Raw genomic sequence first — 235,453 nt, forward strand, 5'->3', positions numbered from 1 at the left:
TTTGCTAATTATTTCTTGTTCTGTTTTATCTAAACCTCTGCACAGTCTCTCCTGCCATGTCTCAAATTCATGATTCTTTGGAAGTTTTTTTTATCGTATCTTTCATTTGGTTAATTTTATCTGTTATTGAATCTAATATTTGGGACCTTCTTTTGATTATCAGTTGTATTAAAGCAGTCGATTGAATAAATAGGAGGGTATCTCATTCTTTATTGAATTCATCACAGCATAGGTCCTGTGCAGGGGTTTTAGACATTAGACCCTTTGGGATTTTCCAATGTTCAATATATTGTCTCAATGATTGGATTTCCCAGTGTTGTCTGAGTTGTTTTTGTAATAGTAATTCTAATTCTCTAAATATTTCTGTCATTGATGTTTCTCCCTCTGCCATACCGTCAGTATCTGATGTATCAAACAAAAAGGTTTCAGCCTTCAATCTCTTGTTTTCCACATGATTCCAGATGTCCATAATTCACAAAAAGGAGCTCAAACCCCCATACCGTTTCAGCATGTGCAGCCTTTTTAGTGACTTTGTGAAGTATAGCAAAAGCTTCCCAAAAGACGTGACAGGAAGCAGTTACTACTTCCCTTCACAAGAGATGGTACTGGGAACACAGGGAGCTGTCATGGTTGTTTGGTAATAACTGCCGACAGCTCCATGTACAGTACAGTCTGAAGGAAAAAAGGGGAGGAAGTGAAGAAGCAAGGAATAAAAGGATAGCTTGACTACTGTTGGAAGAGCTTGTCCGGCACCCTCATCAGGAGTGCAGAGTGGTGCATCCTGTGTGGTTGCACAGGTTGCACACCCCTAAGGCCGACTCTCAATACAATTTTAGCATATAGAAAAAGTGAGATACAAACTCAAGATCCAAATTTAAAACGCAATCCGAAATTTGGATAATTATGGCCTATCCTCAGGATAGGTCATCAATATCTAATTGGAGTGGGTCCAACTCCTGGCACCACTGCCAATTGGCTGTTTGAAATGGCCGCGGTTCTCCAGTGAGCTCATCAGTCACATGGCCAAAGCACAGCTCTGTTTTATTCAAGTGACTGAGCTTTAATACCAAGCACAGCCACCATGCAATCTATGATGCTGTTCTTCGTAAGCTGTGAGGAGGCTGCAACTTCTCTAAACAACTGATTGGGGTGCGGTGCTGGCAGTCGAACCCTGCTGATCTGATATGTCCTGAGGACAGGCCATCAATATCAAAATCCGGTATAACCCCTTTAACCCCTTAAGGACGTACCGGTACGCCATGTTTGCCGAGTCTGTAAGCACTCAGGACGTACCAGTACGTCCTAACTTTAAAAGTACATTGCGGCGGGGGTTAATAGGAACAGGATGCCCGCTGAAATAATTCAGCGGGCATCCTGTCACAACGCCGGGGGGTGTCAAGTGACCCCCTGTATCGGCAATTGCCGCAAACCGCAGGTCAATTCACCTGCGGTTGCGGCGGGCGGTGCCGTCGGATCCCCATGGGGCTGTAGGGGGGACCCGATGGCATGGAAGGCAGAGTGATGTCTAAGGAAGGTATCGCGCTGCCTTCCGGTGACGAGCCTGTGAGATCCAGCCCCCTGGATCTCACAGGCCAGAAGCTGTATGAGTAATACACACAGTATTACTCATACAGCCAATGCATTCCAATACGGAAGTATTGGAATGAATTGTAAAGGATCAGACCCCCAAAAGTTCAAGTCCCAAAGTGGGACAAAAAAATAAAGTGAAAAAAGTAAAAGTTTCAAGTAAAAATAAACAAAAACGTAATTTCCCCCAAATAAAGTAAATAAAAATTGGTAAAAAATAGGGGGGAAAAAAGTATACATATTAGGTATAGCCGTGTTCATATCGACCGGCTCTATAAACATATCACATGACTTAACCCCTCAGATGAACACCGTAAAAAAATAAAAAATAAAAACTGTGCTAAATAAACCATTTTTTGTCACCTTACATCACAAAAGTACAACAGCAAGCAATCAAAAAGGCGTTTGCCCACCAAAATAGTACCAATCTAACCGTCACCTCATCCCGCAAAAAATGAGCCCCTACCTGAGACAATCGCCCAAAAAATAAAAAAACTATGGCTCAGAATATGGAGATACTAAAACATCATTTTTTTTGTTTTAAAAAAGCTGTTATTATGTAAAACTTACATAAATAAAAAAAAGTATACATATTAGGTATCGCCACGTCCATATCGACCGGCTCTATAAAAATATCACATGACCTAACCACTAAGATGAACACCGTAAGAAATTTAAAATAAAAACTGTGCTAAATAAACCATTTTTTGTCACCTTACATCACAAAAAGTGTAATAGCTAGCGGTCAAAAAGTCACACACACCCCAAAATAGTGCCAATAAAACCGTCATCTCATCCCGCAAAAATCATACCCCACCCAAGGTAATCGCCCAAAAACTGAAAAAAGTATGGCTCTCAGACTATGGAAACACTAAAACATGATTTTTTTTTGCTTCAAAAAAGAAATCATTGTGTAAAACTTACATAAATAAAAAAAAAGTTAACATTAGGTATTGCCGCATCCGTGACAACCTGGTCTATAAAAATATCACATGATCTAACCTGTCAGATGAATGTTGTAAATAACAAAAAATAAAAACTGTGCCAAAACAGCTATTCTTGTTATCTTGCCTCACAAAAAGTGTAATATAGAGCAACCAAAAATCATATGTACCCTAAACTAGTACCAACAATACTGCCACCCTATCCCGTAGTTTCTAAAATGGGGCCACTTTTTTGGAGTTTCTACACTAGTCCAGCAAAATCTGCCTTCCAAAAACCGTATGGCATTCCTTTCCTTCTGCACCCTGCCGTGTGCCCGTACAGTAGTTTACGGCCACATATGGGGCGTTTCTGTAAACTACAGAATCAGAATCATAAATATTGAATTTTGTTTGGCTGTTAACCCTTGCTTTGTTACTGGGAAAAATTGATTAAAATTTAAAATTTGCCCAAAAATAGAAATTCTGAAATTTCATCTCCATTTGCCAATAACTCTTGTGGAACAACTAAAGGGTTAACGAAGTTTGTAAAATCTGTTTTGAATACCTTGAGGGGTGTAGTTTCTTAGATGTGGTCACTTTTATGGAGTTTCTACTCTAGGGTGCATCAGGGGGGCTTCAAATGGGACATGGTGTCAGAAAAAACCAGTCCGGCAAAATCTGCCTTCCAAAAACCGTATGGCATTCCTTTCCTTCTGCGCCCTGCGGTGTGCCCGTACAGCAGTTTACGACCACATATGGGGTGTTTCTGTAAACTACAGAATCAGGGCCATAAATATTGAGTTTGGTTTGGCTGTTAACTCTTGCTTTGTAACTGGAAAAAAATTATTAAAATGGAAAATCTGCCAAAAAAGTGAAATTGTATCTCTATTTTCCATTAATTCTTGTGGAACACCTAAAGGGTTAACAAGGTTTGTAAAATCAGTTTTGAATACCTTGAGGGGTGTAGTTTATAGAATGGGGTAATTTTTGGGTGGTTTCTATTATGTAAGCCTCGCAAAGTGACTTCAGACCTGAACTGTTCCCTAAAAATTGGGTTTTTGAAAATTTATGAAAGATTTCAAGATTTGCTTCTAAACTTCTAAGCCTTGTAACATCCCCCCCAAAAAAATATCATTCCCAAAATGATCCAAACATGAAGTAGACATATGGGGAATGTAAAGTAATAACTATTTTTGGAAGTATTACTATGTATTATAGAGGTAGAGAAATTGAAACTTGGAAATTTGCAATTTCTTTCAAATTTTTGGTAAATTAGGTATTTTTTTATAAATTTAAATTTATTTTTTTTACTTCAGTTTACCAGTGTCATGAAGTACAATATGTGACGAAAAAACAATCTCAGAATGGCCTTGATAAGTCAAAGTGTTTTTAAAGTTATCACCACTTAAAGTGACACTGGTCAGATTTGCAAAAAATGGCCAAGTCCTTAAAGTGAAATAGGGCTGAGTCCCTAAGGGGTTAATATTGGCCTTCTATACAAGATGATGATAATAACACATATAAGTTTATCTGTGGTCAATATAAAACTAGTACATGATTTATTTATTCGAAGAATAGGGGGTATTCTATACAAGAGAAGGAATGGAATTTCAAACATCAGTAAAAGAAAGGGTTCTTTATAGTTGTGAATAGTGTTGAGTGAAATGAGCTTCGGATCCTAGATCCACCGTCACTTAATTCAAAACTTCGTTTGAATGCTCTACGGAGATTCGCATCGGTACAGCTTTCAAATGTATGGGCTCCGGCGAGGCAAATTTGTTGTTCCCGAATTCTCATGGTACTTAGGTGAATAACTTCGGGATTTGATTTTTAAACTTTAAAACCATTTTAAAACATGGGTCCGGAGTCAGCTTCAGTACCAGTCAGTACTGAAGCTGACTTTGGATCCATGTTTTGAAATGGTTTTTAAGTTTAGAAATCAAATCCCGAAGGTACAGTATTCGCAAAAGTCTCACGAGACTTTGGGAATAATTCACTTCACCTTGCTAGAGCCCATACATTTTAATAATGTACGGAGACCCGTCTTTGTACAGCATTAAAACACAGTTTTGAGTGAATTGACTTCGGATCTAGGATCTAAAGCTTGATTCGCTGATCACTAGTTGTGAATCTATGGAATGCCCAACTCCAAGTAGTAATGGTAGATACAAGGACAGCATTAAACAAAGGCTACAATCTTAATTTTATAGCATATCCTATGCAGCTTACACTAAAGTCTCATCTTCACAGGCAAATCACTGCTCTTATAGGTCATTCTTTGGTTGGCATAGTCACATCTGACCATACTCCTATGGGATCTCCCACACATTTACTGGATTAGGAAAGAATCAGTCAGTGCTGTGTGACCTGTGTGCTCCTCATGTCTAGAGAGAGTGTCCCATATGCTGTACATAGTAGAAGACATGCACTCTCTATAGGATTCCTCTGGATCTATCACATGTTTAGCATAAAATTATCAAGTTTGACCGTCTCCCCTCCATAAGCATAGAGGTTTGAGGAGGATTTTGTCTAATTCATTGTATATTGCTTATTCTATGGCATCCTTTTATTGACATTTTCTCCATGTGGAGGGGTGATTTGGATCCTGTAAGCATTCTTTACGTAAAACCTGCATGAGAGAATCAGTATAAAATTCTGAAGAACAGGAATTATTCTCTTGACGTCTGCATATCCACACCTAGCTAGAGAAGCCAGTAATTTTTTTGTGCCTGTCCGAAGGTTGATTTTTGCTAGATTCTACTATATGAGGGTGAGGGTAGGATGTCTGACAGGCTTTATATCCTTGGCTGCGGCCAAGTACAGTACCTTATTTCAAAAAAGGGCACTCACACCATCCCACTTAGAATTAAAGGGGTTATCTAATGAGGGATGTAAAAAAGTGAAAATCTGGTATCTTATAGCACATGACAGTCTTTTTCTAACAAACTTAGAACCAGCCGTGTACCTCACATGGATCCAGAGACCTGCCTATTTATTGCTGCAATTGCTCTGCTAGGTTTATTTCAAGCTGGCAGCTCAGGGAGGCGTGTGCTTTCTCAGGTGGAGTGTCCTTTCTGCTGCAGATGGTGGCAGTTGAAGGATGAAACTGAGCATGTACAGACATCCCAACCTGCAAAAACTCATTTCAGGGAGGTTTTCTTTTACAAACTTTTTATTACATTTTCCAAACATATGCAGTATCTGCACACTTTGCTCTATGGTGTGGAGGACGGGGCTCATTACCCTGCCCCAAATTATCATATTTATGTATATGATTAAAGGGATTCTGTCACCACCTATAAGCCCTGTGAGCTAAACATATGCTCATGTCCAGGGTAGCATTTTGATTTCTAAGGTGGCCTTATAAAAGCTATTTGTGGCTTTATTCTGCGGAAAAACAGGTTTTACTAACCTGTCAATCATTGAATTAAGGTGCCCAATCAGGGGAGGTCTGTGGATGCATGGTGCCCGGCCGCATGCATCGCCGTTCGTGCCCAGCACCGCCTTCTACTCCTCAGTGCCGCCTCTCCCTCCTCCCACTTTGAGAATCCCGCACGTGCGCACAGGCTCAGCCTGAAGCGCCATTGCGGACTGCTGGCATCGGCTTCTGCTTGCACTGTGCGCACGCGCCGAGAAGGGGACACTGCTACAGGTTGCCGGAAAGGTTTACTGCGAGTAAACTAGAGATGGGAAGTTCGGATCTTTCACATGAATCGGTTCATTTGAATCAGTTCATTCAAATGAACCGAATCATGAATCAAATCTTCGGTTCATTCGCTGAGCTGACAAGAAGCAAGTGAACCGAAGCTAAGGTTGCGCAATTCGCATGCGCGGATGCTTCGATTCACTTGCTGACTCGCTGAGTCGGCTCTTGGTCTGAGTCAGGAAGTTTATTCTTTAAAACCCTGTGTGTAATTATCTACCCCACTGTAGGAAAAAAACAAGCATCCAGGGGGGGTGAATTTAACACTGGGGTAAATAATATAATTAAAATTGAGGGTTAAATGTGTAAATGTATTAAAAAAAAAATACATCTCTCTCAATAGTTCTATAGCTACTGAATGAGACAGAAGAAGGGATGCCTTTAACATATATATATCTCCTTGAGAAGCCAATTTGACCCTAAAGGGTTAATTCAACCTGTAATCTAAACTCTGTTCTGTCACTTCTCTTATCTCTCTGCTCTGCTATCAGTAAACCTTTCCGGGATATATTGCTTCACATGCGGGTGTCAGGGAGCCGCTATAGCGGGAGACTCCCTGAACCTCCGGGAGACTTGAGATCCCTGCATGTACTGTAATTTTGAAAAAGGGCAAAAAAAAAAGGGCATTTTTCTTCTGGACATTTGGGGCCCACTATAGTATCAGAGCCTGGCCCTACCAGAGGATCTTCTGACTTCTGGTACTCTGATGGGTCAGTCCAACTACCAGTTTTTGATTGACCTCTATGATATGTTAAACTGCCATGATTAACTGCAACTTTCACATCTGGACACTAGTTATAACATGAGTTTTAAAATCCTTCAGAATGTTTCAGAAGGAAACCAAACAGCACATGCTATCTACCTGCAGTAAAGAATAGATTGATACTTACTCAACAGATCCTGCTTCTCTGTTTCGGCTCTCCCGGCAGGGATCTGTGTATCCAGTAGCCGCAGTGATGTCGTGTCAACTACATGTGACCATTGAAGCCAATCACTCTTTGGTACACTTCTGAGGCGAGCTTTCTTCTATGTAACAGCCTCCCCTCTGTGAAATCGGGGAAGCTGTTACACTGTATTAATAGGCCGAAGTTTGCTTGAGACTTCGATGACTATTAGTAGTATATCCGAATGCAGGCCTGAAGGTGGGAGCACTGCACTGGAATATACTGAAATATGTCCTCTGTAATGAATATAAATTCATCTCAGAAGACAAATCCAATGATTGCATGTTATGGTCACCTAGGGTGACTTATATAAAACAGAAAACCGGTAAGGTGCTATAAGATAATACACACAAATCATGCTAGTATAAGGGCATATCTCTGAGAAATTGGCGTGATAACTAAAATAAACCTTTAATAATAATCCTTGGATGGGTAATTGTACAAAAGTACTGGTGAAACAAAAAAAAAAGGAATTAAAGGGGTATTCCCATCACAATGATCACTGTTCTGTTAATGATGTGTCAGTGATCATTTTTGTAAATATATTGTATTGGCAAATTCCCACCCTTCTTGATAAAAAAGATGTCCCTCCTACCTCATTGTTGTCATATGGTATCCAATAGATATGGCCACCGCTCGCCTCCCGAATTTATGGGCCGCACTTTTTCACCCCTCCGGACGTTCATTGCAGTCCTGAATGCCCACGCTGCCGCGCATGCGCAAGGCTTATTTCTTCAGTGCTGCTCTCATACACAGCCGTGCATGCCCTGTATGCAGCGCGGCTCTGTATGAGATGCGGGACTAAAGAAATAAGCTTTCTGCATGCGCGGCAGCGTGAGCTCTTAGGGCTGCAATGAGCGGCCGACTGGGTGAAAAAAAAAATTATTCTGCGCAAGCGCGGCCCAGGGATTCGGGAGAGAAGAGGTGGCCATAGGAGACACATTAACGAGCACGCAAGGAGTGTGATGTCAGAAAGAGGCGTGGCTGGGCTTCACTTAAACTGCCTAAGCCCACCCAGCCTTAGAAGCCAGGAAGTGAACAGCAGAGCTGGCTGCAGGTGAGGACGAATTAGCAAGATGGGAAAACCCCTTTAATGATAAAATCAATGTCCTATAATGGTATAAAAAGATACAAAAAATGGGTGGACAGGACCAATTGCCTCGGGTTGGTGAACTTTCCCTATTTCACCCTCAATATCCCTCAGCCCAGGGACACCCCCAAAAGGTAGGGGGTCCCTGTCCTCGTTCCTATACCTGAAAGCCACCCTACAAATACCCTACATAGGATGAAGATTTAATTATGTCAGGAGGTAATTTTGCACCCATAGGGATATTGAGGGTGAAATAGGGAAAGTTCACCAACCCCAGGCAATTGGTCCTGTCCACCCATATTTGTATCTTTTTATACCTTTTAGGACATTGATTTTATCATTAATTCCCTTTTTTTTTGTTTCACCAGTACTTTTGTACAATTACCCATCCAAGGATTATTAATAAAGGTTGATTTTAGTTATCACGCCAATTTTTCAGAGATTTGACTTTCACCAAAATTTAAAAAAAACAATAATAGCCATCATTGTGTCCAAAAATGCCCGTAATAAGAAAATATTTATTTATTCACCTTCCCCCAAAAAAAGAATAAAAAGTGATCAAAAATTCATACACGCCCAAAATTATTTGTACTTACATCGCTCCCCAGCACCCGTGTCGCTTCTGATACCAGCATGGCTGCAGCTGCATCTCCCCGTCGAACAAATGAAAACATCCGACATCGGGGAGAAGGCAGCCAATAGCAGGCTGCGACAGGAACAAGCCTCCCTATCACCACCCACGATGTTAGGGAGGCTTGTTCCTGTCGCAGCCTGCTATTGGCTGCCCCCCGTCACCGGCATCAGAAGCGGCACGGGTGCCAGGGAGCAAGGTAAGTACTATCTAGGTGAGGGGCCCAGGCATATGGGGGGGGGGGGGGGGTGGCATTCTTGGATAAACCCATTAAGTTAAAGGGATTGTCCGGGCTATGGATATAGCCTGGACAGCTGTTTGAGATGGCACTAGAGCTTCTGTGAGCGACGCTGCCTTCTCCATGCTTACCAATCACAGCGCCATACATTGTATAGCGGCTGTGCTTAGTATCGCGCTCAGCCCCATTCACTTCTATGGGGGTGAGCTGCGCCTAGGCCACGTGACCAATGAATATGTTGTCATTGGCATAGGAAAAGCTGAGAGAAGGCCGCAGCACTACTGCGAGTGCCGCTACCTTCTCGAACAGCTGATCGGTGGGGGTCCGGTGTGTCGGACCCTCACCAATCAGATACTGATGACCTATCAAGAGGATAGGTCATTAGTATTTATGTCTACGCCTTTAACTCCTAAACAGGTAAAGATAGTTCAAAACTGACTCTTCTAGTGCTTTCTAAGTAAATTCTACCCAAGAATGATATATGACATGACCCCCTTACCACTGAAAAACCTAAGCTGAATTCAATATGGCAGATTTCAAAATGGTGGCCAAAAATGTTTCATCCACCAAATTATGCAGCCCACTCCATTAATACTTTCAGAAATGGAAAGTCAATTTTCTACATAGTTACATAGTTAATACGGTTGAAAAAAGTCAAACGTCCATCAAGTTCAACCAAGGGATAGGTGGGGACACGAATCCCAGAAGGAAGTGAGACTCCAATTTCTACACATCTTCATTAACATTTATGTTTTTTACTTTTAAGAATTTGTCTAAACCCTTTTTGAAACTGTCCACTGTTTCTGCTGTGACCACGTCCTGAGGAAGCCTATTCCACAGCTTCACAGTTCTTACAGTAAAGAAGCTTTGACGCTTTTGGAGACTGATCTTTTTCTTCTTCAATTGGAGGCAGTGCCCCCTTGTTTTTTGAGCACATTTTACATGGAACAGCTTTTCGCTGTATTTTTTGTATGGCCCATTTATATACTTGTACAGGTTAGACGTCTCTTCTCAAGACTAAATAAATTTAATTATTTTAATCTTTCTTCATAACTAACACCCTCCATGCCCCTTATCATTTTAGTCGCTCTCCTCTGTACTTTTTTCCAGCTGCAGTGCATCCTTTCTACGTACTGGTGCCCAGAACTGGACTGCGTATTCCAGATGAGGCCGCACCAGCGCTTTGTAAAGTGGTAGTATTACATCCCTGCCCCGCGAGTCCATGCCTCGTTTAATGCATGACAATATCCTGGTGGCCTTAGAAGCAGTTGATTGACATTGTATACTATAATTTAATCTACCATCCACAAGGACACCCAAATCCAAACATCTTTTCAACATGCAACATCTTTCAAGTGCAAATATTTAAGTGCACATACTGAATTATACCAGAATTGAACCAGAAGGGGACCAAATGTAATTACAGACATAGTTAATGCAAACAATGTTTCTATCTTTCATCTTACTCTTCCCACTTTTCCAAAACCTCCTGAAATACCCCCACATCCATTCACCCAGCAAGGAACTATTCATCACTCTCTCCATCTTACCTCATCACCTGACCGCTTGCACAAACCTGTTTGGCAATATGAAACACTTCCTTCCCAAACATACACACATACCTCCTTCCCTCTCTTATTCTCACCTACTAACACTTTCTCTGCTTCTCCTTATTGCTGGTGATATCTCTCCAAATTGAGGCCCTCCTCAGCAAATCTCCACTATCACCTCTACCTCCTACAAATTTCTGCAACCCCTTAAACCTTATAACCATTTCTCTGACCCCTGCTCCTTTGGTTCCTCTTGCAGGAGCATTATGGAATGCATGCTCTGTATTTAACAAACTGTCCTACATTTATGACCTCTTCATCTCTCAAAAACTTTCCTTTCTGTGTCTCACAGAAACATGGATGACACCCTCTCACACCTCCTCCCCTGCTACACTCTCTTATAGCGGTTTTCATTTCACTCACACCCCCCACCCAGGCTGCAAACATGGTGGAGGAGTTGGTCTTCTCCTATCAGACACCTGCTTCTTACAGCCCAACTCCACTGCCACCCTCTATTACGCTCATTTCATTTAAAGTACACTCTGTTCGCATCTACTCTCCCTCCAAGTAGCTGTCATTTACCGCCCCTAGGACCAGCCACCATCTTTCTTGACCACTTTAACACCTGGCTCCTACACTTTCTTTTATGCCGACATCCCCACTATCATCATGGGTGACTTCAACATCCCTATTGACACCTACCACTCAGCTGTCTCTAAACTCCTATCACTCTCTTCCTCCTTCGGCCTCTCACAGTGGTCTTCCGCTCCCACCCACAGAGATGGTCACACTCTGGATCTTATCTTTACCCGCCTCTGCTCCCTATCTAACCTTTCTAATTCACCTCTCCCTCTATCGACCACAACCTACTCACCTTCTCTTCACTCATCTCTTCTGCTGCTGCCCTGGTCCACACACTAACACCCCCCCGCAGGAACCTTAAACATCTCGACTTTCACTTGCTTTCTGATTCTCTTCTCCCACTCTGTCATTTGTTCCCTCCAAGACCCAGATACTGCCACCACCCTGTATAACACCACAATAAGTACAGCTCTGGACATTGTTGACCCCTCACACACAATAAAACCCGAAAAATCAACAGACAACCCTGGCATGCTAACCTGACAAAAAAACCTCAGAAAAGCTTCCAAAGCTGCAGAACGGCGATGGAAGAAATCCGATTCTAAGGATCACTTCACCGCATACAAGCAATCCCTCCTCATTTTCAAATCCTCACTCGCTAATGCAAAACAGGCCTACATCTCCTCTCTTATCTCTTCCCTGTACCACAGCCCTAAACAACTTTTTAACACTTAACTCCCTTCTCTGTCCCCCAGCGCCCCCACCCTCTCCTCTCATTTTAGCTGAGGACTTTGCCACATACTTCAAGCAAAAGATCGTGAACATTAGTGAAAGCTTCAGTGCACCATCCCCACAGACCCTCTACAAAACTGCTCAGTCCTCTTCTCCACCATTACAGGAGAAAAACTCTCCACTCTACTCTCCAGATCACATCTCACCACCTGTGCACTTGACCCAATCCCATACCTCACGACAGTGTTTATCCGAGCCCTAACTCATCTCTTCAACCTATCACTAACCTCTGGTGTCTTCCCCTCTGCTTTTAAACATGCTACCATTACACCCATCCTCAAAAAGCCTTCACTTGACCCATCTGCTTTGTCCAGTTATCGCCCCATATAATTTCTTCCATTTGCCTCAAAGCTACTTGAGCAACATGTCCATTCTGAACTGTCCTCTCACGTCTCCTACTGCTCCCTCTTTGACCGCCTACAATCTGGCTTCCGACCCCACCACTCAACTGAGACTGCCCTTACCAAAGTCACCAATGACCTACTGACAGCCAAAACCAGAAAACATTACTCTGTCCCCCTTCTCCTTGACCTGTCCTCTGCCTTTGACACTGTCAACCACTCCCTTCCGTTACAAACTCATCTCTTGGCATCACCGACCTGGCCCTCTCCTGGATCACATCATACCTCACAGAACTGACATTTAGCGTCTCCCAATCTCACACCACCTCCTCGTCTCATTCCCTCTCTGTAGGTGTCCCGCAAGGCTCTGTCTTAGGACCCCTGCTCTTCTCTATCTACACTTTTGGCCTGGGACAGCTCATAGAGTCCCATGGCTTTCAGTATCACTTTTATGCTGATGACACACAAATCTACCTCTCTGGCCCAAACATCACTATCCAGAATCCCACAATACCTATCTTCCATATCCTCCTTCTTCTCCTCTCGCTTTCTAAAACTTAACATGGATAAAACAGTATTCATCATTTTTTGCCTATCCTGCTCAACCCCCCCCAACAGACCTATCTATCACAATCAATGGCTTCACACTCTGCCCGGTAAACCAAGCCTGCTGACTTGGATTCTGCCCTCTCCTTCCGACCACACATCCAAGCCCTTTCCACCACCTGCCGCCTCCAACTTAAAAACATCTCCCGCATCCACTCTTTCCTCAACATTGAGTCTGCAACACTAATTGTACATGCCCTCATCATCTCCCGCCTAGACTAATGCAACATTCTCCTTTGTGGCCTTCCATCTAGCACTCTCGCCCCACTCCAATCTATCCTCAACTCTGCTGCACGACTGATCCACCTCTCACCCTATTACTCCTCTGCCAATCCCTTCACTTGCTCCCCATTGTCCAACGAATTCAGTTCAAAATACTAACAAATACATACAAGGCTGTCCACAACCTGTCCCCTCCCTACATCTCTGAGCTACTTTCCCGATACATCCCCACATGCAATCTCCAATCCTTACAAGACCTCCTTCTCTCCTCTTATCACCTCTTCCCACAATCGATTCCAAGATTTCTCCCGTGCATCCCCCATTCTATGGAACTCGCTACCCCAACATATCAGACTCTTACCTACAGTGGGATCCTTCAAAAGAAACCTAAAAACCCACCTCTTCAGACAAGCCTACAACCAGTGACCCTGCTGCCTCTATACCGCCATGACCAGCTTCACCCTTCTGTGTCGTTCTCCCATACCATGTAGATTGTAAGCCCTCACGGGCAGGGCCCTCTCTCCTTCTGTAGCAGTCTGTAACTCGTCTTGTTCATGCTTAGTGCAATTGTCTGTATTATGTATGTATACCCCTTTTCATATGTACAGCGCTATGGAATGAATGGGGCTTTAATAATTAATAATAATAATAATAATAATAATAAAAGGGACTTTTTTCTCACCCTATATGTATGCATTAGACAGTGTAGTACCTGTAGAGAACAAGCAATATTAAAAAAAATGCATTGTAGGCATATTGATGTCCCCTGGATTGACCAGAAGACAGACCTGTAGAATGAAACACTCAAAAGTGTGTATGTTAATGCAACTTTATTAAAAAGTGGAATCTTCTTAGAACTGCATCAGGGGTCAGTTTAACCATTATTCGGGTGTAGTGTTTAAGAAAGGATTAAAAATACAAACTTAAAAAGTAAGAAAAATACAGTACACAAACTCATAGCAGCAGCTGGCAGACCAATCACATCTGGTTTTGTCAGTGCTCAGACACATTGTTCACAGTTAATAACACGGCATTATATTCACACCACATGCAATTGTATGAACATTAGGACAGGTACACAAAACACACAGAGACAGACATTTCATCTAGTGTTGCCAATTTTGAACATGAAAAAATATTCGTAAAAATGTTCAATTAAAGCATAGGATTAAAACTAAGAAAATAAATGGAGATCACAGTTATTTTGCATACTAATGTAAATTCACAGTAGAATTGAAGAGGTTATTTTTTGTGTGTTACAATCGTATGCTTTGCATGCAGAACGGATTTCACAATATTAGACAATTTAACAGTTATCTTCATTTTATGGGGGAAAAAAAAAACGCTCCATCCTACATTAACATTGGCTACATAGTCAGCAAATGTACATCTTTGGAAAATATCTTCATTATATTTTTCTGGTTTTACTTTTATTCTGTTGTAGAAAATATGTTGCTACTTTAAACAGTAAAAAGCAGGGCATATGCATCTCTTGATTATGAATACTAAAGGTCCTTTTACATGGACTGATGATCTGGCAGATTATCAGGAATGAAGCAGACATTTCAGATAACTGCCTGATCATCAGCGGGGATGAGGGCTGCGATCACCTCCACAGTATTAGAACGAGTGACGGCAACTGCGATCGATCGTCCTTATACAGCTGCATTGTTTTTGGGCAACAGATCTCCGTTTAGACCGCACGATCTGTTGCCCAGAAACGAACGAACGTTTTGCTTGTTCATTGGGTGATTGACTACTGTCGGGAACGAGCGTTTGCATGAACATTCGTTCCCCATAATCTGCCTATTGGGACATGTAAACCCGCCATTACATGCAGCAATAACCTCTGCTCTATGAGGACAAGCGATCACTTGTTCCCATAGAAAATGACTACCTACACGGCAGATCATTGTTTAGACAGTACGATCTGCTGCATAGGAACAATGATTTTTGGTGCATTCATGTATGTGGAAACAGCTGAACAGCCATATTTAGCTGTTTTCATAACTTCCATTGAGGTAAAAGGAGACAGAAATATACTGCCATGTCTCCCTTTGGAATCAATAGCCGGCAGCTGCTTTACCAGGTGGGTTAGGTGACTGCAGTACTTCACATAGGAGAGTGCCCCAGAGTCTGAACCCTGGCACATAATGCAGTTTGGGTACAGTTTATATATGTCCACATTGGTACAGGATCCAGAGAGTAAGTTTAGAACTTTTCTTTTTGATTTTAGAATCCCCTCCTGTTTTTTTCCTGTTAAAAAGCTGCTTTAATGAACTGTACTAAAGCTGTACTGTGTGTGAGCATAACCTGAAGAAAAACAAGTCTGCATGAGAGATAGGCTGTAAACAAGCCAATCAGGCTCACAGTCTTGAAGAGTACAATGTTGTCATCCAAAATCAGATCCATCAACAACAGTTACTCTCTTTGGTGACTATCCAAGAAAACACTGATGTGGATTGTCATTTTAGGCTATGTGTGATCACAAAGCACAAAAAGAAAACCCTGCTTTATTGCAAAACAAGGTAAAAAAACTGAACAGTAAATAAAATGGCAAAAAATGTAAAGAAGATATATTACACAGCTACAGATATTCTATTTACTGACATATCTGATAAGCAAAGGTTATTGAGCTCATAAGTCCCACAAACTCCAAAAACAAAAGGGGGCACAATGCTTTGTAGAGAGTAAAAGCTGAGACTGGTGTTCTCCATAGCCTTACTGTAACCCTTGATGTGCATTACACAATCATAAATGTGGCGGAGCCTGACATATCAGAAAACTACAACTATCAATAAACTAAAATGACGTAAGATGCTACACGGTGTAGTCAGTCATTAACCTCATAATATCCCTAATGCAATCACACTACAAAAGGTTTGCTTTGGTTAACTTAGCAATGAATTGCAGTACAGGGAAAAAAACACAATGTAGAAGTAGTAGTTCTGCAACTAAAAGCAGGACACAGTATTCGGTACGGCAGTGCAAAAATTTTTGATAGTATTCTTCAATATGTCATTGCCTGGATTGCTGATATTTTTTTCTGCAGTGCATGTGCTATGTTCACGAAATCCATCTTATTACATATGTATCCCATTTATAAAAGTGCTACCAAGTGCAAAGCAGAGAAACGCAACTTCATTCTAGGGAGAATGGTTCCACACCAACATTTTAGCCTATTCCGCCTTTAACTTCTTTATACCAGTGTGTGACAGGATGTGCTGTACTGCTCTCTGACAATTGCCCTTTATTACATTTGCACTTTTACAATTCGAGTAATTTAGTATTGAAATGGTCTTGAGAAACTGCTATTTAATGCATCAGGTGAAACCACTGGGTCAGTGAAAGTGTTACATTAATACAATTAACAACCAGTTTGTTAAGGCATCGGATTATTAAGATGTATTAACTTGTCACATACTGAAAAACTTTCACTCCTTTCATTAACTGAAAGACCTGCATGTCTTCTCTGTGTCACAGGCACTTCTGATATTAATTGTAAAAGCTGTGAGAAAGCATTAAGGCTGCAAGGAGTGGAGGAGATTTCACAAAAAGTTTGTCTTTAGCTGGATGCTTGGGGAACCTTGTCCCCCTCCCCTGATAACACGAGGTTTAGGTTTGAGGCTTTCTTGATTGCCTCGAAGAGCAGCCTCTAGGCGAGAGCGTAGTGCTGTGGAAGAATTCATTAGATGACGAAACTGATCCGGATGGCTAGTGCCAAACTTCGTAAGATTTTGAAGGCCAAAGTCATGAAGAGCTCTGGAGCATGGGGATGCAGAACAGAGTGTATTTTCATCCAAAAGAAAAGAGATGAGTAGATGGAATACCATAGACACAATGAGGGGACCTGCAGAACACAAAGATAACATGACTTATTAACATCAAAACCAGAAACTAAAAACACCTTGCTAATATATATATATATATATATATATATATATATATCTCACAAAATTGAGTACACCCCTCCCATTTTTGTAAATATTTTATATCTTTTCATGTGACAACACTGAAGATATGAAACTTTGATACAATGTAAAGTAGTCAGTGTGCAGTTTGTATAACAGTGTAAATAGGCAGCGATTTAGCCTACGACCCCTTAGTGATTACCGTAAAAAGGCATATGGGTGGTCACTAAGGGTTTAAAGTCTAATATTATTAACTAAATAATAGTTAATAGTTAACACTCTGCAAGATCTGCATTTCAATCAACATACTAAGGCAGAGATCAACAACCTTTGGCACTCCAGCTGTTCTGAAACTACAACTCTCAGAATCCTTCACTTCAATGGGAGTTAGAAGAACAGCCAAGTAAGTGTACGTGCTGAGAGTTGTAGTTTCACAGCAGCTGGAGTGCTGAAGGTTGCTGATCCCTGCACTAAGGCATGCAGATTTACTTGCAGTTTTAGAAGGTAAACTGTGGTACAAATTAAGATGGAGCATGGTAAAGCAGGACTTATCCTAATGATATAAAATATCAATGATTAATAAAAGCTGTATCTATAAAACAAATCTGACACTTACGGTTCTCTTCCAGACTGGCAGTGATAAGAGCCTGCAGCAGTCGCACACCTTCCTGCAGGACTAAAAGCTCAGCCTGGCTTTGAGGTTTTCTGCTATCAGCAAGACTTAAATGATGTACGACACGAGGTGCCAAGTCACAAATATATGGGGCAACAACATTATGAGCAGGATGCTGGAAAATCGACAAGATCAGACGGTAGCATTTTAACTGCTCCTAAAAAAAAAGAATTTTTATTTGAAATTAAGATTAGAAATGAAACTTGACATTACACTTCTACTTTTTGACTGCGGCACTATTAAAACTATCTACTATTGCATTAGTACATTTTATTATACTTTTATCGGACTCCGGATTTCCTCTTTTTTGAAAAGCTGCAGTTGATCACATTCTCTTGCACAAAATAATTTATTTTGTCACCCTTGAAACAGACTTTAACTGCCGTTCGATTTTTATTTTTGTAATGTATAGGGGCAGTGATGCCGACCATTTTTGTAATATACTTTAATTACTGAAATCACACATTTCTACTAGAAAAATAGCTCTAAAGTGGCCCATTTTGAGCCTTAGCAAAACCCATCTGTCTTCTGTTTACATAACACAGTCAATGCTGAGCAGGTCTCCACTGTTATGTAAACAGAAGACGAATGGGTTTTGCTAAGGCTCAAAATGGGCCACTTTAGAGCTATATTTCTAGTAGAAATTTATGATTTCATTAATTAAAGTATATTACAAAAATGGTTATCTCTTATACCGTATTTTTCGCCCTATATGACGCACCGGCCCATAAGACCGGTTTTAGAGGGGGACGATAAGAAAAACATATTTTTCATTACACCTCAGGTCAGACCAGCAATCAGTCCCCCAATGTTAATCAGACCCCAATGTTAATAAGGCCCCAATAAGACCTCAGATCAGACCCACAATCAGACCTCAGCTCACACCCAAAAGTGAACGACCCCCCAATCAGACCTCAGATATGAGCCCCAATATAAATAAGACCCTATTCAGACTTCAGATCAGCCCCCAGTCTCAAATCACCCCCCCATGCCTCTTTTGACTAGCCTTAGTCTCATATCAGCCCCCACTGCCTCTTTATAAACCCCCATTGCCTCTTTATTAGCCCCCATTGCCTCTTTATAAACCCCCATTGCCTCTTTATCAGCCCCATATTGCTTCAAATGAAAAAATTAAAACAATCACTAACCTCTCCTGGGCGCCACCGCTCCTCACCATCGCGGTCCTCTTCATCCGGCTGTCGCCACAGAAGCTGTGCGCAGCCCTGCACAGCCGACAGCGGAGGACCAGGAAGCAGTGAGTACAGATCCTTCATCGGTTCATGGTCCTCCGGTACTAATGAGCGCTTCCATAATGGAATGCGCTCATTAGTATTCGCCCCATAAGACGCAGGGTCATTTCCCCCCCACTTTGGGGGGAAAATGCATCTTATGGGGTGAAAAATACGGAATATAAAAATGAGTTTCTGTCTGTCCTGACATCTGTCTGTTCTTTATGTGCGACCAAACGACTGAACCGATCATTACCAAATTGCACACAGGTACATAAGGTGTCTGGGAAGGTTTTAGACCGGGTCTCAGCTCTCTAGGACGTACCGTTCCAGAGATATTCCCCAAAAATTACCAGGATTAGCCAATACAAGCCTGCAAGTCTTACACTTATATCTCAACTGCCATACACATGGTCACATGTCCCTTATCAGCCAATAGAAGCTCGTAGGCCCTTAGTCTCCACATACACACAGTTTTACTCCAGGTTTCCATAATAACCCAGCCATTGTTCTTCACTGCTGTAGGTCAGCTTTAGGCTACGGCTACACGACATGTGTTGCACGACACATGGGGCACAACTACACTGCGATGTCGCACGACAATTTTTATAATGATAGTCTATGGTGTTGCACTGCGACATGCTGCGACTATAATGCGACAGTCACAGAAAAATCCATCTTTGATGGATATTTTGAGATTGTCGTGTCGCAGTGACAGCATGTCGCAGTGTGACACCATAGCCTATCATTATAAAAATTGTTGCACGACATTGGTGCGACTAAATGTTGCACGACATGTCGTCGTGTAGCCCTAGCCTTAAAAGGGTAGGGCGCTGTGGAGGTCACTGTTAAAGGGGCAGGGGCCACTATTGAAAGGGCAGCTGCTGTGGAGGTCACTGTTAAAGGGGCGTTCACTGTGGATGTTACTGTTAAGGGGGCAGGCCGCTGTGAAGATCACTGTTAAAGGGGCGGGCACTGCGGAGATCACTGTTAAGGGGACTGAGGTACTGTAGAGGTCACTGTTATAGGGGGATACTGTTGATACCTTTTAACGACACACACAAACATTAAATGAAATATATCCGTGTGAAGCCGAGTCCTTCTGCCAGTACATTATACAAAAAAAATAGACTGCCCGTTATACTTTAAAGTAATTAGCATTTCTGAGATTCATACCACTGCAGAAAGAACTTCTGCACATTCTAAGCAATTTAAAAAGGTGAAAACTGAAAGAAATGCCCATGTATCCGTGCTACAGCTTACATTAGGGTCCTTGCTGTCAGTGCAATAACGAAATCTCTGTAAACAGGCATTCTGCAATCCAGGCTCACACATCACCTCTGGATTAGCGGACAGAAGGAATATTGTTAAAGCAGTCAGCAGGGCTATTCTGTCCTTTTCTTCTTCTGGAAAAAATGACAGGCAAACGACAATTATAAGCACAGTCTTAGATGTGAGAATTTGGTTTGTAATTTTAAAAAGGCATACCTGAATCCCAGAACAGAAGCGTGGTGGATGCAGAACTGCGTAGAAGACTGTTCCATGAGGCTCTGGTTTTCTCTACTCGCGACATTGGAGATGACACAATAGCTTTTAAAGCTTGCAAAACAGAGGTTACTGCTAGGGACAGACGCCCATCAGGGTATTTTTCAGATGTGTACTGTAAAACACCCACCACTAGGTATAGCAGAGTAGGAAGGATTGACACGCTGCCTGTAGAAGGAGATTAGGATATATAGCGATTATGTAGGAGACTGATACCAGGATCTGAATCCAACAACCAACCTACCATATCTTTATCTTTTTCATTTGTCTAATTATCTATCTATCTATCTATCTATCTATCTATCTATCTATCTATCTATCTATCTATCTATCTATCTATCTATCTATCTATCTATCTAATTATCTGTCTGTCTGTCTATCTATCTGTCTGTCTGTCTATCTAATCTAATCTATCCCTTCAAATCTACCCATCTACTACTATCTAATCTATTTTCTGTATCTTGTCTATTTATCTATTCTATTTAACAAAGAAAATCCACGGCACTCCAAAATGTAAGATGAACAAGTGGATTTTATTCACCCATGTCTTTGCAAAGCTACGGGTGAATAAAGTTAATCTTACATTTTGGAGTGCCATGAATTTTCTTCATTTTATGGTTGGACCCAGGATCAAGGTTGTATACACTGGCACCCATTATTTTAGTTTGCTGGATTTGTGCTGCCGGTTTCCCTATACGTTTTTATTCTATCTAGATATGTATCTAATCTGAACATAAACTGGCCACACACATTAAAGAGCTGTTGGCAGCAGGCTTGTTCAGCCGACTCTCCCAATCCTCCCATACACATGCATGTGTAGTGAATGGGGAGAGGGAAGAAAGCTGTTGCTAGACTCCTCTGGCAGTGCTCATCTCTCCATTAACAAATTCCCTGAGACTTTCCTTCAGCTTGTAAAAACTCTGTAGAAATGTTTAAAGACAATCTGCAGCCTACAGGCATCATACATGGCGGTCTACAGTTTTCCAACCTGCTACAGGGGTACATACTACGATTATGTTGCCTTCCCCCTATAAACAATTTAGCCTGGGAAATTATCTAAAAATCTGTTCCGTCACATATGATCTTAAATACCTGTAAGCCTAAGTTACATTTTAACCACCTCAGCCCCCAGTGCTTAAACACCCTGAAAGACCAGGCCACTTTTTACACTTCTGACCTACACTACTTTCACCGTTTATTGCTCGGTCATGCAACTTACCACCCAAATAAATTTTACCTCCTTTTCTTCTCACTAATAGAGCTTTCATTTGGTGGTATTTCATTGCTGCTGACATTTTTACTTTTTTTGTTATTAATCGAAATTTAACGATTTTTTTTGCAAAAAAATGACATTTTTCACTTTCAGTTGTAAAATTTTGCAAAAAAAATGACATCCATATATAAATTTTGCTCTAAATTTATTGTTCTACATGTCTTTGATAAAAAAAAAATGTTTGGGTAAAAAAAAAATGGTTTGGGTAAAAGTTATAGCGTTTACAAACTATGGTACAAAAATGTGAATTTCCGCTTTTTGAAGCAGCTCTGACTTTCTGAGCACCTGTCATGTTTCCTGAGGTTCTACAATGCCCAGACAGTACAAACACCCCACAAATGACCCCATTTCGGAAAGTACACACCCTAAGGTATTCGCTGATGGGCATAGTGAGTTCATAGAACTTTTTATTTTTTTGTCACAAGTTAGCGGAAAATGATGATTTTTTTTTTTTTTTTTTCTTACAAAGTCTCATATTCCACTAACTTGTGACAAAAAATAAAAACTTCCATGAACTCACTATGCCCATCACGAAATACCTTGGGGTCTCTTCTTTCCAAAATGGGGTCACTTGTGGGGTAGTTATACTGCCCTGGCATTCTAGGGGCCCAAATGTGTGGTAAGGAGTTTGAAATCAAATTCTGTAAAAACTGACCAGTGAAATCCGAAAGGTGCTCTTTGGAATGTGGGCCCCTTTGCCCACCTAGGCTGCAAAAAAGTGTCACACATCTGGTATCTCCGTATTCAGTAGAAGTTGGGGAATGTGTTTTGGGGTGTCATTTTACATATACCCATGCTGGGTGAGATAAATATCTTGGTCAAATGCCAACTTTGTATAAAAAAATGGGAAAAGTTGTCTTTTGCCAAGATATTTCTCTCACCCAGCATGGGTATATGTAAAAAGACACCCCAAAACACATTCCCCAACTTCTCCTGAATACGGAGATACCAGATGTGTGACACTTTTTTGCAGCCTAGGTGGGCAAAGGGGCCCATATTCCAAAGAGCACCTTTCGGATTTCACTCGTCATTTTTTACAGAATTTGATTTCAAACTCCTTACCACACATTTGGGCCCCTAGAATGCCAGGGCAGTATAACTACCCCACAAGTGACCCCATTTTGGAAAGAAGAGACCCCAAGGTATTCGCTGATGGGCATAGTGAGTTCATGGAAGTTTTTATTTTTTGTCACAAGTTAGTGGAATATGAGACTTTGTATGAAAAAAAAAAATATATAAAAAAAATCATCATTTTCCACTAACTTGTGACAAAAAATAAAAAATTCTAGGAACTCGCCATGCCCCTCACGGAATACCTTGGGGTGTCTTCTTTCCAAAATGGGGTCACTTGTGGGGTAGTTATACTGCCCTGGCATTTTCCAGGGGCCCTAATGTGTGGTAAGTAGGTAAATGACCAGTGAAATCCAAAAGGTGCTCTTTGGAATATGGGCCCCTTTGCCCACCTAGGCTGCAAAAAAGTGCCACACATGTGGTATCTCCGTACTCAGGAGAAGTTGGGGAATGTGTTTTGGGGTGTCTTTTTACATATACCCATGCTGGGTGAGAGAAATATCTTGGCAAAAGACAACTTTTCCCATTTTTTTATACAAAGTTGGCATTTGACCAAGATATTTATCTCACCCAGCATGGGTATATGTAAAATGACACCCCAAAACACATTCCCCACCTTTTCCTGAGTACGGAGATACCAGATGTGTGACACTTTTTTGCAGCCTAGGTGGGCAAAGGGGCCCATATTCCAAAGAGCACCTTTCGGATTTCACTCGTCATTTTTTACAGAATTTGATTTCAAACTCCTTACCACACATTTGGGCCCCTAAAATACCAGGGCATTATACCTACCCCACAAGTGACCCCATTTTGGAAAGAATAGACCCCAAGGTATTCGCTGATGGGCATAGTGAGTTCATGGAAGTTTTTATTTTTTGTCACAAGTTAGTGGAATATGAGACTTTGTATGAAAAAAAAAAAAAAAAAAAAAATCATCATTTTCCACTAACTTGTGACAAAAAATAAAAAATTCTAGGAACTCGCCATGCCCCTCACGGAATACCTTGGGGTGTCTTCTTTCCAAAATGGGGTCACTTGTGGGGTAGTTATACTGCCCTGGCATTTTCCAGGGGCCCTAATGTGTGGTAAGTAGGTAAATGACCAGTGAAATCCGAAAGGTGCTCTTTGGAATATGGGCCCCTTTGCCCACCTAGGCTGCAAAAAAGTGTCACACATCTGGTATCTCCGTACTCGGGAGAAGTTGGGGAATGTGTTTTGGGGTGTCTTTTTACATATACCCATGCTGGGTGAGAGAAATATCTTGGCAAAAGACAACTTTTCCCATTTTTTTATACAAAGTTGGCATTTGACCAAGATATTTATCTCACCCAGCATGGGTATATGTAAAAAGACACCCCAAAACACATTCCCCAACTTCTCCTGAGTACGGCGATACCAGATGTGTGACACTTTTTTGCAGCCTAGATGCGCAAAGGGGCCCAAATTCCTTTTAGGAGGGCATTTTTAGACATTTGGATACCAGACTTCTTCTCACGCTTTGGGGCCCCTAGAATGCCAGGGCAGTATAAATACCCCACATGTGACCCCATTTTGGAAAGAAGACACCCCAAGGTATTCAATGAGGGGCATGGCGAGTTCATAGAAATTTTTTTTTTTTGGCACAAGTTAGCGGAAATTGATATTTTTTATTTTTTTCTCACAAAGTCTCCCGTTCCGCTAACTTGGGACAAAAATTTCAATCTTTCATGGACTCAATATGCCCCTCACGGAATACCTGGGGGTGTCTTCTTTCCGAAATGGGGTCACATGTGGGGTATTTATACTGCCCTGGCATTCTAGGGGCCCTAAAGCGTGAGAAGAAGTCTGGAATATAAATGTCTAAAAAATTTTACGCATTTGGATTCCGTGAGGGGTATGGTGAGTTCATGTGAGATTTAATTTTTTGTCACAAGTTAGTGGAATATGAGACTTTGTAAGAAAAAAAAAAAATAATTCCGCTAACTTGGGCCAAAAAAATGTCTGAATGGAGCCTTACAGGGGGGTGATCAATGACAGGGGGGTGATCAATGACAGGGGGGTTGATCAATGACAGGGGGGTGATCAATGACAGGGGGGTGATCAATGACAGGGGGGTGATCAATGACAGGGGGGGTGATCAATGACAGGGGGGGTGATCAATGACAGGGGTGGTGATCAATGACAGGGGTGGTGATCAATGACAGGGGGGTGATCAGGGAGTCTATATGGGGTGATAACCACAGTCATTTATCACGCCCGTGTAAGGCTTCATTCAGACGTCCGGATGCGTTTTGCGGATCCGATCCATCTATCAGTGGATCCGTAAAAATCATGCGGACGTCTGAATGGAGCTTTACAGGGGGGTGATCAATGACAGGGGGGTGATCAATGACAGGGGGGTGATCAGGGAGTCTATATGGGGTGATCACCACAGTCATTGATCATGCCCCTGTAAGGCTTCATTCAGACGTCCGGATGCGTTTTGCGGATCCGATCCATCTATCAGTGGATCCGTAAAAATCATGCGGACGTCTGAATGGAGCTTTACAGGGGGGTAATCAATGACAGGGGGGTGATCAGGGAGTCTATATGGGGTGATAACCACAGTCATTGATCATGCCCCTGTAAGGCTTCATTCAGACGTCCGGATGCGTTTTGCGGATCCGATCCATCTATCAGTGGATCCGTAAAAATCATGCGGACGTCTGAATGGAGCTTTACAGGGGGGTGATCAATGACAGGGGGGTAATCAATGACAGGGGGGTGATCAGGGAGTCTATATGGGGTGATCACCACAGTCATTGATCATGCCCCTGTAAGGCTTCATTCAGACGTCCGGATGCGTTTTGCGGATCCGATCCATCTATCAGTGGATCCGTAAAAATCATGCGGACGTCTGAATGGAGCTTTACAGGGGGGTAATCAATGACAGGGGGGTGATCAATGACAGGGGGGTGATCAGGGAGTCTATATGGGGTGATAACCACAGTCATTGATCATGCCCCTGTAAGGCTTCATTCAGACGTCCGGATGCGTTTTGCGGATCCGATCCATCTATCAGTGGATCCGTAAAAATCATGCGGACATCTGAATGGAGCTTTACAGGGGGGTGATCAGGGAGTCTATATGGGGTGATCACCACAGTCATTGATCATGCCCCTGTAAGGCTTCATTCAGACGTCCGGATGCGTTTTGCGGATCCGATCCATCTATCAGTGGATCCGTAAAAATCATGCGGACGTCTGAATGGAGCTTTACAGGGGGGTAATCAATGACAGGGGGGTGATCAATGACAGGGGGGTGATCAGGGAGTCTATATGGGGTGATAACCACAGTCATTGATCATGCCCCTGTAAGGCTTCATTCAGACGTCCGGATGCGTTTTGCGGATCCGATCCATCTATCAGTGGATCCGTAAAAATCATGCGGACATCTGAATGGAGCTTTACAGGGGGTTGATCAATGACAGGGGGGTAATCAATGACAGGGGGGTGATCAGGGAGTCTATATGGGGTGATCAGGGGTGATTAGGGGTGATCAGGGGCTAATAAGGGGTTAATAAGTGACGGGGGGGGGGGGTGTAGTGTAGTGTAGTGGTGCTTGGTGGGACTTTACTGAGCTACCTGTGTCCTCTGGTGGTCGATCCAAACAAATGGGACCACCAGAGGACCAGGTAGCAGGTATATTAGACGCTGTTATCAAAACAGCGTCTAATATACCTGTTAGGGGTTAAAAAAAACACATCTCCAGCCTGCCAGCGAACGATCGCCGCTGGCAGGCTGGAGATCAACTCTCTTACCTTCCGTTCCTGTGAGCGCGCGCGCCTGTGTGCGCGCGTTCACAGGAAATCTCGCGTCTCGCGAGAGGACGCGCCGGCGCGTCCAGGAGGAATGAATCAACCACCTCCAGGACGCGTCTGTGCGTACAGCGGTCCGGAGGTGGTTAAAGGTGTTATCTGGGAATTATTTTTATACTCATTGCAATGCAATGTAACCTGTTTTTAAAGGTGGTTTCATGATATTTATTTTCAGGATAGTTCATCAATATCAGATTGGTGAGGGCACAACTCTTGGCACCAATGCCAATCAGCTGTTTGAAGGGGCCGTGGTGCTCATGCCGTGTCCTCTTCAATGTTAACCTGTATGCCATCTACACTGTAGCGGCGGTGCAGTGTGATTACAGCTTCTTCTCCAGTCCAGTTGAATAGGAGTTGGGATGGGGCAGAAACACATTCAATAAGTGGTAGCTTATTACACCATGAGTAGGTGTAAAAAGGCTTTTGTTTATTTTATTCCTGGATAACCCCTTTAAGGAGGTTTTGTCACAAAGTACAGTCTGCGTTTTTGAAACCAGCCCCTGGATCTAAATACTTTTGTAATTGCAAGTAATAAAAAATGTACTATAGTCAGTGAGCTATCCAATAAAATGTATCTGTATAGCGCCACCTGCTGTTAGTTCTTATCCTTATTTTTTTTGTCTGTCTCACTGAGCAGGTCGCAAGCCCTAAGGTTACATCTTCAACTGCCACTGGCAATATGTTCTGCTAGAAGCTGTGGCAATTGCAGGAAGAACGCTGCAGCAGAAAGGACACATCCCCTGAGCTGCCAGGCTGAAGATAATCTAGCAGAGCAATTGGACAGTGAATATGGACATCTCTGGATGTAGAAGGTATTGTTATGTGATATATGATGTCTGATTTTAATTTTTGACATGAATCATGGAATAACCCCTTTCAGTAGTCAGCAAGTGCATCCAAGTTCGACATTTTTTTTTTACTCACCTTCTGGAGAACAGAGGCACGGCAGCTCTGCTAGAATGCTGAGAGAAGCAGAAATTAGTAAGTTTGAATCATGTGATAGAGGTTGCTTTGTTGCATGTCTTCCAGTAATACTTCCTGAGAGGCGAGGACTGAGCTGGGGTAATTGTCTGATGAGGATACAAAGGCATAACTCCAATGCAGCAAGTACTAGGGAACGACCAGCCACCAAGCCACCAGTATCATGTCCTTCCCCAAACTCTGGTAATGTTTCCTTCTCCTCAGCTCCATCGTCGACTAAATGAAAATGGAAACAAATCAAATCCACTGAAATCATCAACATCATCAATAAAGTTATGCTGACCCTTCTTGTGAAACATACAATATTTGTTCTATTCTATAGACACCTTCAGTTAATCATAATGCCTTTTCAATGTCATGCTCCAAAACAAATTTCCACAAACAAACTAGTTAAAATATAGTACAACGGGTCTTCAAAACACAACTGAACATGATTATGGGGGCGCCATCTTGCCTGAGCTGCTGTTAAGAGCATTTAGAGAGATGCTTCATGGCAGTCAACATGGACCATAGACACAGTAGTCTGGATAGAATGTATTGACTCCTATGGGAGAGTTTTCTAGGCATGTTCTGTGACCTGTGCAGAGGTCAGGAGGGAGTAGATAAGCGTTGACATCACCTACTGTGAATGGTGGATCCTGTGTTATCTATACAGTGTGTTCCAAATTATTATGCAAATTATATTTCTCGCCCAGTTTCCTTGGGGGACACAGAAGACCTTGGGTATAGCTCATCTCCCTAGGAGGCGTGACACTAAGTGAAAGCTGTTAAGCCCCTCCTCCACAGCTATACCCTCAGCCTGGAGAGAAAGGCAGCCAGTTTTTGCTTAGTGTCCAAGGAGGCAAGACACTCCCTGCTCTGCAGGGCTGGTTTCTCCTTGTTTAAATTTTAGATTTTTACTTTTTTCTTTTCTTTTTGTTCCAGATCATCAGGGATAACAGAGACGCACTAGACCTCTCTGTTCTCCCGGGGTTGAGCTGCGCCAGTGCCGGTCACCCGCACTGCTGCCTCCCCCACAGAAGACAAGGTGGATCAGGGCAGCCCAGCTCCCCTACATCCCGCCAGCGCAAGGGTCGCCCGCACGCCAAGTCCCTCTTCCAGCGTCCTGCCACTACGGTGCCAGTAGCTGAAGGGGCGACCCTGCTGGAATGGACCGAGGGTGAAGACGGCTGTGGTAAGAGATTGGCTTCTCCAGCCCTACGTCCCCCACCCCCCCACCCTGGTCTCCTGCGTGCCTGACCCCCATATTGGGCCTCTAGTCCCCTGCTGGATCTATGCTGGCCCCTGGGGTGCCGCAGAGCGGCAATCTCCTTCTGCCCCCCCCCCCCCTGCCTGGCTCCCACAGACATGCAGCCAGTGGCTGTCTCCACAGCCAGCTACAGAAGCGGCAACATAGTTTATTTCTTTATCAGCACAGGCACCCGGTCTCTGGGTCCCCCCCTACATCTCCTACCGGAGTGTTGCTCCAGGCTTGAGGCTCCTGACGGCTGTGGAGTAAGGCCTCGCCTCCGGCCGACATTGGTATTCCGGTGCGGCCGGGCGCCGCAAAAATCTTAGCCCAGGCTCCGCGGCCTGCTAGGCCGCCATTCCGGGTCCCTGACTTTTCCGGCCGGCGGGGTGGGCTCCCGCGGCCGGCAAGCCGCCATTCCGGGCAAGCCGCCATTCTGGGCCCCTGACTCTTCCGGCCGGCGGGGTGGGCTCCCGCGGCCGGCAAGCCGCCATTCCGGGCAAGCCGCCATTCTGGGCCCCTGACTCTTCCGGCCGGCGGGGTGGGCTCCCGCGGCCGGAAAGCCGCCATTCTGGGCCCCTGACTCCTCCGGCCGGCGGGGTGGGCTCCCGCGGCCGGAAAGCCGCCATTCTGGGCCCCTGACTCCTCCGGCCGGCGGGGTGGGCTCCCGCGGCCGGCTTTGGGCTTGACTTCTAGGCCCAGCAGGCCCCGGCCGACCGTCGGTGCCGGTCGGTGGGGCTCCGCAAATTTTGGCCCAGGCTTCGCGGCCTGCTGGGCCGCAATTCCGACCGGCCCGCGGGGTGGGCACCCGCGGCCGGTTTGATGCGCCACTCCGCCTCAGGTCCCGGCGGTACATACCGGGCGCCGCAAATTTAGTCCCCGGCTTCACGGCCTACTAGGCCGCAAAATTCCGGCCTCTGGTGGAGGGGGCGGGAACTTCTCCAGGCGCAAATTTTTCCCGCCGGGAGGTTCCTCCGCCCCCAGGGGATCGCAGCGCCGCCCTCCAGGCCGGATCCATGTTAACCCTTTGGGTACAGGCCGGATCCCTATGGGCCTGTATGGCTGGCCCCCCTTTTTTCCTTTTTCCTGACTATCTGTGCCCCTATATGGTGGCCCCCTTTAGCCTCAGAGAGGCTGTGTTTTTAATTAAAAAAAAAAGAAAAGAAAAAGAAATAATAATAAATACATATATATATATATATATATATATATATATATATAATAATAATAACAGATTTCTTTTGGACTGCGCAGGACGCTGCAGCCTCATCAGTAGTGCTGCATGTCTGCATGCCCTCTTTCCACAGGCGGCATAGTGTTGCGCTCCCAACCTGTGTCGCTGCTAGGGCATTTCCCCTTTTAGGCGGTTTTCCTGCCCTCTTCCAGGATACGGCGCTGGCCAAGTGCATGCGGCCCTTCCGTAGGCAGCATTCATCATCTCTCCAGTTATGGTGCCTGCCATGTGCATCCCCCCCCTCCTAGGCGGGATACTGCACTCTCCCTGGCTGCCGGCTGGCCATGTGCATGACCCCCTTTTAGGCGGAATACTGCACCTTCACCGGATACGGTGCTGGCCATGTGCACGACCCCCTTCCATAGGCGGAATGCTGCACTCTCTATGAATTTGCTGCCGGCCATGTGCACGACCCCCTTCTCTAGGCGGAACGCTGCACTCTCGCTGGATTCACTGCCGGCCATGTGCGTCACCCCCTTCCATGGGCGGAACGCAGCGCTCTCACTGGATTCGTTGTCGGCCATGCGCGTGACCCCCTTCCATGGGCGGAAGGCAGCGCTCTCACTGGATTTGTTGCCGATCATGTGCATGACCCCCCTTTTTAGGCGGAATACTGCACTCTCACCGGATACGGTACTGGCTATGTGCACGACCCCCTTCCATAGGCGGAACGCTGCACTCTCTCTGATGGGCTATGATGTACTTATGTACTATGTTACTATGCTGCACTCTCACTGGTTTCGCTGCCAGCCATAGGCATGACTCAGGCAGCATACATACATCCCTCTGTCTGTGGTTGTTTTCTCGCAGGTACGTTACTGGCCATGTGCATGTACCCCATACATGGCGGGGTGCTTGCACTCTCGCTGGATTCGCTGCCTGCCATGGGCATGCCTTCCTTCCTCAGGTGACATACACACATTCTCACTGACTGTGTTTGTCTCTCACCAGTACGTTGCTGGCCATGTGTATGACTCCCATACATGGTGGGTGCACGCACTCTCCCTGGATGAGATGCTGGCCATGTGCATTACCCCCCCTTTTTTTCTGGGCGGCATGCTACACTCTCACCGGATACCTTGCTGGCCATGAGCATGGCCCTCTAACATGGGTGGAACGCTTGCACTCCCATTGGATACGGTGCTGGCCTTGTGCGTGACCACCCCACATTCCATGGGCAGAATTTGGCACGCTCATGAGATTCACGGCTGTCCTTGTATGGCTGTGCTGGACTTGTACATGTCCCCCTTCATTGGCAGAGTAGTTGCACTCTCGCTAAGTCAGTGTTGGGTGTATTATTGCACATTCACTTAATGCTAGGATACCCCTGTGCATGTTCCCCTTTCACTAGGTGGACCTCCTGCGTTCCTGCTGGATTATATGGTATGTCCTGCTTCTCTGAAGTAGGTACGGCCTTAGGCATCACTCCCTTTTGGGACCGGCCTTTGCACTCTTGCCGACTGCAGTTTGCCAGATACAATTTTCCCCCTTTCAGGGCGGACTGCTTGCGTTCCATCGCATGCTATACTAGGCTTGTGCATAACTCCCTTGCAGGTTGCACTTTGCAATTACGTACATGCTGTGGCACTCTGTGGCGAGCCCCCTTTTTTGCTGAATTAACCTTTTTGCAGTGAGCGGACGTTCTTGTGCGTTGTTTGGGCCGTGTATGCCTTCTCCTCCTGTAGGTGGGTTGGCCTTCTCACTGCTTACGGGCTGCTCGTACGTATGCCTCATCTGCTTCCTGCGGCATACTTTTGTTTTCTTGGGATACGATGCTTGCCGCAAGCCTTGCACTCGTCTCTAAGGAGTTCATTCTGTCCACCTGACCCGGACGGGCTCTACTTGCTCTATGCTGCACGGAGCTGGGTGGTACTCATTCATTTAGTTGGCCCTTCATCCCAGGGAGTGTTCGTGGTTCCTAGATGCGTGCCCATTCGTCCTTCCGCGGTATTGCTTCCCTGCGCTAGTGGTCACATGGTCGAGAGTGCTGTTGTCTGGAGCGCCCCTCGAATTCTTCGTTGGCTCTGGCAGGACTGCGGTTCCCTTGCCTGCTCAAATTTCCTCCTCTTCGGATGTAGTGTGGTATGAGTCCTTCCTCTTGGCGCCTCTACGCTTCAGTCTGATCTGCTACCAAGTGCGGGCCGCTTTTCTCGGGAAGGTCACCCAAGTTCTCTTGGGTGCTCGATTACCCAGGTCGGAGGACCTCCACCTTGGGTTCTTCAGGGTATTCGCCTTCTGCGAGGCGGTGAACCGGGCATCTCACAGTGTAGCAGGGTTCTGCTTTTGAGCTGTCCTATGGCTTCCCTGTTGCCCACTCCTCCGTTCGGTTGGAGGGTGTTATGCCGGCCTCTGTCTCGACTACCTTATCTCGCTGGCTCTGTTTGGCTCCCGCTCGGTACAGATCACTCCGATGTGGCTTCTGTCCCGCCAGACTTCAGAGGCTGTTCCTTCACTGTCCTCCCCTCTGGGGAGAGCATGGTTGTTCATGTGGATGGTTCCGGTGTTCCTTTTGGCCTCGTAATGTCTCCCTTGTTCACACTGGCTGTATTGGCTGTGCCTATTTACCGAGTCTACCGCGTTCTGTCCTCCCGCTGAGTGCAGATTGCGTGGTCCATTCTAAGACAATGGTCCTGCTGTAGACTTACCTTCTCGGTAACTTGGGGGGACTACCTTTCGGTCCAGATTGTCCTTTGATCTCCACACCGGGACTGTAGAACATGGCTACATCAGCATGGACTTTAGCCTGTCTTGTCCTGGCATCTGGCGGATACTGGGCGGACCCTTTGGTTCCGTTCCGTCTGTCCTTCTGCTCCCCCACTCGGGTGGATACGGGACAACGTTGCTCGGGGGCCGACTGGACCAGTTTTGTGGACTTCTGCCCGTGTTACTGGTCTGCGCCTGATCACATTGGGTTTTCGCCCGCTTGCCAGGCGACTCCAGCGGGTTCGCTATTGTCCGCTCCTGGCTGTATTTTCGTCCAGGATCTGTCGTAAGACTTATGTTTTTTTTGTCTGGGGTTCTGTGGGAAGCTGTGCATTCCCCACTCTGACTTTTTCTCTCCCCATGGTTCTGTCTTTTTTCCAGTCCGGCCTAGACCTGGGACTGAGATTCCTTTACTTGAGGTGTCAAGTGTCAGCGCTGTTCTTCCTCTTCCAGCGTTCCCCGGCCCTCTGGGCCTGTCAAGACCTTCTTACTCGAAATGGCTCTTGGGTTCCTCTGTACTGTCCTTCGGTACCGCCCTGGGAACTACATACTGAGCTCTCGGCGCTCCAATCTTTTCCTTGGAGCCGTTACAGAAGTTCTCTCTACCCCGCCTGTCCTGTACGGTTGTGTTTCCGTATCAGTCGTGTCTCTGACGGGTGCCTGAATGGCCCCTTTTTTGTTCTGAGCCTTCTGTCTTTTCCCAGGACAGGGCTGTTTCTACATCCCGTTCCTTCCTTCTGAAGGTGGTATTGCCTTTCGCTTCAACACTTCACCGATTTGGACGTTGTTTGGGCCTTGCCGGTTTTACTTGGAGATCTCCGACTCTTGTCGACGTTCGGTCTCTTGGTTTTCCTGGAGGTCCGCGCTTAGAGTTGACGGACTCCAGGGTGGTTTTCCTCCGCTTTATCAGATTGGCTATTGCTGAGGTTACCGCACCGAGGGCAGGATTCTGCCTTTGCTGTCACCGTTCATTTCACCAGAGCGGTCGGTGCCTCCTGGGCAGGAGGCATTGGGCTTCAGCCATGCATTTGAGCAAGGCGGCCACAGGTCTTCCTTGCACGCTTTACAGAGTTCTACAGGGTGCATACTCTGGCTTCGGCGTATGCTGCTTTGGTCCGCCTGGGTCTGCAGGCGGCGGTTCCTTGATGCCTTCGGGTGCTTCGCCTTGGAGCTGTGGTCCCTCCCCTTTTGGACTGCTTTTGAACGTCCCAAGGTCTTCTGTGTCCCCCAAGGAAACTGGGCGAGAAAACGAGATTTTTGTATAACTTACCAGTAAAATCTCTTTCTCGCTCTTTCCTTGGGGGACACAGCACCCACCCATTCATTGTTTTTCTCTACACGGTTTCCGAGTTCTTGTTACCCGTTGGGTAGTTGGCTTGTTGGTTCCTTGTTGGACTTTGCCTTTTCTCACTGCTTGGACACGCAACTGGCAGTCTCTCTCTCCAGGCTGAGGGTATAGCTGTGGAGGAGGGGCTTAACAGCTTTCACTTAGTGTCACGCCTCCTATGGAGATGAGCTATACCCAAGGTCTTCTGTGTCCCCCAAGGAAAGAGCGAGAAAGAGATTTTACTGGTAAGTTATACAAAAATCTCGTTTTTTCTCTGATTTTTCTAAATGGTTGATGCAAATGACAGTCAGCATCATTTTCAAGTCATCAACTGTTTCAAAACATTTTATAGGCTGTAAAGAACTGAAAATGTTTGTTTTGTTGAATTTGTAGCATTAAGAGGTCACATTTACTGAAATCAAAGGCTATTTCAATCAAAAACATCTTAAGAGGTCAAGTTACATGTTATCATAGGACCCCTTCTTTGATATCACCTTCACAATTCTTGCATTCATTGAACTTGTGAGTTTTTGGAGAGTTTCTGCTTGAATTTCTTTGCAGGATGCCAGAATAGCCTCCCAGAGCTGCTGTTTTGATGTGTCCCCACCCTCATAGATCTTTTGCTTGAGGATACTCCAAAGGTTCTCAATAGGGTGGAGGTCAGGGGAAGATGGTAACTACACCATGAGTTTCTCTTATTGTATGACCATAGCGGCTAATGACTGAGGTATTCTTTGCAGCATGAGATGGCAGATTGTCATGCATGAAGATGAATTTGCTAAGGAAGGCATATCCTAGCCCTTAGAACATGGAGACACTAAAACATCATTTTTTTGGTTTCAAAAATGCTATTATTGTGTTAAAGTGAAATAAATAAGAAAAAGTATACATATTAGGTATTGCTGCGTCCGAAAAAAACAGCTCTATAAAAATATCACATGACCTAACCCCTCGGGTGAACACCGTAAAAAAATAAATAAATTAAAAAAACTGTGTCAAAACAAGCAATTTTTGTCACCTTACATCACAAAAAGTGCAACACCAAGTGATCAAAAAGGAGTTTGTCCCACAAAATGGTACCAATAAAACCATCACCTCATCCCACAAAAAATGAGCCCCTACATAAGAAAATCTCTCAAAAAATAAAAAAACTATAGCTCTCAGAACATGGACACATTAAAACATAATTTTTTTTGTTTCAAAAATGCTATTATTGTGTAAAACTTTAATAAATAAGAAAAAGTATACATATTAGGTATCGCCACGTCCGTAACAATCTGCTCTATAAAAATGTCACTTGACTGAACCCCTCAGGTGAACGCTGTAAAAATAAATAAATAAAAACTGTGCTAAAACAACCAATTTTTGGGTCACCTTGCCCCATAAAGTGTTATAATGAATGATCAAAAAATCATATGTACCCAAAAATAGTACCAATAAAACTGGCACCTTATCCCCTAGTTTCCAAAATGAGATTACTTTTTGGGAGTTTCTACTGTAAGGGTGCATCAGGGGGGCTTCAAATGGGACATGGCATCTAAAAACCATGTGGAGTTCCTTTTCTTCTGCGCCCTGCCATGTGCCCATACAGCAGTTTATGACCACATGTGGGGTGTTTCTGTAAACCGCAGAATCTGGGTAATAAATATTAAGTTTTGTTTGGCTGTTAACCATCGATGTGTTAAAGAAAAAATTGGATTAAAATGGAAAATCTGCCAAAAAAGTGAAATTAAAAAATTTGATATGCCCCCATTGTCTAAGATGGGAATACCCCTTTAAACCGCATAAGCCTGGTTCCTGGTTCTCCAATAGCTCATTTGCAAAAAAATTAAGGGAGCATTCACACGACCGTAAGTGTTTTGCGGTCTGCAAATTGCGGATCCGCAAAGCACGGATAGCGGCCGTGTGCCTTTCGCATTTTGCGGACCCCATATAGCCGGCGCTATATAGAGAATGCCTATTCTGCGGACAAGAATAGGACAAGCTCTATCTTTTTTGCGGGGCCACGGAACAACGGATGCGGACAGCACACGGTGTGCTGTCCGCATCTTTTGCGACCCCAATCAAATGAATGGGTCCGCACCCGTTCCGCAAATTTGCGGAACAGATGCGGATCCATTTATACGGTCGTGTGAATGCTCCCTAAAAGTGTTCATTTCTCCTGAACGCTGGCACTGACAATCAAAAGAAAGGTATCTATTTACTCAGCTTCAACAACCCTATCAGGCTATATGCCTGGTTGAATAGGGTTGATCCTGGAGACAGAGCCACTTTAATAGACACCAACAGAGAGGGGGCGTGATGAGGAGATGGTATATACTTCAACTGCTTCCATTACATTATACACAGCTTGCATCCATGGATACGACCACCCTGTAATCCATCAGTGCTGGTGGTGTTTACACACTAAAGGATAAAACACCACTCTCTCTGGTGGCTGGGACAATGGGAATGCATATAGGCTAGTGCTTTTTCCTATAGTGTGCAAGCATGACCACCACTGATGTAAGGTGGTCGTAAGCATGGAAACGAGCAGTGTATAATGCAATGGAAAAATGAATCCAGCCAACAAAGGAAGCAATACAGAAAATTATAATTCAATTGGAAAGTGCCTTGAATTAACTTTCTCTACATAATAAATGCTATTTGCTGAAGTGAGACAACCCCTTTAAGCTGCCAGCTTGATATAAATCTAGCAGAGCAATGATTGAGGAGATCTCTGGATCCATGTGAGGTACAGGGCTGGTTCTAGCTTTGTTAGAAAGAGATTGTCATGTACTATATGATGTCATTTAATTTTTTACATTAGTTATGGGATAACACCTTTAACATAAAAACTTGATTTAAACAATATGTCATTTTCTGATGACACCTTCCCTTTAACTTTAAAAGACCTACCTTCTGCACTCCTCCTTCTCTCTTGTACATGTTCTTGAGTTGCACTCAAGATTTGCTTTGCAACTTCTAAGGCCAGCAACTGTATTTCTGAGGACTCTCGCATTAACAGCAATCGGTGCAATACAGAAATCAACTCAATGGCAAGTTCCTAGGAAACACAAGGACAGACTTAATGATTCCTCAGGGAAGAAGAGACAGCTTGCAGTTCATGTACATAAAAATCCACATCTTGCATCAATCACCATTGACAAAAAAAAAGAGCTGAGCTATGAAGGATGTTGTAAAGCAAGGACTGGTTCAACATGGTTTTTCACTTCTATACAAGAATAAAAAAAACTAATGCCACTCTATAGTGCAGGAACCTCTTAAAGTGGTATTTTCCACACTTTTGTGTTGTAAGTGGAGTTTATTTGAACCTGATTTTTTTTGGTCTTTTTCTGTTGCAAAACGAGAGCTCCGGGTATTAACTGAAAGTCTATGGAAAATGCAGTACACACGTGTTTTTTGCAACTGCCAATTTTTTGTATCTGTGGCATTCCTTTAAAAGTTCTTTAACCACCTCCCGTCCGCCCATAGACTATAAACGTCCGGGAGGTGGTTCTCTATTTCTGAATGGACGTTCCAGAACGTCCGTTCAGAAACTGCAGCTGCACGCTATTCGTGCAGCTGCAGATCGGGTTGCCCGCTGTCAGTGACAGCAGGGCAACCCAGAGAGAAGGCAGGGACAGTGCCCAGGTGTCCCTGCCCTCTGGATCGCTGCATACACCGCGCTCACTGAGAGCGGTGTATGCAGAGCAGGAAGCGCTATGCGCTTCCTGTTCCGGCCCGGCGGTCATGTGATCGCCGGGACCGGAGAGTGCAGGAGCTGTGTGAGTTTTTTCAGAGACCTTGATCAGCCCTGCACTGAGGCTGTACAGCACAGTATTATGCTGTACAGCCTCTCTGGGGGGGGGGGGGGGGGGGGTGCATTTCTCCTGTAACTGGGGCTACTATGTCAGCACCAAGTCATCAAAAAGGCGTATGTCCCACAAAATGGTACCAATAAAACCGTCACCTCATCTCACAAAAAATGAGCCCCTACATAAGAAAATCTCTCAAAAAATAAAAAAACTATAGCTCTTAGAACATGGAGACACTAAAACATCATTTTTTTGGTTTCAAAAATGCTATTATTGTGTTAAAGTGAAATAAATAAAAAAAAGTATACATATTAGGTATTGCTGCGTCCGAAAAAACCAGCTCTATAAAAATATCACATGACCTAACCCCTCGGGTGAACACTGTAAAAAAATAAATAAATAAAAAAACAGTGTCAAAACAAGCAATTTTTGTCACCTTACATCACAAAAAGTGCAACACCAAGTGATCAAAAAGGAGTTTGTCCCACAAAATGGTACCAATAAAACCATCACCTCATCCCACAAAAAATGAGCCCCTACATAAGAAAATCTCTCAAAAAATAAAAAAACTATAGCTCTCAGAACATGGACACATTAAAACATAATTTTTTTTGTTTCAAAAATGCTATTATTGTGTAAAACTTTAATAAATAAGAAAAAGTATACATATTAGGTATCGCCACGTCCGTAACAATCTGCTCTATAAAAATGTCACTTGACTGAACCCCTCAGGTGAACGCTGTAAAAATAAATAAATAAAAACTGTGCTAAAACAACCAATTTTTGGGTCACCTTGCCCCATAAAGTGTTATAATGAATGATCAAAAAATCATATGTACCCAAAAATAGTACCAATAAAACTGGCACTTTATCCCCTAGTTTCCAAAATGAGATTACTTTTTGGGAGTTTCTACTGTAAGGGTGCATCAGGGGGGCTTCAAATGGGACATGGCATCTAAAAACCATGTGGAGATCCTTTTCTTCTGCGCCCTGCCGTGTGCTTATACAGCAGTTTATGACCACATGTGGGGTGTTTCTGTAAACCGCAGAATCTGGGTAATAAATATTAAGTTTTGTTTGGCTGTTAACCATCGATGTGTTAAAGAAAAAATTGGATTAAAATGGAAAATCTGCCAAAAAAGTGAAATTAAAAAATTTGATCTCCATTTTCCTTTAATTCTTGTGGAATGCCTAAAGGGTTAATAAAGTTTGTTAAATCGGTTTTAAGTAACTTGAGGGGTGTAGTTTCTACAATGGGGTCATTTATGGGGGTATCCACTATGTAGGCCCCACAAAGTGACTTCAGACCTGAACTGGTCCTTAAAAAGCTGAGAAATTGAAATTTAGAAAATTGCGAATTTTTCTACATTTTTGGTAAATTTGGGATTTTTTCATAAATAAAGGTGAAATATATTGACTCAAATTTATGACTATCATGAAGTACAATGTGTCACGAGAAAACAATCTCTGAATGACTTGGATAAGTAAAGGCGTTCCAAAGTTATTACCACATAAAGTGAGATATGTCAGTTTTGCAAAATTAGGCCTGGTCAGGAAGGGGGGCAAATGGCCCAGATGGCAAGTGGTTAAAAGCATGTTGACACTATGCCATTTTTTTCAGGAAATTTTTTCTACCTCCTCTATAAGGAATAAATGCCAGCGGTAAAAAAATAACAGCGCAAATTCATGTTTGTACGAGTTCTAATGTTCATTCTGAAGAAGATTGCATCATTTGTTGTTCAACTTTGGAAGTTTTGCTAAATTTCGGTACAACTCAGTAAAACACATGTAAGGTACAGAGATCTACTGCTTCTCCGATTACTGAATTCACACTTCATAGATATCACAGGAACAAAAGTGGGATACTGGGCACTGCTGATAGATTACAGAAATGCTAAAAGTTAATTATTTTAAGGTAGGTACCACAACCCTCTACAGGGCCATACTGGCACCTTCACCAGGCAGCTTACAGAATTGAAGTGTCTTGCAAAATTTTCAGCTTATTTGGTAATACACTGTAATGCCCAAAATATTACCTTTGTGATGGTGTAAAAACACCTGAATGTGCAAGAACATTTTCTTACAGGGGTATCCACAAAACACTTTACTATATACCTATATATTTTTTTAAATTAATACGATATATATGCACTATAAATATTGTTAGTTTTTATGTAATTTTTTTGTTCTGGTAGCAGCCCTTGCTGTTTCTCCTGTGGCCACAATTCTAGGAGCTTTAAGAGGTTGTTTCTCCTCAGACATTGGGGCATATCACTTGGACCTCTGGGACCTGCTCCTATCTCCAGAATGGGACCCCCAAAGTGAACGGAGGGCAGCTCTACATGCGCGGCCAACCTCCATTTCTATGGGAGTTCCGAAAATAGCTTGGCTATTTCCGGCAGTCACATAGAGGTGAATGGAGCAACGGCAGCAATTGCACGGTGCGCTCTCCATTCATTTCCTCTGAAAGTAGCCAAAGGCATTCGTCTGGCTATTTTTGGAACTCCCATAGAAATTAACAGAGAGCATGCTGCGAATGTGCGCTGCGCTCTCTTTCACTTCGCAGGTCCATTCTTTTTTTTTTATAGTATTTATTTATCAATTTAAATTTGCACAATACAATAGCATCCCAACTGGGATTCCAAAAAAGAAAAGAACACATGGCAACAAACTATGAACCAATACACTGGTGTCTCGGTGGGCCATCATAGTATGATCCAAGAAGATCACATGAGGAAGTCCCAGTGGGCAGTATTAAGCGACCACCAGACAACACTCACACCCACCGCCAACCCCTAGACCGTATTTCGAGCGTGAAGCCAAACACCCCAGATTTTCTCAAAGCGGTCCGGAGTTCCCCTAGTTGCATATGTTAGCTTATACGGTACATGTGTAGTTCTGTAATTATCAGTTGTATCCACTGAGCAAGGGTAGGGATTTTAGGTGGTTTCCAATTAAGGAGCATAACCTTCCTCCCAGAGAACATTAAAAGATAGAGCAATTGTCTGCCATACCTGGTGGGAATCAATTCGGAGGTCCATTCTAGAGACAGATGTGGGTCCCAGAGGTGGGACCTGCACCTATCTGACTTTGGTGGCATATCCTAGACACCAATGTTTGAGATGATAAAACCCCTTTAACAAGATAATTAAAACAATGGTATGTATTACGCAAAATATATATATATTTTTAATTTGTAGGATGACCCTATTAATAGAACTTTGGAGAATTATTTCCCTGTTTTTGTTTAGTAACTTCAAGGAACACCAAACACAGAAATTCCAAGATCCATCTACGTTCATCTCATCCTTTTTATCTCATAATAAAATTAAGGCCTTATGCACACGAACATATTTTTCATCTGTGTGCTAGCCGCATTTTTTTTGCACACTGTCCCATTCATCTCTATGGGGCTAGGTGTTTTTTTGTGGATCCATTTGATCATTTCCCACAAGAATAGCCCTTTCTGTTGTTGCGAGTGAGAAAAAAAAACTGAATGCACACAGGCGGTATCTGTATTTTGCAGATGCTCCAATGCTTCCCTTGCCCTGCACTGCATCACGCAGGTCAAGGGCTATTTGTTTACATTTTTACCCTTCTAGGCGGAGGCTTCTGCCTAGCAGTGATCCTGGTGACATTATATGCACTAATGGAAGGTCTTTAGCACTGCCCTAGGCTGTTTTACAGGCTACAGCAGCGCTAAAGACCACCCCCATTAGTGCCGGTGACGTCACCGGGATCACTTCTAGGCGTAAGCCTCCGCCTAGCAGAAGCCTGGTACGTCACCGGATATACAGCGCAAGGCAAGGGAGAGCATCAGAGCAAGAAAAGCTCCAATGCTCAACTCAGAGGGGCTGGAGGGGTGAAGAACAGGTTACGTCCAGGTTCAGCTCTTAATCCAGACAAGCCCTTTAACTGCTCAAAAGTCTGAGGATTTCTTCGAAGCTGCTGCAATAGTCCGTTTGGTGTCTAAGAAGAAGCTTATCAAGCATCACGGATTTGGAGGAATCGGGATTCATTTAGTAAGCACCGCTTCCAGGGGTCTTTCTTGAAATTGTACCCAGTTGCTGAGTAAATACGATTATAGACTCTAATCCTGCGGTTCTCAACCTAGGGGTTGCGACCCCTTTGGGGGTCGATCGGCCCTTTCCGGGGGGTCGCCGGTGCTTGTTTTGCGGCTGAGTAACTCAGAAGATCCGATGGTATATTCTAACCCCCAGGCGTTCCCATGGTGACAGGGACGCTTGCCTGGGGGTTAGAATATACAGGGCCACGCCGCTCACAGCAGTATATTTATAAACTAATCAGTAACTACTTTAACTTTAATCATTGCTTATTGCTGAGCTCTTTACTTGGATTATAATTTATTTGGATATGGGATATCTTACTTTGTCTTAGCTCCGGTAATAGCAGGCAGTGCTCCTCCCACTAGGCGGCGCAGGCGCGTGACGTCAGTAAGTGAGCGCCGCCCCCCGCACTGCCTGCTGTTACCGGAGCTAAGACAAAGTAAGATATCCCATATCCAAATAAATTAGAATCCAAGTAAAGAGCTCAGCAATGAGCAATGATTAAAGTTAAAGTAGTTACTGATTAGTTTATAAATATACTGCTGTGAGCGTCGGGGAGGGAGATCTGTGGATGGCACTGTAGGGGGATCTGTGGATGGCAGTGCCATCCACAGATCCGCCTACAGTGCCATCCACAGATCCCCCCTCCCCTAAACAGTGCCATCATGGCACTGTTTAGGGAAGGGGGGGATCTGTGGATGGCACTGTTTAGGGGAGGGGGGATCTGTGGATGGCACTGTTTAGGGGAGGGGGGATCTGTGGATGGCACTGTTTAGGGGAGGGTGATCTGTGGATGGCACTGTTTAGGGGAGGGGGGATCTGTGGATGGCACTGTTTAGGGGAGGGGGGATCTGTGGATGGCACTGTTTAGGGGAGGGGGGATCTGTGGATGGCACTGTTTAGGGGAGGGGGGATCTGTGGATGGCACTGTTTAGGGGAGGGGGGGATCTGTGGATGGCACTGTTTAGGGGAGGGGGGATCTGTGGATGGCACTGTTTAGGGGAGGGGGGATCTGTGGATGGCACTGTTTAGGGGAGGGGGGATCTGTGGATGGCACTGTTTAGGGGAGGGGGGATCTGTGGATGGCACTGTTTAGGGGAGGGGGGGATCTGTGGATGGCACTGTTTAGGGGAGGGGGGATCTGTGGATGGCACTGTTTAGGGGAGGGGGGATCTGTGGATGGCACTGTTTAGGGGAGGGGGGATCTGTGGATGGCACTGTTTAGGGGAGGGGGGATCTGTGGATGGCACTGTTTAGGGGAGGGGGGATCTGTGGATGGCACTGTTTAGGGGAGGGGGGATCTGTGGATGGCACTGTTTAGGGGAGGGGGGATCTGTGGATGGCACTGTTTAGGGGAGGGGGGATCTGTGGATGGCACTGTTTAGGGGAGGGGGGATCTGTGGATGGCACTGTTTAGGGGAGGGGGGATCTGTGGATGGCACTGTTTAGGGGAGGAGGGATCTGTGGATGGCACTGTTTAGGGGAGGAGGGATCTGTGGATGGCACTGTTTAGGGGAGGATCTGTGGATGGCACTGTTTAGGGGAGGGGGGATCTGTGGATGGCACTGTTTAGGGGAGGGGGGATCTGTGGATGGCACTGTTTAGGGGAGGGGGGATCTGTGGATGGCACTGTTTAGGGGAGGGGGGATCTGTGGATGGCACTGTTTAGGGGAGGAGGGATCTGTGGATGGCACTGTTTAGGGGAGGAGGGATCTGTGGATGTCTTTGTGATTAATTACTCTGCTTTAATTATGTTCAATTTGTAGCAATAAAAATACATCCTGCATATCAGATATTTACATTACAATTCATAACAGTAGCAAAATTAGTTATGACGTAGCAAGGAAAAAAATGTAATGGTTGGGGGTCACCACAACATGAGGAACTGTATTAAAGGGGTCACGGCTTTAGAAAGGTTGAGAACCACTGCTCTAATCCAAAACCGGAATACGGATAGATTTTATGAATAGTTAGTGGTAATAAATAAGTGCAATGAAAGATTTTCATTGAAGAGAGAGACTTGGCAACTGCCGTAGAGATAGTGGTGCAACAATGTTGCCACTGAGGACAGAAAGTGAGATACCAAGATCCTGTTCCTACTATAGGACTAATTTGGTTTTGGACCCTTGCTGACGAACATTAAAAGCAGAATACATTCCCTGGTTGGAACAATTATTTTTGCCAAATCACCTCAAAAAAGTATGATGAGGGACATCACCCCTGCGAGGTTAATACTGAGCGAAGAAAATGGAAGATCTTGTTTTCATTGGCGGAGGAATGTACATTTCTTGAAATGCTCGTATAGTGGCAATTTGAAAGAAATAGTCAAGCTACCTAATGTAGTTACATTTTGCTGAATCCAGCAAAAAATCTAACAAACTAACAAAAAAAAAAGAACTAATGTTAAAACTCATTATGGAGACAGGTTTTCTAAAAACAGGAACCACAGGTGATGGGTTACCCTGTAATTTAACTTGATTTTAGCACTTCACCAGAGAATAAGTGACTAATGACTAATAGGAAAGAATGACTACGTTTCTTGGGAGGCGTAGATTATTCCACATAAGCAGGGAGAATTCAGTGAAAGTTGGTCACCCTCGATGTGGATCCAAAGGGGAAGCCAATCTGGAGAATTTACTACTGCTGTTAATTGTTCAATTTGGGCTGCTTTGTGATACCTCAATAATTAGGATAGTGACAGACCGCCAACACTCTATGGTAGAACATCAATTTACTCTGAATCCGTGGACGATAATAATTCCACACTAATCTGGAAATCTGAGACTTAAAGTGACTGATATCCTTTTTTGGGAGGGAGAATGGGAAGAGATCGGAATAAAGATCTCTAAGTAAAGTGACCATTTTCAAAGCATTAGTCTTTTCTATCCAGGACAATTAAAGAGTTCTGCTGCAGCAAATCTTTGGCATCATGTGGGGTGACTGTGCGATGCCGTGCCAGACTCTTTGTATGTGTGTTATAAGGGTATTTTACAGTATTGATTGGTTCTGTCCCCTTTTATATTACCTTCTATACTCTGTGTAATTATAGTTAGATAACATACACAAATCCCCATACTATCCCTATCTCTTGTATGACCATGGGGTGTCGGCCATGTGCTATGACACCCCCCTATTTTGTATGTGTAGGCCAGTGATGATTATTTACGTTTTACTGCTCTGCTTGTGATTTGATTGTTTTACCTTATATTTAACTATTTCCCGACCACCCAGTGTAAATTTATGTTGGCAATCGAGCACTTAAAAATGGCGTCCGCTTGCAAACAGGCAACATAGCCGCTGCCACCCGGAACTAATGTCTGAAACCCCTTATGGATCATAGTTCCTCACCGGAAGATCACAGGGAGATGGTTCTGGCAGCAACGTATCCGGCTAGGTTCCGGCTATAAGTGGAGACCAAACATGGTGCTGTTATTAGGTTCCTACTGGAAAATCTCTGTATTTCCCCTTCCTGGCACCCAACTTCCAAAGATGACCAGGGACATGTCCGCCTTGGTCCCAGATATGTAACAGGTTTATTTCTGTGATGGACGGGCAATTCATAATCCCTCCCGGTTCCATGATGTTTGATGGATTCTTTTGTTCTGTTGACTAACTCATCCCCCACATCATAACTCCACATTCCTCACAGATTCTGGCATTAGTTCCCCTTGAAGCTAGATCTCACACAGTCATTCTTTACATGGGGTATCTGCTCAGACATCCCAGAAGAGAGCATAGAGTGTGGCAAACAAGCAAATGTATTAAACCAGGGACCCCTAGGTAAATAAACAGGCTTTTTGGCAATCCAATAGTAAAATTGACTGTCTAAAGAAAGTCCACTAAAATAAGAGTAGAGCCATTGCTCAATCTTGAGAAGAAGGATATAAAGATGGTACAATACACAGACCTGAGACCCTCCTTTGGCTAGAAACATGTCCTAAAACTGGCGCAGTCAGGCTAGGTCTCCACCCCAAGAAATTATCATTCAGGCGTGCTATGGGTGTTACATGTCAAGATTCTGCAGTCCCCAGTGCCAATATTAACTATTAACACTTTAGAACAATTTTCAAGTACATTTTTACATGCAGCACTTTCCTATGGAGTGGTTACAGAGCTGCAGCACGGCCAGCACAGAAATAGGCCGAGTTGTTAATCCAGTCACTGTCACAAGGTGAAGTGTTCACTCCACAGACTAATCCTTGTGAATTTATACAGGGAACACAGTACCTGGAAAGTAGGCAATGCAGCCTGCAATTGTTCAGCTAGGCCTACTAAAGAGTACGAGGTGTTGAAGTGACGATCCAAAGGTTGTATGAGAAGGGATATTTCAGACTGTATTCTCACTTACTGAAGCACTGGGAAGTATGTCCACTCCAGCTTAGAGCTTCTGGTCCCCCCCTTACTAATGTACATGTCTTCTGACTTGTTTGTTTTAGTAACTACTTGTATTTGCCATGCAATAACAATTCTGGGGCATCTACTCCAAGCTGCACTCCAAACCCACCTATGGGGAGATTGTATTTGGTGGGATTGGAGTGTTAAAAATATCATACTAACACCAGACATATACTTAAAGAGGACCTTTCACCGCTCCTGACATGCCTGTTTTAATAGCTTCATGCATTTCCCACGTAATAACAATTCTGGAGCCTCTATTCTTATGTCTATATGTTGTGCTGTTCTTATATTATTTCTACTAGAAGTTATGACTTCATTGCTAGCAGTCTGCAGTAAGGGTACAGAGGGGTGTTAACAAGTTGGGGGGTGTACCTGCACAGTATGAAAATGGCATTACTGATTGGATAGAGTGAGTTTGTGCAGTGACACACCCCCAACTGGTTACCACCCCTCTGTACCCTTACTGCAGACTGCTAGCAATTCATTCATAACTTCTAGTACAATAATAAAGGAATGGCACATCATAGAACCATAAGAATAGATGTTCCAGAATTGTTATTACATGGGGAATGCATGAAACTATAAAACAGACATGTCAGGAGTGGAGAAAGGTCCTCTTTAAACAAAGCCACACATATCATATTATCAGCAACCCTGACGTACGTTTCGCCTAAACGCTTCTTCCTTGGGACGTGCCACATGCCCCCAGGAAGAAGCTTTTGGGTGAAATGGACGTCGGGGTTGCTGGCTGGTCCCCGGATCTGTGGTGGGTCTCATTACTATTTTGGAATTTATTATTTGACTATCTTGTTGGCTAGATCATTTTCTGAACGCACTTTCCTATATGTTAGTGACATGCTGAAATTGATGTGCTGCTAATGAACAATATCTAGCATAGTTAATCTATATAGGCTTAATTGTATATTCTTTCAGGAATGTTGCACCCCAGATCTGAGGGACCATCTTAGATGTCTTGGATCCATGCACTATTGTGCTGTATTGTCATAGTATTTTTTACATACAAGTTTTATTCATTATGAAATGATAAAGATGACATTTATAATGTGTGTGGCTTTTTTAAAGTATATGTTTGGTGTGCGTATAGTTACTAAAACAGACATGTCAGGAGAGGAGTCAGGTCCTCGCTTTAATTCTGAAATCTTCATGGATGGCCTGATTTCAGTCGCCTCATGGTCCTGCAAGTGGATCTTCTTTTGCTGAGCTGTGATATTCAGACACAGGCAAAGAGCTTCCTCCTCTCTGTGTTTTCTAATGTGATGAAAAGGTTGGCTGTCCAGCAGAAGCAGCTTCACTTTCATGTCCACGAGAGGGGACCGAAATCAGGCTATCTATAAAAAATTTCTGAATTAAAGGGAGGACCTGACTCCTCTCCGGACATGCCTGTAAGCCTTCATATAGTGCTCTTGAAAAAAGAAAACTCTGCTGTGACTGGTTTCGATGGGCAGCACAGACCATTTTTTTTTATTTGCCCTGATGTGTTCACACATTACAATATACTTTGGGTTAAAACGTTTTAGCTCGGAATGGCTACACAGTGCAGGTGGTGGTAAGAGGAGCAAGATCAAGAATGTTCCATAAACCTCAATAGAAGCAGACTTGTCCTTGCAGCTGGATCACTGCTTACTCCTATTTGCCAAAGTGAAAAGCAAAATTATATCTATACAATAAAATGTGAGCACTTTTAAAAAATGTGTAACTTTTTGTTAGGATTACTATTTACCTGATCAGCCCCTACATGAGCTCTCGGCCAGATACTTTGAAATAATGCCTTCATAGCCCGCAGACAAGCAGCAATTCTCTCCATAGGAGCATCCACAGGGAGACAACACAGAAATTCTACACAAATTCCTTTAGAGAAAAATGGAACACAAAAGAAAGAGAAAATAAGTGGCAGACACCATAGTGACTGCAGTCATCGTGGCTGTCACAATTTCTAATCTATTCCCCTTATGGATTAACACACATCTAATTTGTCTTGGAGAAATTAGAGACACTGAAATCTGTGAGTGAATGCATTATGAGATCTCATAAACTTAAGAATCCCTAAAGTTGGGAGCAGTAAGCACCTAGATGACATTGTATCAGTATTAATGGACACGTTATAGCATGTGCCTGAAGAAGGGGATAGTTAACCCCACAATGCGTAGGGGTTTGCCACTGAAGTGCTTTGCGGATTGATGACTTGCAGGGTCCACAAGATTCTTTTTTCCTTTTGTGGTCTGTCTGTATGCAATCAGCAAACAAGCATCGTAAAAGTATTGTGGATGGACACAGTACCTGTGGAGGTACATTTGAAAGCATCTCCGATTCAATCACTTACTAAAGCCCTGAGTAAAGCTAAAACTTAACTAAAACAAAACTAAAGAAAATAAATAGCAGGTAAGCACTCTGTCAAGGTAATGAGATCATTTTAAAGGGGTTTTCCAGGCTTTTAATTTTGATGACCTATCCTCAGGATAGATCATCAATATCAGATCAGCGGGGGTCCGACATTTCCGCCTATCAGCTGTATGAAGAGAAGGCACATGCCGTGCACGTGTGCCGTCCCGTGTCTTTTCCTGCTCACTGTCAACATAGCAGCGGCGGGCAGGAAGAGACAGAAGACGGCACATGCCTTCTCTTCATACAGCTGATCGGTGGGGGTGCTGGGTGTGGGACCCCCGCTGATCTGGTACTGATGACCTATCCTGAGGGTAGGTCATCAATATTAAAAGACTGGAAAACCCCTTTCACATTCAAAAATTGACTTTAACAAACCCTCCATGCAGTCTAATGTTATAAACTGTATTTTCTAAAAATGGAGCAATATTTTAAGTAAGCATTGGGTTTCATCTTTTCATCCAGTCCCTCACACGATAGTATTTTTGGTCTGTGTCCGACATTTTTTGCAAATTGCATGGGGATCCATTCATTTCTATGGGGGCCGCAAAACAGGCAGAGAGAACACAGATTTCACATCCCAATTCTGCAGATCTGCAATTTGCAGACTGCAAAACTGGTAGTTGTGTGAATGCCCCCTTAGGTAGTAGTTATCTCCTCATTTATTTGTGTCTTATTAATATATTAACCACATACCAAGAATTAGGTGAAACTTCTCTGAGTTCAAATCTTCTGGAGACTTAATTGGCACCCTGTTGCTACGCTCTTGTCCCATAGTAGTCGGAGTGACAGGACGGGAAAGTCGGCTGCCAGCTTCATCTGAGTCTGCAAGTAGGAAGCCAGTGTTGCTGAGCCACAAAGAGGTAGCATGAAGAATGGGAGCCCAGGAAGCCAGATAGTGTGGTCTGGCTGCACCACTAGTTTCAGAAGTGTAGAACATTCCGCCTGAAAAAGTATTAATAGAAATACTGATAAAATAATGACCTATTCTTTAACCACTTCCAGACCAGGCCATTTACCCCCCTCGTGACCAGGCCTAATTTAGCGAATCTCACATGTCACTTTATGTGGTAATAACTTTGGAATGGTTTCACTTATCCAAGCCAGTCTGAGAATGTTTTTTCATGACACATTGTATGTCATGTTAATGGTAAATTTGAGTCAATATGTTTTACCTTTATTTATATAAAAAAAAACACAAACAAAAAAAACTAAATTACCAAAAATTTGGATTCTAAATTTGAATTTCTTTGCTTCTAAGGCTACTTTCACACTCGCGTTTTGGGCGGATCCGTCATGGATCTGCAAAAACAGATCCGTTACAGTAATACAACCGCCTGCATCCGTCATGAACGGATCCGTTTGTATTATCTGCAACATAGCCAAGACGGATCTGTCATGAACTCCATTGAAAGTCAATAGGAGACGGATCCGTTTTCTATTGTGCCAGATTGTGTCAGATAAAGTTGATCTGTCCCCATTGACTTACATTGGCTCGGCTTCGTCAGACGGACAGCAAAACACTGCAAGCAGCATTTTGGTGTCCGCCTCCAGAGCGGAATGGTGACTGATCGGAGGCAAACTGATGCATTCTGAGCGGATCCTTTTTCCATTCAGAATGCATTAGGGCAAAACTGATCCGTTTTGGACCGCTTGTGAGAGCCCTGAACGGATCTCACAAACGGAAAGCAAAAATGCCAGTGTGAAAGTAGTCTAATACAGATAGTGATACCTCATAAAATACCTATCAATTAACATTCACCGTATATCTACTTTATGTTGGCATCATTTTGGTAATGTTATATATTTTTTTTAGGATGTTAGAAGGCTTAGAGTTGAAGAAGCAATATCTGACATTTTCAAGAAAATTTCTAAAATCAACTTTAACCTGTTCCGGACATAGGGCGTACAGGTACGCCCTGATGTCCTGGTACTTAAGGATACAGGGAGTACCTGTACGTCCTGAGTAGTTCCGATCACCGCCACGCGGCCGGCGGTGATCGGAACTGGGTGCCTGCTCAAATCATTGGGCAGGCACCCTAGGACAATGCGCTAGGGGGTCCCCCCCCCCCGTGTCGGCGATCGCAGCAAACAGCAGGTCAATTCAGACCTGCGGTTTGCTGCGTTTCCGGGTTATTCGGGTCTCTGGGGACCCGATAACCCGGAACAGGATGGTGATCGGTGGTGTGATAATACACCACCAATCACCATCCTGCGATCCTGAGAGGTGATAGTGACATCACCTCTCAGGATCGCTCTCATTGGTCGGCTGGGGCGGGCAGGCCATTCAAATTACAGCAGCGCTCCTCTCCTCCTCCTTTTGTGTCCGGGAGCCGAGGAGAGACGAACGCTGCACGTCGGAGCTGCAGGGATCATCAGCCAGCACCCCCATCTGTGCACCACCTTCACCAAGGTATTTAGGGAAAGGTTAGGGACAGGTTAGGTTAGGGAGGGATATTCAGGGAAATATCGGGTGTCTGGGGTCCACAGCACAGCTGTGTGACCCTAGACCCCCCAGGGGTGCTGCAGCTTGCCCCCCCCTTCCCCAAACTTTTTTTGGGGCGCAAGCAGTTTTTTTTATTTCTGCGTACGCTGACTGTGGCCGGCACTCTTAGCTGATCAGCTTTGGACGGCTGATCAGCAAGTTTGAATTGTAATATTTTTTTCAAAATTTTATTTTTTTTTTTTGGTCTGTTAGGTTTAGGGTAAGTTCGTGAACACCCGTGCCCCACACATACGCACACCAAATAAAGTTTATCACGCACACACACACTCCCCCATGGCCCGCCGGATGTTCTCGGCCGAGGAGGCATACGCCCAGCTTGCCTCCGAGTCCGAGAGCCCCAGTGAGGACGAGGATGACCCCACTTTCCTTTTGTCATCCGCGTCCTCATCATCTAGCGATGATGATGAGCCCCCAAGGCAGCGGGCACCCTGTGGCCCACACTAGTACGAGCCGCTCTGGGGCTCGTACTAGTTTTCCGGCCCACCAGTTAAGTCCACCGGAGCACCCTGCCGGTGAACTTGTCTGGTGTACCCCAGAGCATTTTGAGCCCGCGATTTCTGATTTTGTAGGCCAACCAGTAATCCAGATTCCCACAGTGGGCCTCACTGAATACGACTACTTTAGTCTTTTTTTCAGTGACCACTTTGTGAACCTGATGGTGGAGCAAACAAACCTGTACGCCCAACAGTTCATTGCTCAACACCCGGGCTCCTTTTTGGCTAGGGCCGGTGGCTGGACTCCGGTCAGTGCAGCCGAGATGAGGATGTTTTGGGGCCTCGTGCTGCACATGGGCCTAGTCAAAAAACCTAGTGTCGGGCATTACTGGAGTGGGGACGTCCTCTACCAGACCCCACTTTACAGTGCGGCCATGACACGCTCCCGGTTTGAGGCCATCCGGAAATGCCTGCATTATGCAGATAATGCAGCATGTCCCCCCCAAGGTGATCCTGCCTATGACCGCCTGTACAAAATCAGGCCGGTCATCGATCACTTTGGGGCCAAATTTGTGCAGGCCTATGTACCTGGAAGGGAGGTCGCGGTTGATGAGTCTCTCATTGCTTTCAAGGGGAGACTCATTTTCCGCCAGTATGAGGTATGGCGTGAAGCTGTACAAACTTTGTGAGAGTACCTCAGGGTACACTTACAAGTTTCGTGTGTACGAAAGGCGTAAAAAAAGTCCCAACACAACTGCCACCTTATCCCGTAGTTTCCAAAAAAAGGGTCACTTTTATGGAGTTTCTACTCTAGGGGTGCATCAGGGGGGCTTCAAATGGGACATGGTGTAAATAAACCAGTCCAGCAAAATCTGCCTTCCAAAAACCACACACCGCACCTTTCCCTCTATGCCCTACTGTGTACCCGTACAGTAGTTTATGGCCACATATGGGGTGTTTCTGCAAACTAAAGAATCAGGGCAATAAATATTGCATTTTGTTTGGCTGTTAACCCTTGCTTTGGTACTGGAAAAAATGGATTAAAATTGAAAATTTGCCAAAAAATGTAAATTCTCAAATTTCATCTCCATTTGCCAATAAGTCTTGTGCAAAACCTAAAGGGTTAACGACGTTTGTAAAATCTGTTTTGAATACCTTGAGGGGTGTCGTTTCTTAGATGGGGTCACTTTTATGGAGTTTCTACTCTAGGGGTGCATCAGGGGGGCTTCAAATGGGACATGGTGCAAATAAACCAGTCCAGCAAAAACTAATTCCAAAAACCACACAGCACACCTTTCCCTCTAAGCCCTACTGTGTGCCCATACAGTAGTTTACGGCCACATATGGGGTGTTTCTGCAAACTACAGAATCAGGGCAATAGATATACCTTTTTGTTTGGCTTTTAAACCTTGCTTTGTAACTGGAAAAAATTGATTAAAATTGAAAATTTGCCCAAAAAATCTAAATTCTGAAATTTCCTCCCCTTTTGCCATTAACTCTTGTGGAACACTTAAAGGGTTAACGATGTTTGTAAATTCAGTTTTGAATACCTCGAGGGGTGTAGTTTCTAGAATGGGGTCATTTTTGGGTGGTTTCTATTATGTAAGCCTCACAAAGTGACTTGAGACCTGAACTGGTCCCTAAAAATTAGGTTTTTGAAATTTTCCGAAAAATTTTAAGATTTGCTTCTAAACTTCTAAGCCTTGTAACGTCCCCAAAAATTAAAATGGCATTCACAAAATGATCCAAACATGAAGTAGGCATATGGGGAATGTAAAGTAATAACAATTTTTGTAGGTATTACTATGTATTATAGAAGTAGAGAAATTTAAACTTGCTAATTTTTCCCAAATTTGGGTAAATTTGGTATTTTTTTAAAAATAAAAATGAATTTTTTTTACTTCATTTTACCAGTGTCATGAAGTACAATATGTGACGAAAAAACAATCTCAGAATGGCCTGGATAAGTAAAAGCATTTTAAAGGGTTTCTACCACCACATTTTGACCTAATTAGCTGTCTGACACTAGCGATCTGCTAGTGTCTGCTCTACCTAACCATGCTATTGTAATACCTTTCTCTGCAACGGTTACCCTAAAAAACAAACTTTTATTGCTATGCAAATAAGCCTCTAGGTGCTATGGGGGCGTCTTTTCAGCACCTAGAGGCTCCGTCTACTCACCATGTCTGCCGCCCAGCTCGTCCCTCCAGCCCGCCCATCTCCTCTAGATTGACAGCCTCCATCGCGGCCGAATTCTCGCGCCTGCGCCGTGTGCGTCTGTATTCGGCGCAGGCGCAGTGACTGTCGGACCGCTCCCTGCGCCGGCATCTCCACTGCGCCTGCGCCGATGACGTCAGAGTGCTCCCAGGAACAGACGACGCCCGGCTTCAAGCAGTGGAGGTGCGCAGGCGCAGTTGAGATGCGCAGGCTCAGTGGAGATGCGCAGGCGCAGTGGAGATGCGCAGGCGCAGTGGAGATGCGCAGGCGCAGTGGAGATGCACAGGCAGCGGTCTGACAGTCACTGCGCCTGCGCCGAATACAGACGCACACGGCGCAGGCGCGAGAATTTGGCCGCGATGGAGGCTGTCAATCTAGAGGAGATTGGCGGGCTGGAGGGACGAGCTGGGCGGCAGACATGGTGAGTAGACGGAGCCTCTAGGTGCTGAAAAGACGCCCCCATAGCACCTAGAGGCTCATTTGCATAGCAATAAAAGTTCATTTTTTAGGGTAACCGTTGCAGAGAAAGGTATTACAATAGCATGGTTAGGTACAGCAGACACTAGCAAATCGCTAGTGTCAGACAGCTAATTAGGTCAAAATGTGGTGGTAGAAACCCTTTAAAGTTATCACCACATAAAGTGACACTGGTCAGATTTGCAAAAAATGGCCTGCTCCTTAAGGTGAAAATGAGCCCGGTCCCTAAGGGGTTAAAGGGGTTGTCTCACTTCAGTAAGTTGCATTTATCATGTAAAGAAAGTTAATACAGGCACTTACTAATGTATTGTTATTATCCATATTGCTTCCTTTGCTGGCTGGATTCTTTTTTCCATCACATTATACGCCGCTTGTTTCCATGGTTACGACCACCCTGCAATCCATCAGGAGTGGTCGTGCTTGCACACTATAGGAAAAAGCATCGGCCTCTCTAGTGGCCGGGACCATGGGAATGCACATAGGCCAGTGCTTTTTCCTATAGTGTGCAAGCATGGCCACAACTGATGGATTGCAGGGTGGTCGTAACCATAGAAACGAGCAGTGAATAATATGATAGAAAAATGAATCCAGCCAGCAAAGGAAGTAATATGGATAATAACAATACATTAGTAAGTGGCTTGTATTAACTTTCTCTACATGATAAATCCGACTTATTGAGTGAGACAACCCCTTTAAGGACCAATTCAGTTCTAAAGTCACTTTGAGGAGCTTACATAATATAAACCACTCATAAATTACATTTTAGAAATTACACCCTTCAAACTATTCAAAACTGATTTTAGAAATGTTGTTAACCCTTTATGTATTCCACAGGAGGTGAAAATTTCAAAATTTAACTTTTCTTTTGCAGAGTACGCTCTTGGCAGGGAGCGCCATATGGTTTTTGGAGGGCAGATTTTGCTGGACTGGTCTTGGGGCGCCATGTTGCATTTGAAGAGACCCTGAGGTACCTCTACAGTGGAAACCCCCAAAAAGTGACCACATTTTGGAAACTACAACACCAAAGGAATTATTAAGGGGTGTAGTGAGAACTAACATTTGGCTGTAAAAATGAAAAAATTACATTTTTATTCCTACAAGAAAATGGTGCTTGAGGCTCAAACTTTCTTTTTCACAAGGGACAACAGGAGAATATTAACCCCACAATTTGCTACCCATTTTCTACTGAATACAGTAACACCCCATTTGTACTCGTAAACTGCTGTTTGTGGATACGCCAGGGCTCAGAAGGGATGGAGCAGCATCTGGCTTTTGTAACATGGAGTTTGCAAAAATGGTTTTAAGAGCCATAAGTTTTTTTTTTTTTCTGTTGACTGAGCAGTGTGAGGGCTTATTTTTTGCAGGACAAGCTGTAGTTTTTATTTGCACTATTTTGGGGTACATTTCGCTTTGTGATCTATTTATTTATTTTATGCACTTATATAGTTGACATATTCCGCAGCACTTTACAGACATTAGCATCACGCTGTCCCCAATGGCGCTCATAATCTAAGTTCCCTATCAGTATGTTCTTTGGAGTGTGGCAGGAAACCGGAGAACCCGGAGGAAACCCACACAACTCTGTGCAGATATTGTCCTTGGTCGGATTCAAACCTAGAACCCCAGCGCTAATCACTGAGCCACAGTGATCGCTTTTTATTTCATTTTTTTGGGGAGGTTAGCAAAAATGAAAATTCTGTATTTTTTTTTATGAAGTTCACCACGTGGTATATAGGATATGATAACTTTATTCTGCTGGTTGATACAATTATGACGATACCAAATTTATATATTTTTTTTTCATGTGTTACTACTTTTGCATAATAAAATCCTTTTTATTAAAAATCTGTTATGTTTCGCATCGCCATATACTAACATTCATAACATTTTTATTTTTCTGCCAACTTAGATATCAGGGGGTTTGCCTTTTGCCGGACAGACAGTACGTTTTATCACTATGACTTGATATTATGGTTTTTGGGGGGCCAGGGGACAAAAAAATGCTGTTTTGCCATAATTTTTATTAGTTTTCACTCGATGGGGTAGATCATGTGATATTTTTATAGAGCCGGTGGTTACCAAACATATCTATTTTTTATTTTAGACGTTTTACACATTAAGAACATTTTTGTAAAAAAAAATCATGTTTTTGTGTTGCCAGGCTCGTTTTTTGCAGGCTGCAGTGACATTTTCATTGGTACCATTTTGGGATACATATGACTTTTTGATCCCTTGATATTATGTTTTATGGGAGATGAGGAGAATAAAAAAAATAGATGTTTAGACATCATTTTTATTTATTTTCACAACATTCACCTGATGGGATAGTTCAGGTATGGCCAACCTGTGGCTCTCCACCTGTTGTAAAACCTCAACTCCCTCCATGCCCTGCTTTAGGCTGAAAGCTGTAGGCAGTGTGGGCATGCTGGGAGTTGTAGTTCTGCAACAGTTGGAGGGCCGCAGGTTGGCCATCCCTAGGATAGATCATGTGATATTTTATAGAGCAGGTTGTTATGAATGCCGCAATACCAAATATTTTAATTATTTATTTCTGTTTTTAACAATTTTAAAATGACTTGATTGGGGAAAAAGGTGCTTATTTTACATGTTAAACTCATTTTTTTTTATTTTTATAAAATACTCTTATTTTACACTTTGTGTCCCCCATAACTATTGATTTCTCCTGTAACTGGGGCTGACATAGTAGTCACGGTAACAGAGAATACACTCTTCAGAGAGCCTGTACAGCATTACGCAGCGCCGTACAGCCTCACTGTGGTGCTGATAGATGGATAGATTTCTAAAGAAGACCCGGCAGCTCCTGCAGTCTCCTGGCCGGGCTGGAACACGAAGCGGCACATCGCTCCCCGATCTATATACACAGCGCTCATTCAGTGCTGTGTATACAGCAATCTAGGAGGTTTACAGCAGGGGTGCAAAACCTTTTCGGGTTGGGGCCCTCATTACCAGACTGGACCAAAAATAAAATTTTAAGGGGTATTGCCAACTGAAATACTGTATTTATGGCGTTTTTTTTTAACATACAGTATATACAATAAATGTCTAGTTACACCTCCAGGACTCGCATCTAATAGGAGAATACAAGAAAAATATATGTGAGCAGCCACAAGACATAGACATACATGTCTGTTACCAGATGGTTGGGGGCCACACAGAATGGTATCAAGGGCCGCATGTGGCCCCCAGGCAACAGGTCGTGCACCCCTGGTTTACAGGTTTGGATAACACCATTTTAACATGTTCAAGTAAAAGTTAAGTTTTATTTTGAGATGCTGGATTGATAACACTTACATTCATCTTGAGATACCTGAGTCCAAGGGGTAATCTGAGCTGCCTTCTCATCACCAAGGACCTTTATGTTACCATCAATCCAAATGGGTGAGCTTTATTACTTGCTTTTTTGTTTTCTTTTTACTGATGGCTGTATTTGTGAGTTATCCAACACTCAGATTCTCCAACTGACGCATCATCCTATGTGTGGACAGGAAGTCCGTTTCTCTGTTTATTCCTGTGAGAGAGCCAATGCCAGTCTCACAGGAATGAATAGAGAAATTGAGGGGTTGTCCCATGAAAAATATTATGCAGTTTTTTTCAAACCAGCACCTGCATCTGAATACTTTTGTAATTGCATGTAATTAAACATTTAGTATAGCCACTGCGTTATTCCATAAAATGGATCTGTATAGCGCCATCTGCTGTTTGCTCTTTTTCTTATTTCTTTGCCCACCTTGCTGAGGTGGCCTCAAATGCTCAGTTCTGTCCTTTAACTTCCTCTTTAAGATGTGATAAGAAAAGAGCTGCTGCAGTAAGGACACGCCCCCTAGGAAACAACTCTCCCCTTGAACCGCCAGCTTGATATAAATCTAGCGGAGCAATGAATGGGCAGATCTCTGGATCCATGTGAGGTGCAGGGCTGGTTCTAGCTTTGTTAGAAAGAGATTGTCATTTACGATATGAGGTCACATTCATCATGTGATAAACCTCTTTAAATGATAAACAAAAAATAACTAAACTTTTGATGTCATGGCAACATATCAAAGGTTTTGATCAGTGGGGGTAAGAGTGCTGAGACCCCCCAATCGCTAGATGGGGGGGGAGAAGCGCTCACACAGAGCTCTATCTCCCCTCGCTGCTGAAGAAGGGCTCAATAGAAAGTCTATGGGGGAGATTTATCAAAACTGGTATAACAGAAAACTGGCTTATTTGCACACAGCAACCAATCAGATTTCACCTTTCACTTTCCAGCGCTCCTTTGGAAAATGAAAGGATCCCTCTGATTCGTGGAAACTAAGGATCCCTCTGTTAGGGGCAACTAAGCCAGTTTTCCTTAGTAGCATTTTTGAGAACGCTCCCATGAGCAGCCTGAGCTATTCTATGAGAAAAAATGAATATTGATGTATACCAATCAGACTGTGGCAAAAAGGACATTATTTTAGCCTCTGTTGGGTAAATGGTGGCCTCTAAATGCGTGGTGGCCTGCTCAATACAATGGTGGCCTACTAAATGCATTTTAAGTATTCACGGGGAGTCTTCCTAAGGCATACAGCAAATGGACACTACAAGTGTGAACGCTGACCTACACTGTCAACTAATTATTATTATTAATGTCCGCTTAATTTTATGGAAGGCAAGTAAAGTTTGTTTGGTACTGGTCAACATGTAAATGCGGTGACATTAATAAAATGCCCACTTTGGCATAAAAACAAGAGTGCAGGCTCCACTTACCAGGTGATGGAAGCTGATGGCTGCTCTCCGGAGGCAGAGTAAGTAGTGCATGATCTTGTAAAGCTGATAGCCACAACTTGCTCAGAGTGGTGATATCAGCTTGTACCAAGGAAAGGAGACCGTCTCCTGGATTAGAAGCACACCTTCCTTCTGTTCTTTCCACTGCTGCAATATAGACCTGTTGAAGACATTTTCAATCTTTAAAGAGGTCCTGTAACCTCTCCTAACCTGTGTGTTATAGCAACTACTTGCACCTCCTCTTGTAATAAAAATTCTTATTCCTGCTAGAAATTATGAATGAATTTGCAATGAAAATCCAGATGGGCGTTACCAGTTGGGGGTGTGTCCCTGCACAGTCTGACATTATCCAATCAATACTGCCAGTGTCAGACAATGCAAGGACACACCTGGACTTTCAATACAAACCGTTAGCAACTCATTCATAAACTTGTAGCAGGAATAATAAAGGAATGGCACAAAGGAATGCTCCAGAATTGTTATTACATGGGGAATGTGAGGAGTTACTAAAACAGACAAGTCAGGAGAGGTCACGGGTCCTCTTTAAGTTTGAAATCAAGACTGATAATTGACAAGAGCTGACTAAAGAGACTTTTACATGTGGCGATGATCAGACGAACAAGTGTTTGTAGGGAAAAAAAAAGGGGTTTTCGCCCATAACCCGGTTTAAACAGTTCATCAGCTGACAACTAAACAAACTGTTGGTGGATTGCATCTTTTATGTGGCTACAGAAATGATCATTTGTCAGCAACACATTACCCTTGTAAAAATGTGATATACCGATTCTGCATAATACAAAGTGTATGAGAGGAGTGGGGCACAATCAATTGCATTAGCAAACGCTCATTCACCCCATTACAATCATAGCACCATTTAAATGAAAGTAACAATCGCCAATATCTTCAATAAGCACTTCGTCTGCTATGGATTTTAAAGGCTATGTACACCTTTGGGGGCAATTTTTTTTATTATTGCATTGTACTCATCGAGCTAAAAAAATCATTTTTTCAATTGGTCTTTATAAAAAAAAATTAAGGCCTTTTCTCTTTGCAGCCTTGAGATTCTCTAATAGCAGGCTCTGAATGTTCACTGGCCACCAATGAATTTAATACTGGGGAGGGTGGGGGGGGGCCGCACTGGCCACCAATGAATTTAATACTGGGGGGGAGGGAGGGGGGGCCACACTGGCCACCAATGAATTTAATACTGGGGAGGGAGGGGATGCTGCACTGGCCACCAATGAATTTAAAACTGATGAGAAGGGAGGGGGGGCGCACTGGCCACCAATGAATTTAATACTGGGGAGGGAGGGGGGAGCCGCACTGGCCACTAATGAATTTAAAACTGAGGAGGGAGGGGGGTCTGGCCCCTGCTGCCTGGCAGCACCTGATCTCTTACAGGGGGCTATGATACGCACAATTAAGGGGGGGTTAATTGTGCGGATCACAGCCCCCTGTAAGAGATCGGGTGTTGCCAGGCAGCAGGGGGCAGTTATGTACACAGTTCTTAGTATATTCTAACTTGAAGCGTCCCCATCACTATGGGAACGCCTCTGTGTTAGAATATACTGTCGGATCTGAGTTTTCACGATCTAACTCAAATCCGATGGTATATTCTAACATATTCAAGTTAAAATATACCATCGGATTGGAGAAAACTCCGATCCGATGGTATATTAATTGGGACTCCTGACTTTACATTGAAAGTCAATGGGGGACGGATCCGTTTGCAATTGCACCATATTGTGTTAACGTCAAACGGATCCGTCCCCATTGACTTGCATTGTTTGGCTCCGCACGGCCAGGCGGACACCAAAACGCTAAAAGCTGCGTTTTGGTGTCCGCCTCCAGAGCGGAATGGAGGCGGAACGGAGCCAAACTGATGCATTCTGAACGGAACCCTAAACGCAAGTGTGAAAGTAGCCTAACCCTTTGTGACATAACTGCTCAATATTTTTAATAAAGACCAATTGAAAAAATTATTTTTAGCCCAAAATGAGTAAAATGCAAGTATAAAAAAAACTGCCCCCGAAAGTATACATAGCCTTTAAAATCTCTGGCTTGTTCATTATTCTTTCCCACTATTTCATCTGCTGCATGAGAATAGGGTACGACTTTGGTATTGGCTTAAAGAGGGATCTTACAGGTGTGAGACCTACTCTTCACCGTCATGGGAACTACTGACAGAACACAGGTTGGAAACAATAGATTACCAGTATGTGAGAAACTAAAAAATATGTTTTCAAATTTCAATTTGATACAATACAATTTTCAAACACTATGATCACTGGTGACAAAGTCATAATTGTAATTTCAAACGTTTTAACATACCTGTATAACTCTATAACTTTCATACAGAGACAAAGAGAAAAAAGGAAACTGAGTAATCTGCACGGGTGTACAGGAAAGGTTGAGGGAAATGGAACGAATAGGGCGCCAGGGGATAACCACAGGATGGTGTGGAAGGAGGAAAATGACAACTGCTGAAGGATAATGGAGAATAATAGGCAGCTCCCCAGACCCAAAAAAAGGGAAAAAGGAATTCAGTGCCCACTAGTGGACTGAGGTGGCTTACTCCACTGACTTTGTCTCTGTATAATCGTTGGTTGGCCGAGTATCTCAGAGATCCTGATAATACCCAGGGGGCGCCACATAGACTCCAGAGTTACCTATAAAATTATAGTGGATTACACTATTAATATCTTGGAGAAAGGTTGCACTTACTTTACCAGGGAGGAAGGCATAGGATAAAGCTCAAGACACCTATACCACAACCTCCCCCGCCGAGACCGCTTCAAAAGATGTAATGATGGCTTCCTGGTCCCCAAAAAGATGACACCGGGGCTCCAATGTATGCAGGAAGTCTTTTATTAGTTTAGCTCCCACTTTGAGCGCATCGGTTTCTAAACAGTAATGTCCATCCTCTTTTCATTATTTTTGCATTGTGTTCCATTATACAGAGACAAAGTCAGTGGAGTAAGCCAGAAATAATCATCAGTAATACGGCAATGCAGGTTTAAATCCACAGATTCTACCACATGCTCATCATGTATTTACTTTTACATGTATTATGGGAAACTGTATATCACTTACTTCTGCCCAGGCCTTCAGTACAGCCAGTGTCTCCATGGTCGTGGTGCTTTCACAATATACACTTGAGGTCTCTTTCATCACTTGCACTCTGCTTAGAGAAGAAAGCAGCAGCTGCTGAACTCTCTGCAAGTCTGATGCGTCCTTCACAACTCCACTAGCCAGCCACGCACTGCAAACCTGTATGGGGATTAACACACACACATGTTTTCTGTTATTTATATAGAACCCGAGCTGCACATGTTAAATAATAATAACTTTATTTATACAGCACCAACTAAGCATGACCAAATGGATTCTACCGGAATTCATCACAAATTTCCCAAGCAGTTCTGATTCTAACAAACCAGATTTTTTTTTTGTGATTCGTTTAGAAAGACAGACTAGTACGCTACTATAGGTTTCTTGGCGATATATATGCATTGTCTAGGGGGGTACTCTCATTATGGAGGGCGCCTAGTATCCATAGGTTTCTGGGAGAGATATTAAAATTAGCTTTCCTATCTGATGCCAACAGATGTAAGTAAGATGTGCTAATTTTCATATATTTTTCACAAATACCCAGAGAAACACTGCCTAGCTTACTATGGTCATCACATATATTAAAGGGGTTGTCCGGGTTCAGAGCTGAACCCGGACATATCCCCTTCTTCACCCAGGCAGCCCCTCTGAGTGGAGCATTTCTTGCTTTGATGCTCCCACTTGCCCTGCGCTGAATCGGGTAGGGCAAGGGGTGTTTCAGAACCTCTGGTGACGTAGCGGGTCTCACTATGGGAATGCTATGTGGAGGCCTCCGCTTAGCTGATGTCACCGGCACTAATGGGCAAGCTTCATCGCTGCCCTAGTCTGTGTAAAAATATGAACAAAACAGCCCTTGCCCTGTGCCATGCAGGGCAAGGGAGCGCATCGGAGTATGAAATACTTTAATGCACCACTCAGAGGGGCTTCCTGGGTGAAGAAGGAATCTGTCCAGGTTCAGATTTAACTGGTCTCCATAATAGAAATAGTACCCACCCAGAGGTCCCTCCAAAGCTTTTTAACTTTAAAAGCTGATTCTATCTGCTTTGCGCTGATAAACAGCTTTAGTCCTGAAAGAACTAGTTGCAGATGTGAGGCTGGCTATTTTCCTAGTTTTGCTACATAAGTATGTTTAAAAAAGCTGAGCAATGACTGGAAGGATATCCTGTAGTTGTGAAGCCCTCAGCTTTTTTCAATACTTTTTTATACAATACTCATCATACATATTTGTTGGTCTCCCTAATGATAATGAGCACCCTAAAGAGTACCCGCCCCCCAAGGCCAGTCAGTCAAGGTAATTTTCTCTCGAGACATTCTGGTTCTATTGTCCTTCTAGAAATAGATAGCTTGCATGTCTTATTGAGAGAAGTGTAATCCTGGTTCGAATATTCTAGTTCTCTTGTCTCACTTTCAGTTGAATATTACTTTGGGGTCTCTCTTTGGGTCATCTGAAATTAATCCCAAAATGGTAAAATAAATTTGCTCATTCTTAATTCTAACAAGCCTAAATATTTTGCAATTAATTTCAGTCAAATAAAGAGACGCACGTGAAAAACATGTGTAATTCAGCTTTCTTTCCAAAAGCCAATATCTGTAGTGCCTTTGAGTGCAAGGGGTGTGGTGGATAGTGTTTAATGATGGATCAGGTTCAGAAAAATTATACTGGGGGAGTGGAGAAGAGTTACATTAGGGGATGTTATAGACCACCTTAAAAAGGTTTTATGGAGCGTCTAAAACTGGATGCTGTGAATTAACCTAATTGCTGGGAGTAGCACATTCCAGCTCGAGAGAAGTCTTGAAGATGGGAATGAGAAATTTGGATTATGTCAGATGTTAGCTGTGAATCATTTGTAGAGCATGGGTAGGGTGGTAAACAGAAATGAGGGGGGAGATATATGTGGGTGCAAAACTGTGGAGAGCTGTAGGTGTGTGAATGAGCAGTTTCAATTGAATCTTATACTGTATGGGCAACCAGTGCAATGACTGGCACAGAGTGGAGGCTGCGGAGTAGCAGTCAGTCAAAAAGATGAGCCTGGCTGCTGCTTTCAGGATAGATTGGAGAGGGGAAACCAATTAATAATGAGTTACAGTAATCGTAATGAGAATGGATGAGGGCATGTTTCACTCCTATCAGTAAGTTCTGCAATGAAACCATCATCACTCTAGCTGTAGCTGGTGGTGCGCAAAGCCCATTTTAAGATCATTAATGGCTAATGTAAATGACCCATGTACAAAAGCGTTAAAAGGGTTTCTCTGGTCCCGTAACAACATTTTTTTATCTGTGCAGAGTAGGGCTGCAACGATTAATCAACGTTATCAATAATATTGATAACGGGATTCGTTCTCAATGAATCCCGTTATCGAATAATCGGCCGATTCGTTGCTATACGGGCGGGAGCGGGCGGTCAGGCTCTATGCCTGCGGGTCCTTGAACTTTAAATCACCGCATCTTTATTACCTTACAATGAAGCTCCAGTAACAGGCAGAGCGGGTGGCAGCGTAACGTCACTTACTCACGTGACGCGCATGCTCCGCCTGCTTCATTCATAAAGTAGGTGGAGCAGGCCTGTCACGTGAGTAAGTGACTTTACGCCGCCGCCCGCTTTGCCTGTTACTGGAGCTTTATTGTAAGGTAATAAAGATGCGGTGATTTAAAGTAAAAGTTACTGCCAGTTAAGGAATACTGTTGCGAGTGGCGGGGCCAGGGCTGTTATGGGGAGGGGGATCTGTGGATGGCACTGTTATGGAGGGGATCTGTGCACTGTTATGGGGAGGGGGATCTGTGGATGGCACTGTTATGGAGGGGATCTGTGTATGGCACTGTTATGGGGAGGGGGATCTGTGGATGGCACTGTTATGGAGGGGATCTGTGTATGGCACTGTTATGGGAGGGGGATCTGTGGATGACACTGCTATGGGGGAGATCTGTGGATGACACATATAGCATAAGATGCTATATAGTGTCATCCATAGATCCCCCCATAGCATGGTCATCCAAAGATCCCCCTCCCCATAACAGTGCCATCCACAGATCCCCCTCCCCATAACAGTGCCATCCACAGATTTCCCATAACAGTGCCATCCACAGATCCCCCTCCCATAACAGTGCCATCCACAGATTCCCCCATAACAGTGTCATCCACAGATCCCCCATAACAGTGTCATCCACAGATCCCCCCCCCATAACAGCGCCATCCACAGATCCCCCCATAACAGTGCCATCCACAGATCCCCCATAACAGTGCCATCCACAGATCCCCCATAACAGTGCCATCCACAGATCCCCCATAACAGTGCCATCCACAGATCCTCCATAACAGTGCCATTCACAATTTGTTTTAATATGGCCTTTGAACATAATCTTTCAAGTAAAATCATATAAACCCCTTTTTTTTGTCATTTTGGTGTTTTTTCCCGATTAATCGATGAAATTATCGACAACTAATCGATTATTCAAATAATCGTTAGCTGCAGCCCTAGTGCAGAGTACCCCAAATGCTGCATATTCTTGTCCCATATACCTGTTTTTCACGTCAACGCTTTCCTTACAATGGTCTTGTCATTACTGTGAACCAAAACAGATTCTCGCCAACTGGCTACCTACTGTTTGCAGTGGGGAAAAAAAGTTGTATATTCCAGGCGGCACCCACTGCAGATGATAGGGGCACAGCTTCTGTGCCCATGCAATTCAAAGGACAAAACTCCACACCCACTTGTGGGAATATACCACAAAAATGGGAGTACGGTTATGTCCAAATCAGGAAATGGTTAATACTTAAAACCATAATTTCCTCTGACCAGAAAACACTAACTTTACATTGAATATAGATGATTACTTACCTGGCAGGCCATAGCAGTCACATCAGGATGAGTATCTGAGTTGAACGCTGGTCTTACTGCAGCTACTACCTGTCAACAGAGAAATTCGTACTATATGGTAAATATTACACTGATAAAGTATTACATACATTTGTTGATTTATTTGGTAGTACATTATTTTATAAGCTCTAAGGGGAACTCACATTAGCTTGATACTGTTCTAGTATAAGATGACCAGGAAATTCAGGTTCAGACACTGAGGAAAAACATTGTATGACCAGAAGTAGTGCCTGAAGCCCAACCATACGGAGCTGTTCACTGTGATCTGTGGCAGCCATAAATGACATCCGAACCAGATCTTGCAAATGCAGAACCAGGAAATCTCCTAAGAAACAACAAGTGTAAAATGTGTGTTGGTCAACGTGCTTACTTAACCCTCATGGTCCAACAAATTTACTGGTTCTCTAGTAATAATGCCATTTTACCAATTACCATCATCCTGCTCTATTAAGCTAAGTATTAATACTTACCTGCTGCACGTAGCTCCATTCCTCTGTGCTGCCTCCGGTGTCTCCATCTTCCAGTCTTAGGCTACTTTCACACTAGCGTTCGGAGCGGATCCGTCTGATGTTTCATCAGACGGATCCGCTCCTATAATGCAGACGTTTGCATCCGTTCAGAACGGATCCGTCTGCATTATAACTTAGAAAAATTTCTAAGTCTGAAAGTAGCCTGAGCGGATCCGTCCAGACTTTACATTGAAAGTCAATGGGGGCGGATCCGTTTGAAGATTGAGCCATATGGTGTCATCTTCAAGCGGATCCGTCCTTCAAACGGAGCTCACGAGCGGACACCCGAACGCTGGTGTGAAAGTAGCCTTACACGGTTTACTTACGGTGCAGCCAATGACTGGCTTCAGTGGTGATGTGGCCACAAACAGCATGTTACCGCTGAAGCCAAAAATTGGCTGCAGCAGAGCATGTGACCATGCGCATGCAGCGCCGGAAGAGCAGATACAAATGAGGCAGTATGGAAGACTGGAGCGGCAGGGAGCAGGTAAGCACGAATCCTTAGTTTGGTGGGGCAGGCAGGCTGCTGGCACTTGGTAAAATAGCATTATTACCGGAGAACCCCTTTAATGGATAGGCAAAACCAATAAATGATTTTGTAATTGTGAATATTTTATGCCATAATGAGTTTTATCACTTGAAAGCATATCTTTTAACATAAAATCATCATTGTTGAATATCATTTTCCCTTTAAATATGATAATGAATGATGACAAACCTGGAATTCTTCAGTACATAATTGCTATTTACTAACGCTCCTTCAGACATTATGAAATGCATGTTCTTAACCCCTTAAGGACCGGTGATCGGAACCCGGTGCCTGCTCAAATCATTGAGCAGGCACCTCGGCTAAATGCGTGGTGGGGTCCCGTGACCCCCCCCCCCCCCCCGTGTCAGCGATCGCCGCAAACCGCAGGTCAATTCAGACCTGCGGTTTGCGGCTTTTACCTGGTGCGGCTGTGGCAGTGCCATCGGGTCCCCATGGGGCTGTGGGGGGGGACCCGATGGCATGGAAGGCAGCGCGATACCTTCCCGAGGCATCGCACTGCCTTCCGGTGAAGAGCCTGTGAAATCCAGCCCCCTGGATCTCACAGGCCGGAAGCTGTATGAGTAATACACACAGTATTACTCATACAGCCAATGCATTTCAATACAGAAGTATTGGAATGCATTGTAAAGGTTTAGACTCAAGTCCCAAAGTGGGACAAAAAATAAAGTGAAAAAAAGTTGAAAAAATTTAGTTTTCCCCCCAAAAAATGAAAAGTTTCAAGTAAAAATAAACAAAAACGTCATTTTCCCCAAATAAAGTAAAAAAAATTGGTAAAAAATAGTTTATATATTAGGTATCGCCGTGTCCGTATCGACCGGCTCTATAAACATATCACATGACCTAACCCCTCAGATGAACCCCGTAAAAAAAAAAAAAAAATTTGCTAAATAAACAATTTTTTTGTCACCTTACATCACAAAAAGTACAACAGCAAGCGATCAAAAAGGCGTTTGCCCACCAAAATAGTACCAATCTAACCGTCACCTCATCCCGCAAAAAATGAGCCCCTACCTGAGACAATCGCCCAAAAATAAAAAAACTATGGCTCAGAATATGGAGACACTAAAACATAATTTTTTTTTGTTTTAAAAAAGCCGTTATTGTGTAAAACTTACATAAATAAAAAAAAAAGTATATATATTTGGTATCGCCGCGTTCGTATCGACCGGCTGTATAAAAATATCACATGACCTAACCCCTCAGAAGAAGAATGTAAAAAAAATTAAAATAAAAACTGTGCTAAATAAACCATTTTTTGTCACCTTACATCACAAAAAGTGTAATAGCAAGCGATCAAAAAGTCATATGCACCCCAAAATAGTGCCAATCAAACCGTCATCTCATCCTGCAAGAAATGAGACCCTACTTAAGATAATCGCCCAAAAACTGAAAAAAACTATGGCTCTCAGAATATGGAGAAACTAAAGCATGATTTATTTTTTGTTTCAAAAATGATATTATTGTGTAAAACTTACATAAATAAAAAAAAAGTATACATATTAGGTATCGCCGCGTCCGTATAGACTGGCTCTATAAAAATATCACATGACCTAACCTCTCCGATGAACACCGTAAAAAATTTAAAATAATAACTGTGCTAAATAGACCATTTTTTGTCACCTTACATCACAAAAAGTGTAATAGCAAGCGATCAAAAAGTCACACGCACCCCAAAATAGTGCCAATAAAACCGTCATCTCATCACGCAAAAATCATACCCTACCCAAGGTAATCGCCCAAAAAACTGAAAAAATTATGTCTCTCAGACTATGGAAACACTAACATGATTTTTTTTGCTTCAAAAATGAAATCATTGTGTAAAACTTACATAAATAAAAAAAAAGTATACATATTAGGTATCGCCGCATCCGTGACAACTTGGTCTATAAAAATATCACATGATCTAACCTGTCAGATGAATGTTGTAAATAACAAAAAATAAAAACGGTGCCAAAACAGCTATTTCTTGTTATCTTGCCTCACAAAAAGTGTAATATAGAGCAACCAAAAATCATATGTACCCTAAACTAGTACCAACAATACGGTCACCCTATCCCGTAGTTTCTAATATGGGGCCACTTTTTTGGAGTTTCAACTCTAGGGGTGCATCAGGGGGGCTTCAAATGGGACATGGTGTCAAAAAAAAACAGTCCAGACTTTACCCTCAATGAACCACTGCTTAAAACCACTGTTGAGCTAAAAAGCAAAGACACAAAGCAACAGATAGAGAATTAGGCCAGATTCAGATGAGTGAGTTCAATGCAAGAAACTGTGTGTGTGGCAGTGTGATTTTCCACTCTGACATCTGCTCCTATGACAGGACGTGAACAGTATTATAATGATTTATACTGCTGTGTGTGCCTGCCAGACATTTATCTACTGAATTATACTGACAGCATTATGTCAAAACTATAAAGTAGATTCCAGGTCTCGCATGGAAACACATTATAAAACATAATAAGTAAAGTGGCCAGAAGAAGCGCGGCAGCGCGAAACGGCCGTCGCCAAATTAACGTCCCGTGGAATATAGTGGTCCGCCCCAGCCCCGCATTTTTATCTGTATTCTGAAGAAGAAATAAAGAGAATTTGTATTACAGCATCGGTGAGTGGCGACTTCTTGCTTACACTTATTTACAAGAGTTTATGAATTACTTTTTACTATGAATTGAGCACCTGTATTGCTGTTTATGAGACAGGATATAAGGGTCACCGTTGCGGGTACGAACATTCGGCAGTGCAGCTCTTATTCATTTTTTCAATCTTTTGGTTGATAAATAATGCCGTGCGATCCCGTCAGAGGAGAAGAGGTCAAAACGAGAAATCATGCTTACACACACCGCATGTTTCTCACATCTGAGTCTGGCCTAAGGGTCCATTCACACGTCCGTAGTGTGTCTTGCGGATCCGCAAAACACGGACACCGGCAATGTGTGTTCCGCATTTTGCGGACCGCACATCGCCGACACTAATAGAATATGCCTATTCTTGTCCGCAATTGCGGACAAGAATAGGACATGTTCTATTTTTTTTTCGGGAACGGAAATGCAGACCTGGAAGTACGGGTGGGTCCGCAATTCCGTTCCGCAAAATACTGAACAAAATGTGTGAATGGAGCCTAAGAGTCCCTACTATAACATGATCTGCAAGGTAATGAGATAATAACATTACAAAAAATTATAACAAAGCAATGGAAAAACTAGATTTTTGTACTGACCGTAAAATCTGTTTTTCTTCCATTCATTGGGGGGTACAGGCTTGACCATGGGTTTAGCTGTTGCCACAAGAAAGCGGACACTAAGCACAAAAGTGTAAGTTTCCCCCTCCAGCTATACCCTTCCTACAGGGACTAAGCTAAATCAGTTAGTGCAAAAGCAGTAGGAGAAGCAAGACAAAAACAGGAAAACCAAACTATGTACAAACCCAGAACAACATAGGCCATAAGAGGCCCGTAAAAGAGAGAACGGGTGGGAGCTGTGTCTTCCAATGAACGGAAGAGAAACAGATTTTACGGTAAGTACAAAAATCTAGTTTTCTCGTACGTATCATTGGGGGACACAAACTTGACCATGGGATGTTACAGAGCAGTCCCAAGGGTGGGCATAAGAAGAAATCCTCCTGCCAATCAGAGCACCGCTGTCTGCAAAACTCGATGCCCCAGAGAAGCGTCAGAAGACGCAAAGGTGTGTACTCTGTAAATTTTGGAAAAGACGACCTGGTAGCTGCCTTGCATACCTGAAGGACTGAAGCCCCATGATGCACTGCCGAAAAAGGCCCCTACTGCCCGAGCAGAATGAGCAGAAACCAGAAAGGGTGGGCCCTGGTCATTGATGCTGTTCACTTCCACAATGGCCAAACAAATCCATCGGGAAATTGAAGTTTTGGATGCAGCCAGCCATTTGTCTCGGCCCCTCTGGAATGACGACTATGAGAGAATCCGTTCGTCGAAAAGATGACGTCTGGGACAGATGGATGCGAACAGCTCGTACCAAATCCACAATGTGGAGCGACTGTTCATGAGGATGAGACAGGGCAGGACAAAAAGAAGGTAGAATGATCTCTTCATTAAGACACAACCTTCGAAAGGAAGGACTGAACAGGGCGAAGGACTACTTTGTCCTGATGGAGGATCAGGAAGGGCGACCAACAGGAAAGAGCCGCTAGTTCCGACACCCTACAGATGGAAGTGATTGCCACAAAAAGGCCACCTTGTGGGACAGGAAGCGAAGGGACACCTGCTGCAAACGCTCAAATGGTGAAGACTGGAGAGCGTTGAGCACTAAATTAAGATCCCAAGGATTTAACGGAGGACGGTAAGGGTGTGCAGCATGTGCAACTCCCTGCAGAAAGGTCCTAACCGCAGAGAGCGAAGCCAAACTCTGCTGAAAAAGAATAGAAAGCCGAAACTTGCCCTTTCAGGGACCTAAGAGCCAGCCCAAATCCATGCCCGACTGCAGGAAAGAGTCGCGGCAACGAGAAATTAATTGGAGACTGGTGATGCTCGCACCAACAAAAGTAGGACTTTCAGGTCCGGTCGTAAATTCAGGAGGACGACGGCTTCCTGGCACGAACCATGGCCTAGACAACCGCATCCGAGAAACCCCGAGCCCTTAGTACGGCAGCTTCAACAGCCATGCCGTTAAATGTAGATACCTTAAATTCGGGTGGAAGATCGGTCCCCGAAGGGGAAGACGCCAAGGTTTGTCGACGAGGAAGGCGATTAGGGATGCGTGCCACACTTGGCTCAGCCAATAGGGGGCCACGAGAATGACAGGCAGACCTTCGGACGGGATTTTCTGGAGAAGATGCAGAATGAGGGGAAGAGGGGGGAACACGTAAGGAAACGTGAACTGACTCAACGGGATCACAAGGACACCGTACGCAGGGGCCATGGGATCCTTGGACCACACAACGAAGTTCTCCACCTTGTGGTTGAAGTGGGAGGCCATGAGATCCAAGTCCGGCTGACCCCAACGCTCGCAGAGGGCTAGAAAAACTTGCGGGTGAAGAGCCCATTTGCCGGGATCGAGGCGCTCCCAGCTGAGGAAGTCGGCGATTCAGTTGTCGACGCCGGGGATGTGAACTGCCGACAGCGCTGAAACATGGCTCTCCGCCCAGCTTAGAATCAGTGCTGTTTCCGCCATGGCTGCCGGGCGCTGCCCTGGTGATTGAGGTATGCCACAGCTGTGGAGTTTTCGGACTGAACTCGAACCAGACGACCTCGGAGATGGTCGGTCCAATGAAGCAGAGAGAGACGAATCGCTCTCAATTCCAGAAGGTTGATTGGGAGGGAGCGCTCCTCGCGTGAGGAGAGATTTTCTATAACTTCCCCCCAGCCTTGGAGGCTTGCATGCGTTGTCAGCACCGTCCAGCGGAGGGGAAGGAAAGAGCGCCCCGATGTCAGCATCGGGGAAACCAACCACCACCTGAGGGTGCAACGTGTAGGGGCAGGGAGACGTCTGAGCCGATCCAGGGAGGCTGGTGAACGGTCCTGATTGGTTAGAATGGCTCGCTGAAGAGTCCTAGTATGGAACTGAGCATAGGGCATGAAACCCAGAACCTGCATCCAATGACGAATGGGAAGAGGACGGGGCCGCAACAAGGGGAGAATCTGAAGACGGAGAGTGGATAGCTTCTCTGGGGGCAAGAGTACCTTGGCCGGACAGGGGTCGAGTAACATGCCCAGAAAGGTTACCCGCTGAGATGGATAAAGACAGGACTTTGGTCGATTCAGCATCCATCCGAAGCATTCCAGGGTGTCCAGGACTATGCATAGGCTTTCCGCTGTTGGCCAGATTGACGGACCCTTTGTCAGGATATCGTCCAAGTATGGAATCGCCACTATACGCCTGGCATGGAGCAAGGCCATGAACGCCGCCAGAATCTTCATAAAGACTCTGGGAGCTGTGGCCAGGCCGAACGGGAGGGTCACAAACTGGTAGTGAAAAGGACCCACTGCGAACTAAAGAAATTTCTGGTGAGTGACACAAATGGGGACGTGGAGATAAGCATCTTTGATGTCTATCGAAGACAGGTACTCCCCCGGTTCCATGGACGCAATGACCGATCTCAGGGACTGCATCCGGAAGCGGCAGAGTTGAAGGAAGCCGTTGAGTGCTTTGAGGTCCAGAATGGGACGGAACATACCCTCCCTTCTTGGAGACCACAAAGAGATTGGAGTAGAACCCGTGAAAACGGTCTTGCACAGGAACCGGGACGATCACTCCTTGCCGCAGAAGTGTGTGGATGGCCTGAAAAAAGGAATTTGCTGCAGAGGGAGAGGTTGGGGAGATTAGCAAAAAAAAAAAACGGGACGGAGGAGGGGACCTGAATTCCAGTTTGTAACCCTCTGAGATGACCTCTCTCACCCAGGCATCCAAAACGTGAGCCAGCCAGTTATGATGAAAACGGATGGCCACCCACTCGACCGGAGGGTGCTGAAGACCGCAAGTCATGCAAAGGAGGTCTTGGGGTTATAGGACTTAGAGCCCTGTTGATGGGGACGCCAGGAAGGACGGGGTTTGAAGGAAAGCTTCCGTTTCTGATCTGGGGTGGATTTGTCGGTTGGCCGCTTGGGGCTGGAAAAACTCTGAAAGGGACGAAAAAGAGGCCTACGCTTTTTTGACTTGTTAAAAAGCATCATTTTGTGGCAAATGAGTGCTCTTACCACCTTGTAGCATCAGAAATGATCTCGTCCAGGTGTTTGCCAAAAAGTCTGCTGCCAGTAAAGGGGAGGGCCGTCAAGGCCCGCTTTGAAGCATTGTCTGCCGCCCAGCAGGAGAGCCATAGGGTACGGCGAATAGCCACTAAAAGAGCTGATGAGCGGGCCATTAGTCTGGCCGTGTCCAGAGAGGCTTCACAAATATACGAACTAGCATGGGAGAGCTGCAGGGCAATATCGGAAAGTTCCTCAGAGGGATCCCCCGAGGAGAGACCCTGACGTAGCTTGTTTGCCCACTCACCCATAGCTTTGCTTACCCATGTAGAGGCAAAAACCGGTCCCAGTGCAGTGCCCACTGCTTCAAAGGATGATTTTGCGAAGGATTCCAATGTTTTATCCCTGATATCAGAGAAGGAAGCCCCATCTGCTACAGGCAAAGTTGTATCTTTTGCCAAGCGGGATACTGGCGGGTCAACTATAGGATAGGACGACGCCAGATCCTCCAGAAATGGATAAAGGACGTCTAAGCGTTTTGGTAAAGTAAAATGTCTATCAGGGAAAACTCGACTCCTTGTAAAGAGAGGAATCAAAATGCAGGTGTTTGGGGAAACATTTTGGCGAGCGACAGGACTGCCTAAAGGAAAAACTCGAAGTGGCCGAAGAGGGAGCGGGGTCCTCCACCTTTAAGGTATTTATAACCGCTGTAATGAGATTGTCCACCATGGAGGACAGTTTGGAAGACTGGTCCTCAGGAGAGACAATGTCCACATCTGACAACATTTCCTCAGAACATGCCTCTTCCAATGAGGACAAGTCGGAGTGAGACTCTCTGGGAGGTGGCGGAGAGGCCTGGCCCGTTTAGCGGGACGGCAGCGATGGGAATGAGCCCCAGGATCCCCAGAGTCGGACTGGTCAGAGGATGGCCTTGCGGACAAACGCCCCAGTAATTCCACAATGGCTTTGTTGGTATGGGAGACGTCCTTGTCTTCTGGAGAATGGGAACGAGCAGAGGGCTTGGGGACCCCCTGGTCTCCCGTCTCCTGGGTGGGGATGCAGGCAGCTAGGACTGCCTGTAATCCAGCTGGAAGAAAGAAAAAAAGGAAAAAATAAAAAAATCTGCAGTAAGAGCATCTGTGCATCCCTGGCGAAATGTCCTCTAGTCAAGCCATTTCGGATTAAAAAGGACAGAGCCCGTCCATCAGCTCGGTCTTCCTCCCTCTCACTCTCCTGGACCCTCTCTAGCCACCTCACCACATTAGTCCACCGGATCTTCTTGGGATGGCTCCCACCACCAATTTCCTGGCGCAACCTCCTCTGGACCTGAAACTACTACCCGGGTTATTACCCTCACTGGCCTCTAAACCTATCTCACCCCTTTCTGTGGTCTCCCAGCCTCCACAGATCTATTTGATGAAGACACCATGCCACCAACAATGGCGGATTTACGCACACTTATCCGCTCACTGCCATCTAAGGCAGACCTGCCTAATTTTGCCACCAGCATACTGCAAGAATGCAAGCGGGAATTCTCACAGGTCCGCTCTGAACTGACAGTACTCGACTCCAGAACTGACACTGTCGTCCATGATCAAACATATTCTAACATCCCTGTTAGCGAATCTATGATACGTAAAACACTAAACAAGAATGGATTTCATGGGAGGATACCACAGAGGAAGCCACTGCTGTCCAAAAAAAACATTGCTGCACGTTTACAGTTTGCACAAGAGCACCTGGATGTTCCACAGCAGTACTGGCAAAATATTCTGTGGACAGATGAAACCAAAGTTGAGTTGTTTGGAAGAAACACACAACACTATGTGTGGAGAAAAAGAGGCACAGCACACAAACATCAATACCTCATCCGAACTGTGAAGTATGCTGGTGGGGGCATCATGGTTTGGGGCTACTTTGCTGCGTCAGGGCATTGACGGATTGCTATCATCGAAGGCAACATGAATTCCCAAGTTTATCAAGACATTTTGCATGAGAACTTAAGGCCATCTGTCCACCAGCTAAAGCTCAACAGAAGATGTTGCAACAGGACAACGACCCAAAGCATAAAAGTACATCAACAACAGAATGGCTTAAACAGAAGAAAATACGCCTTCTGGAGTGGCCCAGTCAGAGTCCTGACTTCAACCCGATTGAGATGCTGTGGCATGACCTCAAGAAAGCGATTCACACCAGACATCCCAAGAATATTGCTGAACTGAAACAGTTCTGTAAAGAGGAATGGTGAAGAATTACTCCTGACCATTGTGCACGTCTGATCTGCAACTACAGGAAACGTTTGGTTGAAGTTTTTGCTGCCAAAGGAGGTTCCACCAGTTATTATACACAGTCAGGTCCATAAATATTGGGACATCAACACAATTCTAACATTTTTGGCTCTATACACCACCACAATGGATTTGAAATTAAACAAACAATACGTGTTTTAACTGCGGACTGTCCGCTTTAATTTGATGATATTTACATCCAAATCAGGTAAACGGTGTAGGAATTACAACAGTTTGCATACGTGCCTCCCACTTGTTAAGGGACCAAAAGTAATGGGACTGAATAATAATCATAAATTAAAACTTCCACTTTTTAATACTTGGTTGCAAATCCTTTGCAGTCAATTACAGCCTGAAGTCGGGAACGCATAGACATCACCAGACGCTGGGTTTCATCCCTGGTGATGCTCTGCCAGGCTTCTACTGCAACTGTCTTCAGTTCCAGCTTGTTCTTGGGCCATTTTCCCTTCAGTTTTGTCTTCAGCAAGTAAAATGCATGCTCAATCGGATTCAGGTCAGGTGATTGAATTGGCCATTGCATAACATTCCACTTCTTTCCCTTAAAAAACTCTTTGGTTGCTTTTGCAGTATGCTTTGGGTTATCGTCCATCTGCACTGTGAAACGCTGTCCAATGAGTTCTGAAGCATTTGGCTGAATATGAGCAGATAATATTGCCCAAAACACTTCAGACAACACTTTTGTCAGCAGTCACATCATCAATAAATACAAGAGAACCAGTTCCATTGGCAGCCATACATGCCCACGCCATGATACTACCACCAACATGCTTCACTGATGAGGTGGTATGCTTAGGATCATGAGCAGTTCCTTTCCTTCTCCATACTCTTCTCTTCCCATCACTCTGGTACAAGTTGATCTTGGTCTCATCTGTCCATAGGATGTTGTTCCAGAACTGTGAAGGCTTTTTTAGATGTTGTTTGGCAAACTCTAATCTGGCCTTCCTGTTTTTGAGGCTCACCAATGGTTTACATCTTGTGGTGAACCCTCTGTATTCACTCTGGTGAAGTCTTCTCTTGATTGTTGACTTTGACACACATACACCTACCTCCCTGGAGAGTGTTCTTGATCTGGCCAACTGTTGTGAAGGGTGTTTTCTTCACTAGGGAAAGAATTCTTCGGTCATCCTCCACAGTTGTTTTCCGTGGTCTTCCTGGTCTTTTGGTGTTGCTGAGCTCACCAGTGTGTTCCTTCATTTTAAGAATGTTCCAAACAGTTGTTTTGGCCACGCCTAATGTTTTTGCTATCTCTCTGATGGGTTTGTTTTGTTTTTTTCAGCCTAATGATGGCTTGCTTCACTGATAGTGACAGCTCTTTGGATCTCATCTTGAGAGTTGACAGGAACAGATTCCAAATGCAAATAGCACACTTGAAATGAACTCTGGACCTTTTATCTGCTCATTGTAATTGGGATAATGAGAGAATAACACACACCTGGCCATGGAACAGCTGAGAAGCCAATTGTCCCATTACTTTTGGTTCCTTAACAAGTGGGAGGCACATATGCAAACTTCTGTAATTCCTACACCGTTCACCTGATTTGGATGTAAATACCCTCAAATTAAAGCTGACAGTATGCAGTTAAAGCACATCTTGTTCGTTTAATTTCAAATCCATTGTGGTGGTGGATACAGCCAAAAATGTTAGAATTGTATTGTTGTCCCAATATTTATGGACCTGACTGTACTTTTTTCACCTGCACTGTGAATGTTTACATGGTGTGTTCAATAAAAACATGGTAACATTTAATTCTTTGTGTGTTATTAGTTTAAGCAGACTGTGATTGTATATTGTTGTGACTTAGATGAAGATCAGATCACATTTTATGACCAATTTGTGCAGAAATCCATATAATTCCAAAGGGTTCACATACTTTTTCTTGCAACTGTATATACTTTAAATCAGCACCTGGATGATATTGAAAACCGCAACCTCTGTAACAACATACGGATTAGAGGTCTCCCAGAATCAATCAAGACACCTGACCTACTGCATACAATCGTGGGAATATCCAATAAAATCTTGGGCCGCCCGCCGAACTCTTACATAGAAATCGATAGAGATCATAGAGCCAAAAAGGCCCCCCAACCAAGATGGCTCCAAACCAAGGGATGTCATCTGCAGAATCCACTTTTATATCATCAAAGAGCAAATTCTGAATAAGGCTCGGCAGTCTTCCCCTCTGTCTCATGGAGGGTCTCTAATCAGGTTGTTGCAGAACCTTTCATGTCATACTTTGTCACAGCGAGCTGCCTTGCGTCCTCTACTGGATCTCCTCAGGAACCAGGAAATTCCCTATCAATGGGGATATCCTTTTTTCCTGTTTGCAGGACCCAAAATGACATGTTGCCGTTTTTCGTAAGTCTGCGGATTTAACAACTGGACCTGCCGTCAGTCGACCTGGGTCCCTGGCCGTCTATCCTCATACCTGCTCCAACCCAACCTGATCCTCCTCGATCCTCCCAGATTGCCAGCTCCGGGATGCCCGGAATAACCGTGTCACCTCCTCGTGGAAGAAAACAACGACGATCTGCTGGCCGCCAGAGTGAAACTTTATCCAACTCCGCCACCTAAAGAGCAGACTGCTGTTCATGTTCGGGACCACTAACTTACAGCCATAGGGGCATTATGTCTTGCTGCAGCTCTTCCTTGCCCCCATAAATTGGCAATAATACTAACATCTTTCTTCTTTAACAGGGAATGCAGTTGGCTCACTTTCTCCTGGTTGCTACTTCCCCCCAATAGTTTGAGGAACTCCCTGGGGACCGATTTATCTCTAGTGATTGCCTCGTTAGATCTTTTTGATCTTACTAGATACCGTAGTTAATTCGCCTTTTTTTTTTATTACTCCCTTTTCCTTCTTTTTGTCTCTTCTACCTGTTTTCATCCTCCCCTGTGTTCTCCCCTCTGCCGCAGGTATGACATCGCTCAAGATAGCATCTTTCAACGCGAGATACTCCTGAAAAACGATCCCAGGTACTCTACCACTTCCATCGACAAAAGGTACAAATTGTCTGTCTCCAAGAAACACACTTCAAAGAAGGCAGGCCCCCCGACATCGGCACTACACAACCTGGCACTATGCAAACAATCCGGTGAATAAAACTAAGAGTCGCCATAGCGATTCATAAATCTTTACCTCACCAAGTGCTAGGCTGTATTGCTAATTCCAGGGCCAGATACTTGATCCTCTCACTACTGCTTGGCGGACGAGAATTTACTCTCCTCAACGCCTACGCTCCTAACCAAAATCAGGTTTTCTTTATCTTGGACCTAGTTGATAAAGCCCTACCCCTAATCCGTGGAACAGTCATACTCTGTGGTGACCTTAACCTCACCCTCGACCCTACGCTCGATAACTCCACTGAACGTGCATCCCTTTCCTACTCGGCCATTAAAAAAATTAAAAAAGCACTGCTTCAACTACAATTATATGACCCATGCTTTTGCAATACTCCGCGGATAAAGACTATGCTTTTTACTCGACCCCACATTACTTATATAGTAGAATTGACTATATTCTTATCCAACAACCTGCACTCTCATGGCTAGTCTCCACACAAATAGGCAACATCCTGTGGTCAGACCATGCCCCCGTATTTTGCACCTTAAGCCTCCTTTTCCTGTCCAAACGAGAGCTAACCTGGCGTCTAAATGAAACTCTCCTTCTAGACACAGTGTGCGCCGTGGACCTCAACTCCATGGAAACCAATTTCCTTTCCGATCACGATGCAGACCACACCCCTCTCCCAACCCAATGAGAGGCTCTGAAATGCGCGGGATTCTCATTAAACATGGCTCCCGTCTCAAGAAGGAGAGAGCAATTACCTTTAAAAATGCACTACAGAAGGTTGCCTCTTTGGAGCTCGCCCACAAGCGAGCACTCTCCCTATCGACCCTCCGTGATCTCCAGAACGCACGTCTGGATGCCCGACGCCTTTTAGAGACGTCTTATAAGCGAATGATTCACACCTGCCGTAGTAAATTTTACTAATACGGCAACAAGTGTGGTCGCTGGCTGGCGAGGGCTCTCAGGGGGAAAATAGCTGCCTCTCACATCGCTGCGGTAAAAAACCCTACAGATCGTATGGTGCACACCACAGGAGGAGATTGTCTCATCCTTCCAATTTTTTTATTCTGAGCTGTATAACCTTCTCTGTCCCCCTCAAGCATGTGAGGACCAGGTCTTCGACCCTGTACCTCATACCCTCAAGCTATCGGAAGTACAGTCTGCTAGCTTGGAAACTCCATTTACCGAAGTAGAATGGCAGGAAGTTCTCAAATCCCTACAGGGGGGCAAGAGTCCCGGCCCTGACGGAGTCACAGCAGTGTTTTAGAAATTCCTCTCAACCCCCCTCATCCCCTTCATGCTTCGTGTCTTTAGCGTGGTGTCCTCGGGGCGCCCCTTCCGACACAGTCCACTGAAGCCCATATTGCAGTCATTCCTAAACCTGGTAAGGACTCGCACCTCTGTGCCAGTTATCATCCTATCTCCCTCCTAAATGTGGACCTTAAAATATTGGCCAAACTACTGGCCAATAGACTAAATGCTTTTCTGCCCTCTCTCATTCATCCTGACTAGGTGGGGTTTGTGCCGGGGAGGGAGGCTCACAACAACACTCTGAAGACACTAGATATTATTCATTATGCAAAAACAAACAATATCCCCCTCATGGTTTTGTCTTTGGATGCCGAGAAGGCCTGGCACTCTATTCACACTGTCCTCTCGCGTTTGGGAATAGGCCCAGGATTTATGGGGAAAATTCTTAGCTTGTATCAGCAACCCTCAGCACATGTCAAGATCAATGGCACCTTCTCTTCCCCCTTTTCCATCCACAAGGGCAAGCGACAGGAATGTCCACTGTCTCCCTTACTCTATGTTTTGGTCATGGAGCATCTGATGTCATCCATACACACCAATCCGGACATATCTGGGATCAAGATCGGAGACAGTGAGCACAAGTGTGCGGCCTTCGTGGATGATCTTCTGCTCTACATAACTAACCCTCACATTTCCTTACCGTCTTTGCTCCGGGAGAGTTTTGGTAAGTGGACAAATTTTAAAATCAACATGACTAAAACTGAGGCTCTAAATATCTCCCTGTCCAACGCCTTGGTCTCTTCTCTTAAAACCTCCTTCCCATTTGCCTGGCCACCCGCGGGAAAAACATATTTGGGAATCAAGATCTCTGCCGACCTGTCACACCTCTTTAAAATGAACTTCACACCCCTCCTTCAAAAGTTCCAGAAGGACCTGGAATTATGGAGACTACGGGATTTCTCTTGGTTTGGCAGAATCAGTATACTAAAAATTAACCTATTGCCAAAGCTGCTGTATCTCCTGCAGACCATGCCCATACATATACCGTCAGTATTCTGGCCGCAATTACGTCGATGCTTTAAACATTTTGTTTGGTCACCTGGATCAGATGGGAAAGAATCACTCTACTGCATATGCTAAACTTCTGGGTATGCTGCGAGTTGATTCTTCTAAAATCTGGGTTTGTACGGCACGAGACTCTTCTCCCTGCTCCTTATCCGTACTCCCCTGATTGACAGGTATACCACGCTCTTCCTCTTCCAAACTATACTTTACGGATAACCACACACTTGCAACAATAGCATCCATAAGCCGTCACACTTCTCTAATCGACACTGGGCCCCCTGACTCCAATTACCGACCATCCGATTTTCCTGCCGGGACACTCACCTCGCTCTTTTCTTAATGGCACTAAAATCCCTCTCGAATTTTGTCATGTCCTCTCGGGGTCTTCCCTGAAGCCTCTAACCCAACTGGTAGAATCCCTGCACCCCCAACCTAGACAATTCTTTGAATACTTGCAACTCCAGCACTTTTATTTATCTAACTGCAAGACTCATACACTAACTAGCCGCCTCTCATCATTTTAACTAATGTGCATAGCCCTATCAGCAGTATTCCGGGATATCTCAACCATATATAAATAACTTATCTTCCAGTGCTCCTCACACCTCCCTCCTTTCCTGCCAAGCTTGGGAGCGAGACCTGGATATACAGTTCACTCTCAATGGAACAAGAGTTTCCTTCTCTCCCACAAAGCGCTGATTTCAACTAAGGAGCAGGAAACAAGCTATAAGATCCTCTCCAGATGGTACAGGGGGCCAGCACTTCTTCACAAATGGTTCCCAACAGTCTAAGATCGCTGCTGGAGATGTCACATAGAGGAGGGTACAATGATCCACATTTGGTGGCACTGCTATTCTGCGCCCATTTTGGAACTTTGTACACAAATACAATACAGGAAGTAACGGGTATCCCTGTACCACACTCCCCTGAATCCCTCTTACTATTTGTATTTGACTTGAATACCCCAGCCTATAAAAACTCATAAAAACTCACTGCTAAAATACATGGTTCAGGCGGCGAAAACAGTCATACCTCAACACTGGAAATCTCCCTCTCTCCCCACACTGGAGGAATGGTTTGAGGAGATCGCTCTTCATCAGAAAATGGAGGACCTCATTAGCGTGACACCCTTAGACTCCACACGTTATGTGAAAACCTGGGGTCCGTGGGAAACGTTTCGTGCCTCAGACGCGTTTCGAAATGCACACTTGTGATCATCATACCTAACAACTAGCTCCCTCCTTCCCTCTCCTACCTTTCCTCCCCTCCCTCCCCTTTTACTTCACTCTTATTTCATTGTTCCTTTATTACTCTTTTTGTGCGTCTTTTTGCTTTATTTTCCTTTTTCTACTGTAAGCACTTTATTCATCAGACATGGTTTGGGTTTGTTGCGTGGATACACCCACGTTGTTATGTTTTCCATTGTGCTCTTATGAGTCCTCAGATACATTCTCTCATTGTATGTTAACTTGAACATCAACATATGCCATTGTAAAGAAAATCCCTATGTCATCCGTTTTTTTTGCTGATCTATTGTAAAAATGCCTATCCTTGTTTGTAAAACGGACAAGAATAGGACATGTTCTATTTTTTTTTGCGGGGCTACTGAACGGACATACTGATGCGGACAGCACACGGTGTGCAGTCCGTATTTTTTGCGGACCCATTGAAATGAATGGGTCCGCATCCTATCCGCAATTTTTTTTTTTAACTGACACGGAAACGAAATACTTTCATGTGCATGAGGCCTTAATTAGTAAAAAAAACAAAAACAAAGAGAAACATTTGTGTCTCTTACTGTCTGGTTCTTTATGCTTCATCTCCTGGGCCTCAGCCATGTTGAAGTGGGCACCTCCCTCGCGAACACATTGTGAAACTAGCATACTAACACATTCCATTGAAAACACTCTGGTGTGCCACCGTGGACTAACTGACAGGGTAGAGGACTCTTCTTTCTTAGATGTTAGCACAGAGTCAGAGCAGGATTGCTCAGTGTCTTCATCTTGAGTAGCATCCACTGAGGCCACCGCTGCAAAATCTACGTTGACAAAAAATTTGTATAAATGTCATAATGAAAAATTACACATTTTAGCTCCTAATTTCAGCCACTCCTTAAAGCAATACAATACAGATGATTTATGCTGCCCTATATGAGAACAAAATAAGATATTGAGAAGCTTAGTTTTGTGATATACTTTTAGGAGCACAATGTTTAAAGCGTACCTGAGTTTTTTTTTAAAAGAATGCTTGTACTGTGCTTCTTTGTACAATCAATAAAGAAACAGGTCTTTTGGGCTTCCCTAATGTCTTTTTCAGCCTTATTATTCCCCTCTTCATCTGCACAGCTAGATGCATTCCTCTCACAAGCAGGGGGTGTCTTCCTTCAGTGGAATGTGCCAGCACTGTACTTCTGTGACATCCTTTCCCTTACTTCCCACTATGTTACTTTTCAGCTCTGGAGCTCGCAGAACAGATAAAGAGGGGGAGATCAGACAGAAAGGCAGGAGGCTCCTGTGATCTTCAGAAGAAGTGTAGAAGCAGTTGTTTTATCAGGTTCAGGATCTCAGCTGGCTCTGACACCCTCCCACTTCCTCTCTGCTGTATTCTGTGTCTCTAACTAGAAATGGATCTTGCCAGACAAAAGGCAGTGGACTGCAAATAAGGTGGAAGTGAGACCCCTAGTGGCTGTGACTTTACAGCTTTTTTTTCAGGTGGATGCAGACATATTTTTAAATGAAGTGATTTAGAAATTTGTTATTTACACCATTCTCTATTCAATGAAATGAAATTGTGTGAAAGTACAGTGACTCAGTAAAATGGAAGTAAATCCTGACAGGACTCCTGTGCATGTGGGTGGGGTAATAAAGATGTTACCGATATAAAAAGCTCTGAACCCGCGCTGACTGCAAATAGTGTCACAATATAACCGACACACTTCCACAATGATGAGCTATTTCCTGGTGGGAGTATGTAAATGTATTACAAAAACACAGTAGGTACTTACCACAAGGTGCTGTAATGACGGGTAGATCCTGACCACACTGTCCTCACTACTCCGCTCTCCCAGCATGTACTTCCAGGCTATCGCGATGAGACACTCGCGCAATGTATCTTCAGGCTTCCTACTACTCACATGTGCGGCTCCGGCCGGCCGCTCGCCCGTGTGGGAGGAAGCCGCGTTGTTGGGCTCCAAGGAGACAAATCTTCGGTGTGATGTCACACTGTGCAGGTTACGGATGCCTCCCAGGTCCTTTCTTACCTCCGACGCGTTTCAAAATCTACGGATTTCTTCCTCAGGGATAAGTGTGGATCACGCTACTTTGGTTTAAATACCAGTTCGTCTCCATGGTGATGAGCCTGTTTGTACACTGGGTTAAATACTAGTTCAGCATTGATTACCCTATAGCAATATGTATTTCTATGATTTGTATAATGTTTAGGGTGAAATCATGTAGTATATCTTATTCTCTTTATGAGGATAACGTCCATTTCCTGATCCTTTATATGTCTATATGTTTCAGCAGGTTATTACAGCACTCAAACTCCCCCATTTCTGTATATATTCTCCTATTATAAAAAAAAAAAAAGAGCAATCTCCTGGTTTAATCCTAGGGGTGCCAGGCTATTTCAATTATAGATCCACTTGCTATCATTTTTTGACATTAATTTAATGTAGTCACCCCCTCTTGGATCAGGTTTTATTTGCTCTATTCCCCCAAACATGGAGCCAGTAATTTTCCCCCATGTGTATCTCTATAATGCCGTGAGACTTGGTGTCCCTCAAATTGTTTGTTTATATTCCTTATATGTTCATTCATTCTGGTTTGCAATGATCGTTTTGTTCTACTACCCACATACACTTTTTCCACATTGGCATTTAATATAGCATATGACCCCTCTTGAATAACAGGTAAGGTGATTTTTTATTTTAGATGTTTTATCCCCACTCTTGAGTTCCTTAATTGGATTTTTACATCTCAGTAATCGGCAGGCCTTACACATCCTACACGGAAAGAAACCAGTATTCATGTTTTGGGTCAATTGACCCCGATTTATCTTTTTAGTTATATTTGTTTTAATTGAAGGGGCTACCAGGATCCCCAGATAATTTGCCTTCCTGAAGATGAACCTGGGGTGCTGGGGTAATTTTTCTCCTATAATTTTATCTTGTTTTAGAATATCCCAATGACGCCTTACGATTTTTTTTAACCACTTCACATCCACCCATAGGATATAAACGTCCTATGGGTGGATATTTAACTCTGAATGGACGTTCTGAAACGTCCATTCAGAGATCGCAGCTGCACGCTAATCGTGCAGCTGCAGAGCGGATTTCCCGCTGTCAGTGACAGCAGGGCAACCCAGAGAGAAGGCAGGGACAGTTCGCAGGTGTCCCTGCCTTCTAGATCGCTGAATACACAACGCTCACCGAGCGCTGTGTATACAGATCAGGAAGCGATATGCGCTTCCTGTCCAAGTGGTCATGTGACCACCGGGGTGGGGAGAGTGCAGGGGCTGTCGGGTCTTTCACAGACCTCGATCAGCCCTGCACTGAGGCTGTACAGCGCTGTATTCTGCTGTACAGCCTCTCTGGGGGTGTATTTACCCTGTAACTGGGGCAACTATGTCAACCCCAGTTACACGAGAAATCAATAGTGAAAAAAAAATATATAAAGTCAAATGTCCCCCAGAGGACTTGTATGACCTTATGGCGGACACAAAGTGTAAAATAAAATAAAAATTAAAAATATAAAGAGTTTTATAAAAATGAAAATAAATTATAAAAAGTTTCACATATAAAAAAATAAAAATTCCCAATTAAATAATGAAAAAAATATAAAAAATAAATAAAATACATATTTGGTATTGCAACGTCCGTGGCGGCCCGCTCTATAAATATATCACATGATCCACCCAGTCCGATAAACACCATAAAAAATAAAAACTGTGTTGAAAAAAAAGAAGCCATTTTTGTCACCTTACATCACAAAAAGTGCACACCAAGTGATCAAAAAGGCGCATGCCCCACAAAATGGTACAAATAAGCTCTCAGAACATGGAGACATTAAAAAAATTTTTGCTTAAAAAATGCTATTATTGTGTTAAAATAAAATAAATAAAAATATTAGGTAACACCGCATCCGTAACAACCAGCTCTATAAAAATATCACATTACCCAACCCCACAGATGAACACCGTAAAAAAAAAACGAAAAAACAAACAAAAACTGTGCCACAAAAAAGCTATTTTTTGTAACCTTACATAACGAAAAGTGTAATAGCAAGCGATCAAAAAGTCATATGCACCCCAAAATAGTGCCAATAAAACCTTCATCTCATCCCGCAAAAAATGATACCCTACCTAAGACAATCGCCTAAAAAAGAAAAAAAAACTGACTCTCAGACTATGGAGACACTAAAACATGATTTTTTTTTGTTTAAAAAATGACATTATGTAAAACTTAAATAAATAAAAGAAAGTATACATATTAGGTAAAACTTAAATAAAACAAAATAAAAAAGTAAAGTTTAGAAATTAGGTATCACCGCGTCCGTATGAACCTGCTGTATAAAAATATCACATTATCTAACCTCTCAGGTGAACACCATAATTTTTTTAAAATAAAATTGCATAAAAAAAGCTATTTTTTTGTCACCTTACATCACAAAAAGTGAAATTCCAAGCGATCAAAAAGTCATAAAATAGTACCAATTAAACCGTCATCACATACCGAAAAAAATGAGCCCCTACATAAGACAGTCGTCCAAAAAAAAACAAAAAAAAAAAACTATAGCTTTCAGAATGTGTAGACACAAATCTTTTTTTTTTCAAAAATGCTTTATTATGTAAAACTTTGGTATTGTCGCGTCCGTAACAACCTGCTCTATAAAAATAGCACATAATCTAACCTGTCAGATGAACATTGTAAATAAAAAATAAAAACTGTGCCAAAACAGCTATTTTTTGTTACCTTGCCTCACAAAAAGTGGAATATAGAGCAACCAAAAATCATATGTACCCTAAAATAGTACCAACAAAACTGCCAACTTATCCCATAGTTTTAAAAATGGGGTCACTTTTTTGGAGTTTCTACTTTAGGGGTGTATCAGGAATTCTTCATATGTGACATGGTGTCAAAAAACCAGTCCAGCAAAATCTGCCTTCCAAAAACCATATGGCGTTCCTTTCCTTCTGCGCCCTGCCGTGTGGCCATACAGCAGTTTACGACCACATATTGGGTATTTCTGTAAACTACAGAATCAGGGCAATAAATATTGAGTTTTGTTTGGCTGTTAACCCTTGCTTTGTTAGCCGGAAAAAAATTATTAAAATGGAAAATCTGCAAAAAAAGTGAAATTCTGAAATTTCATCTCCATTAATTCTTGTGGAACATCTAAAGGGTTAACAACGTTTGTAAAATCAGTTTTGAATACATTAAGGGGTGTAGTTTCTAAAATGGGGTCATTTTTGGGTGGTTTCTATTATGTAAGCCTCACAAAGTTCAGAAAAATTTCAAGATTTGCTTCTAAACTTTAACGTCCCCAAAAAATAAAATGACATTCATTAAATGATCCAAACATGAAGTAGACATATGGGGAATGTAAAGTAATAACTATTTTTGGAGGTATTACTATGTATTATAAAAGTAGAGAAATTGAAATTTGGAAATTTTTCCAAATGTTTGGTAAATTTTGTATTTTTTATAATTAAAAATGTTTTTTTTCCTCAATTTTACCACTGTCGCGAAGTACAGTATGTGATGAGAAAACAATCTCAGAATGGCATGGATAAGTAAAAGTGTTTTAAAGTTATCACCACATAAAGTGACACTGGTCAGATTAGCAAAAAATGGCTCTGTAACGAAGGGGAAATGGCCCGGATGTGAAGTGGTTAAAAAGGGATTATTTTTAATTATACTGGGTGATTATGGGGATTTTGAAATTGCTTTCTTCCTTGTTGTCACTTATGTTCTCTCTCACCTTTTTCTGTAACTTCTAAGGCTGGGTTCACACTTGAGCGTTTTACAGCGCGTTCAAACGCGCTGTAAAACGCGCTGTAAAACGCTCAACACATGAAAACCAATGCTTCCCTATGGCCCTGGTTCTCACTTGAGCGTTTTACAGTGCGTTTGAACGCGCTGAAAAACGCCCTGCGCTCAAACAAGTTCTTGAGCTTCTTTGGGGCGTTTTGACGCGCGTTTGTGGCCATAGGACACTGCAGTCAATCACACAAACGCACGTCAAACGCGCGTTTACTATTGCAAAAAACGTGCATAAAAACGCGCGACAAAAACGCGCGTCAAACGCGCATATCAAATACGCTCAGGTCTGAACCCAGCCTTAGTGTCTCCATAGTCTAAGAGCCATAGTTTTTTCAGTTTTTGGGCGATTATCTTAAGTAGGGTCTCATTTTTTGCGGGATGAGATGACGGTTTGATTAAGCACTATTTTGGGGTGCATATGACTTTTTGATCGCTTGCAATTACACTTTTTGTGACGTAAGATGACAAAAAATAGCTTTTTTTTACATGTTTTTTTTTTTTTTTTACGGTGGTCATCTGAGGGGTTAGGTCATGTGATATTTTTATAGAGCCGGTCGATACAGACGCGGCGATACCTAATATGTATACTTTCTTTTATTTACACAATGATTTCATTTTTGAAAAAAAAAAAATCATGTTTTAGTGTTTCCATAGTCTAAGAGCCATAGTTTTTTCAGTTTTTTGGCGATTATCTTGGGTAGGGTATGATTTTTGCGGGATGAGATGACGGTTTGATTGGTACTATTTTGGCGTACATGCGACTTTTTTGATCACTTTTATTACCTTTTTTGGGAAGTAAGGTGGGCAAAATTTCAATTTCCTAACAGTTTTTATTTTTATGGCGTTCATCGTGCGGGGAAAGTAACATGACCGTTTTATAGATCAGGTCGTTACTGACGCGGCGATACCAAACATGTGTAGGTAATTTTATTTTTTTCATTTTTAATCAGTGATAAATGTGTTTTTTGATTTTTACTTTTTTTTTCACTTTTTGTTTGACCCAGACCCACTTGGTTCTTGAAGATCCAATGGGTCTGATGTCTGTATAATACAGTACAGTACACCATATAGTGTTTTGTACTGTATTTTACTTACACTTTGTCTGAACAGATTTATGCCTTTAGCACAGATCTGTTCAGCACCATAGACATCAGGATGCCTGAGACGGCGTCCTGTTGCCATGGGAACCTTCCCCGTCTGCTCAGTAGTGGTCAGACGGGGAAGGGTAAGGAGGGGGCTCTCTCCCTCTCCATCGGGGGGCTGCAAAGTCACATGACCCACCCTGGTGTTGTGACAGGATGCCGGCTGAATGATTTCAGCCGGCATCTCGTTCCGATTAACCCCCGCGGCGCCAGAATAACGATTTAAAGTTAGGACGTACCGGTACGCCCTGAGTCCTTAAGGACTCAGGAAATAGGGCGTACCGGTACGCCCTGCTTCCTTAAGGGGTTAAGGGACCAAAAGTAATGGGACAGAATAATAATCATAAATCAAACTTTCACTTTTTAATACTTGGTTGCAAATCCTTTGCAGTCAATTACAGCCTGAAGTCTGGAACGCATAGACATCACCAGACGCTGAGTTTCATTCCTGGTGATTCTCTGCCAGGCCTCTATTGCAACTGTCTTCAGTTCCTGCTTGTTCTTGGGGCATTTTCCCTTCAGTTTTGTCTTCAGCAAGTGAAATGCATGCTCAATCGGATTCAGGTCAGGTGATTGACTTGGCCATTGCATAACATTCCACTTCTTTCCCTTAAAAAACTCTTTGGTTGCTTTTGCAGTATGCTTTGGGTCATTGTCCATCTGCACTGTGAAGCGCCATCCAATGATTTCTGAAGCATTTGGCTGAATATGAGCAGATAATATTGCCCGAAACACTTCAGAATTCATCCTGCTGCTTTTGTCAGCAGTCACATCATCAATAAATACAAGAGAACCAGTTCCATTGGCAGCCATACATGCCCACGCCATGATACTACCACCAACATGCTTCACTGATGAGGTGGTATGCTTAGGATCATGAGCAGTTCCTTTCCTTCTCCATACTCTTCTCTTCCCATCACTCTGGCACAATTTGATCTTGGTCTCATCTGTCCATAGGATGTTGTTCCAGAACTCTGAAGGCTTTTTTATGTGTTGTTAGGGAAACTCTAATCTAGCCTTCCTGTTTTTGAGGCTCACCAATGGTTTACATCTTGTGGTGAACCCTCTGTATTCACTCTGGTGAAGTCTTCTCTTGATTGTCGACTTTGACACACATACACCTACCTCCTGGAGAGTGTTCTTGATCTCGCCAACTGTTGTGAAGGGTGTTTTCTTCACCAGGTAAAAAATTCTTCGGTCATACACCACAGTTGTTTTCCGTGGTCTTCTGGGTCTTTTGGTGTTGCTGAGCTCACCGGTGCGTTCCTTCTTTTTAAGAATGTTCCAAACAGTTGTTTTGGCCACACCTAATGGTTTTGCTATCTCTCTGATGGGTTTGTTTTGTTTTTTCAGCCTAATGATGGCTTGATTCACTGATAGTGACAACTCTTTGGATCTCATCTTGAGAGTTGACAGCAAAAGATTCCAAATGCAAATAGCAGACTGGAAATGAACTCTGGACCTTTTATCTGCTCATTGTAATTGAGATAATGAGGGAATAACACACACCTGGCCATGGAACAGCTGAGAAGCCAATTGTCCCATTACTTTGGGACATATGAAAACTGTTGTAATTTCTACACCGTTCACCCGATTTGGATGTAAATATCCTCAAATTAAAGCTGACAGTCTGCAGTTAAAGCACATCTTGTTTGTTTCATTTCAAATCCATTGTGGTGGTGTATAGAGCCAAAAATGTTAGAATTGTGTCGCTGTCCCAATATTTATAGACCTAACTGTACTATATTAAATGCCCATGTGGAAAAAGTGTATGCGGGTAGTAGAACGAAACGATCATTGCAAACCAGAATGAATGAACATATAAGGAATATAAACAAACAATTTGAGGGACACCAAGTCTCACGGCATTATAGAGATACACATGGGGGAAAATTACTGGCTCCATGTTTGGGGGAATAGAGCAAATAAAACCTGATCCAAGAGGGGGTGACTACATTAAATTAATGTCAAAAAATGATCTATAATTGAAATAGCCTGGCACCCCTAGGATTAAACCAGGAGATTGTTTTTTTTTTTTTTATAATAGGAGAATATATACAGAAATGGGGGAGTTTGAGTGCTGTAATTACCTGCTGAAACATATAGACATATAAAGGATCAGGAAATGGACGTTATCCTCATAAAGAGAATAAGATATACTACATGATTTCACCCTAAACATTATACAAATCATAGAAATACATATTGCTATAGGGTAATCAATGCTGGACTAGTATTTAACCCCGTGTACAAACAGGCTCATCACCATGGAGACGAACTGGTATTTAAACTGAAACAGCGTGATCCACACTTATCCCTGAGGAAGAAATCCGTAGATTTTGAAACGCGTCGGAGGTAAGAAAGGACCTGGGAGGCATCCGTAACCTGCACAGTGTGACGTCACACCGAAGATTTGTCTCCTTGGAGCCCAACAACGCGGCTTCCTCCCACACGGGCGAGCGGCCGGCCGGAGCCGCACATGTGAGTAGTAGGAAGCCTGAAGATACATTGCGCGAGTGTCTCATCGCGATAGCCTGGAAGTACATGCTGGGAGAGCGGAGTAGTGAGGACAGTGTGGTCAGGATCTACCCGTCATTACAGCACCTTGTGGTAAGTACCTACTGTGTTTTTGTAATACATTTACATACTCCCACCAGGAAATAGCTCATCATTGTGGAAGTGTGTTGGTTACAGTTGCAAGAAAAAGTATGTGAACCCTTTGGAATGATATGGATTTCTGCACAAATTGGTCATAAAATGTGATCTGATCTTCATCTAAGTCACAACAATAGACAATCACAGTCTGCTTAAACTAATAACACACAAATAATTAAATGTTACCATGTTTTTTTTTTGTTATGCCTGGGAAATCGACGGCTATTAATCTCCGTAGGCTATATGCTAGTTTAAATATTCCGGCGGATAATTGTGGAGACAGGGCCTTGCTTACTCTCGACGCCGCTAAGGCGTTTGATAGTGTGGAGTGGAGTTACTTATGGGGGGTCTTGAGAATCATGGGTTTTGGAGCGCGGTTCATTCAGTGGGTAAAGGTCCTGTATTCTAGTCCTAAGGCGAGAATTAGAGCTAATGGAGGGTTGTCAAATTGTTTTGCCCTTGCCAGGGGCACCAGGCAGGGATGCCCATTGTCGCCCTTATTGTTTGCTCCTGCAATAGAGCAGCTTGCGGCGTATATCCGCTTATCAACTAATATAGAGGGGTTCAGATACGGAGGGTTGCATAACAAAGTGGCTATGTACGCTGATGACACTCTGCTTTTTATGGGCGATACTGGTGCGTCCCTGGATGCAGCCATGGCACTGATTGACAGATTTGGTGGATTCTCTGGGCTTCAGATAAATTGGCAAAAATCCTCTTTGATGCCAATTGATGGTCAGGCCCTGTCAGGCAGACAAGTAGATAGTCGGGTTCCTTGGGTGGATAAATTTAAATACTTGGGACTGTACATAACACCTAGACTGTTGGAATTTGAGGACCTTAACCACCTCAGCCCCCAGTGCTTAAACACCCTGAAAGACCAGGCCACTTTTTACACTTCTGACCTACACTACTTTCACGGTTTATTGCTCGGTCATACAACTTACCACCCAAATGAATTTTACCTCCTTTTCTTCTCACTAATAGAGCTTTCATTTGGTGGTATTTCATTGCTGCTGACATTTTTACTTTTTTTGTTATTAATCGAAATTTAACGATTTTTTTGCAAAAAAATGACATTTTTCACTTTCAGTTGTAAAATTTTGCAAAAAAAACGAGATCCATATAGAAATTTTGCTCTAAATTTATAGTTCTACATGTCTTTGATAAAAAAAAAATGTTTGGGTAAAAAAAAAATGGTTTGGGTAAAAGTTATAGCGTTTACAAACTATGGTACAAAAATGTGAATTTCCGCTTTTTGAAGCAGCTCTGACTTTCTGAGCACCTGTCATGTTTCCTGAGGTTCTACAATGGCCAGACAGTACAAACACCCCACAAATGACCCCATTTCGGAAAGTACACACCCTAAGGTATTCGCTGATGGGCATAGTGAGTTCATAGAAGTTTTTATTTTTTGTCACAAGTTAGCGGAAAATGATGATTTTTTTTTTTTTTTTTCTTACAAAGTCTCATATTCCACTAACTTGTGACAAAAAATAAAAACTTCTATGAACTCACTATGCCCATCACGAAATACCTTGGGGTCTCTTCTTTCCAAAATGGGGTCACTTGTGGGGTAGTTATACTGCCCTGGCATTCTAGGGGCCCAAATGTGTGGTAAGGAGTTTGAAATCAAATTCTGTAAAAAATGACCTGTGAAATCCGAAAGGTGCTCTTTGGAATATGGGCCCCTTTGCCCACCTAGGCTGCAAAAAAGTGTCACACATCTGGTATCTCCGTACTCAGGAGAAGGTGGGGAATGTGTTTTGGGGTGTCTTTTTACATATACCCATGCTGGGTGAGATAAATATCTTGGTCAAATGCCAACTTTGTATAAAAAAATGGGAAAAGTTGTCTTTTGCCAAGATATTTCTCTCACCCAGCATGGGTATATGTAAAATGACACCCCAAAACACATTCCCCACCTTCTCCTGAGTACGGCAATACCAGATGTGTGACACTTTTTTGCAGCCTAGGTGGGCAAAGGGGCCCATATTCCAAAGAGCACCTTTCGGATTTCACAGGTCATTTTTTACAGAATTTGATTTCAAACTCCTTACCACACATTTGGGCCCCTAGAATGCCAGGGCAGTATAACTACCCCACAAGTGACCCCATTTTGGAAAGAAGACACCCCAAGGTATTCCGTGAGGGGCATGGCAAGTTCCTAGAATTTTTTATTTTTTGTCACAAGTTAGTGGAAAATGATGATTTTTTTTTTTTTTCATACAAAGTCTCATATTCCACTAACTTGTGACAAAAAATAAAAACTTCCATGAACTCACTATGCCCATCAGCGAATACCTTGGGGTCTCTTCTTTCCAAAATGGGGTCACTTGTGGGGTAGTTATACTTCCCTGGCATTCTAGGGGCCCAAATGTGTGGTAAGGAGTTTGAAATCAAATTCTGTAAAAAATGACCTGTGAAATCCGAAAGGTGCTCTTTGGAATATGGGCCCCTTTGCCCACCTAGGCTGCAAAAAAGTGTCACACATCTGGTATCTCCGTACTCAGGAGAAGGTGGGGAATGTGTTTTGGGGTGTCATTTTACATATACCCATGCTGGGTGAGATAAATATCTTGGTCAAATGCCAACTTTGTATAAAAAAATGGGAAAAGTTGTCTTTTGCCAAGATATTTCTCTCACCCAGCATGGGTATATGTAAAATGACACCCCAAAACACATTCCCCACCTTCTCCTGAGTACGGAGATACCAGATGTGTGACACTTTTTTGCAGCCTAGGTGGGCAAAGGGGCCCATATTCCAAAGAGCACCTTTCGGATTTCACAGGTCATTTTTTACAGAATTTGATTTCAAACTCCTTACCACACATTTGGGCCTCTAGAATGCCAGGGCAGTATAACTACCCCACAAGTGACCCCATTTTGGAAAGAAGAGACCCCAAGGTATTCGCTGATGGGCATAGTGAGTTCATGGAAGTTTTTATTTTTTGTCACAAGTTAGTGGAATATGAGACTTTGTATGAAAAAAAATAAAATCAGCATTTTCCACTAACTTGTGACAAAAAATAAAAAATTCTAGGAACTCGCCATGCCCCTCACGGAATACCTTGGGGTGTCTTCTTTCTAAAATGGGGTCACTTGTGGGGTAGTTATACTGCCCTGGCATTTTCCAGGGGCCCTAATGTGTGGTAAGTAGGTAAATGACCTGTGAAATCCTAAAGGTGCTCTTTGGAATGTGGGCCCCTTTGCCCACCTAGGCTGCAAAAAAGTGTCACACATGTGGTATCGCCGTATTCAGGAGAAGTTGGGGAATGTGTTTTGGGGTGTCATTTTACATATACCCTTGCTGGGTGAGAGAAATATCTTGGCAAAAGACAACTTTTCCCATTTTTTTATACAAAGTTGGCATTTGACCAAGATATTTCTCTCACCCAGCATGGGTATATGTAAAATGACACCCCAAAACACATTCCCCACCTTCTCCTGAGTACGGTGATACCAGATGTGTGACACTTTTTTGCAGCCTAGATGCGCAAAGGGGCCCAAATTCCATTTAGGAGGGCATTTTTAGACATTTGGATACCAGACTTCTTCTCACGCTTTGGGGCCCCTAGAATGCCAGGGCAGTATAAATACCCCACATGTGACCCCATTTTGGAAAGAAGACACCCCAAGGTATTCAATGAGGGGCATGGCGAGTTCATAGAAATTTTTTTTTTTGGCACAAGTTAGCGGAAATTGATATTTTTAATTTTTTTCTCACAAAGTCTCCCGTTCCGCTAACTTGGGACAAAAATTTCAATCTTTCATGGACTCAATATGCCCCTCACGGAATACCTGGGGGTGTCTTCTTTCCGAAATGGGGTCACATGTGGGGTATTTATACTGCCCTGGCATTCTAGGGGCCCTAAAGCGTGAGAAGAAGTCTGGAATAGAAATGTCTAAAAAATTTTACGCATTTGGTTTCCGTGAGGGGTATGGTGAGTTCATGTGAGATTTTATTTTTTGACACAAGTTAGTGGAATATGAGACTTTGTAAGAAAAAAAATAAAAAAATTCCGCTAACTTGGGCCAAAAAAATGTCTGAATGGAGCCTTACAGAGGGTGATCAATGACAGGGGGGGGTGATCAATGACAGGGGGGTGATCAATGACAGGGGGGTGATCAATGACAGGGGGGTGATCAGGGAGTCTATATGGGGTGATAACCACAGTCATTGATCACGCCCGTGTAAGGCTTCATTCAGACGTCCGTATGCGTTTTGCGGATCCGATCCATCTATCAGTGGATCCGTAAAAATCATGCAGACGTCTGAATGGAGCTTTACAGGGGGGTAATCAATGACAGGGGGGTGATCAGGGAGTCTATATGGGGTGATCACCACAGTCATTGATCACGCCCCTGTAAGGCTTCATTCAAACGTCCGTATGCGTTTTGCGGATCCGATCCATCTATCAGTGCATCCGTAAAAATCATGCGGACATCTGAATGGAGCTTTACAGGGGGGTAATCAATGACAGGGGGGTGATCAGGGAGTCTATATGGGGTGATCACCACAGTCATTGATCATGCCCCTGTAAGGCTTCATTCAGACGTCCGGATGCGTTTTGCGGATCCGATCCATCTATCAGTGGATCCGTAAAAATCATGCGGACATCTGAATGGAGCTTTACAGGGGGGTGATCAATGACAGGGGGGTAATCAATGACAGGGGGGTGATCAGGGAGTCTATATGGGGTGATCAGGGGCTAATAAGGGGTTAATAAGTGACGGGGGGGGGTGTAGTGTAGTGTAGTGGTGCTTGGTGCTACTTTACTGAGCTACCTGTGTCCTCTGGTGGTCGATCCAAACAAAGGGGACCACCAGAGGACCAGGTAGCAGGTATATTAGACGCTGTTATCAAAACAGCGTCTAATATACCTGTTAGGGGTTAAAAAAAACACATCTCCAGCCTGCCAGCGAACGATCGCCGCTGGCAGGCTGGAGATCAACTCTCTTACCTTCCGTTCCTGTGAGCGCGCGCGCCTGTGTGCGCGCGTTCACAGGAAATCTCGGCCATCGCGAGATGACGCGTATATGCGTGACTCTGCGCAGCGCTGCCACCTCCGGAACGCGATCCTGCGTTAGGCGGTCCGGAGGTGGTTAATTTGTTCCCGTTGCTGGTTACTTTCAGGCTAAAGGTGAGGGCATGGTGTAGGCTCTTCCTCTCAGTGGTAGGTAGAGTAAACCTCTTAAAAATGGTTATGATGCCCCAGTTGCTCTATGTATTGAACAATGCTCCCGTATGGATCCCCCTTGATAGATTTAAGAAAATTCACTCTATATTTAGGGATCTTATATGGAAATATGGTCAGGCTAGGATTAAACTGGAGACATTGCAGTACCCTAAGTCGGAAGGGGGCTTGGCTGTTCCTAATACATGGATTTATTTTTTGGCTTCCCAATGTCAGCATTTTAAGGGGTGGATTGGTTCCCAAGGGCCGGATATGACTGGACAGTTATTACAGCATTGGTTGGGCAGTCGTGATCTCATGGGAATTTTGGAAGGGTCAGGTATGCACGCTGGGAGGGAAAAACTCCCTCTTATAGAACTTATGAAAAAAGTTTGGGCAAAGGTGAAACAGTTGAGAGGTGTAGGTGGAATCAGTGAACTTTCCCCTATTAGAGATAATCACCTGTTGCCTGAATTTCTTGCCATGCCAGGACTTCGGAACTGGGAAACTTATGGAGTGACGAGAATTGGCCAATTAATGGAGGGTAAGATATGTAAGTCATTTTAGAACCTGCAGCAGGAATTTGATATCCCTAGGGGATGGTTCTATAAATATCTTCAAATAAGGCATGCCCTTGAGGTCACGCTGCGGAAAGGATGTGTGATAGCCCAAATGGAGGTGGTTCATAAGCTTGTTCTCCCGACTGGGGGGGGGGGGGGAAAGGGGGCGGATATCACAGGTGTACGCTCTTTTACTTGATAAATTCTTAGAAGGGTTTCCGCTCTCAAGAATGAAGAAATGGGAGGCTGACTTGGGGAAAATGTCTAAGGATAAGTGGGATGATATATTGGAAGGAGTCCCCAAGGTGTCCTTGAGTGAACAGGGCAAACTGTCCCAACTATTTATCATACATAGAGTGTACAAAACACCGGTGTTCCTAAAAAAGATTGGAGTAAGAATTGATGACAAGTGTCCAAAGTGTATGGAAGATGGTGCGGATTTGTTACATATGCTTTGGTCTTGTCCAGTAATTGGTAATTACTGGGAGGATGTAAGGAATATGATTAATAGTAAAATGACGTTGAAAATTCAAAAAGATCCTAAGGTGTGTGTATTGGGGTATGTATCTGAGATTGGAGGGACTGAATCGGTCAAGGTGGCTGTGGGGAGGTTGTTGTATGTGGCCAGGAAGCTGGTGGCTATGAGGTGGATCCAGGGAAGTCCGCCTACACTTGGGTGAGTTTGAACGGAAGGTGCATGACATGCTGATATTGGAAAAAGGGGTGTATGTGAAGAGAGGGTGTCCTCAGAAGTTTGACAAATTGTGGAGTGATTGGTTATCTCATACTCATGTGGTTATATAAGCTCGGGTTGGTTCAAGACTAGTTTACAGGGTGGGGAGGTGGTAGGGTGAGGGGGGGGGGGGGGATTTGAGATTGTTAGGTCTTATGCAATTCCTTGTCTCAATATTTGTTTCTACAAAGTGTACCTGTTATGTTTGGATTCATGATATAATTGTATGTTGATATTTCTACAGATATTGTTGTACACTGATTCCACATGGTGGATAAAGCAAGAAAAGACAATGTATTGTTTTTGTAAAATCCTGCGTTTATTGATTTAATAAAAACGATTTGATTTAAAAAAATTTTACCATGTTTTTATTGAACACACCATGTAAACATTCACAGTGCAGGTGGAAAAAGTATGTGAACCCCTAGACTAATGACATCTCCAAGAGCTAATTGGAGTGAGGTGTCAGCCAACTGGAGTCCAATCAATGAGATGAGATTGGAGTTATTGGTTACAGCTGCCCTGTCCTATAAAAAACACACACCAGTTCTGGGTTTGCTTTTCACAAGAAGCATCGCCTGATGTGAATGATGCCTCGCACAAAAGAGCGCTCAGAAGACCTACGATTAAGAATTGTTGACTTGCATAAAGCTGTAAAGGGTTATAAAAGTATCTCCAAAAGCCTTGCTGTTCATCAGTCCATGGTAAGACAAATTGTCTATAAATGGAGAAAGTTCAGCACTGCTGCTACTCTCCCTAGGAGTGGCCGTCCTGTAAAGATGACTGCAAGAGCACAGCACAGACTGCTCAATGAGGTGAAGAAGAATCCTAGAGTGTCAGCTAAAGACTTACAAAAGTCTCTGGCATATGCTAACATCCCTGTTAGCGAATCTACGATACGTAAAACACTAAACAAGAATGGATTTCATGGGAGGATATCACAGAGGAAGCCACTGCTGTCCAAAAAAAACCATTGCTGCACGTTTACAGTTTGCACAAGAGCACCTGGATGTTCCACAGCAGTACTGGCAAAATATTCTGTGGACAGATGAAACCAAAGTTGAGTTGTTTGGAAGAAACACATAACACTGTGTAGAGAAAAAGAGGCACAGCACACCAACATCAAAACCTCAACCCAACTGTGAAGTATGGTGGTGGGGGCATCATGGTTTGGGGCTGCTTTGCTGCGTCAGGGCCTGGGCGGATTGCTATCATCGAAGGAAAAAAGAATTCCCAAGTTTATCAAGACATTTTGCAGGAGAACTTAAGGCCATCTGTCCACCAGCTGAAGCTCAACAGAAGATGGCTGTTGCAACAGGACAACAACCCAAAGCATAGAAGTAAATCAACAACAGAATGGCTTAAACAGAAGAAAATAAGCCTTCTGGAGTGGCCCAGTCAGAGTCCTGACCTCAACCCGATTGAGATGCTGTGGCATGACCTCAAGAAAGCGATTCAAAGACATCCCAAGAATATTGCTGTAAAGAGGAATGGTGAAGAATTACTCCTGACCGTTTTACACGTCTGATCTGCAACTACAGGAAACGTTTGGTTGAAGTTATTGCTGCCAAAGGAGGTTCAACCAGTTATTAAATCCAAGGGTTCACATACTTTTTCCACCTGCACTGTGAATGTTTACATGGTGTGTTCAATAAAAACATGGTAACGTTTAATTCTTTGTGTGTTATTAGTTTAAGCAGACTGTGATTGTCTATTGTTGTGACTTAGATGAAGATCAGATCACAATTTATGACCAATTTGTGCAGAAATCCATATCATTCCAAAGGGTTCACATACTTTTTCTTGCAACTGTATATTGTGACACTATTTGCAGTCAGCGCGGGTTCAGAGCTTTAACAGCGACTCCACACAACTACAGGGGTATAGGCAATAACCCGTGAGAACCCAGCAGCGGCAATAGCATAAAATAGGAACTCAGTAGGGCTTTATTCCTTGGCGGCAGCGCGGGTATTTCTTTCATTCGGGGTAATAAAGATGTCTCTCCTAGGAGCACTGTCAGGATTTACTCACCTTTTTATAAAAGGTATAATATTAACAAATACTGCTCCAAATCATATAAAGCTGTATATCACCTTCCTCCTCTCCCTCTATCCTGCAGGTTTCAGACAGGACAGCATAAAACATCTGATAGGTTCCATTTTTTACTTCATTCAATTTTACCTGCAGAAGCAGAAAGAATGTCTTTGTGCAATTTTAACCAGAAAGAAAGACGACTGAGTCCTGTACAACTCTGCATGTGAAGCAGGGTTTCTTTCACATCTTGACACAGTTGTGGATCAGTCTCTCTGTCCAAAAGGGTCAGCAAAACTCCTTCCAAGCCAAGTTCTCGCATATTCACATCTGGTCCAGAGGGTAAGGAATAGAAAGATGCGTCAAATCATATCTCTCAGGGTATGTTCACACTGTCAAAATCCATGATCAGACCCACGACCCAAAATCCACGACCATGATCTACTGTCAAAATGCCACCAACAGCTCCCATTGATTTTAATGGGCAAAATGCCATTTGCAAAAATATTATACTACAAAAGGATGGCAGAAACAGAGCTTTTAATAATGTAGTGGATATTGGGCACTTGCAATCCCCGTAACAAGCACCAAACAGGCACGTAGCTGACTTTATTGATTACAAGACGTAAGCTTATTAATTTTATAATGTAACAAGCTCAATTGATTTTACTGTAGGATATTAGGAGATGCTGATCTCTTCCCTTTCAGGTGACCACTAATTCTGAGATCAATACATTGTCAGAAAACATCATTTAGATTACGAGGCCTATTCCAAACTACAATCAATGTAATCAATGTGTGCTAAGAGCTACATGTTGATGGCAAGATGCAAATGCAGAATTTTTTTATTTTTTATTTTTTTTTAATGGCATACTACTGTAAATGTGTTACTATATTATAGGCGTACAGTTACATACACCACCTACTGTATATGTTTAATGGGGAGCTGGGCAGTTTCATGCAATTTCAACAAGCATAAACACTGAATATGGTGCAATAACAAATCCTATAAGGGTTTCTAGGATAGTTTTTCTATGAATCACTAGCAGCACTTACCCATTCTGAACTCCTCTTCGCCATCTTTGGCCATAGCCATAGCATGCTCTGACACCTCTGCTGCCTCTCGTTGTGCAAGCTGCCTCAGGCATGCTAACACTGCCCGGCGTAAGATCAAATGAGGGCTACACAAGTGAACCTATGTACAATATATGTAAAAGTGACAAGTACCACAGAAAACATGAACTAAAAAGTATGGCTTCAAAGACAACCATCAGATTACAAAACAAACACACATTACATTCATTCAAAGCAGCTTAAGGGCTCATGCAGACAAACCTAAGGGCTCTGTGCCCATGGTCCGCAATACACGGGCAACGGCCAGGTGCACTCTGTGGTGCGGATGCAGACACATTGACTTGAATGGGTCTGTGATCCTCAAAATATGGCCAAAGATAGGACATGTCTTATCTTTTGCGGTGCAGACGCACGGACCCGAAAGCCCACAGATGTGCTTCGTAGTGCTACCATGGGCTTCCAATCCGTGCCTCCGTTTCGCAAAATTTCAAGTCAACAGGTCTGCATCTACACCACAGAGTGCACACGGCCGTTGTCCGTGCACTGCAGACCGCCATTTGCAGTCCGCAATAAGGGCACGGAGTCCTTACGTTTGTCTGAATGAGCCCTAAAGGGGTTGTCGTGCCATATATATGGATTAGCTATCGCCAGGAGAAGTCATCAATATCTGATCGACAGGGGCCCAACACCTCCACGATCAGCTGTTTGAAGAGGAAGCAGCGCTCCATTTGATTGCCGCTTCCTGGTCATTCCACTACACAGCATCTCCTCTGTAGCAGCGGCATAGTGTAATGACAAGTGAACGGGGCAAGCACTTGTAATTACACTGAACTTATGAGACGATGGGCAGTGTAATGAAGAGGCAGCAGCACTCGCATGGAGCGTCACCTCCTCTTCAAACCCCCGCCTATTAGATACTGAAGACCTATCCTGACGATAGATCATCAATATATATGGCAGCACAACCCCTTTAAATCATATATAAAAGAGCGCACAACAAATAATTCATCTTACTTAATAAAAAGGACCTATCACCACAAAATACAATGCAATTTGCAGGAAGCATGTTACAGAGCAAGAAGAGCAAGCTGAGAAGAATGATGTAACGTTTTGTGGGAAAAGATTCAGTAAAACTTGTAAATTATACATTTACACGTACATCTTTGCTTTTTCTGACTTAAAGGGGTTGTTTCACTTCAGCAAATGGCATTTACCATGTAGAGAAAGTTGAAGGGTTTCTGTCACCAGAATTAACCCTCTTAAACTGCCTGACATTAGATCTAACTCTGCTATTTTTATGTTTATTGATGCCCCCTTACTGTACAAATCGTACTTTTGTAACATGCAAATTAGCCTCTAGGAGCGGGGGGTGGTTGCTCCTGCTCCTAGAGGCTCCGTTCTTCCACCTCCTTCCACGCCCTGCCATCCTTGATTGACAGGCCAGCGTTCGTCTTCTCAGTAAAATATTCACATAAAACTGGGATTGCTTCAGGCATAACTGCATGAATATATGAATTTTCATAGGGAAACATTGGTGACACTTTTTTTTTTTAACAAATAACAGTCAATGAAGGTCATATACTAATGACCGGCGTTTCACACACCGGTCTTGGTTAAAACCTCACTGGCAGAAAATATAGCTGCATACCTCCATGCACCAGAACATGCGCTGGAGTAGATTTCTGGCGCACATGTTGTTCAATGAGTGGGGCCACGGAGCTTCAACAGCCTGCATCCCTCCGCCCACTTTTTGGAAAATGTGGCTACGATTTTGCAAAAAACCTATAAAATCACACTTGTGACATAATTTGTATCTTTTCTATGCCAAAACACTGGCATAGAACATTAGTACATTTCCCCAATGTAAATGTTGGGTGGACAACATAGAACTAATTAGATCTTATAGGGATTTTCCTATTTTAGATCAGTCAAAGTAGGCATGGAACATTTTGGAACAGAAGTTGTGGTGACACGTCAAGTGAATGTCAACACTTTACCGCGTCCAGAATTATTTGCCAATTAATTTTTAAATAGACAGAGCTTTGTTTTATTAATAGAGAGCTCCCTGCAGCCATCACTAGAGGGAGCTTGCTGCATGCTGTGCATTTTCTGAATGTATTAACAGTATGCAATAAGCTCCCTTCCAGTGACAGCAGCACTTAGCCAGCATAGTATCCTTTAACCCACTAGTGACCACCAATATGCCTTTTTACGGTGGTCACTAATGGGTTTTAGGCTAGGAAATATCAACAGCGGCATCTAAGAGATTCACAGGGAGGGACCATCAGCAATCACGCAAACGAGATTGCGGGATCCTGATGTCCAAGTCCATCATTGTCTGCCTATTAGGTGTAGCCTGATCGTGCCTGTCAGTATTGTACAAACAATATAATACACTGTACTGCATTAACAGTACAGTGTATTTATTAGACAAGCGCTCAAAGTTTCCTTGTGGGACTAATAAGTGGTAAAAAAAAAAATATTAAATAAAAGCACCCTTTTCCATAGAAAAAAAAATTGCTTTTCAATGTAAAAAACAAAAATTGCAAAAATCACTAGCAAATATTTGGTATCGCTGCGTAAGTAACAACCCGCACTACACAGTTATCAGGTAATTTATCCAACACGGTGAACACCATTAAAAATGGTACTGACCTAGAGAATAAAGTTATTATAGTATTTATACCAAAAAATGAACGCTGCAAAATGTATAAAGTGAAAAATTTATAGCAGTATTGCTGTTTTTTTTTACAATTCCTACCCAGAAAGAGTTATTAAAAGTTAATAAAATTAAGTTATGTTAACCCCAAAATGGCTCCATTAAAAACTAAAACTTGTCCCGCAAAAATCAAGCCCTCATAAAGCTACATTAACAGAAAAATAAAAATAAAGTTCTAACAATTGAAATGTGACAATGAAAAAAAAATGCTTGGACACTAAGGCCCAAAACACTAGCAGTGATGGCTAACCTCTGGCACTCCAGCTTTGGCGAAACTACGACTCCCAGCATGCTTTATTCATTTCTATGGAGTTCTGAGAACAGCCAAGCAAGTGTGCATGTAGTTTTACCACAGCTGGAGTACTGGAGCTTAGCCATCACAGCACTAAGGTGGCCTGTATGGAACCAGCTGAGATGCCAGCTTTAGCAACCTCTGGGTGTGCAGGATCTAAAGAGTTCAGCTACAACATGTGTGGGCAAATGTGAACAGGATTCCATACATGCCCAACCATATCTCATCTTGTATCCAGGCTACAGCCTCCTAACAGTTATGCAGTTTTCTCCAATAAACTTATCCTTTATAAATATTTAATATTGTTATCACTTGTTATCACTTGCATAAATCATCATTCCAACTTCTTGGTGCGTTATTTTTTTTGTCAATGAGTGTATATTAAGACAATAATCAGCACAGAATCCTGAATCTAAAAAAATGGTGTTAAAGGGTAGACAGCCATGTAAGGACAAAGGTTTACTAGGAAGGACATCCATTGTAAACATGACCATCAACACATTCAGACTGTTTCCATATGAGTAAAAAATAAAGAATACAATTTAAAGTAGAATAAAAAAACAAATTAATGATCACACAACAAAATAGGTCAAGCAACAGATGGTATGAGCAAACCAGAAATGTTATATCACATGCACAAATGCAAGAGAAAGAAGTAGCTTCCAAAACCACCAACTATCTGGATCAGAGGATGGTTCTGTTCTTGGTTAAATGAAGCATGATAAGGAGTCGGCAGGGTGCGCATGATACAGGCTATTTGTGGCAAAGACTGAGAATCTGCTCAACTGTATTTGCATAAGCTAGGAAATGTGAAAAACAATATTACAACACAAGTACCTGACAGCAGACAGTCCAAGAAACAATGTTTTAAAAAAAATCTTTATGGAAGATGGCTTGTTGCCTCTTCTTCTAACAGTTAGCTTCATTATGCCTTAAAGGATAAATCTGCCTTAGGCCTCCTGCACACAAACGTGTACGTCCCGTTGCCGTATTGTGGACCGCATTTGCGGATCCGCAATACATGAGTGCTGTTCTGTGGGCATTCGCATGGGTCCGCAAATCCGGAGATGCGGAATGGTGCGGGACAGAAGCACAGAACGGAACCCTACGGGAGCACTACGGAGTGCTTTCGTGGGGTTTTATCCCGTACTTCCGTTCCGCAAAAAGATAGAATATGTCCTTTCTTTTTGTGGAACGGCCGGATCGCGGACCCAATAAAGTGAATGGGTCCGCGATCTGCTGCGGCTGCCCCACGGATGGTGTTTGTGTACGACCACGGGGCGCACATGTTCGTGTGCAGGAGGCCTTAAAGGGGGTTTCCAGGATCTAAGCATTGATGACCTATCCTCAAGGTTGGTTCATCAATATCCACATTGGTGGGGCTCCAACTCTTGGCCTCCACCATTCCATTGCATCAAAAGGGCTTCACAGGCAAGAACATTGCAGCTTGTAAAATTACACATAATGTACACAAATGGCATAACAGTTTCCTAAAGAGGATTTAGCTATGGGATTGGGTAACCAAGGGTGCTTGTGCAGTGCTTGCTCAGAAATAGCAGCAGGCAGGTGTGAGTGAATCTGAACGCACAGTAAGTTTGGAGGGCAGCAAAAAAGGCCCTTTTAATAAGAACTGACATTCTGCAGGAAGTACAGGGATTGGCCTGCAGAGGACTGGAGTAAACTTATTTCCTCCTTGAAACACCACTCAGACTGTTTAGGAAATCTGGAAAAATTATTGGCTGGAGAAGAAAAACTGAGTACTACCAAGTCCTGCATCATGCCAACAGTATGGCATCCTGAGACCATTCATGTGTGGGCTCACTCCCAATTTTGCCTACGAATATTGCCATGTATAAAGTATGGTATAAAAAAATCCTCCATGAGCAACTTCTCCCAACAATCCAGGAGCAATTTGCTAATGAATAATGCTTTTTTTTCCAGCCTGATGGAGCACCATGTGACAAGGCAAAAGTGTTAACTAAATGGCTCGGTGATCAAAACAATAAAATTTTAGGTCCATGGCCATGAAGCTCTCCAGATCTCAATGGCAAAAAGCAGGTGGTCAATCCTCAAAAAGCAGGTGGACATAAAAAGAAAACAAAGAAATTGTGATAAGGTACATTAGCTGAAAAGGCAAAAATGGGTTGCCATCACCAGTAGGGATTTGGCCCATAAGTTAATATTCAGCATGCCAGGGAGAATTCTAGAAAAAATCTTGAAAAAGAAGGCTCAGCACCTTAAATATTGAGTCTTTGAATAAACTATGTATTTGTCAATAAAAGTAAAAAAAAAAAGGAGGAAATTCTCATAATTGTACTGTATACAATAGAAACATCTGACAAAAAAATCTAAAAATACTGAAGAAGCAAATTTTGGGAAAACCAAAATTTGTGTCAGTCTCAAAACTTTTGGCCACGACTGTATGGTACAGTGCTGTGTTTGGTATGCTATGAAAAGGCAGCAGCACTCCATAGCCTCTTCAAACAGTTGGTTGGGGTGTAGGAAATTGGACCTCAACTTATCTGATATTGATAACCTATCCTATTTATAAATTTTTTTGAAATTATGGGCAATTTTTTTTTTATAAAAGAATAAAAAAAAATGCTTCAGTCGCTCATTGGTGGAGCGGGTGATCGGAGGAGGTAGTAAAGCTTTGTTATTTAGTACATGTTGCCTTTTTTTTACTTAATTCATTCTGGAAGAACCTCGTAAGAACAGTGACATGTCATAAAATGTCCTATTTAAAAATAAAAAAAAAGCTTAGTAAGGTAGATATCCCCCTTTAAGAAGAATCTATCATAGAACCCTGTTTCTAGGACTGTCTAATGATAAAATATTCAACACGTGAATTCTAGTGTGCATTTTTTTTCCCAATACAATGATTAGAAAATGTTTTTGAGGCAGAAAATATAAATGTATTTGGAGAAAGGAAAATAAATAAAAATACAAGAAAGCACAGCACAAACATTGGGGAAGGTGACATACCAACATAGAATTATCCAGCAATACAACCTGCAGGAGATAAAAAGTGACATACTAAAGTCTAGTTTGCTTTCTGTTTCTTTTGCAGTAATTTGCAAACTTTTTACACTGGAAAACATGAATAAATGCATATACATTTCAAATTTGGGAAGATGCCGACATGCCTTAATTTTTTTTAAATCATCTTTCTTAGATAGAGAAGGAAACGTGGTGGTGTATTTATAGAAGTTCACTAGTCTATGTGTAATGGGGGGGCGGGGGGGGGGGGGGCTACCAGAGCACTTATCCACTCCAATCCTGCACACTATAAATGTAATAGTAATATAACCACCACTGAAGTAACTAGTGACTGCCACAATGGTATGTTTTGTTAATGTGATATATGCTGTAATTTATCATGTTTAATAAGGATCTGTGTGTGGTTTATATAGTCCAATATATTTTCCTGTGGGCCCAGTTCTTTACCATTTCATATCCGGGCCATTTGCCCCCTTCCTGACCAGGCCTAATTTTGCAAATCTGACATGTGTCACTTTATGTGGTAATAACTTTGGAACACTTTCACTTATCCAAGCCATTCAGAGATTGTTTTCTCGTGCAACATTGTACTTCATGATAGTCATAAATTTGAGTCAATATATTTCACCCTTATTCATTAAAAAATCCCAGCTTTACCAAAAAGTTAGAAAAATTCACAATTTCTCTGCTTTTAAAACAGAAAGTGATACCTCATAAAAATTGGACTTTTTGTACTCACCGTAAAATCCTTTTCTCGTAGTAGGCATTGGGGGACACAGCACCATGGGTATATGCCCAGCTGCCACTAGAAACAAAAAAAGTGTTGGCTCCACCCAGGTGGGCTATACCCCTCTGCCAGAGCAGAGAGAGATCAGTCGGTACAAAAGCAGTAGGAACGTCACACCTGAACCAAAAAAACTGAAAGCCAACAAGTCTTCAACTGGGGAAACCTGACAACCAAACTAGGCAAAAGCCTAAACCTCCAACAAGAAGAAACTCAAGAAGGGGGGGATCTGTGTCCCCCAATGCCTACTACGAGAAAAGGATTTTACGGTGAGTACAAAAAATCTAATTTTCTCGTGCATGGCATTGGGGGACACAGCACCATGGGACGTCCAAAAGCAGTCCCCGAGGGAGGGAAGAAAAAAGCGCCATGCCACCAATCTAAAGCACAGCTGCTTGCAGAACCTTGCGTCTCAGACTGGCATCAGCAGAAGCCAAGGAATGAATATGGTAGAACTTAGAAAAAGCTGATGCCTGATGACGCACCGCCCAAGAAGCCCCAACCGCCCTAGTCGAATGTGCGGTCAACCTGGAAGGGGGAGCCCGGCCCTTCATGACATAGGCCTCCTTGACGGCCGACCGAACCCGGCGAGAAATGGTGGCCTTGGAGGCAGGTAAACCCTTAAGAGGTCCCGCCGGGACCACAAAAAGAGAGTCCGAACGACGGAAGGGTTCTGTGAAGCGAAGATACAGGCGAAGAGCCTGAACCACATCCAAGCAATGGAGGGATTTCTCCCTAGAGTGAGAAGGATTGGGGCAGAAGGAAGGAAGGACGATTTCCTCATTAATATGAAACGAGGAAACCACCTCCGGAAGAAAGGAGGGAACAGGACCAAAGCCATCTTGTCCTGATGGAACACCAGGAAAGGATAACGACAAGAAAGTGCCGCAAGTTCGGAAACCCGGCGGATGGAGGTGACAGCCACGAGGAAGACCACCTTAAACGAGACAAACGCCAGAGAGATCTCTGCGAAGGGCTCAAAGGGCGATGACTGAAGGGCGTACAGGACGAGATTCAGGTCCCATGGCTCCACCGGAAAGCAAAAAGGGAGGGGCTCGGCGAGCAACACCCTGGAGAAAAGTCTTAACCTGGGCCCGCGAGGCCACAGGACGCTGGAAGAGGGCCGAAATCTGCCCCCTGAGAGAAGCCAGGCGAAGACCCTTATCAAATCCGGCCTGAAGGAAAGCCAGAATGTTAGAGACGGAGAAACGGAAAGGGCGAAAACGACCAGATTCGCACCAGGCAAAATACGCTCTCCAGATCCGATAGTAAATGCGGGCCGAATGGGGCTTGCGAGCGTGAAGCATCGTCCGGATGACCGAGTCCGAGAGACCACGGGACTTCAGGACCGCGGTCTCAACAGCCACGCCGTCAAACGAAGCTGAGGTAAATTCGGCTGGAACAGAGGGCCCTGGGAAAAGAGATCGTGGCGCGGAGGAAGTCGCCACGGGACATCCGCGAGCAGAAACACCAGATCCGCGTACCACGCCCTGCGGGGCCAATCCGGAGCCACCAGGATCGCCGGAACTCGGGCTGCCTTGAGACGCTTGAGCACTCGGGGAAGGAGAGGAATGGGGGGAAACAGATACAGAAGGTCGAACTGAGACCAAGGCAGAACTAGGGCGTCGACCGCGAGAGCCTGAGGGTCCCTGGACCGCGCAACATAGCACGGGAGCCTGTGGTTGAGGCGCAACACGAAGAGATCCATGTCCGGAGTTCCCCAACGGTGACAAAGTTGGAGGAATACCTCTGGGTGGAGAGACCATTTGCCCGGATCGACGAGCTGACGACTGAGAAAGTCTGCCGCCCAATTGTCGACCCCGGGAATGTATACGGCGGAGAGGACTGGAACGTGCTCCTCCGCCCACCGCAGGATACGGGAGGCTTCCTGAGGGGCCATCACACTCCTGGTGCCCCCTTGGTGGTTCAGATAGGCCACGGCGGTGGAATTGTCCGTCTGAACCCGGTTCGGGAGACCGCGGAGGCGGGGATTCCAGTTCGAGGATGTTGACCTGCAGGGAGGACTCCTGGACAGTGAGGGACTCGAAGACCGCCCCCCAACCTGAGAGGCTGGCATCTGTGGTGATCACCCGCCAACTGGGGGGAAGGAAAGACCGGCCCAGGGACACCGTCCGAGGATTCAGCCACCGGGAGAGATCCTGGCAAAGCTCGGGAGGGAGACCGGTCCGGCGATCGAGGCCTGCCGGGGACTAATCCCACCTGGATAGGATGAACAACTGAAGGTTCCGGGAGTGGAATTGGGAATAGGGAATGGCCTCAAAGGAGGCCACCATCCTGCCCAGGACGCGCATACACAACCTGATGGTCAAGGGGGACGGGTCGCGGAGACGAGTAACCCCCGCCTGAAGAGAGGCAATCTTCTCTGGGGGAAGGAACACCCGCCCGAGGCGAGTGTCGAAGATCATGCCTAGAAAGGGCATCCTCCGGCATGGGACGAGAGAGGACTTGGAGTGGTTGATGAGCCACCCGAATTGGGCAAGAGCCGAGAGGGTGGTGCGTAGGCTGGACCGGTTGTCCTCCAAAGACGGAGCACGGATCAGAAGGTTGTCCAGGTAAGGAACCAATGCGCCCTCCCTGGCACGGAGAAGTGCCACGAGAGGCGCTAGCACCTTTGTGAAAACCCTCGGGGCAGAGGCCAGGCCGAAGGGCAGGGCAACGAACTGAAAATGAACCCACCGCGAAGCGAAGGAACCTTTGATGGGAGAGGGCAATGGAGACATGTAGATAAGCGTCCTGAATGTCTATGGACGACAGGAACTCGTCCACCTCCAGGGAGGTGATCACCGACCGGAAGGAATCCATGCGAAAATGACGGACACGGACAAAGTGATTAAGCGCCTTCAGGTCCAGGATTGAGCGGAGCGAACCGTCCTTCTTGGGAACCGTAAACAGGTTTGAGTAGAACCCCTGAAAGCGTTCTGATTCCGGAACCGGAACGATGACCCCTAGAGAGTGAAGGGAACGAATGGCCCGAAAAAACTCGTCTGCCCTGGCGGGGGACTTGGGAGGCGACGTCAGGAAGAACCGTCCCGACGGGAGACCGGAAAAATTCGATCTTGTATCCGGAGGAGACCACCTCCAGAACCCAAGCATCCTCCACACTTGCTTGCCAGATATTCTGAAAGGCGAGCAAGCGCCCCCCCACCTTGACCGGGGCCAAGTCATGCGGAAGATGGCTTAGTGGACTGGGGGCGCGCAGGTTTGGGCTTGGCATGCCAGGAGGGTTTGGCCTTAAAGAAAGGCCTGGTGGACTTCTTGTCCTGTCGGGCGGAGGGGGCCCGAAAGGAACGAAAAGTCTGCGCCCGGGAAGACGACCCAGGAAAGCGACGGCGGCGAGGCTCGTTCTGGGGGAGAAGAGAACTCTTACCGCCAGTGGCCTCAGAGATGAGCTCCTCCAGACGCTTCCCAAAAAGCTTCCCACCTAGGAAGGGAAGGGAGATTAGAGCCTTTTTGGAGGCGGAATCTGCCGCCCAAGAACGAAGCTATTTGGTGCGGCGAATGGCCACAGAATTAGCGGCCGCACGGGCGGTGAGCCGACTCCATAGAGGCATCACAAAGAAATTTGGACGCCTGGTAGATCTGAGAGGCAAGCACAGCCAGTTCCCCCTGGACCGAGTCTGGGGGTAAGGCTCGGATGAGCTGCTTGGCCCAGATCGCGCAGGCCTTGGCCACCCAGGAAGCGGCGAAGGCAGGGCGGATGGCAGCACCCGCTGCTACAAAGATGGACTTGGCCAAGGAGTCGACCCGCTTGTCAGCTGGATCCGACAAGGAAGCAGCGTCAGCCAGGGGAAGGGTAGTGGCCTTCGCCAGGCGTGCCACATGAGGATCTACCTGAGGAGGTACGGTCCAGAGGTTGACGGATTCCTCAGAAAAGGGATAAGGGACATCCGGGGCCTTGGTAAGGTGAAGGCGCTGATCAGGGTGACGCCACTCCTTAGCCAGAAGTGCGTCAAGATCCGCGTGATTAGGGAAAACCACAGCGGAAAGTCTGGAACGGCGGAAGGAAACCGACTCCTGGGAGGAGGAAGAAGGGTCGTCCTGCACATGAAACGCGTCCCGGACAGCTTTAATGAGATCCTGTATGGCCGCAGACATCGCCGAGCACCGCTCGGAGTCCCCAGGAGCGGCGGAAACGGCTGAAGAGGAAATCTTGCCAGTCTCAGACTTATCCGGGGAATGATCCGAGGAAGCTGAGGAAGAGTGGGACCCGGCCGAGACCCTACGAGGTCGCTTAAGGGACCGAGTGCCAGAACGAGAACGGACGTCCCCGGCGGGAGAGTCCCTGCTAGAGGCGGCCGCAATCTGAGCGGGCAAACGGTCCAGAGACTGCGCCAGGGATTGGGAGAGGCTGGCAAGGTTCCCTATGACCTGGGACAGGGTAGCAGCCCATTCCGGAAGAACCAACCCGGCGGGGGCCGCAGGGGCGGCCTGGGGATCAAGGCACTGTGTGCAGAGGGAGTTAGACTGGCCGCATGGAAACTTCTTATTACAAAGAAAATATGCATAATGAGTAGAGATCCCAGCAGGGGGAGTGGGATCCCGACCAGAAGAAAACATGTGGGCTTAGGATGGAGCCTGCAAGGAAAGAAGTCAGCCAGGGGGCTGCCTACCAGACCCAATGGAGCTGTGTCCCAGAAGAAGAGCAGCCGTAGCACAGGAGAGGAGCAGCAAGATGGCGACCGGCGTCCTCCAACATGCAAAGAGAGAAAAAGAGCCGGCAGCAGGCGAAGATAACGCCCCACAGAAGCCCGCGCTGGAGGAGGATTGGCAGGAGGAGTAAAAAAAACACTCCCATGGCTCCTCCCACGGAGGGGAGGGACAAGAAACGAGCCCGGGAAGCCAGGAGTGGGCGGGAGGTAAAGCTCCGCCCCACGTGACCTGCGGCCTAGTAGGCCGGAAAAAAACGGGGCCTGGAGAAGAAAGTGCGGCCGGGAACGAACGCCCGCAATCGCGGAGAAGTCCGAAAGCAGCCGTGAAATAGGAGGGACACAGCGCCCAGTGAAAAAGGCGCCCTGCCAGCAAAGGTGCCCAAAAATGACCCCCATTAAGGAGGATAAAGCCCCGACTTCCAGGGTCAAAGTGTCGGACCCAGAAAACAAGGCACGGGCCTCCTTGCAGGTACACCGGCAGGGGAGAAGGGTGGGTGAGCAGAATTGCCGCTGAAGCATATGTGCCTCATGCTACTAGGGGCCCATGAGAAGGAGAAGAGGGAGGGGGAGAGGGGCTCAGGGTCCCCGCCATGGATCCGGATCCCTACTTACCTTCCGATGTCTTCAGGCTCAGCAGTGACCACCCCCTCGGCGGACTCAACACGGGAACCGTGGATCCACCGGAATTCCACTGCGGGCGCAGTTTCAACTGGGGACTGGGTGGCTGCCAGGTACCTGAGTACGCGCCCGCAGGGGGGCAACTAAAGTGGAACACAATGGAGCCACCCCTGCAGCGAAGAAGAGAAGAAAAAATAAAAAGTTTAAATAAAAAATTAGAAGGATGACCACGAAAAAAGATAGCAGGTCATGTCTGCCTCCTACGGACACTAGAACAAGACTGATCTCTCTCGGCTCTGGCAGAGGGGTATAGCCCACCTGGGTGGAGCCAACACTTTTTTTTGTTTCTAGTGTCAGCCTCCTAGTGGCAGCTGGGCATATACCCATGGTGCGGTGTCCCCCAATGCCGTGCACGAGAAATATTTATTACCGGTAATTAACATTCCCCATGTGTCTACTTTATGTTGGCATAATTTTGTAAATGTCATTTTATTTTTTTAGGACGTTAGAAGGCTTACAATTTTAGAGGCAATTCTTAAAATTTTTAAGAAAATTGCCAAAACCCACTTTTTAAAGGACCAGTTCAGGTCTGAAGTCACTTTGTGGTACTTACATAGCGGATACCCTTATAAATGACCCCATTGTAGAAACTACACCCCTCAAGTAACTAAAAACTGATTTTAAAAACTTTGTTAACCTTTGTTAACCTGTTGCAGGATAACAGGCTGAACTGGATGGACAAATGTCTTTTTTCGGCCTTATATACTATGTTACTATGTTTAGGTGTTCCCCAAGAATTAAAGGAAAATGAGATCAAATTTTAAAATTTCCCTTTTTTAGCAGATTTTCCATTTTAATCCATTATTTTCTTTAACACATCGAGGGTTAACAGCCAAACAAAACTCAATATTTATTACCCTGATTCTGCGGTTTACAGAAACACACCACATGTGGTCGTAAACTGATGTACGGGGACACGGCAGGGCGCAGAAGAAAAGGAGCGCCATATAGTTTTTGGAAGGCAGATTTTGCTGAACTGGTTTTTAGATGCCATGTCCCATTTGAAGCCCCCCTGATGCACCCTTACCCAGTTTTATTGGTAGTATTTTGGGGTACATATGATTTTTAATTGCTCTATATTACGTTTTTTGTGAGGCAAGGTAACCAAAAAATGGCTGTTTTAGCACAGTTTTTAATTTTTACAACATTCATCTGACAGAGTAGATTGTTACGGGACGCAATGATATCAAATATGTCTACTTTCTTTGTTTGTTTCACATAATAAAGCATTTTTGAAAAAAAATTATGTTTTAGTGTCTCCATTTTCTGAACGCCATATTTTTTTATTTTTCTGCTGATAGTCTTGTGCACTTGGTGTTGCACTTTTTGTGATGTTAGGTGACAAAAAATTGCTTTTTTGGCACAGTTTTTTTATTTTTTATTATTATTTACGGTGTTCACCTGAGGGGTTAGGTCATGTGATATTTTTATAGAGCTGGTTGTTATGGACGCGGCGATACCTAATATGTATACTTTTTTTTTATTTCACTTTAACACAATAATAGTATTTTTTTAACTAAAATTATGTTTTAATGTGTCCATGTTCTGAGAGCTATAGTTTTTTAATTTCTTGAGCGATTTTCAATGTAGGGGTTCATTTTTTGCGAAATGAGGTGAGGGTTTTATTGGTACCATTTTTTGGGACATACGCCTTTTTGATCACTTGGTGTTGCACTTTTTGTGATGTAAGGTGACAAAAATTGCTTTTTTTGACACAGTATTTATTGATTTATCTATTTGTTTATGGTGTTTATCGGACTGGGTGGATCATTTGATATATTTATAGAGCCGACCATCACGGACGCGGCAATACCAAATATGTCTATTTTATTAATTTTTTTCTATTTAAAAAAATAATAATTATTCCTTACTTGGGGAATTTTTATTTTTTTATTTTACACTTTGCATCCCCCATGAGGTCATACAAGACCTCTGGGGGACATTTAACTTCCCTTTTTTTTCTTTCTTCCCACTATTGATTTCTCCTGTAACTGGGGCTCGACATAGTAGCCCCAGTTACAGGGGAAATACACCTCCCAGAGAGGCTGTACAGCAGAATACAACGCTGTACAGCCTCAGTGCAGAGCTGATCGAGGTCTATAAAAGACCCGACAGCTCCTGCACTCTCCCGGCCACCGAGACAGGAAGCGCATAGCGCTTCCTGATCTGTACACACAGCGCCTGGGAACTATCTCTGCCTTCTCTCTGGGTTGCCCTGCTGTCACTGACGATTAGCGTGCAGCTGCCATCTCTGAATGGATGTTCAGAAACATCCATTCAGAGATAGAGATCCACCTCCCGTACGTTTACAGTCAACAGACAGACAGGAGGTAGTTAAGTTATGCCTATATCGACATTTTCTTGTAAAATATGTAATTTTTCCTTTTCACAGTTACGTTTTTCTAAGTTCTGTAAAACGTTTGTTGGGTCCAAGTGCTCAGGACACCCCATTAAAAATTCTTTGGGGGTGTAATTTCCAAAAAGGGGTAACTTTTTCAGGTTTACACTGTAGGCGTGCCTGAGGGGGTATTCAAATGTCACACAGCCCTCCAAAAACCATATGGCGCTTCATCCCTTCTAAACCCTGCGGTGTGCCCATACAACAGTTTACCACTACCAATGGGGTGTTTCTGTAAACTACAGAATTATAGTAATCAATACTAATCAATACAATACTTGCTGTGTTATAGGGAAAAATAGATTAAAATAAAACATCTGCAAAAAACATGAAATGTTTAAATTTCACCTCCAATTTCCTTTAATTCTTGTGGAACACCAAAAGGGTTAACAAAGTTTGTAAAATCAGTTTTGAATAATTTGAGGGGTGCAGTTGCTAAAATGGGTCATTCAAAATCTTCTAAATTTTTGAGTAAATTCTGGACTTTTTTTTATTTTTATTTTATAAATGAAGGTATAATATATAGACCTCAACTTGCCACTAACAAGAAGTACAATGTGTCACGAAAAAATAATCTCAGAATCTCTTGGATAAGTAAAAGCGTTCCAAAGTTTTTACCACACAAAGTGACCCATTTTAGATTTGCAAAAAAAGCCAAGGTCAGGAAGGTGAAAAATGGCAGGGTCATGAAGGGGTTAACTATTACATTATATTTTTATACACTATATCAGTTATGGCGAACCTTTTAGAGATTGAGTGCCCAAACCGCAACCCACAACCCACTTATTTATCGCAAAGTGCCAATAAGGCAATTTAACCTGAATAACAATATAGTATATCTTCCATGTACTTTATTATTTAGCTATAATAGCCTGCCTACATTCAGTGCGCTGCCTGTGCTGTTCATAGTGCGCCCTGCGCTGATGAATGGCAGGAAAAGTCTAAGGCATATTGGTACACCATAGACTTTTTCCAGGGTGCGGGTGCCCACAGAGAGGGCTCTGAGTGCCGCCTCTAGCACCCGTACCATAGGTTCGACACCTCTGCAGTATATGCTGTGCCCCATCAGAAAATGTAGATCTTGGAAGCACTGCAGCTGTTTGTCATGTGCAGTATACATTTTTAAAGGGGTTGTCCGGGTTCAGAGGTGAACCTGGACATACCTCCATTTTCACCCAGGCAGCCCCCCTGACTTGAGCATTGGAGCAGTTCATGCTCCGATGCTCTCCTTTACCATGCGCTAAATCACACAGGACAAAGGCATTTTTAGGAGTTCCAGTGACATACAGGGATCTTCATGGGGCTGCCAGGAAGCCCAGTGACGTCACCAGCACTGATGGGTGGGCTTTAGCACTGTCCTAGCCAGTAAAACAGCTAGGGCAGCGCTAAAGCCCGCCCATCAGTGCCAGTGACGTCACCGAACACACTGCCGGGCGGAAGCTTCCGCCCGACAGTGTGTTATAATAAACAAAAGAGCCTGTGCCCTGCGCGATCTAGCACAGGGCAAGGGAGCGCATCGGAGCATGAGTGAAAATAAGGGTATGAAAATAAGGGTATGTCCGGGTTCAGCTCTGACCCGGACAACCCCTTTAATACATTTGTTAACGACGGACAAATATTGTACACATTTGTGGTACATGTGATCTTTGCATACCTCGATAAACATTTTTATATTGTTTGTGTGTAAATGCTTGCCTGGATGTGCGTTTTAGGCGCAAATGTTTGCTTTCATGCATTTGTTTATAATAATTCATCACATTGTCTGCTTTCAGAAATATGTAGGCTTTCGGGGTGCACTTGCTTTTAAAGGGTTGTAATCCCTGTATTTTATAGGCTGTTACTTTAAAAAAAAATTGCAGCATAAAATCAGATTTTTGACCTTTCCAGTTCTGGTTATATTTTAAAGAAATGTACATGTACATTTAGGCCTAAGTTCTATGTATGTATGTCAGTGGTGGTGTAGTGGCTACAACATTCTGCTTGGGTCATATTTTGATGCAAAACTGCATAAAAGTGTCTGTGAATATAAAGTGGTGAGTGGCACTATGCCAGGTGTCTACTTTCAAAAAGTATATGAGTTTCGAGGGTTAGTATTTTTAATTCACAATTATTATATATATTTTTTTATGTCAAGAGGTGCAAAGTGTAAAAAACACATTAAGGTGACTGTTAGGGGTTTTAAGTGACGTAAAAAATGAATGAGCTATCCTTAGGATGAGGATTGTAGGAGTCTGACTCCCAGCACCCCACTGGTTTTCTGATGGAAATGCCTGTGGTGCTCGGGCAAGTGCCTTGGCCTCTTCCTTGGCATTATCTCCATCAGACATAGTAGGCCCTAATTTATCAAGACCAGCGCGTGCTACGCAGGTTTTGATAGGGCCTACACTGCTGGAGGAGGCATTTAATTTATGACAAGGTCCAGGCCATGTCACAAATTAGATGTCTCCTCCGGTAGTCCATGCCAGACAGATCTACAGCAGCTCAGAGCTGACATAAATTTCTGTCATTATTTACGCTGGTTTCTGGCTTAAATAATAAATGTGTTGGGGACGACCGCCCCGTACACGTCCCACCCTCGCCACAACACTTTTTCAGAAATCTGTGTCAAAATGGCAGTTGCGACAAAAAAAAGCTGCAATGGCATTTAAAAAGTTGCAAAATCTATTTTTTGTGACTTTCTAACACCAAGACATGGGGAAAATGATAAATTCCTCCCCTAAATCTTTGTGCGGCTCAGTTCCATTCAAATGAATTTGATTGACCTAAAATAACAAGCATAATGCTACATAATGTACAGTGCTGCACTTGGTATACTAAGAAGATGAGATGAGCCCACTTAAACTAGTGATCAGTGGGTGGCCTAGAGTTGATCAGATATTTATGACCTAGCCCCAAGGATAGCTTATCAATTTTTAAGTCCCAGAAATTAAATATCATTTTGCATAGCAACACATGTATGGAAAAAACATAATAGGACACAAAGAGCTATACAAGTTGCTGAAGTGGCTGGGAAAACGGTATAATTATGCAGCCATTCACATCAGGCTAAACGTATTATATCGATTACTTTCCACTGTTCAAGTCCATGTATTCTCAACAAACAAGACTCCATGACTGTATATCTAAATATATCTTGACATGTAAAAGATACCAGTTCACTTAAAAGGAATTTAAGCTTTACACAAGTAGAAGACTATAAGGCCAACTTATGATGATACTTACACATAAGGTTGGAACTAAACTGGACAAGTTGACGTGTTTAGGGGCAAACATGTGAAGCTGTTGTAAGCAAGCGATACCCTGGGCCTGGACCAAACAGTCAGCATTCTCCTGCATCACAGAGCAAGCTAGCAAGCAGTAGTTCCTTTGTGACACCACCAATTCCCCCCGGCCTACAAAATACAAAGTTACACATGGTCACAAAATAGATTAAGTGTAAGTCAGACACAAAGTAACATAGTAACATAGTATAAGTAAGTAATCATATTTAGTATTCAAATAAAAAAGAAAATCATAACATCACTGCAGATTGCAAAGCAGTGGAAATTTATGACCAAAATTAAATGTTAAAAGGGTTTTCTGAGTGTTTAATAGTAGGCGAGTGACATCAACAAAGTGCAGAGGCCCCTTTAAACGGCTGATTGTCGGGGTGCCAGGAGTCGGACCCCCACCGATCACATACTGATATCCTATTCCGGGGGTTAGGTCATCAGTATTATAAACTCGGAAAACCCCTTTAAAGCAAAAGTGCTGCAAGGATCACAGCATGGGGTAATGTTTTGCTTACTACTTATCTCCTCAGTTGGGTAATGTTTGCCTACTACTATGTATCTCCTTCTGTTGGGTAACACTGGCCCACTACTTAGCTGATTCAATTGATAATGCTTGCCTACTGCTTATCTCCTTCAGTTGGGTAAGGCTACTTTCACACTAGCGTTCGGGGCTCCGCTTGTGAGCTCCGTTTGAAGGCTCTCACAAGCGGCCCCGAACGCATCCGTACTGCCCCAATGCATTCTGAGTGGATGCGGATCCGCTCAGAATGCATCAGTTTGGCACCGTTTGTCCTCCGCTCAGCAGGCGAACACCCGAACGCTGCTTGCAGCGTTCGGGTGTCCGCCTGGCCGTGCGGAGGCAAACGGATCCGTCCAGACTTACAATGTAAGTCAATGTGGACGGATCCGTCAACTTTCACACTTAGAATTTTTTCTAAACTATAATGCAGACGGATCCGTTCTGAACGGATCTAAACGTCTGCATTATAGGAGCGGATCCGTCTGTGCAGACACCAGACGGACCCGCTCTGAACGCAAGTGGGAAAGTAGCCTAATACTGTCCCACTACTTATCTTATTAAAGGGAATCTGTCACTAGCAATTTACCAATTTATTTTTTTCATGAATCCATGTTTAACAGAGTACCTTTTTTCCATCTGTCTCATTCTTTTGATTGTCAGTCTTGTCATTTCTTAAAAAAATCGATTCTTATGATATGTAAATGACGCTGTAAGGAGCCCAGAGGGGCGTTCTTCTTTCTCCACGGTGCCCAGGAACGCCCCTCTGAAGTGCCGTGCCCGGCTAAATTTGAAAACTAATAACGCCTCCAAGTTCATCTAAATCGCCACCCAGAGGCGCGGCTAAGTGCTCAACACCCCCCCTCCTCAGCGCCGTGCTCTGCGGCAAACACCCCGATCCTCCTCTCGCCGGCATCCCAAATCCCGCGCAGGCGCAGTGCCGGTGATTGCCTGCGCTATGATAAGATGACTGACGGCACTGCGCCTGCGCGGGATTTGGGATGCCGGCGAGAGGAGGATCGGGGTGTTTGCCGCAGAGCGCGGCGCTGAGGAGGGGGGGTGTTGAGCACTTAGCCGCACCTCTGGGAGGCGATTTAGATGAACTTGGAGGCGTTATTAGTTTTCAAATTTAGCCGGGCACGGCACTTCAGAGGGGCGTTCCTGGGCACCGTGGAGAAAGAAGAACGCCCCTCTGGGCTCCTTACAGCGTCATTTACATATCATAAGAATCGATTTTTTGAAGAAATGACAAGACTGACAATCAAAAGAATGAGACAGATGGAAAAAAGGTACTCTGTTAAACATGGATTCATGAAAAAAAAATTTGGGTAAATTGCTAGTGACAGATTCCCTTTAAGGGCTCATGCACACGAACGTATTTTATTTCTGTGTCCCTTCCGGTTTTTTTGCAGACCGTATGCGGAACCATTAATTTAAATGGGACTGCAAAAAAACAGAAGTTACTCTGTGTGCATTCCGTTTTCGTATGTCTGTTCCGCAAAGTGATAGAACATGTCCTACTATTGTCAGCATTACGGACAAGGATAGGACTGTTCTATTAGGAGCCAACTGTTCCGGTCAGCAAAATACGGAATGCACACGGACGTCATCCGAATTTCGGCCCCATGGTGCTGTGTCCCCCAATGCATCCAACGAGAGAAGGATTTTGCGGTAATTACAAATCGATTTTTGTAATTACCGTAAAATCCTTCTCTCGTTGGATGCATTGGGGGACACAGCACCATGGGTATATGCCCAGCTGCCACTAAGAGGCTGATACTAGAAAGAAAAAGTGTTGGCTCCACCCAGATGGGCTATGCCCTCTCCAGAGACACTAAACTAACCAGTTGGTACTAAAGCAGTAGGAGCAAAAAGTGAAACCAACATTTCCTGAACCAGAAAGAGGACCATATCGAAGAGTACCGGGAAACCGAATGAAGAAAAACAAGGGTGGGATCTGTGTCCCCCAATACATCCAACGAGAAAAGGATTTTACGGTAAGTACAAAAATATATTTTTCTCGTGAATGGCATTGGGGGACACAGCACCATGGAACGTTCCAAAGCAGTCCCCGAGGGTGGGAAGAAACAGCCATGCAAAAAACCTAACGCACCGCCGCTTGCAGAACCTTGCGACCCAAACTGGCATCAGCAGAGGCCAAGGAATTGATGTGGTAAAACTTGGAGAAGGTGTGAACTGAGGCCCAGATGGCGGCCTTGCAGACCTGGGAGGCAAAGGCCAGATGCCGGACCGTCCATGATGCCCCGACCGCCCTAGTGGAGTGAGCAGTCAACCGAAAAGGGGGATCATGACCCTTCGCCACATAGGCTTTCTTGACAGTCGAATGAATCCTACGGGATATGGTGGCTTTGGAGGCCTGGAAACCCTTACGCGAGACGACAAAAAGAGAGTCAGAACGACAGAAGGACACCGTTAACTGAAGATACAGCAGGAGCGCTCAAACCACATGCAGGCAATGGAGAGACCGCGCTCTGGGATGAGAGGGGTTAGGACAGAATGAAGGCAGTACAATTTCCTCATTAATGTGGAAGGAGAAAACCACCTTGGGAAGAAAGCGCAGGACAACCTTGTCCTGGTGAAAAATCAAAAAGGGGGGCCGGCAAGAGAGCGTCGCCAGCCCAGAGACTCTGAGAATGGAGGTAATCACGACTAGAAAGGCAACCTTAAAAGAGATGTAAGAAAGGGAGATCTCCTTAAAGGGCTCGAAGGGAGAGGACTGAAGAGCATCTAAGACCAGATACAAATCCCATGGTTCCACTGGAGAACAGAATGGAGGGACACGATGAGCCACCCCCTGAAGGAAGGTTTTCACTTGAGAACGAGAAGCCAAGGGCCTTTGGAAAAGAACAGACAAGGCCGAGATCTGGCCTTTAACCGCCTCACGTCCGCCCATAGGATATAAACGTCCTATGGGTGGACGTCTATTTCTGACAGCACGTTTTAAAACGTCCTGTCAGAAATAGCAGCTGCACGCTAATCGTGCAGCTGCTGATCGGGTTGCCCGCTGTCAGTGACAGCAGGGCAACCCTAAGACAAGGCAGGGACAGTGCCCAGGTGTCCCTGCCTTCACGATCGCTGCAGACACAGCGCTCACCGAGCGCTGTGTCTGCAGAGCAGGAAGCGCTGTGCGCTTCCTGTTCCGGCCCGGCGGTCATGTGACCGCCGTGACCGGAGAGTGCAGGAGCTGTGTGAGGTCTCTCAGAGACCTCGATCAGCCCTGCTGTGAGGCTGTACAGCGCTGGATTGCTGCTGTACAGCCTCTCTAGGGGTGCATTTCTTCTGTAACTGGGGCTACTATGTCAGCCCCAGTTACAGGAGAAATCAACAGTGTAAAAAAAAAAAAAAAGTGAAGTAAATGTCCCCCAGAGGTCTTGTATGACCTTTTGGGGGACGAAAAGTGTAAAATAAAATAAAAATAAAATAAAGGGTTGAAAAAATAAAATAAAAAAAAGTTTCACATGTAAAAAAAAAAAAAATCCCAAGTAAGGAATAAAAAAAAAAATAAAAAAATAGAAAAAATAAAAAAAAGTATACATATTAGGTATTGCCGCGTCCGTAAAAACCAGCTCTATAAAAATATCACATGACCTAACCCCTCGGGTGAACACCGTAAAAAAAAAAAAAAAAAAACTGTGTCAAAACAAGCAATTTTTGTCACCTTGCATCACAAAAGGTGCAACACCAAGTGATCAAAAACGCGTATGTCCCACAAAATGGTACTAATAAAACCGTCACCTCATCCCGCAAAAAATGAGCCCCTACATAAGAAAATCTCTCAAAAAATAAAAAAACTATAGCTCTCAGAACATGGACACATTAAAACATAATTTTTTTGTTTCAAAAATTCTATTATTGTGTAAAACTTTAATAAATGAGAAAAAGTATACATATTAGGTATCGCTACGTCCGTAACAATCTGCTCTATAAAAATGTCACTTGACTGAACCCCTCAGGTGAACGCTGTAAAAATAAATAAATAGAAACTGTGCTAAAACAACCAATTTTTTGGTCACCTTGCCCCATAAAGTGTTATAATGAATGATCAAAAAATCATATGTACCCAAAAATAGTACTAATAAAACTGGCACCTTATCCCCTAGTTTCCAAAATGGGGTCACTTCTTGGGAGTTTCTACTGTAAGGGTGCATCAGGGGGCTTCAAATGGGACATGGCATCTAAAAACCATGTGGAGTTCCTTTCCTTCTGCGCCCTGCCGTGTGCCCATACAGCAGTTTACGACCACATGTGGGGTGTTTCTGTAAACCGCAGAATCTGGGTAATAAATATTGAGTTTTGTTTGGCTGTTAACCATCGATGTGTTAAAGAAAAAAATTGATTAAAATGGAAAATCTGCCAAAAAAGTGAAATTTAAAAATTTGATCTCCATTTTCCTTTAATTCTTGTGTAACGCCTAAAGGGTTAACAAAGTTTGTAAAATCGGTTTTGAATACCTTGAGGGGTGTAGTTTCTACAATGGGGTCATTTATGGGGGTATCCACTATGTAGGCCCCACAAAGTGACTTCAGACCTGAACTGGTCCTTATAAAGTGGGTTTTGGCAATTTTCTTAAAAATTTGAAGAATTGCTTCTAAACTTCTAGGCCTTCTAAAAAAATAAAATGACATTTTCGAAATGATGCCAACATAAAGTAGACATATGGGGAATGTTAAATAATAAATATTTTATGAGGTATCACTTTCTGTTTTAAAAGCAGAGAAATTGAAATTTAGAAAATTGCGAATTTTTCAAATTTGTGGGTAAATTTGGGATTTTTTCATAAATAAAGGTGAAATATTTTGACTCAAATTTATGACTATCATGAAGTACAATGTGTCACGAGAAAACAATCTCTGAATGACTTGGATAAATAAAGGCGTTCCAAAGTTATTACCACATAAAGTGAGATATGTCAGTTTTGCAAAATTTGGCCTGGTCAGGAAGGGGGCAAAGGGCCCAGATGGGAAGTGGTTAAAGGGAGGGCAGGCGGTGACCTTTCTCAAGGCCGGCCTGAAAAAAGGCAAGAATCCTAGGGACGGAAAAAAGGAGAGGGTGAACCTCGCCAGATTCACACCAGGCAAAATAAGCCTTCCAGGTACGATGTTAAATCCTGGCCAACTGGGGTTTACGTGCATGAAGCATGGTTTGGATGACTGACTCGGAGAGGCCGCGGAACCTCAGGACCGCGGCTTCAACAGCCACGTCGGTAAATGAAGCTGAGGTAAACTCGGGTGGAACAGCAGACCTTGCGAAAGGAGGCCACCACGCAGTGGTAGCCGCCATGAAGCGTCGGCGAGCAGGAAGACAAGGTCTGCGTACCACGCCAGTCCGGAGCCACCAATATGGCCGACACCCGATCCAATTTGAGGCGTTTGATTAGACGAGGAAGAAGCGGAAGGGGAGGGAGGAGATACAGGAGACTAAATTGGGACCATGGGAGCACCAAGGCGTCTACCGCAAAGGCCTGAGGATCCCTAGACCTGGAAACGAAAAAGGAGATTTTTGTATAACTTACCAGTAAAATCTCTTTCTCGCTCTTCCTTGGAGGACACAGAAGACCTCGGGTATAGCTCAGCTCCCTAGGAGGCGTGACACTAAGTGAAAACTGTTAAGCCCCTCCTCCAGCAGCTATACCCTCAGCCTGGACAGAGAGACTGACAGTTGCGTGTCCAAGTAGTGAAAAAGGTAACGACCAACAATGGAATCAACAAGTCAACTACCCAACGGGGCAACCAAGATCATAACCGTGTAGAAAACAATCAATCAATGAAGGGCGGGTGCTGTGTCCCCCAAGGAAGAGCGAGAAAGAGATTTTACTGGTAAGTTATACAAAAATCTCCTTTTTTCGCCCATATTCCTTGGGGGACACAGAAGACCTTGGGACGTCCGAGAGCAGTCCAAGAGGGGAGGGACTACAACCCCAAGGCGAAGCCACCGTAGGTATCAAGGAACTGCCGCCTGCAAGACCAGGCGGCCCAAGGCAGCATCCGCCGATGCTTGAGTATGCACCCTGTAGAACTTGGTAAAGGCGTGCAAGGAGGACCAAGTGGGCGCCTTCCACAATTGTTCAGCTGAAGCCCGATGCCTCTGGGCCCAGGAGGCACCTACCGCTCTGGTGGAATGAGCAGTGACGCCGAAAAGGCGGGACTCTGCCGTTAGCGCGGTAAGCCTCAGCAATGGCCAATTTTGACGAAGTGGGCAAGCCACTTTGGAGGCCACCAACCGCTTGCGCGAACCTTCCGGAATCACAAAAAAGAGAGTCCGTGCGCCGAAAGGAGCCTGTGACCTCCAAGTACATCTTCAAGGCCCTGACAACGTCCAGACGATGCAGGTCCCGTTCCCTGGGGTGGGAAGGGGAGGGACACAAGGAGGGAAGGACGATGTCCTCATTGATATGAAAGGCGGAGACCACCTTTGGAAGGAAGGAAGGGACGGAGAACAGCCTTATCCTGGTGAAAGACCAGAAAAGGCTCGTAACAAGAAAGGGCCGCTAACTCCGACGCCCGTCGGAGAGACGGGATGGCCACAAGAAACACGACCTTACAGGACAGAAGGCGTAGGTAGACCTGAAGCGCCGAGAGCACCACATTCAGGTCCCAGGGGAGAACCGGGGGGCGGTACGGAGGAACCGAGTGAGCCACCCCTTGGAGGAATGTCTTGACAGGCCCTAGAGGGGCCAGGGGACGCTGGAATAGGATAGACAGCACCGACACCTGACCCCTCAGAGAACTGAGGCCCAGTCCCAGGTCCAGACCGGACTGGAGGGAGGACAGAGCCATAGGAAGAGAAAACGGAGAGGGGGAACGCCGCCGAGTCTCACCGAATCCCAGGTAAGACCTCCAAGTCCGATAGTAGATCCTGGATGAGGCAGGCTTCCGGGCACGGATCATGGTGCAGAAAATCAGTGAAAAAAAAAAAGGCGCATTAACACAGCGGTCTCAATAGCCATGCCGTCAAACGTAGAGACCTTAAATGCTGGTGGAAGATCGGTCCCTGTGAAAGAAGATCTTCCCTGAGAGGCAGCGGCCACGGCGCGTCTCCCAGGAGCAGCATCAGGTCGGTGTACCAAGCCCGGCGAGGCCAATCTGGAGCGACCAGGATCGTGGGAATGCCCTCTGCCGCGATCTTCCGAAGAAGCCGGAGTAGGAGAGGAACGGGAGGAAAGACAGAGGGGAAAACTGGTGCCACGGAAGAAACTAGGGCGTCGACGGGTCCCTTGCTCTGGCCAGGCAGGTGGGAAGCTTGTGATTGAACCAGGAGGCCATGAAGTCCACATCAGGGCGACCCCAATGAAGACAAATGGCATCGAACACGGCCGGGTGTAGAGACCACTCGCCCGGGTCGATGGTAGTCCGGCTGGGGAAGTCCGCCGTCCAAATTCCCACCCCTGGAATATAAATCGCTGATAAGGCCGGAACATGAGCTTTCGCCCAGAGGAGAATGAGGGCAACCTCTTGCATCGCCGCGAGTGCCCCCCTGGTGTTTATGTACGCCACGGCCGTGGCATTGTCCGATTGAACCCAGGACGGGATGACCCTTTAGCAGGGGAGTCCAGTGTCGGAGGGACAGGAGGATCGCCCTCAATTTCAGGACGTTGATCGGAAGTTTGGACTCCGATAGAGACCAAGTGCCCCGGACGGACCGGTGGAGCCTCCAACATAGTCTGTAATACAACTGAAATATTAAGGGCAGAAGCCACATCAGAGGGAGATGCCCTGAACGGAAGCAAATCACAGAGCCAGCTAGAAGAAGCATCTAAGGCAGAACGCCGTCCTAACCACTCCAACCGAAAAGGAGGAGATGGTGACAGGGCAGCCGGAGACATAGCGAGACGGCTCAACTGGTGGAACACACGACACTCCATGCGTCGCCTGGCATACCACCTCGCAGAAGGCGAACCATGAAGAAACCCAGTTGGAGGTCCCTGGAAGGACCAAGGAATATGGTGGATACTGACACGAGTGGAAGCGCAATGACCCCAGCAGAATTACCTCTTCGGAGAAGAGTGGAAGCATACGGCCAGCATCTATCCCAAGAGAAACGCTGAAGGAAGGGGGGCATGTGGATGGTCAGCCCCGCAAGCAGCCAGGATGTCAACCCCGTACGGAGGAGGAAACGCAGACGGCGTACACTTCACAGTGTGCGCATGAAGTTGCACATATAGGGCAATCAACACGTTGAAGGGGTCACAACAGAGCCCCGCAGTGCCTGGAGAAGTGCAATATGCCAGCCGGAGGGAGTCATGCACAAGACCAGTACAGAATGCGCATAAACGCAAACAGGCCACAAGGGGGATATGCGCATGGCAACCACTGCATTTGGGAAGAGCGGAACAGCCCACCTAAGGGAGGGGGGGATGCCCAAGGCCGGTACAGTCCGCAAGAAGCACTGCACAGTGTGGAGGCCATATGTGCGGCCAGTACCGCAACCAGAAGAGCCATAATCCGTCCAGAAGGGGCCATGCACATGGCCGCACAGAATCCAGTAGGAGCGCAGGAAGCCCGCCCAGGGAAGGGACACACACACAGGTAGCCTCGCAGCAAGCAAGAGTGCAACAATCCAACAAGGGATGGTTCAAGCCCGCGACAAGCACAGAACCTGTGAGTGCGCCACTGCTCGGCCAATGAAGAGGGACAGGCACGTGGCCAGCACTTGCGTGAGAGTGCGAAATGCCGCCTAAGAAAAGAGCATGTGCAAGGTCAGCATGGTATCCCATGAGCGAGCAATATTCCGCCTATGGAAAGGGGAGGCGGTCCTGTACATGGTCAGCACCGCATGCAGTAAAAGAGTAAGCATTCCGCCTAAAGAAGGGGGTCATGCACCCGGCCAGCAACGTATCCGGCAAGAGAACAGTATTCCGCCTGTGGAAGGGGGTCATAGACATGGCCGGCAGCGAATCCAGTGAGAGTGCAGTATTCCGCCTATAGAAGGGGGTCATGCACAAGGCCGGTAGCGAATCCGGTAAGAGTGCATAATTCCGCCTATGGAAGGGGGTTATGCATATGGCCAGTACCGCAGCCAGGGAGAGTGCAGTATTCCGCCTATAGAAAGGGGGTCATGCACATGGCCAGTACCGCAGCCAGGGAGAGTGCAGTATTCCGCCTATAGAAAGGGGGTCATGCACATGGCCAGTACCACAGCCAGGGAGAGTGCAGTATTCCGCCTATAGAAAGGGGGTCATGCACATGGCCAGTACCGCAGCCAGGGAGAGTGCAGTATTCCGCCTATAGAAAGGGGGTCATGCACATGGCCAGTACCGCAGCCAGGGAGAGTGCAGTATTCCGCCTACTGAAAGGGGGTCATGCACATGGCCAGTACCGCAGCCAGGGAGAGTGCAGTATTCCGCCTATAGAAAGGGGGTCATGCACATGGCCAGTACCGCAGCCAGGGAGAGTGCAGTATTCTGCCTAAAGAAGGGGGTCATGTACATGGCCAGTACCGCAGCCAGGGAGAGTGCAGTATTCCGCCTATGGAAGGAGTCATGCACGTGGTCAGCACCGTATCCAGTAAGAGTGCAGTATTCCACCTGTGGAAAGGGGGGTCATGCACACGTCCAGCACCATATCCAGTGAAGTGCAGAATTTCGCCTATGGAAGGCGGACATGGACACGGCCGACACCGTACTCAGGGAGGGCGCAATATTGGTCATGCACCTGGCCAGCAGCGCAACTGGTGAGCGCGACATGCCGCCTAAGGAAGGAGGGGGGGTCACGCACATAGCCAGATCAGAAAACGAGAGCAGGCCCATGACAGCGCTGCACCGCGGGAGGCTACGCCAGCTTCCAGCGCAGCACAACAAAAAAAAATATAATTTGACTAATTTTTCTTTTTATTTATTATTATTTATTTATTTATTTTTAAAACACAGCCTCTCAGAAGAGGCAGGAAGGGGCCACAAAAAAAACATCCAGGAGGAAAAAAAACGGATACTCCAAAGGCCTCCTCCATATTGGTGCCCGCTTCCTGGGGTGGCTGGCACCAAGGGGTTAACCTACAGGGCCGGGGGCAGAGTAGAGCGTCCGCCGATCAAACTCATGGGGGAGGAGGAACCTCCCGGCGGGAAGATTTTGCGCCTGGGAGAGTCCCCCCCCCCAACTAGGGGGTGGAAAAGCCGGGGCCTAACTTTGCGGCGCTAAGCATGGGGACATGCAGATAAGCATCCCAGAAACTAGCCCACCTCGAGGGAAGCAAGCACAGACATGAGGGACTCCATGCGAAAGTGACGGACTCTGACAAAATGATTGAGCGCCTTCAGATCCAAAATTGGGCGAAGAGAACAGTCCTTCTTGGGAACAGTGAAGAGATTGGAGTAAAACACCTGAAAACGTTCCGAGATCGGGACAGGAACAATCACGGAAGGAAGGAAGGACAAACGCTGTGATCGTGAGGTAGGCATGGGATGGCGGCGGCGGGGATGGTTCTGGGGCAGGAGAGAACTTTTCCCACCCGTGGCCTCAGCCTACCACCTACCATCCAGGAATGGGAGAGATATCAGTGCCTTTTTGGAGGCGGCATCCGCCGCCTAGCCACAAAGCCAGACCAGGCGACGAATGGCCATATAGTTAGCTGCCACCCTGCCGATTCCAGGGAAACATCACAAAGATACCGGGATGCCTGGAGAAGATGGGAGGAAAGGAGATGGAGCTCCCCCTGAGTAGAATCCGGGGGAAAGGACCGAACAAGCTGTTTGGCCCAGACCACGCAGGCCTTTGCCACCCATGATGGAGCAAAGGCGGGACGGATAGCAGAATCCGCTGCCACGAACGCAGACTTGGACAAGGAGTCTATCTTCTTGTCCGACGGATCAGACAAGGAAGCCGCGTTGGCCAAAGGAAGGGTGGTGGCCTTAACAAGACAAGCCACCTGTGGATCTACCTGAGGAGGGATAGACCACATAGTAATGGACTCCTCGGGAAAGAGGATGTCCGAACTCTTGGAAGGCTGAAGACGCCTATCCGGGTGACGCCACTCCTTGGCCAAGAGTGTGCAGAGATCCGCACGGTTAGGGAAAACCAAAGCGGGGCGCCCAGAACGGCGGAAAGATACAGATTCCTGAGCCGAGGACAAGGGGTCTTCCTGCACGTGGAGAGTGTCCCTAACTGCCCTGATGAGATCCTGCATGGCTGCAAACAGGGCTGTGCTCTGCTCTGATTCGGAATATGAGTCAGAGGTGTCCCCCGAGGTGGCGGAAGGTGCGGATTTGTCGCCAGCCTCAGACTTGTCCTGGGAGTGACCCAAGGATGTTGAAGAGGAGCGGGACATAGTTAAGACAACCCAAGGTCGTTTGCAGAACCTGGTGTCTGAACATGGGCACACCCCTTCCGCGGAGGGGTCCCTGGAGGAGCCGAGGAGGCCACAAGTTGGGCAGGCAAATGGTCCAGCGACTCCACCATGAATTGGGAGAGTCGGGCAGGGTTTCCTATAGCTTGGGACAGGGAAGAGGCCCATTCAGGAGGGACCGACACCGAGGGGGTGGTCACGGCGTCCTGAGAGGGCCTGGGGCCAAGGCACTGCGCACAAACTGGGGCAGGCTGACCGCATGGCAACTTCTTATTGCAACAGGTGCACGCAAAGTACGTGGCAACCCTGACGGCTGGGAACGGGAGTCTTCTCTGGAAGAGAACATGAGGGCTGAGTGGGAGCCTGAAAAAAATAGAAAAGTAGCCAGCCAGGGGCTGTCCTACCGGACCCCAGGTGCTGTGTCCCCAAAGAGGTGCTGCAGCAGTCGCAGAAGAGAGCAGGCAGATATCCACAAGTGCTGGCAAGATGGAGGCCCAAAAGCAGAAGAAATGTAAACTCCTCCCCCAAGGCAAAAGCCCACGCTTGACTGAAATAGGAAGGGAGAAGACCCATCCCAAGAGCTGAAAGGAGCAGGGAGAGGCCAAGAAAAAAGCCCGGGAAGCAACAGGGGGATGGGAGGGGATGCGGCCTAGGTGAGAAAAAAGCCAGGGCCTTGATTAAAGAGACGGATGAAAAAGGAGCGCCGTCGGTGGGTAGGAACCGCGGGCACGCCGGAAAAGAAAACACAGGAAAAGAAAAGCAACGCCTATGGAGGGAAAAATGGGGCAAAAGGAGCAACTGGGCCCCCGAGGACAGGCCTATTACTACTTATCTCCTTCAGTTGGGTAATACTTGCCTACTTATAATCTCTTTTAGCTGGAAAATGCTTGCATAACAGCTGAACCACAAATCTATGTATCAGGTAACTGTACATGTCACAAGTATTGGTAAAAACTTATAATTTGAGACTATGGCTGACAGTTTTAAAAAGGGACCTGTCACCTTTCCTGGCATGCCTGTTTTAATAGCTTAACCTCTTGCCGCACACGTAACGCCGAAAGGCGTCATTGCTGCGGCGCTCCCAGGCTACACTAACGCCGATTGGCGTCATCTCGCGTGAGCCGAGATTTCCTGTGAACGCGCGCACACAGGCGCGCGCGTTCACAGGATCGGAAGGTAAGCGAGTGGATCTTCAGCCTGCCAGCGGCGATCGTTCGCTGGCAGGCTGGAGATGCGATTTTTTTTAACCCCTAACAGGTATATTAGACGCTGTTTTGATAACAGCGTCTAATATACCTGCTACCTGGTCCTCTGGTGGTCCCTTTTGTTTGGATCGACCACCAGAGGACACAGGTAGCTCAGTAATATGTAGCACCAAGCACCACACTACACTCCCCCTTGTCACTTATTAACCCCTTATTAACCCCTGATCGCCCCATATAGACTCCCTGATCATCCCCCTGTCATTGATCACCCCCCTGTCTTTGATCACCCCCCTGTAAGGCTCCATTCAGACGTCCGTATGATTTTTACAGATCCACTGATACATGGATCGGATCCGCAAAACACATACGGAACGTCTGAATGGAGCCTTACAGGGGGGTGATCAATGACAGGGGTGATCACCCCATATAGACTCCCTGATCACCCGCCTGTCATTGATCACCCCCCTGTAAGGCTCCATTCAGACGTCCGTATGATTTTTACGGATCCACTGATACATGGATCGGATCCGCAAAACACATACGGACATCTGAATGGAGCCTTACAGGGGAGTGATCAATGACAGGGGGGTGATCACCCCATATAGACTCCCTGATTCCCCCCCCTGTCATTGATCACCCCCCTGTCATTGATCACCCCCCTGTAAGGCTCCATTCAGATGTCCGTATGTGTTTTGCGGATCTGATCCATGTATCCGTGGATCCGTAAAAAACATACGGACGTCTGAATGGAGCCTTACAGGGGGGGTGATCAATGACAGGGGGGTGATCACCCCATATAGACTCCCTGATCACCCCCCTGTCATTGATCACCCCCCTGTAAGGCTCCATTCAGATGTCTGTATGTGTTTTGCGGATCCGATCCATGTATCCGTGGATCCGTAAAAAACATACGGACGTCTGAATGGAGCCTTACAGGGGGGTGATCAATGACAGGGGGGTGATCACCCCATATAGACTCCCTGAACACCCTCCTGTCATTGATCACCCCCCTGTAAGGCTCCATTCAGACATTTTTTTGGCCCAAGTTAGCGGAAATTTTTTATTCATTTTTTTTCCTACAAAGTCTTATATTCCACTAACTTGTGTCAAAAAATAAAATCTCACATGAACTCACCATACCCCTCACGGAATCCAAATGCGTAAAATTTTTTAGACATTTATATTCCAGACTTCTTCTCACGCTTTAGGGCCCCTAAAATGCCGGGGCAGTATAAATACCCCCCATTTCGGAAAGTAGACACCCCAAGGTATTCGCTGAGGGGCATATTGAGTCCATGAAAGATTGAAATTTTTGTCCCGTTAGCGGAAAGGGAGACTTTGTGAGAAAAAAAAAAATAAAAAATCAATTTCCGCTAACTTGTGGCAAAAAATTTTTTTTCTATGAACTCGCCATGCCCCTCATTGAATACCTTGGGGTGTCTTCTTTCCAAAATGGGGTCACATGTGGGGTATTTATACTGCCCTGGCATTTTAGGGGCCCTAAAGCGTGAGAAGAAGTCTGGGATCCAAATGTCTAAAAATGCCCTCCTAAAAGGAATGTGGGCCCCTTTGCGCATTTATGCTGCAAAAAAGTGTCACACATCTGGTATCGCCGTACTCAGGAGAAGTTGGGGAATGTGTTTTGGGGTGTCATTTTACATATACCCATGCTGGGTGAGAGAAATATCTCGGTCAAATGCCAACTTTGTATAAAAAAATGGGAAAAGTTGTCTTTTGCCGAGATATTTCTCTCACCCAGCATGGGTATATGTAAAAAGACACCCCAAAACACATTGCCCAACTTCTCCTTAGTACGGCGATACCAGATGTGTGACACTTTTTTGCAGCCTAGGTGGGCAAAGGGGCCCACATTCCAAAGAGCACCTTTAGGATTTCACCGGCCATTTTTTACAGATTTTGATTTCAAACTACTTACCACACATAAGGGCCCCTAGAATGCCAGGGCAGTATAACTACCCCACAAGTGACCCCATTTTGGAAAGAAGACACCCCAAGGTATTTCGTGATGGGCATAGTGAGTTCATGGAAGTTTTTATTTTTTGTCACAAGTTAGTGGAATATGAGACTTTGTAAGGAAAAAAATAAAAAAAAAAAATCATCATTTTCCGCTAACTTGTGACAAAAAATAAAAAGTTCTATGAACTCACTATGCCCATCAGCGAATACCTTAGGGTGTCTACTTTCCGAAATGGGGTCATTTGTGGGGGTTTTCTACTGTCTGGGCATTGTAGAACCTCAGGAAACATGACAGGTGCTCAGAAAGTCAGAGCTGCTTCAAAAAGCGGAAATTCACATTTTTGTACCATAGTTTGTAAACGCTATAGCTTTTACCCAAACCATTTTTTTTTTACCCAAACATTTTTTTTTAATCAAAGACATGTAGAACAATAAATTTAGAGAAAAGTTTATATATGGATGTGGTTTTTTTTGCAAAATTTTACAACTGAAAGTGAAAATTGTCATTTTTTTGCAAAAAAATCGGTAAATTTCGATTAATAACAAAAAAAGTAAAAATGTCAGCAGCAATGAAATACCACCAAATGAAAGCTCTATTAGTGAGAAGAAAAGGAGGTAAAATTCATTTGGTGGTAAGTTGCATGAAGAGCAATAAACCGCTAAAGTTGTGGAGTGCCGATTTGTAAAAAAGGGCCTGGTCACTAGGGGGGTATACACCTGTGGTCCTTAAGTGGTTAATGCATCCCCCATGTAATAACAATTCTGGAACATCTATTTTTCTGGCTCTATGATGTGCCATTCCTTTATTATTTCTACTAGAAGTTATGAATTAATTGCTAGCAGTCTGCAGTAAGGGTACAGAGGGGAGGTAACCAGTTGGGGGTGTGTAACTGCACAGACTCACTCTATCCAATCAGTGCTGCCAGTCTGTGAAGGTACATACCCCCAACTTTTTACCTCCCTTCTGTACCCTTACTGCAGACTGCTAGCAATTCATTCATAACTTCTAGTGCAAATAATAAAGGAATGTCACAACATAGAGCCATAAGAATAGATGCTACAGAATAGTTATTACATAGGGAAGCTATTAAAACACACGTCAGGAGTGGCGACAGGTCCTCTTTAAAGACACAGACACTCATTTAACTTACTTTGGAGTTCTGGTCCAAGTGTGTTCAGAAGAGCACTCAAGCAGCGCCCTAAACTGCGATGGACCTCTGCATGTGATGGAGGAGTGCTAAGCAGTGCAGTCAAAAGGAGTGACAGTGTCGGCTCTATGTGGACATAATATAATGGTCCAGAAGAATCAATGACTATGGAAAGGGAGTGCAGTGCCCAGGTCTGCAGAAGAAGCAAAAGTATAACAATTAAATATATTTTAAATAATTAACATAGATAAAAACATCCCTAACTTTCTTCAAAGGGTTTGCCACATTCCCCCACGAACATATTCTCACTACTTGGTCCCCTGCTTTTACCAGCACTGTAGCTCCAGTCCTCAACGCTGGTTTCTGTTTACAAACGGGCGATGTTACTGTATACGCCATTTGACTGCTGCAGCCAATCACTTGCCTCAGCAGTCGCATGCCATATACTGCTGAGGCCAGTAATTGACTGAAGCATTCACGTGCCGTATGCGGCTAAATCACTGCTGCAGGTTGTAAACAGAAACCAAAGCTGCAGCGCTGGAAGTGGCAGGGGACTAATTGGTTAGTATATGTTCCTTTATTAATTTATAACTGGGGGATTTTCTTATAACTTCGACAACCCCTTCAAGTGTAGGATACAATGTACAATTATGAGGGGTTTATAAGATACACTGCTTAACATAAGAAAAATTAATGGTATATAAACTTCTATTTCTCACTCGCTTGATTATTGCTAGAAGCTGGTTGTTTTCTGAGGATTCAATAATTGATTCAGAATATTCAAGTTTAGAATAAAAAGCAGAAAAATGTATTGAGAAAACATATGGGGTATCTCTGGAATAGCTCTTTTTCCTTCCACCACCACCTTTTCTCTCTCTCAAGTCTGTGCTTGCTTGAGATGGGAAGGGACTGGGAGTACAGCATTGCAAAATAAAATTGAGCAGTGTAGGGGGGGGAACTTTGGTCACCAGAAGTAGCCCATTCTCGGTAAATAACTATGGGGACCGGTAAGCACTGGAACAGGAGGGTGAGCGTGGTTGCTTTTATTTCTTTTTTTCACACTTTGAGCCTTCTCTAAAGAATTTTCCCTACTGGACAACCCCTTTAAACAAGGCTCGTATAAACTAATTCATAAACTTGACATTTTTTTGTAATTGCACATTTTTGTACGACATCATGCATCCAAATATTTGGCTACATTCAATAAACAGCCTAAGCAGAGTTGGTATTCTACTCACTTGAACTTCAGGAGATGTAGTGTCTTGAGACAACGAATGCAACACAGCAACACAGGACGCTAAATGCTGTGTAGAGCAAATCCCTCCAAGGTACCTGTGCAAAGAACCTAAGGCTAAGGAGTGACCTGTTCTGGCCACCACATCTCTAGCTACCTTCAACCTGTAAATGAAGAAAAAGGAAATATGCTCACATGTGAGATTAAAGGAGAGAAGACTGACCAGATAATTAGATAACCCCAAGTTACCTACTTGTCAAAGCTTGATTGAGCTAAACTAGAAGTATATAAAGGTTCAGACACTACATTGGCCAACCTGGCCATACATTCCACAGCAGCACAACGCAGCCATGGGTTTCTACTCTCCAGTGCTCCTACAATCAAGGATAGACATGGTCTTCGTGTTTCCTCCGGCCCTAGATTAATGTGGTTGGAGGCCAAGTGCTGTAAAGACAAAGTAGAACTGAATGTTAGACACGTATAATACATATGAAATGTGGTAAACACTTAGGGTGTCATTTACAAACAGATATAAAGCACTTTTTGGTGTATATGTATCACAGATTGCATCGCAAAGGTTATTTGCACCACAATCTGCGACTTTTCCCCACTCACGTCAGGTCTAAAAAAGGGGGCTTGGCGTGGGCATATGTCGCATATGATAAGAATATCAAATTTTAGGTCTAGATGATTGTCGATTTTGCCTTATTATGAAAGGCATGTTCTCAAAAGGGGAAGTCAGATTCTATACCACCATATGTACAGAAATTGTTGCAGTTATACCAAAAAAGTAAAATTTTAACAAAATGTCCACCCTTAAACACCATTCTGCTTCTTGTTTGATGTAGGGGTATGCCTTGATTCAACATGTCCAAGGTGAGAAGCGGAAAGGGATAATTTATTACACATGAAGTGGTTGTATCAACATCATAATTCTGTTAATGTGGTGTTATATTCTTTTGTATGTATCTTGGGATATGTGGAGGACCTAACAGCCACCGAGCCTTGCAAAACTGCAGTGGCAAATTGCTTTATATGGCTGTCAAAACCCCGTGAGGAGAGAGGTTATCCTATTCATGCCCCAAACCGGCACCGAAGGAAAAGGACACAACGTGGAAACCAAAATACCATTAGAAGAAGAGTACAGGGCATCAGCGTGTATCGATACTCGCTACGCTCCACTTGTAGAAGAAGCTAAGGAATCTATAGCCGTGGAGTAGTGTAGGTGCAGCATCCAAGATGTGTACTCATTCCCTACGGTAGTGGATCACTTGTGGAAGGGGCAATGTTGCATTTATCCCACCAATGAAAGGGTGGGATAAGCACTGCACTCAGTGGTAGTGCAAGTACTCCACCATGAAGGGTGGCAATGCATTAATGCATCTAGCAGGAACTGAATCCAAGTAGAGAGAATACGCCTCTTACGGAAAGGGCAAGGCATATGGAGAGTCCCGTATCAATACCCCACCTACGTAAGGGGATAAGACATACAGTAAACACTGAACCAGGAATAATAACATAGCGCCACCTATGGAAGAGGCTAATGCATATAGTAAGTACTGTCCCCAGTGGGAATGCAGTTCTGCCACCTACAAAAGGGGGAACGCCTACTGCCGACACTGAAACAGTTCTAGTGCGGTTAGACCCCAATGGAGGGAGGTAATATCCAAGGGAAGTACTGCATCCAGTAGTGAAGTGACATTAGAATGCGCCCGCATTGCGCACCCTGGCTGTGGAGAACGCCGCGCGGGCCAGAGGAAGAAAGGAAGGGGTAGGCCCAAAGTGAAGCCGGGGCCTAAATTTAACGGCGCTCGGACACAGTGCTGGCGTTACACTCCTGGAGCAGTGCGCTTGGCGCCCGCTCCCTAGAGGGGCGGATTATGGCGCTGGGGAGCGGAAGCCTCCTCCGCTCCCCTCCTGTAGCGATGCAAAAAAACTCAGAGCACAGTGGTGCGCTCGGCCGCCCACTGTGCCTAACAGTGCCTGCAGGAGATAGGTCCATTAACCCCTATGTGCCCGTGTAGTGTCGGCACAGAGGGAGAGAGGAGGGAATCCATCAGAGGTCCAGGGCTAGGATAAATGAATCCCAGTGTCTGGCTCAGGGGGAGGGAGGGGGAAGCAGGGAGCCCGATGCTTTGCCAAATAGGGAGGGAGAGGGTTAACATACTCACCTAGTCCTGTGTACTCACCTATCTTCCTCCTCTTCTCTTCACCCTCCCTAAGTGGGCCCATAAGGTTGCCTTTTCCAGCAGGGTCACCTCCTCAGCAGCTGGCACCGGAGTGGCAGGAGTGTGGTATGGCGGGAGGGTCTTCTCTTTGGCGGACCTAGGTGACCCCTTGGCTAGCGGGATGCAGGGGAGCGTCTGCCCTGGTCCACCTTGTCTTCTTGTGGGGGGAGGAGGCAGCGTGGCAGGCCAACGCTGGCGTGCTCCCCCGGGAGAACAGGGAGGCTAGGCGACCACTGTTTCCCACCTGAAAGGTCTTGCCTCCTATTGACACTAGGAAAAACTGACGCTCTCTCTCCATGCTGGAGGGGGTATAGCTGCCAGGGGAGGAGCTAACAACTTCTGCCTAGTGTCAACGCCTCCTAGAGGACATAGCTATACCCACGGTTTCGGTGTCCCCCAATGAATATAGGCGAAAAATATTTTTTTCTCCACTGTATTCACTGAGGAAAATAAACTGTCCGATGAAATGCAGAATGTAAAAGTAAATTCCCCATTAAAAGTGCCCTGTCTGACCCAGGAGGAAGTACAGCGGCATCTTAAAAAGATTAAAATAGACAAATCGCCAGGACCAGATGGCATACACCCCAATATCCTAAGAGAATAAAGTAATGTCATAGCCAGACCCTTATTTCTGATATTTAATGACTCCATACTGACAGGGAGTGTTCCTCGGGATTGGCCCATAGCAAATGTGGTGCCAATATTCAAAAAGAGTCCAAAAACAGAGCCTGGAAACTATAGGCCAGTAAGTTTACCATCTGTTGTGGGTAAACTGTTTGAAGGTTTTCTAAGAGATGCTATCTTGGAGTACCTCAATGAAAATAAGGAAAAAATGCCATAACATCATGACTACATGAGGGATCGGTCATGTCAAACTAATTTAATCAGTTTGTATGAGGAGGTAAGTTCTAGACTTGACAGCGGCGAATCAATGGATGTCATATATCTGGACTTCTCCAAAGCATTTGACACTGTACCGCATGAAAGGTTAGTATATAAAATGAGAATGCTCGGACTGGGAGAAAATGTCTGCATGTGGGTAAGTAACTGGCTGAGTGATAGAAAACAGAGGGTGGTTATTAACGGTACATACTCAGATTGGGTCACTGTCACTAGTGGAGTACATCAGGGGTCAGTATTGGGCCCTATTCTCTTCAATATATTTATTAATGATCTTGTAGAAGGCTTGCACAGTAAAATATACATTTTTGCAGCTGACACTAAACTGTGTAAAGTAATTTACACTGAAGAGGACAGTATACTGCTACAGAGGGATCTGGATAGATTGGAGGCTTGGGCAGAGAAGTGGCAGATGAGGTTTAACACTGACAAATGTAAGGTTATGCACATGGGAAGGAATAATGCAAGTCACCAGTACATACTAAATGGTAAAACACAGAGTAAGGGCTTGTTCACACGACCGTATGGCCTTTTTCAGTGTTTTGCGGTCTGTTTTTAACAGATCAGTTTTTTGTTTCCATTTCCATTCCGTTTTTCCGTATGGCATATACAGTATACAGTAATTACATAGAAAAAATTGGGCTGGGCATAAAACTTTCAATAGATGGTTCCGCAAAAACGGAACGCATACGGAAGACATATGGAGTACATTCCGTATGTGTTCCGTTTCTTTTGCGGACCCATTGACTTGAATGGAGCCACAGAACGTGATTTGCGGGCAATAATAGGACATGTTCTATCTTTGAATGGAACGGAAAAACAGAAACTGAATGCATACGGAGTATGGAACTCTCTGCCTGAGGAGGTGGTGATGGTGAGTTCACTAAAAGAGTTCAAGAGGGGCCTGGATGTATTTCTGAAGTGTAATAATATTACAGGCCATAGCTACTAGAGATGGGTCGTTGATCCAGGGAGTTATCTGGTTGGTGACGGGAAGGAATTTTTTTCCCCCTTAAAGGGAACCTGTCATGTGGATATTTGATTATAATCTAACTAATTATATACAATCATTAACTACTAAAAAGTACCCTAGATGTATTCACTTACTGGTGTGACAGACGGTTACCTCATAATATACACACAAAGATGCCGTATGCTAAAGCTGATTTGAGTCCGGCGTGATGTCATTGAGTCCAGCGTATATTTAATTCAGAGCTATAGCCACTCCCCTGCCCACCTGCTGCTGGTTCATATGGAAACAAACTGTCATTCAGCAGCAGGTGGGCGGGGAGAGTCAGGAGCTCATGAATATTCAGGACTCATCATTATCAGCTGGAGCTTTTCAATACAAGATGTTGGCAGATTGACTGGGTCAATTAAAGAAAGTGACCCAGCCTTGTGCTAAGAGAATCAGTCACTTATTTATGTTGCCCTTAGTTAGGACACCATAAAACTGGTGACAGGTTCCCTTTAAGTGGGGAAAATAGCTTTTACCTCACAGTTTTTTTTTTGCCTTCCTCTGGATCAACGTGTAGGATAACAGGCCAAACTGGATGGACAGATGTCTTTTTTTCAGCCTTATAAAATATGTTACTATGTAATTAAAAAAAAGTTTAAAAAAAAAATGCCCAATTAAAAAATAATCAGCTTATAATGTTGGGCCTAAAAACGACATGTAGTTAAAAGATGAACAATTACAATCACAACACTCAAAATACAAAGATCAACATACGCAAACACTTACTTTAAGGAAGCAGCACAAAGCAGCCAAGGCAGATAACTGCACACTCTGCTGACGGGAGCCCTTTGACTGCTTGATAGCATCCACCAACTGATCCAATATCTGAGTTCTGAAAATCTCAATATGTTAATTACTTAATTTTTCTAGATGAAATTCATGAATAAAATATTTATACCCATGACAAAACCAATATTACCTCTGTGACTCCGGCATATTGGACAACAAAACTCCAAAGAGCGAGGCCGCAGCTTGAATGACTATAAAGGCTGGTGGCAGAGGGCTAGGAACAGATTCTCCTTCAGAGGGCATATGGTAGATGGCATGGGGGTCATATTCCAAACTACCACCAGGAATCCCATTACTGATGAGGAACTGTAGATTATATAAATCATTAGAAAACATCAACAAAAAGAAAATGTAACAATGAAACATTGTATAACATACATGAAAAACTAAAACTAAAAGGGTTGAGATAAATACCTTTACTTGCTGATTGCTGCCACCCTGCCTGATTTTTTCAAATATCGCTCCTACGCCCCGCTGTGCCCCCCTGTAGTTTTCCTGCTTAGTCTGCTAATACTGAGCATCGGTACAGGGAGGAGGAGACGCCAGGGTTTCTCAATGGGCGTCTCCCTGGCTGTGCCGTGATCCAATCACAGCGGAGAGCGTCACAGCCAGGGAGAAGGTGAGTTTTTTTTTCTTCCTGGCTGTGACGCTCTCCGCTGTGATTGGATCACGGCACAGCCAGGGAGACGCCCATTGAGAAACCCCGGCGTCTCCTCCTCCCTCTACCGATGCTCAGTATTAGCATACTGAGGGGGAAGGGGGGGGCACAGCGGATGCAGGAGCGTTATTTAAAAAAATCAGGCAGGGTGGCAGCATCAGCATCAGGGTACCCCGCAATTTAAAGGTATTTATCTCAATTTTATACAAAAAAACATGAAAAAGGTCCTCTTTAAAGAGCATATTTAATTTTATCTTCCTTAATTAGATTTAAAAGGGTTTCCAAAGATTTTAACGCATCCGTAATCCGAGTGCTGGGCCCAACTCCAACTGTGTCCCTCACCAATCAAACAGTTAGGGGCACAAATTATTAAGACCAGCGTTTTAGATGCCGGTCTTAATAAAGGCCCACAGCTGTCGGTGGATCCGCTGGAGTCATAAAGAGGCGCAGACCTCTCCATAACTTCGGCGCATCTAGCGCTAGTTCTAAATGTTCCTTCCTAGCAGTCTTACATTTAGACCATTTTTATGCCTAAAACAGGAGCAGAAAATGATAAATGAGACGAGCCTGCAGGCCCGTCCCCTTCCCGCCCACAAATACCTGGCATGATCAGGAAAAAGTTGAAGATAGCAGTGCAATTAACCTGATTTAGGCGTATTTCAGATTAGTAAATGACCCCATTACTCCCCCCTATCCTGTGGATAAGGTATAAATGCCCCCTATTCATATTAGTGTTTTGTCAGCAAGACAGCCTGACAGTCTAAAGTATATGGATAACGGTGCATTTAGATGCTGTGGGGAGCCAAACGATTGTAGGGAAGAAAGCATTCCTTCCCGACAATTGACTGCTTGTTAAGTGGAGGGAGGTGAAATGCTCCATGATCACCTCCACAGTATGAGCGATGGCTGCTGCTATTGATCGTGCTCATACAGCTGCATTGTTCCTGGGCAGCAGAGCGCTGTTTAGAAAGGACGCTCTGCTTCCTAGGAATGATGATTGAGGCGTCCGCACCTCAGATCATTTCACCCGATGAACAAGCGTGATCTGCGGCACCTTTAGGTGGGCAGATCAGTGGGAACGTTCGTTCCTGATAATCGGCCCAAACCGCAAGTCATGTAAATCTAGATTAACTCATGAGTCTTCCCAGGTAGATAATGACAGGGAATACAAGCATCAGGCAATCAGAAATATTTTTGCAAGACTCTTTTGTTCTCCTATTATATAAACCACCTCTACAAGGTTTCTCTTCTCTTTTCTAACTAAAAAACACAATTGACAGTTTTCTTCTAGGGAAAGGTTGCAGTGGGTGGTAAGCCAGACTGTTCTCTTTTCCAGCACAAGATGCCAGCACTATACAGCTATATATATATATATATCAGCACTATACAGCTATATATATATATATATATATATATATACACAGACCACTGAACAGGTCTGCCACTAATTTTTGGTGCTCAATGAGGGCAGCAAACAGTGGATGTCAGATTTCCTTTAAATCTTGGAACAATTCCTTTAGGGTCTTATGCACGCAATCGTATTTTTTTTGTCCACATCCAATCCACATTTTTTTGCAGATCAGATCCGGGCCCATTCATTTCTAAGGGGCCGTAAACGATGTAGAAAGCACACCGTGTGCCATTAACATCTGTACGTCTGTTCCGTAGCTACGCAAAAGAGATAGAACATGTCCTATTCTTGCCTGTATTGCTGACAAGAATAGGCGTTTCTAGAATAGTGCAAGATGTGCGGAGTGCAGTATTTTGCAAATTAGTGGACCACAAAACGGATACGGTTGTGTGCATGAGGCCCATGCCAGTCCCTTATCAGCACTACAGTACCTGCTTGTATAGTTTATAGAGGTAGTACAGCAGGAGTGTGTGCTTCAAAATTTAAGATACCAAAAGTTTTTTTTCATTTTTGTGTTTTCATTTTTCTTCTCTATTTTCCTTGAGCCATAACTTTTTTATATTTCCTCCACTGTTTTACGGCTTTTGTTCCCACGGCGTTTTGTTTGCCCTTCATTCTCTGGGTCAGTACAATTACAACGATACCCCAAATGTATAGGTTTTTTATCTCTAAATAGTGCAAAAATAAAATTGACCTTTGATAAAAAAAAATTTACATCACCATATTCTGACCCCCATAACTTTTTTATACGTACGTCTACTGAGCTGTTTAGGGGCTCATTTTTGCGGGACAATCTGTAGTTTTTATTAATAGAATTTTGGAGTGTGCGTGACTCTTTGATCACATTTTATAAAAAAAAATTGGGTAAGAGAAGCAATGAAAAAATAGCAAATTGGCCATTTTTACCCTTTTTTCCGTTATGCCATTCGCCGTATTGGAATTTTTTAAAAATATTTTAATAGTATGGGCGTTTTCAGTTGTGGTGATACCCATGATGTTATATTTATTGTTATTTAGGTATTTATTTTTTAATTGTAAGGAAAGAGGGAAGATTTAAACTTTTAGAGATTTTTTTATATGGTTTTTAACATTTATTTTTTGTGATGATTTTGAAGCTCATATATGAGCCTATGAATAATGTTTTTTAATTTTTGATTTTGTTCTATCAGGGATTTTTAAAGTAAGATTTACGCTAGAAATTGCTCATTTCTTATCCTGGCCTGCCTCGTCAGTGAGGCTTACAGTGTTCAGCGCAACTACTGATGCCTCCATTTGCTGCACGGGGCATTGGTATACATGTACGGCGCTGGTAGCGAAGGGGTTAAGGCAGCTGAAAATAATGTAAGTCAATTAGATGAGAAATGTAATATATTACTAGTCTTCAGGATGTGAAGACATACAGCCTGTTATAGAGCAGCTCTCTATTTTGACTCTTAGATGCCTATGACATCCATATGTCCTTACAGTGCATGTGGACAAGGGTTATCTTCTTCAGACAAATACTTTAAAGACGCATTCCGTCAAAAATTTGTATTCTCTGACTTGTTAGAAAGGTACATATATCGTAAACTGTAGTGAACGTAATTTTCTTACTAGTGTATGTATTTGTGAGTTATAACCTCCCTTCTGAGCCTCATCTGTCTCATGTGACCAGAACTCTGACTTTCCAAACAACACAACATCTTATGTGTGGACAGGAAGCCAGTTTATCTATGCAAGGGCTCATGCACACGACCGTATGCCCTCTGAGACATACGGTCCGTGAGCGGGCCATATGTCCCGGAGCGGCATACATTGTGCGCACAGCATCATAGGTTACTATGATGCTGTGCGCATAGTGCCACACGCGGGGCTATTGTCCCGCACTCATAATATCATATGAGGGCGGGACAATAGTCCCGCGGGCGGCCCGATGTGCACAGTATCATAGTATGATGCTGTGCGCATGATGTATGCCGCTCCAGGACATATGGCCCGCTCACGGACTGTATGTCTTGGAGGGCATATGGTCGTGTTCATGAGCCCTAATCCTAAGGGAGCCTCAATGTCAGTCTCATAGGAATCAATAGAAAATACGATTTCCTGTCCTGTGCTAGTTGGAGATCAGAAAGTTGGTTACATGACGCAGCTGAAGATCAGAAGGGAGGTTATAAGTCACAAATACAGTCACTGGTAAGAAGATTACTTTTTCTGCAGTTTACATTGTGTACCTTTCTAACAGGCCAAAATAAATTGTGGGAGTGCTTCTTTAAACAAAAAGAGTGCCTAAACTGAACATGAAGAAACTGCAAGAAACAGTTATGGTGGGAAAAGAACATAAGCTTGCATCAGTCATCAACATCAGCTACCAGAAGCCTACTAATCAAACCAGTCTAAGTTTATCACCTGCTCTTCTATAGCTCTATGATCGCTCTCCTGAAGCAAGGGACCCAAGAGTATTAAATCATCAGGATGACAAAGTGATGGCAGTAGGAATACAGCTCCGCTAGGCATGTAGTCAGGGGCAGACAGATCTGCAACCAGTTCCTTTATAATTGCACAAAGGCTTCCTATGAAAATGAATGAGAAATATACAGTCTGTAAGCTGTGACAACACTGAATGTATTAGGACATCTTTAACACAACAATATGCCTTTTTTTTTTTTTTTTTACAGCAGTCACTAAGATGCCTTATGTTGTGCCTATTTTTTTTACGGTGGACCAGTCTAAGCGCTGAATGGGTCTCCCGTGCAGTGGAGAGTGGGGCCTCAGGCTCCTGCTGTAATAGCCTGCATTTGCAGAAGAGCAGATCCGGGCCGTTTAACTCCTTAGATGCCACAGTCATTAGTGACTGTGGCATCTAAGCAGTTACAGTGGTAGTGGACTCCCTCTGTCTCCCACTGGCACCCTACTAATGAGATCGTGGGGTGCCAATGTCTGTGCATGGCAGGCTGGAACCTACTGAAGGCCCCAGCCATGCCTGCAGTGTATCATAGCAAGCCACACCTCTCTAGTGCAGCCTTGTGGGTGGATGTCAGTACAGCACTGCATTTCATAAGCAATTACAATGTATTATAGAAGCGATCAAAAGATTGCCTATTAAAGTTCCCTTGTGGGATTGGTAAATCGTAAAAAAAAAAATTTGATTAAATAAAATAAAAAATTCCAAGTTAAAAAAAACTATTACGGTACACCTTTTTTCCATTGGAAAAAAAGCTTTTCAATGGAAAAAAAAAATGCTAAAATAAAATACCCTTCACATATTTGGTATCATTGCACTACAATTATCATGTAATTTATCCCAAACAGTGAAATATCAAAATTTTGAAAAAATTCCAGAATTGTTGTTTTTTGCTTGTTTGCCAACAAAAACTGAATAAAAAATCAATCAAAGTTTTATGTACTCCAAAATGATACCAATGAAAAGTACAAGCCGTACTGCAAAGTTCAAGCCCTCAGACATTAAAAATAAAGTTATGGGTCTTGGGATGCTGAGATGCAAAGAAAAAAGGGTTTTTATTGTGCATAAAACAATATGTATTTGGTATCACTGTAATCGTACTGTTCCAGAAAATAAAGTTATAATGTTATTTATGTCGAAATATTAATGCCTCAAAATTTACAATTTTACTCAATAGCGGTATTGCTGTTTTTTCCTATTCCCCCTCCCAAAAAGAGTTAATAAAAGTTAATCAGTAAGCTATGTGTACCCCATTAAAAACTTGTCCCACAAAAAAACAAGCCCTCATACAGCTACATCAATGAAAAAAATAAAAAAGTCATAGGTCTTGGAATGAGACGATAAAAAAATAAAAATAAAATAGCTTGGTCCCAAAAACAGGCCGGTCACTAAGGGGATAAATGAATTGTGTATGATTATTATAGTATTTTCAAGAGGAATATTAAAGAGCGATACCTTGATATGCTTTCGATGGCATCGAAATTAGCAACTGGTAAAGCCTTTGTCGGTACAACACGGAGCAAGCCTTTAAAGAGTTTCCATACAGCTTCTGTAGGCTGGGTAATCTAGAAACAAAGAAGAGTTTAGTAACACAGTGGATAAGGAAGAGATGGGGTAACTGAATTAATAAAGGTAACGAGAAAGCAAAATATACACTGCTCAAAAAAATAAAGGGAACACAAAAATAACACATCCTAGATCTAAATTAATTAAATATTCTTCTGAAATACTTTGTTCTTTACATAGTTGAATGTGCTGACAACAAAATCACACAAAAATAAAAAAATGGAAATCAAATTTTTCAACCCATGGAGGTCTGGATTTGGAGTCACACTCAAAATAAGTGGAAAAACACACTACAGGCTGATCCAACTTTGATGTAATGTCCTTAAAACAAGTCAAAATGAGGCTCAGTAGTGTGTGTGGCCTCCACGTGCCTGTATGACCTCCCTACAACGCCTGTGCATGCTTCTGATGAGGTGGCGGACATTCTCCTGAAGGATCTCCTCCCAGACCTGGACTAAAGCATCTGCCAACTCCTGGACAGTCTGTGGTGCAACGTGACGTTGGTGGATAGAGCGAGACATGATGTCCCAGATGTGCTCAATTGGATTCAGGTCTGGGGAACGGGCGGGCCAGTCCATAGCATCAATGCCTTTGTCTTGCAGGAACTGCTGACACACTCCAGCCACATGAGGTCTAGCATTGTCTTGCATTAGGAGGAACCCAGGGCCAACCGCACCAGCATATGGTCTCACAAGGGGTCTGAGGATCTCATCTCGGTACCTAATGGCAGTCAGGCTACCTCTGGCGAGTACATGGAGGGCTGTGCGGCCCTCCAAAGAAATGCCACCCCACACCATTACTGACCCAATGCCAAACCGGTCATGCTGGAGGATGTTGCAGGCAGCAGAACGTTCTCCACGGCGTCTCCAGACTCTGTCACGTCTGTCACATGTGCTCAGTGTGAACCTGCTTTCATCTGTGAAGAGCACAGGGCACCAGTGGCGAATTTGCCAATCTTGGTGTTCTCTGGCAAATGCCAAACATCCTGCACGGTGTTGGGCTGTAAGCACAACCCCCACCTGTGGACGTCGGGCCCTCATATCACCCTCATGGAGTCTGTTTCTGACCGTTTGAGCAGACACATGCACATTTGTGGCCTGCTGGAGGTCATTTTGCAGGACTCTGGCAGTGCTTCTCCTGTTCCTCCTTGCACAAAGGCGGAGGTAGCGGTCCTGCTGCTGGGTTGTTGCCCTCCTACGGCCTCCTCCACATCTCCTGATGTACTGGCCTGTCTCCTGTTAGCGCCTCCATGCTCTGGACACTACGCTGACAGACACAGCAAACCTTCTTGCCACAGCTCGCATTGATGTGCCATCCTGGATAAGCTGCACTACCTGAGCCACTTGTGTGGGTTGTAGACTCCGTCTCATGCTACCACTAGAGTGAAAGCACCGCCAGCATTCAAAAGTGACCAAAACACCAGCTAGGAAGCATAGGAACTGAGAAGTGGTCTGTGGCACCACCTGCAGAACCACTCCTTTATTGGGGGTGTCTTGCTAATTGCCTATAATTTCCACCTGTTGTCTATCCCATTTGCACAACAGCATGTGAAATTGATTGTCACTCAGTGTTGCTTCCTAAGTGGACAGTTTGATTTCACAGAAATGTGATTGACTTGGAGTTACACTGTGTTGTTTAAGTGTTCCCTTTATTTTTTTGAGCAGTGTATATTAGGTCTATAGCATTGGGAGTTAAACATATGAGAAATGAGGATGAAGGGGATTTCCAAAACCTAAGTGCTGTGACCTATTCACTCTTAACTTTGTGAACACTTACTGGGCAAGCAAAGCTACAGCGAATGGAAGAGGAGGAAGGAGCTTCTCCAAAACCTCTTCAGTCACGAGATCTCCACAATGTAACATAAGGCTATGTATAGCTGGAAAAAAGAGGAAAGAGTTGGATATCAGAAAAAAATGCATCACTGGTAGTGGTAATATAAATGTACAAGTTCAATTATAACATCATTGCTTCTAGAGGAATGCCTTTGCAAAATGGTGCTGTATGGAGAAACCAGGCAGTGATACACAGCTCCATATTTCTAACAGGGTGTGTGCCCATGGCTGTGCTGTGGACTTACCGCACCCAGTGCACACATTTCTTTTTGCTATAAGTCTTTACACAGTGTGGCAGACTCAGACTAGACAGTCTAAAGATGTGTCAAATTGCGCATAAGCCTATACCAACTGGTCACTGAGCTTTCATAAAACTTTTGATGTCATAGCGACATATCAAAGATTTTTATTGGCGAGAGTCTAAGTGCTAAGACCCTCAACAATTGCTAGAACGAGGAGAGAGAAGCGCTCACAAAGAGCTGCAGGAGAGGAAGCAAGATGGCCCATATACTTTCTATTGAGTCATTCTTGCTTCTTCTTTGCAGAGAGGAGACAGCGTGCATTTCTCTCTCCTTCTAGCGATCGGTGAGGGTGTTTTCAGCCCTTCCTCCACCGATTAATACCTATGATATGTTGCTAAAAAATATTAAAAGTTTTATAAAAGCTCAGAGTCCTTTTTAACTAGAACATTATAAAGTATGTACTTGCTGCTACATCACTTTTGAAGCCAGTGTTAAATTTCAAAATATTGCTCAAGGCCCTATTCACACGACTGGCATTTTTGGTCCGTATCTTATCCGTATTTTTTGTGGATAGGATGTGGATCCATTCATTTTAATGGGTCCTCAAAAAATGTGTATGTGTCCGTTCCGTAGACCTGCAAAAAAAATAGAACATGTCCTATTCTAGTCTTGTTTTGCGGACAAGGATAGGCATTGTTACAATGGATCCGCAAAAAAAACTAAAAAATACCGGATGCAACATGGATGTCATCTGTATTTTTTTGTAGAACTCTGTTTTGGGGAGCGCAAAATACATACGGTAGTGTAAATGTAGCCTTAGAGGTAACAAGTAGCGTTGTATGTGTTACTTTTAAAATGAAAGTATCAAAATACCTACCACTCATGGCACCTGCTCGTCCTTCTAAAGTTACTTGCCAGGTGAAAGAATCCCCTCTACTGCGCTCCATGTCCAGGTCCTTAGGGTTTTGTGGGAAGACACTCCGCCAGAGAAGCAAAAGTCGTCTTAAATGAGGTTGGACCATTGCGGGGCCTGTAGGATATGTGAATATTAAGGTGAAATATTTTTAATAGCTCTGCTATGTAAACATGTAATACAATAACGAGATTTTTGTGAAACTCACCTGTAAAATCTCTTTCTCGCGGGGTTCATTGGGGGACACAGGACCGTGGGTATAGCTTGCTGCTGCCACTAGGAGGCGACACTAGGCTGAAAAGTGATAACTCCTCCCCTGCAGGCTATACCCCCTCCAGCCTGGAGAGAGCATATCAGTTTGTGCCCAAGCAATAGGAGTAGGAGAAAAAAAACAAACAACCAACAACTGGTCAACGCCAGTCGGATCAAACCAGAACTGGGGCCATACTGGCTCCGCAACCAACAACAATCACGGCAACAGAAATTACTGGGTGGGAGCTGTGTCCCCCAATGAACCCCGCGAGAAAGAGATTTTACAGGTGAGTTTCACAAAAATCTCGTTTTATCGCTGGTATCATTGGGGGACACAGGACCGTGGGACGTCCTAAAGCAGTCCACGGGGAGGGAACAAATCACATGCCCATGGAGTAAAACGCCTTTGAGGATGCGTAACTCGCTGCCGCCTGCAGACTTTGCTGCCTGGAACGGTATCCGCCGGTGCCTAGGAAGGCACCCGGTAAGACTTGACGAACGTGTGCCCAGAAGATCAAGACATTGCCTTCCCCACTGGGAAGCTACTGCATGAAGGAGATGGACCCGAGAAGCACCGACCGCTGGTCGGGTGGGCCAAGACACAGCTGGGCGTTGCCTTACCCGGAGGGCGGAATGCCTGAGCAACTGTATAACGGCTCTAACTGGAAAACATCCTTTGGAGGCCGTCAGCCTTGACAATGACCCAAGGATAAAAATTGGTAGAAGTCCGTACGGCTGTAAGCGCTAGTCAAGGACAAGGAAGCTCAGAAGCCAAATCACATGGCTGATGGAGAGCTCGGTCTGTGTAACGCGAGGGAGAAAGAAGAGAAGCCCATGTCTGTGAGGGCGTGGAAAGACAACCATCTTCTGCGAAAAAAGAGGATCCTGGACGGAACACTGCCCTATGTTCATACTTAAAGAAAAAAAGTACGTACCAGAAGGCGTACCAACTCTGAGAAAAAATAATAATAAAAAATTAACGCCACAAAATAGCTGGCTCCTGGCCGTAGCTGTGGAAGTAGAACTAAAAAGGCCAAGTCCGCAGGATTCACCTCTGGTCAAGAGAACGCCCCATAGGGAGCGGAATATCGGTAGACCAACGCCCTTATAGCCGTAGAGGCTTGTGGAGAGATTTCTAGTGAGAGAGGCTGCCCGAGAATCACGAAGAAACAAACGCCTGAGCCAGGCGTGCCCCACTGCCGGCCAAAGCATCAACACCACGCGAGAAAGGTAAAGTAAAGCCAATGTGAGCACCACCTGTGATGGGAAGCCCCGTCAGTGACCGAATTTTAACCAAGCGGCAACGCTGCCTGGAAGGGCAGATGAGTGGAACAAAGATGAGAGAAATACTCTTGCCGGGTGAAGTTTGATTACATTACTGATATCTGAAGAGAGGTAGCACCAATGGCGTTACGGTATGACTACTAGAATCCAAGTCCCGCTTCGAACGGCAATCTAGTGTTGACGAGTGCCGTAGGGACTGAGCTACCCAGTAGAACGCACTCAAAGGTAGGTGCTGATCAGCCATGGTAACTACACCATCGCCACGCCCAAGCCGACAACAGAAGGACAACAGTTGTCAGAGCCACGGTCCCTTATTGGTAGTAAACCAGAAAGAGGCCAGAACTAAAGCCCATTCCCATGTGAGACTGGCGCTCTACAGAATCTAGTGGTAATGCGATACTCCGCCTGAAGGGAGGCCATACAAGCCCCAAGAGTAATGCTCACGCCATACTCCAGCTGAGGAGTAGGCCATACCTTCGAGGTCACTGGATTCCCGTGTTAGAGGAATCCGTTGCCTGACGAAAGAACTATGCAGTAGGAACCTTAGCATGTAATGGTGACTCCAACACCCCTCGTGCGGTAGGGGCTACCGCATGCTCCGCCAGCGTGGACATGAGGGGAAGGTCTGAGGACATCCAGTAGAAGTCCTGGTATCAAGCTGGCCCAGTTAGTAGACCTAACCTTAAACCCTCCACCTGAAAAAGGGCGCTGAACAGGAGCAACTGCCGAAGAAGTACCAGGGTAGAACCCCTACCTGAGGGGGGCTGACCCGCTACAGCGATTAGGAGCATCTAACCCTAGCGTGAAGACTATCCTGCGAAGGAGAAGACTTGTAGTATTCACTGCGGAGGGCCAGCATAACACCCTCACCTAGATAAGGATGAGTGGTGGACGAAGCATCCGGAGTCGGTGGAATATTCTGCTTGCTGGATCTTGATCACAGCACTCTGTGCAGTGAGACTGACCTGAACGGTGGAGGCTCATGGGGATGGGGAGTCTCTAGGACACATAAGGCTGGATGACTCCCCTGAGAGCACAAAGGGCCGACATTTTTGTGTCTTCAATAAGTGCATGAAGAAAAGAGGGATACAATATGGGAGTATCCCTAGTATCCAGTGTCAGTATCCATATAGCACTAGATGGAGAATATCAGGCACCAGCGGTACCGACTGTTGCCAAGGACCACCTGTGAAGGCAGCCGAGTCATCTAGAGACGTGGCGTAGTTGAAATACTGCATGCAGAGATGCATAGTGATTCCCCCGTTAATCGATCGTTTGTAGCGGATAATGCCATAGGAAGTATGTGATGGCAAATGAGAGATGGAATAGCACCAATGGTAGCGCAAAACCCCGGTTAGGGAAGGGGGTAGCGCAATAGTCAGAACCGCAATCTACGGAAGTGTAATTACCCACTCAATGCAGGGGGAAAAAAACCTACGGTAAGCACTGCGCCCAGTGGCAGTGCAAACACTTTATCTATGGTCGGGAGTAACATATCCAGTAAGTACTGTAACCCGAGGTAGTGCAAATACATCACACCTCGAAGGGGGTAACGCACCTAGCAGGAACTTGTCATATGACGTGTTCTGTACTCTGTGGGAAGTGCCATTATCCCAGCCCAGTAAGGAGTTAATGCGTACGTAAAACTGCGACAGCAGTGAGAATGCCATAATGCCACCTATACAAAAGGTTAATGTATGCTGACGATACTGAGCCCAGTGGAACTTCAATTTTGCCACTCACAGAACGAGGGGCACCTATGGCTGGCATTGAGACCAATGCTAGTGCAGTCAGTCCACCTCAGGAAGGAGGTAATACCCAATTAAGCACTTAATGCATACACCAAAAACCGGCTAGCACGGACATAATCTTGGAAAAATGATCCGGATTCATGTCAGAGTCCGAATAACTGTCCTGCTTCGGGCTGCTCGTGCGCAGTTCCACCTCTCAGCCTCTAGCCCATGGCTGTTGCAGGCTGTGGCGGTGTTGACCTAAGAACCAAACTACCCGTAGGTCGAATGGAACTAAAGGTCTGCTGATCGGATTGCGCAGACGGTGCTCTATTACCCAAACGACCCAGGAGGGTGGATTGGGAACTTCCAGAGGTCCTCCGCTGTGTTGCGCAGGAGGAGAAACATCAAACAGACGCCCCGAAGGGTGGATGGGAAGTTTCAGTTGTCCTCAACTGGATTTGCGCAGTTGGATATTTGTGCAGTTGTAGTATTATGAACTAACCGGCCTCAGAGGACAGATTGGGATCCTTCAGATGAACCCCACTGGATTTACACAAGTGGAGCATTATCAACCAAACGGTTTCAGCGGGTGGAATGGGGATCCCCCGTATGCACTCCACCGGATTTACGCAGTTGGAGTATTATCACCAAACGGCCCGGAGGGCGGATTGGGAATCCTGCAGATGTACTCCACTGGATTTGCGCAGTTGGAGCATAATCAACCAACCGGCCTCAGCGGCGGATTGGGGATCCTTCGAATGTACTCCACTGGATTTACGCAGTTGGAGCATTATCACCAAACGGCCCAGAGGGCGGAATGGGAATCCTCAGGTGTACTCCACTGGATTTACGCAGTTGGAGCATTATCAACCAAACGGCCCAGAGGGCGGAATGGGAATCCTCAGGTGTACTCCACTGGATTTACGCAGTTGGAGCATTATCAACCAAACGGCCCAGAGGGCGGAATGGGAATCCTCAGGTGTACTCCACTGGATTTACGCAGTTGGAGCATTATCACCAAACGGCCCAGAGGGCGGAATGGGAATCCTCAGGTGTACTCCACTGGATTTACGCAGTTGGAGCATTATCACCAAACGGCCCAGAGGGCGGAATGGGAATCCTCAGGTGTACTCCACTGGATTTACGCAGTTGGAGCATTATCAACCAAACGGCCCAGAGGGCGGAATGGGAATCCTCAGGTGTACTCCACTGGATTCTTCTCACCCAAACGGCCCCAGAGGGCGGATTGGGAACCCTTCAGATGTACTCCACTGGCTTTGCCCAGGTGGAGCACCATCAATCAAACTGCCCGTAATGAGGATTGGGAATCCTTTAGATGTACTCCACTGGATTTTGCGCAGTTGGAGCATTATCAACCAAACGGCCCGGAGGGCGGAATGGGAATCCTCAGGTGTACTCCACTGGATTTACGCAGTTGGAGCATTATCAACCAAACGGCCCAGAGGGCGGAATGGGAATCCTCAGGTGTACTCCACTGGATTCTTCTCACCCAAACGGCCCCAGAGGGCGGATTGGGAACCCTTCAGATGTACTCCACTGGCTTTGCCCAGGTGGAGCACCATCAATCAAACTGCCCGTAATGAGGATTGGGAATCCTTTAGATGTACTCCACTGGATTTTGCGCAGTTGGAGCATTATCAACCAAACGGCCCGGAGGGCGGATTGGGAAAGGAGGGCAGGCCTGTATGGGCGCACTTCTTTATTTAACAAATAAAATAATAAATATATATATTTTTTTTTTTATTTTTTTTTATTTAACCGGGTGAGGACCTAACCTCAAATGGACAAGGGGCAGGGAAGGCTGCATACTGCAATATTAAGGCACATCGTGCCTGCAGATAGAGACCCAGGGTAAGTGTAATCTGGTCACTGGATTAGGAAGGGTTAAACTGTCCCAGGACCGGGGCGGAGCCAGCTGGCTCCAGAGGAGAATTCGTGCCAGAAAATGGATCCGCCCCTCCATACTTGAGGGTGGAAGTTGCGGCCTAGAAGGCCGCAAAGCCGGGAACTAGAGTTTTATGCAGGCCGACGGAAACGCACCACCAGCCGAACACAACGGTACCTGGATCGGTGCAAGAATGAGGCCGCCTATGCCCACTGGCCGCGGAAGCCCGCCCCGTGGGCCGGGAGAAGACAACAGCGTGGCCGGAAGAAAACGGAAGGCCCGAATGAAGCCGGGGCCTAGATTTGTGGTGCCCGGCCAACTGGGATCTCCGCCCGCCGTATCCGCCGGTGCTTCCGGATCCGGAACGGCACTAACAGGCGCCAAGATTATACCTGCCAAAGGTATGGTGTTTGACCGGCCGGGAGCTCGCCCGGCCGGTCTGAGAACAAGGGGCACAAATGGAGCGCAGCGGCGCCAGCTTCTGAGTGTCCCCTGCCCGATATGAGCCACGTTAGATCGGAGGGTGTGTAGAGGGAAAATCTAAAATGCCGCCGCCGGGTTTAAGGATTAACCCCTTCATTACCTCAATGAGGTGATATGCGGCGACTGGTGGAGGATTCTCAGCCTCCTTAATAAAGGGCCATGGTGTGAGGGGGACAGGGAGGGACAGTAATACTCACCTGTCTTCATCTGTGGTCTTCACCCTTAGTCTTGTCCAGCAGGGCCACCCCACGACCGCTGGCACCAGGCATCAGGGGTCCGGGCAGAGAAGGGCTGGAGAGGAGGTGGCCCTCTTGCTGGCGGGAAGCAGGGGAGCGAGGCTGCCCTGGTCCACTTTGTCTTCTTGGGGGAGGCAAGGCGGTGGAACCAGCAACACCGGCCAGCCTCCCAGGGAGACAGGGACGCAAGCGTGCCTGTGCCCCATCCAGGAAATCTGTGCAAAATAACAAAATTAAGAAAATCAAAAAAGGCCACCCTGCTAAGCAGGGAGGTCTGCCTCCTACGACACTAAGCTAAAAACTGATATGCTCTCTCCAGGCTGGAGGGGGTATAGCCTGCAGGGGAGGAGTTATCACTTTCCAGCCTAGTGTCGCCTCCTAGTGGCAGCAGCAAGCTATACCCACGGTCCTGTGTCCCCCAATGATACCAGCGAGAAAAAACTTTTGTATATGTTTCATGTATTCATGTGAATTTTGGGAGCAAATTCTGTGGTATATATTTATGATAGAGATGTGTGAATTTTATTCTATATTTTGTATCTCTAGGACTGTAACTAGTTAACTTTTCTAAAGCCGTCACAAACTACTACTTCTTATCACAAGTGCCTCCCTCTCCCCCTTCAACACTGGAGAGAAAGAAGGAGGGGCAGAGAGCTGTGATGTGGGCAGTGTTTGTCTTCTCCATTTTGTACAGGTGCCTCAGGGAAAATGTATGCACTGTGGAAGAATGCATAAGCCAATCACTTAGCTGGATGATATATACACACATATTATTCACTGTCTATAGAAAAGCACCTCCTTGAAGTGTCACATATGACGCATGTAGTATTAATGTTAGTAAGACCGCCATTATAACATGGCGCTCACAATGCGAAGACTCTCTTCTTCTTTTTGAGCCAATGAAATAATGCATGGCCCTCAGAAAGGACTGCCCTTTTCTGAATATGTATATACAGCTTTAACTCATTATTATAAAAAAGAGAGATTGCATTGACCAGCTTCATGTCAGCATCTAGTCTCTCTGCCACGCGTGGATATTAACCCCCTTGAGGGTACCTTGATTTGGAGCACCAGAGTGTATCTTAAATGCTTTAATTAAAGCAATTTCAACATTTAGGGTCCATTCACACGTCCGCAAATGGGTCTGGATCCGTTCCGCAATATCGGGAACGGGTGTGGACCCCTTCATTCTCAATGGTGCAGAACGGGATGCGGAGAGCACACTATGTGCTCTCTGCATCCGCATTTCCGGAGCGCGGCCCCGAACTTCCGGGCTTCAGCTCCGCAAAAACATAGAACATGTCCTATTCTTGTCCGCAATTGCAGACAAGAATAGGCAGTTCTATGGGGGGTGCCGGACGGGTGTATTGCGGATCCGAAATGGACCCTTATAGGAATAATTTTAATTTTATAGTCATAAAAAAAAAAATGAAACAAATGTACCATATTTTTGGACTGTAAGACACACTTTCCCCCCAAAAGTGGGGGAAATTAGCAGTCCGTCTTATAGTCTGAATGCTAATGACTGCTTCCATTATGGAAGTGGTCATCAGCAGGTGGGAGATCAGGGAAGCGCTGCACAGCTGTACTGACCCTACCTGGTATTATTCTGAGCATACAGCGTCAGGATGTAGTGCATGCAGGCACGCAATATGACTTGATACTGTGCAACGTCAGGTCACAGTGCAGGGTGTGCCAGAAGAAGACACCAGGGAACGGTGAATGGATTTAAAATTTTATTTTTTTTCTTATTTTCCTCCTCAAAATTCTAGGAGCGTCTCATAGTCCAAAAAATACAGTTATTTTCTTAATTTAAACTGTAATACGGTAGTTATTTTCATTCAAATCTTGAAATGTATTTTGCATTGGTCCTGATGATGAGGACACCTTAGGGCTCATTCACCTCTATGTTGGAGGTTCTATTAGGAATCTTCGCTGCAGACTGTATTATCATGTCTGTAATTTTCTAGGAAAATAACAGACACTATTCCAAAAGGAGATTTCCATGGCAAATTCGGCTTGATCCCCCCTTCTTAGGTACTTTCACAATAGCTCCCCCCTTTTTGCAGATTTATCCACAAGCCCCAGTATCACTGTGTAACAGATAACCCTTATTTAGTAGAGGCTGCATGAAGTCACAGACTATTTAGCAACTGGTTCTAACATCATTATGACATCCTGGGAGGTTACACTTTGCCTTTTTTACTTCAAAGCTTTTAAAAGGCACAGTATGAACCGCTATTATTTAGTTTTTCTTGTGAAAAGGAAGGAGCTGTCCCATTGTGGTGAGATATAATGACACCTGCTCACCACTGCAGATGATGAGACAGCGAGCAGGTAAGCAAGGAAGGGAAGGCTGTGCTCGTACGAGCGCTGCCTTCTCTTCAAATAGCTGATCGGCGGGGGTGCTGGGATCGGACGCCCGTTGATCTGATATTGATGACTTATCCTGAGGATTGGTCATTCATGTTAAAAAAGTGGACAATCCCTTTAACTGCCATTTCTTAATTATATTTCAAACTGAGGAAATGGCAACCTGAAAACAATTTTCTATCTTCTTATAGCCTTTTCCTGCTTTGTGGGCCTCAACCATTTTCATTTTCAGAGTGTTAGGCAGCTGCTAAGAAGAATCCACGGCTGCTGTTTTTTGGGACAAGGTTAGAGGAGTCTGTGTATTTATAAAGCTTCGAAATTAGCAGCAACTGGCCTTTCTAAATGATGACTGTGAACAAGCCTTAACAGGCTATTTAAGGTCTGAGACCTCGGTCAAGGTTATTTGAGCGCTCAAATCTCCTTGGGTTCCCCTACTTTTGCAAGGTACTGTAGAAACCAGTATTAGGCAGCTGCTGTAAAGGCCAATAAGATTATGGAGTGCATCAAAAGAGGCATAGATGCTCATGATGAGAACATAGTCCTGCCACTTTAAAAATCACTAGTCAGACCACACATGGAGTACTGTGTACAGTTCTGGGCTCCTGTGAACAAGACAGACATAGCAGAGCTGGATAAGGTTCAGAGGAGGGCAACTAAAGTAATAATTGGAATGGGTGGACTACAGTACCCTGGGATTATCAAAATTAGGGTTATTTAGTTTAAAAAAAAGACAACTGAGGGGAGATCTAATACCTATGCATAAGTACATCAGGTCTGCTGATTTTTTCTTTCAGTTACAGGCAGCTCCAGAGAGGGGAGACCAGGGGGTCCCCAAGCCCGCACCTCGTTCCCACTCTCCAGAAGACAAGGAGGACCAGAGGTTCCCAAATCCTCTGCATCCCGCCAGCCTGCCGGTCACCACGGCCGCCCAAGTTATGTCCCCTCTGTTCGGGTGTAGCAGCCTTCCCCAACAGCCGCACGCCGAAGGTGGTGACCCGGATGGAACACGCCAGACAGGTATTTTTGGCCCCCAAACCCCCCCTTCTTACTCCTCCCTCCCCTTCTCAGGTTACCTTATGTGAATGACCCTCACGGAGGCCTTGTCACCTCCATCCGTCACTCTCCTGTCGGGGAAGGGGGAGAAGCTTCTTGGGCGCACAATGCACTCCTTTTTATGGGGCCTTTTCTCTTTGTATCGGCATTCCCAGCCCTGTCCTCCGCCGGGGCCGCTTGTAATTGAGGCCAACTCCCGCTCTGGCTCCCCGCGGGTACTTTCTGTCTGGCCGGGGCTTGCAGCGGCAGCTCCACTATACTGACGAGGGGGGTTGGCGGAGGGCCTCTTCAGGAAGCATAGATGGATCGGGCCACAGCTTCCCCTCGTTTTTCGCCGGGTACCGACTCCATTCGTGGGGGCGGGGCATGCAGTTCTCCCCCTCTATCTATATCCTGGCGCGAATTCTTAGTGCTGCTTCAGGAGGACCTCTGCGGGACTCTGGCACAAGGCACCCCAGAGACACAGGCCGGGTAAGCTGGGTCTCCCCATCTTACAGGGTCTAACCAACCCCCCTCATCCCCCTACCTGACACTACAGGGTACTCACTATGTCAGAGCCCAGATCCCAGGCCCCAAAGCAGGTGGTCACTTCTGTGCGCCATTTTGCCTGTGCTTCTTGTCGGTCAAAATTCCCATCCAGTCAGTTAGATCTCCTCTGCTCTTCGTGCTCTTCTCCACAGCCAATTGGCTCGGCCCCTGACCCAGTCGCCCCTACTGCCCAGTCCATGGTATAATCGGAGTGGGCGCGTTCCCTGTCAAAGATGGTACAGGACATCTCCCATACCAACAAGGCCATTGTGAAAATACTTGGGTGTTTGTCCCCAAGGTCGTCCTCTGACCAGTCTGACTGTGGGGATCCTGGGGCTCAGTCCCGCCGCCGCCGTCCCGCTAAATGGGCCAGACCACCCTCCCCCAGAAGGGTGTCTGCGTACCCCGTTTCTTCTGTCTCCCCGCCACCTCCCAGAAAGTCTCACTCCGACTCCTTCCTCCTTGGAAGAGGCATGTTCCGATGGAAAGTTTTCACATATGGACTTTGTCTCTCTTGACAGTCTTCAAAACTGTCCTCTATGGTGGACAACCTCATTACAGCGGTTATATAAACCTTACAGGTTGAGGACCCTGCACCCTCATCGGCCGGCTCAAGTTTTTCCTTCAGGCATTCCAGTCGCTCGCCCAAATGTTTCCCCAACCACCAGGATTTTGATGCCTCTCTTTCCAAGTAGTGGAATTTTCCTGACAGACGTTTTGCTTTGCCAAAACGCTTAAAAGTCTGGAGGATTTGGCTAATAAGTGGTCGTCCTCCAGTATCCAGCTTGGCAAAACATACCACTTTGTCTATGGCAGATTGGGCCTCATTCTCTAATTAGAGTGATAAACTGGAATATTTTTCAAAATCATCCTTTGAAGCAGTGGGCATGGCACTGCACCCAGTTTTTGCCTCTATATGGGTGAGCAAAGCTATGGGTGAGTGGGCAAACAAACTACGTCAGGGTCTCTCCTCGGGGGATTCCTCGGAGGAACTTTACTATATTTCCCTGCAACTCTCCCATGCCAATTCGTATATTTGTGAAGCCTCTCTGGATACGGCCAGACACTGCTGTACGCAATGTTTTCTTGTGTTTTTTCCCACTTTGATGGTCTGCTAAATGACTGTATGAGCTATGTCATACCATTTCATGTTTTTCCTTTTTTTTTTTATATACCATTGAAAAAAAATATTGAAAAGTGTGTTTCATCTTTCACTTTATGCCTCACTTTGGAGATCATTTCATCTTCAACTTGCTTAAAAGGGGTTGTCCAGGTTCGGAGCTGAACCCGAACATATCCCCTTCTTCACCCAGGCAGCCCCTCTGAGATGAGCATCTAACTAGTATTCGCTTTATAAGACGCACTGCCATTTCCCCCCAGCACTTCCGTTATTTTTGTTGTTTTACTCCTCTAAGGCTACTTTCACACTAGCGTTCGGAGCGGATCCGTCTGATGTTTCATCAGACGGATCCGCTCCGATAATGCAGACGTTCGCATCCGTTCAGAACGGATGCGTCTGCATTAAAACTTAGAAAATTTTCTAAGTGTGAAAGTTGTCTGAGCGGATCCGTTCAGACTTTACATTGTAAGTCAATGGGGAACGGATCCACTTGAAGATTGAGCCATATTGTGTCATCTTCAAGCGGATCCGTCCCCATTTACTTACATTGTAAGTCTGGACGGATCCGCTCGCCTCCGCACGGCCAGGCGGACACCCGAACGCTGCAAGCAGCGTTCAGGTGTCCGCTCACTGAGCGGAGCGGAGGCTGAGCGCTGGCAGGCGGATGCATTCTCAGTGGATCCGCCTCCACTGAGAATGCATTGGGGCCAGACGGATGCGTTCGGGGCCGCTCGTGAGCCCCTTCAAACGGTGCGCACGAGCGGACACCCGAACGCTAGTGTGAAAGTAGCTTAACAGGGGTGGAATTTTGTTGAGGGAAATACAGTTTTTGTGATTTGTTATACATATGAACTTGGTTTCTGTATGCCAATACACTAAAGACATTTTACCTAAAGTCATAAGAGAGGAAATCAGGATCCAGCCTGCCTGTACTCTTTGCATAGAAACACGACTGTTTTGGTTTGCAGAGCACAGAAGGTCTTCGGCCAAACTCATTATTGCCTGAAACAACCATATTGAAAGAGTTAATTATTATTTTTCTGTACCATGCTAGCACCTATATGTTAACTCTTGTAGCATGACATCATTGGTGGGAATTGGACCGCCAGGATGCCTATCGATTCATGAATTAATGAGTAGTGGCTCAGAGGTCTAACCCCCACCAATCATGAAATGATGGCATATATGACCCTTTAATTAGCAATTTTGACACAATTCAACAAAATAGACACTAGGGTCAAAAAGAAAAAGAAAGTGATCTATATTAACAGCAGTTATTAAACACATAATAATATAAGGCATAATTATTCACCAATACAAGTCAACATTTATGAGACGCACATTAATCAGAAATTACAACGTGGGGTCTACATGGATAGATCTTTGCTTTTTATGTTCAGTACAGTGTCATTTTTCTTGTTTTGTCTTTTCTGAACTTTTCAAACTCCATCAAGATGTGTGGCCTGTGACTGTACAGCTTTTTGGATTTAACCTCTTACAGACACAGGGCGCGGCGGGCGGTGATCGGAACAGGGTGCCTGCTGAAATCCTTCAGCAGGCACCCTGTGACAATGCCAAGGGGGGTCCTGCGGTTTGCAGCGTTTCCGGGTCATTCGGGTCTCTGGTGACCCGATGACCCGGAATAGGAGGGTGATCAGTGCTGTAATATACACCACCAATCACCCTCCGTAGATCCTGTGAGGTGGCGGTGACGCCACCTCTCAGGATCGCCTGTAATTGGCTGGCTGGACGGACGGGGGGATAGCTTTAGTTAGGCAGGGAGAGTTAAAAAATTTTTTTTTTTTTTTTTGTGTGTGCAGCACCCGGATCTGAGGGTGTCTGAGGTCCACAGCACCCTCAAGCTGTGCAACCCCCAACCCCCAGGGGTGCTGCAGCTTCCCCCTCCCCCCCCCCATTTTTTGGGGCGCAAGCGCTTTTTTTTTTTTTAGTAGGTGCGCTGACTGTGGCCGGCATGCTTAGCCGTAAAAGAGCATCCGGCCACTGTTAGCGCATGGCCCACCCCACCGCGATTCAAGTGTTTTTTGGGGGTTTTTTGTACCACTTTTTGGGGCTTGCGTTCTTTTAGATTTAGTTTTATATTATTTTTTTCTGTTAGGTTAGGGTGGGCTAGGGTAGGGTATACGTAAAAACACCCCCCCCCCCCCCCCCCCACACACACACACACTAAATAAACTTTCTGAATGTAATTTTGAATGCTTTGAGGGGTGCAGTTTTTATAATGGGGTCATTTATGGGGGATTTCTAACATAAAGACCCTCAAATTCACTTCAAAACTGAACTGGTCCCTGAAAAAAAGCTGATTTTGAAATTTTTATGACAAATTTGAAAATTGCTGCTCAACTTTGAAGCCCTCTAACGTCTTCAAAAAGTAAAAACATGTCAACTTTATGATGCCAACATGGCATGTCCATTTTTCTTACAAGCAGTTCTTACAAACTAGATTTTTGTGAACTCACCTGTAAAATCTCTTTCTCGCTTACTTCATTGGGGGACACAGAACCATGGGTATAGCTGCTTGCTGCCACTAGGAGGCGACACTAGGCTGAAAAGTGATAACCGGATATACCCCCTCCAGCCTGGAGAGAGCATATCAGTTTGTGCCCAAGCAATAGGAGTAGGAGAAAAAAAAACATATGGTAAACAACCAATAACTGACAATTGCCAGTTCGGGCAAAACCAGAACTGAGGACCATACTGGCCCACCAACCGCCATCATTTGCGGCAAACAGAAATCACTGGGCGAGAAAGAGATTTTACAGGTGAGTTCACAAAAATCTTGTTTTCTCGCTCGTATCATTGGGGGACACAGGACAGTGGAACGTCCTAAAGCAGTCCACGGGGTGGGAAACAAATCACACGCCCATGGAGAAAACGCCCTCGAGGATGCGTAATCCACTGCCGCCTGCAAGACCTTGCTGCCCGGAGCAGCATCCGCCGATGCCTAGGAAGGCACCCGGTAAGACTTGGTGAACGTGTGCCCGGAAGACCAAGACACTGCCTTTTACAACTGGAAAGCTGATGCATGGAGATGAACTCGAGAAGCACTGACCGCTGGTCGGGCAGGCTATAACTCCGCTGGTTGGTGCCTTGACCCGGGAGCGGAATGCTCGAGCAACTGTCAAACAGATATACCTGGAAAACATCCCTTTAGAGGCCGTCAAGCTTTGACAGGGACCTCCAGGAAAACCAGAAAAAAGTCCGTAAGGCGGTAAGCGCTAGTCATGGACAAGGAAACCTCAGAGGCCAAATCACATGGCTGATGGAGAGCTCGCTAGTGCGATAGGTGTCTGTTCAGCCTACTTGACCTCCACCTGTACCTCAGAACCTGCAAGGCTTACTAGTAGCATATCACTATTTTGCGGACGTCTTTGACAAGAAGGAGGAAGAGTCCGTGCCATCACATCGTCCTCATGATTGCCAAATTGACATGGTTCCTAAGTCCACACATCCTCATGGCCGTATATATCCAATGTCTCCTCCGGAGACTCAAGCTATGTCTTTGTATATAAATGAAAACTTAGAGAGTTCATCTACAAATCTTCTTCCCCAGCTGGAGCTGAATTTTCTTTGTCAAAAATAAGCATGGGTCACTGCCCATGCATTAATTATTGAGGTCTAAACAAAATTACAATAAAGAACAAGAAATCACTACCTCTGATGCCAGAACTTTCTGCTCGATTACGTAGAGCCAAAATCTTCAAAAAACTAGATTTACATGGGGCCTATATTTGATCCGTATTTCCAAAGGCAAGGAGTGAAAAACCGTCTTCGACGCAATGTCTCCAGTTTTTCTAGAGTTCATGAACAACATCTTCAGGAAACTCCGCTGTGTGTGTGTGGTGTATCTTGATTTCTTGAGAAAAACTACAGTCTTTTTCCATCGTTATATAATTTCTGAACAGTGTCAACAGATGGACGTAGAAAAATCTGCCAGATTAAACTGGCCTTGTCCATCTGGTCTACGGTCTATCAAACGATTCCTGGGCTTTGCAAATTATTATAGACAATTCATCTCCCACTTCTCCACTCACCGCACCTATATCTGCCCTGACCTGCACCCAGACTCCAGAGGCAAAATCTGCCTTTCAGACTCTGAAACAGTCCTTTTCCTCTGCTCCAGTCCATCATTATCCTGATGCCTCCAAGCAGTTCCTTTTGGAAGTGGACACATCTTCCACAGGTGCAGGGGCAGTTCTGGCTCAAAAGGCTTCTTCAGGTAGGATGGTGACGTGTGGGTTCTTTTCTAAGGTCTTTTCTGCTCCTGAACGTAATTACTCTATAGGTGACAGAGAACTACTGACCATAAAGATGGCCTTGGAGGAGTGGCATTATATTTTGGAGGAGAACATAGATGCTTCGGTTCTTCTCCAGTAGTTCATGCAAAAATCCAGACCTAAGGAAAGTGGGGAGGGGATTGTAATTTTACAGTGATGGCCTTTGCCAGCTCCTGTAAGTCTTTCCCAAATAGGCACATCTCACATGCACAGCCGCAGAATACATCATATAATGTGCAGTACACAGCACTGGAAGCTCAGCCTACCAAGTAATATGGAGCGGGTGAGGAGGTGGGCACAGTGTTTTCTTTTCTTTTTTTATAATGGACAAGAGCTACAGCACCTCACTGGATGTGTAGAGGGACCGCTGACATTCAACACTGTCTGGTAATTCACCCCCCAGGATTATAAAGCAGTGTGGAGTGGGGGAGAAGTGTCAAAGAGGGCCACAAAAGCGGTTCAAGAGGCCAGGGCAGAATAAGGGGCCAACGTGAAGCAGGTCTGGAGCACTGGCACCAGACCCAGACAAAATAGAAGCCAGGATGAGTAAGTGGTTCTCTCCTGATGCTGAAATGGAGTAAATGAGGAAGGTCGCTAAACGTGGTCTAGATGGCTATAGAAGCCATAGCCTTGATTAGTGAGGGCAGAAGGGACAGAAGTGGGGCCAAAAAGGGCCTTGGTGCTGGTCATGGGCACAGGGGAAGAGGTGGTAGGGCTGGGGAAAGTGGACTGCCAAGGGGGATATACTTACCTCTCGGCTACTCACTCTTCCAGAGTCTTCTGCCCAGATCCAGCTGTGTTACTCTTTTCAGTGTGCTGCCCCTTGGTGAGGGAAGCTATGCTCCAAAAAAACTTGAAGAAACTTGAATCGTAAAGCGCTGCGGAATATGTTGGTACTATATAAATAAAGATTATTATTTTTAAAAAAAGGTGACGTGATCGCTGATGGGTTACAGCAGATTTGGTGGTAGGCCATACGTCCTTGCAATCTGGTGGTAGCGAATAAGCAATCTGTTTAGTGACCTGCTCGTCTTCCTCCACACCAGTGAGGTAACAAAAAACAAAAATGAAGAAATAAAAGTTAGCAGACCTTCCAGCAGGCATGTCTGTCTCCTAAGGACACTAAGCTAAAACTTATTGGCTCAGGGGTATAGCTGGTGGGAGGATCTAACTCTTTTTTGTCACTTAGTGTCACCTCCTAGTGGCAGAAGCTATGCCCACAGTTCCTCAATGACACAAGTGAGAAAGATTGGCAATACTCAATGTATTTCTTTGGGTAATTTGAAAGCAGCTGTTGTGTGCTGCCCTAGACTTTAAAAAAAACTGTATTTTTCAAGTTACAAAAAATGAGCTAACATAAAAGAACTGATACTCATCCTACCAATCCCCTGGCAAGGTATTTCCAACTCTGCTCAGGTCCCTGCTGCACTCTACTTCCTTCTCCCATCTCAACACGCAGAGGTCCTGTAAATGACCTCTGACCACAGCAGTGATCGACCTAAGTCAGTGAATGGCTGATTGAGCATTTCCTGGGTACTCAGACACAAGAAGTAAGCAGGAGGAACCTGGGCAGCACCAGAAAGACATCTATTGGGGATCGGTGAAATGAGTTTCAGTGCTCCATAAATAAATTATATCAAAAACAAAAAAACAGAACTGCTATAAGGAAGATGTTTAAGCGATACTTACTTTTCCTTTCCCCTGCGGCACGCCAAATGGACATAGTCTAATGGAGCCCAGAAGGCCAGCTGCGGCCAGACTGTACCCACTAACTGCCTCGGGAGAGGATTTCAGGGCTATCAAACGTTCTGTACAACGATCTAAAAGAGGGGCTGCTAGAGAAGGCAGAGAAAGAACGACACAGCGAAGGCACCAAGCTGAAGCTAAGCGGGCACTTAGACTAGGGTGGAGAACTACAGAGATCACAGTGTCCAGGAGCCCTAAAAGAAAGAGGGAAGCAACAACAACAACAAAATCTTCTGTTAGTTTTGTAAATATATCCACAGACAAACATGAAAATATTCCCCAAATTTGCTGACACACAAATATTACCAAAGCTTGAGTCCCGCAGCAAAGGAGCAGCTGTGGTACCCAATCCTAAGATAAGATCACCAAGCTCTTGCAGGGCACAGACCAATGCATTCTGACTGGTAGCAATATCAGTATGGCAGAACCGTGTCTCCACGTTACTGTCACTTAGTACAGCATCTAATGAGAAAGAAAACAGAAAACCCAATGGCAGTTAGCTGTCACAGTGAAAGCAAGCAGAATGTTATCACGACATCACAACCTTAAAGGGGTACTCTGGTTAGATGAAGTAACTGCCCATCCACAGGATAGGGGGCACCTATTAAGATCGATAGGGTAACGGGGACCCTGTACCCTGTAAATGAAAGAAGGGCAGGTCGAGCATGCACATCACAGCCTTATTCATTCTCTAAGGGACTGCCTTTATGGTGGTGTATGCAGCCCTGGATTACCGCCAATTGCTGAGCTGCACCGGTACTTCTCATTTGAGACAACAGCGAGTGCACCTGCAGCCCCACAATTAGCGTTCACATACAGATCCAGTGACTGGACTAAACCACGTACAGACACCCTTAAAATAATAACTGACCATACTGTGAAAAAAACACATATTAATGTGCAGAAAATTATAATATACCTATAAATCAAGTGTTGATAACATTCATAAAATGACTGTACTTCTCCCTAAGGCCAGATGCACACGGGGCAGTGTCATGCAGATTTAGTTTTTAGCTAGGAGTGGAATATGATAGGGAGGATAAACATAGCTTACACACTTCCTTCCTTTTTTATTGTACTCAGAATTCAACATTACAGTTTTGCTATTTAAGGCATATAAGTCATAAACAAATGGGGTCATTTATCAAACTGGTGTAAAGTAGAAGTGGCTTAGTTGCCAATAGCAACCAATCAGATTCCACCTTTCTTTTTCCAAAGGAGCTGTCAAAAATGGAAGGTGGAATCTGTTTGCAACTAAGCCAGTTCTACTTTACACCAGTTTGGTAAATGACCCCATAAATGTCTGCCCGTATTAATCCACTGACATGCAATATGATTAAATACTAGGGGAAGTAAAAGCAAGTGATGGATGTGAAAAAATAGGCCAACCACATACCCACAGATTTCATGAGCTTCTTAAGGACTTCACTTATGTCTCTGACAGCTTCCAGCTGGGCCTTCTCTCCCAGCAGTTCCCCTAAAGTGGCTCTGAGGATGTAGGAGATGCAACGTCTAGCACAAGCAGCTTCCACGGGTATGTGAGTTGCCTTCTGATGGGACACGATGTCCAAAAGATGAGTCAAGAGCAAAGGGATATTTCTGGATAGCCATTGGCCTCCAAGTGTGCTGATAAAAATGACGTAAGCCTACAGGGATAATTAATAGACATATCAGAAACTAAATGATTATAGAATTTTGACTTTTTCTTTCACATACTGTGGCAGATTAATATTTATACCGACTCAACGCTAAACTATGAAGATCTTTTTACATAGACCAACATTTATTTCTTATTTATTTTATTCACTTATATTTATATATATTCTGCAGCGCTTTACGGACATTGTCATCAAATGCTGTACCCCACAGAGCTCTCAATGTAAATTCTCTATCACCATAGGCCTGATTTATCATAACCTGGCGGCGTACACAGGGCGATGATAACCAGACGCGCTGCCGGATGCTGCTTATAAATTAGGTGCAGCATCTGGCAGTCCGTGCACCTGAACTGAAATCTACGCCAGCGCCAGTGTCTTTGTACACCAGAAAACTGGCGTAGAAGATGATAAATGTGACAGGGACGCCGCCCCTGCTCCCTCCCCACGCCCTTTTTTAGGGAGGTGGGGAGGCCGGAGGGGAGACAGCACTTGTAAAAGATATTTCCTGCAAGTGCCAGTGAGAAAGTTGCAAATGTGCAGTTTACAACTTTTTCACACCAGAAAACATACAAACTCTATGCAGATGTTGCCCTTGGTGCTGATTTTTATCAGGTGGTTACTGGCACATTTACTGTTTCTATAGGTCATCCCTGATAACTGGCCCAAAGATTAGTCCATAGAGGTACCTGAGTTGCTCCCAGCCTCACATGGCGAGTGCTACTGCTACTTCCTCCCAGCATGTCTCCACCACCTCGTAGGAACCCAGAATTTCCACGTAGGAATCCAGTGGATAACAGACCAAGAGCATCTTCCACGGATAATCTGCGTGTACTTTGTCTTGAAGAGGCTGTCAAAGTAGAAAACATTTACTGCACAAAACATAGTAGATTAAAGTCAAGAATCAGTAACAGAACTACTAAAGGCACCGTTACACAGGCTGGGAAGTAGCCTGCTGCGCTATTCCATGATGGAAATCTGATTGAACCATTTTACGTTAATGGGGTCCGTCGGGGACTATTGGAATCCATCATTGGACAGACTATTATTCTATTGAGACAGCACTTAATTATTTTCATTTTCTGCTCTAGTGATGGAACAGAAAAATGGAAATGTTAGCGGTAGTGTGAACAGAGCCGAAGTGAAAGAAACACTGCTCATGTGTATTTGCAGTGAGAGAAGATTATGAAAAACCAACCCTCAGAGCACAGAAAAAATCTCAATGAAAGACTCTGGCTGGGTCAGTGCTGTCTTCTGATCACTAGTGTAATGCAGTATAAGACATCAGCCACAATGGACAGCACCAGGATGTCGTGGATATATGCTATCTGATAATCCATTGGGGGGTAGGGGGTCAGTCAGACCCCACGTATTTACATTTCACAGCGGATATTGCAGTAGCCTCATAGGCACTGAAGTACGACCAGCTGGAGGTGCACTTTTTTTCCTGCTACTGTGCCTGCCTTTGAGTTTTTTCCAATACACGTGCAAATGTGTTCTTGTACACTGCAACATTTGGTTGCATAGCGAGTCATTTTCAAATTTACTTTTATGTGGTGTTTGTACTTTTCAAACCAAATTTTGTTAGGGCACCTAGGATGCAGTGTAGGGTACATGGGTTCACGGGTTCACTTTCTATCTCCTTCCTACCCTTTACAGCTTTTACATACTGACATCACCCTAGTTTTTGTCTAAGGCTACCCTCAGCCAATGTATGGTCAGTGTTTGATCAGTAATTTCCATCAGTGATTGTGAGCCAAAACCGGGAGTAATAAGGTAAGATGAGGTATAATGGAAAGACCTGCACCTGTTCTGTGTTTTTGACGCGCCCCTGGTCCTGGCTCACAATCACTGATGGAAATCACTGATCAAACACTGACTGTGTGAAAGTGGTCTTGGGCCTCATGCACATGACTATGTATTTTGCAGTCTGCAAAATACAGATACAGTGTGTGTTGCCTCTGCATTTTCTGCGAACCCACTGACTTCAATGGGTCTGTATTTTGCATCCAAGTATCGGACATCTTCTATACTTTAGCAAAACGGACATATGGATGCAGAAATCTCACAGATCACCTGTGTGCTTTACACCTCCATATGTATTTTTTGCAAAAATATAGTACCATGTGTGCAAGTATTAAAATCATATCTACCATGATCATAAAGAGGAGTGTAAATAATGTGTAAGGCAGAAAAACTGGTTAAAAAGTAAACCCCATTAAAAGTTATTTACAAATGACTCACATGTTCCATGCACAGCCCTTGCTAGAACCTTTCCTAAGAGACGAGATACTTCTAGACGTACATCGTAGCTGCTGCCTTCAAAGGCCTTGAAGCAAAGAGAAACTAAGCTCTCAAGGTCAGAGCCCGACATGAAAGATGCTTCATTCTGAATAGCCAGTAGACACTGCGGAGAGGACAATGGAAAGGAATTGGTACTGTGAAAGTATCTGCCATATTTTTCTCTATTTTATGTACAGCAAGTTATGGGTTAAATGTAGTTCTACTTGTAGTTTCTTATGTTCTTGGGATCAAGTTCCAAATATACATGCGTTCCTTTGTTAGTTAAACACAAAGTGGCCTAGATTATACAGTATCTTGTCACGAGACCAATTTATTATACGCATGTCTCATAGCAATACAACGCTATTATAACCTGAGGTTAAGAAGAACAAAACCCTGTTTAGACCGGTTATGGCACGGTTTCCACTCATGCGAGTTAGGGTACTTTCACACTAGTGGTTTTCTTTTCCGGCATAGAGTTCCATCCTAGGGGCTCTATACCGGAAAAGAACTGATCAGGCATATCCCCATGCATTCTGAATGGAGAGAAATCCGTGCAGGATGCATCAGGATGTCTTCAGTTCAGTCTTTTTGAACACTTGCCTGAATGCCGGATCCGGCATTTTTTTCCATAGGAATGTATTAGTGCATACCGGAATGCCGGATCCGTCCTTCCGATCTGCGCATGCGCAGACCGAAAAAAAAAGGTGAAAAAAATAAATGTGGGATCCCTTTTTCCGGATGACAGCGGAAAGACTGATCCGGCATTTCAATGCATTTTTCTGACTGATCAGGCATTTTTAATTAAAGGGAGTCTGTCACCAGCATTTCACTTTTTTAACCCTTACCATAGCTCCCTAGCATGCTTACAGTTAATAAAAACTTTACCTCTGGCATCAATCCTGGACTTATAGAACCATCAAAAACGATCTTTATAAGATATGCAAATGAGGGCTCGCAAGTGCCCAGGGGCGGCGTTACACTCGTAGGTGCCCTGCTTGCTCAGCCTTTTCATTGCGTCCCCCCGCCCCTTCCTACCCTCTGCCCGCCCATCCTTTCCCTCTGACCGCCTTTCTACTAACTTGTTATTCTGTCGATATCCCGCGCCTGCACACTCATTCCTTTGGCCGGCGCATGCGCACTGCGATGCCCATTCCTTGTATGGCATCACAGTAACTATTGCGCATGCGCCGGCTAACGACGCGAAAACACGACAAAGAAGGCGGTCCATCGGCGCATGAGCATTAATTATTGAGATGCCGTACAAGGAATGGGCATCGCAGTGCGCATGCGCCGGCCAAAGGAATGAGTGTGCAGGCGCGGGATATCGGCAGAATAACAAGTTGGTAGATAGGCGGTCAGAGGGAAAGGATGGGCGGGCGGAGGGTAGGAAGGGGCGGGGGGACGCAATGAAAAGGCTGAGCAAGCAGGGCACCTAAGAGAGTAACGCCGCCCCTGGGCACTTGCGAGCCCTCATTTGCATATCTTATAAAGATCGTTTTTGATGGTTCTATAAGTCCAGGATTGATGCCAGAGGTAACGTTTTTATTAAATGTAAGCATGCTAGGGAGCTATGGGAAGGGTTAAAAAAGTGAAATGCTGATGACAGACTCCCTTTAAGACTGATCAGTCTTACAAATGCCATCAGTTGGCATACGTTTTGCCGGATCCGGCAGGCAGTTCCGGCGACAGAACTGCTTGCCGGATAACTCTGCCACAAGTGTGAAAGTAGCCTTAGGCCTCATGCTCACGACCGTTGTTTTGGTCCGCATCCGAGCCGCATTTTTTGCTGCTTGGATGCGGACCCATTCACATCAATGGGGCCGCAAAAGATGCAGACAGCACTCCGTGTGCTGTGCGCATCTGTTACTCCGTTCCGTGGTCCGCAAAAAAAAATATAACCTGTCCTATTCTTGTCTGTTTTGCTGACAAGAATAGGCAGTAATATCAATGGCTGTCCGTGCCGTTCCACAAATTGCGGAACGCACACGGATGCCATCCATATTTTGTGGAACGCAAAACACACAACGGTCGTGTGCATGAGGCCTAAGGCTGTGTTCACACTTCAGTTATTTCCATCAGTGATTGTGACCCAAAACTAGGTGGGGGTCAAAAACATCTTTCCATTATAACTTATCTCTCAGTAGGCTTCACTACTGGTTTTCTGGTTTTGGCTCACAAAAACTGATGGAAATAACTGATCAAATAACTGAAGTGTGAACTCAACCTAAGCTTTTTAGGCTCTATTTCCAACGGTGTTTATCTGTAATATATTCATTCATTTATATTGCTATGAAAATGAGTGGTGCAAAGTGATCTTACACTGCATTATAACCACCCAACATTTGTTTTGGTACAAATATACCAAGATTACACTTGCCAGTAATCAGTTTCCATGAGCCCATAACAGCCCCTGTGAGAGATCCCTCCCTCCTCCCCTGGACAGGAACCAGGAACCCAAAGATCACTTTAAGGGTCCATTCACACATCCGCAAATTGCAGATCGGCAAAACACGGACACCGGCCACGTGTGTTTCGCATTTTGCGGACCGCACATGGCCGACACTTTAATAGAAATGTCTTTTCATGTCCCTGTCTGCGGACAAGAATAGGACATGTTCTATTTTTTGCGGAACGGGTCCAGAAGTTCCTCTATGCTGCGGAACGGATCCGGATCCATTTTGCGGACGTGTGAATGGACCCAAAATTGCGGAACGGGTGCGGACCCATTCATTTTTATTTCCGCGAAATGCGGAACGCACATTGCCGGTGTCAGTGTTTTGCGGATCAGCAAAACACTTACGGACGTGTAAAAGGCACATTCCCCTTCCTCTCTTCAGTTATTTGCAATATCCATAGGCCTAGTTTATATATGTTGTGTTTTTTTAGGATGCATTCCTTACAGATTTCTTTATTTTTGTAATGTTTCATTATTATCTAGTATATAAAGCTGAGTGTGAGTGTGTGTGTGTGTGTGTATGTCCGCTAAAGGAATACAAAACGTCGAATTTACAATCACAAAATTTGTGACAGGTGTCCGGGAAGGTTTTAGACCAGGTCTTAGCTCTCTATAACGTACCGTTCCTGAGATATTTCCAAAAAATGCATTAGCCAATAGAATCTTGGTCACATGACCCTTATCAGTCAGTGGAAGCTCGCAGGCCGTTAGCCTCCACATACAGTTTTACTCCAGGTTTCTATAACAACCCAGCCATTTTTCTTCACTGCTGTAAGTCAGCTTTAAAGGAAATCTGTCACCAGGATAATCGCTATTGAAGTAAAGCCATGGCCTAAAAGCACTTAGTACCTTATTTCAAGATGTGCCTTTGTTCCAACAATAGATAGAAACATAGAATGTGTCGGCAGATAAGAACCATTTGGCCCATCCAGTCTGCCCAATATACTGAGTACTATGGATAGCCCCCGGCCCTATCTTATATGAAGGATGGCCTTATGCCTATCCCATGCATGCTTAAACTACAGGGTGGGCCATTTATATGGATACACCTTAATAAAATGGGAATGGTTGGTGATATTAACTTCCTGTTTGTGGCACATTAGTATATGTGAGGGGGGAAACTTTTCAAGATGGGTGGTGACCATGGCGGCCATTTTGAAGTCGGCCATTTTAAATCCAACTTTTGTTTTTTCAATAGGAAGAGGGTCATGTGACACATCAAACTTATTGGGAATTTTAGAAGAAAAACAATGGTGTGCTTGGTTTTAACGTAACTTTATTCTTTCATGAGTAATTTACAAGTTTCTGACCACTTATAAAATGTGTTCAATGTGCTGCCCATTGTGTTGGATTGTCAATGCAACCCTCTTCTCCCACTCTTCACACACTGATGGCAACACCGCAGAAGAAATGCTAGCACAGGCTTCCAGTATCCGTAGTTTCAGGTGCTGCACATCTCGTATCTTCACAGCATAGACAATTGCCTTCAGATGATACGAGATGTGCAGCACCTGAAACTACGGATACTGGAAGCCTGTGCTAGTATTTCTCCTGCGGTGTTGCCATCAGTGTGTGAAGAGTGGGAGAAGAGGGTTGCATTGACAATCCAACACAATGGGCAGCACATTGAACACATTTTTTAAGTGGTCAGAAACTTGTAAATAACTCATGAAAGAATAAAGTTACGTTAAAACTAGGGCTGCACGATATGGGAATTTTGTGCGATTGCGATTAGGGCCCTAAAAATTGCAATAACGATATTTTAAGGGAATTGTGCTAGAGGTCTATTTGCTTGGATTTTCCCATATGAGCCGCTGACGCGGCTGGGTACGACATAGTTATGGGGGATCTGTGGATGACGCTGTTATGTGGGGGATCTGTGGGTGACGCTGTTATGTGGGGGATCTGTGGGTGACGCTGTTATGTGGGGGATCTGTGGGTGACGCTGTTATGTGGGGGATCTGTGGAGGACGCTGTTATGTGGGGGATCTGTGGAGGACGCTGTTATGTGGGGGATCTGTGGAGGACGCTGTTATGTGGGGGATCTGTGGAGGATGCTGTTATGTGGGGGATCTGTGGAGGACGCTGTTATGTGGGGGATCTGTGGAGGACGCTGTTATGTGGGGGATCTGTGGAGGACGCTGTTATGTGGGGGATCTGTGGAGGACGCTGTTATGTGGGGGATCTGTGGAGGACGCTGTTATGTGGGGGATCTGTGGATGACGCTGTTATGTGGGGGATCGGTGGATGACGCTGTTATGTGGGGGATCTGTAGATGGCGCTGTTATGTGGGGGATCTGTGGATGACGCTGTTATGTGGGGGATCTGTGGATGACGCTGTTATGTGGGGGATCTGTGGATGACGCTGTTAAGTGGGGGATCTGTGGATGACGCTGTTATGTGGGGGATCTGTGGATGATGCTGTTATTTGGGGGATCTGTGGATGACGCTGTTATGTGGGGGATCTGTGGATGACGCTGTTATGTGGGGGATCTGTGGAGGACGCTGTTATGTGGGGGATCTGTGGAGGACGCTGTTATGTGGGGGATCTTTGGAGGACGCTGTTATGCGCCGCTCCGTTCTCCTGCTATGCCCTCCGGTATGTTCGGGAAAAAACCTCCCAGGCTGTGAGCTCTGCGCTGCGATTGGCCAGCGCTACAGCCTGGGAGAAGACGACGCCCAGGAGAACAAGGGCAGTCTCCTCCTACTATAACCAAGTGACTGAACATACCGGAGGACATAGCAGGAGAACGGAGCGGCGTCCTGGGATAATAGTAAGTGCAGTAAGATCACTGGGCGCCGCTGTACAGATCATGACACTTAGTTCACAATGTTTTGCCAGATGAAATGTCCTCTTCAACCCACTGACGTCACGACTAGTATCAACTAGCGTGGGCGGGGCTAAGCTCCATTCAAGTGAACAGAGCTTAGCCTCACCCAAACTAGTTGATACTAGTCGTGACGTCACTGGGCCAGCGGTAAACAGTGAGAAGTACGCGGCGCTCCTGGAGCGCCGCTGCCTTCTCAAAAAGATGATCGCCGGGGGTCCCGGGTGTCGGACCCCCGCCGATCAGAAGCTGATGATCTATCCAGAGGATAGATCATCAGTTAAAACAAAATGCAGAACCCCACTATTGATGTCAGGCTTACTGGCCTATAGTTGCCCGATTCCTCCCTACTACCTTTCTTGTGAATGGGCACAACATTTGCTAATTTCCAATCTTCTGGGACGACTCCTGTTGCCAGTGATTGGTTAAATAAATCTGTTAATGGTTTTGCTAGTTCACCGCTGAGCTCTTTTAATAGCTTTGGGTGTATCCCATCAGGCCCCTGGGACTTATTTGTATTAATTTTAGACAGCTGACTTAGAACCTCTTCCTCTGTAAAGACACATGCATCAAAAGATTCAGTAGTCTTCCTTCCTAACTGAGGTCCTTTTCCTTCATTTTCCTTTGTTTTTATCCTCTGAAAATCCAGTTTATTTGGTATGCAAATGAGGCAAAAAGGTGCCAGAGGGGCGTCACTCTTGTAGGAAGGAGCCCAGACGCTCCCTGCCACAATGTATCCACCCTCAGAAGACTAAGGCCTCTTTCACACGGGCGTTGCGGGAAAATGTGCGGGTGCGTTACGGGAACACCCGCGATTTTTCCGCACGAGTGCAAAACATTGTAAAGCGTTTTGCACTCGTGTTTGGTACCCATTGGTGTTCTGTAGATAGTATTATTTTCCCTTATAACATGGTTATAAGGGAAAATAATAGCATTCTGAATACAGAATGCATAGTAAAACATCGCTGGAGTGGTTAAAAAAAAATATTTAACTCACCTTACTCCACTTGATCGCGTACCCGGCATCTCCTTCTGGCTTCATCTGATCTCTGTGCAGCAACAGGACCTTTGGTGACGTCATTCCGGTCATCACATGATCCATCACATGATCTTTTACCATGGTGATGGATCATGTGATGACCGGAATGACGTTACCAAAGGTCCTGTTGCTGCACAGAGATAAGATGAAGCCAGAAGGAGATGCCGGTTACGCAAGTGGACTAAGGTGAGTTAAATAATTATTATTATTTTTTTAATCCCTCCAGCGATGTTTTACTATGCATTCTGTATTCAGAATGATATTATTTTCCCTTATAACCACTCCTGACGTGCCTGTTTTAATAGCTCCATGCATTCCCCACGTACTAACAATTCTGGAACATCTAGTCTTATGGCTCTATGTTGTGCCATTCCTTTATTATTTCTACTAGAAGTTATGAATGAATTGCTATTAGCGTTCAGTAAGGGTATAGAGGGGAGGTAACCAGTTGGGGGGGTGTACCTGCACAGACTGACTATCCATTCAGTGCTGCCAGACTGTGCAGGTACACACCCCCAACTGGTTACCTCCCCTCTGTACCCTTAGTGAACGCTAATAGCAATTCATTCATAAATTCTAGCAGAAATAATAAAGGAATGGCACAACATAGAACCATAAGAATAGAGGCTCCAGAATTGTTAGTACATGGGGAATGCATGGAGCTATTAAAATAGGCAGGTCAGGAGCGGTGAAAGGTCCTCTTTAAAACCCCGCCCCCAGGTCACGCTAAGCCCCACCCTGATCTGGTTAGGCCACGCCACTCCCACTTCTCAGCCAACAGGGATTGAAAAAATGAAGTTAAAAATCAACTTATGCGTGCGGCCCCATAGGAATGACAGAGGGCAGCCAGGCATGCACCCTCCTTCACTTTGCTGGCTGCGTTTATGAGATAAGTGTGGGTCCCAGAGGTGGGACCTGCACATATCAGACAATGGGGACATATTCTAGCAATTGCGGACAAGAATAGGACATGTTCTATTTTTTTCGGGAATAGAAATGCGGACTCGGAAGTGCGGGTCTGCATTTACTGATCCGGGCCGCACATGGTGCGGCCCCATAGAAATGAATGGGTCCGCAATTCCGTTCCGCAAAATGCAAGAATTGCGGATGTGTGAAAGGACCCTAACAGTTACTCCTCTCAACTGGGAAAACTGGTGATTTTTGAAAGGATAAAATTATTTTTTACACTCAAACTAGAACCCTTAAAATATACCTTTTATTAATTATCGTTAAAATGCCCCGTTTTGGTGGCTGATATTACACAAAAGTGCAGACCTAGGGCCGGCTACTTAATACTACACGTACAGCAACCACAACGATTGTGACGAATAAACAGCGATACACAGAAAATTATAAAATAGAAAGAAGGGAAGGTCATACCATACTTAGGTGGGGCGGCTGGTATCCTTTTATGCGGTGAGTCTTTCCCTAATGCAGTCCTCCTCTAGCCTTTGCCCAGTTTCCCTGTCCTCGTACCTTCTCTACTTTCCCTATAATCACCCTAACAGTGAAAGTGAACGGTGAAACAAATAAATTACATAAAGCAATGATACTGCCGCAACAAAGATAGATGTTGCCCAGAAGTCAGGTAACAATGAAATACCCCATAATACAATACTCCAATGCGTTTCGCCCACTCAGGGGGTCTAGATTCAAATGATAAATTCAAATAATAGCACTAAATACAGTGTCTACTTGGATATATTCACCATAAGGTACATTCCATTATTATAACTGTTGTCCTGACAAATGCTGCGGACATCACAAATAATGAGACAGACCTTATATGTTGGGAACTAGAAACATCACTAGCTCCTATTAGATGACGGAGATGCTACCTGTTTATTCAACACAATCGTTGTGGTTGCTGTACGTGTAGTATTAAGTAGCCGGCCCTAGGTCTGCACTTTTGTGTAATATCAGCCACCAAAACGGGGCATATATTTTAACGATAATTAATAAAAGGTATATTTTAAGGGTCCTAGTTTGAGTAGTAGAGTGAATAAAATAATTGTGTGTGTCTGGGAGAAAACAGGTCTGTGAAACCGAATCTAGACATATTTTCACAAAAATACACTAGGAGCTTGGAGAAAGGGTTGATTTCTCCCAATTTACTTCCCACCCTAGGAATGACAGTATACTCAGGACGTCTTGAATCTGGATTTCTAGTTCCACTTTCGAATGTCCCACCAATAGAAAATAATCTAGACCTCAAAGTGAAGGGCCTGATACTAAAAGTGATGAATTGAATCCTACATTCAAATCTCTCAGATAATTTTGAGAGGACTGATGGATTGATACACGGTAATAGGCATCTTTTATATCGATTGACGCCATCACACAGTCCTTAAAGAGATGTTGGATTGGTATATTTATGGACTCCATGTGGAACTTTTCATAAGACAGATATTTGTTTAGGTCTTTCAGATTTAGGATTGTATGAAAAGTTCCATTTGGCTTTGGTACTAGGAAAAGAGTTGAATAAAGGACTTCTACCAAATCTTCTTCCGGCACCAGAACCAAAACTTCCTTTTAACAGCCGGTAAGCTTCTTTTATAATACTTCTGACCCAGCAGCTTGCAAAGATTTCTTCCCGGCCTCAAAGAAAAAAGAAAGGCGACCCCCCACCAGAGGTCTGACGTAATTGCTGTGCTATTTCCCAGACACTGACTGGGACTTAAAGAGAAGCCCCTTTGATTTGCCACCTTTTTTCCACTCTGTATTTTTTTTACTGCTTCTATTCACTTCTATGGGGCCCACAGAAACAGCCGAGCCAGTGCGGCCCCATAGGAATGACAGAGGGCAGCCACGCATGCACCGTCCTTCACTGTGCTGGCTGCATTTACGAGATAAGTGTGGGTCCCAGAGGTGGGACCTGCACATATCAGACAATGGGGATATATCCTAGCGATATGCCCCCATTGTCTGAGATAGAAAAACACCTCTAAGTAAAAGATCTGCGTCCTCAACTTGAAATAATGGCCCCCTGGATTGACTTCTTAAATTCTTCCATAGAAGGCTGTACTTCAGTCTTAATCAAAGCTTGAATATTATGAAGTAAGGAGGGAGATTCTTCAGCCCATATTTTGTCCAGACACTACTGACATACAGCTTTTGGGTAGGATGGATTCAACCTTTTTCTGCATACTCCACAATCCTTCCTAGTCTTATGGGGAGCCTTCTTAGGAATCTCCTTAGGCCCCTGAAAATGCATATATACCACATTATATGGCTTATAATATAAGGGCCTCCCGCATAAAAAAGTACAAGTGACAGGGGTATACCCCTCTTACCCTCCCAGGAATACTATGCTTTGTTCCAGATTTGCATCCTAGCATTCAGCACGCTGGTCTCCCTCTCCATCATAACACTGGAGTAATCATTTCTCAGAGAAGAAGTCGCTGCCGAGCTTACTAGCAGCTCCTAGGCTCTTCTCTGGGTGTCTGGCTGGAGTTCCTTTTTGAAATTGGCGCTCTTTTTATGCTGTCGCCCGACACGCCTTTTATGCTGTCGCTGGAACGCAGGCTGAGTCCCAGAGACATGACTTCCAATTTTCTGAGCTCCATACTAGGACGCTGCTCTCCCCGCCTAATGAAAGAAGGAAGCGCTATGCTCGGCACATCCCCAGACCTCTTCCACAGGCAGAAAGGGCGGACTTTAGACACCATACAGTAGCTCCTAGTGGAGACTTACGCAGACAGGTAACCTCCATATCTGTCGGTGTTATGGGGGAGGGAGGCCCTACAGCCCCCTTAGTGATCCTGGTAATTCACCCTCTCCTGTGGACAGGAAACTGAAGAAAGGAAGGAGAATGGGCCTTTTAAAGCGATCTTTGGGTTCCTGTTTTCTGTCCAAGGGGAGGCCGGATCTCTCACAGGTGCTGTCATAGGGCAAAATGGAAAACTAAAAAATATTCTACAGTTTTCAAACCAGCACCTGAATCTGAATACTTCTGTAATTGCATGTAACTAAAAAAGGAGATTTTTGTATAACTTACCAGTAAAAGCTCTTTCTCGCTCTTCATTGGGGGACACAGGAATTGTGGGTATAGCTATGTCCTCTAGGAGGCGTTGACACTGGTAAAAACTGTTAGCTCCTCCCCTGGCAGCGATACCCCCTCCAGCCTGGAGAGAGACCTTCAGTTTGTGTACAAGCAGTAGGAGAAGCAAGCTAACCAAAGAAAAAACATGGAACACCAACCATGCCAAGGACCCAACGGGGTTCAAACCAGCAACAGCTACAACTGTGGTTGAACAACAATACTGGGTGGGTGCTGTGTCCCCCAATGAAGAGCGAGAAAGAGATTTTACTGGTAAGTTATACAAAAATCTCCTTTTCTCGCCCATATTCATTGGGGGACACAGGAACCGTGGGACGTCCAAAAGCAGTCCACAGGGAGGGAAAAACCACAGACCAATGGAAGCAAGCGTCGCTGCAGGCATCTAAGAAACTGCCGCCTGCAAGACCATGCGGTCCAAGGCAGCGACCGCCGATGCATAAGTATGCACCTGGTAAAATTTGGTAAATGTAAGTAAGGAGGACCAAGTAGCCGCCTTACACAACTGTGCGGCCGAAGCGTGATTTCTCCGAGCCCAAGATGTGCCCACCCTGTCCTGGGCACGGTAAGCCTCCGCAATTGCAGCCCGAATCCAACGTGCGATTGCCACCTTGGAGGCCGCCAATCCCTTGCGAGGACCCTCCGGAATGACAAAAAGGGAGTCCGTACGGCGGAAGGGAGCGGAGGATGCCAAATAGATTTTTGCCTTTGCCACCCACGCGGAGGCGAACACGGGCCTAAGGGCTGACCACGTGGCCGCAAAGAGGGATTTCATCCGACAATCTTCAGCGGACTGAAGGGAGGATTCATCGGCTATAGGAAAAGCCGTATTTTTGGCTAGCTGTGCCACTGGTGGGTCCACCTTAGGAGGGGATATCCACGTGGAAACGCAGTCTGCTGGAAAGAGATATAGGATATCCAGCTAGTTGGGGGCAGAAAAATGCATGTCTGGATGATCCCAAGCTTTGGAAACCACCTCCGAAAAATCACTATGGCGAGGAAACACCTTAGAGGCCTGTTTTGGACGGAAGAAGGATACCCCCTGTTGGTCAGTGTTGGGAGGATCATCCTGCACCCGGAAGGTGTCGCGGATAGCAGCAAAGAGGCTGTCCACGGTGGAGGCCAACTTAGAGGGCTGCTCCGTATCCATGTCCAAATCCGAATTCTCAACCTCTCCTTCGGACAGCAAGTCCCCAGGAGAAGAAAAAACCTGAATGAGACCATACACGGGGCGGAGAGGGAGATGCGTCAGAGGAAGAAACATGGTCTACTCTGGAACGCTTTTGTGAATGTCGTGCGCTGACAGAACCACCGGAGGGAAGTGACCTAGGGGGGGTCGTCCAAGCGGGAATCTCTGGAGGGTGCATCCGAGGGAGGTGCCGCCTGCGCCGGTGGCGGATTCTCAACCAAGCGACCCACTATAGATAGGGTGGATTGGGAGATTTGCAAAAGGTTTTCCACGGCCTGAGAGAGAGTTCTGGCCCAATCGGGTAACTCAGCGGCCGGAGGGGTAGGCAGCAGTACGGGCTTAAGGGGGGCCCCCTGCCTGGGCTTCTGACAAGCAGAGCAGACAGAATCCGATTGCCCGCAAGGGAATTTTGCCTGGTATACAGAACAGGCATAGTGGACAGCAATTGGCAGCCGAGGCAGAGCCCCTGAGGGATCAGACATGGTAGGGCAATCTGGGCCTGGAGAGAGTACAGCAACCTGAGGAGAGAACACAGAGCCTACCAGAGCCAGGAGAGACGCCGTCCAGGAGGATATGTCCCCTTTAGAAAGACTTCCTGGATCGCAGTGGCGGGAAGAGTAGGCCCAGCCCCCTCAGGCTCTGCATCTCCTGCCCGAAATTGCCTGGAGCCGGCTGCCACCCGAAAAGAAGTGGCGGAAGCCGTTGCTGCAGTAGGGCTGCGCAGTCCTTCCCTGCGCTCTGATCCGCTGGTAGGCCACTCCCCCCTTTTCACTTGCGCTCCAGGCCCGAAGCGCAGAGCGCTTAGAAATACAATCACCCCTCCGGTCGGGCTAGGAGACCGGAGGGCGACGCTTACTGCTGTCCGTGAGGGTGGAAGGAGAGAGGGGAGAACTCTATGTTCAAAATTAGCCCCCTTTACGGAATTAACCCTTTCTGTAGAAAGCGCACGCCGCAATTCCTCAACCTCTCATTGTTCTCCACTTCAGTGCACATTAACCCTCTGTAGAGATCGCACTCTGGGAATCTTGCTGGCGGGCGGGACGACGACGACGGCCTGGAGCAGGCTTCACTTACAGTCCAGCCGTCTTCACCCTTCCTCTGGTCCAACAGGGTCACCCCTTCAGCTACTGGCAACGTAGTGGCAGGAAGCTGGAAGAGGGACTTTGATGGGTGACCCTTAGCTGGCAGGATGCAGGGGAGCGAGGCTGCCCTGGTCCCCTTGTGTTCTTGTGGGGGAGGTGGCGGACCAACGCTGGCGTGCTCCCCCGGGAGAACAGGGAGGCTAGTCGTCCACTGTTTCCCACCTGAAAAAGATTAAAATAAGAAACTAAAATAAAAAAAATCTTCTGAAGCTCCCCTGCAGAGAAGAGAGGTCTTGCCTCCTATTGACACTAGAGAAAACTGAAGCTCTCGTTCCAGGCTGGAGGGGGTATAGCTCCCGGGGGAGGAGCTAACAGCTTTTACTAGTGTCAACGCCTCCTAGAGGACATAACTATACCCACGGTTCCTGCGTCCCCCAATAAATATGGGCGAGAAATGTATTATAGCCACTGAGTTATTCAATGAACTCTATCTGCAAACCTGCTGTTTGCTCTTTTTCTAATTTCTCTGTCCTGCTCACTGAGACGGAAGCACATGCTCAGTTCCATCTGATACCAGAAAGAGCACGTTCCCTGAGTAAGGACACATCCCTAAGCTGGCAGCTTGAAATATAGGTAGCAAACCAATTGGAGCAATGAATGGGATGATCTCTGGATCCATGTGTACAGGGCTGGTTCTAGCTTTGTTAGAAAGAGGATTTCATGTATTACATGATGTCTGATTTTCATTTTATACATTAATTATGGGATAACCCGTTTTAGGGTAGTTTCTGCCACATCTCTTTTGAAATTCAATCTTGTATTTCATATTGCTTTCTGGCTTACATAAATGTACACAGCAGCCAAGGGATGACTTTCAGTTGGTAAAGAGACTGTACTCTAACCACACAATATGCATACATGTCTCCATGAGGAAGCCCCAATGAAACACAACAAAAAACTAACAGTCAGACAGACATTTCTATAAGGATCACTTAGAGGTAATCACCTGTGCAGTTGCGCAGCGCACAGACATGGATCGATCCATCAGACATGAGCGTGCAGCCTTGTAGATGTCTCGATGGCAGGAGGAGACAGAAGTTCCAAGACCAGCGACAATTCTTTCGAGACTGAGCATTATCTCGGTTCTTCCCTGAGACTGCACAGGAGGAAAAACATATTCTTGCAAAAACAGAAATGCCAAAGAGAGAAGATAAAGAGGCCTGTGATGAGCAACGTCTTGTACTTCTGGGGTAGAGGGGGCTCTAACCTTCACAGTCCAGGACGTCACACATCAACAACAAGCACATGGTCCTGAGACTGCATGTTAGACTGGTTTACAGTGACATTTCAGACTACAGGCAATACACTAGCAAGTGATATATCAGACTGCATTTGAACTAAGATTGTAAAACCCTTTAAAGGGATCATACATTTTATTAGGGCATATAGGGGGAGATCTATACAAGAAGAGGATCTGAACTTCTAGCTGTAGGACTCAATGACCTGCTTGACCCCTGGGGAAGCCACATTCTGTGCGTGGGGCTATAGACCCTTCTCCACAGAGCTAGGATGGTAATTCTATTACATTTATCCATGCCCATACTATAGCTTTAGTGAGGCACTCTGCTCATTATTATCACTCTGGGGTGATTGGTTTGGTGGTTAGTACTTATCAGGATACTACACCTATAATATTAAAAGATTACTACAGGGAGAATCTGCTGCGGGAAAGAAGGGTGGCCTGGGTGGACAGCTATAACTTACCTCTGCACTTCGCAGAATTTTAAGTAGGTTGGTGACAGTGTCACTGAAGGTGCTTCCTAGAAGACGGCCCAGCTTATGGTAAAGTGCTCCAAGACAGGCAACCGCAGCCCTGCATAGTGAAAATGCTAAGTTATTATCAGACCTACAGCAGATGCATCTGTAAAGGCAATCTGTCACCACGATTCTGGAGTATTACCTGCAGGAACACTTGAGCAGTACTGTAGATAAGGAGTCCAGATAGCCGTTTTTTGTTTTCCTACTGCCTCCCGTTCCACCAATGTCAGCACTAGAAGCTAGGCTGGAACACAGTCCGGGCTGCTGTGCCAACATAATGTAGAGGACTCCTGTGCACATGCACAGCAGTCCTGACAATGTGTTTTAATGCAACTCTGGGTGCTGAATGCAGGGGTTTGGGGGCAGTAGCAAAGTAAAAAATAGTGATCATGTATTAGGGTACTTTCGCACTAGCGTTTTTCTTTTCCGGCATAGAGTTCCGTCACAGGGGCTCTATACCGGAAAAGAACTGATCAGGCATATCCCCATGCATTCTGAATGGAGAGTAATCCGTTCAGGATGCATCAGGATGTCTTCAGTTCAGTCGTTGTGACTGATCAGGGCAAAAGATAAAACCGTAGCATGCGAAAAAAAACTGAAGGCTTGCCTGAATGTCGGATGCGGCATTTTTCCCCATAGGAATATATTAGTGCCGGATCCGGCATTCAAAATACGCAGACCGGTAAAAATGTGAAAAAAGATACAAGACGGATCCGTCTGTCCGCATGACAAGCAGAGAGACGGATCCGTTCTTGCAATGCATTTGTGAGACGGATCCGCATCCGGATCCGTCTCACAAATGCTTTCCGTCACAGCCAGATCGGCGGATCCTGCGGGCAGTTCCGACGACGCAACTGCCCGCCGGATCACACTGCCGCAAGTGTGAAAGTAGCCTAACTCATGTATTACTGTAGATAACAGTCTAAAATCATGATGACAGATTCTCTTTACCTATCTCTCGTTAGTGAGAAGGTGTGTGCTGTATTCACAGAAAAAGAAATTATTTGATAACCAAAGAAAATACATACAGCTTGTTTGGAAGGTAGCTGGGAGAATCATCCTTGCTGCGGATCAGCTCATTGCATCTGTCAATTGTCTCATACACAGAAAAAGTGTCTCCCGCGCTGTAAACAACGGCAAGATTGTGAGCCAGGAGCTGACGAACCGGAGGACCAGGGGATCCCATCATTATTAAAGTCAATTGTTCCACCAACTGTTTCTGGTTCTGCTTCACTTCAGTCTAAAAACAACAAACATTGTGGTTAATGCACAGCACTTTCTAAAGGCACGTCATACAACAAAATAAACAAAAACTACCAGTCAGTGAGTCAACACAGCAGCAATCAAAAAATAACCTTAAAGGGGTTATCCCATCTCTAGGATATGCCCCCATTGTCTGATAGCTGCGGGCACCTACAACGAAGCGAGGGGCGCTGTGGCTGGAGGACCCCGCGGCTCATGCTTCTATTCATTTCTATGGGGCAGACGGCAATAGCCGAGCCAGCGCTCGGCTATTTTCAGCGGCCCCATAGAAATGAATGTAGTGCGGCTGCACATGCGCAGCGCGCGCCCTCCGTTCATTTCCCGGCTCCGTTCTCATTGTAGGTGCGGGTCCCAGCGGTGGGACCCGCACCTATCAGACAATCTGGGCATATCCTAGCGATATGCCCCCATTGTCTGAGATGGGAAAACCCCTTTAATAAAAAAACAATCCGGTGAAATACCAAAGCACCTGAAACGTCTTCCAGCACAGAACTGCGAGATAATGTCCAAAAGCAGAAAACTGAGCTGCTTCTCTAACTTCAGCTAGGTTGGAATAGAGTGCTAGTCTGGATGCTTGACTGCCACTCCATACACAATCCTTGTGGAATTACTAATAGTAGGCCCCCAGCGGTCAAACACTTATCACCTACACTGTGAATAAAGCCCTTTAATCATTTACTTTGAGCTTTCTTGCTGAATGACCTCTACCCATGTCAGAGCCACTCAGGGTATGACCGAATGTTCTGGTTTCCCGATGCCGTTTTGGAAGCCAAAATCAGGAGTGAATAAAAAAATAAAAAAAACGAGAAGTATCTGTCCTTTATACTTCCTATCCTTCTATGATCCACTCCTGATTTTGGCTTCCAAAACTACATCAACAAACCTGACTGTGTGGCCGCACCCTTAGGTCGCTTTCACACGAGCGAGTTTTCCGTGCGGGTGCAGTGCATGAAGTGAACGCATAGCACCCACACTGAATCCTGACCCATTCATTTCAATGGCTCTGTGCAAATATATATATTTTTTTCTCATGCATCAGTTCTGCGTTGAGTGAGAATCGCAGCATGTTCTATATTCTGCGTTTTTCATGCAGCCCTGCCCCCATAGAAGTGAATGGGGCTACAGTGAAAAACACAACGTATCCAGATTTAATCCATATGCAGTCCAGGTGCAATGTGTTTTTCACTGATGGTTGCTAGATGTTGTTTGTAAACCTTGAGTTTTTTTCAGGCGAGTAAAAAACGCATCAAAACGCATTGCACCCGCGCAGAAAAAACTGAACGCAAACACTGTGTGCTGTCCGCATCCGTATGTCCGTTCCGCAATCCTGCAAAAAGGATAGAACTTTTCCTGTTCTTGTCTGTTTACGGACACTGATGTCATCCATATTTTTATGGACAGCACAATATATACGGTCGTGTGAATGCACCCTTAGGCCTCATGCACACGACCGTTGTGTGCACCCGTGGCCGTTGTGCCGTTTTCCGTTTTTTTTCGCGGACCCATTGACTTTCAATGGGTCCGTGGAAAAATCGGAAAATGCACCGTTTTGCAGCCGCATCCGTGATCCGTGTTTCCTGGCCGTGAAAAAAATATGACCTGTCCTATTTTTTTCACGGCCAACGGTTCACGGACCCATTCAAGTCAATGGGTCCGTGAAAGAACACGGATGCACACAAGATTGGCATCCGTGTCCGTGATCCGTGGCCGTAGGTTAGTTTTTATACAGACGGATCCGAAGATCCGTCTGCATAAAGCTTTTTCAAAGCTGAGTTTTCACTTCGTGAAAACTCAGAACCGACAGTATATTCTAACACAGAAGCGTTCCCATGGTGATGGGGACGCTTCTAGTTAGAATACACTACAAACTGTGTACAAGACTGCCCCCTGCTGCCTGGCAGCACCCGATCTCTTACAGGGGGCCGTGATCAGCACAATTAACCCCTTCAGGTGCGGCACCTGAAAGGGTTAATTGTACTATCATATCCCCCTGTAAGAGATCAGGGCTGCCAGGCAGCAGGGGGCAGACCCCCCCCCCTCCCCAGTTTGAATATCATTGGTGGCCAGTGCGGCACCCCCCCCCTCCCTCTATTGTAATAATTCGTTGGTGGCACAGTGTGCGCCCCCCCCCCTTCCTCCCTCTATTGTAATAAATCGTTGGTGGCACAGTGTGCGCCCCCCATTGCCCCCCCCCCCCCCCCCCCTCTATAGCATTAACAACGTTGGTGGCCAGTGTGCAGCCTCCCATCTCCCCCCCCCCTCCCCCCCATCATCATTGGTGGCAGCGGAGTTCTGATCGGAGTCCCAGTTTAATCGCTGGGGCTCCGATCGGTAACCATGGCAACCAGGACGCTACTACAGTCCTCGTTGCCATGGTTACTTAGCAATAGTACAATAGTAGAAGATTAATACTTACCTGCTGCTGCGATGTTCGTGTCCGGCCGGGAGCTCCACCTACTGGTAAGTGACAGTGACAGGTCTGTGCGGCGCATTGCTAAATGAACCGTCACTTACCAGTAGGAGGAGCTCCCGGCCGGACACGAACATCACAGCTCCCAGGTAAGTATGAATCTTGTACTATTGCTAGTAACCCGCTGCCACCAATGATCGGGGGGGGGGGGGGGGGGGGGCGCAAGATGGGAGGCCGCACACTGGCCACCAATGTTGTTAATGCTATAGAGGGAGGGGGGCCAATGATTGCCACCAACGATTTATTACAATAGAGGGAGGAAGGGGGCGGGGGGGGGGGGCCACACTGTGCCACCAACGAATTATTACAATAGAGGGAGGAAGGGGGGGGGGGCGCACACTGTGCCACCAACGATTTATTACAATGGAGGAAGGGGGGGGGGCCGCACTGGCCACCAATGATATTCAAACTGGGGAGGGGGGGGGGGGGGGGGGTCTGCCCCCTGCTGCCTGGCAGCCCTGATCTCTTACAGGGGGATATGATAGTACAATTAACCCCTTCAGGTGCGGCACCTGAGGGGTTAATTGTGCTGATCACGGCCCCCTGTAAGAGATCGGATGCTGCTAGGCAGCAGGGGGCAGTCATGTACACAGTTTGTAGTATATTCTAACTAGAAGCGTCCCCATCACCATGGGAACGCCTCTGTGTTAGAATATACTGTCGGAAATGAGGTTTCACGATCTAACTCATATCCGACAGTATATTCTAACATAGAGGCGTTCCCATGGTGATGGGGACGCTTCAAGTTAAAATATACCATCGGATTGGAGAAAACTCCGATCTGATGGTATAAAAGGGACTCCGGACTTTACATTGAAAGTCAATGGGGACGGATCCGTTTGAAATGGCACCATATTGTGTCAACGTCAAACGGATCCGTCCCCATTGACTTGCATTGTAATTCAGGACGGATCCGTTTGGCTCCGCACGGCCAGGCGGACACCAAAATGACTTTTTTTTCATGACCGTGGATCCGCCAAAAATCAAGGAAGACCCACGGACGAAAAAACGGTCACGGATCACGGACCTACGGACCCTGTTTTTGCGGACCGTGAAAAAAAACGTTCGTGTGCATGAGGCCTTACACTGGTTTTCTGTACAAAAATCTATATGTGCAGGTGGCCTAGGTGTTTTTTCACATGCTCCATAGCAACATAGGTCATTTTTTTATTAGAAATACGCCTAATTTATGTGTATTTCTGTTGCAGATTACGGCGTTAAGGATCTGCGGCTTCTCCCCGCTCACGCCAGGTCTAAAAAAAGTGGGCGGAGAAGGGGACGAGGCGTATTAAATGGTCTAAATGCCAGACCGCTCGGAAGCTTTCTTACATTTAGAAGCCGGCGCCTCTTTATAAGGCTACATTCACACGTCCGTGGTGTGTTGCGGACCCGCAAATTGAGGGTCCGCAACACACCAACCCGTCACCCCCATAGAAATGCCTATTCTTGTCCGCAAGCTGCGGACAAGAATAGGACATGCTCTATCTTTTTGCGGAGCTGCGGACCCAAAATCGGGGCCGCGCTCTGCAATTGCGGCTGCAGACAGCACACTGTGTGCTGTCCACATCCATTCCGTCCCCATAGAGAATGAATGGGTCCGCACCCGTTCCGCAAAATTTACGGAACGGATGCGGACACATTTTGCGGACGTGTGAATGGAGCCTAACTCCAGCGGATCCACCGCCACCGGTCTCTAAAACGCCAGTCTTAATAAATGTGCCCCATTGTGATTTTCCCACAGCCTGCAATGTTAAATCATTGCCCTATATAGGAGAGGTGATATGATGATTGCATGTTAAAGTCCCATGTGGGGACTAAATAAAAAAAGAAATAAAGCTTAAAAAAACTGTCAAATACCCCTCTTTCCCCATATTAAAGGGAACCTGTCACCTGGATTTTGTGTATAGAGCTGAAGTCATGGGTTGCTAGATCGCCTCTAGCACATCCGCAATATCCAGTCCCCATAGCTCTGTGTGCTTTTATTGTGTAAAAAAAAACCGATTTGATACATATGCAAATTAACCTGAGATGAATCAGAGCTTGAAAATATGACTCTTCTCTGGTCACACAAATAAGATATGACTCTTTTATGGTAAATTTACATATGTATCAAATCGTTTTTTTCCACAATAAAAGCACACAGAGCTATGGGGACTGGATATTGCGGATGTGCTAGCGGCCATCTAGCAGTCCATGTCCTCAGCTCTATACCCAAAATCCAGGTGACAGGTTCCCTTTAAAAATAAACAAAAAAAAGTCAATAAATATATAAATTCCCTGTATGGTGAATAAAAATCTAAATGGCAATTCGCATCAGGTTTTTTTCACCGCTGAAAATACTGCAGGTGAACCTGGGAGCCGAGGGATATGATGTGGATGAAAGGAGGGCGATAGTTTCCGTCTGTTGGTCGGCTCCTAATAGAAGTACGCGTTCAGCCCGCCGTGTGCACGTTATTTTACCAGTGGAGGGAAATCAACCACTGGAAAAAGATCAGACTGATTACATGTCAGACACTTGTTACCCCTGAGCGGGTCTATTGGGCAGCACAAATTCTACATTGCCCTTCAGTAAATGGGACAACCTGTGCCTCCATAGTGGAGCCGCTGCCAATTCTCAACTCCTTGCATTCCTATGGGCACAAAGTTGTGCCCGGGCCTAGGACATGTACAGACTGGCACAGCTGTGGTCAGAGGCAGGTAGGTGGAGGGCTCAGGGGGCACAGTGGTCAGAGGCCATGTCCGCAGTCCCGTACTGCCGCCCCGGGCACCGCTTCCCGTCTTTTATAAGTACGGCCCCGCCCCCTCCGCTTATTACCCGGGCTGTAACGGGCAGCACCATCCTCAGATACCGGAGCCATTCAAGTATCCGTAAACCCCGCTGCGGCTCCTCTAGTCCGGCAACATCCAGCACAACCAGCCGCTCCATTTCTCGCTTTAGTTTCGTGCCTCTCACATCTGAGATCTGATCAGAGGTCTGTCGGAGCCGCCAGGCTTGCTATCGGCAATCGTTTCCAAAACCTGTCATTCAGAAGGCTCGGCCATCGACTGGCTGACCTGCGGAGCGTCGATGCTATCGATGTGGGCATTGAGACGGTCTCAGGGCGTTTCGGTGACTCAGGTCACAATGCAGAATGAGCCAGCAGATGGTTACTCAGCCATTAGTCATGTGCACGGCTGCCAACAGTCACAGGCCCAGATTTACTAACCCCAGAGCTCAGGCTGGAGGATAGATCTGGTAGAAGACTCTATACCAACTACTGGTTGGCTTACTATGGGACAGATTTTTATGCCAGAATTGCACCAAAATTGTGGCATGAAATGGAGCATCTTACACCCCGCGCCTTTCCTATGAGGCCTTTTGTCCTTATGAAGCATGTGGGAAACAAGTGTAGAACCCCTAGATGTGCCAAATGATGCCGATTTGTGCAACTTTCATTAAAGTGGTTTGGACTGTTGTGGAAATTTTTATTAGGATGTGTATTTAATATATTGTGTATTGTCATCATGTCTCTCCGTGTCAGGGTAAACCATTGGAGTGGATATCTTCCTGTGTATGTCCTGTCACAGCTGCTGAGCGCAGAGGTCTCCGTCGGCGAATGGTCCATGTGCTAAGCACTGGGCTGTGGGCCGGGGGAGACTGATGTGTTCAGCAGAGCAGTGTTTTGTTGGCTGATGTATGGACGCCGGCTAGGGCCCCCGAGCAAGATGCAGATTTATTGGCTTGGCGTGGATGCATTTGTTAAGAGAACAATATATGAAAGGAACGTGCGTTTGTTGTCTCTAGTGCGCCTGATCAGCCGCTGGAGATAATGATGTCGTAATGTAAATAAACATGCATGAGGAACATAGTAACTTTATCTGGCATTGATCACTGAGCAAGGCTTGATAAAGTTCGCTCCAGTGGTTATTGTATACATGTGTTTGTGAGCTGGCTATGTTCTCATCTTCCTATGTCATCACTTCCTGCTTCCTTGTTATTGGCCAGCCCCTGTTACACCTTTGGTGAGTAAATAAAAGTGAGCAGGGCGGAGCAGTTGCTCAGCAAGAATTCAACATGAAAACACCTGTGTCTGACTGCGGTTGAGATTTTTACCTTTCCTTACACAAAGACATTGGAGAGCAGATTAAAACTATTAATATTTCTACAACAGGACGCAACCCGATCTGCACTCATTCTCCTTAAATGAGTGGAGAATCAGAGCGTTCCACGCTTCAATGCATCCCCCTTGCCCTGGGAATTTTCTTGAGATCCAGAGATGTACCAGGAATTACAATGGGAATGCTAGGAAGAGGCTTCCACCTAGCAGTGAGCCCAGTGACATCATCGGCACTAAGGGGCGGTCTTTAGCACTGCCTTAGCCTGTTTTTACAGGCTAGGGCAGCACTAAAATCCACCCACTAGAGCTGGTGACATCACCAGGAACACTGCTAGGTGGAAACCTCCGCCTTTCAGTGTCCGTAAACGTGGTTTTCGAGCAGACACATTATTAAAGTGGTTTCCTTACATCAGCAAATGGCATTTATCATGTAGAGAAAGTTAATACCAGGCACTAATGTATTGTGATTGTCCATATTGTCTCCTTTGCTGGCTGGATTCTTTTTTTCCATCACATTACACACTGCTCGTTTCCATGGTTACGACCACCCTGCAATCCAGCAACAGTGGTTGTGCTTGCACACTATAGGAAAAAGTGGCGGACTCTGATGGCTGGGATTGCAGGGGTGTTCATAGGCTGGTTCTTTTTCCTATAGTGTGCGAGCACGACCACTGTTGCTGGTGTTAAAGATGTGTGAATATTATTCTATATTTTGTATATCTAGGACTGTAATGAGTTAACTTTTTCTTCTCCAAGTGCCTCCCCCCCACCCCTCTCTTTGTTTCAAGGCTGGAGAGGAGAGAGAGGGGGGGCAAAGTGCTGTGCTGTAAGAAGTGTCTGATTTCTCATATTTATATAGGTGTCCCATAGAGTGTGGTGGAGATGCGTAAGCCAATCATATGGCTTGATGATATATATATTATTCACTGCCTATAGAGAAGCACCTCTTTGAAGTGTCAAATATGACGTATGCAGTATTATTGTTAGATTGTCCGCCATTACAAAATGGCGATGGTAACGAGATGTTTACATTAGTTCACATTCCAAAGTGGTATTCACTGCGCAGATGCAGGTGTATTATCGCCTCTCTCTTATCTCTTCTTCCTTTTTGACCAATGAAACAATGTTTTAGCCTCAGAGAGGACTGCCCTCTTCTGAAGATGTATATACGGCTTATCCCATGTAATAAAAATTAGAGATTGCTTTGACCAACTTCTGTGTCAGTGTTCAGTCTCTCAGCCACGCGTGGATATTAACCCCGGGAAGGGGTACATTGATCTGGAACACCAGAGTGTATCTAAAATGCCCTAATTTAGGGCGTCTTTATTAAAATGGCGACCACGAAGGGACTCTGAGCGAATGTAGCATCAAACAGCTGACAAGACGGGCCCCTGAGCTTGACGAACGGCAGAGGGGAGAGGATTGCAACCTCAAAGAAAGGTGAGAAAACTTTTTATCTCATCTGCCTTTCTGCTATTTACTTCGTCATGCTCAGATAGCTCAGTCCGCTGTGGGGTGGTACTGATGTAAGTATAGTAGTCGGCTGTAATGCTGAAAGCTTAGAGTCTATTGAACCAATAGTCTAAAATCATAGATCACTCTGGTGTGTATATGTTTTATGTGAGTCTGTGATATGTGAGGAGTGAGTTGAGCACAGACGGTAAAACCACAGACAAAGGGAGGGGACCGTAACCTCCTGGTTTGGAAGGAGGCTCTGTAGCGTCGAGGTGTGGGACAAAGTAAACTCCGGCTGACCTGGCAGGGAGACGCGTGGAGCTGTATGACCCTTGACCTAAGGGAAGACTGCAGAGATATTCTCCACCTGACCCGACCCCAGGAAGACGCGACGGAGCCGCCTGAAGATGTGCGGGGAGTCCCGGCTGACTAGTCAGACGTGATAGTCAGATTTGAGCAAACCAGTGGGGAGGGTGAATCTTTTGTCTGCGGAGGAAAGGGTTAAAGGTGCTGATCACTCCTCTGTTTTGTGTGTGTGTGTCAGTTTGTAATACTGTTGTTAAGATGGGTCAGTCCCAGTATTATAAAGAGGGAGATTATAGGATGAGATATAGAGAATTGAAAGTAAAAATGTGACAAAGAATGTTAGAGAAGTGTGGCCCCGGACAGAAGGTCGCCCGGCTGGCAACAGGGATGAAAATCTGTAAGAAACTGTGAAGTTAGAGCTTACAGATTGAGGGCATCAGAACTCCGGTGATGTTGAAGGGGGAGTTTTAACGAGTGAGAACAGAGCAGTGCCGGGGAAAGCGGAATGATTATTAGGTGCAGCACAGGCATGGCACTGAGCGGCAAGTCGATTTATGGCAACTGGAGGGACAAAAAGATGGTCAGTTAATGGAACTGTGAAATAGAGAGATTCACTTTCCCCCCCGCCTTCACACAGAAACATTCCTGAGATAAGAAGAGCAGGAAAATGGGGGGAGGGAAAAATGCAGAGTAAGTGATGTTATATGTGTAATATTATTATAGAAGACAAAGAATTGTTCAATAATCTTCTTTCCCAAGCAGTGCACTGTGGGAATCCAGCTTTTAACAAAATGACTGTATGATTATAACATGTATATTGTCTTACAGCGACAGACCATCAGCAATTCTGGGTGTGGTGTGGCTATCTGTTTCCAGGAAAGCTGTGTTTGTCTGTGCTGCAAGTTTTGGGATGAAACAATGTGGGAAGACATAAATGATTCAGTGGAATGTGAATGGGTGTGGCTTTGAGTTGTAATTGAGGCGAATATGTGTGAAGACTGATTATGAGCTGTTAATGAAAATGTATATGAATGCGTATGGAGTACGGTATTTGTTTTTTTAAATAATATGCGCATTGAGGATTTTATTTTATTTTTTCTTGGAAGTTTTGGGGTTTTTATTGGTGCCAACAGCATTGATCAAGCTGTACATTTTTTTTTTTTATATATCGAAGTCAATGAAAAGTTTCTTATGGGCCCTTTGTGTGTTCATGTCTGTATTTTTCAGATCTGTTTGTTTCAATGTTTGAAGTTACGTGTTACATGTTAAGTGTTGTGCTAAACATCAGAGCTGTTCTTATGGACAGCTGCCACATTACTGACGGACAAAGGGAGGACCACAGCGTCCGACTGAAAGGGGTGGACTTAGATGACTCAGAGCGGAGGGAGGAGGATAGGGGTGGACGTTACAGACAACGACAGCCCTTATGTCCATCCCCTAGTTATAAGACACTCCCATGGAAGATGAGAAGTCCTGTTTTGTTTTTCAGTCTATTAATTCCGCGATAGGGAAAGTTGGATACTTCTGTAAGCCAAAATGCAAAGTAACATCAAGCGGCATTGGGTGGTTCAGTGGTGCCAACCATAGGTAGTGTTCCTTTGGCATTGCTACAGCCCTGATGTCAAACGCCTCATTGAAGTGAGGAAAAAGTAAGTCTACCACCCTATAATGGTCATGGGAGATGGGCCTGCTGAGTCTGTAGGACCCAGATCCCAGAAGAGAGAGTGTTGTGCTGTGTGTGGTACTCCTCGTCCACACCACACGAGAGGATTGTATTCTATGTTGACCATGCCCGGATCACTGTCCGTCCCCACAGACACCCATGTTTTGTTGTCATAAGGAGAACACAAAGACAGGGGGGGGGGAGTTAGATCAAGATTAGGAAACAGGAAATCCAGTATCGGCTCTACTTTTAAACATTTTTAGCAGATTCAGTCTGGCCCAATGATATCCCTTACTCTGGGTGATAAAGAAGTAGTCCCTTTTTGATTGATACTGGAGCAGCCAAGACAGTTGTGCACAGCAAACATGGCCTCCCCTGATTTACTCTCCAAGGACACCAGTCTTTGGGTAGAAGTGGATAGGAAAGTAGTACGCTCCCTTTTCAACAGAAACCATCCACATTAGATTTGCCCCTAACCAAGATCCGCTTGCCCGTTTGCTGGTCAGTGGTAACGCCCTTTGTTGCCTCCTAGGTGCAGATTTGCTTGCAAAAGTACATTCTGGTATCTCACATCAGGAGGACGGCACTGTGAAGCTTACAGGTGACCTCAACGACCAGGAACATTGTTTGTTGGCCATTGGTGATAAAATTCCCTGGTCCATGTTTGTATCAGTACTCCCAGAAGCTGAAAAAAGCAAAACCACTCACCATTGGATGGTACATGACCTACATGCCGTTAATGAAGCCACAGTTTCTAACACCCACATTGTGCCCAACACACACACCTTGTTGGCTCAGGTTCCTTTTACCGCCACTCACTCCACTGTGATTGATTTGTCCTTTAGTCCCTACCGCCTCACAGATGAGGTGGTAGATGCTTTTTATGCCTAGAACTGGCAATTTTGTGTTCCCCCACAATGTACTATCAGATTATTACATTTAGATTGTATTGTTATGAAGTGAGTGGCCATGACTCAGCTGTCCTCACCCAACTGCATGGCCAGCAATAACGCCCCGTAGCATATTATGCAGCCAGACTTGATCCCGTGGCCAGAGGTGCCCCTTTCTGCATCAGAGCTGTAGTAGTTGTACTAGCTGTGCTTGATGAAAGCTCGGAGATAGTTCTGAACCACAAAGTGATGGTGATATCACCATCTATCCTCATGAACGTACAATCCAAATGATTGTTTTGTTGCCCGTTATTTGAGAATGCAGTGTTCCATTTTTTTGCCTGACAATGTTGCTCTCCAAAGGTGTAATGCTTTGGACCCAGCCACCCTGTTGCCTCTGGACCAAGGGGGGAGGGAAGAGTTAGGGCACCGCACTTTAAACTTTTCTTCCAGATTCAAAGGAAGAGGCTCCTGACTGTTTGCAGATAATGTCACGAGAGGTAGTGGGATTTGGTAAATCAGCCATTAGGTAATCTAGATCATGTGCTCTTTGTGGATGGATCGAGGTATGGCCAGGATGGCAGGTACTACACAGGTTGGGCAGTGGTGATTAAACGTGAACTACCACACATGTCGGCTCAAGAAGTGGAGCTAAAAGACTCTGAAGATGGCTTGCAGATATGCAGATGGAAAAACAACCAACATTTACACTGATTCCAGGTGTGCTTTGGGATAGCCCATGACTATGAGCCCATATGGAAAGCCAGAGACTCCTTGATCGCTTCAGGTAAACCCATCGAAAATGGGGAAGCAGTGAGGTCTCTGATGGAAGCCCTCTTGTCACTAACATGAGAGGTGATGATAGCAACGAAAGGCCACTGTAAACAGATGCAGAGGAGGCAAAGGGGAAAGCCACGGCAGATCAGGCGGCAAAAATGGCTGCCAAATTACCTAAGCAGACCCCTGTCTTAAGTGGCCACAGTTCAGATCCCTGAAATAACTCCTGTCTCCCGAAAGTTCTTAAGACCTTACAGAACCTGATGGGGAAGGAGGAAAGGGACTGGTGGATGGAAAAGGGGGGACTACAAATAAGAAGGGAAACTTTGCCTTCCCAAGTCCCTCTAATCCACGATGGCACAGGCAACCAATGGAGTGACGCACCAGACAAAAACTGCTATGTGTGATTTAGTACGTAGCATATGGTACGCCCCAGGGTTCAGCACTGTAACAGTCAGACATACTCAAGGATAAACAGTTGTGCCCACAACAACGGGGGCAAGGTGGTTAAGGTACCCAAGAAACACGTCTTGCTTTTTGTATCTGTTTCAACGTTTACAGACTACCTTCAACTATACAAGGTGGGCATGTATGAGTATGTATTGATATGTGACTTGTTTTCAGGATGGCCAAAACCGTACCCAAAGAAGTAAAAAAGATTATGGCCGAAGTTGTGTGCAGGTATGGGGTACCTTAGATCATTGAAAGTGACACAGGTGTTCACTTCACAGGTAAAGTGATGCAGGAGATGATGAAGGTTTTGGGTGTAGGACAGGCCTTACATGCTTCGTACCATCCACAAAGCAGCAGTAGAGTGGAGAAAAGGAACTGAACGGGACACAAGTTAAAGATTCAAAAGCCTTAGAGTGCCTGCTGGTAGCCCTCTTTTAGTAAGGTATACGCCTAACCGTGAGACAGGCCTTTGTCCCTATAAGGTCCTTTTTGGGTCAGCCCCTAGGATGGGATTTATTTCCCACAGCAGCTTCAGATGCAACATGGTTGTCTGACAGATTATGTGATCAGTTTGTACAAGCATTTGACTAAAGTACATTTACGAGTTTTTGCTTCACTTCCAGGTTTTGATAAAGTACCAGGAACCCACCCACTTGTGTCTGGAGATTGGGTGGTAGAAAAAGACATGTTAGGAAAGTCCTAAAACCCTGGTTTGATGGTCCATTCCGAGTGTTGTTGACCACAAGCACAGTGAAGCTCAAAGAAAAGCATAATTGGATTGATTTCAAGGAAGTGTTGAGACTGGTTTTCCCTTGTGTGACTGTTGATCATGACTCAAAAGAATATGGAAAAAATCAGAAGCACTGATGACCTCCAGTCCCCCCATATAATGTCAACGCCAGTTAGGGAAAGATCATCTGACTTCCCCGTGCTCAAATCCAGTGTCACGGGAGGCTGTTCGCTAGGGATGGCTTGTCGTGGAAGCTGGTGAAAAGGAGGCGGAGCATTGGGACAGATGGTTAGGTTTAGGGAGAGAATGAAATTCAAGGGGGGACTGTTAAAGATGTGTGAATTTTATTCTATATTTTGTATATCTAGGACTGTAATGAGTTAACTTTTTCTTCTCCAAGTGCCTCCCCCCCCACCCCTCTCTTTGTTTCAAGGCTGGAGAGGAGAGAGAGGGGGGCAAAGTGCTGTGCTGTAAGAAGTGTCTGATTTCTCATCTTTATACAGGTGCCCCATAGAGTGTGGTGGAGATGCGTAAGCCAATCATATGGCTTGATGATATATATATATTATTCACTGCCTATAGAGAAGCACCTCTTTGAAGTGTCACATATGACGTATGCAGTATTATTGTTAGATTGTCCGCCATTACAAAATGGCGATGGTAACGAGATGTTTACATTAGTTCACATTCCAAAGTGGTATTCACTGCGCAGATGCAGGTGTATTATCGCCTCTCTCTTATCTCTTCTTCCTTTTTGACCAATGAAACAATGTTTTAGCCTCAGAGAGGACTGCCCTCTTTTGAAGATGTATATACGGCTTATCCCATGTAATAAAAATTAGAGATTGCTTTGACCAACTTCTGTGTCAGTGTTCAGTCTCTCAGCCACGCGTGGATATTAACCCCGGGGGGGGTACATTGATCTGGAACACCAGAGTGTATCTAAAATGCCCTAATTTAGGGCGTCTTTATCACAGGATTGCAGCACTGGTCGTTACCCCTGGTATAATGTAATGGAAAAATGAATAAAGTGTTCTGTTGTTGACGTACACCTCGTCATAAATTAGGCTACTCTCCTGGCAGGGTAAGGGGAAACAAATGCCAATGCTGGTCTTTGTAAATGTGTCCACATGTAAGAAATTTTTTAAATGAGCTCTGAAAAAGGAAAGGTGGAATCTGATTGGCTGCTATGGGCAACTAAGCCAATTTTCTTTTACACCAGTTTTGATAAATCCTCCCCTGTATGTACCGGAGCCTATACCGGGCGAACGGAGCGGCACCCAGACATACTAGTAAGTGCAGGGGGACCCCTGGGCGCCGCTCTGCCCACTGATATAGTTAGTTTTTAGTTTTTAAACTAGTGAAAGGTCCTCTTTAAAGATGACACCCGCTCGCAAGTGCTGCGGATGCCATAACTGCCGTGTTTCTTATTTAGTCTAGTGCTCCAGGCTAAAAAAAATAACCAGGAGCCATTGGCTCCTAAATAAAAAAATTTAGGAGCCAAATAATAAATTTTAGTCTGCAAATTTAAAATGCATATAATAAAAAAAAAAAAAGACTTGACGGAGAAGATGAGACGCAGGTCACAGTAGTGAGCCAGCACTACATATAGGAGAATACAGCACCACATACCTCTCACATCCAGTGACCTCTTTTGGGGTACAAGGTGACTAAAAATGGCGAATTGCGCGGTTTGGATTTTTTTTTTCTGTTACGGCCTTCACCAGAGCTGAAATATTTTTTAATAGCTCACACTTTTTCGGATGTGGCGATATGTAATATGTTTATTTTTTATTGTTTGTAAATTTTATATGTAAAATTAGGAAAGGGGGCCATTTAAACTTTTTGTATTTTGGTGTTTTTTTTAATTTTTTTTAATTAAATAACCATTTTCCCCCTTAGGGGCTATAACCTGGATCTTTTCATCCCTTGTCCTATTCACCCCGATAGAGCTCTATCAGGGTGAAAAGGATCTCACACATCTCCCTGCTGCCCAGTGCATAGTACACACAGCAGCAGGGAGATTACCAAGGCAGCCAGGGCTTCAGTAGCGTCCTGGCTGCCATGGTAACCGATCGGAGCCCAAGCAGTGTAATCTGCCACTGCCGCCAATGGAGGGGGGGGGGGCCTGTGGCCACTGCGCCACCAATGATACTAATAATGGGGGGGGGGGGCGGGAGGGCGCACTGCACCACCAATTATACTAATACTAAGGGGGGGGGCAAACTGCGCCACCAATGAATGTAATTAAAGAGGACCTTTCATGGGTCCAAAGACTATGAACTAAGTAGCAGGCTACATAGAGCGGCGCCCAGGGATCTAAGTGCACTTACACTGTCCAATTGCAGCGCAGAGCTCAGAGCCAGGGAGAAAAAAAAAACTCCCTGGTTCTGAGCTGCGGTTGGACAGCGCTGCTGTCAGGGAGAAGGAGAGACACTGGTGTCTCCTCCTTGCTCTGAATGTTGAAACTACCGGGGGCCACAGCTGGTGAACGGAGCGGCGCCCAGGAATAATAGTAAGTGCACTTAGATCCCTGCGCGCCGCTCTTCGTAGCCTGCTACTTAGTTCATATTTTTTGGACCCATGAAAGGTCCTCTTTAACTCACTTATTCCAGTGTCGGCAGCGGTATCACAGATGTGGCACCTGAGGGGTTAATTGACGCGTATCGCATTCCCTGTTATTGAGGCTGGGTCTGTGATACCGCTGCCTATACTTGTATTAATATGTTTTACAGTCATTGGTGGCGCAGTGGCCGCAGCTCCTCCCTTCCTCCTCCCTGCTATCTACCCATTGGTGGCAGTGGTGGCGGCGTCACAGTGGGGAGGGAGGGACTTCCTCCTTCTCCACTGTGCTAGTGAAGAGAACATGGCGCATGCCATGTTCTTTAATTGATAGGCTGCGCAGCAGCGCGGCGGTCCAGTCGCAAATGGCGACAAAACTTAAAACTCTTGTCACCATCTGCAAATTTTAAGGCGCATTGGCGACTGTTTTGGTCCCCATCTGGAGCCCCAGGGGTAATGTCCTTATTTGATGGTAATGCCAAATTTAACTCCTTAGATGCCATGGTCAAATGTGACCTTGTCATTTGGGAGAGCTAAAAACAGGAACCACGCGCTTTGCGGCCCATGCCACCTTCCCCTGGCTAAGATGGGGTAAGGCGGCCTTTACTAGTAATAGACCTAAGTCTGTACAATGCTTACAGGCCGATTACTAGTATATTTCAATGCAGGCCTGTAGGTGGCGGCAGCACTGCATTAGAATATAATGAATTCAGTATTCGTGTTGCATAGATAGGCAATTACAGAATACAAAATGCAATCCAATGATTGCATGTTATAGTCACCTAAGGTGACTTGAAAAAAAGTAAAAGAAAGTAAAAAGTTTAAAAAATATATAAAAAAAAAAAAAATTCTAATTACCCCGTTTCCAGGGAATAAAAAAAATAAATACATAAGCAATTCAAAAAAACTAAACATCATAGGCATCACTACGTCTGAAAATGCCCGTACTATGAAAATATAAAAATATTTATCCCACACGAAGTAATGGAAAAAAAGTTGCCATTTTTTTGTCACTCCCCAAAAAAAATTAAACAAAGTGATCAAAAAGTTGTACTCGCTCCAAAATTCTATCACAAAAACTACAGATTGTACCGCAAAAATGAGCCCTTAAACAGCTCCGGTAATTAAGAAAATGAAAATACTTACCAATATTACTTCATTATAAATATATTCCTAAATACCTTTCATTAGATATAATGTCTCGTTTTGTCTGGTGAGCAATGATTAGTAGAAACAAAATGGCCGCTATCCTATTAGTACACAGAAAACCTGTCCTAATCACACAGCAGGACAAGTTACTTCACATCACTGAGGTGAAGAGCTGCCTCATCCTCCTCTCTGCTTTGCTTGTCAGGGATTATGATCCTGAATACAGCTGATAAGATCTTCAGCTGAATCTCTGTAGGAATGGAGTTCAGAAGGAGACATGAAGTACAAAGAGAACGGACAGGACAGGCTGCTGTGGTAATGGAGACTGCATACATGAACTTGAAAAGTTTATTATTTTTTGTGTTTGGCAAGGGATAATGAGGAGCATAATTTCTGATTTCCTTTGTTTTTATTGGCAGGTCAGAGATGGATGCAAATGGATTTAGAAGAGAAAATTGACTGAATAGTGTCGTAAGATGTTAAAGGGGTTATGACATGATTGATGTAAAAAATGAAAACCAGACATACAGATGTAGCAGCGCTAGCTCTCACACTAGAATTGCGATATCCTGTTTCATTAGAGAAGGAAGCGCGTAAAAAGAGTAGTAAGAAAATTCAGGGTGCAATTTGGGTTTGTAAACAGCAGATTGAGCATGGAACTTTATCACTGCTTGTACTGGCCAGTGTCGGGAGGACGTGGTGTCAGATACTGTAGGTTCACACCATGTTTTTGCATACTGAATACAATTTTTGAACTTGGGTAATTTTACCATTAAAACACAATGAAGCAGTCTCCTTTTCTTTTGTCCTGTTTAAAACATTAAAGTATAACTGTTGTATTTTTTATTTTTTTTGGAGTATTGGATTGTGGTGAATAATATTACCTTGGTGGCCCTATTTCAACTTTTCACTGTGTATTCAATTACCCCTTAATTCCACATTTTTGTCCCCTGTACTGCCTACTTTTACTTTTGCTTAAAATAGGGTTGCTAGGCATGGTCCGTCTATGTGTTGAAGGACGGAGGATGCAGAAGCACGCAGCCTACAAGGTCAGATTACTGACAGCCAGGGACTGTAAGTAAATGATTATAGCCAGGTCCTCCCCAGCAGCTGATAACAGTGCCTGGGCTGTGTGCACTTCTCCCTGTCCCTGCGCTTAGCAGACGCTCCCTCACTCAGCAGAGCTGGAGAAGTAGAGTTGAACCAGCGCAGAGCAGGGAAGAGAGATCTGCCATCTGCTCAGTGTATTAATGAAAGCAACATGTGGTAAGAGGACCCCTTTGTGCTGCAGGAGATTAACCCTTTAGGGGGAGGGCTCTGGTTACTGACACTTTTGGGGGGCTATTGTTACTGGCTAGTGAGGGCAGGCGGGATTAGCCTCAGGGTGAGGGCACTGGCGGCCATCTTAATCGTGAAATTACAGTTTTATGCAGACTGGTTGCTAAGGGCTGAATCTGGAATTTGGGCCCCTTTGCGCACCTAGGCTGCAAAAAAGTGTCACACATGTGGTATCGCCGTACTCAGGAGAAGTAGGGAAATGTGTTTTGGGGTGTATTTTTACATATACTCATGCTGGGTGAGATAAATATCTCTGTAAAAGACAACTTTTCCCATTTTTTTATACAAAGTTGTCATTTTACAAAGATATTTCTCTCACCCAGCATGGGTATATGTAAAAATACACCCCAAAACGCATTGCCCTACTTCTCCTGAGTACGGCGATACCACATGTGTGACACTTTTTTGAAGCCTAGGTGCGCAAAGGGGCCCAAATTCCAATGAGTATTTTTAGGATTTCACAGGGCATTTTTTACGCATTTGGATTCCAGACTTCTTCTCACGCTTTAGGGCCCCTAAAATGCCAGGGCAGTATAAATACCCCACAAGTGACCCCATTTTGGAAAGAAGACACCCCAAGGTATTCCGTGAGGGGCATGGCGCGTTCCTAGAATATATATTTTTTTTGGCACAAGTTTGCAGAAATTGATTTTTTATTTATTTTTTTCTCACAAAGTCTCCCTTTCCGCTAACTTGGGACAAAAAGTTAAATCTTTCATGGACTCAATATGCCCCTCAGCGAATACCTTGGGGTGTCTACTTTCCGAAATAGGGTCATTTGTGGGGTGTGTTTACTGTTCTGGCATTTTGGGCGGGGCTAAATTGTGAGCAACCCTGTAATGCCTAAAGGTACTCGTTGGACTTTCGGCCCCTTTACGCACCTAGGCTGCAAAAAAGTGTCACACATGTGATATCCTGTACTCAGGAGAAGTAGGGCAATGTGTTTTGGGGTGTATTTTTACATATACCCATGCTGGGTGAGAGAAATATCTCTGTAAATTGACAACTTTGTATAAAAAAAATTAAAAAGTTGTCATTTACAGAGATATTTCTCACACACAGTATGGGTATATGTAAAAATACACCCCAAAACACATTGCCCTACTTCTCCTGAGTACGGCGATACCACATGTGTGACACTTTTTTGTAGCCTAGGTGCGCAAAGGGGCCCAAATTCCAATGAGTATTTTTAGGATTTCACAGGGCATTTTTTACGCATTTGGATTCCAAACTACTTCTCACGCTTTAGGGCCCCTAAAATACCAGGGCAGTATAAATACCCCACAAGTGACCCCATTTTGGAAAGAAGAAACCCCAAGGTATTCCGTGAGGGGCATGGCGAGTTCCTAGAATATCTTTTATTATTTTTACAGTGTTTTTGCAGTAATCAGAAAAAAAAATATTCTGTCGCTGCGGTGGGGCGGACTGAACGCAAGTGTGCGCACAAGATCAGGCCTGCTCGGGCGAACACTGCGTTTTTTGTAGAGCCTATAAAACATGTCTTATTCTTGTCCGCAATGGCGGACAAGAAAAGGCATTTTCTATATAGTTCTGGCAATGTGCGGATCCGCAAAATGCGGAAAGCACATTGCCGGTGTCCGTGTTTTGCGGATCCGCGGTGTCCGTGTTTTGCGGATCCTCAAAACACATACGAACGTCTGAATAGAGTCTTACAGGGGGGTGATCAATGACAGGGGGGTGATCAGGGAGTCTATATGGGGTGATCAGGGGTTAATAAGTGACAGGGGGGGGTGGTGTAGTGTAGTGTGGTGCTACTTACAGAGCTGCCTGTGTCCTCTGGTGGTCGATCCAAGCAAAAGGAACAACCAGAGGACCAGGTAGCAGGTATTTCAGACGCTGTTAACAAAACAGCGTCTGATATACCTTTCAGGGGTTAAAAAAATCGCATCTACAGCCTGCCAGCGAATGATCGCCGCTGGCAGGCTGTAGATCAGCTCGTTTACCTTCCCATCCTGTGAGCGCGCGCTCCTGTGTGCGCGCGTTCACAGGAAATCTCGCGAGATGACGCGCCGATGCGTCCAGGAGGAATAACCCGGCCGCCCGCAGGACGCATCCCTGCGTTAGGCGGTCGGGAGGTGGTTAGATGAGACATGGCAGCCAAAAACCATTCCAGCAAAATCTGCCCTCCAAAAACCATATGGCGCTCCTTCCCTCCTGAGCCCTGCCATGTGCCCATACAGCAGTTTATGACCACATATGGGGTATTTTTGTATACTGCAGAATCAGGGTAATAAATATTGAGGTTTGCTATGGGGCTAACCCTTGCTGTGTTACAGGAAAAAATTGATTAAAATGGAAAATCTGGAAAAAAAGTGACATTTTAAAATTTTACTTCCATTTTCTTTTAATTCTTGTGGAACATCTAAAGGCTTAACAGAGTACGTAAAATCAGTTTTAAATAATTTCAGGGGGTGTAGTTTCTAAAATGAGGTAACTTGTTGGTGGTTTCTACTATGTAATTGGTTGGATAAGTAAAGGCATTCCAAAGTTATTACCACATAAACTGATCCGTCATATTTGACCATCTCAGGAAGGTGAAAAATGTGTTGTATTTTACACCAGAATATTTTGCCTATGCCATTTTGATTTTGTGCCATATTTATGAATAGTGTGTTCTTTGTGTCATAAATTGTAAATTATGCATGAGGTATTTATGTTGTTAAATGTGTTCAAGATGGCCGTATTGTTTTTTGTTTCTTTTTCCATGAATCCTGACTGAACTGAGACAGATTTCGTAATGCTTTTAAAAAGAAACTTAAAGGGGTTGTCTCACTTCACCAGATAGCATTTATCATGTAGAGAAAGTTGATACAAGGCACTAATTTTTCCATGATATTATACATAGCTTGTATCCAGGAGTTATAGCCACCACTGCAGCACAGATACAAGGCGGCCAGCACAGGAGCTGCTGCACCTGTATGTCTATGCGAGCTCTTGCACTTCCGGCCATCGGAGAGGCCGACGTTTTTTCCTATAGTGTGCAAGGGCGGTCGTAACCCCTGAAAATGTAATGGAAAATTAAATCAAGCCAGCAAAGGAGGCAATATGGACAATCACAATACATTAGTAAGTGCCTTGTATTAACTTTCTCTACATAAATGCCATTTGCTGGTGAGACAACCCCTTTAACCACTTGCCGCCGCGCTAACGCCGAAAGGCGTCATTGCGGCGGCTCCCCCAGGCTACGCTAACGCCGATTGGCGTCATCTCGCGTGAGCCGAGATTTCCTGTGAAAACGCGCACACAGGCGCGCGCGCTCACAGGAACAGAAGGTAAGAGAGTTGATCTCCAGCCTGCCAGCGGCGATCGTTCGTTGGCAGGCTGGAGATGTGTTTTTTTTAACCCCTAACAGGTATATTAGACGCTGTTTTGATAACAGCGTCTAATATACCTGCTACCTGGTCCTCTGGTGGTCCCCTTTGTTTGGATCGACCACCAGAGGACACAGGTAGCTCAGTAAAGTAGCACCAAGCACCACTACACTACACTACACCCCCCCCCCCCCCGGTCACTTATTAACCCCTTATTAGCCCCTGATCACCCCATATAGACTCCCTGATCACCCCCCTGTCATTGATTACCCCCCTGTCATTGATCACACCCCTGTAAAGCTCCATTCAGATGTCCGCATGATTTTTACGGATCCACTGATAGATGGATCGGATCCGCAAAACGCATACAGACGTCTGAATGGAGCCTTACAGGGGCGTGATCAATGACTGTGGTGATCACCCCATATAGACTCCCTGATCACCCCCCTGTCATTGATTACACCCCTGTCATTGATCACCCCCCTGTAAAGCTCTATTCAGATGTCTGCATGATTTTTACGGATCCACTGATAGATGGATCGGATCCGCAAAACGCATACGGACGTCTGAATGGAGCCTTACAGGGGCGTGATCAATGACTGTGGTGATCACCCCATATAGACTCCCTGATCACCCCCCTGTCATTGATTACCCCCCTGTCATTGATCAACCCCCTGTAAAGCTCCATTCAGACGTCCGCATGATTTTTACGGATCCACTGATAGATGGATTGGATCCGCAAAACGCATACGGACGTCTGAATGGAGCCTTACAGGGGCGTGATCAATGACTGTGGTGATCACCCCATATAGACTCCCTGATCACCCCCCTGTCATTGATTACACCCCTGTCATTGATCAACCCCCTGTAAAGCTCCATTCAGATGTCCGCATGATTTTTACGGATCCACTGATAGATGGATCGGATCCGCAAAACGCATACGGACGTCTGAATGGAGCCTTACAGGGGCGTGATCAATGACTGTGGTGATCACCCCATATAGACTCCCTGATCACCCCCCTGTCATTGATCACCCCCCCGTCAGGCTGCATTCAGATGTCCGTATGATTTTTACGGATCCACGGATACATGGATCGGATCCGCAAAACACATACGGACATCTGAATGGAGCCTCACAGGGGGGTGATCAATGACAGGGGGGTGATCACCCCATATGGACTCTCTGATCACCCCCCTGTCATTGATCACCCCCCTGTCATTGATCACCCCCCTGTAAGACTCCATTCAGACATTTTTTTGGCCCAAGTTAGCGGAATTATATATTTTTTTTTCTTACAAAGTCTCATATTCCACTAACTTGTGTCAAAAAATAAAATCTCACATGAACTCACCATACCCCTCACGGAATCCAAATGCGTAAAATTTTTTTGACATTTATATTCCAGACTTCTTCTCACGCTTTAGGGCCCCTAGAATGCCAGGGCAGTATAAATACCCCACATGTGACCCCATTTCGAAAAGAAGACACCCCAAGGTATTTCGTGAGGGGCATATTGAGTCCATGAAAGATTGAAATTTTTGTCCCAAGTTAGCGGAAAGGGAGACTTAGTGAGAAATAAAAAAAAATATATCAATTTCCGCTAACTTGTGCCAAAAAAAAAAAAATTTCTATGAACTCGCCATGCCCCTCATTGGGGTGTCTTCTTTCCAAAGTGGGGTCACATGTGGGGTATTTATACTGCCCTGGCATTCTAGGGGCCCCAAAGCGTGAGAAGAAGTCTGGTATCCAAATGTCTAAAAATGCCCTCCTAAAAGGATTTTGGGCACCTTTGCGCATCTAGGCTGCAAAAAAGTGTCACACATCTGGTATCGCCGTACTCAGGAGAAGTTGGGGAATGTGTTTTGGGGTGTCATTTTACATATACCCATGCTGGGTGAGAGAAATATCTTGGTCAAATGCCAACTTTGTATAAAAAAATGGGAAAAGTTGTCTTTTGCCAAGATATTTCTCTCACCCAGCATGGGTATATGTAAAATGACACCCCAAAACACATTGCCCAACTTCTCCTGAATACGGCGATACCACATGTGTGACACTTTTTTGCAGCCTAGGTGGGCAAAGGGGCCCACATTCCAAAAAGCACCTTTAGGATTTCACAGGTCATTTACCTACTTACCACACATTAGGGCCCCTGGAAAATGCCAGGGCAGTATACCTACCCCACAAGTGACCCCATTTTGGAAAGAAGACACCCCAAGGTATTCCATGAGGGGCATGGCGAGTTCCTAGTTTTTATTTTTTGTCTCAAGTTAGTGGAAAATGATGATTTTTTTTTTTTTTTTCTTACAAAGTCTCATATTCCACTAACTTGTGACAAAAAATAAAAACTTCCATGAACTCACTATGCCCATCAGCGAATACCTTGGGGTGTCTTCTTTCCAAAATGGGGTCACTTGTGGGGTAGTTAGACTGCCCTGGCATTCTAGGGGCCCAAATGTGTGGTAAGGAGTTTGAAATCCGAAAGGTGCCCTTTGGAATATGGGCCCCTTTGCCCACCTAGGCTGCAAAAAAGTGTCACACATCTGGTATCTCCGTATTCAGGAGAAGTTGGGGAATGTGTTTTGGGGTGTCATTTTACATATACCCATGCTGGGTGAGAGAAATATCTTGGCAAAAGACAACTTTTACAATTTTTTTATACAAAGTTGTCTTTTGCCAAGATATTTCTCTCACCCAGCATGGGTATATGTAAAATGACACCCCAAAACACATTCCCCAACTTCTCCTGAATACGGAGATACCACATGTGTGACACTTTTTTGCAGGCTAGGTGGGAAAAGGGGCCCATATTCCAAAGAGCACCTTTCGGATTTCACTGGCCATTTTTTACAGAATTTGATTTCAAACTCCTTACCACACATTTGGGCCCCTAGAATGCCAGGGCAGTATAACTACCCCACAAGTGACCCCATTTTGGAAAGAAGACATCCCAAGGTATTCGCTGATGGGCATAGTGAGTTCATGGAAGTTTTTATTTTTTGTCACAAGTTAGTGGAATATGAGACTTTGTAAGAAAAAAATAATAATAAAAAAAAAATCATCATCAAATAATAATTTTAAAAAAATCATCATTTTCCGCTAACTTGTGACAAAAAATAAAAAGTTCTATGAACTCACTATGCCCATCAGCGAATACCTTAGGGTGTCTACTTTCCGAAATGGGGTCATTTGTGGGGTGTTTCTACTGTCTGGCCATTGTAGAACCTCAGGAAACATGACAGGTGCTCAGAAAGTCAGAGCTCCTTCAAAAAGCGGAAATTCACATTTTTGTACCATAGTTTGTAAACGCTATAACTTTTACCCAAACCATTTTTTTTTTTACCCAAACATTTTTTTTTTATCAAAGACATGTAGAACAATAAATTTAGAGCAAAATTTATATATGGATGTCGTTTTTTTTGCAAAATTTTACAACTGAAAGTGAAAAATTTCATTTTTTTGCAAAAAAATCGTTAAATTTCGATTAATAACAAAAAAAGTAAAAATGTCAGCAGCAATGAAATACCACCAAATGAAAGCTCTATTAGTGAGAAGAAAAGGAGGTAAAATTCATTTGGGTGGTAAGTTGCATGAGCAATAAACCGCTAAAGTTGTGGAGTGCCGATTTGTAAAAAAGGGCCTGGTCTTTAGGGGGGTATAAACCTGTGGTCCTTAAGTGGTTAAAACGTATAAAAAGATTCGCTAATCTGCTAGTATAATTAACAAATATATATTTAAATGTTTCTGGAGATAGAGGATAAAAATTTGTATTAGTAATCAGTTTTGAAGAACATGAGAGTCAACTGTTCCCTGGCCCGAAAGAATGACACAGTTGTATTCCAGAAAATGTAAATGTGCTGCCATCTGCTGGTTATTGTGGAAATTCTCTGCTCTTTTACCAATACCTGCATATCCAGCACATTACAGGATCTCTATATTGATTGGGGGGGGGGACCTTGCATATGTCCCATAGTCTGAAAGATTTATTAAGGAGACTGAAAGAGCCATGTGGGTCAGTTCAACTACTACGGAAAACATACACAATGATGAGACTCATGAAAACATCATTTTTGGTTCACCTTGCGTTTTAACCCTCCACTGGGCTTTCCATTGGGAGTATACACTTGAATACCTAAAAAAGGTATTCAAACATACAGCGATATGGATCTGTTTACTTCAATGAAGCCAACAGAGTCCAAAGGAGTAAACTTTACACTCTGCTTGACTTACTTTCCAATTGTTTCGGTCTCTTTTGCCAAACAGACTAGAGGGATAGACTATGTGTGTGGGAGGGAAACAGAAACCAAAGTGAATCAGAGTCCAAAGATTAATCCTTGTATCCTGCGTTTATCACTAGTTTTCCCTTTTGCATGCTTAATCTCTAATTGTTAGTTTTCCCTGAGCTAAAGGGTGAAGACCAGGTCCCTGAATAATCATTTCTCCTGGCCCTGTCAGTCAAGAAGGAGAGGGGTCTGACAGACTAAGCAGGAGGAGCAAGGGTGTACAGAGGGGCCCTCAGTGCACTTAACTGCTTATTTGCATATGGATTAAAAGTATTTTTTCTCCAGAATGAAGAAACAGATCACTAAGTGAAAGGAATGGCAGTGGGTGTGGAATCATTGTGTCAACCAACATATTCATCCTTCAACCCCTGTGCAGTATATGGATTTCGTTGCAAGGGAACCACAAGGCCACTACCTCCTTGAGTAGTTTCTGAACGATTGACAGCTAACACATAGGGGTTAGAGACACTTCTGCAGAGCACCAAAGGGTCAGGCAAAATCATAGTTGAGGTCAGGCCCTATACAGAAGTCAGGTCTGGTAGTGGAGGGTAGGAATACAGTAAACGGGCAGAGGTCAGTACAAGGGCAATCTCGCAAAGAACTAGAAAATTACACAAACTATTGCTCAGGCACCCTCCCACAAGGGAAGTTGCCTTAAGTACCTTAAGGTGACCAGCCATTCGCTTGTATGAACTTGGGTGCACGCTGGCCCTTTAAAGAGGACCTTTCATCGGTCCAAACATTGCGAACTAAGTATCATGACATATACAGCGGCGCCCAGGGATCTCACTGCACTTACTATTATCCCTGGGCGCCGCTCCGTTCTCCCATTATGCCCTCCGGTATGTTCGGGGACTTGGTTACAGTAGGCGGAGGCGTTTTTTTTTTTTTTTGCTTAATAATAACCCCTACACTGCGATTTATCCATACATAAGTAAAATAATAATTTTGGTTCAGTAGAATTTGCTAAAACCCTATTTTTATAATATGTAAATTACCTTGCTACCAGCAAGTAGGGCGGCTACTTGCTGGTAGCAGCCGCATCCTCCGATGGTAATGACGCCCCCTCTGCTTGTTGATTGACAGGGCCAGCGGACGGGATCTTTCTCCGCTGGCCCTGCCTGTTTTCATTCAATATCTGGCGCCTGCGCCGCGGCCGTACCTATCTTCAATCGCCGATGACGTCACATCTACACCCGGCGCAGGCGCATTGAGGATGAAGCGGCCGAGTGAGTGGCCGCCTCTCAGTGCGCCTGCGCCGATTGAAGATAGGTGCGGCGCAGGCGCCAGATATTGAATGAAAACAGTCTTGGAAACCACAGGCGAGTCTAGAGTCCCCCTCGGTCAGGAGGGGAACATGGAGACAAAAGAAGGGGTATGGGGGGCGCACAATAGGGTAGTATGTTCAATACAAACTTAATTGTAAAACAAGTTAAAGGTGCTCACCTTTTTAGGTTGTGTAAGAATAGACACAACTCTATTGTAGATATGTGAAATAAGCCAGAGAGATTTTTCGGATCCGTGGATGCAGCCGCAGAAGAGGTATCTTTGGGATCGGAGGCCTAATCCCCCAAAGGATGCAGGTTGTTTGACCGGCTCATCACAGCGAGGATCCTATCAGTGGAAAAAGATACGTTATACAAAAAAAGCAATAAACTCCATAGAGATAGACAGGATTTTGCCACTAATAATATCAAATATTGGTTGAAATCGGATACACCTAGACAACATACAAATAATGACAATGACAATCTAGCAGACCCAGCTATACCCACTCCAATGGACAATGCTACACATCACGACAATACATCACGTATAGATACCAACCCTCCCAGTAGAAATGCCACCCACATCCCACCTCCCCCTCAGAAGGAACAAGATCACAAATATAGGAGGTTTCAAAAACCTTGGGTGTCATACTCCAATCGGAACAGATCCAATCAGAATAAAATGTCACGGTCCCTAGACAATAGACCCAATAATCACTATAGACTACAGACATACCATACACCCCAATACAATGGTACATCCCCTAAAATTAACCTGATTCCTAACTCTGAACAACACACACCTCATAACGTCTGTTACACCCCCATAAATACATCTGCACGTACCAACGTTGGATCAGATAACACAGTTACTCAGGAATCCCCAACCTCTGTCTTCCAGACCCCACTACTTACTCCAAGTGGAATACATGTTCCTCTCATTACCAATACCACACTCACCCTCACTTCCCCATCCTCTATTTTTTCCACAGAAATACTCAATACCTGTGGTCCACTTAATCTTCCACCAACCGAGTTCTCCATCCATCCTGACCAACACTCATCAGTCACATCCAATTCTCCCACTCCCTCAGTTTGCTCTGATTTGGAGACTGACTCTCTTCTTACCATCCATGAGAGTACCCCTCCGTCAACCACTCCACATGTGGACATTTCTGCTGGTACACCATCCATCACCTCCACTCATATTAACTTGAATCAACCAAATAATTCACCCACGATTGAATCCTTATCAGCTGGTCCCTTCACATCCATGGTATCCTTCTTAGATCTTCCTCCTCAGATTCATCCCACTACCATTCAAGCTATTCCAAAAACCACCAATATAGCTCATTTTTTTCGCCCACTAGGCCACAAATCCGTGAAAAGAAAAAAACAAGGAGAGGCTGTAGAGCAGGTCAGCGCAAAAAGAAAAATTCCTACCCCTCGCAGCCAACATTGATTTCCCAACCGGATCCATCACCCCTTTCCCACGGCATCTTCAATTTGTCTAGCCACATGCTGACACCAAATGAGATTGCAGTACTTTCAAAAGGACTCTCATTTTGTCCCACCAGCAAAATCAAAGAATTTGATCTCTTTCTCGACCTTAATCGATATATCAAGAAACTTACCCTAAAAAGGCATTTTAAGATAAAAGAAAATCGTAATATTGGATCCAATGTAGAGCCCAACACTATATCGCCTGACACGGAACAGTCTGTAGCCCCACCCCCACTACCTTCTGGTCTTAAACCACCGTCAACTTTTTATCCCATTCACCATAAGGGAAACTTCCTCGACACATTTTATTCTGTGGTCTCGAATGACTTTAGGGATATTAACCTGAAACCAGCAACAAGACAAAACATGAAACCATCAGAGAAACTAGCTCTGAAAAAATTACAACTTGATACCGATCTAGTTATTAGAAATGCCGACAAGGGGGGGGGGGGGGGGGGGGGGGTTGTCATCCAAAATCGCACAGACTATGTGAAAGAAGCCCTTAATATTCTTTCAAATGACAAATATTACTTACAGCTTGAGTGTGACCCCTCTGAAACTTATCTAGGAGAGTTCCAGACTTTGATAAAGTCTGGGGACCTCTGTCTAGATAAGAAAGAAAAGGAATATATTATGGTTAAAGAGTCCACACCGGCGACCTTTTACCATCTTCCCAAAATCCATAAGGACATCCAAAATCCACCAGGACGTCCCATAATATCGGGTGTCTCTTCTCTCACACGGAATTTGTCACACTACATTGACATTTATCTGCAAAAATATGTACTCTCTCTAAAATCCCACCTGAGAGACTCTGCATCACTCATCTCCGTACTCAAAGACATTGAGTGGTCAGATGATTACCATTGGGTGACTTTGGATGTATCAGCACTATATTCGAACATTTCCCACGACTTAGGGATGAAATGCACCTCCAGCTTTCTCGATAACGATCCAGATATGCCCGTTGCGCAAAAAACATTCATTATGAGAGGTATTGAGTTTATACTCACACACAACGTTTTCACATTCCAAAATGACATCTATAAACAGATACGCGGAACCGCAATGGGGACGCGTTTTGCGCCCAGTTTTGCGAATTTGTTTATGGGGGCGTTTGAGGAAACATTTATATATCAATCTAGCTTCTGGGCCAATAAGAACATTGTCTTCTTCCGCAGATATATAGATGATCTGATCCTCATTTGGAATGGGGACCAGACATCTATAGATAATTTCGTCTCATATATCAATACCAATGATTGGGGTATCACGTTTACGGGTACGTCTGACAGTAAAAAGACAGAGTTTCTTGATCTAGAAATCTTTATTCAGAACAACAGAATAAACACACGCACTTTTTTTAAAAAGGTAGATAGCAATAGCTATCTAGACTTTAAAAGTACACATTACAGAAAATGGAAAACAAACATCCCTTTCAGTCAATTTAAACGACTCAGACGAAACTGTACCCGCGAGGAAGATTTTCACCAACAGTGCGATATCCTGAGCTCCAGATTCACCCAGAAAGGGTATCCCTCTAACATCATCTCTGGCGCAAGAAAAAAGGCCACAGAACTTACCCAAGATGAATGTCTGATCCCAGTGTCTAAAAAGAAGAAAGAGATTAGTATTGGAAAATATGGCTGCAACTTCATCACTACCTTCAATCAAAACCATCTATTGATAAAAGCGGTTTTAGAAAAACATTGGCATATCCTAAGAAGAGACCCCATCCTAAATCAAGTTATTCCAGAAACCCCTAGACTTACATATAAAAGAGCACGTACCCTCAAAAATATCCTGGCACCTAGCAAACTTAATTCTGCTACACATCATACTGTGAGTAATGATACTGCCTCTTCCATAGGTAGCTCTAAGTGCGGACACACTAAATGCCTATGCTGCTCTAATATATGCCAAACATCTGTTTTTTACAGCCGTGTGAGTGGGGAATCTTTCCCTATTATGTCCGCACTCAACTGCGAATCCAGTCATGTCATATATCTTCTAGAATGCCCATGCAACCTACAATATGTGGGGCGCACGATCCAGACACTGCGCAATCGAGTAAATACACATAGATCTAAGATCAAGAAAAAATTTTGGAAACATAGTGTATCTAGACATGCTGCAGAACACCATGAGGGTAGTTCAGACGGATTTACGGTAACCCCAATCGAGAAAATCCCGTGTCATCTACATAAGGATATCCAACATATTAGACGTAGAGAAATGTACTGGATTTTTAAATTGAATAGTCTGCATCCATACGGCCTCAACGAGGCTTTTGAGATCAATTTATAAGAAAGATCAGATCGGCATACGTATCCATTTATCGGTATATATATGTGTATCTGTATATATATATATATATATATATATATATATATATATATTTATACATCTATTTATTTTATTTATCAATACCATGAAAATTTTTCATCATATGTTTTTATTCCTATTTTTATCCCTGTGATTATTGGTATTTTTAAATGTATCTTCAAACATATATCAACAACTATTTATTACGGGGTGATATTTACTCACCCAACCCCTCGCTGCCAACGAAGTGGAGGGGTTTGCATGTCGACCCCCCCCCCCTTTTTATTTTTATTTTATTTTTATTTATATTTTTTTATTATTATATTTATATTTATATTCATATCTATATTTATACTTGTATATACTTATATTATATACATATTTTTCATATTTATATCTTTACTTATACACCATAACTACCGAAAAATAACGTGCCACTAGCGCTTTTTAACAACAATGTGCACTTATTGCGTCATTTATTATATCATATACATACTATACGGTTTTTATCCCCTTATTAAGATTCCTGCATTATATATTGATTCATCATATAGGGACATCGGTTCCTGCCTTATATATATATTTATATTCTTTATTTGTGTTTCATCTTTATTCATATCTGTTTTTATAGCCATATATATATTCATATGCACCCTTCATAATCGTGGTAAATATATATATACACTTGCAATATAGTAAGCCCTGTGAGTTTGAGCTCGGTCGCGGCCCAGCGCCCCACTGTGACAGCCGCCTGGTGTGCTGCTAGTGAGAGCACACATCCTCCGCTGACCGGCGTCCCCGTAGTCATGGACACTGGCCATGTGATCGTGAGGCTTGCGATCACATGACCGGGTGCCTGTGCGAGAAGAATAACCTAATAGAGCGCAGGCGCCGGGTGCTATGCATAGAAGTCACTCTGCGCCGATCACGTGACCGCATCAGTGCGGTCAGGTGACTCCAGTTCTCCGTCTTTATCTATTATGAACTCATGAAGAAACCGCCGAATATATGTAATCTACCCCCTTATACTAGTTCTATATACCTACTGCAATTACATACTTTGACCACACTTATAATTTGAACAGCTATATCCATATTTGTGACACATTACCTGAAGCTAGCCCCTCCCATCTGTGGGCAGCTCTCAGGTAATCCGTTTTTTGGCGTTTTTTTTGTATCTTTATATACCTGTACTGATATTATTCATTGTGACTACTGTTGACCTGATGAAGGGGACACTTTAAGCCCCGAAACGCGTTGTTCTATTTTATTTATGCACTAAAAAAGATTCACCTACAAGAGACGGTTTGGATCCTATGTGTTTTGCGCCTGACCAGAAAACCCTCTTCTCTATTGAATGAAAACAGGCAGGGCCAGCGGCGAAAGATCCCGTCCGCTGGCCCTGTCAATCAACAAGCAGAGGGGGCGTCATTACCATCGGAGGATGCGGCTGCTACCAGCAAGTAGCCGCCCTACTTGCTGGTAGCAAGGTAATTTACATATTATAAAAATAGGGTTTTAGCAAATTCTACTGAACCAAAATTATTATTTTACTTATGTATGGATAAATCGCAGTGTAGGGGTTATTATTAAGCCCCAAAAAAAAAAACGGTTTAGTGGGCTGACAGAAGCCCTTTAAGAGCTGGGAGCAGCTTGCATGCACCCTATGGTTCAGAGATGTAGCTGGCTAGAGACAAACCATGGCCTACTAGGAGAGATAGGAAGGATGCTCCAATGAATGGAGCTAAGTTGCAATACCAAGCACAATCGCTATACTATGTACGACATTGTGCTTGGTGAGCTGAGAGAAGGCCGCTGAGCTACTTATCAAGCAGCTAATATGTGGGAATCCTGGGTGTCAGACCCCCATCAATCAGATACTGCTGAAAAAGTAAAAAAATCTTAGAAAATCCCTGTCACGGCTGTATGTGAGCAACAAGAGCATGCACAGAAAATAGGGCTACTGACCGGACCCAAACTAGGGAGGATAAAGGGTGACCCCTGTCAGACCCTCGAAAGCTCTCCCTATGCTGCTAAGCCCATGCCCGGATCCAAATGGTGGAAGGAGGCATGCCCCCGCGTACCTAAGACTGATGACCACTGTAACCCCTACAATAGTGGAAGGGGCACGGCCACCGATGCCCTGCTCAGAATATGGAGGGAACCGTGGTCGCCTCGGATCCAGTCAGAAAAACACACAGATACACAACAATGTCTGCACACTTAGCTGAAGGGGCTGCAGCCGCAGTGAAGACGGATCCAAAGACAGGCTGGCAATATCCAGAGTACTTGCTGCAGCAGAACACAGGTCCAGTGAAAGGATAGCATACAAGGGAAGATACTCAAGCAAGAGCTACAACCCAAATGAGAAATATAATCCACACCTACAATAGGAGGAGGGGGAATATAAAGGCAGGGAAATTAAACGCAGCTGGGAGGAAGGAAACAGAAAACTCCTCCCAGCTCTAATAGTGACATCATCACAGGGGTGGAGAAACAGAGCTGTGAGAACGTCCCAAAGCTCTGGTAGTGACAGTACCCCCCCCTCAACGGGTGGACTCCGGACACCCAGGACCCACCTTCTCAGGATGAGCCCTATGAAATGCCCTGATGAGGCGAGTGGCTTTAATGTCCAACACCGGAACCCACATCCTCTCCTCAGGACCATAACCCTTCCAATGAACGAGGTACTGGAGAGAACTGCGGACAATGAGAGAGTCCACAATTCTGGAAACCTCAAACTCCAGATTGCCATCAACCAAAATCGGAGGCAAAGAGGAGGGTACCGTGGGCTAGACATATGGTTTTAAGAGAGATCTGTGAAATACATTATGTATCTTCCAAACCCGTGGAAGATCAAGACGGAAGACAACAGGATTGATGACTGACAAGATTTTATAAGGCCCAATAAACTTGGGACCCAATTTCCAGGAGGGAACCTTCAGTTTAATATTTCTTGTAGACAACCACACCAGATCACCCACACTCAGGTCTGGACTAGGCATACGTCTCTTATCAGCCACACGCTTATACTTCTCACTCATCTTTCTAAGATTACTCTGAATCTTTTGCCAAATGGTAGACAAAGACGAGGAAAATCTCTCCTCCTCAGGTAAACCAGAAAGAGCCCCTCCCGAGAATGTCCCAAACTGCGGATGGAACCCATATGCACCAAAGAATGGCGACTTATCAGAAGATTCCTGACGACGGTTGTTCAGAGCAAACTCAGCAAGAGGGAGAAATGAACACCAATCCTCCTGGTTCTCTGCCACGAAACAGCGCAAATATGTCTCCAGATTCTGATTGAGGCGCTCAGTCTGACCATTCGACAAAAGCTTGCGCCAACATTTTAGCATTGGGTAAACCAGGGAAAGGTACGAAATGAGCCATCTTGCTAAAACGGTCCACCACCACCAGGATCACCGACTTCCCTGAGGAACGAGGAAGATCCGTGATAAAGTCCATGGACAGGTGTGTCCAAGGACGGGAAGGTATGGGTAACGGGAGAAGGGAACCTGAAGGCCGTGAACGAGGGACCTTAGCGCGAGCGCACGTCTCACAAGCAGCCACAAAACCCTCCACCGACTTACGAAGAGCCGGCCACCAAAATCTCTGAGCAATGAGATCTACCGTGGCTCTACTCCCGGGGTGACCAGCAAGAACAGTATCATGATGCTCCTTGAAGAGTTTGTGACGTAGCTCAGGAGGCACAAACAACTTCCCAGAAGGACAACGGGCAGGTGCCTCAGTCTGGGCAGCCTGGACCTCGGCCTCCAAATCAGAATATAGAGCAGAAACAACTACCCCTTCCGCCAAAATGGGACCCGGGTCCTCGGAGTTTCCTCCTCCCGGAAAACAGCGAGAGAGAGCATCAGCCTTCACATTTTTGATCCCAGGGCAGAATGTGACGACAAAATTGAATCTGGAGAAGAACAGAGACCATCTGGCCTGTCTCGGATTCATACGCCTGGCCGACTCCAAGTATGCCAGATTCTTATGGTCGGTAAAAAACGGTGATAGGGTGCCTGGCCCCCTCCAACCAATGGCGCCATTCCTCGAAAGCCAACTTGATGGCCAACAACTCCCTATCTCCCACATCATAGTTTTTCTCTGCCGGGGAGAGTTTTTTAGAGAAAAAGGCACAGGGTCGTCATTTGGCAGGAGAAGGGCCCTGGGACAAAACCGCACCCACACCCACCTCGGAAGCATCCACCTCAACAATAAAAGGTAAGGAAACATCGAGATGCACCAAGACGGGAGCAGATGCAAAACTCTCTTTAATCTTAGAAAAAGCTGCAAGCGCCTCCTCCGACCAAGAGGAAAAATCCGCCCCCTTTTTTTGTCATGTCAGTGAGGGGTTTGACAACAGAGGAATAATTCAAAATGAACTTTCTGTAATAGTTCGCAAAACCCAGAAAGCGCATCAATGCCTTCTGATTCTCAGGAAGCTCCCACTCAAGTACAGCACGGACCTTCTCCGGATCCATGCGAAAACCAGAAGCAGAGAGGAGAAAACCCAGAAATTGAATCTCCGATACCATAAAAAGACATTTCTCCAGTTTGGCGTACAATTTATTTTCCCGCAGAATCTGCAGAACCTGAAAAAGATGATCCTGATGGGTCTGAACATCAGGGGAAAAAATCAAAATATCATCAAGATACACCAATACAAATTTCCCCATTAAATGGTAGAAAATACTGTTAACAAAATGCTGAAAGACGGCCGAAAGGCATAACGAGATTCTCGAAATGCCCGTTAGGGGTATTAAAGGCCGTTTTCCATTCATCCCCCTCTCTGACCCTGACCAGGTTGTACGCGCCTCTCAAATCCAATTTGGAAAAAACCTTGGCCCCAACAATTTGGTTGAAGAGGTCCGGGATCAGAGGAAGGGGATAGGGATTGCGAATCGTTATACGGTTCAGCTCCCTAAAATCTAGGCAAGGTCTCAGAGAGCCATCTTTTTTTTTAACGAAAAAAAAAAACAGCGGCAACAGGTGATTTTGAGGGACGAATATGCCCCTTATCGAGACTCTCGGAGATATAGGTTTGCATTGCGATTCTTTCCGGTTGTGAGAGATTGTAGAGGCGAGCTTTTGGCAGCTTGGCGCCGGGAATGAGGTTAATGGGACAGTCAAACTCCCGGTGAGGAGGTAGCTCCTGAACACCGCTCTCGGAAAAAACACGTCCGAGAAATCAGAGAGAAATGATGGCACAGTTTTAGTAGACACCTCTGCAAAAGTCGCTGTAAGACAATTCTCTCTACAAAAGTCACTCCACTCATTTATTTGCCTTCCTTGCCAATCAATAGTGGGGTTATGTCTAGTGAGCCAGGGTAACCCCAAAACTAGAGGAGAAGGCAATCCGTTAAGGACAAAACAAGATATATCCTCCACATGAGTGTCACCTACAGCTAACCGGATATTGTGAACAATGCCCTTCAGAGATCTCTGTGAGAGTGGAGCAGAGTCAATAGCAAAAACAGGTATATCCTTTTCTAATGTGCAAACCTGAAAACCATGCATGGCTACAAATTGAGTGTCAATAAGATTGACGGCCGCTCCACTATCAACAAAAATCTCACAAGAAATGACTTTGCTCTCTAGCGCCACCCTGGCAGACAGGAGAAAACGGGAACTGCAGGTCAGAGGAAAAGCATCAATTCCTACATCAACTTTGCCCAAAGTAGCAGATGAAGCAGAGTTTGATGATTTACCTTTTGAGGTTTTTCTCTTATTATCGCTCTTAGTACAGTTCAAGAATCTCCTAGACGGACAAACATTTGCCAAATGACCTATGCCCCCAGAACAAAAACACACCATACTCTGAGGACTAAATCCTCTTTTATCAGGGGCAAGTCGACCTAGCTGCATGGGCTCCTCCTCAGAGGGGAGCGAGACAGGATGAGGCCCCTGCACACTGAATGAGTCCGCACCACTGCCCCTAGACTGACAATGGCTGGACAGAGAGGTCTCGTTTCTTTCTCTAAGACGCCTGTCAAGGCGTACCGCCAATGACATGGCAGACTCTAAGGACGTTGGTCTCTCATGGAAAGCAAACGCATCTTTCAATCTCTCTGAGAGACCATGACAGAACTGACTCCGGAGTGCAGCATCATTCCAACCTAAATCAGCTGCCCATCTCCGAAATTCAGAACAATAAAGCTCCGCAGACAGTTTGCTCTGGCATAAAAAACGTAAGTTAGATTTGGCCAGAGCAACACGATCCGGGTCATCATATATCTGCCCCAGGGCCACAAAAAATCCTTCCACGGATCGAAGAGAGGGATCCCCTGATGGCAGCGAAAAAGCCCAAGTCTGAGCATTACCCCTGAGCAGGGAGATGACAATCCTCACCCTCTGCTCCTGATTACCAGAGGAATGTGGACACAAGCAAAAATTGAGTTTGCATGCCTCTCTGAAGCGAACAAAACTCTCACTGCCCCCGGAGAACGTTTCCGGAAGTGAGACCTTTGGCTCGCAACAGACTCCATGGGCCGGAGCAGAGCCCAATGCTTGAAGCTGAGTCTTAGATTGACGGAGATCCGCTACCTCCAAAGAAAGACCCTGCATGCGGTCAACCAGGCCAGAAAGCGGATCCATGTCAAAAAAGACGGTTTTGGTGGATTATAATGTCACGGCTGTATGTGAGCAACAAGAGCATGCACAGAAAATAGGGCTACTGACCGGACCCAAACTAGGGAGGATAAAGGGTGACCCCTGTCAGACCCTCGAAAGCTCTCCCTATGCTGCTAAGCCCATGCCCGGATCCAAATGGTGGAAGGAGGCATGCCCGCGTACCTAAGACTGATGACCACTGTAACCCCTACAATAGTGGAAGGGGCACGGCCACCGGTGCCCTGCTCAGAATATGGAGGATACCGTGGTCGCCTCGGATCCAGTCAGAAAAACACACAGATACACAACAATGTCTGCACACTTAGCTGAAGGGGCTGCAGCCGCAGTGAAGACGGATCCAAAGACAGGCTGGCAATATCCGGAGTACTTGCTGCAGCAGAACACAGGTCCAGTGAAAGGATAGCATACAAGGGAAGATACTCAAGCAAGAGCTACAACCCAAATGAGAAATATAATCCACACCTACAATAGGAGGAGGGGGAATATAAAGGCAGGGAAATCAAACGCAGCTGGGAGGAAGGAAACAGAAAACTCCTCCCAGCTCTAGTAGTGACATCATCACAGGGGTGGAGAAACAGAGCTGTGAGAACGTCCCAAAGCTCTGGTAGTGACAATCCCTTTACAATGAATTTTCTGATGACAGGCTCCCTCAGATAGGGCGTCTCAGATAATAACATTAGTGCGTTCTGAAATCAAGTGCATGAAAAAGATACAGCTACAAAGCAAACTTATCCATTACTGAAAGGGATTTTGTCATGAAACATATTCTACATTTTTCAAACCAGCACCTGCATCTGAATACTTCTGTAATTGCTTGTAATTAAAGGGTTTCTGTCACCCCACAAAACTCTTTTTTTTTTTTTGGATAGTTAGATTCCTTATAGCGCGATATAGGAGAATATAATAGTCTTACTTACTTTCATGCGGCCGATTCTTTAGAAAACGAAGTTTTATAATATGTAAATCAGGGCTCTACCAGCAAGTAGGGCGTCTACTTGCTGGTAGCCGCAGCAGAAATCCGCCCCCTCGCCGTGTTGATTGACAGGGCCAGCCGTGATCTCCTCCTCCGGCCTGCCCTGTCAGTATTTCAAAAAGGCTAAGGCATTTTTTGGAGATCCGGTGACGTATCGGGGCTCTCCATGGGGCTGCCAGGAAGCCCGGTGACGTCACCGGGATTTAGAGCTGCCCTAGCCAGTAAAATGGCTAGGGCAGTGCTAAAGCGCGCCCATCAGAGCCGGTGACGTCACCGAACACACTGCCGGACGGGAATTTCCGCCTGGCAGTGTGTTATTGAAAACAAAAGAGACCTTGCCCTGCGCAATTTAGCACAGGGCAAGGGAGCGCATCGGAGCATGAGATGCTCTGATGCTAGGCTCAGGGGGGCTGCCTGGGTAAAAATAAGGGTATGTCCGGGTTCAGCTCTGAAACCGAACAACCCCTTTAAAAGTTGTGGCAGTTACAGGGAGAGAGCTGCAGAAGAAAGGACACGCCCCCTGAGATACCAGGCTGAAGATAGCAAAGTAATTGGAAAGGTGAATGTGGAGATCGCTGAATCCATGTGAGGTACAGGCTGGTTCCAGCTTTGAAAGAGATTGTCATGTAATACAGATGTAACAGCGCTAGCAATCAGTATTTTCGCATAGCGTTACTTGCGAATCGCGACTTCTATTCTTTCACGAACGAATTGTAATAGCAATACACAACATGACCAGTAGATGGCAGTGTTAACCTAAAGTACATAATGACACTACACTATGCCCAATCCTCCTCCGCAACCTTTCTCCACACATGTCTGAGTCAGCTGGTTGTACCGGCGGCTATAGCTGTGGTGAACCTGTCCCAGTGTCTGGATGACTTGCCCCTGTGTTCCTGCTGCCCCGCCATGCCCCCGGACCTGTAAAGTGAGGCCCAGCGCCTAACACTGGAGGAGCTCCTGTTCCGGGGTCCTGAGGCGCTGTCAGTCTTCATGCAGCTGGACCGGGTGCCGGGCTTCCTGTTGGAGCCCGAAGTGGCAGAGATCCTTAGCTCTGATGCCTCCGTCCAGTGTGGTGAGGACGAGGTATCCGTGTCCCCCTCAATGAGTTGTTCTCTGATCATGGTCGCACATCAGCTGTGCCTACCTTACAACCGCAGAAGGCCAATATCAGAAAGAACTCCGACCCAGGGCATTCAATCCCCTTGTTGTCTTGGTCAGTAGCAGCATCTAGGTGATTATACGAAGGAAAGGGGTTACCCCCTCTGACCCCATCAGCCCCACATGTACGTGATTGTGGCGTACTGATGGTTGCCATAGTATCTAAGGGGCCTACCATAGTTGTATGCCACCAACACATCGGTTCTAGACTGACAGATGATAATTGCGTAGCTATACTGAGTATACCAAATCAATATCAAAGCAATCAATGTAATCGTATTGTGAAATTCCCTAACGGGTCTAAGGCTACTTTCACACTTGCGGCAGAGTGATCCGGCAAGCAGTTCCGTCGCCGAAACTGCATGCCGGATCCGTCTTTCTGGTGTCATCCGGCAAAACGGATCCAGCGTTTATTTTTTTCACAATTTTTTCGGTCTGCACATGCGCAGACCAGAAGGACGGATCCGGCATTCCGGTATTTTGAATGTCGGATCCGGCAGTCATACATTCCTATGGAAAAAATTGCCGGATCCGGCATTCAGGCAAGTCTTCCGTTTTTTGGGCTGGAGACAAAATCGTAGCATGCTGCGGTTTTATCTTTTGCCTGAGAAGTCAAAAAGACTGAACTGAAGACATCCTGATGCATCTTGAACGGAATGCTCTCCATTCAGAATGCATGGGGATTAAACTGATCAGTTCTTTTCCGGCATTGAGCCCTTTTGATGGTACTCAGTGCCGGAAAAGAAAAACGCAAGTGTGAAAGTACCCTTAAATATATTTTTTAAAAGTTAAAAAAAGGTTTATTTAAAAATGTACACAGAAAAAATAAAACAATTTTTTCATTTAAAAAAGTGGCTTCATATCGCAAAATTAAAGAAAACAAAACACACACATACTGTGTATCACTGCAACTGTCACAATGGTACAGCACAATATATTTAACCCGTTATTTAAAGGGGTTCTGCACTTTGTTTAAACTGATGATCAGCACCCGGGACCCCCGCCGATCAGCTGTTTGAGAAGCACTGTTTACCACAGGCCCAGTGACGTCATGACTAGTATCAACTGGCCTGGGCGGGGCTAAGCTCCATTTTATTATTATTATTTATTATTAAAGCGCCATTCATTCCATAGAGCTGTACATATTCAAGTGATTCCTCAGTGTGTCGCCTTGTATTCATATATTACACATATATCTGATTAGTCACATTTTTAATGTGCTGCACGCACCATTATCATCATAATACCGTATGTGCAGATGACTGCTTTCAAATCGAGTAATGACCTTTATTTGAGAACGGCTCTTGAGATCGATCTGAAATATTCCAAAAAGTACCTAATAATAATAAAATACAATAAAAAGTAAAAATAAAGAATAAGAAATAAAATCTATATATGTATATAAGGCCTCTTTCACACTTGCGTTGTTGGGATCCGGCATGCACTTCCGTTGCCGGAGGTGCCTGCCGGATCCGTAACAACGCAAGTGTACTGAAAGCATTTGAAGACGGAACCGTCTTCCAAATGCTTTCAGTGTTACTATGGCACCCAGGACGCTATTAAAGTCCTGGTTGCCATAGTAGTAGCGGGGAGCGGGGGAGCGGTATACTTACAGTCCGTGCGGCTCCCCGGGCGCTCCAGAATGACGTCAGAGCGCCCCATGCGCATGGATGACGTGATCCATGTGATCACGTGATCCATGCGCTTGGGGCGCCCTGACGTCACTCTGGAGCGCCCGGGGAGCCGCACGGACGGTAAGTATGCTGCTCCCTGCTCCCCGCTACACTTACCATGGCTGTCAGGACTTTAGCGTCCCGGTAGCCATGGTAACTATTCAGAAAAAGCTAAACGTCGGGTCCGGCAATGCGCCGAAACGACGTTTAGCTTAAGGCCGGATCCGGATCAATGCCTTTCAATGGGCATTGATCCCGGATCCGGCCTTGCGGCAAGTCTTCAGGATTTTTGGCCGGAGCAAAAAGCGCAGCATGCTGCGGTATTTTCTCCGGCCAAAAAACGTTCCGTACCGGAACTGAAGACATCCTGATGCATCCTGAACGGATTACTCTCCATTCAGAATGCATTAGGATAATCCTGATCAGTATTCTTCCGGCATAGAGCCCCGACGACGGAACTCTATGCCGGAAGACAATAACGCAGGTGTGAAAGAGCCCTAAGCTGATACAGAGTATCATTATATGTCATATATGTGAATATGGTGTTACTTTTTGACAATTGCTTTGCTGTTTATCCCATTTGCAGGAACCAATGATCTGCACATCACATACATTTTTAATGTGATTTTTAATGTAATATTTTAATTATTATATTATTTTCTATTATTATTAGGTACCGTTTGTAATATTTCTAATTACATTTATATTTTTTAATTATACGTGATATATTTTCCTTGTGACGACCAGATACCTTAGTGCCCTCCATCTTTCTATTTTTGACATTTCTTATTCTTTGCTGTAAATGGAAGGAGTTCCTGCGTGGGCCAGCCATACACTCATACACACACATATACAGTACACACACATACATATATATACACATACATCCATATATACACATACAAAATAAGAATATATATATTGGAGGGCACTAAACTATCTGGTGTTGCACAGAGTATACAGATGTGCAGAACTATAAAGAGACTGATGTGGACATGCCGACATCTAGGAGAAAAGGTGATATGTATATTAGATACCAGATAGATGGATATGTTTATACATTTGTTTTACAACAGAGCAACAGTATATTGTATTTGTGGATTATGTGGATTCTTAAAAAATAAAGATAAAAGATCTGATATACAGTCAGGTCCATAAATATTAGGACATCGACACAATTCTAACATTTTTGGCTCTATACACCACCACAAGAGATTTGAAATGAAACGAACAAGATGTGCTTTGACTGCAGACTGTCAGCTTTAATTTGAGGGTATTTACATCCAAATCAGGTGAACGGTGTAGGAATTACAACAGTTTGCATATGTGCCTCCCACTTGTTAACCTCTTTAGGACACAGCCTTATTTCACCTTAGGACCAGGCCATTTTTTGAAAATCTGACCAGTGTCACTTTAAGTGCTGATAACTTTAAAACGCTTTGACTTATCCAGGCCATTCTAAGGCCTTATTCACACGTCCGTTGTTTCTTTCCTGATCTGTTCCGTTTTTTGCGGAACAGATCTGGACCAGATCTGGACCCATTCATTTTCAATGGGTCCTGAAAAAAAATCAGACATTGAGCTGTCCGTTTTTTTTCAGGACCCATTGAAAATGAATGGGTCCAGATCTGTTCAGCAAAAAAGGAACAGATCAGGAAAGAAACAACGGACGTGTGAATAAGGCCTAAGATTGTTTTTTCGTCACATATTGTACTTCATGACACTGGTAAAATGAAGTAAAAAAAAAAATTTTTTTTTGCACAAAAAAATACCAAAAATTTAACAAAAATTTGGAAAGATTTGCAAATTTCAAAGTTTCAGTTTCTCTACTTCTGTAATACATAGTAAAATTGTGATGAATTTACATTACCCATATGTCTACTTCATTTTTGAATTATTTTGGGAATGATAATTTATTTTTTGGGGATGTTATAAGGCTTAGAAGTTTAGAAGCAAATCTTGAAATTTTTCTGAAATTTACAAAAACCCAATTTTTAGGGACCACTACAGGTCTGAAGTCACTTTGCGAGGCTTACATAATAGAAACCACCCAAAAAATGACCCCATTCTTTAAATTACACCCCTCAAGGTATTCAAAACTGATTTTACAAACTTCGTTAACCTTTTAGGTGTTGCACAAGAGTTATTGGCAAATGGGGATGAAATTTGAGAATTTCATATTTTTTTTGTCTAATTTTCCATTTTAACCCATTTTTTCTACTAACAAAGCAAGGGTTAACAGCCAAACAAGACTGTATCTTTATTGCCCTGACTCTGCCGTTTACAGAAACACCCCATATGTGGCTGTAAACTACTGTACGGCCACACAGCGGGGCGTAGCGTGAAAGGTGCGCCGTTTGGTTTTTGGAAGGCAGGTTTTGCTGGACTGGTTTTTTTTGACACCATGTCCCATTTGAAGCCCCCCTGATGCACCCCTCGAGTAGAAACTCCATAAAAGTGACCCCATCTAAGAAACTACACCCCTCAAAGTATTCAAAACTGATTTTACAAACTTTGTTAACCCTTTATGTGTTGCACAAGATTTAATGGAAAATAGAGATACAATTTCAAAATTTCCCTTTTTTGGCAGATTTTCCATTTTAATATTTTTTTTCCAGTTACAAAGCAAGAGTTAACAGCCAAAACAAACTCATTATTTATGGCCCTGATTCTGTAGTTTACAGAAACACCCCATATGTGGTCGTAAACTGCTGTACGGGCACACGGCAGGGCACAGAAGGAAAGCTGGACTGTTTTTTTTTTACACCATGTCCCATTTGAAGCCCCCTGATGCTCCCCTAGAGTAGAAACTCCAAAAAAGTGACCCCATTTTAGAAACTACGGGATAGGGTGGCAGTTTTGTTGGTACTAGTTTAGGGTACATATGATTTTTGGTTGCTCTATATTACACTTTTTGTGAGGTAAGACAACAAGAAATAGCTTATTTGGCACAGTTTTTTTTTTTTTTTGTTATTTACAACATTCATTTGACAGGTTAGATCATGTGGTAATTTTATAGACCAGGTTGTCATGGACGCGGCGATACCTAATATGTATACAATTTTTTTTTATTTATGTAAGATTTACACAATGATTCCATTTTTAAAACAAAAAAAATGTTTTAGTGTCTCCATAGTCTAAGAGCCATAGTTTTTTCAGTTGTTGGGCGATTATCTTAAGTAGGGTCTCATTTATTGCGGGATGAGATGACGGTTTGATTGGCACTATTTTGTCGTGCATATGACTTTTTGATCGCTTACTATTACACTTTTTGTGACATAAGATGACAAAAAATGGCTTTTTTTACACAGTTTTTATTTTTATTTTTTTACAGTGGTCACCTGAGGGGTTAGGTCATGTGATATTTTTATAGAGCCAGTCGATACAGACGCGGCGATACCTAATATGTATACTTTTTTTTTATTTATGTAAGTTTTACACAATGATTTCATTTTTGAAACAAAAAAAAAACATGTTTTAGTGTTTCCATAGTCTAAGAGCCATAGTTTTTTCAGTTTTTGGGCGATTATCTTGGGTAGGGTATGATTTTTGCGGGATGAGATGACGGTTTGATTGGCACTATTTTGGCGTACATGCGACTTTTTTGATCACTTTTATTACCCTTTTTGGGAAGTAAGGTGGGCAAAATTAAAATTTCATCATAGTTTTTTATTTTTATGGCGTTCACCATTCGGGTAAAGTAACATGACCGTTTTATAGATCAGGTCGTTACGGACGCGGAGATACCAAACATGTGTAGGGAATTTTCTTTTTTTCATTTTTAATCAGTGATAAATGTGTTTTTTGATTTTCACTTTTTTTTGCGCAGACGGGGAAGGGTAAGGAGGGGGGCTCTCTCCCCCTCCATCGGGGGGCTGCAAAGGCACATATCATTCAAGGGTGCAGGGGGGGTGAAACATATATTAGTTTAGGCATACTAAAGTTTCTGATCCCCGCGGTCCCTCAGAAACTGCAAAAAGCACAGCAAACCGCAGGTCTGAATTGACCTGCGGTTTGTTGTGATCGCCGACATGGGGGGTCACGGGACCCCCCCGGGCATTTAGCAGAGGTGCCTGCTCAATGATTTGAGCAGGCACCTTGTTCCGATCACAGCCGGCCGGGCGGCAGTGATCAGAAATACACAGGGCGTACATGTACGCCCTGTGTCCTTAAGTACCAGGGCACAAGGCCGTACCTGTACGCCCTATGTCCTTAAGGGACCAAAAGTAATGGGACAGAATAATAATCATAAATCAAACTTTCACTTTTTAATACTTGGTTGCAAACCCTTTGCAGTCAATTACAGCCTGAAGTCTGGAACGCATAGACATCCCCAGACGCTGGGTTTCATCCCTGGTGATGCTCTACCAGGCCTCTACTGATACTGTCTTCAGTTCCTGCTTGTTCTTGGGGCATTTTCCCTTCAGTTTTGTCTTCAGCAAGTGAAATGCATGCTCAATCGGATTCAGGTCAGGTGATTGACTTGGCCATTGCATAACATTCCACTTCTTTCCCTTAAAAAAAAACTCTTTGGTTGCTTTTGCAGTATGCTTTGGGTCATTGTCCATCTGCACTGTGAAGTGCCATCCAATGATTTCTGAAGCATTTGGCTGAGTATGAGCAGATAATATTGCCCGAAACACTTCAGAATTCATCCTGCTGATTTTGTCAGCAGTCACATCATCAATAAATACAAGAGAACCAGTTTCATTGGCAGCCATACATGCCGACGCTTTTGGTCCCTTAACAAGTGGGAGGCACAGATGCAAACTGTTGTAATTCCTACACCGTTCACCTGATTTGGATGTAAATACCCTCAAATTAAAGCTGACAGTCTGCAGGTAAAGTACATCTTGTTTGTTTCATTTCAAATCCATTGTGGTGGTGTATAGAGCCAAAAATGTTAGAATTGTGTTGATGTCCCAATATTTATGGCCCTGACTGTATAACCAGGTTTGACAGGGTGAGTCATAGAGCCAGAGCACCTTTATACAGAGCAAGAAAAGGGGTGAGATGCTAAAATAAACAATTTTGTATTACAAATAAAATACTGCTTAAAATTATTGTATTAGCAATGTTGGGTGATCACTTTTCCGTCGACATCTTGGTTTTGCTTTTTTAGGCATGATAACGTTTGCAATGACAATGACAAAAGAGGCAACTCAAAAATCTTTATTTACACAGAAATTTTAGGAAACAATTACTTTCTAAGCTGAAATGGCCAACATGTTTAGTATTACAAAATATCTGGGTCTTACTAAGTAGAAGTAACATAGTAATGTTCATCAATCTGATGACTGGTGGTGGATTCACATTTTTATCCATTTCTAGCTAGACATGATTGGTTGCAAAAGTAGAGAAAAGTATATAGGGAAGACTTTCACATCTCAGTTTTGCATCCAATATACTGTGTCTGTCTTAAAAACTGCACCAAATTCTGAACCAAAAACTGTATGTGTGAATCTAGCTTTAAAGCAGATCTGCCAGTTTCCCTGACATGTCTCTTAGTTTGTATCCCCCATGACATCATTCTGGAGATTCTTTTCTCAAATCTCTATGTTGTGAAATTTCTGTGTTACTCCTCCTGAATACTTAAGAATAAATTGACACATTTAACATTTGTGGGCGAGTCCCAACACAGTTTGACATTGTCCAATCAATGTGGACAGTATCAGATTGTGTAAGGACATAACCCTTTAACAAGAGGAATGCTAACACCTAACCGCCAATTCATCATAAATGTCTAAGTGGAAAAGCAGAGGAATGGCACAAAACAAGAGTTATCAGAACAGATTGTTGTTTTATGGTTATGGGGCAGGGAAACATAGAAGGATGGCAGAAAAAGACCACATGACCCATCTAGTCTGCCCTTTTATTTTTAGCTTAGGATAGATATATGTTTTACTAAAACAGACACATCAGAAGTGCTGACAGGTCACCTTTAAAAGGTTTGTCCTGGATTAGAAAAACATGGCTGCTTTCTTCCAAAAACCAGTACCACATCCGTCCTCAGGTTGAGGGATATTACAGATCAATCCTTTTACCTTCTATAGAGCTGAGTTACGAGACACAACCCATGGGTATGTGTGGAGATGTTTCTGGAGAAGAAGCCATGTTTATAGACTCATGGACAACCCCTTTTAAAAATCATAACCTTAACTTAGGATAGGCTATCAATGTTACATCAGTGGAGAGTCACACTGTTAGACCACCAAACACCAGCAAGTAGCACGCTGCTTTCATTGTTAACAGAGGCATAGCACGCAACATATAAGTCTCATTCACTTAACCAGAACCAGTCACCACGGAATGTAGTGCAATCTGCATGTTATAGAGCAAGAGGAGCTGAGCAGAATACTATATCGTTTTCTGGGAAAAGATTCAGCAAAACCTGTAATTTACATATTTTAGTCTTTCTGAGCTCAATTGTACACAGGAGCTGTCTTATTAGTGA

General features: G+C 44.8%; 1 protein-coding gene across 2 annotated transcripts; it reads right to left on the minus strand.

Annotated features, from left to right (window-relative positions):
* Nucleotides 1-16,452: 16,452 nt before the first annotated feature.
* On the minus strand, nt 16,453-193,478 carry HEATR5A (HEAT repeat containing 5A). 2 transcript variants are annotated; one of them, XM_040411172.1, is made up of 36 exons: nt 193,240-193,478; nt 187,720-187,931; nt 186,638-186,746; nt 185,880-186,029; nt 172,182-172,344; nt 170,627-170,787; nt 169,679-169,928; nt 168,589-168,744; nt 168,226-168,476; nt 163,132-163,243; nt 151,238-151,390; nt 150,063-150,162; nt 148,176-148,285; nt 146,666-146,829; nt 142,342-142,517; nt 142,149-142,254; nt 137,530-137,720; nt 137,281-137,440; nt 136,046-136,235; nt 119,848-120,017; nt 108,081-108,107; nt 102,067-102,205; nt 101,161-101,340; nt 83,469-83,708; nt 66,410-66,591; nt 66,228-66,296; nt 62,373-62,549; nt 59,262-59,439; nt 49,578-49,826; nt 48,223-48,350; nt 37,118-37,265; nt 27,671-27,943; nt 20,511-20,735; nt 20,286-20,428; nt 17,737-17,950; nt 16,453-17,059 (listed from the first exon to the last, which is right to left on the minus strand). In XM_040411172.1, the coding sequence occupies exons 1-36, from the start codon at nt 193,348-193,350 to the stop codon at nt 16,758-16,760; spliced, it is 6,069 nt and encodes a 2,022-aa protein (XP_040267106.1). In that variant the 5' UTR covers nt 193,351-193,478; the 3' UTR covers nt 16,453-16,757. The 2 variants fall into 2 exon arrangements, with proteins under 2 accessions (XP_040267106.1, XP_040267108.1); XM_040411174.1 differs by lacking the exon at nt 108,081-108,107.
* Nucleotides 193,479-235,453: the final 41,975 nt, after the last annotated feature.

Source organism: Bufo bufo, chromosome 11, assembly GCF_905171765.1.
Source record: "Bufo bufo chromosome 11, aBufBuf1.1, whole genome shotgun sequence".
Lineage (NCBI taxonomy): Eukaryota > Metazoa > Chordata > Amphibia > Anura > Bufonidae > Bufo > Bufo bufo.

Excerpts from the sequence above, each read along its gene's own strand:
- HEATR5A (XM_040411172.1), bottom strand. The coding sequence starts at position 193,350 with ATGGAGCGGCTGGTTGTGCTGGATGTTGCCGGACTAGAGGAGCCGCAG. Across the intron at positions 169,929-170,626 it reads TGAGGCTGGGAGCAACTCAG|GCTTACGTCATTTTTATCAG; the intron begins GTACCTCTATGG and ends TTATCCCTGTAG. Across the intron at positions 17,951-20,285 it reads CTGACAGCAAGGACCCTAAT|GAGCAGTTAAAATGCTACCG; the intron begins GTAAGCTGTAGC and ends CTTTTTTTTTAG.